Source organism: Gorilla gorilla, chromosome 3, assembly GCF_029281585.2.
Source record: "Gorilla gorilla gorilla isolate KB3781 chromosome 3, NHGRI_mGorGor1-v2.1_pri, whole genome shotgun sequence".
NCBI classification, from domain to species: Eukaryota; Metazoa; Chordata; class Mammalia; order Primates; family Hominidae; genus Gorilla; species Gorilla gorilla.
In genome coordinates this window covers 114,744,093-115,032,450 of record NC_073227.2, presented here as the reverse complement: position 1 = coordinate 115,032,450, position 288,358 = coordinate 114,744,093, and the positions used below count along the sequence as shown (strand labels likewise).

The window sequence follows — 288,358 nt, the reverse complement described above, 5'->3', positions numbered from 1 at the left end:
AGTGAAAAGTAATTTCTAAACTATTAGGCACAGTATAATTTTTTTCTTCTTTTCTTTTTTAAATTTATTAATACATAGTAAACGTACATGTTTTGGTGAACACGTGACAATCTACTACATTCATAAAATTTGTAAAGATCAAATCAGCTTAATTGGGATATCCGTCACCTTAAATGCTTGCCTTTATACTAAAAATTATTCCCTTCCAGTTATTCTGAAATATACAATAGATTATTGTAATCTATCATCGCCTTACTGATCTATCAAACACTAGTTATTACTTCTTCTATCAAACTATATATTTACACCCATTAATCAACCTCTCTTCATCTCTCCCACCCCTCTGTGCTTCCCAGCCTCTGGTAACCACCAATCTACTCTATCTTCATGAGATCCACTTTTTAAGCTCCCACATATGAGTGAGAATATGCAGTATTTGTCTTTCTGAGCTTGGCTTATTTCACTAAAATAATGACTTCTAGTTCCATCTGTGTTGCCGCAAATGACAGGATCTTATTCTTTTTCATGGGTGAAAAATATTCCATTGTGTATACATACCACCTTTTCTTTATCCATTCATCCATTGATGGATACTTAGGTTGCTTCCAAATCTTGGCTATATGAATAGTGCTGCAATAAACATGGGAGTGCAGATATCTCTTCGATATATTGATTTCCTTTTTTTAAATTTCTTTTTTGGATATATACCCAGTAGTGGACTTACCAAATCATATGGTAGTTCCATATGGTAGTTCCATTTTTAGTTTTTTGGGGAGTCTCCATACAGTTTTCCATAGTGGCTGCGCTAATTTACATTCCTGCCAACGGTGTGCAAGGCTTGCCCTTTCTCCACATACTTGCCAGCATCTGTTATTCCCTGTCATTTTTTTTTTTTTTTTTTTTTTTAGGCAGAATCTCACTCTGTCGCCCAGGCTGGTGTGCAGTGGTGCGATCTCCACTCGCTGCAATCTCCGCCTCCCAGGTCCGAGAAATTCTCCTGCCTCAGCCTCCCAAGTAGTTGGGATACAGGTATGCGCCACCATGCCTGGCCAATTTTTGTATTTTTAGTAAAGACGGGGTTTCGCCACAATGGCCAGGCTGGTCTTGAACCCCTAACCTCAGGTGATCTGCCTGCCTTGGCCTCCCAAAGTGCTAGGATACAGGCATGAGCCACTGTGGTGCCCAGCTCCCTCTCCTTTTCATAAAAGCCATTTTAACTGGGGTGAGATGATATCTCATGGTGGTTTTTCATATATCTCTTAGTCATTTGTATGTCTTCTTTTGATAAATATCTATTCAGATCTTTTGCCCAGTTTTACATCATTTATTTGGAATTTTTTGCTATTGAGTTGTTTAAGCTCCTTAAATATTCTGGTTATTAATCCCTTGTCATAGGTTTGTCTCTTCACTTTGTTGATTGTTTCTTTCACTGTGCAGAAGCTTTTTGGCTTGATATGATCTCATTTGTCCATTATTGCTTTGGTTTCCAATGCTTTTGAGGTCTTACACAAAAAATCTTTGCCCAGACCAACGTCCTGGAGTGTTTTCCCAATGTTTTCTTCTAGTAGTTTCACAGTTTCAGGTCTTAGATTAAATCTTTGATTCATTTGGTTCATTTTTATTTGATTTTTGTATATGATGGGAGATAGGGGTCTAGTTTCATTCTTCCGCATATGGATATCCAGTTTTCCCAGCAGCATTTATTGAAGAGAATGTTTTTTTCCCATTCTTTGTTCCTGACACCTTTATTGAAAATGAGCTGGCTCTAAATATCTGGATTCATATCTGGATTCTCTATTCTGTTCCACTGGTCTAGGTGTTTGTTTTTATGCCAGTACCATGCTAATTTGATTACTACAGCTTTGTAGTATATTTTAAAGTCAGGTAATATGATGCCTCCAGTTTTGTTCTTTTTTCCCAAGATTGCTTTGATTATTAGGGGTCCTTTGTGGTTCCACATAGATTTTAGGATTTTTTTTTCTATTTCTGTGAAGAATGTCATTGGTAATTCAGAAGGGATTTCATTGAATCTATAAATTGCTTTGTGTAGAATTGTCCTTTTAACAATATTAACTCGGCTGGGCATGGTGGCTTATGCTTGTAATCCTAGCACTTTGGGAGGTTGAGGCAGGCAGGAGGTAAGGAGTTCGAGACCAGCCTGGCCAACATGGTGAAACCCTGTCTCTACTAAAAATATAAAAATTACCCAGGCATGATGGTGGGTGCCTTTAATCCCAGCTACTTGGGGGGCTGAGGCAGAAGAATTGCTTGAACCTAGGAGGCAGAGGTTGCAGTGAGCTGAGACCTCGCCATTGCACTCCAGCTTGGGTAACAAGAGTGAAACTCTGTCTCAAGGAAAAAAAATATATATATATTAACTCTTCCAATCTGTGAGCATGAACTATCTTTTCATCATTTTGTGTGTCCTCTTCAATTTCTTTAATCAGTGTTTTATAGTTTTCCTTGTATAGATCTTTCACTTGTTTGCTATTGGCATATATAAATGCTACCAATTTTCATACGTTGATTTTGTATCTTGCAACTTTACTGAATTTGTTTATCAGTTCTTACAGTTTTTTGGTGGGGATTTTAGGTGTTCCTCAGTATATCAGGTCATCTGTGAACAAGGCTAATTTGACTTCTTTCTTTCCAGTTTGGATGTCCTCTATTTCTTTCTCTTGTCTGACTGCTCTAGCCAGGACTTATAGTAGTACTATGTCAAATAACAGTAGTGAAAGTGGGTATCCTTGTCTTGTTTCAGCTCATAGAGGAAAGGCTTTTGATTTTTCCCCATTCGGTAGGATGTTAGCTAAGGCACAATATAACTCTATTATGTAAAAAAATTTCTAAAATCTATGTGTCTATGAAAGACTAGAGGAGTCTAAAATAAAATGTTAGCAGCAATTTTCTATGGGTAACATAGAGTTAAACTTTTTTATTTTCCCCTGCTGGTTTGTATTTTCCAACTTTTCTACAATGAGTATGTATTACCTTTGTCAAGATAATAAGAATTTTGTCAAGATTAAAAGATACTGCGACAGAGAGGCAAGATAAATAGAACAGTAGAAGGTCAATGGTCCTGATGTTTGAGTTCCTTCTACGGTATTCCTAGAAGTGAACTTGCCCTTTATGTTTCACCACTCAGTGAGCTGGAAACTTGTTGTTCCCCAAAATGACCCATTTTATCTTTAAGCAGCTTTTACTGAGAGAAAGTTATTCTTTTTTTTTTTTTTAGATGGAGTCTCACTCTGTCACCCAGGCTGGAGTGCAGTGGTGCAGTTCGGCTCACTGCAACCTTTGCCACCTGGGTTCAAGCGATTCTCCTGCCTCAGCCTCCCAAGTAGCTGGGATTACAGGTGCCTGCCACCACGCCCTGTTAATTTTTTGTATTTTTAGTGGAGATGGGGTTTCGCAGTGTTGGCCAGGCTGGTCTGGAACTCCTGACCTCAGGTGATCTGCCCGCCTTGGCCTCCCAAAATGCTGGGATTACAGGCGTGAGCCACCATGCCCAGCCGAAAGTTATTGTTTATGTGAGCTAAAATTATTCTTTCTATCAAAGTTTCTGAGAAGGAACATACTCTCAAGTGTGAAATAATCTCTGAAGAATTAAAGGAAATTTTCATTTATCTTATTCTGTATATAAAACTTTTATCAGTAAAGCACCAGATCTTATTAACTTTTGATGGCTTGATATTATCAACAAATTCAGAGTTCACTGACAAATAAAAACCGTCAATTCTTTTTTTCCTGATTTTGACACAAATACTACACCAATGTCCACTTAATAAAAATAATTAACATTTATGCAGTAATAAAAAATTTGGACATAAGTCAAGGATTTTATTTTACTCATTTAAAGTGATTTAATATTCAGTAAGATGGCTCCTGGGAATCTATTTTTAACATTCTTTTCAGATAATTCTGGACCTCAAATTGCACTTCGAAAAACTCTGTTTTAAAGATTTTGCAAAAGTTACACACCCTCAGAAAAACACATGCACAAAGTTTGCACACAATTTTAAGAGTTTTATAAACCTTCTCAAACCCATCATTTGTCCATATTCCAACAATTGTGGAGCAAGTCTTACATTCAGTATCTTTCTTCAGTAAACAGCGATTGGGGCATATACTATATACCAGAGAAGGTTAAGACTTCATAAACTCTCCAAAGTCATGGGTCTACTTGAGAGCTTCTGTGTTTTGGCATAATTTATCTCTTGACTACATAAATCCCTCTATTCACCCCAACTTATTCCAAGTTATGGCATACATAAGAAATGACCATTGTTGTAGGGCTAAGTAGAAAAGTCCAAAAGCAGGGCATTCCAGCTTTCCAGCCTCAGTCCAGCCGCTGGGAGGGATCAGTATGACTGCCCATGTGTAACCCATATGCAGTATACTTGTAGGGCCCACCATTTAGGGATTGTTGGCATGGGTGAGATATTTTGAAATGTAAAGCCAAAAATATATTTTGAAAGATATATTAACTTATGCAATGATAAAAGGTGATGTCTAGGTAACTACATAAATTGGTTCTTTTTAGGATGCACAATCCATGAAATAATAGCATGAGCTCTCAAATGATACTTAGAGGGTGTCAGTATTCCAACAACTGTGGAGCAAGTCTTAGATTCAATATCTTTATTCCGTAAACAGCAATTGGGGCATATACTATAAACCAGAGAAGATTAAGGCTTAATAAACTCCAAAGTCGTGGATTTCTTCACTTTTACATTTGGCAGAGTTTTTGTGAGAAGAGGACAAAATGAAAAAGGAGAATAATGGGCATGTTTACATGATTTGGGGAGTTCGAAGTAGAAAGTTTAGACCAACAGATATTACCTCTGAATAACCTCATTGTGCCATTCAGTCAGGCTGCATATATATATCATAGACTCAAGAATATTAGGAAACATTAAGCTAAAGAATAAAACCAGAGACTTCTGGCTTAAGGAGATAGATTGAAAAGAATTTTCTGCTGCTTAATACTTAACAAAGATAACTGCATTAAAAATAAAAAGATTATCTGACATTCACTAAGTGCTTACTATATGCCAGGGATGGTTCTAAAAGCTTTATCTGCATTAAGTGCTTTGATCTTAACAGCAACGCTTTGAGGAAGGCACTTAACAGACTGGAAAACTAACATAGAAGCTAAATAGCTTCACGCCCAGTCTCATTGAGCAAGGAGCGAGACTTGAAGCCAGCAAGTGTGGCTCTAGAGTTTATGCCTTTATCTATTCTACTACAGCTGCCTATCATAGGTTTTTTTAAAAATGTAAAAACCGGCCGGGTGCGGTGGCTCACTCCTGTAACCCTAGCACTTTGGGAGGCTGAGGCGGGTGGATCACAAGGTCAGGAGATCGAGACTATCCTGGCTAACACAGTGAAACTCCATCTCTACTAAAAATACAAAAAATTAGCTGGGCATGATGGCAGGCACCTATAGTCCCAGCTACTCAGGAGGCTGAGGCAGGAGAATGGCGTGAACCCAGGAGGCGGAGCTTGCAGTGAGCCGAGATTGCGCCACTGCACTCCTGCCTGGGCGACAGTGTGAGACTCTTGTCTCAAAAAATAAAATAAAATAAAAAATGTAAAAACCAGCCAGGCATGGTGGATCACGCCTGTAATCCTAGCACTTTGGGAGGCTGAGGAGGGCAGATCACTTGAATCAGGAGTTTGATACCAGTCTGGCCAACATGGTGAAACCCTGTCTCTACTAAAAATACAAAAATTAGTCGGGCATGGGGGCAAACGCCTGTAATCCCAGCTACTCAGGAGGCTGAGGCAGGAGAATTGCTTGAACCCGGGAGGTGGAGGTTGTGGTGAGCCAAGGTTGTGCCACTGCACTCCAGCCTGGGCAACAGAGCCGGACTCCAGCTCAAAAAAAAAGAATAGTAAAAACCAACAAGAAGAAAAATTCATCAAGCCACCAAATAAAGAAAGAGGCATAATGTATTGCAATAAAGAAGCAGCTGATTCTGGAATGAAGTGACGCTAAAGGACATAGCTTGGCTCCGAATCCAGCCCTCAGCTTTCCAGAAACCATGTTGGTAAGTTCACAAAAATCTGAGAATTCCCACAAAAACTTCCAAATATGGAGGAAAGGAAACTGAGTTGGTTTTATTACCCTATTCCTCTTCTGACTGAGGAACAGTGGCAAGGACTAAAGGGGAGAAATGGGTGAGACAGAAAACAATCCAAAGCCCAAGAACACTCACTCCCCATTGTGAATGGTATTGAGCCCTAATTAGTTGGAGTGAACTCTTGTACAGGATATGTAACAAAATCTCAGGAAAAAAGTGCAGGACCCCAGGTCATCTAACACAGCCTGCACACTCCTCCCATTCCCCACCATTTCCTTAAGGTACAGATAAAAAGAGTAAGAACATATAGAATCTCAAGCAGTCGGTGGGAAGCAAAAGAAAAAAAAAAAAAAGAAAATCCAGAAAAAAATAAAATTCAAAACACAGGAGATTCCTTTTGCATTGTTCATCTTAATGAGAACACTGAAACTAAAAAAAGATCTTAATGATGTGATTATACAACCAAGTCGGATGAAAGAAATATGGTGGTTAAAGTGAAACAAAGTTAATAGATAGGGAAAACAAATGAAGTCAGCACCAAAATAAGGATAATTGAGGTCTCTGAAGCAAAGACCCCACAAAACGAACAGAAGATATATTCAAATATAGTATATTACAAGAAAATGTCTCTAAAATAAAGGAAAAATCTATAATTGCAGGATACAGGCTATTCTTCAGTAAAATTTAAAATGGAAATCTTAAGTTTAACACTCATCCTAGTAGTAACTGAACTGCAGGTTACAGACATACATACACACACACACACACACGCACGCACACACACACATGCACACGTATATATATTCTACTCAGAAAGAAAAATCAGTTTAGACTTTTAATCTAATTTACAGCAAAGTTCAGTGCTAGTAGTCAATGAAGCAACATTTACCAGGCTCTGAGGAAAAGCATGACCCATAATTATTATAGTCAGGAAAGATATTCAAATATGAATGCAACAGGTAGAATTCTCAAAGATAAAGAAAGTACTTAGAAATACAGCCCCCTGGGACCTTCTGAAAAAAACATTACTTAAATCTAGCCTTTAAGAGTTGAAGCAAAATACAAAATTCTCTATAGAGAATATATATATCAGAATATAGAATATAAACATACTCAGAATATGTAAAATATATATTATATATACATTCTACTTGGAGAGAAAAATCAGTCTAGACTCTTAATCTAATTTACAGCAAAGTTCAATGCTAGTAGTCAATGGAGCAACATTTACGAGGCTCTGAGAAAGACCATGACCCATAATTATTATAACCAGGCAAAATATTCAAATATGAATGTGACAGCTAGAATTCTCAAAGATAAAGTTACTTAAGAACACAGTCGGCTGGGTGTGGTGGCTCATGCCTGTAATCCCAGCACTTTCAGAGGCCAAAGTGGGCAGATCACAAGGTCAAGAGATCAAGACCATCCTGGCCAACATGGTGAAACCCCATCTCTACTAAAAATACAAAAATTAGCTGGGTGTGGTGGCGTGCACCTGTAGTCCCAGCTACTTGGGAGGCTGAGGCAGGAGAATTGCTTGAACCCAGGAGGTGGAGGTTGCAGTGAGCCAAGGTCCCGCCACTGTACTCCAGCCTGGCAACAGAGCGAGACTCCATCTCAAGAAAAAAAAAAAGAAAAAAGAATACAGCCCTCTGGGCCCTTCTGAAAAAAACATTACTTAAATCTAGCCTTTAAGAGTTGAAGCAAAATACAGAATAGAGAAATAGGGAGCTGTGATAAAAGCTGATGGTGGCACTAAGTAAATTTAAACACAGAAATTAGTAAGAATGGGAATGTGTCCTATAGAAGAGAATGTTAACTTTATAAACCTGGGCATTAAAAAAAGCAATAAGTAAATAAATTCAAGACATGAACTGGGGGAAAAGAGGCATTGTGAGGGTGTTCATGTCCCATCTTTTGTAACAAAGGGTCAATTTTTACTTCATTTTGTTTTTTAGAAACAGGGTCTCGTTCTCTCTCCAAAGCTAGAGTATAATGCCCCAATCATAGCTCACTGTAGCCTCAAACTCCTGGGCTCAAGCAATCCACCCACCTCAGCCTTCTACGTAGCTGGAACTACAGGTATGCACCACCACACCCAGCTAATTATTAAATATTTTTTTAGAGATAAGGTCTTGCTATGTTGCTGAGGTGTAGTCTCGAACTCCTGGCCTCAAACTCCTGGCCTCAAGTGGTCCTCCCACCTCACCCCCCAAAGTGCTGGATTACGGGTATGAGCCACTGTGCCCAATCAATTCTTACTGCTTTTAAGAGGAATGTTTTTTAAAAAATAAAACTCATGGCAATGCTGATTTTAAAAAGTTGTTTTAAAATTATTTTTTAGCCTTTTGTATGTCTCCTGAGGCATATGTATAAACCGTAAATGTGTGTGTGTGTGTGTGTGTGTGTGTGTAACAATTTGTTGTCTTCCATTTCAGCTTTTCTTTCTTGTCAGCATTCAAGTTAAATTTAGTGCTTTTATATTAGAAGTAGCATCTAGTGTATGATTCCAGTTTAATGCTAAAAGTTTTACGTATCTAGTTATCTCTGCCTACTTGCATAGAAAAATAATTTAACTGATATTCACCTGATTGTTGATGTTATTTCTAGTTCTGGGATTTCGGTTTTTTCTTTCATGTTTCTCTTTTTCTGTATTAGTTCTTTATAATCAATATGTATCATTTTTAAAAACAAAAGAGTAAGTTGAAGGAAGGAAAATAGGAAGGAAGGAAATATGTTAAGTTCTGGTTGCTAGAAATGTGAAACATTATATTCTTTGTATACTATTGTCTGTCTTAAATTTCCAATAAATAAAACATTTTTAAAAGGGTAATAGAACTGTAAATAGAACTAATGTTCTCTCACACACAAAATCAGAGGATTATGTATAAAAAGTACTTGGCTGGAATTAACTGATTATATTTTAAGATGTCAGGAATTGAAGGCCTTCTAATTCAGCCTCTGTGTTCTATGTCTTGTACATTGTTACTAAGCACTCCCACATGGTTGTCTGCTTTTCCTTCTACCTCCCATCTCTCCATGGCTGCCACAAAAACCTCTAGAAAGTACTGAAATTTGACCCTAGAGAATTCTTCCCTTCAAGGACACCCAGAATGAAACAAGTCAATACAATTCTGAATTCTCTTGTGGTTTTCTCTGCGTTAGTAGGCCAATGAAAACTAGCAAAAATACGTTTAATCTGTTATATCAGAAACTAACACATAGGCCGGCGTGGTGGCTCACGTTTGTAATCCCAGCACTTTGGAAGGCAGAGGGGGGCGGATCACTTGAGGTCAAATTCGAGACCAGCCTGGCCAACATGGTGAAACCCCATCTCTACTAAAAATACAAAAACTAAGCCGGGCAAGGTGGCGGGCGCCTATAATTCTAGCTACTCGGAGCTGAGGCAGGAGAATCGCTTGAACCCAGGAGGCAGAGGTTGCAGTTAGCTGAGATCACACCACTGTGCTCCAGCCTGGCGATAGAGTGGATAACAACAACAACTAACACATAAATAAACCAACCAATCAACCAACCAAACAAAAAAAGAACAGAAGTCTTAGTATTTCTCTTCCTCAGACTGCCTTGGGTTGAAAGTCACAGGTGGTATGGAGAAGACAGATTTTTCTCCTCCATTCTTTCCTTAAGATTTGTAAGAAGCACCTCACTGCCCCTTCATGTAAGTTGCTGCCATCAAAACGATTATTTTTTATTTTTATTTTTTTGGGGGGACGGAGTTTCGTTCTTGTTGCCCAGGCTGGAGCACAATGGCATGATCTCAGCTTACTGCAAACTCTGCCTCCCAGGTTCAAGTGATTCCCCTGCCTCAGCCTCCTGAGTAGCTGGGATTACAGGCATGCGCCACCACACTTGGCTAATTTTGTATTTTTAATAGAGACGGGATTTCACCATGTTGGTCAGGCTGGTCTCAAACTCCTGACCTTAGGTGACCTGCCCACCTCAGCCTCCCAAGTGCTGGGATTACAGGCGTGAGCCACCGCACCCGGCCAGAACGATTATTTTTATACCTTTTGGAAAACTCTTTAAAAAAACCTTTAGCAGGCAGAAGCAATTATTGTGGAGCTAATGGTTAAATCTGTATGTAGAGTGTCACAGAGTCAGGATATAAATTGAATGAAATGCTTATGGCATCCTAACATTTATTTCTTTTTGAACATTCATCATCATGTCCTCCTGTTTTTCTGTTTTTGTTTTTTTTTGTTTGTTGGTTGGTTGGTTTTGAGACAGGATCTTGCTCTGTGGCCCAGACTAGAGTGCAGTGGTGTGATCTCAGCTCAACCTCCCAGGCTCATGCCATCTTCCCATCTCAGCCTCCTGAGTAGCTGGGACTACAGGCGTCTACCACCATGCCCAACTAGTTTTTATATTTTTTGTAGAGAGACAAGGTCTCATTGTATTGCCCAGTCTGGTCTCAAACTCTTGGCCTCAAGTGATCCTCTCATCTTGGCCTCCCAAAGTGCTGGGATTATAGGTGTGAGCCACTGTGCCTGGCCTTAACTTGTTTTCTTAAAACTGTTGGCAATAAATTCATACTTCCATTTGGTTGTAAAGATAAAAAATTTTTTTCAGGTAAAAGTACTTTTGCTTACCAAAAATTAATAATCTGATGGTATGCTATTCTCTGATATTAAATATTTGACAATTATAGCTGCACAACTGGCACTATTGTGATCAGAGAAGTGAAATTTGGACACAATACTCAATTTTATTTCCTACTCAGTATATTTGCCCTCTTCATATAACCATCCACATTATCTGTTTAGTAGAAGTTAGTTCACTACCAAAGAATAGAAATAGTCATCCTAAATACATGAACACAGACTAAATCATATTTCAAAGATTCTTGTCCTGAGAATCAACAGAGCCCCTCTGCAGAATGAACCTCAGGTTAAATGAGAGTGAAGTGTGCTAGTTACTGCCTTTGCTCACTTAGGAGTGGAAACAATGAGAAGTAAGTATCATTCTTCCATTCATTCATTCAACAAATATATATTGAGCACTAGTCAGCCTCTGGGCTTTTTCTCTTCTCTTTTTCTAACAATGGCACCTATATTTTTCTTTGGAGAATAATCCCCTCCCCTTTCCCACTCACAGTCTACTTGGCTCCACTGGGGCGAATTTCCTTTCCTGGCGCATGACCCAGAATTGGTCCATTAGTGGTTTTTTTTTTTTAAATCCTTTTGGCCATAATTATTGGTTCAAGGATGGCACATACCCAAAAACAGACCTATGGGACTCAATTCTGGACTTTTACTGGAAATATTAAGAAAGAGAAGCTTTTTTCCATTGGATTGGCTAAGTTGAAAAACTGAATCCTGGGCCACCAGCAGCCATTTTTCTACCTCAGTTTCATTTGGTTGGCAACTCAGATCCCTTAAGCTTGTAAAGTTAGGCCCTTCTTCCAGCCCTAAGGGACCATAATTGGTCTTTCAGGTAGTGGTTGTCAACCTTGGCTGCACGTTAGAATCACCTGGGAAACACACAAACAAACAAATCTGATGCCCAAGTCACACCTCAGAGCAATTTCACTCAGAATCTCTGGAAATAAGTCTCAGGCCTCGGTACTTTCTAAGGCTCCCAAGGTGAGTTCCGTGTGCAGCGAAGTTTGAGACACACTGGGATAGGCATAGGACAAAGTTTTAGCTAACATGTATGGACCCAATTCTAGCCAAAAGGATGTTAGAGATAGCCAATTTCTTCTGGAAAATATTCTTCCCAGGTGAAAAGACTGAGCCCATGAGGCATCCTTTCTCTACCATCCTTTCTTCCTGCTTTGAGCCAGTTTAATGAAGAACAGTGGCAGCTGAATTGTTACCATGAGATTGCAAACAAGCCTTAGGGACATAAGAGATGGTAGAATAGATAGGGAGAAAGAACCAGGGTCCTTGGGAATATTGCTGTTTTTTTCATAAAACATGGGACTGCCTACTTTCACTATTCTTATTGTGTGACATAATCAGATGTCTTACTGCTTAATACACAGTTAGTTGGGTACTTCATTACTTTCTGTTGAAAATATTCTTAACAAATAACTAACTGATAACTTACTTAAGAAATAGGTTTTTGGCCAGGAACACCTGTAATCCCAGCACTTTGGGAGGCCAAGGTGGGTGGATCACTTGAGGCCAGGAGTTCGAGACCAGCCTGGCCAACATGCCAAAACCCCATCTCTACTAAAAATACACACACACATACACACACACACACACACACACTAGCTGGGCATGGTGGTGCACACCTGTAATCCCAGCTACTTGGGAGGCTGAGGCACAAGAATTGCTTGAACCTGGGAGGCAGAGGTTGCAGTAAGCCGAGATCAGGCCAAAGTGAGACTCTGTCTCAAAAAACAAACAACAAACAAAACAGAAAAGAAATTGGTTTTCTATGTGAAATACTATGCAGCTATAAAAAAGAACAATATCATGTCCTTTATGGCAATGGATAGAGCTAGAGGCCATTATCCTAACCAAACTAACACAGGAACAGAAAACCAAATACTGCATGTTCTCACTTGTAAGTGGAAGCTAAACAACAAGAACACATGGATACTAGGAGGGGAACAACAGACACAGGGGCCTACTTGAGGGTGGAGGGTGGAAGGAGGGAGAAGATCAGAAGAACTACGTACTGGGTATTAAACTTATTACCTGGGAGCTAAATAATGTGTACACAGAGAGTGTGGAATAATAGCCACTGGAGACTTGGAAGGGCAGGGGGTTGGCAGGGAGTAAGGGATGAGAAATTACTTCACAGGCATAATGTATACTATTCAGGTGATAGTTAAACTAAAAGCCAAGCTTTCACCACTATGCATGTAACAAACATGACATTTTATCCATGTAACAAAATGACACTGTGCTCCCTAAATCTATAAATAAATGGTTTTCTGCTCCCTGCAGGCATTTTTAAGCTTATCTTTTCTTTCTTTAAATATAATTTGCTTTACACATGTATATTTATACTTCTATTTACATTAAAATAGTGTCTATATCAACATTTGAAATATAGACAGGTCTGGTTTTGTTGCCTATTGTTTCTGCTGGCTTTTGCTCATGGGAACTTATTTCCTTGTGTACTTGATTATCATTGTCTGCCTTTTCCTTTGAAAAATTCTATGTGGAAAATATTTGAGGCCTGAGATGTAAGTGGGTTTCTCCAGAGGGGATTTGTGTTTACTTCTGCCATGTTATACAGGGCAGTCTTAGAATATTTTAGGTTAAATTCAAGACTTGAATTTGTGGGGGGACCTCCCAAAAGATGTGAATTTTGCCTATAAGATCTCTTTCAGGACAGGCTGGAGGGTACAATTTCTGAGGGATAGCTTTTTTATTTCTTTTCCCCATACCCTGCTTTGTCCAATGCAAGATAACTTTCCTTTCAATTCTTGAAATCTCTTGAGGTTGGAGGAGTGGAAGGAGCAGAAAGGTTTATTATCAGTTCACTCTTACAGGTTTACACATGTGGTGGAAACTTTGAGGTCCCAAAATATATTAGGAATTTACTTGTTAGACTGCCCAGTGTTATGATAGATGGGCTCTGTTTCCTGTCCTTCACACTCCTCCAGACCTTGATACATTAAGCTAGTTTCAGCATCACAGCTTTGTTTCCTTTCTGGTTATTCCCTTTACATGCATTTTGGCTTATTTCCTTACCATATTTTCAGCATTTTGATGCTTAATCATGCACATGCACACACACACACACACACACACACACACACACACACACACACACACACGGCATTTGCAGTCATTTTCAGTAAGTTAGTATAAATATCTTGATAGCCACATTTCAAATATGGGGCTCATAGAGGCTACCATCTTACAAAAATATTTGTTGAATCCCTTCTCGCTTTCTATTCCTATGGATCCTGCCCTAATTGAAGTCACTGCTTCCTACCTGAATTGTTGAAATCGTCTTTTAAACAGTTTTTCTTCATTTCCAATCATTCCCCATTAATTTCTTTTTCTACCCTGCTGACAAATACTTTGTAAAACGCTTACCTATCATGTGATTTCATTACTTAAAAATAACAATATAGGCTCCCTGTTGCCTAATAGAGGCCGCACTCTAGTCTTTTCCCAACATAACTTGACTCATGTTCAACCACTTTCTTCTCCACACACTAAAGTATGATACTGATGCCTACCACCATACACTTTTGTACTTCCATACCTTTGTTCAAATGAACACTCTTTCTGGGCATGTACTATTCTCTGCATGCCAAATTTCTTCCTTCTTTGTGGACCAGGTCTACTGTCTTCTCTGAGACCAGCCCTTATTCACCCAGGGAGAACTAACACTTTCTTCTACTATTCTACAATATCACATATGAATAGTTTATTTGCATGGTCATCTGTCAAAACGAAATGTGAGTCTCAATGAATTCAGGAAACAGGTTTTATTTAGTTTTAAAATTTTTAGCCGTAAGCATGGTGCCTGCTACAGTGCTTAATAAATAAGGGAATAAAGACAGTTGACTTTATAAAATCTAGTGTGCAGTTTTTTGTTTTAAATTCTCCACTATGGCATAGTCGTAGCATTTCAGAGTTAAAAGACATTTTAGAAGTCATTAGTACAATGGCTTTTATGAGTGTAAAAAATTAAGGCTCAAAATAGTTAAGTGTAAAAGTTGAAATCCACGAAAACTCAATGGATGTTTGTTTGGAAAATGAATACTATTTATTATTCACTGTTTACTGAACACCAGCCATTGCTAAGTATGTTACATATTTGTTTTATTTCATTTTCCCCGTGATCCTATAAATTAAGGATATTTTCTTCATTGTATGCAGCATTTTATCAGTCATACCAACTATGTGATCTGAAATAATGCCACAGGTTCAAGTTATTGGACCTTTTCATGGCCCCTGGCACCTTCTCCTTCAGCCAGTTCCTGGCTGCCATGTAGAGGAAAAGGTTTTATTGCCTCCTTAACACCTTCTGGTTACTCTAGGCTTTTAATTTTTCTCCCCCAGGGCTGTTCCTGACTTAGAGGTTAGAGCTTGAGCCTCTGTGCACTTTCTGCTTTTATCAAAATGCTGGCAAATCATTTTGTAAAGCTGTCCCCACGCTTAAGGAGAGCTGCTTCTACAAAGCAAACAATTCCTGTGTTTGGAACTCTGGTTTCTTAAAGGGATCACATCCCTTTTATGTCTATTTTACACATATCTCCTCTCACATCATGTCAACCAGCTCTGAACGATTAACTGATTTAAACAAGCATCATCTGATTCCATGAAGAATCCTTCAGTCGTAACAGTTTTTTGTCATAACAGTTTTCTAATTGTGTGGCTTATATCACATTATACCAAGTTAACCTAGCTATATAAATATTTGAATTGTCACAAAATAATTTTCTAATTTTCTTAGCTTCAATAAGGCATTTTTTCTTTTTTTTTGAGATGGAGTCTCGCTGTTGCCCAGGCTGGAGTGCAATGGCGCGATCTCGGCTCACTGCAACCTCTGCCTCCCGGGTTCAAACGATTCTCCTGCCTCAGCCTCCCAAGTAGCTGGGACTACAGGTGCGTGCCACCACGCCCAGCTAATTTTTGTATTTTTAGGCAGATGGGGTTTCACCATGTTGGCCAGTGTGGTCTCGATCTCCCGACCTTCTGATCCGCCCACCTCGGCCTCCCAAAGTGCTGGGATTACAGGCGTGAGCCACTGTGCCTGGCCCAATAAGGCTTTTTAACGGAATTTGATAAGGCTGAAGTAGTTGGAGGCATTCAGTATTAGTAAATTAGACATTAGTTGGGAGCAATTAGCTATAGAAAGCCTTAGTAATTCAACCTAAATATCAATAACCACAAATTTGTTATTTTTAGTAAAAATATTGTTTTGCTTAACATAGGTATTGTCATCACTACCCTGCTCAAGTATTGATTAAGAAATCATGGAATTCTTTTTTTTTTTTTTTTTTTTTTTTGGCGACAAGCTCTCACTCTGTGGCCCAGGCTGGAGTGTGGTGGCATGATCACAGCTTACGGCAGACTCAACCTCCCCAGGCTCAGGTGATCCTCCCGCCTCAGCCTCCTGAGTATCTGGGACTACAGGCACATGCCACCAAGCCTGGCTAATTCCCTTCCCCTCCCTTTCCGTCTCTTCCCCTTCCCATCCCCTCCCCTTCTCTCCCTTTACCTTTTTCCTTTTTTTTTTTTTTTTTTGAGACAGGGTTTCACTATGTTGGCCAGGCTGGTCTCAAACTCCCAAGCTCAAGGGATTCTCCCACCCTGGCCTCCCAAAGTGTTGGGATCACAGGTGTGAGCACACCCAGCCAAGAAATCATAGAATTCTTTTTTTTTTTTTTTTTTTGAGATGGAGTCTCACTCTGTTGCCCAGGCTGGAGTGCAGTGGCACAATCTCGGCTCACTGCAACCTCCACCTCCCAAGTTCAAGTGATTCTCCTTCCTCAGCCTCCCGAGTAGCTGGGATTACAAGTGCCTGCCACTACGCCCAGCTAATTGTTGTATTTTTAGTAGAGATGGGGTTTCACTGTGCTAGCCAGGCTGGTCTTGAACTCCTGGCCTCAGGTGATCTGCTCACTTTGGCCTCCCAAAGTGCTGGGATTATAGGCATGAACCATCATGCCAAGCCCGTAGAATTCTTAAAAAATGGAAAAAGAATGAGAAAAATAGAAAATTACCATTAGGTAAACGTTGTAAGGCAAGAGCCATTGGTGTATGTCAAGATTAGTGAGCAAAAGCACAATGAGAGACAGCATATTCGTATTGTTGGAATGTGTCTCCTCACCAAATAATTATTTTTTTTTTTCTGTAGAGACCTGGTCTTGCTACATCACCTAGGCTGGTCTCCTACTCCTCAGCTCAAAAGATCCACAGGCCTCAGCCTCCAGAGTAGCTGGGACTACAGACGCACACCACCAGGCCCGGCTTCACTAGATAATTTTTAATAACAGAGGGGAAAATAGTAGCTTCACAGTGAAGAAGCCTGGCAGACATCACATTAACCAAATGAGCAAAGTTACCATCCCTAGTTAGAAAACCTATTGATGTTACATAAACTCTGATGTGCTGTACCCCCCTTCTGTGTTGTATTTTTTTCTAAAAATGCATAACTTCAATTTAATCCTAGAAAACTTCAGATGAATCCAAATTGCCGGACTTTTTACAAAAGAACTGACCAGTACTCTTCAAAGTGTCAAGGTCCTGAACAACAAAGGACTGAGGAACCTACTGGAGGAGATTAAGGAATCCTGGATTAAAGTCTGGATGAGAACAACACATTAGCGAGAAAAGCAGCAAACTTGAATGAAGCCTGCCATTTAATAGTATTGTATCCATGTCAATTTCCTGGTTTCTATCATTGGACTATGGTCATAGAAGTTGTTAACATTAGGGGAGGCAGAGTGAGGGATATACGGGAACTCTCCTTTTTGTGTAATTTTTCTGTAAAGTCTAAATTATTTCAAAATAAAAGTTTAAAAGAAGTCATGGAATTCCAAAAATAAAATCTCTGGGCTGTTTCTCCTCTTCAATTTACTCCAATCAGGAGGAAATAACAGACTGAGCTGAGTCAGTGTCTTGCGCTCGTATTACCTGTCTGTACAAGGTGAATAGAGAAAAATGGTTCCTGTGCTAGGAGTTTACAATATGCCTGGTGTCCCCACTTCATCACTTGTAAATTCCCACCTTTTCAGCCCCTCTGTGTTGTTTACTTCTTTCACCTGGCATAGCCATTCAGAGTTTGTTTCTATCTTTCATAGCCAACAACCTGCACATAGACTGACAGAGCTAGCCATCTTTTAATTTCCTCTTATTTTTATTTTATTTTGATCTTATCTCTCATATCTGTATTCTTGAGTAATACCTTTCTTGTGTTCATGATATCTCTAAGTCTCCTTCACACTTCTAATCATAACCAATTGTATCAGCTGGCAGCTCACAGAGCCAATTAAAATACTTACCTTCACATCTTGATTTCCGCTTTTAAAAGTACATTTGTTTGGGAGCCTGAGGCAGGAGGATTGCTTCAGCCTGGGAGGTCGAGGCTGCAGGGAGCACTACGATTGTCAACTGCATTCCAGCCTGAGTGACAGAGCAAGACATTGTCTTAAAAAAAAAAAGGACATTTGTACACATTGCTTTATTTGACTCTGTGAAGTAGGTGGCTCTGTTGCCATTGATCCTATATTCAGAAAAGGAAATTGAGTCGCCGAGATAACTGACTCCTCAAAGGAGAAAAACAAGATTGGGAGCCCCTCCAGCTGTGAGACCCAGAAGGCTCCAGTAGCACCGGAAAGCAGTTCCACAGGGTCCTGGCATCAGAAAAGGGCACTGCCCCCAGTGTGATGGCAGACGTGGGGAGCAGCCCTGTGTAGCAGCCAGTGAGATTTCCCTCCCACAGTTCCCAAAGGCCCTGTCGTACCCTCAGGCAGCTGAGTCCAGGGAGACTCAGCACAAAAAGCCGCAGAGACCTGGGCCCTTCATTTTCTTTCCTTATGAAAAATTGCCGCTTTGGAGCCCTCTCCATAGTTTCTCTGTTCCAAAGAGAAAACTCTCACAACTGTCATCGTTCCTATTTTTCAAAATGTAAAAATAAAGGAAAAACGTTTTGTTATTCCAGTGCATTTGCTCTCAAAATATACAGTGATTAGACTGAGCTATGTCATTTGGCAGTGAATGTTGGACCACCCTTTGGTTTTGTCTGTTCCATTCTTGAAGTCCATGGGAATTCTTGGTGCTCAGTTTTCTGTTTTCACAGCTTTGCCCCAGCACCTGTTCCAAAAGCAATTGAAAGGGCTTGACTGGATCCTGATTCTTAATTTTCAGCTCACAAGCAAGAATGTTTAGGATTTAAGGTATAATACTATATTTTACAATGTCAGAACTAAAGCTTTTATGTGAAATTATACCATAAAACACTTTTCACGATTTAGTGAAAATAGTATCTTTAAAAGGGATTTTGTCCTTTCTGCAAGAAGACAAACAGAAGCATATATGATAACCATGTAGGGAGGGAAAAATACATGTTTGTATGAGATTTTATTATTTTGACTTGTTCAGGAGATCGTAAATTTTTCTCTTAAGGAATCAGATAAAGAGTAAATGCCTTATAAATGTTTCATCAAACGATGAAAAAATAAATTAAGGAATAATGACTTCAGTATTGTCAGATGTTTGCCCACCTACGTGAATCAAAAATCTTTTCAGTATTACCATGGTACATGAATTATTCATTAAGGCATCAAGAATAAAAATTTTAAATTAAGTACTAATTAATTCAGTATATACATAAAATAGGGTCCGAAACTGTTACCTGATCATTGGTCAAGTTCTTCCAAAGTGGATTTGTACAAAGTGGTCATGGAAAAGCAAGCCTTTTATAAGATTTTAGCTAATTTAGAGGCCAGCAGGGGGGAAAAAAAAGAAAATAATTTTGGGGAGTGATTTCTGGTGGCTTTTTTGTTATGAAAAGAAGACGCCAAGCCTAAATAACTATAAACAGATTTTATAAACTCAAATCTTTCATTTAAAATTCATTCAAAAAAGCAAAGCCATAATTTTAAGTGGCGCTGACTTAGTGAGACATGGGACATTGTTAGGGACTCCCTTCCTGGGTAGGGAGGGGCTAGGGCAGGGATGGGCTGTTTCTAGGTCAAGGGCAAGGTGATGGGGAAGGCTGGCTGACAGCAACGTTAGGCCAAGGCTTGGGCCCCTGGAACATCACCAAAACAAGGAAGAGAGCAAGACCAGGCCTGAAATTTCAGTGTGAAGGGGCAGGCATCAAAAACTTACAAGTTTTGCTAAGAAATTGAAAACAGGAGAGAAGAATAAAGAGGTTTCCAGGCAACAGCTGAATAGGATGGAGGGAGCTGTTGCAAGAGACAGAGCAGCCCCAGGGCCACAGGCTGGGAATAGCTGTGGGTGCATGGGTCCCTGGAGGGTGGAGGGTGGAGCTAGGTCATCAAAGGGGAAGAGCTTGGAGACATGAGTGGTCACAACTAGACTTCAGAGACTGTGCACAAAAGATAAAGTAGTTCTTCACACTCAGTTCATCTGTAACACAGAGGAATGTCATTCTGTCTCTTGACAATGGGTTTTGAATTATGCATGAAATGGCTTGTCTAAAATCAACTGTAGATGCACAATCAGGTCCTTTCAGAGGATTTCCCAAAGGACATAAGAAGAAATGTAATAAACTTTCTCATTTATAGAATTTAAGAAGAAAATAAAAATATTTACATTTGTTCACTTTGTACAAAGTCTAAATAACAGATTAATAGTTCCCTGACAGTATTATCATTCAGGATTATTCTCGTTTAACGTATGGACTTTTGAAAACTGCATCTTTAAAATTTACTTTTACTAAACTGTTAATACACATATCTATAGAGATGGCAGTGGTCTGCATACTGATCATTTTTATAACTCTACTTGCAAAAGTTGTCTATAAGTTGCTTCCTCAACTTATAATTTCTGTATTTGTAAATTAAATAGCAATGAGAGCAAAATAGCCATTTCAAACCGTTGAAAAATATCTCTCCAGTCTCTCATAAAGATTGACTTGCGGGCTGGGTGTGGTGGCTCACGCCTATAATCCCAGCACTTTGGGAGGCCAAGGCAGGTGGATCACCTGAGGTCAAGAGTTTGAGACCAGCCTGATCAACACGGTGATAAACTGTCTCTACTAAAAATACAAAATTAGCCAGATGTAGTGGTGCATGCCTGTAATCCCAGCTACTTGGGAGGCTAAGGCAGGAGAATCACTTGAACCCGGGAGGCAGAGGTTGCAGTGAGCCGAGATTACACCATTGCATTCCAGCCTGGGCAACAAGAGCAAGGCTACAACTCAAGAAAAAAAAAAAATTGACTTGCTTCATCAAATGAATAGTACTGTCCTAGAACTGTGGAGCAACTTAATAAAAATAATATATTCCACTATTTTTCAGAGGACCTGTTTTGATTTTCACATTGTAAAATTTTGTTTAAACATAGAATGCTAGCCTTAAAAAATTTGGAAACCTCTGACCTAGTCTAAACTGAGGCCCAAGATCACAGAGCATCTAAATGGCAGTGTTATGACTGGAATCTAAATTTCCTGACTTCCACCCCAGTGCTATTTTCATCAGAACATAGGCAAGTAAAACAAAGTTGATCAAACTGATGTTGAACCTTAAAAAATTGTAATAAAATGTACTTCCAGATTTTGCCAGTATATTTACGATAAATAACAATTAAAATAAAAATAATCTACAAGATCTCCAATCTTATTTGTTTTCTAAAGAAAAAGTTTTCAATCTGTAATACTGATCCAAAGATAAACTTTATGTATCAAGGCCATGTGATACTATTATATTCATATTTTACTCCCTGGACATAAGAGTATAATAGAAGTATATACTACAACCATGGAGGAGGAATTGTGCCAATGTCATAAAATTCAATCCCACAAGTTTTCAATTTTATACCAAAAACATAAAAAAAAGAAGAGATTAAGAAATTATGCAGAAAACCTATTAAATGTTTAAGAGACAATAAAACTGCCACCAACCCATTAAATATTCTCTTGTAAGCAAAAGATCAAGAGCCAATAGTACCAAAGTTCCCAAAATAAAAAAAAAAAAAAGAGCGAGAGGGAGATAAAATTCTAAAGGGCGAAATCACTGAAAAGTTATAAAAATGGCTTAGTCATGGATGGGAGAATAAATGTATTTAATAGTCTAAACATTATACATACATCCACTATTGTGCATCATAAGCACGATAATTATCACAAGAAGATGAAAGCTGAGGATAGGATGTTTTAATTCAGGATTAAATTAAGAACTTGGACCATTTTCAAATTCCTTAACAGAGACCTAAGAATATGCAGGCCTGAGAACTGATGAACAGTTTATTTAAACAAAGTTGGAAAGAGGACACATATTGTGTTCTTCATGAGGTACATATCTACTGTAGTTTCTTGAAGAAGGACTACAGTTTGGAAAAGAAAATGAAATCATTTTCAAATGCAACATGTTGTATAGAATATAAATATGCTTTGTGAATCAGGAAAGAATATTGATTTATGTGACACATTCTTGCAATATTAAATACAGCATCATCATTTTGTTCAAATATTTGCTGACAATATGAAAGATTTCTAAACAGTATTTGTGAATTGTTTCAGCAGACTTGTTGAATTTTAAAGGGAACTCAGTTAAAGAGGTCTTTATTGTTAGGATAGATGCAGAATCTTGGTTTCTTAACAGGTGTTCTCAGAAGGGCACATGGTATGTAGACATTTAGTCAGGTTCTATCATCAGAAGAGGGAGGTCCTACTTTGGTTAAGCTCTTTTTATCCAGCCAAGTTAAGATACCTCTGGACTCAGACTGTCTGGTTTTGAATCCTGAGCTCACCATATGCTGGTCATGTGATAATATTCTTCTTGAAAAATTATTTTGTAGTTGTAGTTGGGAAATATGATACAAGCATATTCATTGCTATTGTCTACTATTTTTGTAACTGCTTCCAAACAAAATTTGCAATGTATTTAAATAGCAGAGAAGAATAAAAAGCACTTCAACATCTATATAGCTCTAGCAATATGGCTGATGCCTCTTCCTTTAAGAGTTTTATATCCGTAAATGTTTGCCTTAATGGCTTTGCTGGGTGAAAGGAACAGAAATCAGGGACCTGGGTCCATACTGTGTGAGGAATCACATAGGAAATTCTCCCCACAATAAGCTGAGGTGCCAAAGGGCTACACCTTCAGGATAAAGTTGAACTGTAAGTAAACCAGCCCTTGCCTAAATTTGTAGTCCAACTTTACATCACCTGGATTTCCCAGTAAAGTTAAGGTGGCTCTATATGGGCAGTATCCCCAAGCTTGTCTTACTGTTACACGTTAAGGCAAAAAAGCATTATAGAAAGTAAAGACAGTAATTTAATAATAAAAAATATTTAATTCATCAGACTCTATAACACTTTATTTTATAAATAACACTTTATATTTGTATGTGTCTAATAACATAGCCTCAAATGGCATAAAGCAAAAGGACAGAATGAAAAGGAGAAATAAAGTCCAACAGAGTTTTATGAGAAATTTGATAGAACAAAATGGGCAAAAAAGACAGTAAGCTTAAAAGAGATTTATACAATCCAATTAACAAACTTGACCTTAATGGACATATACAAAACTGTAAGAAGAAAACAATCACAGAATATATAAATATATATAGATATATGAATACATGGCATATTTACAAATGTTAAGCATAATTGGCCATAAAGCAAGTCTTATTTCAATGAATTGAAATCATATAGTATGGGTTCTCAAATCATAATCTCTAGCAATTAAGCTAGATATAGATAACAAAAAGATAACTAGATTCTACATGTTTCAAAATTTAGAAATTTACTTCTAAATTATTTAAGGGTCAGAGAAAAAATCAAATTAGAAAGTATTTTGAATGGAATAATTATTAAGACACTAACTTTCAAAATTTGTGGATATGGATATGATAAAGAAATACAGGGACTCAAATACACATATTAGAAAAAATAAGAGGTAAAAAACTAATTAGATAAATAAGCACCTCAAGAAGTTAGAAAAAGCATAAAATAAATCTTTAGAAAGACACAGAAAAGAAAATTAAAATAGCAGAAAGCAGTGAAATGGAAACAAGTATACAATACAGAGATTCAACAAAGCCAAAAGCTGATTCTTTTTAAAAAGTAATAATATTGATAGACTTTTGGTGAGATTTTAATCAACAAAAGAGAGTGGCCAGCTGCAGTGGCCCGCGCCTGTAATCCCAGCACTTTGGGAGGCTGAGATGGGCAGATCAATTGAGGTCAGTAGTTTGAGACCAGCCTGGCCAACATGGTGAAACGCCATCTGTACTAAAAATACAGAAATTAGCCGAGTGTGGTGGTGAGCACCTGTAATCCCAGCTACTCAGGAGGCTGAGGCAGGAGAATCGCTTGAACCCGGGAGGCAGAGGTTGCAGTGAGCCTAGATTGCACAACTGCACTTCAGCCTGGGCAATAGAGTGAGGATCCATTTCAGAAAAAAAAAAAAAACAAAAAACAGAGAAGATATAACTTACAGACTATCAACAACAATAAAAGGAATATTACCACATATGCTGCAAAAATGAAAAAAAAAGATAATATAAACAATTTTATGCCAATAATTTAAAAATATACATGAAATGAATACAATTATGGAAAAATATAACCTATCAAAATTTACTCAAGAAGAAATAAATTATCTGAAACATCCTGAACTGCTAAGTTGAATTGTTAAAAATTATATTTTAAAAAAAGAACACATAAATAAAACCTCTAGGTCCAGATGGCTTTACCGGAAACATCTACCAAACATTTAGTAAAGATATCATATTGTCTTACACAAACTATTTCAAGTACAGAAAAAGAAGAAATAACTTGGCCAGGTACAGTGCTCACACCTGTAATCCCAGCACTTTGGGAGGCCAAGGTGGGCAGAACACCTGAGGTCAGGAGTTTTGAGACCTGCCTGGCCAACAGGGTGAAACCCCATCTCCACTAAAAAAATTAAAAAATTAGCCGGGCGTAATGGTGGATGCCTGTAATCCCAGCTACTCAGGAGGCTGAGGCACGAGAATCCCTTTAAACCCGGGAGGCAGAGGTTGCAGTGAGCTGAGATCTCGCCAGTACACTCCAGCCTGGGCAACAAGAGTGAAACTTCGTCTCAAAAAAAAAAAAAAAAAAAAGGAGAACAACCCAAGTTATTTGATAATAATTTTTAATCAACAACAAACAGAAAGAGTATTTATTTATTTATTTACTTACTTACTTACTTATTTTTAGAGACAGGGTCTCACTCTGTCTCTCATGCTGGAGTGCAGTGGTGTGATCATAGCTCACTGCAGCCTCGAACTCCTGGGCACGAGTCATCCTCCCACCTCGGCCTCCTGGATGGCTGGGACTACAGGCACATGCCATCGAACCCAGAATTTTTTTTTTTTTTTTTTGTAGAAATCGGGTCTTGCTATATTACCCATATTGATCTCAAACTTCTGGCCTCAAGCAATCTTTCTGCCTTGGCATCCAACAGTGCTAGGATTATAGGTATGAGCCACTGTGCCCAGCCTTGTCATTTTAAGACATTATATAAAATAGTTATAAAAGGTTGGGCACAGTGGCTCATGCCTGTACTCCCAGCACTTTGGGAGGCTGAGACAGGCAGATCACTTGAGGTCAGGAGTTCGAGACCAGCCTGGCCAACATGGTCAAACCCCATCTCTACTAAACATACAAAAAATTGGCCAGGTGTGGTAGCCTATAACCCCAGCTACTCGGGAGGCTTAGGCAGGGGAATCGCTTGAACCCAGGAGGCGGAGGTTGTGGTGAGTTGAGATCATGCCACTGCACTCCAGCCTGGGCGACAGAGTGAGACTCTGTCTCAAAAAAAAAAAAAAAGTTATAAAAAATAAGCCCTAGGAATAAACATAAAAAGAGTTACATAGGGATTTTACATAGAACTCTATAAGACTTTATTGAAATACTTTCAAAGGGATCTAAGTAAATGAAGAGGTATACTATGTTCACAGATTGGGTTGTATTTACTTGGGTATTGGCCAAACACAGTAAGCATGGGAAAGTGAGTGGTGAGAAATACATTGCAGTGTAAGTGGTTGGCCTTCATGTTCCATTCCTAGACCCAACAAGGGCAGGAGAGGAGCTTAATCTTTGGAGCTCAAGCAGAATGCCTTACCAGTGGCCCCGGGTCTCTTTTTGGGACTGAAAACTGGGATTCTTGACAGCCTCCTCTACCCTTAAGGAATGTATATCTGGGAGCTAGTGCAGGAGAAGGGGATGTATAGAAGACAATGGCTACCAGGAACACATATAGTACAGTGAGGTTTCTTGCTAATAGCAGAGAATACCAACTGTTCTGGAGTCAAGTGCTGGTTGGCTGTCCCCGAAACACGCCAAATCTTATGCTTTTTAATGCTGCTAAATAGGTTTAGTCCTGTCCCTTTGTGAAGGGTAAAAGTCATCTTACATTATAAGTAGTAATTAAAATATGCTTATTAATGTTCTCAGAATTATGCTTTTCACACTTTAAGCTTCAAAAACTTGACATAGGTCAGGCGCAGTGGCTCATGCCTGTAATCCCAGCACTTTGGGAGGCTGAGGCGGGCAGATCACGAGGTCAAGAGATCGAGACCATCCTGGCTAACACGGTGAAACCCCGTCTCTACTAAAAATACAAAAAATTAGCCGGGCGTGGTGGCATGCGTCTGCAGTCCCAGCTACTTGGGAGGCTGAGGCAGGAGAATCACTTGAACCCGGGAGGCAGAGGTTGCAGTGAGCTGAGATCGTGCCACTGCACTCCAGCCTGGGCGACAGAGCAAGACTCCATCTCAAAAACAAACAAACAAACAAAAAACTTGACATAATTTTAAAAGAAGTAATCACCTTTTCCTGATACAGTTTTCCTGTGGGTGTTAGGGTTCTTCAGAAAAATAGAACCAAGAGCATATATTAGAGACAGAGAGAGAGATTTGTTTTAATTAATTGGCTCACCTGATTGTGGGCGCCAGCAAGTCTGAAACCTGCAGGGCAGACCTGACAGGAATTGGGGTTACAGTCTTGAGTCCAAAGGAGGACTAGAGACAGAATTCCTTTCTCTTCAGGGGACTTCAGTCTTTTCTCCTAAGGCCGTCAAGTGATTGGTAAGGTCCATCCACATTATGGAGATGATTTACTCAAAGTCTAATGATTTAAATATTAATCACATCTCAAAAATAAACTTTAAGGCAATATCTAGACTGGTGTTTGCACAAATAACTGGGTATCACAGCCTAGCCAAACTGACATATACAATTATGTATCACAGTAAGTGAGCATTTTTATTCACCTCTGAGTTTGGGGACCATTAGAGCCTATTGGAGCCTTCATCCAGCAGTTTTGCCTACAACAGATGATAACCTGTCATCCTAGAATACTACTGCCCCTTCTTCTATTGGAGCTGATTCATTTCTCTTACAGTGGAGGTGTCTTACCTTAAAAAAATATATATGATAGCCCAGGCGTGGTGGCTCACGCCTGTAATCCCTGCACTTTGGGAGGCCGAGGCAGGTGGATCACTTGAGGTCAGGAGTTCGAGACAAACCTAGCCAAGATGGTGAAACTCTGTCTCTACTAAAAATACAAAAATTAGCCAGGCATGGTGGTGCGCACCTGTAATCCCAGCTACTTGGGAGACTGAGGCAGGATAATCACTTGAACCCGGGAGGTGGAGGTTGCAGTGAGCCAGAATCGCACCATTGCACTCCTGACTGGGTGACAAGAGTGAAACTCTGTCTCAAAAAAAAAAAAAAAAAAAATTATTTTACCGTGAGAGATGGAGATAGGAGACCAAGGAGTTTCTCAAAGTACATGGTCTATGATCATCTACCCTTATAAGGAGGGGAAGTAAAAGACCTACTGCCTGGATCTTGGTACAGCACAGAGATAATGTTACCCCAGGGTCCTTGCTCCCAGAGCTCCCAAGATGGCGGTGGGCTTCTTCCAAGATGGCGGCAAGACTTTTATTCTCTGACCTGGGGTTTTTGGCCTCACAGATTCCAAGGAAGGGAATCTTGGGCCATGCGGTGAGTGTTATAGCTCTATTAGAAGCTGTGACACAGAAGAGAACCGTGGAACCCAGTGACTAGTGTTCAGCTCGATTAGGACGAACCCGGGCACTTAGCCCTGCAGGAACAATGGCAAGCCTTTAGCCCGATTGGAGCAGGAATGGGTGCCTCGCTGGATCAGGAGCACAGTGGACACCCTGCCGGATCCAGAGGGTGGGAATTCAGCGGCGGTCTGCTACGGCGGCAAACAGCAGTGGTGGACGGTGAGCGAAAGCTCAGCTCCAGCCATAACAAACACAGATCAGAAGAGAGTGCAGTTGCAAGATTTAACAGAGTGAAAACACAGCTCCCATACAAAGGGAGGGGACCCAAAGCAGGTAGCCGTTGCTGGCTGGAATGCCTGGGTTTATATCCTGATCATTGTCCTCCCCGTGTGCTCTCAGGTGATAGATGATTGACTATTTCTTTACCTCCCGTTTTTGCCTAATTAGCATTTAAGTGAGCTCTCTTTACTACCTGATTGGTCGGGTATGGGCTAAGTTGCAAGCCGGTGTTTAACGGTGGATGCGGTCACCTTCCCAGCTAGGCTTAGGGATTCTTAGTTGGCCTAGGAAATCCAGCTAGTCCTGTCTCTCAATAACACTTTGTATACATCAGTAAATTGTGTATTTCTGTGCAAAATAAATCAGTTGAGCTAATAATAATTAAGAACTTGCTTCTGAGTAGGTCATAGGCAGAAATAAGGCAATGAAGAGAAAGACCCACTTCTGAACTGCTTTAGTGAATGGAGATGGACCTGCAGGGAACAGGAACCATATTGATGAAGAAATTCTTGGTGGATTTGTAGAAGCAATAGCTGAGGACTGAGCTGTCCCCCTCATTTATTTAGATTGTCATTAATTCCTTATTTGAACCTATGGTTTTCTCCTTGAAACCAATCACCATAGCTGGGGGACTCAGTATAAAGAATGGAAGATGCAGAGGTGATAACCAACAGAGTTAACAACTGGTGCTGCCTCATGGACACCAGCTGATCAGAATGGATGCTGATGATAGCTCAAGATCAAGGATCCAGAATACCTTTGCTGTGCCAACCCTTAGCCTTCAAGTTGTTGGACAGTGCAGGGCTGGAGGAAGGGTCACGGCTTCTGGGTAGCAGAAGGCACTGGCTTGTGGGGGTAGGCCTCAGGGCAGTGACTATTTTCCAATCAGTATAAACCAATGTTAATATTATAATTTAGCAACAAGCACAACCACACGGGGTCTGTTGGCTGAACTTTGGTCCATTGGAGAACACCTGGAGGATGGAAGGTACATGGCACTTTCTTCATTCTTCTTTATCTACAGAACCTCTCAAAAGGGGCTTTTTCCTTTTGTAAACACCTGGTGTTAAGAGAGCTGATCTGACTGCCCACCTAGAGAAGTCAGGGAGGACTCAGATAAACCATTATTCAGGCAATCGAAAATCTGCATAGAACTTTTGACTCCCTCCAAACTTAACTGCTTATAGCCTGTTGTTGCTTGGAAGCTTTACTGATGACATAAATAGTCAATCAATACAATTTTGTATGTCATTTGTGTTAAATACTGTATTCTTACAGAAAAGAAAGTACTAAGAAAATATCATAAGGAAGAAAAAATACATTTACACTACTGTACTGCATAGACAGTGTAAATTTGTGGCATTTGTTTACAAGATGAATCATCTGTCTGAAATGGCAGGCACAGCGGCAAACCTTAATCTATGTTACAAATCAGGCAATCTGACCTTTCCTCTTAATGTCACGACTCATCCTTGCTTCCTGGGAGCACTTGCAGCATCACTAGTGGCACTTTTTATGGGTCCCATGGTGTTACTCAAGGTTTGGGATTTGTACTCAACACGATGAAAAAGACTGGAGGACCATAAAAGATTGCTTTGCACTGTGATACACGATTTACTGAAGAGACACACTGCTTACTTGGATATGGTTAGCTCACATGGCATTTTAAGCAATACTTGCAACACTTGAGTTCACCACAATAGCAATAGGAGATGGCTATGAAATTACTCCAGTAAAAAATAGCATTATTTAGCTGTTGCTCTTAGCTTCATCACTTAAAGATGTCACAAAGAAGAGCAATGGTAGTTTTTATATTTCCTGGACCAAAAATCTTTTTAAAAAAATGAACCTTACTAGATGTTTAATTGCAAGCAAATTAAATAGTTTCTGTGTTTTGGCTTTCTTATCTGTCAATGAGTATCACTGTATATACACAGTGAATTTTCGCAGTTACTTTAATACTGCATCTTTATATTTGTTTACATTTCTCTGGACTGTGAATGGTGCCATGCATGGTCTGTAGGTGTCTGTGTACATAAGTATCAACACATTTTAACTTTTTATAATAGAACTGTGTATATTTTTAGTAGTAAATGATAAAATACATATATTTTATGCATTCATGGCATACTTTTTTCTCAATTTTTTTATATTTCTAGGCTACATGGTTCATATGCAAGTTTTTTTCAAATTGTTCAAGTCTCCAAAAATTTTTAAATGTATTTATTGAAAATACCTGCATATAAGTGAACCAGCACAGTTCAGACCCGTGCAGTTCAAGGGCCAAGTGTCACCTGAAATATGGATTATTTGCAAGAGTTCAACTTTTACAAACTTTGTTTTACTTTATATATTTTTTAAACTCAGAAATGTTTCAGTGTGTCTTAGGGCCCCTCAGCAGTTATTCAAAGAAAATAAACTGAGCAAACAGATGCATTTTGGAAGGTAATAGGTTAGTGCCAAAGTAATAGCGGGTTTTGCCATTAAAAAATAGCATTATTTAGCTGTTGCTCTTACCTTCATAACTTAAAGACATCACAAAGAAGAGCAATGATAGTTTTTATATTTCCTAGACCAAAAATCCTTTTAAAAAAATGAACCTTACTAAATGTTTAATTGCAAGCAAATTACATAGTTTCTGTGTCTCAGCTTTCTCATCTGTAAAGTGGGGATGTTAAAAATAGTTCCTATCTCATAGGTTTGTAAGAAGTAAAAGGGAGACAGTATACAAAGTGCTTAGCACAATGCTAAGCACATAGAAACTGATTTAAAAACAGCTGTTACAATTATTAATGATAAAACTGTGGGTTTCAGAGCCTTGAATCAGTTTTGTTCAATAGTGTGCCCAGAAATCAATTGGAAGAAAAGGATGAGGAAGCCCCACGTCAATGGAAACAATTTGAGCCCATGTGGATAAAACAAGGAGGAAGTTGCAGTAATTGTGAAAGTTAAATCATGATTTTTCTGTGTAGTAAATTTGAATTAAATCTCAGTGTTATAAAATGCTTCTTACAATCACAATTCAAAAATATTTGTGTTTCATGTGCAATAGAACATATCAACAAAAACAAAGTGGAGTTTAATATTGACTTAATTCACATATAATAAATCACTTTATAGATAACTGTAGCATCTTTATAGATAAAGAAGCATAATGTTCTTTAAAAATGTTTGGCCCATGGCCAAGTGCAGTCACTCAATCACAGCCGTAATCACAAACAACACTGTGGGAGGCCAAGGCGGGAGGATCACTTGAACTCAGGAGTTTGAGGCTGCAGTGAGCTATGCTCAGGCCACTGTAGTCAAGCCTAACAGAATGAGACCCTGTCTCTAAAATATATATATTTGGCCCCTAAACTTATATTTTTGTAACATCTGCACATTTCTATTATGTACCTATTATGTACAACATGTTTTCTTTCCAATTGATTTGTTGTTTGTTGATTTATGGTTCGCAAATATCTTCTCCCAGACTGTGCCTCATCCTTTCATTTTTTTAATTTTTTTCTGAGACAGAGTTTCACTCTTGTTGCCCAGGCTGGAGTGCAGTGGCGCTGTCTTGGCTAACTGCAACCTCCGCCTCCCAGGTTCAAGCTATTCTCCTGCCTTAGCCCCCTGAGTAGTGGGATTACAGGCATGCGCCACCACACCCGCTAATTTTTGTATTTTTTAGTAGAGATGGGGTTTCACTATGTTGGCCAGGCTGGTCTCCAACTCTTGACCTCAGATGATCCGCCTGCCTTGGCCTCCCAAAGTGCTGAAATTACAGGCGTGAGCCACTGTGCTCCACCCCTTTCACTTTTTAAAAATGATCTTTGACGAAACTAGGTTTTACATCTTAATGAGGAAATATTTATCAATACCTTCCTTTATGTACGTGCTTGCGTGTATGTTTGTGTGTATATTTTTAAACTCTTATGCTACCTTAAAGAAATAAAAAAAATTGCTATATTTTATTCTAGCATTTTTGAAGGCTTCCTTTTCACCTTTACAACCTTATACACTTGAAATAAATTATTGTTTGTGATGTACAAACAAGTCCAATTCCCCCCCCATATGGGCAACCAATCATAGCAGCACCATTTATTGAAAAGATGACTTTCTTCAGCTCATCTGCAAAGCCACCTCTGTGATAGACCAAGTTTTCATGTGTTCAGGGTTTTGACTCTGGACCTCCTAGTTGTTTCTTTTGATTTATATGTCTATCCCTGTGTCAAAACTACTTCAAACTGGCCAGGCGTGGTGGCTCATGCCTGTAATCCTAGCACTTTGGGAGGCCAAGACAGGTGGATTGCTTGAGGCCAGAAGTTCAAGACCAGCCTGGCCAACATGGTGAAACCCCATCTCTACTAAAAATACAAAAAACAAACAAACAAACATACAAAAAAACACAGCCGGATAGCCGGATGTGGTGGTACTTGCCTATAATCCCAGCTACGTGGGAGGCTGAGGCAGGAGAATTGCTTGAACCTGGGAGGCAGAGGCTGCACTGAGCTGAGATAGTGCCACTGCACTCCAGACTGGGTGACAGAGTAAGACTCTGTCTTAAAAAACAAAAAACTACTCCATTTCTGTTTTAAGGCAAATAGTTATATAAAAGGTTTACTGCGAGGAAACTTAAATCACTTAAAATATTTTAGGATATTAATAACAACTTATTTTTTAAGAAGTCTAACTCATATAGCAACTCAGGAACTATCTATTCTGCAAAAGCATAAAACTACATTTACCGTATGGTCATTGGGGTTAATGTTTGCTTCGCCTGAACGAAAACGATCATTTAACAATATCTGTTGAGTTCAATATTTACAAGTGCAGTGACTGAATGATCAGCAATCATTGGATGTAGAATTTCTGGCATATTTGTTAAATACCAACTTTATTATTTAATAATTGTACTTTAGATTATTAACTCTTAAGATTAAAGTGTGTAAGTTAAGAATTGCCCTTGTCCAAAGCTCAGAGCTTCTAGGAATGGCCTCAATAAAGATAGTATTCCTTTTGTCCTGGAAATTCACTTTTGCTCTGGGCTTTAAGGAATTCTTTGTATATTCTTGAATGTGTATATTGTATGTATGTGAGCATATGTGTAAACGTGTGCTGAAAGGGTGGAGAAAAGGGAACAATTGCATTTATCATTCTCAAGTTGTTTTCCTGTTCAACTTTTTCAAAATTTGCCCATAGATCAAAGTGTTTGTGTTGAAACCAGGGTCAGTAGTCAGCAGAGAACAGGGCTCTTGCTGCAGCAGGTGGATCAGCTCCCTGATAAGGAGGAGAGAGGAAATGAAGGCATAGAACAGAACCTGCCTTAGGGCAAGTTCAGGCTGCAGTTAAGGATCTTCTTAAAATGTTTATGGCAAATTGGCATCTTGTTTTTAATTTTAGGAAATTGATTGCACAAAAGTCAACTGGGAAGGAAGAAGCAGGAAATTAACCTTACTCTATGAAAATGTAGCTTTAGTGAGTGTGGGGTGTGCATGGTCCAATTTCCAATGCTAGTCCTAAACAAGTCATGGTGATTTCATGGTAAGAGTCTAGAAGTTTATGCCAAGGTTCAAGAGAGAAAGGAAAGTTGATTCCAATAAAGACCACAAGCACGAGCACCCAAGACTGATGGGATCCTTGAACCCATTGATACTGGAACAATGTACTCTCAAAATATTTCTGAGAGCATACTCAGCCCCTAAATTAAATAAAGTTCTTGTTGGAATTAAAAGCAGTTTTTGAAATTTCATATTGCTCTCAGTGACAATTTCAGAACTTACTTTTATTGAGTATTCTGTAACTTCCTACAAAAACTATAAAATTTCAAGTTAATAACAAAAAACCAGCCCAGGCAACAGAGCAAGACCCCAACTCTACAAAAATTAACTGTTAGCTGGGCGTAGTAGAGCATGCTTTTAGTCCCAGTTAATCTGGAGGCTGAGGCAGGAGGCTGCTTTAGCTTAGGATTTCAAGGCTGCAGTGAGCTATGATCATGCCACTCGGCACTCCAACCTGGGCAACAGAGAGATCTTGTCTTTTTTTTTTTTTTTTCAGCGTGAGTAGCAGCAAGGTTTATTGTGAAGAGCGAAAGAAGAACAAAGCTTCCACAGCATGGAAGGGGACCTGAGCGGGTTGCCCAAGACCTTGTCTTAAAAAAAAAAAAAAAAACTTTAAGAAAATGATGTACCAATGCAAACTTCTGAAAATCTCCCCCAACTCAAAGAGAATCATTCATTATTATGGCTGCCTGCTCAAGAAAAAGTAATTAACAATGATAATAGCTAACATTTAAAACTGTTTTACTAGGTACAGGTAGTGATATGTACTGTTGTCTATAAATTTCAATACCCCATGAGGTAAGGCAATATTTTTTTCTGTTTGACAGTTAAGAAAACTGAGGCTTAAATGAACTGACGATCTAAGTTTTCCTTAAGTTGCATTGCTAGTAAGCAGTGAGGACGAAACTGGAAGTAGGTCTGATTTGACCCCAAAGCCCACACAATTTTTTTCTTAAACAAATTGGTATAATCATCATATAGTAGCTGTGGTAGGCACACACCTTTTTCTAACTCCAGTGCCCAGTAGGGAATAGTTTTTGTTTGGTACAAGGACCAGATAAAGGATAGCCAAGCCCTGCCAGATTGAGACCCTGGGCCAGGTACCAACCTCTCACTAAACCTCAGTTTCCTCACCAGTCTTTACATCCCATAAGGCTTTTCCAAAGCTGACATTAGATGGCCCACGTAAGACATCGCATAGAAAGGGCTCAAAACTGGTGGCAATTCTAAGCGTTTAAAACATTCAGGACGCCACACCACCATTTTGTCTTTAAAAGAAAAAAAAAAGCCTTAGGAACTGTGCCCGTACCTAAAAGCCTTGTAGGAGACGCCGGAAGTTTTAGAGATGCCTTTTTACTTGCCTGTTCTGCTTGCATTTCTTAAGTCTTTCTGTTCTTACTGTGCCTTTGTGCATTATGCCCTTCTAAGGCCCACTTGTAAAACTGCAGGATGCTGATTTCCTTACACATAGTATAATTCTCACAATGGATATTTAAAATTTATGGCCAAATCTCCCACATGAAGGTGGTCTGGCAGCCATAATTTTTTCCTTCTGAACATAAATGACTATTAACTTGTTGGCGTTTTGCAGACAGGTTTTGATGAACTACGATATTTTGCTTAAAATCATTCCAAGAATAATGTCAGACTTCATAACTGCCTTACCCATGACCACCAGCAAGCAAAAATCACCTCCACTGCACAGCTTATGTTAAAACGAACTACAACCAGAGACAGAACTGGGAAGACAAGAACACAGGGCAGACAGCTCCTTTCCTGCAAAGACTTGGGAATATACTCAGAAGTGGCACAGAGATTAGACTAATATCTATACGTTGATTTCTGCAAGTATAGAAATATGCTGTGAGAATAGATTTTGTAGGCTGTTTCGGATTTGAAAAAACTCGGCAGATGGTTTGACATGAAAACAAAGCAATAATCAAAATTCACTCACAGTGGCAATAGAAATATTTCAGTTAGTAGTGGGGGTGCTGTTTAGAACAAATGTTTCCCAAATGCCAGACAATGTTAAAATGTTCATTCATTCAGGGCAAGGTCAAACAAATTTGCAACATTCCTACATGGAAAAGCAAATGTATGTATGTATGTCAGGGTTACATTACCAACAATCCTTATTCAGGAAAAGTTGCCAGTTATTCTGAGAGCGTGCCCTTTCAACTGCTTTGATGTTAAAGTGTTCTTTATGTAATTAATACTTTCCACAGTAGATAATTGTCAATCTGTGGAAAGTTTTAAAATTGTCAACCTCTGAATTTGTTTTTTTTGGAAATGTTAATGCTACATGAAATCAAAAAGCCTCAAAACCAAAAATTGACTGCATTTTCTATTTTCCAGGCCACTGGTTTCTCTCATATCAATCATCCCAACAAAGAACAGGGTGGGAAATCAGGCGGGGTGGGTGGCAGCAAGACCTGACACTTGTTCTCAGGCACAATCTCAGTGCAAACACACAGGTTTGCATAGAGAGCTGCAGTCCCCCACACAGAAACCCACTGAGAAGGAGTTTACAATTATTTTCTGTTCAAGAAACATAAAGAAAAAAAATAGAGAGAAAAGGGAAGAATGAAAAATGAAGTTCAGGCCGGGCGTGGTGGCTCACGCCTGTAATCCTAGCACTTTGGTAGGCCAAGGCGGGCGGATCACGGGGTCAGGAGATGGAGACCATTCTGGCCAACATGGTGAAACCCCGTCTCTGCTAAAAATATAAAAATTAGCCGGGCATGGTGGTGCACGCCTGTAGTTCCAGCTACTCAGGAGGCTGAGGGGGGAGAATCACGGGAGGCAGAGGTTGCTGGGAGCTGAGATCGTGCCACTGCGCTCCAGCCTGGGCGATGGAGTGAAACTTCATCACAAAAAAAAAAAGAAAAGAAAATTGATGTTCATTATGCAATGCATAGTTCCATTAGGACCTTTATTCAAAATCTTTTTGATACTTTGCATTATTTTATACCATCACTAATGAATGAACTTTCTAACACATACAATAGCTCTCAGGCCATGCTACCTTGGGTAAAAATGCTTTTCCTAGATAGGCCTTTCTGTCCTCAACTATAAAACAAGGGTTGGACTCAGTTGCTAAAGTATCACCCAACACTATCATGGCACACTCATTGACTTCTTTAGCTACCAAATAATACTTTGTGCCTCAGAATGCTTGTTAAGTGGGAAGATTTGGATGGAAGTTAGTGAATATTAAGGATTACTAGCAATTGCATAAAGTGCTATATGCACCACATTTAAGATCTATTTTCATGTATCATATTGTCCTTTTTCTTGCTTCTTGAAACTCTTCTTTCATCATGTTACTTTCCAACTGAAAGCCCTGTGTAGCTTTTCATTATTAAACGAAATAATGAGGCCTCTCACTCAAGTGCCAGGCTTTGCAGGTTAATAAAAATTAGTGAAGCAAGCTGGGCACACTGGCTCACACCTGTAATCCCAGCACTCTGGGAGGCTGGGACTGGCGGATCACCTGAGTTCAGGAGTTCGAGATAGCCTGGCCAACATGGTGAAATCCCGTCTCTACTAAAAATACAAAATAAATAAATAAATAAATAAATAAATTAGCTGGGTGCGGTGGTGTGTACCTGTAATCCTAGCTACTTGAAAGGCTGAGGTAGGAGAATCGCTGGAACCCTAGAGGCAGAGGTTGCAGTGAGCCGAGATGACGCCACTGCACTCTAGCCTGAGTGACAGAGTGAGACTCTGTCTCAAAAAAAAAAAATATTAGTGAAGAGCTTCTAGGTACACAGAGGCAAATGAGCCTGTTCCTGCCCATGAAAAGGGACTGTGGGGCTGGGCATGGTGGCTCATGCCTGTAATCCCAGCACTTTGGGAGGCTGAGGTGGGTGGATCACCTGAGGTCAGGAGTTCGAGACCAGCCTGACCAACATGGTGAAACCCCATCTCTACTAAAAATACAAAAATGAGCCGGGCGTGGTGGCAGATGCCTGTAATCCCAGCTACTAGGGAGGCTGAGGCAGGAGAATTGCTTGAACCTGGGAGGCGGAGGTGGCAGTGAGCCGAGATCCTGCCATTGTACTCCAGCCTGGGCAACAAGAGCGAAACTCCATCTCAAAAAAACAAAAGAAAAAAGAAAATGGACTGTGGCCACTCAACTCCAGCCTCGGGGGGCCAAACCTTAAAGGATGCCAAAAGTTGCCAAATCTCTCTATTCCTTGAAACAAGATAGATATCTGATCCTTTGGGTATATTATCTTCAGAATTTTAATATCAAACATAATTTAACAATTATGTTTAAAATGTCCTAAATCTAAACTTGTAATATAAAGATCACAAGTGACAGGTGGACTTGTTTAGTTGCTTGGTTGCTGGTTTAGAATTTCTGAGATAAAGGATTAATGTTCTGAGAACCAAGACTCTTTCTCATAGCCCTGAGTTATCCTTGGGCCTCCAATACACACCTTTTCTTTTCATTTTGTTCTTAGAATCAGCAACTGAGTCCAACACTCCCAATATACAGATGAGGGCACAGAACATAGTTTTTTTTTTTTTTTTCAATTCAGTGGGTACATGTGCAGGTTTTTTCCATGAGTATATTGTGTGATGCTGAGGTTTGGGCTCCTAATGATCCTGTCACCCAAGTCCTACTGAATGTAGTACCTGATAGGTAGTTTTTCAGCCATTGTCCCTCCCTGTCTCTCCCATTTTGGAGTTTCCAGTGTTTATTGTTCCCATCTTTGTGTCTGCGTGTACCTATGTTTAGCTCCCACTTATTATTTATTTATTTATTTATTTATTTTTTGAGACAGAGTCTCGCTCTGTCACCCAGGCTGGAGTGCAGTGGCGCGGCTTGGCTCACTGCAACCTCCACATCCTGGGGTCAGGTGATTCTCCTGCCTCAGCCTCCTGAGTAGCTGGGATTACAGGCATGCGCCACCACACCCAGCTAATTTTTTTTGTATTTTTAGTACAGATGGGGTTTCACTATGTTGGCCAGGCTGGTCTCAAACTCCTCACCTCAAGTGATCCACCTGCTTCTGGCTCCCAAAGTGCTAGGATTACAGGTGTGAGCCACCGTGCCCGGCTTTAGCTCCCACTTATAAGTGAGAACAAAAAACAAAGGCTTTGAAAACAGACAGATCTTGATACAAATTCCACATTTGCCATTTGCTACCTGGTGAAATACACTTGACTATTTTGAACCTGTCTCCCTAGCTTTAAAATAAAGTCCAGGGCTGGGTGCAGTGGTTCATGACTGTAATCCCAGCACTTTGAGAGGCCAAGTCAGGGGGACTGCTTGAGCCCAGGAGTTCAAGACCAGCCTGGGCAATACAGGGAGACTCTGTCTCTACAAAAAATTAAAAATTAGCTGTGTGTGGTGGCCTGGGAGGCTGAGGTGGGAGGATCACTTGAACCTGGGCAGTCAAGGTTGCGGTGAGCCATGGTCGTACCACTGCACTAACTCTGGGTGACAGAACAAGATCCTGTCTTTAAATAAATAAAGTTCAGAATTCCTAAGCACTAGGTTGTGAATTGGTTTCTCCCTCTTTTCCCCTCCTCTTGCCAGGCTGGAAGTGCCTTTGGATACATACATCTTTAGTCTTCCACCTGCACTGTTCTTTGCCTGTCACTTACCTTGTTTCCACGCAAACTTCAAGGCCTGACTTATATCCCAGTCCCATATGTGGCCCTTTTAGACCAGCTCAGTCTGAAGCAACTTCTCCACCTTATCCTCTCAGAAGCATTTGTTTTGCCATCACCCAAAGTCTTTCTGTCTTTCCTTTGTCTCATTCGGGATTACAGGAATACACTGAAAATGATCAACTCCCATTGTCGAATTCTAACCTGAGTTAGGAAGAGTGAAGTGACTTGAAAAGAAAACACTCTTAGATATTGTCTAAGTTCCAAATTTTGATGAGTCTTAAACACCATCCCATATATAAAATCATATAACCCTCCACAGTGATACAATACTTCCGCATAGGATAATTCAGCGACTTGGAAAAGGTTATCTTTCAGATGGTTTCTTTTTCAGTGCCAACAAAGACCAATTTCAGGCATCTTTTCTATCCTGCTAGCTAAACAACAACAAAAATAGTATCAATAATAATAATAACTAGCATGTACTATCGCGGCTGCTTCCTCTTGGACCCCAATTTGTGGCCTCAGTTCGAAGCTGCTAAAAGATCCTGCACGAATTTTGCTCTGGGCTATGTTCAGACTTGATGGTGAAATGCTTTGGAAACACTAAGGTACACAGAAGCCTCAGGAGTGTTTTTCGTCAAAGCCTTGCTTTAGTGATAAACCCTGCTCTCAAAGGAGATAAGTAATGCCCTCCTGCGGCAATCCATTTCAATATCTGTCCACCAGAGGTTTCTCTGCAGATTTATTTGCACTAAGTTCCCATGATGTCACATAGAGGTGGTGATCTGGAAACAGAATTAGAGAAAAGTGTTTGGGGGAATTATTCTGATAAATGATTGGTCCAGGAGGATGGTGAAGGGAGAACACAATCCTAATGGGCCTTTCTTACTTGGGATAAATGATCGACTGCCAACTGTCCATAATCTTTCAAAGCTCATAAAATCTAGCTGTACAAATTGCCAAGTGCACATGATGTACCTAGAGTCCAAAAGGAACAAATACTGTCCTACACATAAAGCATCCTTATGTGTGCTTAGAGGGAACTGTCTGTAAAGCTTTGAGAATTTTGTTATGTGGCCAGAAAGTCACTGGAAGAACAAAGCGAACGTTGTCTGGCTGGACAACAACTCAAGACAAGCACTGGGCGGGATGGAGGAGGGAAGCCAAGGAGACCCCCTCATCAAAGGAGTCCAGCAAAGCCCGAAGGGCAACACACACCCTCAGTTTCTTTTCTCCATTTCCATCAAGCCCAGCACACCAAGGCAGTCCCATAGTCTCCACACTCTCAACATGAACGCATTCATGATGTTTTGAGGACTCTCTTTTGCCTTTAAACTGCTCCTGAGAGTTACTTTTTCTGGACAAAAATGTGTGGGGTGAGGATTACAATGATTTCTCAAAAGCTCTGCAGATTTCTAGAATGGGTGAGAATCACTTTAAGACAATCAACTGAACAAATAGACAAAGTATAAGAGTTTTCTATTTTTAACTTCAACTCAAGTTCCACAACAGCCCTTTTGGGAGCATCGTGTGGGAAAATGCAGAGGTGATTCCCTTCATCTGAGGACACAGGTCCAATTTCCTGTGCTCTTTGGCAGCGTGTTTGCCATCTGGTTCTTTCACCTATTTCCATGATCATCTCAACCCTTAAGAATTATTCTCTGCTGGGTGGGGCACGGTGGCTCACGCCTGTAATCCCAGCACTTTGGAAGGCCCAGGCAGGTGGATCACGAGGTCAGAAGTTCGAGACCAGCCTGGCCAATATGGTGAAACCCTGTCTCTACTAAAAATACAAAAATTAGCCAGGTGTGGTGGTGCACACCTGTAGTCCCAGCTACTCGGGAGGCTGAGGCAGGAGAATGGTGTGAACCCAGGAGGCGGAGCTTGCAGTTAGCCAAGATTGCACTACAGCACTCCAGCCTGGGCCACAGAGCAAGACTCCATCTCAAAAAAAAAAAAAAAAAAAAAAAAAAAAAAAAATATATATATATATATATATATATATATATTCTCTGCAAAGCCCCTTTCCAGTGCCTAAGAGCAGACTTAAGCAAGGGTGTGTCAAAGGCTCATCTTGTTGTGCTGCTAACCCTGTGAAAATGAACTCCCTTTGGGCACAGAAACAACAAAACACAAGAAAAGGAAAATTGAAGACTACTAAATTTTGTATTACGGAAATTATAGGGAGTCCAGACTTGTGAAATTTCATCAAGATGAGAACTACATAATTTTTCTTACAAGCCAAAAATAGAGTGTTCAGGAAGCCCTGCCCTGTGAGCAAGTCACAGTAAAAGTCAAAGGTGGTTAGTAATGTTACAGACACTTGGACCTTCATTCATTCAGACATTGGAATGTGGTCCACTAGTCACCAAAGACCTGCCTCAAAAGTGGAGAGAGAGAGAGACAGACAGAGAATTAATAACATGCACCAACCTAAAAACCTTGTTAAACTATTTATCATTAGAGTGAAGTGAAAGCCATTAAAATGGTCTACCAAGCCCTGTCTGGCCTCCCCAAGCCCCTCTCCTCCCCAACCTCCTTGCTCTCTTGCTTCTTCCAGCCACCCTGGCTCTTTGCTGTTCTTTGAACATGCCAAGCTTTCTCCTTTGCCTGGAACAACCTTCTCCCAAATATCCACATGGGTCCCTCCCTCACTTCCTTTGGTTTACCCATTCCTATAGTCTGTCCCTCACCCTTCTTCATCATGCTCCATTTACCATCTGATATTCTGTATATTCAGTTGCTAGTTGGTTTATTCTAGTTCATTTATGCTGTTCCAATTAAAATGGCCTGTGCTTTTGCACTTGCTGGTTAGACCTTATATTGATACAGGAATGTATATGCATTTGCTACATCTCTAATATGTTACATGGAATTAGAAGTAATGTAATTTTGCTGTTTTTTAGGCGACCTCTTGGTCCTTAAACTTGCTTCTGAGTCCTCTGAGATGGAAGAAACTAAAAAAATAAGACTAAATATCATTGTAGCAGAATGTCTCTCTCCTGACTGGAATGTCAGCTTTAAGAAGGTAGAGACTTGTGCTTTGTTTATTGCTAGATCCCAGTGACAAATATGGTGCATGGTAAAGTCTAGTTGCTCCACATATCTTTGTTCAATAAATGAATGCATGAAAGGGTGAAAGAGGCACCAACATATGTGGTTCATATTCTTTCAACTCCCTTGCAGAAACTTGTTCTGGGATGACAGTATTCTGCTCTTAGAAAGTGTTGATTAAAAAAACATGACTTTATGTAAATGCTGGTCTTCCCTACCCATTCAGAGTTTGAAAACATGGGCCGTTTTGTTGCCCAATGTCTCTCACAGAAGGATCAACACAATAAATTCCTTCAAGAATCCAGGGCTTGGCGATTTCTCCAGAGTAACACTTATTTGCATCTTTTGAAACTGACTGTGCAGACCACATAACACTCTTCTCTTAGCTTAGCTGCCAGGAAAATAATTTAATACCACTGTTGCTACTAAGTCATGGAAAGTGTGTGTGTGTGTGTGTGTGTGTGTGTGTGTGTGCATGAGCCTGCACAGGATGCTGCTCTAATTAAAATGACCTGTGCTTTTGCACTTGCTGGTTAGACTTTATATTGATACAGGAATGTATATGCATTTGTTACCTCTCTAAGATGTTATACAGAATTAGAAGTAATGTCATTTTGCTGTTTCCTAGGAGACTTCTTGGTCTTTGAAATTGCTTCTGAGTCCCCTGAGATGGAAGAAACTAAAAAATAAGATCAAATATCATTGTACTAGAATAAACCTAAAGGAGAGCCATCTGCTAGACCATGGGCAGATGAGAGAGAGAGAGAAAGAGAGAGAGGGAGAAATGAGGAATTAAAAGAGAAGGACCAGTACTGATGGAAGTAGGGGAAGATTGCATGCTATGGCCTCAAAACTAACCCAACGGTATCCTGGAATATCCATTACTCAGTGGAGTACAGCATTCACGTTGGCCTCTGTCCAAGCAGGTTTAGTGGGAAAAGTATTAACACCTGCAAGGTGGTCCCACAGAAAGGTCCCTGAGGACAGAGGTTCCAGTATAGCTGGGGAAGGCAGGAGGAATAGGCTGATCCCAATACCACAGAGCCTGCTGCTAAGTGACAAGGCACTATATCATATAACAAACTGCAGCTTTAGAATGGGAGATGCTGGAGGAATGATTGAAACCCATGCATCCCACAGATGGACATGGAATGAGTGAGCAGGGCTGCCCTTGGAGAACATAATCTACATACCAGAACAGGCACGGGTTTGTTTAGGTATAAGCCATGGCAACAAATTTTAGCTTTGCAGCTCTCAGAACAGCTGTACAGCAGGGCCCTTGGGCAAGGCCAGCAATGGCGTTCCTGGACTCCCTACTCTGAGTTCTGTTGTATTATATCTTCAAACAGCACCTAAGTGTTAAACCTTCAGTTCATTTGCACAGCACAGCTAAGAAAACAAAGCAACTCCCAGACCTCCCCATGTGGCTGCAAGACAACCTTTCCACTTACCTCCTCTCCCAGAGTGAAGCAGTTTTCAATAGTTTGAAAAGAAAAAAAAAATCTGCCTATTAGTTTTAAGGGGGAAAGCACTGAAGAAATGGATTATGATTTAAAACAAAAACAAAACTATTATTTAGGAGAAGCCAAAGTCACTGTGGGGAGTTTGATTGGATGTGCATCAAACAGCACAGACCCTCAATCCCCCACAGCTGGTTTAATGTGCGATTAGAAGAAATGTAGGAAGCTTCCAGCTAAGTCAGTTACAAATCTTGTTTCTGAGAACTTGAGGAATCCAGAGGCCTTTTGGTGGTTTTGCAAGTTAGAGGTATCTTCTGCTAAAAAATTAAGAAATTAAAGTGCCCGATGCTTACTTCCTGCTTGTTTCGTATATTGAGTTCTCAAGGTGTTTTTAAAAGAGTCACTTTTGCCTTTTTAGTAATAGCCATTCTGTGCTTTAAAAAAAAAATGTGTTCACATGGACATAGAGAGTAGAATGTTAGGTAATGGAGACTTGGAAGGGTGAAGGGCTAAGGGTGAGAGCCGGGAAGATGATGATGTGGAATTGTTTAAAGAGGCAATGTTAATCAGTTGATACATACCCTAAAAGTCCTAACTTGACCACTATGCATGTAACAAAATTGCACACGGACCCCATAAATTTGTACAAATAAAAAGGAGGCCAGGTGAGATGGCTCACACCTATAATCTTAGCACTTTGGGAGGCTGAGGCAGGTAGATCACTTGAGGTCAGGAGTTCGAGACCAGCCTGGCCAACATGGTGAAACCCTGTCTGTACTAACAATACAAAAAAAAAATAGCTGGGTGTGGTGGTGTGTGCCTGTAACCCCAGCTACCCAGGAAGCTGAGGCAGGAGAATCGCTTGAACCCGGGAGGTGGAGGTGCAGTGAGCCGAAATTACGCCACTGCTGTCTGGCCTGGGCAACACAGCGAGACTCTGTCTCAAAAAAAAAAAAAAAAAAAGAAAAAAAAAAGAAAAAAACCCCTAAAATTAAAAGGAAACTAATTTAAAAAACAAAAGAGTTATGAAACAACTGTAGAAGACCTACCAATCTAGTCAATTTTTATAGAGAAGAAAGCTCTGTTCAAACCCGGTCAAGTGACTTTTGCAGTATCAGAAAAATATTAAGTGACCAGCTGGCCAAAGACACAAATCCATTGCCTCTGGCTCAGTGCATGCTCCTCTGTAACTCACTCCTGCCACACTTCCATGAGGTTTATTGTTAAATATTAGAGAAATGAGCATTCCTAATCTGGAATGATGAAAAAAAATCTACCATTAAGATTAAACTGAATTCCAAATTCCCTTGCAGGGCTTACATCCATTGCTCGCATTTAGTGTTCTGGCTCCGCCAACAGCCCATGCAGGATCTGTTGTACCAGTTTTACTTTTCACTAGTGTCATAGAAATTCTAAAAGAAAAAAAAAATGATGAAAAAGCCTTGCAAAGTTCTCAGAGCAGATCATACTTTTCTATGTATCTAAAATCGAAGCATGATTCCCTGATTTTAGACTCCAGAGGAGGAGAGAAAACATTGGGCTTTACCTTCAGGCTCACAAGGTTCCTCAGCATTCTGTTTTGTGACATCTAAGCCAGACTCTCAAGTGTGGTCTGTGGACCAGAAGCACCAGCATCATCTGGGAGCTTGCCGGAAATGCACACGTATTGGCCCCCCTCCACTCCAGCTGAATCAGAATATCTGGAGGTGGGCCCCAGGTGAGTCATTGAACACAATCCCCAGGTCCTTTGTTCGCATACTGAGGTGAGAAGTGTTGGTCTAAATCTAGAACAGGTGCTTCCCAAAGAGTGAGCCCAGACCAGCAGGATCAGCTTCACCTGGGAACTCGTTGGAGATGCAGAGTTTCATCCTGCTCCAGACCTTCTAAATCAGAAACTCTGGGGGTTGGCCCAGCAGTCCAATTTTAAGAAGCCCCCCCAGAAGATTCTGATGTAAACCAAAGTTTGAGAACCACTGGTCTAAAATGTGAAGAGAGGCACAGCTCAGGACATTCACCCTAAACAAACAGAAGGGATAAACCAGTGTTTCCCAAATTGCATTATGTAGAATAGGTGTTCTTTAAGTAAAGTGTGCATGGTCAAATATATTTTCGAAATATGTAGCTAAAACTGTGCAAGACTACTCAGCTTAAAGATGTATTACGAATCTCTGAGATAAGACAGTTGATGGTAATTCCCAATTTATTTGGGATCACTTAAGATTTAAGCAATAGCAATGCATTCATGTATTTCCTAATATGTCTGATTTTCTGAACAAAAGATTAAAAATTTGAATTTGTTTTTTGAGTAATACCTCATCTGTATTCTAGGAAAAAGGGCTGAATATGTTGTCTGAAGCTCTGGTAGTTTCACACACACTATCTCATTTGTGTCACTATGGTTCTTCAAGACTGAGAATTATCCTCTAAGATGATGAGGGGACACACTAATGAAGAAATGCAGGTTCAACCAAGTTATGTAGTTTTTCCAAGGCCAGAAGATTCCTAAGTGAGGGAATATTGGTTAGAGTTGATCAACTGGACAATTGCCCAGGGTGCCAGTCCATGAGAAGCTCTAAGACATTGCTGGAAACATTACAAGATGGAAATGACAGGGTGGTTCTTGGTGAGAGAACTTTGTGGGGCTGGATGTGCTATTCTGATAAGCAGCTTAGAGTCAGGGATTGAGACTCCTAAGAGAGATTGTGGAGCAACACCAGGTAATTCCTGGCCAAGGGCCACTTTCCTGAGTGTCAGGGGAAAGTGTGGGGCAGAACTAGGTGATCAGAGTACTTAACAGGCTGATCTTTGTTCCCAGTTATTCTCTATTTCCTCCCTCCTCACGACAAAGTGCTCGGTCTTCCCTCTACATAAATGTGGAATAATAATTTAACAAAGCAACATAATTGACTTGAAAGGGATCCAAATTATTAGCCAGTCTGTGGCACTCCTACATATAAATTCAACCTGAGTATCATCAAGATTCATGCTCAGGTGGGTTTTTAAATGCCAGTACCTGTGTTAAGCATACAGGTGTTAAGCATAAAAGGAAAAGATAAACAAGATCTTTTCCTTTTAAGAATTTGACTGTTATATTTACATATAATTGCTATATTCAATTACCACTGGTTAATGCTTCTACTTTAATAGCAGTTTAAGTTGGTTTTGAGATAAACTGTAATCCTTGAACATATTCCATTGGCTACCCATCATATTGGTGTGAGAATGAAATTTATTGGTAGGAGAGTGAACTTTATTACAATCCTTTCAGGAGAGATTCTTTAGTGATTTTTTTTTTTTTTAAATTTTGGGTAACTAAATATTTTCAGGACCCTTTGTTACAACTTAGAACTCAGGCAAGCATTCCAACAAAGTCCTAGATCTTAAATGAGAGTAAAGTCAACTCACACAGGTTTCTGAAATATAATAAATGTAACAGAAATCTAAAACACTATTTCATCAATGTTATTTTAGTTTGAACCAGTTTAAGAGCCTAAACACTTAAGATTTAAGTCACAGCAGTCCATTCACATATTTCCTAATATGTCTCCTTTTCTGAACAAAGGATTAACAACTTGAATGTAAGAAGCAGGTGTGAGTACTCTCAATAGGTCAAATCCTTAACACCACCCAGACAAGTCTACAATTTCTGGGCACAGTACATGGCATGCATGAATTTTGTTTCAATGTTTTCCATAGCTATAGCTTAGAAAGTCACATAGCCGTATCCTACCCAGACTTCCATTCCTAGTGGCAGAAGTATTTGCTGATGATTAAAAGGTCATGCAAAACAGATGTGAGGGCAGCTGGATTTTCCAGCTATGCTTCAGTGGACTTAGCAGTGGTGCCTGTCATTACCAAATAGTAGAGAGATTTTATTTCAATTGAATAAAACCAAGAATCTTATGCAACCTTGTCAATATAATTGGGCATATATGCAGTTTCTCTCCCCTCTCATGGAGGTCTCATCTTTTCCATCCTTCATTTTTCAGACTCACAGTCTGGAACTAAATCCATCAAACAGGAAAGGTAACAATTAACTGGGTGTCAACCATTCTGACCTGTTTTTCCAGCATCTTATAAATAGGTATTATTGACCTTGCTGTGTGAAAGTAATTTTAATTGGATTTCCTACAGTCTTCTAATTTGTTTGATACCACATTTGGCATTATCCACACTTCAAATCAACTTTCTCTCCTTATTTCTGTGGTTGTTTTATATCCACAGTGTATAGACTGTGAAATGTAGTGAAAACACAAAGAACAGCAAATGGTGCATTGCAGAGAGGACTATCAATTCACAAATACCCTTGAAGAACAGATGGTCCAATTGCAAACCTCACAGATATTGACATCTGTGTAGCAGGCAACTGCACAAGTCATACAGAGACAGTCTTTAAGTTTTACATACTGTAGCAAAACTAAATACTTTTTAACAATATCCTTTACCAACTTAATATATGGGAATTGTCCCTTATTAATAAGAAGGACCTTAAGGGAATGTGGATAAAGTAATAAATTTCCTCCCTGGGCTATTAGAAAGTCTAAGTCTCAGATTTGCTTTAATAACTGTTTTTAGAGACTCATTTTGCTGAGTTTCCATTTTCTCATCTGTAAAATGTAGATTTAGAAATACTTGACTCTCAGAGTTTCTCCAATTTAGAACTTTACAGTATACTAGTGTACCAAGTAATATAGCACACAAATTACAAAGACAATACAACAAATGTAAGCTGTTATTATAGATCTGCTGGGCTTGAGCCCTTCATGGTTTAGTTTATTGTGAAGGGGGAACTTGTTAATCTCCCTGCTTTCTATTGCTAAATATGAAAATCATTCATTTTTTTTTCTCTATGACAAGGACTGGAGTTTATACAGAAAAGCTTCTATAAACTGAAATCCCAGTTAACTAACATACGCCTTCAATTAAGAATGTTTTACTCATTTTAACTGTAGGAAAAGCATTACAGTAAAAGAAAATGAACTAAAAAAGAAAAAAAAAACCTTCAGTTATATCTTATATACATCCAACTAAATCTCTTAAATATTCAGGACTAGTTATACTGAATATTTAGACCTTGAAAAACACAATCAATGCAACGTTGTTTACTTTGCACATTGAAAGCATATTAATGAGAGGATTTTTGACAAGAAAGGACAAAGTTAGAAGAATTTCTTGTTTGACTTTATAATTCACCAAGTATATGCAGTGACATTCTGGATAATGGAAGCTTCAGTATAGTTGAGAATCTAGTTTCTATTTTGCATTCAAGAGTGCCAATTATCAATTTACTGACTTGCACATCCAAATTGCACCATTTACTCTTCAGTACCAGCTTTGTGATATTAATCATTTCTACTTTACAGTGATCATGATGCTTTGTCCCAAGGGAGCAGAAGGACTATTCCAGAAGGGGCCTCTCTTCCTGGGATCTAGGTGTTGCATTTGTTTTTTTCTGTGTGGTCCATCAGAGCGCATGTGTGTGGAGACAACTGGTGGAGTTCTGCCCCAGCTGTGCTTCCAGAGTGCACAGACCCTCAGGAACTTCACATCCCGGGCTGGGGCCTTCACATCACCTTAGGAACTTCACATCACCTTGCTTCATGACATGGGTACTGTGTATTCCAGGCCTGTGCCCACAGCGGCACCCAACTCTTTTTGTGCACTCACCCATCAATCTTGTCTGCATTCCAGAGAATTGTTGCCTTGTCCGCGGAAGCTCAACAACACAGAGAACTATTATTTAGTGGGCTGAAACCGCTTTCTCCAAAAAGGTCCTATGCCCAGCCATGAGGAGGGCATCTCCTTCTAAGCTTGTCTTCTTTGGGTCCTCTCTCAGCCCCAGGCTGTCCTTTAGAGGTCACTTCATATTTTTAGTTACTCTCCTATCACAGCTTAATAATTCCTTATACTAGACTCTAAGTTATTTTGTGATTTCTGTCCTCCTGATTGCATCCAGATTGATCTACCAGGAGTAACCACTTTTCCCCCTCAGCTGTAATTTATATTCTCGATTATAATCTACGTTGATACAGTCAAAGGTCATCCAGAACTTCCCAGATACAGGCACAAACAAACTATAAGAGATTCAGATCAATTTATCTTTTCTAGGGGCAGGAGAATTAAAAGCATTTATAATGGTATTAGAAAAATCACTAAGCAGTAGCATAATAATTTAGCAAAGCAGAATGAATGGTAAGTTCCAGTTAATTAAGCTGGAATTAATTTAACTTATATTTCAAAGTTCATACTTGAAAAGCTCCACGGATTCCTCTGCTCTCCGTTTCATTCAATTAAGGAGGCTAAAATTGTCAGGATTCTCAAGGAAACAGGGATAGAGAAAGCTTCCGGGGTTAGATGACATCAATATAGGTTAAGTAAGCAGTTTTATTATGCCAAAACTAATATTGCTATGATGTAACTGGAGTTCTATTTACTTTCTCATTTACCAAGGGAACAAACGGGCATATTAGTAATAAACTAGGGTAGAAAATTCAAGACACACCTGAAGGTATTATAGTCTACTAAAATACTTTAAAACAAAGAAACAATGGTATTTTTAAGTTAGAATAGCACCAGTTGTGTGTGCTTTACAAACAAAAGAAACAAAGAAAAAAGAGGAAAAAGGAAAAAACATAATTATATTTGAACTAGAGAGCAAACATGACAGTTCAGAATATGAAGATGAAAAATAATTTGGAACCCAATTAGAAAACTTCAGACAGAAAGAGCAGAAACTTTGTCCTTTGAAACACAGATGCATAAGAGACCGTGTCAATCAACTCAAGGACCTGGCATAGAAGTCATTTTCCTTGGGAACTATATTTACCATATTTGAGAAATTGAAAAATTATACTCCCTGAGAATTCTAAATTGCTTTATTTATCTCCCCGAGGTCAGACAAGTGGTTTTCGGACATGGAAATATCCCATTCTACACTAAACAACAGCTCCAAGCTTTATTGTGTGTTATTACATGCAGTCACAGACAGGACAAAATAAAACACTTGCCTTCTTGGCAAACTTCTATTTAAAAGGGCTCCCCTAGTGCTCTGCCTTCAGCGCAAATCACAAAATGCATCTCACTTTTCCCCAACCCCATGTTCAAGGTATGAAGGCTACACCTTTCTTATTAATCATTGATGCAATCTTGCCACCTATCCAGACAGATTCTAAATCACAGAATCAAAAGTTCTGTAATATAATACTATAGACAAATGGTATACAGTGCTGTAAATTCTCCTCAGAAAATGAATAGTTTGGCAAATCAGGCACTTCCCGCATTAAAAATAATATGCATATCTCCATAGTACGATAAATACACAGGCAACATTTGGGCTCGGTACTTACTGAGTTAAATCCTCTCATTCATACGTACAACACAAAACCATATCAGTCTGAGATTTCTGTTAGGTAGCCATGTGTCCTAGCACCTTTCCTCTGTTAAATTTTAAATACTGCAAAAGAACCATTTTCCCTGGGAGGCTCCCACACTTGGGATGAAACTTTCTCTGCGGAATTTTGGCACCCTATTAATTAGTGGTTATGAGTGGGAGCTGCTCTCTCTCAGCAACTCCTATTCTGCCATCAGTCAAGTGTGATTCTGCAATAAATTTCCACGAAGCAAACTATTTCTGGTAATTCTCCCTAATTAACACCAGGCCTGCTAATAATACATCAGTACCTATGTGTTTCTGATATAACCAAGATCTTGTCTGAGCATACCCAAAAAGGGAAACCGCCAACCCAAATTAAGCTTTTGCTGGCAAAAGGATTTTATATGTAGTTCTGTAAGAAAACCTTTGATAATCTTATATTGGGGACATTTCGACTAGAAAACACTGAACGACAGGGGCCTTGCTCTGGTTTGAGCACTGAATGGGGATTTATTGTGAACACACGGTTGAGACTTAAGCCTATAAATCTTGTACTGGATTACTGTTTCTTAACGAAGGAATGACAGATCTCTTATTTTGTCGGTGCATTTTAATGTGCAATGACGTGATTGATAGAAACCAAACAGCAGCTATTAAAATGTCAGATGCAGACTTGATGCCCTTAAAAGTTTGGCTTCTGGAGTTTAATATACTGTGAGCAAATAGACTTGAATTTCTCTTTTATTCCCAACATACAGCGTGCAACAGAAACATTTGTCTTAACTTTATACAGTTGGAAAAATATCTTAAACTAATAAACAAATGAGGCAGAGGTGAGCCTACCTAGTTGTGGAATAGTCAGTTAATGAGATTGAGATGAGTTAAGCATCCCAATATCTAATGCAAAATGTGGAAATATGGATGATGATTTATGTTCTTTGATTATGTTCTAATATAATGTTTGATATGACAGGTTGTTCCAATAAATCATTTCAGCAATAAATATTTTCAAAAGACAATAGACCTTATTTATCTATTAATTCAGAAACATTGGGTACATTCTACATGCACGGCATAAGAACAGAGAGAAATACAATAAATGTGACAGTATTTTCAAATATTTTGTTTCTGAGATATTTTGATAAGCAAATATCATACTAGAAGGGTTCTTCTGAGAATTATTACATCCTATCCTAACCTGTGAATATGGAACTTGATTATTTTCCCATGATGACTTGATGGAAACCACTCGCCAACCAACAACAACAACAAAAAGGAGAGCTCATTTACAACAATGCAGTCATTTATTTATTGAGTATGTGCACATTATGGTATTATTACTATACTGATTATATTTATCATGTGACTTCTAATTAGAAAATGTATCCAAAAGCAAAACAGCAGATATACAAAATTAAAGAGACAGAAAATAGAGATTAACAGATAAGGCAAATTATACATTGAGAATCCAAATCCAATACCTTTAAACATTTGGGAAATGAGGGGGACAAATGGAAGCCAGATCAAATTTGTGTAAAACTATTCAGTATGTTTCCCTTGCTTCATGTATGAGAAGGCTCTCCCTTCAATGGGGATGACAAACTCCAAATGCCACACAAATGTTAACAGAATACTAGATTCACACTGGAACGGGGGTAAAGAAGAAATTATTTTCTATAAAAGGGCTCCTAATGTAGTACTGCTTGAAAATGGTACATTTTTGTTGTAGATTATCTTAAACATAATGCTACACTAATATTTTGAAGATTTGAGCTGTTATTTCCATTTGTTTTTACACTGTGACTAAATGATTAGGTTTTAGTTTTAGACTCTAAATGGAACCTGAATTAATAGGAAATAAACACGGTACTATAGTTGTTCTATGGTGCCCCTATGGGTGATGGGTTCCAAGAACCCCCTAGGATACTAAAGTCCGTGATGTTCAAGTCTCTTATAGAAAATGGTGTAGTATTTGCATATAACCTATGCACATCCTACCATACACTTTAAATCATCTCTAGATTACCTATAATAGCTAATACAATGTAAATGCTTTGTAAATAGTTGTTATACTATATTGTTTAATGACAAAAAAAAGTTTGTACATGTTCAGCAAAGGCGCAACCATCCATTTTTTTCCCCAAATATTTTTGACCCACAGTGGGCTGAATCACAGATGCGAAGCCTATGGACATGGAGGGCCAACTGGAGAAGCATAAGCAGGGGATACTTTTTAGGTTGCTACTTCAGCAGGCAACATTCAGACCATGGAAGTCTAGAGAAAGATTATAAATCTGAACTTACCGCTAAAAATTTTAAAATGGGAAATAAATCCAAGGAGTTTTTAGTCATGCATTATGATTTTAATCTATGTTATGCCAAGTACAGCATTCCAAAATATACATCTAGAGACTAAAAGTAAATGCTCTATAGTGAAGAAGTAATAATTAAAAAATGCTACTAATATAGAAAATTTATAACCAGAAAAATAAATATTCAGGGAGCTCACCAGAAGAATAAAGTGCTCTGCCAGTTATTAAAGGATTACTGCTGGTGAATTAAATATGGCATTCCCCAAGGGAAATAGAGAGATTCTTCTGGATTATGTTCAATATTTATTTCACAGGATTAACTGTTTTAGGAACAGATATAAAGCTTCGCCACGGAAGAGATGGACAAAGCACAAAGACAACACAATACCTTAGGAAGCAACACTACCCTTTCAGGCATAAAATTTGGAGAAATGCAACATTATGCTTCATGAATAATATGTAGAAAGAAGGTCTGATGAAAATGACATCCTTAATGTAAGATAACTTTATAAGAAATCTGGGTCAAATAAAATTCTTCGAAGAAAACATCCAAATGTCATTGACTTATCAAATACTATCTTGGCATATAACCTATGAAGGCAAAACTAAACAAACAAACAAAAAGCTCACACCAAACAAAACCATCAACTTATTTTGTATTCTATAACGTAAAAGACTGTAAAGATGTGACCGTGTACATTATATGACAATGCACATTAGCCAGCAAGTCTTTTATAGGTGGTTTCAGCAGCAACGATAAATAATGCAGAATTCAGCTCCAGCACTTTATTTCAAAAGAAATTTCCTGCCTCCCTCCAAGATGCAGGGTGAGGAGGTAGCTTGGGGTTGCTACTGGAGAAGTATTCAGTTTGCTACTTTGTGTCACCCCTTGCCATTCTTTTATCCCCAGTTAATTATTATCTGCATATAATATAAATCTGCTAGACCATAAATTAACAGCTTTCAGGACAGATGCCTTGAAAGTTCTTAGGGAGGTTAAACAAATATTGTAGCCTAAAACCTCCTCTATAACAAACATGCACACAATGGAAGTGATGTCGTAAGTGAGTGATGGGGCAGGAAGGACCTAGGGCTCTGTCTCGACTATAAAATCACCTTGCCCCAAACAAATTTAAATTATAACTTAGGAGGTTCATGGACTTTCATCCATTCTGGAAACAAAGAGAAAAACCAAATCAAATACCAGAATCTGTTTTCTCACTGGGCAAATAGCAACAGGATCCACAGTTTTACCACAATTGTTTCCCTGTCTCCATGTGGTATCTACATAATTCTTTTCCCAAAGGAGGAAATCAAATAACAGGCCAATCTGAGTAATTAAACTCCCCTCCCAACACTACCCAACCTCTGTGAATAAAAGCTTTCCAAACTTTGTGATCACATTTGAAATTGGTTCACTTATTATTGTGAGAAAACCACAAAAAGTCTCAATTTCATCACATCCTCAAGCCAATCTTTTAATTTTTAAATGCAGAAGAAGAAACAAAACGAAACAAAAAGATTATTCTGCAAAGAGACCTCTCAACTCTTCATCAGCCAGTGGCATAACTGAGAAACTGATTTAACTAATTTATTATTTGAGAAAAGGGGATTGAAAAAAATTGGGGGGTATAATCTTCTGATTCACAATTCCCAGCCACATTCTTTTCTATTTATTCTCTCTCTCTTTTTTTTTTTTGTTTTTTAAGAGACGGAGTCTCGCTCTGTCACCAGGCTGGAGTGCAGTGGTGCGATCTCAGCTCACTGCAACTTCCGTCTCCTGGGTTCAAGCAATTTTCCTGCCTCAGCCTCCCAAGTACATGGGACTACAGGCACGCCCCACCATGCCCAGCTCATTTTTGTATTTTTAGTAGAGACGGGGTTTCACCATGTTGGCCAGGATGATCTTGATCTCTTGACCTCATGATCCGCCCGTCTTGGCCTCCCAAAGTGCTGGGATCACAGGCGTGAGCCACCACACCCGGCCCTCTATTTATTCTCTTTAAAGAGAGAGAAAACTATGAAAGGCCAAAATTATTTAATTAAATCTTTACCTTAGCACAAGGGAAAAAATGGAATTTGCCTAATATAGGTGATGAAGCATACACAATGAATAGAAACAATCACATTTTAGTAAAAGGCAAAAATTTGAGACTTATAAGCTATATGGTAGCTTATTTTTGGGTGGGGAAGAAAAGAGAAAAGAATATAACATCTCTTACTGGCATGACACATTTTGATAAAAAATCTTATTGTCCTTTCCTACTAGAATGATCCACTGTAAGGCAAAAATAATATACAAGCATTTTTTTTTTTTTGGAGACGGAGTCTCACTCTGTCACCCAGGCTGGAGTGCAGTGGTACGATCTCGGCTCACTGCAACCTCTCCCTCCCGGGTTCAAGTGATTCTCGTGCCTCAGCCTCCTGAGTAGCTGGGATTACAGGCGCGTGCCACTGTGTCCGGCTAATTTTTGTATTTTTAGTAGAGATGGGGTTTCACCATGTTGGCCAGGCTGATCTCAAACTCCTGACCTCAGGTGGTCCACCCACCTTGGCCTCCCAAAGTGCTGGGATTATAGGCGTGAGCCACCGCGCTCAGCCTACAAGCAATTTTTTAAAAACTGACACCTATTACTGATAAAATTCTCTGTTTAAAATCCTATTTACTATTTTAAAGATAAGTATTAGTTTTTTTAAATACAATAATTCTGTTATTGATAAAATTTAAGGCATTTTCATTGCCTTTTGCAGATTTACTCATAACTACCTAACAAGGAAAGAAGGTATAATTATTTCAGATTGGATTATTTATTCTAAAATTAAATTCTTCACTAATTTATTCTAAGATGAATTTAATAGTCCATCAGGAAATTGGTTTTTATAAAGCTTATTTTATGGGCATAAAATACAGGAAAAAGTAATAATAAATGCCAAACCGTCTCTTTATGAAGCCAAATATTTCCTCAGACTTGGTTTTTAAAGCTGGAATTTATTCCTTCAGGGCCACTATTATTTTTCAAAACTCTATGTAAATATTGAATCTAAAAATTAATTAGTAATTTTAATTTTCCTTTTTCTCTTCAAATTCCTTCTCTTCTCCTGAACTGTTGACTTTCAAAAATTCACAGAATGAGCATGTTTCTTACACAGGGGCTTGTCCTTCTTGGAGAAAAAGGTCTGACCTTCCAAACTTTCACAACACACCTGAAAAACAAGCAGTATTTAAGAGATATTATTTAAGAGGATACTAAGAGGATTTTACCCAGTATGCTGGAGAAGGAGAGAGTGATTTTTTCCCCCAATGGATAATATGACAAAACACTTTAGTTGGTTAAGTTAGACTCCCTAATATTTGACGATTACTATAACATTAGATATAATCTTTCAAAAGCAATGAAAAATTGCTGTTTCCTAGAATGTATTCTAATTTATAGAAAGCACTGATCATCACTTTTCTTTATCCAGAGGGAAGACTTATCCCTAACTTGAAAATCAATATAGAAAGAGGGCTCGTTAAATATTTTATCTCCCCAAATTATAAACAACATCCTAATTTTGCTTTGTGTTGTAGAGACTCATTTGCTTTACCAAACCTTCCCAAGCCCAACATTAGCTTGCCGCCAGTTACACAGGCACAGAATACTTGAGACCCTTTTTTTTTAAGGGCTGCCTTGTGTTCAAGCTGAGACCTCTTTTGTTTGTTTCTTATAACCAGGTCAATATCTGGCTGCTGAGGATTATACAGTCAGTCCACTATCTACATTTACAGCTCCTTGTTCTTCCTATTGCCTTTGTTAATTAGAATGAACAGCTTTATTAGAAAAGAAAAGGCAAATCTGCTAAAAGTTCTGCTTTTTATAGACTTTATGAAGTCTAAGAGATGGATGAGGTAAACAAGAAAAAGTTCAATGGTAATGTTTGGGGAAATCATTAAACATCGATTAATATTACTTTTGCCCCCTTTGTACAATGAGTATTGAAAACTGTAGATATGTTAAATCTAATTTTAAAAAGTCAAACACCTGAACAGAGCACGTTTACTGGATATTTACTTCCTACATTTAAAAACTATTTATTTTAATATTTGAATCCATCCTAATCATTAAACATAAAACCAAAAATATTAAAATATCAAATGAATAGGCAAATACTTTATCACGTTTATTGGACCATAGTCTCAAAAAGAAAAGAATATCCAGGGGCTATTGCTAAGAAAAGAAATGACTCAACATATAGTTTATTCCCAGTGTTAATCCAATAGCCGATTTTTATAATTATTTATTTGTATTTTAAGAAGTACCTAACATTTCCAAAAACTACAACAAACACTCCAGTAACAGAGGTTTTTTTTTTTAAGTAAAGGAATCTTACTGTTTTAAGAAATACATAGCTTCTCCTTATAGACAAAAATATATTAAAATTGTATTTTCTCTAAGGACTAAGGATCTCACTGTGTGCCAAATAATTTCAAAAATGCCAAAAAATTTAATAAACAACTTTCGAAATTTACAAAAAATTAAAAGTAATTTTTCCTTAGGTTTGAAGGACTGAAAGACCCAGAAGCTGATATTTCCATTAAATACTAAAGCTAGAATTGGCCATACTATACCCCTTTAATTAGGAAATAAGACTCTACTTACTGAGCATACAAAGCAAGTGTCATGCCAGGTGTAGCCCAGAGCTTCCAGGAACATGTCACCAGCTTCTATGGGAAATTCACATCCATGGCATATAGTACCAAAGAGGGCATAATAATCTGTATTAAGGGAGGGCAGAGAGACATAATTTAAACATGATGAAGTTTTAGAATGATCGTTCCTAGAAGGCAGCAACAAAATCAGGATTAGATGAGATGCTGAAGACAAAGATATTAGGAATTTGAAAAATTTCAGGAGATGGCATAACATTTGGCTTGAGAGAGATGTTTAGCATGTTTCAGGATTCCCTTGGTATAAATATTATTTATACAACCTAACATTCTTGATTATAATTTTCCATGTAATACTTCTCACTTCTCACCAACTACTTAATTGCCTAAATACATATAAAGAACTGTTCTGGCCGGGCGCGGTTGCTCATGCCTGTAATCCCAGCACTTTGGGAGGCTGAGGTAGGCAGATCACGAGATCAAGAGATTGAGACCATCCTGGCCAACATGGTGAAACCCCGTCTCTACTAAAAATACAAAAATTAGCTGGGCGTGGTGGCGCATGCCTGTAGTCCCAGCTACTCGGGAGGCTGAGGCACGAGAATTGCTTGAGCCCGGGAGGTGGAGGTTTCAGTGAGCTGAGATCACGCCACTGCACTCCAGCCTAGTGACAAGAGTGAGACTGTCTCAAAGAAAAAAAAAAAAAGAACTGTTCTGTGACCAGTTATCAGTAGACATGACTGTTCTGAAGAAATACAAAGGACTTCTAATAACTAGCAACAATAAGACTAATGAACAGAGATCAAAAACAAAATCTGATATTGGCAAATTTCATAGCGTATCTGACTTGGTCAAGGAAGAAAAAAGAAACACTACAGGAAACTTACATGAATAAGTGCTATGACTGAGTTTCTAGCTACACTGTATCACAACAATATTAGCCACAATTTATTTTGCTATATTTTCCTTTCATATTTTATGACTTCATGTTGCAAACCCTTAGCCAGAAAAGACCATTTACTTGACATAGAGTACAGTTATAAGAATACTAACAGGATTTCCTTCTGACAAAAGCAGTTTTGAGATGTTTCTCTATTACTAAATTAGAATTTTCTTTTTTTTTTTCTTTCATTAGAGAGACAGGGTCTTGCTCTGTCACCCAGGCTTGAGTGTAGTGGTGTGATCATAGTTCCCTGCAGCCTCCACCTCCTTGGCTCAAGCCATCCTCCTGCCTCTGTCTCCTGAGTAGCTGAGACTACATGTACAAGCCACCATGTCCAGCTAATTAAAAAAAAATTTTTTTTGTAGAGACAGGGTCTTGGTAGGCTGCCCATGCTGGTTTTGAACTCATGGCCTCAAGTGATTGCCTCACCTCCCAAAGAGCTGGGATTAAAGGCATTGAGTCACTGTGCCTGGCCCTAATTTTCTTTTCTTTTTTGTCTTTTTGAGACAGAGTCTCGCTCTCTCGTCCAGGCTGGAATGTAGTGGCGCGATCTCGGCTCACTGGAACCTCCACCTCTCGGGTTCAAGTGATTGTCCTGCCTCAGTCTCCCGAGCAGTTGGGACTACAGGCGCCCACCACCACAACCTGGCTATTTTTTTTTTTTTTTTGTATTTTTAGTAGAGACAGGGTTTCCCCATCTTGCCCAGGCTGGTTGACCTAATTTTCTTTTATGCAGCTCCTCTCACTACTGTGTTGACTCATGGTTCACCCTTTGGCCTTTGACATTGTCAATCCAATCTCAGCTGGAGAGGAAGGCAGGCTATAATTTGCAACTCGATTAACCTTACTTGGCAATTGTCAATCTTTAGTATTCCTTAGCACCATTTGCTCAGCATAGATTCATGCAGTCTACTGTGTGCCAGGCATTGTTCAAGGCACTGCAGGGGTACAGTGGTGAAGAAGACAGTTGAGGTTGCTTTCCTCATGGGGCTCATATTCTCATTGGAAAGAGGATGTCATGATTTATTGAATTTAAAAAATAAATGATAATAAATAAATTTCAGATTATGATAAGTACCATGAAGGAAAGAAAATAGTAATTTAATACAAAATAATTGGGGGGGGGCACTACACTATTAAGGAAAATTAGAAAAGGCCTCTCTGAAGAGGTAATAGTTGCAATGAAACGTGAATAAAGAGCAATTGCCGCAGAAAAACTGACAAAGAACATTCAAGTTAGAAGAAACAGTAAGCACAAAAGCCCCAAAGAAGGAAGGATCTCAGCATGTTCAGAAAAACGCCAAAGGGCTGCGTATGGGTAGAATCTGGTGGCAGAAGGTAAGGTGAGAGGAGATAAGGATGGCAAAACAGGCCCTCAAAAGTGTAATTTGGCCGGGCACGTTGGCTCACACCTGTAATCCCAGCACTTTGGGAGGCCGAGGCAGGTGGATCACTTGAGGTCAGGAGTTCTACACTACCCTGGCCAACATGGCGAAACCCCGTCTCTACTAAAAATACAAAAATACTAGCCGGGAGTGGTGGCAGGTGCCTGTAATCCCAGCCACTTGAGAGGTGAGGCAGAAGAATCGCCTGAACCCGGGAGGTGGAGGTTGCGGTGAGCCGAGATCAGGCCACTGCACCGCAGCCTGGGTGACAGAGTGAGACTCCATCTCAAAAAAAAAAAAAAAAAAAGTGTAATTTTTTTCTAGTGGAACCCACTAAAGGGTTTAAGCTTGATCTAATTCACATTTCAAAAACTATTACTGGTCAGGCGTGGTGGCTCACGCTTGTAATCCCAGCACTTTGGGAGGCCGAGGTGGACGGATCACAAGGTCAGGAGATGGAGACCATCCTGGCTAACATGGTGAAACCCCGTCTCTACTAAAAATACAAAAAAATTAGCCAGGCGTAGTGGCGGGTGCCTGTAGTCCCAGCTACTCAGGAGGCTGAGGCAGGAGAATGGCGTGAACCCGGGAGGCAGAGCTTGCAGTGAGCCAAGAGTGCGCCACTGCACTCCAGCCTGGGTGACAGAGCAAGATTCCGTCTAAACTATATATATATATATATATATATATATATATATATATATATATATATATATACACACACACACACACACACACACACACACACACACACACACACACACACACACATATACTACAGCTGCTCTATGCCTGCTGTTTGGAGGTTGGAAGGAAGGGGAGGGGCTATACCATTTAGGTGCCAATTACAATGTCCAGAAAAAGGGTGAAAGCAAGTTAGCTTCAGTGACTTTAGCTTTAGTTAGCTTTAGTGGAGATGGAGAGAAATAAATGAATATGATATACATTGGAGGTAGAGCTGCCAGGATTTCCTATTTAGATTGGATAAGGAAAGAACAAGGGAAAAAGCAGAATCCAACATGGCCTGCAGGTTTTTGTATAGTGGACGGTGGGGTTATTTATTGAGATAGAGGAAACTGGGTTAAGAAATGGTTTGGAGGTTAAAAGAAGAAAAAGAACAAAAACAGACCAAGTTGATTACATGTGACATTTAAATAAATATTCAATAATGTTTTTCCTTTCCTATAAGTAATTATTTGGTATTTAAAATATGACTTCAAATACATTAAATATAGGTATTAAGGCTAGACTGTTTTATGTGTTTTGGCTAGATATGGGCTACCTGCCAGTTAGTCAAAATGTCTTCCAAAGCTGCTAAAACAAACAAATCAAACTAAAAACCAAACAAACAAACAAAAAAAACCCAGCCCTTTCTTCAGAAAAATTAAGTGGAATTACAAAATATGAAGTATTCTGGTTGAATCGAGGAAGGCAGCTTGTGGCCAACCTGTCCCAAAACAGCCCATGGGGTACTTCACTGGAATTTCTGGGGTTCCTGGGAGACAGTCTGGAATATATCCAGGTTGGTTTAAACTAAGGAGCTGAAAGGAAGATGAAAATAAGAGAATACTGAGTGGGCAAAGAAGGGCTGAATGATGATGATACAGCTTCAACTTAGAAGCTGACTGCTCCTTTAACTCCATTATTTTGGAATACCTCCTTCTATCAGCATAGAGCTTTGAATTTCAAGGTAGAATAACAATAAAACTCAGTAATTAGAATGCACTGGTAGTGAATAGAGGCACGATAAAGGAAAAATGTTTTGTATTTTGAAACATGTATATGTGGTAGTAATATCTAAGTAAGGACAATATTAATAAATAAATGTTATAAAAGTTCACTTACAGACTCTGGGAAGGAAAAGGAAACGTTCTGAGTTTGTGTGATAAGACAAATGCAGTAGATAGGTCCTTTTAGTCTAGTTTATTAAAAATCATTTTACCAAGGGAACAATCCAAGTCAGGATTACCTTCTCATTCAGTAAAAGTAACAAACGATCTCAAGTTTATTTTCAAGGCAGTCGCCTTAAAGGGCAAATCAATATCATATTCTAAAGTGGAACATTTCTGATGTTTACAAAATTCACTACTGGACTACAAGAAGTGGACTTAAGGTACATGATTTAGTAGAATTTATATCCACAAATCATTGGGAATTCAAGCAAAATATTTTTCCTACTAAGTAATGCTTACATTCTCAATTCTAATAATAAAGTTGGGAATATCTGTTTTGACAAAGTCACATTAAAAAGTCTATATAGGGCCAGGCGCAGTGGCTCATGCCTGTAATCCCGGCACTTTGGGAGGTGGATCACCTGACGTCGGGAGTTCAAGACCAGCCGGGCCAACACGATGAAACCCTGTCTCTACTAAAAATACAAAATGAGCCAGGCATGGTGGCACATGCCTGTATTCCCAGCTATTCGGGAGGCTGAGGCAGGAGAATCGCTTGAACCTGGGAGGCAGAGGCTGCAGTGAGCCGACATTGATTGGGCCATTGCACTCCAGTCTGGGCAACAAGGATGAGACTCCGTCTCAAAAAAAAAAAAAAATCTAAATAGTTTTTTCTATATGCTTAGAGCAGCATTAAATGCTTCCAAAACAATTAAGAAAATAACTTTGCCTAATATTTTCTTGAGCTTTATAGTAATATAAGAGTTAATGTTTTACCTTTATTCAAAATTCAAGAAACAAATGGCTCCCTGATCTTACCAGTCTCACAGTAGGGTTCACCATCCTCCAAGTGAAAAACATCGTTCCGAATGGGCTTTCCACAGGCTACACACACAAAACAGGAAACATGCCAAGTTTGTTTCAACGCATTGATGACTTCCTGTTACAGAAAGGTAATTGGATGTAAAAAAAGATGACAATAAATACATAAATGTTTATTCTAATATCTGTACCAGTAAATCCCTGTAGAGCTAATCCAAAGTAGGCACACATACTTCATTTTTGTCTTGAGCTTTCCCTCAAAGTAACAAGAGATACTTAAGAACAGACTCACAAATCATCTAAACAGATGCATGTTTAGACATGTGTTCTTTACAAATGCCAATCAATAAACTTAAAGAATGATCACTATGTTATTTATACATTATATGTACAGTGAATAAAGTAAGCATTTCATAAATGCTTGCTACAAAACTTTCTGCTTCTTCTCAAAGGGTGTCAGGAAACATTAACTTACAAAGGTTTTATGGTATTATCTGCAAAAGTTCTGGGGGAAGGAGTAAGCATTTAAAAATGACAACAAACCTATACTTTGGTGCATTTTAGAAGCAATAATATAATATATATAATTTAATAATAAAACATAATGGGGCCGGGCGCAGTGGCTCACACCTGTAATCCCAGCACTTTGGGAGGCTGAGGCGGGCGGATCACGAGTTCAGGAGATCGAGACCATCCTGGCTAACACGGTGAAACCCCGTCTCTACTGAAAATACAAAAAATCAGCTGGGCGTGGTGGTGGGTGCCTGTAGTCCCAGCTACTTGGGAGGCTGAGGCAGGAGAATGGCATAAACTGGTGAGGTGGAACTTGCAGTGAGCCAATATCGCGCCACTGCACTCCAGCCTGGGTGACACAGCAAGACTCCGTCTCAAAAAAATAAATAAATAAATAAAAATAATAAAATATACATAATTATATATAGTTGTATATATTACATGTATATAATGTATATAATGTAATAAAATATAATAAAAATATAATGTAATCCAATCAGTTTAACACGTGTTTAGGCTTTTGGAAATCAGCTAAGACGGCACTAAGCACAGACTCAAATGAATGTCTAAAATTTGGACCATATTCTAGTCAGCAATGGCCCAATGGTTAAACATACCGAGTTATAAAGATTTGGGCCAGATATTAATTAGTAAAAGAGGTTTTGGGTGTTGGTTTTACATGAAATCATTTCTTTGGATTGAGAGAAAGATGGAGCCATTAAAATAATTTTTGATGAGTAGTGAATACTCTTTCTATAATATTTATCACAAAAAATAATATACATAAAGCATGATTACAATTTTGTAAACACATTACTTATAAAGAGCAAACTGGAAAAAAACACATCATAAGATTAACGGTAATTATCTGTGATTGGTAAATATTTAGGTCATTTAAATTTATTCTTTAAAGTTTTTTGTGTTTTCTAATTGTGCTTGAGTGAACTATTTTCTTTTATCAAAAATATCAAAATAAAATGAAATAATATAGACTTATTAGCCATAGAAATTGTCATAGTTCACTACTGAAGGACAATGGGAAGAAACAGACATTTAGATTCAAAAAATTCACCATGAACATTTGTAGAAGATGTACATTGAATCAAAAACTATCTCCCAAGGCTTCCAGAATATTCTTCCCTTTCCATCCTTGAGAGAAATCTTTAACAGGTAATCAAATAACTAAAACACAATCTAGACAAGCTATTGAAGTTCTGGCCCATCTCCAAGGCAATGAGTATGAGATTTCCATTTCCCAGAACTTTATTTGGGTCTAAGACTCTAACTTCACTTTGTTTTATCATTCTAGCATTTATAGAATACCTTGATACACTAAAGCAGTATTAATGAATATTCTATTAATTATTTGTTATCATTTGGGAAGGTACAGTCTGAACCATTCCACTTCTTTGTTCCCAACATATTACACAAATTAATAATCTAGAAATATTTCAGGTGGCATATATATAATTTTAAGTGTCTTCAACATTTCAGACATATTTAAGGATATCCTAAGAGATATCTTAAGACTACTCAATAATTCACACTACCTATTCTCTCAATTAACAATAATTAGAGTTTCATTATCATATTTTCACATTGAGAGTATATTAGAGTTCAGCAGGGCCATGTCCAATTTTTGTGTGAAGCCAGGTACTCTGGCTTCTTCTGAAATCAGATTCCAGCTCCTAGTCACCCATAAAGTATGCCTGACCCTTACTTTATCATTGGAAACTAGGTATTCCATAGCAAGAAATTCATGTATTCATTATTTATTATGTACTGTATCTGATTCCTAAATTACTCCTTTTTTTGCAAAAAAAGGAAAAAGAATTATTTTTCCATCACATGTGCACTCTCATAAAACTGAGGTTATATTTTTAAACACTGTATGTATTCAAGAAAAATATATCATTTATAAACCTCATGTTTTATATATTTCATGAAATCAGTGTCCTGTGCTTGAACTCTGACAAGTAGGGAAATACTACTCTTATAAAAGCTACGGAATTTAATTTAAAACAGTGAAGGTGTCAGTTCTAAGAACTCAGATGTGTGTGGTCCTATGCGACCTCTTCATTCCTGAGCAAACAGGCTCCTGTTGAGGAAGCACACCCACAGTAAATTATTTTTTCCCTACAGTGGCTAGACTTTCACCAGACAAGCCAGCACTCAGTGAGACAAAACCAAAGACAACCTAACCCCATGAGTCCGATATATTTCCACAGAGGTCTATTTAGTTTTGCTTTACAATAATAAATAGTGACGAAAGCAGAGAGCGCATAAAGCAAGAAGAAAATAAAAAGTTAAAGTGATAGAAGACTTTCATATCAAAAAATTATTCTACTTTAAAACTCATTGAGAATAAAAACGTTTCCAATACTTACTCCAAGGATCTTCCTTTGGCATCGACCACATTCAGGGGCAAAGAATTTCTCATAGCACAGCTCACAATACAGGGCTCCTTTCTCCTCTACAAATCCAATGTAGGCCATTGTATTTTTGCAGTGAGCGCAGTTGAATTCTTCTGGGTGCCAAGATTTCCCCAGTGCCACTAAGAATGGTCCTCTGACAGAAGAAAAAGAGGCCAACTAAGTTTCAGAATAAAAGTTTCTAGAGTTAGCCTGGATATGGACCTCTTTTATGCAATGTCCAACCAATTAAATACTTGCTCAATTTTCCTTCTTAAGGACTGAACTCATGGGTATTGGGTGTTGTAAATTCACAGAGGGACTCTGCATTGATGTGAAAAGAAAACGGGAGAGGTGCACTTAAGGGATTCCTTCAAGAAAGGGCACTCCCCACCCCTTTTTCTGCCTAAGGGAATTTGGTGATGTTTTATTGAGCTGAAATGAGGCAATCTGTCTGCATCATGGGTAGGATTGAGAATGAGGATGTTAACTGTGACTGTGACAGAACATGAGGCAATCAGAAAAAAATATGTGGTTTAGGGAGAGATGAGACTTTAACATTTCTATAAAAAAAACAAACAAAAACTTCAATTTGCTAAGTCATAGTGCTAAAAATAGTAATAATTATTACCTGAGACAATTTCTCTTCCCCACAATTTTTCTTCCCCACACATTCTTTCATGTATTTATTTCTCAACTTTACTAAACACATCAAGTCCTCACCCTCCAAAATGACTACAGGAACTGTAAACTAGGTATTATCAATTGTCTGAAACTACTCGGAAAGGTTTCATTTCACTCAAATATGACTGATTTATTTCAAAAATTTAATTTTATTGTGGTAAGAACCCTTAAAATGAGATCCACTCTCTTAACAGATTTTTAAGAGTACAATGTAGTATTGTTAATTATGGGCACAATGTTGTACAGCAGATCTCTAGAACTTATTCATTTTGTATAACTGAAATTTTATACCCACTGTGCACCAACTTCCCTCTTCCCCCTCCCCAACATGACCGATTTTTAACACACATTTGTATCAAGGTAACAAATGTTTGTAAAGAGATTTTTTTTCCCCATTAAATACTTTATGGTCATGAACTGATAAGATGGGCTTGGTTTGCTTGGCAGGAATCCATTATGAAGCCTTATCTAGTCATGAAGCCTGCAGAGACTAACCATTCTAGCCTCTGCAACATACTTTTCAGTAGCTATATCACACTAATTTATATTCATAGAGCAGCTTTACCTCCAAGGCACTTTTACACTTATCTAATTTGTCCATGCAACATTCCTGTGAGACAGACCAGGACAGTTATTATGAATTCAGTTTAACAGATGGAGAAGCCAAGGTACAGAATGTTCAAAAGATATGACAAATATCATAAAATCACTGACCCAGCCAAGGCCAGAAGCTGAATTTCCTGATTTCTAGTATGCCGCTTTAGTCAACTGATATTCTGCCTTTGACCTCATTAACATCACTTATCATCCCTAAGCGACCACATGGTAATTGTTGGTAAGCATCAGACACCAGACTTCCAGGCAGATTATTAACAGGAGAAGTCATAGCAATGAGTATCACAAAGTCACAGCATTTTAAAAATTCTGACAATAACATAAACCTTGCTATTCAATAACTATCTCCCACTGTAAATTCTTTGTCACCTTATTGATGTTTACTCAGAATCAGCACCTAATTCTGCAAGAGTCACAAAAGGAGAAAGGCTCTTGATGAGCAATTAAAAATTTTTACGTGGGGTGTAAGAGGGTATTTTCTAGCCCTACTTTTTGTTAACTTGTTTCTTATTAATAACATGATGCCATTTTGTATAAGCTAGTACATATCATTCTCTTAAGTTTGAGATAGGCAGTTTATTATTATTATTTTTAAAACTTTAGGGTACCACAATTTTGTTATGACTAATAAGGAATGCCTTTGTTTACTAATTCCTGCCAGAAAAGAAGGGCTACAGATCACCTATTCTGTAATCGAATATATTACTTTTGGTAAGTGGTCCATCATTTTTAACTGACTTATAAAATAACAATCCTATTCAACGAGTTCCTTCATCTAATTTTCTCAGTGTATGATTGGCAAGTAGTTTATCAGCAAAGATAAACCAGGAATCACACTGCTCAAAGCCAGACAAAGTTTGATGAGTGCCCTGTGTTTTTCTGCCAGGCGGGCAACTGGTTATACACGCATGAAAAATCTTCCAGGCTCAATTTACTGTGACCATAACACAGAGCATGGTAGAGCTTTGGGGTTTCATGCTACTCTCTGGCTGCACATTAAAACAGATTCAAAGCCATTTACTAGAGTGAGTTTTTTACTAGGGCACATCTTTAGCTCATCCATAAGGCTGGAGGACTCTTGAGGCTAGTATTCTTATTTGGCTTCTCAGTTTTCAAAGAAGTCAATCCAACTTCAAACTGCATTCTTTTAAAGCATAAGTGTTGGTATGTACCTGGAACAAAATGAAAAGCTCTGCTCCTGGAACATGTCTATCAATGCTATCAAATATTTGACAAAGTTCATCTGAGAAGAAAAAAAGACATTTAAGAATAACTGACCAAGAAAAATACATTCCATTTGCCAGATTTTCTAAAATATGTATTGAGTTCAAGTCAGATCATCAGAAAACTGGGTTCTGTGAATCACAGCATATTGGGACTGCTGCACCCCACAGGATTATTCCTTTTATGAACGGTGCTTGTTGTGATACATGAACCTGTACTGGTAGTTGCTACAGGACACAGCTCTATGAAATTCACCCTTGCTCTTCCTGCAAGTTGTTGCTGGAGTGTTTTTAGATCTCATCCAGCGTCACTTTCACATGGTCTCATTCAGAAAAATTCCTCCCTGATTTCTGCAGCAAGAACTATTATGCTTTTCCTCAGCAATAGTCTTATTTTTATCTTATTGTAAATTGCAAAACTACCTTTCATTTTTGGTAGACTACTAGAAGGCCTAAAGCCAGATTTACAGTCTAACCAGAGGCAAGTGGGCAGGTCATTATTTTAGTATCGTCCAGTCTCGACGTTAGCTTCATTTTTAACGAGCCTATCCATGAATTTCATTCTTTTTCCCCTTTTGTAATTTATAAGATTATCTTATATTTCACATACCTGTAAAAGTCTTTTTACAAACTTGCTGGAATATAGTTCACTATAAATACATAAATTAAAACTACAGTCCATTAAAAGGATGACTTTAAAATATTTCATTAGTTCCTTTCAAATAGCAAAAGGAATTTTAGACAGTAAAGAAATTCCCACTGCACCTTTAAAAAACAAGCTGAAAATGACCCTTGCTCCTGTCAGATCTCCTTTCTTAAACAAGCATGCTCAGGGCAACTACTAGCCTAACTTGATACTTCTTGGCTGTCCTGAATGAGCATTTTTCTCCATCAATGCCCTTGAAATTATGCACAGATTAAACAATAAAATTAATCTTTCACATATAGCAAAGTGTTTTCTCCTCTGTGTCAGCAAAGACTAATTTAACAAATTCATTAACACAGGATTAACACTAAAGAAGTTCTTCTTGTTCCAGGTAGGATTGGGTTTCCATTTGTGAACAGGAATGACAGGCCTAGATAACTGCAGAGTGGAACTAAGTATTCAGCTATCTCTTGTAGTATTCGATGTCCTGTGAGCCCTTACTAAGTACATGTTGACTGACAAATGGAGGGAGAGGAGGGATTTAAAGCATTTGGGTGGCTGTGAGAGAAGACCTACGGCATGGAACTTTTCACCCTGTTTATCTTCTGTGAGACCTATCCAAAAAGTGTGGGCATGTGGGGGGAAGAAAGGAAAGGTAGGGAAGGATGCCAAGGAAGAGTTCAGAGAAAAAGGAAAGCTTACAAATAGAAAGGTGAAAGGAACTCAGATTTCAACAGGCACAACCTAACTGGGATTTAGCCTCAAAATCCGATGCTTATTTTTTGCTTCTCTTTGTTATTTAATTCTCACAATAATCCCAGTGATAGAAATTAACTTTTTCATATACGTGTAGATGAAGAAAACGTCAGAGAAATCAGCCAACTTTCCTAAGATCATATGGATGACGAACTAACTGTAAAACTGGAATTTTTCAAAGCCCAACCACAACAGATTTTATTCGACTGAAAATTACTGTATCAATAGAAGTCAAAAACAAGTTTCCCAAAGCTATAAAAAAACTGACGTGCTCAAGAATAAAAACAGAATCTGATATTCTACTTAGTTAAATATACTAATACAAATGTACAAACCACTTTTATGTTTTTGTATTTGCCAACATTTAGGAAGGGCCTGGCGTGAGCAAAGGGCAAAAGAACAACACAGCCACAGGAATAGAGTGAAATAGGAACAAGATAATCGGGAGAAACTGCACATAAATACATTCACAAACGATTACACACAAAGACACAAGCAGGAAGAGAGTAAAAGAGAAACACACAGTGACTATCGTCTTAGAATACTCAAAACTGCAGACATTAACAATCCTTCCTAAAATTTGGAAACACTGTATTTGTCACTCTTAATTCTTCATTTCCAGTGGATTATACGCAAACTTTCCAATTTGGAACATTAAAAAGTAATTCTTTCGCTGAATGTCAACTTTAACTTTCAGTCCTTTAACATACTACATTTAAAGGGTTGTGAGGCCACCTATAGTTTTATATCTGAAAGGCATAAATGACTTGCTTCTCCAAAATAAATGCACAGGTAAAATGAGTTTAAACATAATAGTAAATAAAGAGAACAAGTTCTAAAGAAGGTAACCTTAATTGACAATTTTTTAAAAGTCTACTGGAGACAACTACAGTCCATTCTTTTTGAGATTATTATAAAATCTGCAAAGCAGGATAAATGTAATTCAATAATAAGACAAGTGAGATATAATTTCAATTTGGCAACACTAATATACATTCTACAAATATTTAAAAGTTCATCTATCAATTGAACAATAATTTACTAAATGCAATATGTGCTAGGCACTGTTCTAGAAACAGGAAATCTGGCAGGGAACAAAGCCAAAAAAAGCCCTGATTGCATGGAACTTATATGCTAACATAGGGCAGGGAGATGACAGTAAGATAAATAAAATATATGGCATGTTAGATATTAAAGGCTGACAAGAAAAATTAAGCAGGGAGGGCAGAGAGGAAGATGGTATAGGTAGGAAGTAGGGATGAAACGGGAGAATTTAAATAGATGACCAGCAACACTCTGATATTTGAGTAAAGACCCTCTCCATGAGTGTGGGTAGAACCTGTGACCATGACAGGCTATCACTCCTGTGATTAGATAACTGTAAATAGCAAAAAGGATTGTGCAGATACAATTACATCCCCTAGGCCAGGCATGGTGGCTCACGCCTGTAATCCCAGCACTTTGGGAGGCCGAGACGGGTGGATCACTTGAGGCCAGGAGTTCGAGACCAGCCTGGCCAGCATGATAAAACCTCGTCTTTACTAAAAATACAAAAATTAGCTGGGCATGGTGGCACGTGCCCGTGGTCTTAGCTATTCGGGAGGCTGAGGCAGGGGAATCGCTTGAACCCAGGAGGTGGAGGTTGCAGTGAACCAAGATTGCGCCACTGCACTCCAGCGTCGGTGACAGAGTGAGACTCTGTCTCAAAAAAAATCAAAACCAAAATAAAAAAAACCAATTACATCCCCTAATCAGTGGATACTGAGTTAATCAAAAGACAGATCATCCTGGATGGGCCTGACCTAATCAGGTAAACCCTTAAAAGAAGTTAAAAAGCAACAGGAGAGGCTCTACTGCTGGCCCTGAGGAAGAAAGCAATCATGTTGTGAACTGTCTAAGGTGGGGACGGCCCATAAGGACGTCAGTCCCAGAGCTGAAAGGAACTGAATTTGTCCAACAACCTGAGTGAGCTTGGAAGAAGATCTGGATCTCTACATGATAACCTCAGCTCAGCTGACACCATGATTTCAGCCTGTTGAGATTCTGAGCAGGGTACTCAGCTAACCCATAGACTCATGACACAGAAACTGTGGGACACTGGCCGGGTGCGGTAGCTCACGCCTATAATCCCAGCATTTTGGGAGGCCGAGACGGGCGGATCACTTGAGGCCAGGAGTTCGAGGCCAGACTGTCTCTACTAAAAATACAAAAATTAGCTGGGCGTGTTGGTGCAGGCCTGTGGCCTCAGCTATTCAGGAGGCCAAGGCAGGAGAATCCCTTGAACCTGGGAGGTGGAGGCTGCAGTGAGCTGAGATCCTGCCACTGCATTCCAGCCTGGGCAACAGAGTGAGACTCAGTCTCAAAACAAAAAACAAAAACCTGTGAGACACCTTAGTGTCATTTTTAGTAATTTGAGTCTTCTTTTTTTTTTTCTTGGTAGTTTAGCCAATGTTTGTCAATTTTGTTGATCTTTCCAAGGAACCAACTTGTGGTTTCATTGATTTTTTTTTAAATTCTCGATTTCATTCATTTCTGCTGTAATCTTTGTTCTTGCCTTCCTTCTAAGTTTTGGACTTAGTTTGATCTTTTTCTAGAGTCTTAAGGTAGAAGGCAATGTTACTGATTTGAGATGATTCTTCCTTCTGAATGCAGACATTTGCCAGCTATCAATTTCCATCTAAGCACTGCTTTAGCTGCATTCAATAAGTTTTAGTATATTACATTTTCATTTTCATTCAGCTCAAAGTATTTTCTAGTTTCCCTTGTGATTTCTTTTCTGACCCATTGGTTGTTTAAGGAGTGTGTTTTTTAATTTCTACATATTTGTGAATTTCCCAAATTTTCTTCTGTTATTGATTTCTAATTTCATTCCATTCTGGTCAGAGAGCATACTTTGTATGATCTCGGTCCTTTTAAATTTATTGAAACTCATTTTATGACTTAACATATGGTCTATCCTGGAGAATGTTCCACATACACTTCAGAAGAATATATATTCTGCTGGATTCTGCGTTGCTGAGTGGAATGTTCTATAGATATCTGGTGAAGTATACTTGGTATTTAGTGTTGTTCAAGTTTTCTAGTTCTTTTTGCTATTCTGACCAGTAATCAATTATATCTATTAATTAATATGGAGTGTTGAAGTTTCCAATTATTATTGAATTGTATATATTACTCCCTTCCATTCTGACAGTTTTTATTTCACTTATTTTGATGCTCTGTTAGGTAAATATGTGTTTATAACTCACATCTTCTTAATGGATTGAACTTTTTATCATTATAAAATGTACTACTCTGTCTCTAGTAATTTTTTTTGTCTTAACATCGATTTTATCTGATATTAGTACAGTTATTCTAACTCTCTTTTGGTTACTATTTGCATAATATATTTTTTTCTATACTTTTACTTGTAACATATTTGTATCTTTTATTTTAAACTGTGTCTCTTGTAGACAACTTATAGTTAGATCATAATTTTATCTACCCTTCCACTCTCTCTTTTAGCTGGAGTGTGTGATATATTTATGTTTAATGTAACCTACTGATAAAGTAGGATTTATTAGTGGCATTTTGCTATCTATTTTCTCTATGTTGTATGTCTTTTTTGTTCCCTTTCCTACATAAAAAAGTGAAAGAGGAATCAAAGTCATCAGCTAATAGTGAGGATGGGAAAGGAGATTTTAGAAGTTTGAGGAGAAAGAAGATGTGAAATGGGTTTTTTGGGGAAAGTGGGAAAGTAAACATATTAGAGAAACATAGCAGTCTTTCATTACTATTAAGAATATACCCAGGGAAAAGAAGGAACATACCTGAGATTAGTAGTGATGAATTTAAAAGGAGACTGGTTAGTGTGATTGTGGGATTCCTTCCAGTCACACCCATCATTCGGGTGTGAGCACGGGGTAGACTAGAAATATATACCATGGTGCCAGTATGGTAACTTGCATAGAAGTTTTCAATGGACATTTGTTGTACAAAATATTCATTTGATTATGAATAGACTTCTGAACCTTATTGCTTTCCATTCTTTTCAAATAAAATAAATTGGTTTATTAAAGTTGGATAATCCTTACCTCTCCTTTTTGCACTGATGTAATCCTAGATGTATCTCTATTCGACTTACCATATTAATTTGGTTGTTGATTTGCTTGTCTGTATTTTTTATTAGACTATAAACTGAATTAGTTTGCCAGGACTGCCTTAGCAAAGTACCACAGACTGGGTGGCTTCAACAACAAGAATTTATTTTCTCACAGTTCTGGAAGCTAAAGTTCAAGACCAAGATGTCAAGAGGGCTTCTCCCCTTAGTGTATAGATGGCCATCTTCTCCATGTGTCCTCACATGGTCTTCCCTCAATATGTGTCAGTGTCTCAATTTCCTCTTATAATGACACCAGTTAAATTTAATTAAGGCCCACCCTACTGACCTCATTTTACCTCTTTAAAGACCAAATGCCCTCTTCAAATATAGTCCCATTCTGAGGTACTGGAATTTGGGATTTCAGCAAATGAATTTTGGGAAGACACAATTCGGTTCACAACAGTAACCTTCTTAAGAAAAAAGAGCATGTCTTTGATTTCTGTGCCAGTGATATCTAAGGACAGCGGCACACAGAATACTCAACGAATGTTGCTTATACTCCTGCATTAGATGAGAAACTAGAAAAGTGAGCCCCAAGTCACCTACATGAGTTTAAGAATACATATATGCTGTACAAAATAATTTTAGAGGGGAGATGAGAATATTTAACTGTTCAACTTGTTTATTAACTTCTTTCTCATTCAAACACTATGAATAAAAGTACACTGCCATAGTCTTCAGTTATGGCAGGTTTACTGAGGGTGTTTTTCTGATGTAATACAGTAATAGATATCATTGTGTGTATATTCATTCATCACAAACACACAAACACACACACTCCTGTGCAATAAATTAGAAAGACTGAAGTCGGAGAGAGAAGAAAATAAACATCACATCCAATCTATTATCTGGACATTATAACTCTTAATTTTGGCGTATAGTTCTCTTTTGGTCTTTTTCCTAAAGCACACTGGCTATATGTATTGCTTACTATTATATTCCTAAAAACAGTGGGATAAAACAGTGCCTGGTTCATTATAGGACCCTCAATAAATATTTAATGAATGAATGAATGTATTTCAGAATCAAACAGATGGGTTCCAGCCCTGGCTCTACTATCTAACCACCTTTGTGACTTTGGGCAGATTAATCTAAGCCTCTGTATTTCCATCTGTAAAACAGGTGTAAGAATATATCTACTAACAGGAAAAGAAGTCAGTATATGGAAAAGATACTTGCACATGCATGTTTATAGCAGCACAATTCACAACTGCAAAAATATGGAACTAGCCCAAATGCCCATCAATCAATGGATAAAGAAACTGTGGTATATATACACAATGGAATACTACTCAGCCATAGAAAGAATAAATTAATGGCATTCACAGCAACCTGGATGGAACTAGAAACTACTATTATTCTAAGTGAAGTAACTCAGGAATGGAAAACCAAACATCATATGTTCTCACTCATAAGTAGGAGCTAAGCTATGAGGATGCAAAGGCATAAAAATGACACAATGGACTTTCAGGACTCAAGGGGAAAGGATGGGAAGTGGGTGAGGGATAAAAGACTACAAATTAGGTTCAGAGTATACTGCTCTGGTGATGGGTGCACCAAAATCTCACAAATCAACTCTAAAGAACTTACTCATGTAAGCAAATACTACCTGTTCCCCAAAAACCTATGAAAATAAAAAATTTTAAAAAAAGAATAATATCAATTCTCTGGAGTTATTTTGGGAATCCAGTAGAATACTACTAATAAAGTTCTTGGCACGGGCTGGGTGTGGTGGCTTATGCCTGTAATCCCAGCATTTTGGGAGGCCGAGGCAGGTGGATCATGAGGTCAGTAGATCAAGACCATCCTGGTTAACATGGTGAAACCCCATCTGTACTAAAAATACAAAAAATTAGCTGGGCGTGGTGGCAGGCGCCTGTAGTCCTGGCTACTTGGGAGGCTGAGGCAGGAGAATCGCTTGAACCTGGGAAGTGGAGGTTGCAGTGAGCCGAGGTTGCAGTGAGCCGAGATTGCGCCACTGCACTCCAGCCTGGGCAACAGAGGGAGATTCCATCTCAAAAAAAAAAAAAGTTATTGGCATGATACCAATCACGTTCAATATCACATTCAATATATAGTAGCTATTTTTATTGTTATCAGGCTTAAATATATATCTTGGTGTATAGTTTCTTTACATAAAATTGGAATCATACTTTTGAGTTCCTTATTTCATTTTTGCCATATTCATATGATACTATAAACATCTTCCTATGTAGTGGTAGTTAAAAGCATGAATAAAAATTAAAGTTAGACAAATCTGGACTCAAATGCAGGTTCCATTATACATATGCAACTTCAAACAAATACATAACTTCTCTATGCCTCAATTTTCTCAGCCTTGAAGTGGAATAATCATAGCAACTGTCTCACAGGGTTGTTATGAAAATTCAGGCAAAATTCTTGGTGTAATATTTGGAATATGCTAAAAACACATTTAACATTAACTATTATCTGAAAATTACATTATATAGATGCTGCACATTTATGTTCTTTCTAATCTTTCACAACAGTAAATAGTGAAATCTTGGTCTCTGTCTTGTTTATGAGTTTTGGTCAATGTCTTTAGTTGTTTCCTTAAATACAAGGGCTAATACATTTCCAGGAGGCCTTTTATTTTCAAGTAAAATCTGAATTAGTGGGGATGACAAATAAAACCTATAAATAAAGGGGTGCTCAGAGACTGAAATAAATGGTAAAACAGGCAACAAATTCTGCATGTTTTTCCTTGGTAAACTGAGATGGTGCTCCTTATGAGACAGGTTTGAAAATCACTGAGCAAAAAACAAATCAATAACATTAAAATTTTTTCTCTCACTGGAACAAACAATGGATTGGCTATATATAGTTTTTCTGGTGCTGTACTGTAGGCAAAGGCAAAACAATAGTAATGTGGCTATTTAAGCATTCCATATTTAAGAAGAAATTCAAGCACTATAAGCCCCTTATTTCTTTCACAAAGATGTCAAGCTAAACATAAATAGTTCCGTTAACTCCATGTAATACAAATGGTCAATAGATTTTAATGCCACTAGATGTAACACTTAAGAAATAAACTAGAATGTTCAAAACCCCATTCTACCAAGGAAACTGAAACATGATTTTGGCTACAACTGCCTGATTTTCTATGATTCTCTATTATCCTAGCACTCCAACAATTAATCTATTCATAGGTATGAGTCAAATAAACGGTGCTTCTAACATAATTTGACTGAAAATGTCCCATAGCAAACTTAATCAAAGCTTCAACAGAAGTTCCTAAAATGTAACTTCCTATTCATTTGTAGCTAGTCAAAGTAATGTCTCCATAATACAATTTAGGCAAAACATCCATAAACTTTTCACAATTCAAATAAACCAAAAAATTTTTAAACTTTAGATCCAAATAAGATTATGGAATTTTAAACTGAATGTGCTCTATAAAGAGATAACCAGTTCAGTTCTAACATTCAGATTCCTGAGGTTTTCTGAAACAATCAACTCTGCTGAAAAAAAATAAATAAATAAAATAAAATAAAACATAAAATGTGCTTTAGTTTGCCTTTACATAAAAAATGGTTTTTGGCAAATTTGAAATATTGAAAAGTAAATATAAAACAAAACAATATAAATTGGTACAAACAATATAAATTATATGATAGAAAACTCACAATATAAATTATAAATTTAAACTTCTCCAAGCTTGCTAGGGTATAATAGTCTGCATTGAAGGTATCAAGCCTGAAAGAAACTACAGCTCGTTTTTAAAACAGGTGTCCAAGAGAATGTCACTTGATCTAAAGCCTTCTTGCTTTGGTAAGTAATAGTGACACTGAGGCCAAGAACTAGAATTATGCTTTGACTAGGCCTCTGAACTGACCACAATCGATTCAAGCTGCTTAAGCATTTGAGCACCAGGCAAATGTGCTATGTTAATTACTGTTACATGATCTTGACATGAACTAATCCCCATTCCTATTAACTTCCTTAGTAAATGAAGCTTTAATGCTTAACTGAAAACAAGTACTGGATAATCCAGAACAATATAAAATTTAACAGATGAGGGAGCAATAAGTGATGGCTACTCATGTTAGCATAATACATATTTATTTTACACGGCAGGATGACTGTGCATTAAAATTGCATACTGGCCTGGCATTAAATTTAAAACCAAGGCAGGTAGGGGTGGTGAAATGTAATTTCTACTTTGATCTTCACATTTTCTCCATATTAAGTAAGTTTTTTAGAAGTGCCGGAAGTGGTGATTACAGGATATCATGGAATTTGATAACTACACAACATGAATCAGCAACTGATGTGGTATGACATTTTGTTAACTCACCCAGTAATTACTTGCTTACAATAGCATACAAATAACAGCAGTGACTCCTGTCTCCACAAAGGTGTTTTTATCCAGAATATAGTATCCCTAAGCATCAGTCTAGGCAACCAAAGTACTGTAACTTACAGAAGCAATGTTACAAGTCAGAGTTTGTTTCTATTTTATCGATATTAAACCAAAAATATAACAGCTAAATGCAGGTAGTACTAAAACATTGCTTTCTTTATTAGGATAAAGCAGCAACATACCAGATCTTACATTAGTTTAAATATTTCTATAAGACAGAGACCCCATACTAGCACTTTCAGGAAAATGACTAACCAAATTGACATTATGGCCTAAATGATGAATGGGTCTAGAGTCATGCATGATCTATGCAGTTAAACATTTACTGAATGCCTTCTGTGTGTTGAATACTGCTCTAGACTCTGGAAACCTTTACTGATTTTCCCTTTCTCCCCATAACCACTATTACTACTACCACTGCTGCTGGCTAATTCTTACTAAGCAGGTGCTCACTCTAAAAAATACAATTTAAAGGAAAAATAGCAGCTTACAAAATACTGTATTAGGATTCCATTTTTGTAAAATAATATCTGTCCTTATGTGTGAATGTTTTAAAAGTCTGAAAGAAAACAGATAATAGAGGTTACCTTGGGAGGTGGGATTATGTGTGAACTTTGTTTTTTGTTTTCTGTGTTTCTATGTTTTTTAAACATCACAATGAACATTGACTACCTTTAAAACAAACAAAGAAAAAAACTATTCAATTTTGAATGGCATACTGTGTGCTATGTTCTTGACACATATATTATTCAATTAATAGTAGGCTAAAGAGAGGGGTGTTTATATTTGACTCTAAATGAAGTATTGAGGTTTCCTGGCTCCATGTTAAATATTACCTAGAAACATTATGCTATAATTATGTAATAGAAGAGATGAAAATGCAATTAAGTTTTAACCTTATTCAACTTTAGAGAAGCCACTGTTTCAATTACTTCAAAGTAGGATAAATTTAAAAAGAGAGCTTGAGAAGTCACTTCAAAGAACCATTTGTTATTGCCAACAAGGCAACTCACGAAGTGCAACAAGGTCCTTTGGGTGGGATGCCTGCAATCAGCACTGGTGCCTACACCACCTAACATTCTAAAAGCCCCTTATTCAGAAATACTCAGAGATTCAATAAGCTGCAGTACAGTGCATTCTTAAGATCTCTGAGATTTTTTCTTCTTGTAATTTAAGAGACAATAAAATAGATTGGGATAAAACGTATTTTAAAGAAGCAGGTCATTACGTAATCTAACATTCAAAACATTTATGAATAGGTCTGAAGGTACCTTTCAGTGCTTGTGTACTCAAAAATCCAATCATCTTTTTCTCTAAGGCTCAAAGTTCTTTAATGTCACTAGTTATTTTTCATCTAAATGAATGTCCTCACTTCTATAATTTGTAGAATAATGAAATTAGGATAAATGACTTTCAGGGTCCCTTTGAGTCTTAAAATTTTATTATTCTCTGAAAGGCCACATTAATCACTTTTTCCTTAGTTCTAATAGGAATTGATAACTGATAACCAACGCAATTAGTACTTTTATTTTCACAGACCTCCGTATTACCTTTCATTAAAATAGATTCTCATAGACAGATATTCGTATTTACTCAATAATTAGTACTCTATAGGATTATGGCAAGAATATTTTCACTAATTGCATTACACATACTTCCAAATGCAAAAAAAAAAAAAAAAACCAACATTGATATTAAGTACTTTCAAGAAAATTTCAAAAAACAACCAACCTGATGACCTGGTTACAATGGGCGCACATCGGAGTTCGTTTCCCTGCTGGAATGTGCTCAGCTCTTTGCACTAAAGTGTCCTGGTCACTTGGCTGGGTTTGTCCCAAAGCTGAGTTGGCTGGTGCCACTGATCCTGAGTAAGTAGCGCTGTTTGAGATTCTTCCAGTGGAAGGTACTAGGAGTTAAAACAGAAGAATCAGAATGAGAATAAGCCACATATAAACTTTTCCTAACAATCAAATAATAAAAATTATTATTTTAACAGTAATCTATTCACTTGTTGTTCACTCACTCACACTTACAGTGAGGTTATGAATCAAACACTAGGCTGTGACTATGTAGGTAAATGGGAAAGAAAACCAAAGATTCCAACAAAGTAAAAGAATTACGACAGACGTATGCATAGAATTTTTTTTTTTTTTTTTTTTGAGACAAGAGTTTCGCTCTTGTTGCCCAGGCTGGAGTGCAATGGCATGATCTCGGCTCACTGCATCCTCCGCCTCCTGGGTTTAAGCGATTCTCGTGCCTCGACCTCCCAAGTAGCTGGGATTACAGGCATGCACCACCATGCCTGGCTAATTTTGTATTTTTAGTAGAGACGGGGTTTCTCCATGTTGGTCACGCTGGTCTTGAACTCCTGACCTCAGGTGATACACACCTCTGCTTCTAAGAGGAGACATGGTTAAGGTAAATATTGAAGGTGAGTTATTTCTAATTATCTAGACATCTCTGCTAACCATTAATTAGATTTAATTCCAAATATAGTCATAGATGTATTAAAAATCCCAATGTATTGAAGATAACAAAACCAAAAATTAACTCACTATATTCTCTCTGTTCCTGGATTCTCTAAGGAAACTGTGCAATCAGTCACCCAGGAATAGAAGGCAGCTACATAAGAAGCATCCTTGGTCCTTCCTCCCTCTCATTTATAGTAATAGGTCCTGCTGGTTTGATGGTTCACATTGTTCTTGACTTTGCCTCCTCTTCCCCATTCCTATAATACTGTCTTAATTTAGATCCTCAACGTCACCAACCTCGACCAGCTACCAAAAATGTCCTTACATTCATCCTCTCAACAGCCACCTAAGACTGAAATCTGACCCAATAGCATTTAAGGATGTCCCTATTTGACCCCTGAATGTAGTCCCTGCTTCCACGTGCTGCATACAAATCCTCCCAGTGGTCTCTGCTTGCCCCACAACCTCATCTTACACTGCTCTTTGCCTTTCACTTTATGCTCCAAGAACACTAAACTGCCTCACTTTTTCTTGTGAATGGGTCTATGTATGCTCAGGCTGTTTTCACCATCGGTAATGCCATTTTCTACCCTTCTTCCTATTTACCTAGTAACCACTACTTTATTGTTTAAGTCTCAGCCCAGAAGTCAACTACTCCGAAAACTCTCCCTGAATTACATTTCTCCCCAACCCTCTCCATATAATCTGGATTAAATGTTTCTCTTCTGTGTTCTCATAATTTTCTGTTAATGTATTACTGTTTCTGCTACATATTTCTGTGCCTTTCCTTCCCTTAACTAGATAGTATACTCCCTGAGGGCAGAAATTATGTCTTATTCAGCACCCTAGCAACTTAACAGTGTCTGGAGAGAATAAATGAATGAATAAATAAACTGGAATCAATACAAAAGTGAATGAATGAGAAAACAGTGAGGATTGAAACCAACAGATGGCCTGCTCCTTAGCCACAGGCAATTAAAATCTAATGGAAGAGAAAAGGTGCACGTGAAAATAGTCCAAAAGGAACAACTTTTAAGAAAAGTATACAAATAATACAAATTAACAGAGTGTATACAGATAAATGTATTTACATAAATATACATATATATGTAAAAACACATTGACAGTATATTAAAGTGTAGTTGGAATTGGGAAAGATTAATTAGGATAATTGATATGATAATTCTCCCTCACTAGAATAAAGCCTGTTTGCAATAATGTGCAATTACAGATCCAGAAACCCAGCATTTATAGACACTTCACACATCTTCTACAGTGCACTGCCTGGCACTCGATCTGTGAAACGCCACTTTCAGGCCAGGGAGCTCTACTATTGCCCATGTTTCAAGTGAGTCAACTGGACTAGGAACATGTTTCCATTCTCTTAGACCCACACTTTTCTCTTATAGAAATGGGAAAGAAAAGTGCTGTAATATTCACTTGGTACACTACTTTCTTGTTACCTAATTTGCTCACACAGCCCAACTCTTACCTCTGTGCATCTTTAATTTCTTTATCCAGGCCTGATTTCTTCTGGAGCACCAAATATGTTTTCTCAAGGACATTTTCAACTCTAACACCTGTTATTATCTTTAAATTCAAGAAATGTAAAATGTATTTCTTCTTCTCGCACATATTACCAGCTCTTGCCAAGAACGCCTAGATGCTTGAATTCTCCCACTCACGCAGGCACAGAACTCGGCCTCCTGTGTCCCCAAGGGTTAGTCCCCAGACCCTAACAACTGTTTCATAGAAAATGTTTCTTTCTCAGGTCTGTCCTTCCGTTCTGATCCAAACCCACCCTCTATCTTTTGAATTCTGGTCTTGAATTCCTCAAATCTGGACTATTGCAAGTCTCCTAACCACTCTCTGCTGCCAGTCTCCCTTTCTACCTATTCTGCTAGATTATTTTTCCAAAAACACTACTCTGATCATATGTTCCTGCTTCTAAAATAAAGCCTCTGTAACTCATTACAAACTATATGTAGTCCTGAAAGTCAAGTCCCTCAATGAGCCCACTCCAATCTTCTGTAAAACCTTATCCTTTCTGTTTCCCCACATATCACTGCCATCATCTTCAGACTAAATTAGAGTTACTTAATACTCAACTTGTGCAATTATTTAATACTATTTGAAAGCACCATTCCTTTTTTTTTTTTTTTTGAGACAGAGTCTCGCCCTGTTGCCCAGGCTGGAGTGCAACGGCGCGATCTCTGCTCACTGCAACCTCCGCCTCCAGGGTTCAAATGATTCTCCTGCCTCAGCCTCCCAAGTAGTTGGGATTACAGGTGGCTGCTATCACGCTGGGCTAATTTTTGTATTTTTAGTAGAGATGAGGTTTCACCATGTTGGCCAGGCTGGTCTCGAACTCCTGACTTTGTGATCTGTCTGCCGCAGCCTCCCAAAGTGCTGGGACCACAGGCATCAGCCACCATGCCTGATCTTGAAGGCACTATTCTTAAATCCTTACAACAGCCCTGTGATTTTGGTATTAGTACCACTTTTTTAATTTATGAGGAATCTGAGGCAAAGAGAGGTTTAAAAATCTGCCCAAAGTCACATAGCAAGTAAAAGTCTTGAACTTGAGCTGTCTGGCTCGAGTCTGCTCTTAAACTATGCTATAGTTTATTCACTATCCCTTGAACATGCCACACCAGACACTGCCTCTGTGACCCTCAGCCAAGGAAATGTCCCTTTTCCTACTGCTACTCATAGTTTTCCCATTCTGTAAAGCCCATAGAAGTTTCATTTTCTTCTCCCAAGTCTTCTCTGACCACCCCAGCTAGAAGTAACACTCCTCACCTGTATAATTTATTAGCTATTTATCAATATCCTGTCAATATCTTTTCCTCCCTAAGTTAATTATTAATTATTTAAAAATGAGTGGCCGGGCGCGGTGGCTCATGTCTGTAATCCCAGCACTTTGGGAGGCCGAGGCGGGCGGATCATGAGATCAGGAGATCGAGACCATCCTGGCTAACACGGTGAAACCCCGTCTCTACTAAAAATACAAAAAAAATTAGCTGGGCGTGGTGGGCCTGTAGTCCCAGCTACTTGGGAGGCTGAGGCAGGAGAATGGTGTGAAGCCGAGAGGCGGAGCTTGCAGTGAGCCGAGATTGCACCACTGCACTCCAGCCTGGGCAACAGAGCAAGACTCCATCTCAAAAAAAAAAAAAAAAGAGTACAAACTCTATATACTTCTTTCTATCCACAGCCAAAAAATTACCTTACAAATAAATGATGAAAAAATATTATTTAATCAGTTAAACGAAAAAAGGAGGATTCCCAATTTTTTTTTTTTTTTGCCTTTTTAAAGAAGACTATAGAGATAGATACTTTAAAAATGTGGACTAGGTTCAGGATTTCAAATAATGGGAAAGTAACCAATTGGAAAATCTGAAAATCAGACCTCAAAGAAAGCCAAACCCTTTCATCTACCATATGCCTTTATTTTATCACATTATCTATGCATAAGCTCTAAAGTACTGAGTCACTGAGATACTTTTAGCAATAAAAGAGTGTGGTAATTCTCCATCAGTCATCGTAAAATGGGACATAATCCATCTGGCCCATGCCTCAAGGAGAAGGTATACAGGGAACTAACTTATTTAGCATGAGAAGCCATTCTTAAACATGAAACATGTGACTGTATCTGAAACACACATAAAAAGGCTCTAAGTTCTACCGCTATTCCTTTCTTGGGAAGAAAAGCCTTGCTTTCCGTTACTGCCTCATTTTAACCACTTTGGATATGAAATAAATTCTCACACCTCCATTTGTTGCTGTGTTGCTAGCACATTGGCCCGCACACAAAGCTACACAAGCTCTATTAATTACCAAGTCCTGAACATTTCCACGGCACAGCTATTTCCCGTATGAATAAAGTGATGTTTCATTTCTTCAGACTGAATTTCTCACCGCTCTAGCACAGGAATGGGCAACCTTTGAGCAGTCAAGTGCTAGCCTCCTAGTCTCTGCTCACTTGGCTTACGGGGAAGAGGGACGTGTAACAGGGTGAGGTCTTGGGACAGGGGAAGCACCATAAATGAGCCCTGCTTCCATTATAATTTTGTGGAGAACTACACTACCATACAAAGAAAACCAGTCTTCCATAGGTAGCACATTGACCTCTAAAATGCTCCAAATGCATTGAACCCTTTGCAAAAACCATTTACTTCTATGTAGAAAGAAAAAATACACCTCTTTAGAGATAGCTTAAGGATGACAATCTACTTGTCATCACAGTTTTTTTTTTCTTTTAAGTTCTAATGATAACATTAAACAGGAGCGTTGAATCAGCCCCATTTCACAATCTAGGAATGTAAGTCACAAAAAGTGTGACTTTTTCGAACTGAATAATGAGCAAGTCAGGAAACTGTCACAATGAGAACATCAGGAGGAAATTGGTTCTTGACTCAAGATTTCCTTTTTAACCTTAAGCTTGAGCAACTTTCATTAAATATTGGCTTCTTTTACGGCTAATCTCTACTCCCTGGGAGCTTGTTTGAAAATTACTTTTTTTTTCTTTTGTACCAAATACATTTCACCACCAGAAAACTAGAAATTCAAATCCATTAGCTTCTCTCCAAACCAATAGTGTTGGTGAGAATCTCTTTTGTTAACTTTAAAATTGCTATTTATGAGTCTTCTAAAGGTTCAGAATAACATTCATATTTAATCTTTTCTTTGGATTTTCAACACTGATAGTCAAACCTAAGATTACAATAATTACCATTAAATAAGTAAACATAAATTTACTGGAAAACCTAGCAACATACCAGAAAACTTTCTCAGCATACAATGTATAAATTTGTTAAGTTAGTCCAGTAAGATATACCTAATCCACAATATACAGAGTTGCTAGAGTTTCCAGTAAGAAAATATTAATTAAAATCAATCAAGTTCCTGGAAGTACGTGTGAATTTTTTGAAAACAGATGTTTTCTCACTGGATTAAGAATAAAGTGGGGGTTATTTGATATTTTTGGTCTCTGTTCCTGTTCATAATAGCTGTTAATTCTAAACCAACACACTTAAAAGACAGTAGTGAGGATTATAATGCAGAGATTAAACACCTGGCCAGACTGTACTTGAATAGGCATGAAGTTAATCAGTTGATTCTTTGGTTCAAATAAAATTTCAACTACAAATAAAATATTTTTACTACCGACATTCACTATGCGAAAAAAATACTACATCCTGTCAAACTTTACTTGGAAACGTAACATAAGTCAGCTGGGAATGGGGGATGATATCCCAAAGAACAAACTTAAACAATAACAGATGTTGCTAGTGTCTTCTAAGGCAGCTTACTCTTATTAGAAGTAGTGCTTCTGTATTGCTAAACATAATCAGTAGGAGAGCAAGTTTGGTGTTGGAAGATGAACTGTTCATGGTGATACAAAAAACACATCACATAATGATGTCTCATCACCTCCATAGTACATCTTGGTTCAAGCCACCATCTTCATCTCTTGGTTGGATTAGAGCAGTGACTGCCTATAGATCTCCTTGCTTCTACTCTTGCCACCAACAAAAAAGTCAGTAAAAATGAAGTCAGTATATAATTGGAGGGTTTTGAACAGATACTCTTCTGCTCAAAACCCTCCAATAGCGACCGTTTAACTCAGCACTAAAACCAAAGGTCTTAGAGCATCTGACCCCTGCTATCTCTCTGACCTGATCTCCTGCCACTCTACCCCTTGCCCATTATATCCCAGACATGCTGGCCCCCTGATTATTCCTCTGTACTGGCCAGCGTGCTTCTGATTCAGGCCCTTTGTACTTTCTGTTCCCTCTGCCTGGAAATCTTTTCTCCAGTTGTTCACACGGCTTGCTCCCTCACTTCCTTCTGGTCTCTGCTCAAAGGCTGTATTATCAATGTAGCTTTCCTGGACCATCCTATACAAAACAGCACCCCATTCCCCACAAAGCAGCAGTTCCTATATTCCTCAGCAGTTTCTTTTTATCTACAGCACTCATGTTATATTCTTTTTATTGTTTATTATCTGTCTTCTCCTACCTTGAGGTCAGGGTCACCATCTATTTTGTACATTGCTCTATCCCTAGCACCCGGCAGTCCCTGGCATATTGCTCAGTAAGTCTTTATTCAGAGAAAAAAACGACTCCTGCACCAGAATTATTGTCTTTCTACTAAAGGGAACCAGACGTCTTACAGAAATCGCTGATTCTAGGATTGGGGCAAAAAATGAGTAAGAAGAGTTTGGAATGTCTTGTCAAATTAGAAAGCAAGGAAAATGTTAAAGACTCCTGGAGTTGCATCAAAATAACTTGAAGAAGTAGATGGGACAGTTTCAGCATTTAGAAAAATAAAAATAATAACTACAATGGATTGAAATACTTCAAATGTATCTAAGTCTATGAGTTTACAATGATTCTAGAATTTAAAACAATATCCACGTTGCTTAGGTATAGAAGATGCTAAGGAACCAATTCATTATTTGAAAAACTAGTACAACTTAATAAATGGAAAAATCAAGCTTTGTTAATCATTGCTTCATAATTGATCATGTTTCATTAATATTCCACTCCTCCCTCCCCGGCCATCTCTGAACTATTTTGAAACAAATTCAAGATACGCTATTTAATCTATATTGTAATATAATCTCTAAAAGAGTACTCTTTTTAAAAACATAATCAGAATGCCATTATCACACTTAAAAATATTCCTTAATATCATGAAATACCCAATTTTCAATTTTTTTCTGATTATCTAATCACTAGTTTTCTATTGCCACTGTAACAAATTACTAATAACTTACTGGCTTAAAAACAACACAAGTTTATTACCTAAACCTAACAGTTAACCTACACAGATATTACTGGGTCAAAATCAAGGTGTTGGTAGGGCTGTTTTTCTTTCTGAAGACTCTAGGGAAACTGAGGCTGCCCAGTTCTCTGGTTCAAAGCCCCTTCCACCTCTTCAAAGCCAGCAAGTATGGGTTGAATTATTTTCACATAGTATCACTCTGATCCTCTCTTCCGCCTCCCTGCTCTTCCACTTTTGAAGACCCTTGAGATTACATTGGGTCAAACCAGGATAATCTCCCCATTTTTAAGGTCAATTGACAAGCAATCTTAACTCCAATCTGCAAACTTAATTCCTTTTTGCCATATAACATAACATAGTCACACGTTCTGTGTTCATGGACATCTGTAGAGGGGCATTATTTTGCCTACCACACATCTCCCAACACAGTAATTTTTTCCTTTGTTTCTAATTTAATTTTTTTGTTTTTAGAGACAAAGTCTCTACTCTGTTGCCCAGGCTGGAGTGCAGATACATATATTTGAACATTTTTCTATAGTAAAAAGTTTTGAAGAGTGAATAACTGAATTGTTTCATCTTTACAACAACATTTCAAGGTACTGTCAACTATTTAACAGATCAAGAATATAAACTTCTGAAAGGATAAGTAACTTGCCCCAAAACATGTAGAATCACGAAATGAGGCAAATGCTTTTTGAACAACTACTATGTACCAAACAATGCACTGGCTCTACCAATATGGACAAGATAAACATGATTTCTGCCCTTACTGAGTTTAAAGAAGGTTGTAAGCCAGTAAACAGTCAACTATATTATAGTGGGTAACTGCCAAAAAGGTGGAAAAACGCTGAGTTTCACTCACAAGTTTATGCTAAGAGCCTGTAATGCGGCAGGCGCTACGCTATGCATGTGTTCACAGTGGAGGACAGCACATGTATGTTAAAGTTGGAGGCGCCTGTACAGATCATTTATTGAATATAAAAACTCAGGAGAAGTATCTAAGCTAGAAGAATTGATTCAAGAGTCACCAACATATTGACGACATTTGAGTCTGTGAGAGTGAATGAGACTGTTTCAGGGAAAGTACAGCACGAAAACAGAAGAGCTCCTTAGGCGGAAAGCAAATAACACAAATACCTTAGGGACTGACAGAGAGGCAGGAGAAAAACCAGAAGAGTATGTCATGGAAGCCAGTGGAGGGGAGCAGAGAATCCGGGATCCAAAACCATGTCTATTTCACTCCAAAAACTATGTCCTTATGCATTAATTCATCAATAATTATTATGTACCTACTGTGTGCTGAGTTCTCTGCCAGTTAATGTCTTGATCCATTAAAATATGAAGTCAGAGCTCCTTAAATGTGATCTAAACCTGCTAGTACTCACTTCTGGACCAGTTTGGAAGAGGGGATAGTGATAGTTGAGGTGATTTATTTCTGCTATTTTAATTTCCTTACTGAGCCTGCTAGGATAAATGTAGGAAAAATGTATGAAGGCGTTATTATTTTATTTTCCTTGAAGTCTCTTAACAGCTTAGATTATCACTTTTAAGCCCTTCATGTATTCTGTAAAATATGAGTTTCTTAGAGAAATACTACTTATTTCCATAAACCTGACTGCCCAAAGTTTTTAGCCATTATAATTAATGGCTGCAAGGTTCCTGAAATAAAACTTCAGGATAAAAGGCTGTATTCTTCACAATTTGAGAAACATTTAGGAGAATTTACATAAATTGCTTTAGAAGAGAAATGTGGCCAGGTGTGGTGGCTCAAATCTGCAATCCCTACACTTTGGGAAACTGAGGTAGGAGGCTCACTCGAGGCTAGAAGTTTGAGACCAGCCTGGGCAACACAGTGAGACCCCCATCTCTACAAAAAAAAAAAAAAAAAAAAAAGTTTGGCATGGTGGCATGCACCTATAGCTACTCAGGGGTGTGAGGCAGGAGGATAACTTGAGTCCAGGAGCTCAAGGTTGCAGTGGGCTGTGATCACATCACTGCACCTCAGCCTGGGCAACAGAATGAGGAACATAATTATAGATCTAATACTTTTGCTAAGGACAAACAGTCTTAAAGTACTAAATCTATTTTATTGTACAAACTTCATATTGGTGTGAATACTTCAACTACTACATTTGGATTAAGCTAAAGCAGCAAAGAAAGTTATGGGGACAAATCTAGGAATAACTATAAAATACATTTTGATTCCTTATTTTAAAATTCCTATAATACTTCATTCTCATTAAGTCAGAAGAAAGGCTGATATTGAAAATATCAATGGATACTAGGCTGGGCGCAGTAGCTCACGCCTATTATCCCAGCACTTTGGTAGGCTGAGATGGGTGGATCACTTGAGGTCAGGAGTTTGAGACCAGCCTGGACAACATGGCAAAACTCTGTCTCCATGAAAAAATACAAAAATTAGCCGGGCATGGTGGTGCGTGCCTGTAATCCTAGCTACTGGAAGGCCGAGGCAGGAGAATCGCTTGAACCCAGGAGGCAGAGGTTGCAGCGAGCCCAGATCATGCCACTGGACTCCAGCCTGGGTGACAGAGTGAGATTCTGTCTTAAAAAAAAAAAAAAAAAAAATATATATATATATATATATATATATATATATATCAATGGATACAAATACTCCCCCTGACAAAAGACAAACGTTGACAGCCCCAACAAGGCAGAGGTCATAAGTGAGATTTTACGGTGTGAAAAACAACTGGCTCAACTGCAAGAGGTGTTCTTGTTAAAAACACTGAAGCTAATGTTGTGCTTGTATAAATAACTGGGATACATCAAAGTGGCACTCTCGGGGAGATAAAGTATTGTAATTCAACATCTCAGGAAATATGTTCTCAATGGCATGGTAGCAATTTTACACATACTAAATTGGGTAGCAGTCATGGCAACATGCTTGCATACTATTGTGTGCAGCAAGTGCTTTCTTCTCTGCCCCTTCGCCAGCCATCTCAAACAGATGGTGGCCAAGAGAAGCAAAGAATATGTGCATTTTGTCTGTCAAGCTCCTTATGCTGAAAGCCTAAACAATAGTCTACTCTTCATAATCCAGGCATGAAATCATATCCAACAGAAATGGAGAAAGTTAAGCCAAGATCTGGGATCAGAGGAAAGTACATTCTGGAGACAATTGTGCAATTTTTAAAAAATGAAATCAGTGATTAAAAGCAAATTGGACAGATTAAACTATTACCATTTCTCTAAGCAGTGGAGAATGCTGGTATGTTCGCTATAAAGCACTGGAACAGGTGCACCCAAGGCTAAGTATCAAATATTTCCACATCTTCAGGAGGCTAGCTTCTTCCATTAGCAACCAGCCTTTCAACTTTAAGAACCCAGATTAAACTGGATCTACAATATCTTAATTAAAGTGAGTGTGGGGACTTGGATTATGTTCAGTTCCCTTTTTAATTTCTTATATCACACATAACCAAAATTCAGTACACATCGACTTGCCTTTTTCTCCTAGCTGATCTTATATAGAAAACTTCCATTTGGTCAGAGATACAAGTAAAAGCAACCCAGTATGTACCCTGAAGATAAAGATATGAGATCTTAACATATCTGGTTCTACCAGCATTCAATTAAGTCAACAAATTATTTATCACAGTATACACAGAATTTTCTTTCTTTCTTTCTTTCTTTTTTTTGAAACTGAGTCTCGCACAGTGCAGTGGCGCGATCTCAGCTCACTGCGACCTCTGCCTCCCAGGTTCAAGCAATCCTCCTGCCTCAGCCTCCCGGGTAGCTGGGACTACAGGCACACGCCACCACACCCAGCTTATTTTTGTATTTTTAATAGAGATCGGGTTTCACCATGTTAGCCAGGATGGTCTCAATCTCCTAACCTAATGATCCGCCAGCCTTGGCCTCCCAAAGTGCTGGGACTACAGGCATGGACCACTGTGCCTGGCCCAGAATCTTCTTAATCATCTTAATATCACTGTTCCATTTTCTACTTAGAGTGGGAAGACAAGTCTATGCTTTTATTGTAGGAGGCCAATGTGCTTCATTTTCTTAAAAAAAGGGAAAAAAAAGGAAAAGAAATAAAAAAGAATAAAATTAAAATATTAAAAAAACAAAACAAAACTGAGACATAATGCATGACCTCAGGAATACTAAAGAGGATCAATGGTAAACTCATACAGACTTCGTAAGCTTAGAATATATTTAAAATATTAAATTTGTACAATTTTGCTCATATTTGGATGAGAAAACCATAAGGACATACATTAAAATCATTTTATACTCATATTATGTCTAGAGTTCTGACATGTCTTACTTCCAAAGTCACACGAAAGCTACATGGGTTTGGCTTTTACCATTTTCCCACCAATTTTCAACTATTTATACAAATATGAGGGCAGCCTAATTTCAGAAATGAAGGAGAAAGGTACCTACAGTTTAAGTTGACCATATAAACAGAGTTCTAATCATGTAGGGAAAAAAAATGAAGCAGGAAAAAAAAAAAGAGATATTTTAAGATTTCTCAATGTCAATATCTACAACGTCTCTAATGATGAATACAAGTTATTGTAAAATTTAAAAATTGGGATACTCCTTAAATTTCTATTACTACCACTAATTCTCTAAGATATCTCTCAATTAAAGTCATTAGCTCTCCAAAATAAATGATAGTTTATCATTTTTCAAAGTTGTGTTTGAATTTAGCATCTTTTAAAAGCAGAGATGGTAGGTCAGCTATTTTATGGTGGAAGAAGCAGCACATCTAGCATAAAAACTAAATTTCAAGATACACAGGCTCCTAGTTCTGGGCTTTCTAGCTGTGATGTTAGAAATGTCATCATTCTGGGTCTTAAGTTACCTCATCTGTAAAACAGCAATAATAACTACCTCAAAGGGTGAGAGGATTCAATGAAGTAGTAAAAGTGTTTACTTATACTTCCTTGAATCTGTAAGAAATGCTTCATACGTGTCAATTATTATTACACTCTGACATAAGATCTTACATAGTTAAAACATAAAACATCCACTCATTCAACAACTACTTAGTACATACAACGTTTTAGATGTAAGAATTCTTCTGGTGTGGAAGATACATTTAAGGATAAGATATCTGCCCAGAAAGAGTTTATCTTCTTAAAGGCACTACAGACAAGCAAATAGGCAATCACAGTATCTCAGGACTAGTGCTACCAAGGGTGCTGATGGCTGTCAATAAAGTCTGCAACTACCATGCAGAATTATCAAGCACTGTTATTCTTATTCATGCGTTTGAAAACCAGTGTTAACAAAACTTTTTCTGTAAAGAGCCAGAGAATAAATATTTTAGGCTTTGTGGGCCTTACAGACTGTTGCAACTATTCAACTCTGCCATTGTGGCATGAAATCAGCCATAAACAATATGTAAACAACCGTACCGTAGCTGTTTTCCAACAAAACTTCATTCACAAAAATCAGTGGTGGGCCAGATGTGACCAAGGAACACCATTTGCCAAACTTTGGTTTAAACTATATGCATCAATTAATAGAACAATTCTTTAGGAAAAGCATATATGAACAAATGTAGATGTCTGCCTTATAAAAGGTTTAATGTTTTCATCTCAGAAAGAGAAGAAAATGGGGAGAAAGAATAGCTTTCACAGATGAAGCCTTGCATCAGCACTGGAAAGCTTCCAACACGCAAATAAATTTCAATGAAGGAACAATTAGAAGAAAAAGAAAACAGGCAATTAATGGTTGTTACTTTAATTTTTTCCTGAGAATCAGAAACAAAAATCTACTTGTTATGTAAGGAGATGGGCATATTTACATGTTTCACACCCCAGTTTTGACAATGGACAGCTCCAGTCAGGGCTTTACGGCAAGAGGGCTGTTTAGTTTAATGATGTCAAAATGCAGGGGAGCAGATGGCAATAAAACATTATTAGAAGAGATGAAATACACGCAACTGGTAGCAGTTTACTTATTCATATAAAAATTTTAAAATGGAACCAATAAATCTATCCATCTTAGCTAGGCAAATTTAGTTATCTCGATTTATTACTGTAGTGCAAAGCCTACAATGAAATTTGGGATGGTTGTAGAAACAGTAATTTCCTTTCTCACCCCTATCTCCCTTAGACTTCAAATAAAAGATAGAATTTATATCCACTTATAACTGAGATGCACATCATTCAGTCTTTGATCTAATCAAATCTCACAAATATATTTGAGTCTTTCTCACAAAAAAAAAAACAAAACATCGAAACAACATATCAGATCTCTCCAAAGCTCAGTCTACAATGAAGTAAACAAGCTTTTCTTTATTGCTAAATGTAGCACACACCAGAAGCAGGGTATGATTAAAAAAAAAGAAAAACACATTAACTAGAATCTTAGCCAAATGATCTAAATTTCAAAAACGGAGTTTAGATGCAAAGAAAATGTTACTTGAAACAGATCTTAGCAGTTGCCAGTCACTTGAAGCTCCCTATTATCCAAGGCAAGAATCCTTTCTATCCCATCCCTAACAGATACAGTCCTCCTTAAATACATTCACTGATACTGTCTTTTGACTCAGGAAAATACAGTATTCAGAGTCAAAACAGCTGGGTTCAACTCACTACAGAACTCTAAACAATTCTTTTGACTTTTCTCAGACACTGCTACCTCATTAAATAATGCCTATTTAAATTTTAAATTTTAATGACATTACCTTATTGTGCATTCTTATAAAAATATCTGTTACAACTGAAAGTATTACAAAAAACAATGATTACTACTAATCAATGATAGTCATCATTCTCCTGTTAAATGTTAAATGTTTGTTCCTTTTAGGCCACCCATTGTATTCATGAGTTCCCAATCCTCAAATAGGGATGGTGAAAACTCCTCAGATGGGGTACAACAGAAGCAAAAATTAACTATTCATTTTGAAAAGCAAGTTTGTGTTTTTTCCCGTTTCGTTTGATCAAAAGAAATTTATACTGTCCCCAAAAGACCTTCAAATGGTCACAACTTTTATATGTATAGCTTACTTGTATCATGCTTCTTCAAAACACGAAACAACTTATATTCTAAAAAAGAATCATAAACTTTTGTTTTTACATTCTTGTCAATTAAGAGCCTTTGTCTTTACTACATATCCAAACTGTCTCACAGAGAAAAGCAAATCACTAAGATAAAGCTTATATACATATCACCTAATTCACGTAAAGGGAATGGTGCCTTAACAAGAGCATAGAGAAATTGTTATCTGTTCAATACGGACTATCAGAGGTTAAGAATGTCTAATATTGGCCGGGCGCAGTGGCTCACGTCTGTAATCCCAGCACTTTGGGAGGCCGAGGCGGGCAGATCACAAGGTCAGGAGATCGAGACCATCCTGGCTAACACGGTGAAACCCCGTCTCTACTAAAAATACAAAAACATTAGCCGGGCATGGGGGCGGGCGCCTGTAGTCCCAGCTACTTGGGGGGCTGAGGCAGGAGAATGGCGTGAACCTGGGAGGCGGAGCTTGCAGTGAGCCTAGATAGCGCCACTGCACTCCAGCCTGGGCAACACAGAGAGACTCTGTCTCAAAAAAAAAAAAAAAGTCTAATATTAAATGATAAAATACTACTGCCTTGAGTATATCGCCATAATATCATATCAACTAATATCAATATATGTTTTTATTTTCCTCAGTAGAATGCCTGCCTCCATGGACACGTTTAATAATATCCACTAATTTCTTGTCAACACCAGGGATATGAGAGTAAACAGGGCTCAACTGGGAGTTGTGTGTACACACAATTAAAGAAAGTATGAAGGTAGCATTCTAATATGCTATAAACTGAATACAATCCTCCACTGGTGTTTTAACAGAAGATACATAGGTACTCTATAGGGAGTCAAGTTCCCAGGGAGGACAATGGTTAAAACCAGCAGCCCAGTTAGGTTAAAGTGTAAATACCTTGCAGTCACCCTGCCCAGGGAATTCTCTCCAAAACACTGCCACTGCCCAGGGCAATATTCATCATCTATCTCCAGATTGGATTACCTGAATAACTTCTTAAATGGTCTCCAGGTCTCCAATCTTAATCTCTACAATGAAGTCATGATGATCTTTTAAACACATTAATGCTATAATAATCTTTTAATAATGCAAGTCTGATTTTGCCACTTCCGGCTTATAAATCTTTTAATAGCTTCCTTTCAGCATCAAGTCCACACTCTTACATTCAAAACCCCCATTAATGCAGCCAACTTTCTCTCTGGGCCACTAGACAGTCTTAAACATACTGAACTACTTGCCTTTCCTACCCGAAGCCAAATTCTCTCAGTTTTTGCATATGTTGCTCCCTCTCCAAATCGGCCTCTTCCTAAAAATGTTCAAGGGTCGTTGACTACATGCTATTTTGTTTTAGGCACAAACATTAAAATATTGTTCCTGCATAAAATAGGACTTCACTATAAACAAATACATATTTTACCTCAAGATTGTATCCTCGGAACTTTAAGTCTTTTTCTTCCCTTTCCACTGATCCACACCTCCATGCCTCTGAACTGGGACTCATAGTTTGATTTGACTCTTCTTTGCACCTTTTTGATGATTTCTATATTATATACTGGTGTTTTGCATCCGAGCTAATTTGTCCACAATGACAAAATGGGCGATCCCACATTCCTAATATTTCCTCTGCATTCCACTGCTTGGTTCCTTATATGCAGTAAACTATCACATTTTTTTTAGATGGGGGTCTAGCTCTGTCACCCAGGTTGGAGTGCAGTGGCACAATCCTGGCTCACTGCAACCTCCGCCTCCCAGGCTCAAGAGATCTTCCCATCTCAGCCTCCCGAGCAGCTGGGACCATAGGCGTGCACCACCATGCCCAGCCAACTTCTTTTTTTTTAAATTTGTGGAGATGGGGGTCCCGCTATGTTGCCCAGGCTGGTCTCAAACTCCTGACCTCCAGCAATCCTCCTGCCTTAACTCCCACACTACTGGGATTACAGGTGTGAGCCACAGTGCCTAGCCCTCATACTTTTGAGAAAAAAAAAAAAATCCTATCATAGGGCTTTACAACTGTTATTATTTTTTAATTTCCAAAAATAAATAATGTATTACTAGTTATAGTACTGCTCATGTTCACGATCTTAATTCTGAAGAGAGTTAAATGCTTCAAGGAGAGTGGAGCTCCCTTCTCCTTAGCAACATGCTTATTTTCTAATAGCAGCCTTTGGCAGACAGTGCTCCCACCTTTTCAATGACTGTTGTGGGAATTTCAAGTTTGGCAGGAGGACAGAACAATATCCTGGCAGATGAATTCTGCATCCTTCAGATCGTATGATGTCCTAAATAAGACAACTGACTTCTCTACCCACTCACTTTCTCGGGGACATTTACTGAGGGCCTATAAACTGTGCCAGGCATTGTTTAGATGCTGTAAAACAGAGATCAGTATGACTTGGTCCCTGTCCTCAAATGAATCTAAAAACAGTCGTAAAAGACACCTATGTAAACAATTAAAATGAACAGGATGAATGCTATAACAAAGACATTATTGAAATTTTGTAGGAGTATTGAAAAAGAACAGGTAACAAGAGGGCTCAAGAAAGCTTCACAAAGGGGGAACAGCTGGTCTTAAAAGGTAAAGAGAAGTTTGTCAGGAGTAGAAGGGATGGAAAGGCATTTCAAATAAAAGGAGCAGCTTGTACAAAGCAGAAAAGTGCGTGCCAAGGAATGATATGAACTCATGAACTTCAGTGTGAGTGGACTATAGGGAACAGTGTTATAAAATGAAGCTGGAGAAGAAGGTTGGCCTGAGATTGCAAGGGGACCAAAAGTTCTGTTAAGAGGCTAAGCATTTTGACCATGGGCAGCAGACAGCCCCAAACATTTTCAAGCAGGGACATCACATGAGAACCAGTTTTTGGACGGTAACAATGTAAGTTATTAATGCCATCAAGAAAAGGAATAAAGGCATAGAAAGTTAACCTCTGAGTATCCTCTAAGTATCTGCAGCCTAGTTATATCATTTGATTTCACAAGAATGCTATAGGAGAAGCTTTTAAGGTCTTTAATAGTTAAAGAAATGGAGGCCGTGCGTGGTGGCTTATGCCTGTAACCCCAGCACTTTGGGAGGCCGGGGTGGGTGGGTCACGAGGTCAGGAGATTGAGACCATCCCAGCCAACATGGTGAAACCCCGCCTCTACTAAAAATACAAAAATTAGCTGGGTGTGGTGGCAGGCACCTGTAGTCCCAGCTACTCAGGAGGCTGAGGCAGGAAAATCACTTGAACCTGGGAGGTGGAGGTTGCAGTGAGCCGAGATTGTGCCACTGTACTCCAGCCTGGGCGACAGAGTGAGGGAGGAAGAGAAGGAAGGAGGGAAAGGTGAGAAAGAGGGAGGGAGAGAGGGAGGGAGGGAGGGAGGGAGAGAGAGAGGGAGGGAGGGAGGGAGGGAGGGAGAGAGGGAAAAGGCTCACAAAAATGCTAACCTTCTGAAATTCATACCTGCAAAGGGCAGGCATTTCTATTTCGGGGGGCCACCACCAGTCAGAAAACTGGCTCAATGAACAATGGGTCCAGATCTATCAAAGCATTGCTTATATTCTAATGAATTATTCATTCTCATTTTGTATATGATTAAACTAAAATTAGAAAACTGATGTGTTCCAACACAGAAAGGCTCTTCATGACTTTATGACTGAATTTGTGAAAAATATTTCATTACATTTGTAAGATAGTAATATTTTATACATACATTTGTATCTAATGAACTAAATTTACCTAAGCTGCTATCCATAATTTAAACAGGAACGCATAAACACATGATGAATCTGCTATCACCTTCTAAATCAAAAGACTTTTTCATTTGCATCAGGAAGCTTTTGAAACTATTTATCTAAGACTAAGAGTACATTCTGAGATGATTTTGTTGTTGTTATTGTCTTTAAACTATGGTATACCATTGTGTAGGGCAGAAGAATTTGAGTGGCTGGGAATTTTGTTTTTATTTTTAAATTTTCCAAAATAGTACAAAATAAGTTAACTTTGCCACAACGTAATAACTGAATAAATGCCTGTTTATAGCACCTGGAGCAAGATAAATAAGAACTCAGTAAATATTTTCAAAATTGAGCTAAGAATTATGATGTAATTCAACTGTGACTTCACAACAGGAAAACATACTTTCTTTTTATAATTTTGCTTTATAATGTTATATAATGTATAATGTTTTATATTGTAGTTTTGCTCATATAAAATTCATTTATATTTTCTAGAAAAAGCATAATGTTTTAAACACTAACCATGTGACTCATTATTATAGTTGCTAATATTGGCCTACTTTGATTATTCTCACAAATTTCATTAGACTTGGAGAAAGCACTCCATCGCCCTCTTGTGGTAATTTTGCTGTACTATATTCGCCAAGAGTTCAAAAAAATGAACTTTTTCTTTCCACTTAAAAGGCAGAGCAGTACTTTAACCATAAACTTCTGAACTTCCAAAGGCCGTATATAAACTTTCTGTCCTCCACTGTCCATATACTTTGTGCCTTCTCTTCAGTTTCTACCTCAGAAATTTAGTCTGTTCGTTGCTTTTTACAAAACATTCTCCTGTTAGCTTCCAATTACCATACCAATAGCATTTTTCTGAAAATTACTTTCTGTATTCAAATGCACAAAATAATTACAGAAAATCTTCATCATCATACATAGGCTTTAAATAAATAGAAATAACTCAAAAATGTATGGGGCTGAGCTTAGCATTTTTTCCCCAAAAGAATAGATCATGCTAAGTCAGTTAATAGTCCAGAAATTTCAGAGACTAATAATATTAGACTACATGTTTTAAGTTTTTTGAAGTAATGAAAGTCTTTCCTCTAAAATAGTCTAACTCATATGCCATGGCCTGTCCTCTTTCCAACACAATAGAAATACTTCTAGCTTTTTTTTTTTTTTTTGTGACAGAGTCTCACTCTGCCACCCAGGCTGGAGTGCAGTGGCACCATCTTGGCTCACTGCAACCTTCGCCTCCTGAGTTCAAGCGATTCTCCTGCCTCAGCCTCCTGAGTAGCTAGAACTATAGGTGCCCACCACCACACCTGGCTAACTTTTCTTTTATTTTTAGTAGAGACGGGGTTTTACCCATCAGGTGATCTTGATCTCCAGGATGGTCTCGATCTCCCGACCTCGTGATCCACCCGCCTCAGCCTCCCAAAGTGCTGGGATTATAGGCGTGAGTCACTGTGCCCAGCCACTTCTAGCTTCTTAGCAAAATTAGTAACATGTTAACACATGCCACTATAAAATAGACTGTATAAATAATGTTTTCTAAAAATAATTTATAAATAAAGGAATTTATTTAGTATCTAATATATTTAAACACTGTGAAAAATACAAAAACAAAGATGGATTCCTAATTAAATTAACTAAAAAATTCACTCTTACAAATCTCAAAAATATTCTTAAAAGAATAATGAGTGATCATTTTTTTTTTGGAGACAAGGTATCTCACTCCTGTTGCCCAGGCTGGAGTGTAGTGGTGCAATCACGGCTCACTGTAGCCTCAACTTCCTGAGCTCAGATGATGCTCCCACCTCAGCCTCCCAAGTATCTGGGACTAGAGGCGCATGTGCCACCATGTCCGGCTAATATTTTATATTTTTAGTAGAGATGGGGTTTTGCCATGCTGCCCAGGCTGATCTCAAACTCCTGGGCTCAAGTGATCCTCAGGAGCCACTGCACTCAGCTATGATCAATTCTTAAAGCTATCACATTGTGAAAAGTGGCCCCTTGGGTACTCAATCAGCATTCATCTCAAAACTGATGATGAAGAACGACTAGAAATTAGAGGGCTAGGTGAAGAAGTACATTCTGTACAGAGTGGTAAGAACTTTCAAAAGCATGGTAATATGCCATGTCTTAGAAACTGAAGATGGTTTAGTGCAACCAAGCACAGATTATAAATTGGGTGAAGCAGGAGATGAGGCTGAGAAGTTAGTAGGGGCCAAAGTATAAAAGGTCCTAAATGATTTGTTAAGGAAGGGTGGGATAGTCAAGCATCCACAGCAGAGGAGTAAAGCAGCAAATCAGAGTTTGAGAAAGATCACTTGCTGCTGGCCAAGCATGAGAGCTCACACCTGTAATCCCAATGCTTTGGGAAGACAAGGTGGGAGGATCGCTTAAGCTCAGGAGTTCGAGGGCAGCCTGGGCAATATAGTGATATTCCATCTCTACTGGAAAAATAATAATAATAATAATTCCCAGCTACTAGGGAAGTTGAAGTGGCATGATCACTTGAGCCTTGGAGGTTGAGGCTACAGTGAGCTATGATTGTGCTACTGCACTTCAGCCTGGGAGACTGGGCAACAGAGTGAGATCCTGTCTCTCTTTTTTTTTTGAGATGGAGTCTCGCTCTGTCGCCCAGGCTGGAGTGCAGTGGCACGATCTTGGCTCACTGCAAGCTCCACTTCCCGGGTTCATGCCATTCTCCTGCCTCAGTCTCCCAAGTAGCTGGGACTACAGGTGCCCGCCACCATGCCCGGCTAATTTTTTGTGTTTTTAGTAGAGACAGGGTTTCACTGTGTTACCCCAGGATGGTCTAGATCTCCTGACCTCGTGATCCGCCAGCCTCGGCCTCCCAAAGTGCTGGGATTACAGGCGTGAGCCACCGCGGAAAAAAAAAAAAAAAAGAAAAAAGAAAGATCACTTGCTGTAGTATGGAGGTATGGGGGACAGACTGAAGGAGGGGAAAGGAGACAGGGAAATTAGAAGTCATTTGTAATGAAGAGGTCATGAATCAAAGCAATGGCTCTGATGACACAGAGAAAAAATTTGAGAAATAATAAAAAGTAAAACCATTAGATGTTAGTTACTGTGAGAATGTGGGTCGTGGGGTCTGAAAGTCTACATTCTAGCTTTGGTGACTGAGTGGACAGAGATAGGAAATGGTTATTTTCAGACATACTGGATTTGAGGTGCCACCAGGAGACGGCAAATAGATCACTTAGTTGGAGAGAAAGATCTGTAAATTATCGATAACTACGTAATGAAAGTAACCTGGATGAGAGATCACTCAGGGAGAGCATAAAGAGTGAGAAGAGATGAAGGCTGAGTCTGAGATTAGCAACATTTAAGTACAGTCCCATTTTCCTGTTAAAAGGGGTACTTTTTTTTACATAATCATAAACTTTGTTCATGTTGGGAGAAATAGGAAATGATTTAGTCTTTCTTCATTTTGCAGATCAGAAAACTGAGGGTGTCAAAGAGGTTATGTGACTTTATTTAAAGCTGTTAATCTGTAGAAGTCAATGAGAACTCAGGTTTCCAAACTGAGGCCAGGCAGTTCCATCCTGCTGCTCAAATGCTCTTTCCAGTACTGTGTCCTTCTTCCCCTATGCTACATAAACTGTAAGAACAAGAATTGGAAGATGCTTTCTTCAGTAATTGTTTGATGGCAATAAATGTTTCTGTGGTTGTTATTTGTACATATCATCAAAACTAAAATGTTATATTTCCAAGGATAACCTTCCAACAATATAGTTGTTATTAAATAAGACCCAAATTTACAATTTAACACATGCTTCCTATTCTGGGAAACAAGGAAATGCCCAATCCTACAATTATGAATAGCAAATGCGACTGTATCAAATACACACAAAGAATGTTTATGAGATGTCTCAGAGAGAAAAATAGCTATAGTTAATCCTGATAGTCCTTTCTAAATCTTAGGTTATTGAGAATGGGTTTTACCAGTGAATTCTACCATATATCCCAGAACACATTTTCATAATGAAACTCATTACGAAAAGCAAGACGCAAGAGATTTCTCTGGGCTACCTCCTTGGTTTGGCCGTTGCCAGCTTGGTGACTTGATGACGCCAGTGGATCCTACAGGCTTGAAGGCAGCTGCAGTTGTGAGGCTGGTCACCCCTGGTCTGCCGGAGGCTGGGCTGTCCAGGCTCTCGGGCATGCTCCGTGTGGAAGCTACCGAGGAAGCCAACTGCGGAGAAGGCTCCTGAGAGTTACTGTAAAGGAAATAAAGAAACATCTTTGGTGAAGTGGTAGCAACGTAACTCAGCAATAATCCTTTCTTTTCAAAATCCATTAATCAATCAAAATCCATTGATTAATCAATTCTTTAGAAAAGAAAATCTTTGAAGTCATGACTGAGGGATTGCCTCTCTTTAAAACAGAAAAAAAGAAAAAGGAGTCAGATTGCATTTGTTTCATACTTTGAAAATTCTTTCTAAAAGGTCTACCATGAGAAATTAGGCTACTAAAAATTTACACAGTTAATCATTTTAAATGATAAAAGTTTCCCTGACACCTCAGCCCTTACCAGTTACTCTTTCTCTTCTTCTACTTTTTTTTTTTTTTTTTTTTTTGTAGACACAGGGGTCTCACTATGCTCCTCAGGCTGGTCTTGAACTCCTGGCCTCAAGCAATCGTCCCACTTCAGTTTCCGAAAGCACTGGGATTACAGGTGTGAGCCATCATTCCCAGCCCAGTTACTCCTTCTACTCACATACTCACTCATTCATAAATATTTAAGCACCTACTATATGCCAAACGTTGGTTGTGCTATGCACTGGCCACAAAACAATAAACAAGAAACAACCCTTGCCTAACAGAACACCCAGTGTTATGCATTCATTATAAAGGGAAAAAAGAGACAAGACTGCCATTATCTTCTCTCAACCAGAGTTACCTGTTTAAACAGCAGGTCTTATCTACGCTAGTTCCAGTTTGGTTTTGAAGATCATATGGCCTTTATTACCAAGTAATTTGTGATTTATAATTACATATAACATCATTTCCAAAAAAAAATAATAATTCTAGGTAGCCCAAATTATAAAATATATGCTTTGGTATGATATAATACTATAGCAGTGGTTATTTCTTTCAAGTAAAGTATAACAATTCTTAAAAGTAATACTTTCAGGCTGGGTGCAGTGGCACATGCCTGTAATCCCAGCACTTTGGGAGGCCAAGGCTGGCAGATCACCTGAGGTCAGGAGTTCGAGACTCATTTCCTCCAGACTTGGTCCCATGCACCTTTTTCCTTTGCTAATCTTGCTCTGTATTCTTTTGCTATAATAAATCTTAGTCATGAGTGCAACTATATACTAATCCTGTAAGTCCTTCTATCGAAACAATAAACCTAGGAGTGGTCTTGGAGCATCTCTGACACTAAACAGTTTTGAAAATCCATAAGAATGGTTTTCTTGAAATATTGCTCCCTATTCTTGTTCTCTCAAATGCAAGTGTCATAGAGCCATCAGCTTTCATTATTTTTGATCAGTTTAACTTAAAAAACTAAAACCTGCTTGATGATAAAACACGCTATACAATAAAAAACTTTAAGCACTTTAATAATCTTTATCATAAATAAAAAGTCAAAGACTGCCTCCCTCATGGGAATATTGAACACAATTATCAGTAAAGGCAACACAACAAAAAGCATTAATGGAATCAGGGTTTGAAATTACAGTATAGTGGTTATGAGCATCTTTTAAAAGCACTGTGGTGGACAAATTATTTTACATCTCTAAGCCTCAGTTACCTGTACTTTAAGTGTACCGAGTAACATTTTGCTCATAAGATTTCTATGAGGCTTAAATAAGATAATTATGTATAAAGTGCTTAGCATACTCTAAGGCACAGAATATAACCTTAACATATTAAAAGGATAATTACATAATTACCGTATTCAAATAATAAAAGTAAGCCTTACTTTCAACATTTTTACTCATTACAAATAAATGATTTTTGAAATACTTATATAGAGGTCATTTTCATTATGGGATTAAATTACTCTTGCGGATTTGATTTTTAAAACTAATTAATAATGTATATAATCACGGTTCTAAGAAAAAAAATTATGACCAAGCAATGCTAGGAATTATAGATGAAACAAAAATATATAGTCTGGAAATAACAAAACCCAATCCGTCACCATTTAATGTGTAGTCATCTGAAAGAATCAAAATTTAATTCCAGGAGAGCTGCCAGACAAACTGACTTAAAAGAGAGGAATTCGGTGTCAAGCTTAATACAGTTTGGGTGAAGGAACTGGTAATAGTAGCCCAGGTTATGAAAAAACCTAGAGAAGCATGACAACCATCCTCAAATGTCTGACATGCAGATTCACTCTATGTGACTACATTGTTTGCCTAATTTCAAGGAGTGAAATCTACAGTGAGATGGATTTGCTTCAATAAAAGGTGATTCCTAATATAAAAAAATCCTCCAAAGGAAAAAAATCTGTTCCTAACGAGGCTTTCTGTGACAGCCCTGTCACCAGAAGCCACTTAAGCAGAGGATGGAATGCTGCACAACGAATTTAGCCATTTAGCCTGTGGAAGGCTCAGTTATGTTTCAGCATGACATACAAAGCCTTCTAAGATAAAGCTACAATCTACCAGTCTAATCTTATCTCCTATCGCTATGCTATACAAACTATATTCTGGCCACCCCTACTGTCGTCCACAATTCTACTTTTTTTTTTCCAGATTCTGTATACGAGGTACCTCTTCCTACTCTCTCTCTGCACCCATCCACATCTTATCCATAATTAATAATAATAGAAGTAAATATAATAACTCATCATGCACTGTGTTCAAATTAACATACATTATTTTGTTTAATTATTCAAGCCTCCAGCAGTAGAGACACTCTTTTTAATTCAGGACATTTGTTAACTGCATGGCATATAATTTTATGCTGATTTGTAATAGCTGTTTTAAAATTACTATTAATAGTCACTTCTTTATGCATCTTGTCTCCTCCACTTCATTATAAACTACCTGAGGTTGGGGACTTTACTGTGACTGTGGGTAAATTATTTAAACTTGGTAAATTTCCTCACCTGTAAAATGGTATAAAAATACTACCTTTATCCCAAGATTACTGTTAAGAATTAAATAAGATATGAGATAATACATGCGAATTACTTAGCACAGTGCCCAGCAGAGAGCATATGCTCAGGAAATAAAAAGGATTCTTACTTCTACATCCTGTAATATCTGGTCTGGTGATAATAAAATTAGCAATAAGTACATTTACTAAATAAGCATCCTTCATCTGCACTAAGAATTTTGCTTCTAAATGTACTGTAGATCACTTGGGTGCAGGGTATTGACCCCAGACAAAATCTTGCTTCCTCGGTTCAGTTTTAAAAACACACAATACTTCTTAAAGTTCCCACAGAATAAGTATCATATAAGCTAAAGAAATTTCAATTTTTGATTGTACCTTTTCTACACAGGTTTGTATACATTCTCTCTCAGAGGCCTAAGATGTTTAAATCTTAAACAAGCTACAAAGGGCTTGGAGTAGACTATAAAGAATTCATAGAAATCTAAGTTATTACCAAGGCAGTTTTTCCATTTATGCTTAAATCCAGAATTGATCTGAAGTTCAATTTTCTCTGAGGATAAAATTTAATTGAACCATTTAATGTTGTAATGGAAGAATATTAGGGTTTATCTAGACAATCATATATCTGAATATATGATGCCCAATCCTCTAAAAATCTAACATTTTTTCCCTAATTTTAACTATTAGCTACTATTTAAAGAGAACACATAAACATCTGGTATTGGCTGGGCACAGTAGTTCATGCCTGTAATCCCAGCACTTTAGGAGACCAAGGCAGAAGGACTGCTTGAGCCCAGGAGTTCAAGACCAGCCTGGGCAACACGGCAAGACCTTGTCTCTGTAAAAAAAACAAACATTGTACTAAAGATGAAAGGATTGGCTGGGCGCGGTGGCTCATGCCTGTAATCCCAGCACTTTTGGAGGCCGAGGCAGGCAGATCACGAGGTCAAGAGATGGAGACCATCCTGGACAATATGGTGAAACCCCGTCTCTACTAAAAATACAAAAATTAGCTGGGTGTGGTGGTGCATGCCTGAAGTCCCAGCTACTCGGGAGGCTGAGGCAGGAGAATCACTTGAACCCGTGAGGCGGAGGTTGCAGTGAACTGAGATCGCACCACTGCACTCCAGCCTGGCGAAAGAGCAAGACTCCGCCTCAAAAAAAAAAAAAAAAAAAGGATTAAAAGTCACTGGCCATATTATTTTATATGTAGGAATAAAATATTATCATTAATCACTAGCAAGAAACTTCTAATGATTAATGTATTAATATAGTATAGCATTGTTACTTAAATTAGATTGCTGTTTTATTTCTGAACTAATGATTCAAATATATTTTTTTCTAAATTTAAATTATTTAAGGTGTAACTAAATCCTAAATAAAATTTAAATGTTTTCTAAATAATTCTAATGAGGAAATTGGTGTAAATCCATAAATACCCTTGGCTGATACCGCAGATACTGATATTAAAATATGGTTATTTTCACTAATCTACCAAATAAACTGGGACTGAAATGAAATAATAGATTGATATGACTTCTATCTTAAGAATACCAAGGTTTTTGTTTCATTTTTTCAAAAAACTGAAAATAGAGACAAGTACACTAATAGAGCAAAAGTTTATTTTCAAGATGGAGCTAATGAGGAAAAACGAAAAGGAAGAAAGTTAACCTCAGTGTCAGCAACCTGATTTATCTTGAGTTTACATTCCTTTCCCACATTTGTTTAACTGTTACAACAAATAAAGCTCAGATACAGATTAAGAATACTTGGGAATTTTAAGTCCATTTTCAAAGGAAAAACTCTGCTTGAAGAATACTTTTCAGAGTAACTTATTCTAATTACATGTTTAAATTTTTTAAAAGACAACTGTACATCACACGTTTAATTATCAATGTTTAAGTTAAACAGTTTTTGGCTAAAGTCTTATCAAAAAATGGTATACTAATATACAGATTCTGAAATGGCAGGAAAGGAATATTTCTGGAAAGGCCTGAGTTACGAGCAATTGTTTATTTTATAGAATTCCTCTGTCAGAACGCCTTTAAAAGACCTGGACATGTAGAGAGGGTAATGAGTGTCTTTCCTTCCAGAATTCCATATTTAGAAGAAAATTTTTAATATTTTCCTAAGCAAAATTCTTTAACTTAGAGTTTGTAAACCAAAATTTAAAGTATAATATACTAATATATATTATAATGGAAATATATTTTAATGGAAAAATATATTTTAATGGAAAAAAATAAAAACTATTATACTATATTTATACTTTTAAAGATTACTACCACACAAAAGTAAAAATCAAGATAAAATGTCTCTGACACATTTTATGATTACTGTCATACAAGATAAAATGTATCTGGTCTTTTAGGTACTCCTCTCGCTAAGTTAGCAAGGGTCTCCTCAGGAAATCCCAGAATGCCAACTAGATTATCTTTTTAGAAACCATTTCCCTCTCTCAATATCAAACTATATTTTGTCTGTGTCCTATTGTTAATAAGAAGCAATGGTGATGACTACTAATACTCGCTCTAGAGGTGGGGCCATAGATAGCACAGTCAGTCCATAAATGCTTGCACACTTTTGCATGTATATGCACGCAGGCACTTTTCTGGAGAGAGGATCTATAGCTCTTACCAGGTCCTAAAAGTGTGGTCTAAGTGTACTCAAGTACTCAAAGTGTACTCTAAGCATGGTCAGTAACCTGCCTCTGTACACTCTCAGCCCTGACAATGAAAGACTTCTGCTCAATGAACACTCACAATATTCTAATATAATTTCAGGTATTGTCTTCTCTTAGAGAAAAATGTACTATGATCTTTCTCCCTTGTTTAAACACCTCCCTTAAAAGTTACCCAGAATAATAGGTATATATATATATATATTTTGTTTGTTTGTTTTTGTTTTTGTTTTTTGAGACAGAGTCTTGCCCTGTCGCCCAGGCTGGAGTGCAATGGCGCGATTTCGGCTCACTGCAACTTCTGCCTCCTGGGTTCAAGTGATTCTCCTGCCTCAGCCTCCTGAGTAGCTGGGATTACAGGCACCCACCGCCACACCCGGCTAATTTTTTGTATCTTTAGTAGAGATGGGGTTTCACCATGTTGGCTAGGCTGGTCTTGAACTCCGGACCTCGTGATCCACCAGCCTCAGCCTCCCAAAATGCTGGGATTACAGGTGTGAGCCACTGCACCTGGCCCAGGTAAATATATTGAAAAATCTCTATAACAATGGTTAGAATACAAACATCTAATCAATAGACAGCCTAGTTATATCAGGTTTTCACTAAGTATGTTGTACACTTTGCCACTGATTTTACATTCTGTCAAAAATCATTGTATACAGTTATTTCATTGAGATTATATCTTTAGTAAACACTTGTGATATTTTTATTTTTATATTATGCCTAAAAATTTCTGGCTTAATCCTTAAGCTTAGGAGAAAAATCTATTTTGGTGTTTAGCTTTCCCAAATACAGTGAAAATTAAGTTGCTTTTCCAAGCAAAACCTTCATATTTAAGAACTATAATATGTAGCCAATCAAGATTGATCATTATCATTTTTCGTTTTTCCAAAAGCTATGTCTTACCAAACATTTGAGGATTCTAATATAGCTATATCCATGCAATAAAAGACAGAAATTCTACTGCAATTTAAATACTTGCACAATTACGCAGAATTGCACACCAAACATCAAGTATGCTAAGGAAAGATGTCACAAAAGGTTAAAAGGTGAGTTAATAATCATAGGACATACTGTGGTTGTGCATTAGCATGCCACTGACATTACAGTACATTCAAAATTGGGCGCAAATCCCTAGAACTCTAGCATGTTCTCACCTGGCCTGTTAATACAGTGGTGAAGTGTTAGAGAAAGCAGTATGCTTAACAGCAAACCACCACGTGCCATATCTGCTCCCACAGTACCTTGTTTTCTTAACATGGATAGAGCCAGTTGATTTCCTTGAGGACTGCAGATAGGAAAAAGCTAAAGGCTTGGAGACAGGGCTGATGCAAAGTGCATCCAGGAGTGAGTGATATCTTTCAGGAGTGTAGAGCCTGGTAAGCATTTAGAAAGAGTTTTAAGTCAAAAATCACACTACCAATAGCAGACAGTAGTTCTTAAGGTCTGTGATTTGAAACATTTCCTTTACGAGAGAGAGGGTGGGGAGAGAGAGGAAGAAGGAGGGGAAGCACAAAGCAGCAAAGGAGGATGAAAGAAGATAAAAAGAAGCACCAAGAGTTTATTCTATCGCTTTACTCATTAATATAACATTGATTAGATTTTCACCAAAATGGTCAAAGCCATCATTTAGAAAGCATTTGAAGCTCTAAAGACTATAGAAATTATCTAAAACCCCCAAACCACGAAAACAAAACCAATTTATTCTTTTTGGGGAAGGACACAATTTTATGTTTTTAGGGGAGAGTAGTCTTCAGATCACCCTTTAAAGGTCGTGGGAGAAGATAAAATCAATAGAAACTTAAAATATTCATTAATACTTTATTGTTTCAAATATAAAACCGGAAAAACGTAAAAACCCAAGGGACAATAAGCACACAACATGTAATAATTCACGCAACTGAGAAATACCATACATAAATGGCAGCAGTGGAGAGATTAAAAGGTGGTTTTTAAGAAAAAACCAGTAACAAATACTGTGAGATTTATCCACAACCTAGATAAAATATGCACTACACAATTAAGAGCTCGCGATAGAGCTATGATTGCTTCAAAGGGGCATGTTTTCTTTGAGGTGACTTGTAAGACAGTGAAGAGTGCTGAGATCACATCAGACAGACGCTGTACGTGTAGTTCTACCTGGTTTTTGTAGCAATAACAGCAGACACAGTAGCAGCTGCGCTGCTCAGAACTGCAGCACTATATCTAGCAGGAGAAGAGAAGGTAGAAAAGTTTCGAAAACCTTCGAAAGAATCTTCCACATTTCCTGTGGAGCTGCTTAAACTGACAGGTAGGGAAAGAAAAACAGGAGAGGAACAAAAAGGAAAGTGAGAAAGGGTAGCATAATAAATACAAGAGAGCAACCATTCCATATTAATATCTAAGCATTATAAAAGTGTAAAGTGTAAGAAGTGTAATAGGAGTTCAGGCCATTTAGTTTGTGCTCCTACAGTTTCTCTCAGAAGCTAAAAGCTGATGTATAATCCTCCATAAAGCTGATTTTGACATACGAATACTCTTGAAGGTATTTAAATTCACTGACTGTATTCCTATTTAAAATTACCTCGTATCACACATTTGAAGACTGACTTGCCAACAACTTAGTAGAAAATAAATCTAAACATGAAGTCTGAATTTCTATAAGCATAGAAAGAAGAAAAATTGTTTTTTCCCAAAAAGCCTCTATACAATGAGCTTTACCTTAGAGACGATATATACTGACAGCGTGACATTTTAATACGACTTATGTTTTCAAGAGAAGCAGGTACAACGAACTGCTTATTGAGAAGCAGCAATATATATTAACATGAAAAGAGATAATTGTTTAAAATATTGAGAGTAAAGCTATTTAAGGAGGGAAAGTACCTTTGCAAAAATAAACTGATGTTACAGTGAATATGATCAAAACATCACCTTTTCTGCTGAGTTCCATATTTCTATTTTCAGTTAGTTCTGTAAGCATTTTTAAATGCAGGTATAGCATTTTATCTTCAGAACTAATAAGTATTTATTACTTAAAATAATAATTTTCCCTTGGCCTTTTAGAAAAGATCAAATGCCTGGACAGGAATGAACATTCTATAATTATGACTGTAGTGATTTTCAAATTGGTTATTAAGTAAAATAAAAAGAGTGTATAAATGCACAGTGTGAAACCTGTAGTCTCTCTTCTTCATCTATGGGTGCAACTTATCAATGAGCATCATCACTACAGTATGACCACTTCTTTCAATGGCCACCTCCAACACAAAGTAATTACGTGGCAAACTCGACCTCTGGTTAATGTGAGCTTAGATGTCTGAAACTGTGAGGGTTGACATAAGTCTCTTTTTCCTGTCAGAAGAATTTGATAAGTCATTCTTCCAAGTTCCATAGGCTATAACTTTACAAAAACGATTAGAAAAAAAATTAAGGAAATAGTTGCAAGCTATGTTTTCAAAATGATAGAGAATTAAGTAATTTTTCTTTTGGTCAACTATCTAAGTCTATCCATTAAATTAAACTGTATGGCTAAGTTTTAACAACTGTTAATGAATGGTTAGAAAAGAAAATGTCAGGGTCTGGAAAGAGAAAAGAAAGATGTTATCAATGGCAGAGCAGGGTAGGTAACATGAATGTCAAAGGGAAGAATAAAGTTATCATGTGATTCCGCTTCTGAGTTTCTGCATTACTCTGCATCTCTGAGACAATGGTTACTATTTGGAGACATAATGGTGAATAATAAGAACTAGAAACTTAGTATATTGAAAAATCACTTAAAAGTAAATCAGCTAATTTATTCTTCTCCAGGAAGAAAAGGAAACGGTAATGAATTTCTTTCATCATATTGCATCACAAATAATAGAAAAGGATTTAGTATTAGCAGAATCTAGTTATATCTCATAAGCAGTTACTTATCTGAGTATCTTTAGAAAATGTCTGGGCACCTGGTAACATATTGTGTATGACCTTTACCTGTCTTTGAGGCAAATGCTCTAATTCAGAAAAGGAGACTTATGACAAAGCCAGCAAGTTAACTTTCCAAATCACAAAGTGAATAAATGAAAGAGATTTCTTGATTCTATATTAGAAGTTATAAACTAAACAAAAATAAAAATATAAAAGCAGTGAGAAGCGCTGTTTTGAGGCTGAGTGCCAAGCTTTCTTGTCTATATATTAATGATGTCCGTTCTGTAATCAACAATCATTTTTTCTTTTTCAAACAGTTTAGTGTATTTAAATTCACTACCAGCTTTGAAATTTAGAAACACCAAGAAGGAAGAGTCTACCTAGAATAAGTAGTTGCTACTTTAGAAAGTGTGGCCACTTGGCTACCAATAGTTAACACCTGAGGAGTTGCAGGTGGGTGAGGTCCACTCTTAGGTAGGTCTTCCAGAGCACTGTCAAACCTAAGTTTTCAGAAGTAAAATATATAAGGCAAAGGAAATATTAATGAAAAGTACAAAAGACATTTATCATCTATACCATCTTTTAAATGTCTATTAGTTCAATTTTGGGAACACTATTGGTTTTCTTTTACTTCACATCTACAAATGGTTAAAACAAAAACCAACACTTCTGCCACCACAAAATATGGGCTGTTTTCCCCCAAAATTCTTTAATATGGCTACTTCTATGTAATAAAATATTATGCTTACAGGGGAAAAGGAGGTGGAAATTCCCATTCACTGACTACGTGTTTTGAATGCTTTAAAAAAACTTAGGCTCCAAGAAGTTAATTAAGTTGCCCAATACCATACATCTAGTAAGGGTCAGGTGAAATTTGGACCAGGTCTGTCTGTATTATTTCCACTATATAATGTTTTCCAGAACATTGTGAGACAGCTACCTAAAAGTGTCCTATAAGAAAGCAACCAAAAGTTTCACATCAGAATGTTCCGTCTGTAGATCTGAAATTATATGGATGTTGTGTATCTTGATGTAAACAAACTATTTTATCTGCTCATACAACAGATGGTGGCATGCAATCGTAGGGCTTTGCTTTGAGTATTCTTTACTTTAATTTTCTGATATCTGTACTATTTTTTATATAGAATGCCAGAAGTAAATTCTAGAAGAACTATTGCCAGGTAAAGAAAAAATGAAGAACTCAATGTTAAGTTCAAAAAAAAGAAAGCACCAAGTATAAAACTTTGCGAAGAAAAATAAAACAGAAAAAATACAAAATTAGCCATTAAAAAAGAAAAAGTCTGTGGATAAAAAAATAGAATGGTCAGTCATGTTACACTGATTTTCAAATGGATTAAAAAATAGAAAAGGAGAGGTTATATTCCTGTTTTTTATTTCACATTAGTCATACCTTTACCACAGTGTTGAAAAAACGTAGACAGTTGAAGAAAAATGTCATGATAGAACTAAAACATTATTTAAGAGGTAGAGCAGAAAGGTTAAGAGACTAAGAAATATAAAAACCATAACATGGGCCAGCAAACCACGGCATGCTGGCCAAATTCAGGCCCTGCCTGTCTTTGTATGGCCTAAGAATAGTTTTCATATTTTTAAATGGTTAATGGTTAAGAAAATCGAAATAATAATACGATGACACACAAAAATTATATAAAATTCAAATTTCAGCATCCATAAATAAGGTTTTATTGGAACGTTATTGGAACATAGCCAGGTTCATTCTTCATATGTCTATGGCTACTTTCATATGATATGAGAACTGACTAATTGTGACAGACCATATGGCCTGAAAAATCTAGCACATTTCCTATCTGGACCTTTACAGAAAAAAATTTGCTGACCCCTGTCCTAGAAAATAACTTCTCTACACAGCTACCAGAGTGAACTCTGAAAAATACAAATGTGATCATGTCTGTTGCTTAGACCTTCTAGCCCTGCTCTAAGTGATCTTGGGCTACCTGTTCTTCAGCATTATATCACGAAGCTTGTCCACTGTCTTTGGCTTGCTCTAGTCCACCGGGCCTTCCAACTCTTTTTGAAATAGGCCCTGCTTCTATCCCCCTCCTGGCCTCTGCACAGTCTCCTACTCCTCACTGTCCTCAGCCCTCACTCTACCACACCCTCACTGGGATAACTCCAAGGCATCCTTCTGGCCTCAGTTTAAATGTCACCTCCTCCCAGAAGCCTCCCTGATTCCCCAAGCCACCTTAGCTGCCCCTGTCATGTGCTGTCATAGCAGTCTGTACTTTTTACTCATATAATTTGTTATTATTATTATACAATTTGTGTCGTTATTTGTTTAAATCCAGACAGTCTCGGCAGACTAGAAGCTCCCTGATACCAATAGTTACTGATATACATGAAGTGTAACAAAGTGCTTACCATAAAGTTAACAAATATTTGTGAAATAAAAGCTTGAAATTTATTTTTTCCAAATAACGAATTCACAATATTTGTAAATTGAAAAGTATTTGTACCTTCTAGAGACTGTGTCACAATTCTGACTAAACAGATTTTTGCCTAAGTGGACACATGATAACTTGAAAGAAATGAATAGTGCTCCCAAAATATCTTTAAATAAATATCTTTTTTAATATTAAAAATTTACAAATATTTCAGGAAAAAAGAAAATATGGTTATAAATTATTATCAATATCTACATATTACCACAGGACAGATTAAAAAAAAAAAAAGAAAAGGGAGTGAGTTGGAGAAGCTGAGTCTTCCAACATCTCCAAGAAATATGCTGATTGGAAAAAAGCTGAGTGCCATTTGAGAATAAATTTGAGAATAAATTTCATATAAATCATGAAATACCTTTGAAGATGATCTCCAAGTCATCTTCCAAGCAAACGCACTTGGGAAGTTTCCCATGTGTTACACATATCGATTATCTCTTCATTGCTTAGCCAAACTCTAAAAACCTGACTTAAGACAAAATCTTAAACTACCTCATTTACTATGGAACAAACATCAGTATCTGTTCTCATTCTGACATTCCCCAGTGTTTACCCCTTTTAGGTTGGAAGAAGCTCTGATTAATAGCATATCTGCAGCAGCCAAATTTTCCACCTTGTCTTGCTTAAATGAGTTTTCATTTCTCACCAGAGAAGGGTATGAAGACTTCCTCTTTCCCAGATAAAGTCTTTCCCTTTTGGCTTGCTTTTCTCAGGATACATGAACAAAGAGCTATTCATGCATTGTGTCTATTTCTGCACCATCTCTGCACTTGTTCATTACGGACCCTTGTGAACAATCTGTCCAGCAAATCAGGTGTGAGTTGTCCATCTACTAATTTACCATCCTTACCATCCTGTAGGACCAGTAAGAAGAATTCTTTTTCTATCCCCTAGTCCGGACAACTGCCCAAGAGCAACATTCTTATGCTGTGTACTCCACCTCCTCCCTTAATCTCAGTGGCCTCGATTAATCCATCTCTCCTTCTCTACTGGATGCTTTGAGTCCTCTTTTAAAATGCTGTAGTTTCTCTTAAAAACAACAGACTATCTTTACTTTCTATTTTCCTGTTCCACTTACCAGCCAGACTCTGAAATAACATTATACTCACTTGACTGTCAGTCTTCAGCCATCTCAACTAGACCCCAACCCCCAACACTCTATGAAACTGCATCTTGCTAAGGTCACTGATGACCTTCTTGTGGCTAAATTCAATGGACAATTTGCATTCCTCATTTTAAAAACTGTGGTAAAAAATACATAACATGAAACTTACTATCTTAACGACTTTCAAGTACACAGTCAGTAGTGTGAAGTACGTTCACATTATTGTGGAAGAGATCTCCAGAAGTTTTTCATCTTGCATATTCGAAACTCTATACCCATTGAACAACTACCCCTTCCCCCTCCCCCTAGCCTGTGGTAACCAGCACCATTCTACTGTTTCTATGAAGATGACTACTTTAATTTATTTTTGGAGACAGAGCCTCACTCTGTCACCCAGGCTGGAGTACAGTGGCACAATCCCAGCTCACTGCAACCTCCACCTCCCTGGTTCAAATGATTCTCCTGCCTCAGCCTCCCGAATAGCTGGGACTACAGGTATGCGCCACCACACCTGGCTAATTTTTGTGTTTTTAGTAGAGACGGGGTTTCTCCATGTTGGTCAGGCTGGTCTCGAACTCCCGACCTCCAGTGATCCGCCTGCCTTGGCCTCCCAAAGTGCTGGGATTACAGGCGTGAGCCACCATGCCCGGCCCGAAGATGACTACATTAGATACCTCCTAAGCCTGACCCGAAGATGACTATATTGGATACCTCCTATCAGTGGAATCATACAATATTTGTCTTTTTGTGCACATTCCTCATTTTACTTAGTGTCTGGCTCAATTGACTACTGCTTCTCTTTTCCTGTCATCCGTGCTTCAACCCTATTTACCTGCCTGTTTTCAGTAGTATTTCACTGGCTATTCTGTTTCCTGAGAGTTCTCTGTCCTAGGCTTTATTTCTCTGTACTCTGCTATCATTAGTACAGTGACATTACTCTGTCCTGTAGCTTTAACACCACCTAATGTCCAGATTTATATCTAGCCCAGCTGTCTCCTATGAGCAGTAGCCCATATTTTGAATTGCCCTTTAGTTATTAATACCTCTAATATCTCTCTGTCTCAAATCATCTTTCACCATGTCCAAATGACTCTACTTCCAAATTTATATTTTTAATCCATCAGTGGTGTGATGGGTCCCCTACCAGGTTACTTAAGGGTGTTATATTCAATGCTTGAAACTTGAGGGCCAGGCAGTTAGCTAAGGCCATGGTGCCTAGCTGAGAAGCAGGGGTCCCTGAGAACGCAAACATCCTGAGGCATGGCTGGGAATATACCAAGGAAAAAAGTCCCATCACACTCATACATGCGCGTGTGCGCACACACATACACGGCAAAAAGCCAGAAAATTAGCTTAAAAGCAGCCTAGAGATGGGAGGCGGTGTGGATCTCTTGGAGCCATACTGCTGCTGTCCAGCAGTGCCCTGTATGTATGTCCTAATAAACTCATCTACTCATCAAGCTGGACTTGTCCAAGTCATTCTCTTGGCAACGTCCCAGTTTTCCCAGTTTGCGGAGGGTTGGGGGGGGGGGGGGGCATTACAGTCCCAAGTTTTTCTCATCACACCATCCATCTACCCCATTTCTCTGCTACCACCCTCTCTCATCCAGACTATGATAAGCACTAACTTATACTAGTGATTTAAGAACTGTCTAACTGCTCTCTTGCTTCTCTCTTGCCAAATCCTGCCCCTTCTAGCCCCTGTGTTTTCTGGCATGGTTTAGTATAGCCCATGTGCCTTAAGAAAAAACAACAAAACACATTTTATCAAATCATTCTTTTGATTAAAACCTTGCAACAAATTCCTACTGCAGTTAAGATAATACCCAAAGTGCTTAACATGCTCTACAAAATCCCCAAATGACCTGTTATGATCAACCTCTCAATTATCTTTCCACACCAATTTTCCCGTTATTCACTGAACTCCAGTCACATTAGACTACCTGTACAATGTCTTGAACAAACTAAGTTCTTCCAGGATTCAGGCTCTTGGTCATTAATGATAATATTATTACTTTTACTTTACTTTTTAACTTACACGTAAATCATTTGTTAATAATAAAAGCAAATACTTTTTCATCGCTTAATATGTATCATCATATTTAATCCTTCCAATAATCTTTCAACCCTGGTACTAAAATTATCCTTGGTAATTTACTAAAGTTAGTACTTTGGTATATGGTGGAGCTACTGTACTGGCACCCATGGTTAGAATAACTTCAGTGGAATGAGGAGAACAAAAACCAGGCTGCACGGGCCTGGTGTGGTGGCTCACACCTGTAATCCCAGCACTTTGGGAGGCCAAGGCGGGTGGATCACCTGAGGTCAGGAGTTCAAGACCAGCCTGGCCAACATGGCAAAACTCCGTCTCTACTAAAAAAAATATAAAAATTAGCTGGGTGGGTGGTGGGTGCCTGTAATCCCAGCTACTCAGGAGGCTGAGGCAGGAGAATCACTTGAACCTGGGAGGCGGAGGTTGCAGTGAGCCAAGATCCTGCCATTGCATTCCAGCCTGGATGAGACAGCGAAACTCCGTCTCAAAAAGAAACCAGGCTGCAGGATGGTAAAGTTCTCTATCAGTAATAAAATTTCAAAATGTTAATTTGGGTCATCCAGATTTTGATGGAATTATATGCAAACTATGTAAGAAGAAATCTGTCACAAATGTGAACCTTAAAAAAATCTTAAAAATAATGCAAACATTTTCTTTTACAGCATAAAAATAGGATCTTCAATTAAAATTTTAAATGCTTCCTATTTCTGAATATAAATACGATAAAATGATCAAATAGAGTGACTTATTACATACCCACACGACGAGTTTTCAATAAGAGGAAAAATTCACAAACCTTGAAATATACGTTTTATTAAAAGGTAAAGGAGGAAAATGACAATAAATTGTCCTTGGTATTCTACTTCCACAAAGCAAACTTTTATGTAATAATATTGCTAAGCAGAAACTAGAATATATCAGGGTCATAGCTAGATTCTGCCCTTTTGGGGTTCACTGGCATAGCAAAGCTATTTATTTTAGCCAAGGAAACTGCTAGGCATGTGAAAAAAATAAGTATTTTCTGCTGGCTTCCTGACAATAAATACGTTGAGTTTGCTCATTTGTAACTATGATCTCCCTTCTGGAAAACTAAATCAACTAACCCTCAGGTGGGAATTTCTGGTACTCTCAATCATGAGCTATCCATTTATTAATTGATTTTCAATAGTCTTTGTTTCTGTAGCAGCCTGAAAATGTTACTTGAGCCTGCTAATTCTACATTTATTACATAGATGGCATCTTGAGAATTTAAAAATAAGCAAGTAGAGTTATCCTTGCTTTGCACATGGCAGACAAGGAGGACTGGATCTTAGAGGCTAAAAGGTTATGAAATAAATTATCAAACATGAAAATACTACCCAAAATGAGGTTGATTTTTTGTAAGAACAAAGAAGGACTAACTCAAAGAAATCATTTTTCTAGGAGCTTCCCACTTACTTAAGCAAGGAAAAGATAGGCAAACAAAAAGGGATATTGCTGAAGGAATTGGAACTTATTATTTGTTGTTATACAGTGAACGTTTGTGTCCCCCCAGACCCAAATCATATGTCAAAATCCTAACGCCCTATGTGATAGTATTAGGAGGTGAGGCCTCTGGAAGATGATTAGGTCACACAGGCAGAAAGCGCTCATGAATGGGGTCCCTTATAAGAGACACCTCAGAGAGCTCCCTCTCTCCTACCATATGAGGATACAGTGAGAAGGCATCATCTATGAACTAGGAAGCAGTCCCTCACCAGACACTGAGTGTACAGGTACCTCGATCTTGACTTCCCAGCCTCCAGAACTATGAGAAATAACTGTTTGTTGTTTAAGCCACCCAGTCCATGATATTTTTGTTCTAGCAGCTTGATCTAACTAAGACATTTGTATTAGGGAAAGAATTTCCTCTTTGATGACATTTTCCATTTTCTCACATCTTTCAAACTATGGCTTTATAACTCTTACACATTTCTCTGCTGTTGCCACTCCATAATGGATTTTATTATTATTAAGTGTTCAATACTTAATATTTTGTAAATTCTTTAGTTATCTAGAGTATTCTTTGATCTCTATATAGAAAATGTTCTATAGGGTCTAAAGCCAGGTAAAGAATGAGCATTTTTTATCTATACAAAATGCAAATATAATATGAAGATTTTAAGGTATAATGACAACTTAAAAGTCACTTGGAGCAATCCCCTGATAAAAGCATGACTCCCTCAGTAACTGCAGGGCACTTACCACTAACCTTAGGCCCTCTCACTTTTCATCATCAGCTTCTTCACTGGATCATTCTGATCCATGACTTCAGAGATTTATACTAGTTAGAAATAGCTTCTTATATGCGACAAAAATCTGCCATTTTGTAGTTTTAACATAATCCTAATATTAGAAAAAGAATTTATAAACAATAAAGGTATTTTTCAGATTCGGGATAAAGAGGAGAAAGGCATGTATTATTTAATAAATAGTGTTGAGTCAAGTTACCTGTTTGAAAATATGAAAGAATACGTCTGAATGTGTCCCACTGAACAGCCACCCACAGTGAATCCTTAAAGAGGCCACGTCTTAAGAAAGCCAGCACAGTACCTCATGCTCCAGTGAGAGTGTCCTGTTGGCATTACAGAACAATAGCCAAGTGGCTACACACTCACTAGCCAAATATTCTGGATCATATGTCCCAAACGCACCCATTCAATCACTCATTGCATTCACTCATTCATTCAATAACAAAAAACAATTACTTGAATTCCCACTTTGTGTCAAGCACCTTCACACATCCTATTGTCTACTTTAATTTCCTGCCCTCATGAAGCTTACATTCTAGTATCCATTTTCCTGTAATGGACTCTGAGGATTAATCACATCATGCTTCCCACTTACCCTTGTTTACCTGCCACAACCAGAAGTTCAAATCCCTTGGGTCATCCAGCATCTTCTGGACTCTTATTTCTTCACTGCCTTGTGCATCTCCTAATCTAATCACTTCACCATCTATCACAGCCCTCACAAACCCATTACTGTTTTACTATATCTTCTTTACAGTCTCTTCAAACAGATGTTGCTTTTTCTTTCATATGCCTTATTCTTATAAACCTGGAGATGGAGCAAGTGTCCTCCTCATTACTGTTTTAACTATCAGTCATCTTTGATCCTCCAAAATCCCAAGTCCTTGGAGGCTCACTATACCATTCACTATATGGCCTTCCCACTGTTTGTCTCTACCTCACCCACTGTTTGTTTTAGCTCCTGACTGCCTTCCTCTTTACCCCATTCCAACAATCTCTCATGATTATTTCTATAATCATGCACAATCACTGAATAAATAATCTTACTATTGAATTCTTTGATTTCTTCACTTTAATGATACATTCCCCTAAGGGTAAGCCTTACACCTACAATATATCAGCATGCACTCCAAAATTCATAACCTTTCATTTTTCATCAACAAGTACAACATGTCTGAAATCTAAATTTTAAGGACCCTTTTTTTTCCTCACTCAGTCTGCTATCTCTCGATTCTATTAGCTTTTTTTACTGTACCAAATTAACTCTGACCAGTCTCATTAGCTCTTATCAACTGAACTAATTCCTTACAAATTCACTGACTTACCAATTTTCCACTCTCCATTACCCTCCACCTCAGTATTTCTATACACCTATCAGCTCTTTCTCTAAAATACAAACCTATCCAATGCTCTCCATCTCCACGGCCACTACATTGCTTACCTGAACTACGGGGATACTCTTAACAGTCTCCTGCTCCCATTATTTCTCCCTTACAATTAATTTTCCATAGTATTCAGGGTGATCTGTTAAAAATATACATCAGATGTTACTCCTATGACTACAGTCCTATATTGGGCCTCTCATTTAATTAGAAAAATAATCTGAACTCCTTAACACAACCTACAAGGCAGTCAATAATCTGGCCCCTGACTACTTCACGTAATCTCTTATCATTCTCTCTCTTATTTACTATGCCCCACTCATAATGGCTCTTTTTCAGTTCCCTAAACACACCATCTGATTCCTGTCTCAGGGACTCTGCATTTGCTGTTCCTTCTGCCTGGAGAGGACATCTCCACATCCTCATGACTGACTCTTTCAGGGCACTCACATTTCAGCTCAAATTGTTTTCTTTTTCTCTAACTAGAGTCTAATGACCTTACTCTTCCCCTCCCCTCATTATATTCATGTTGTACTATACTACTTTATAGAATATATCATAACCTAAAACTGTATTTTTCCTTATTTTCCTTTTTTATTGCATGTCTGCTCTACTAGACTAAGTTCATAATAGCATCTTCATTTTCCTAGAAACCAGCACAAATAAGTGCCTCATAAACATTTGTTGGATGTATTTATTAGATATAATATATGCTAAACACGAGCAGGGGCCACTGCTAATAAGTGAGGCCTGAGACTAAAGGAGAATGTTTAGAGGAAAAGACCCACTTGGATTTAGGTCAAAGAACCAGCCCAGATTATCATCTAATATCAACTACTCATATAACTGCTTCTCACCCAAAGACAGCTTAATTGTCTCAGTGAGTCTTCAGTTGATTTTCTTGGGATTATCTATGTAATTGTCAGAGATTAATGTCAAGGACTAGCATAATATGCCACCAGGTGGGATTTACTAGTGCAGAACAGTACTGCTTATCATTTTAGGAGCCATACTACATGACTAACTCTTACTGGGTTTATTTTCTTTTAAAATTCCCACTTCTCCTTTAATATTTAGGTTTGCCAACCTTATTGGTTATTGAACATGTATGCTATATCTCCCTGCTTCATGGTACTCACAAATATAGGCAGCAAGTTGTGGATCTCCTCATCCAAGTCACTAATTAATCCTTTAAACAATATTCTTTGGTCAAACTACTTCAACCTTTTATGCATTTAAAAACATACTTATCAACCTCATTTCATTATTAAATTCAAAGGAATTTTAAGGGTCTTTCTTTGATCAATTGTTAAAATTAACATCTCCCCCAATCTATCCAAAATGTGTTAAGTTGGATGTGATGTGTTTCTTGAGAACTTATTCTGGGTCTTGGCAATTCTGCCCTCCTCTTCTCAGTGCTCACTAGCCATGCTTTTCAGAATGCCTACTTGACTTTTTTCCAGATGATCTCAAGTTCAAATTAGTTTATGGTTAGAAGTTAACTTTTTTTTCCTTTTTTGAAAATCAGTACTATATTTTCCTTTTACCACTCTTCTATTTTCTTTCCCATCCAGGATTTGAAACAAATGCAGATAGTACTCAGTGAATCTCATCTGTAAGTCCTCTACATACCCTGAGCGGTAAGTCATTAAGAAAAAGAGTCTAGTGAGAACCATTTAGAATCACTTTCTGTATGGGGGGCTTCAAATCCCTCCAGGATATAAATAAACCTCTGGGTTTTGGTTATTTTTATTTGCTGTCTTTCAACACAGAGCATTTATTAGTTTCACCATCACCCTTGACGACATCACTTCTGTTTTTTACTTATCCCTTGAATAGATGTTATCTGATTGTTTTACCTTTCATATATAAAGGATTTTTGGTTTTACTGTTGGTGGGTGTACTTTTTGTAAACATACCTGTGATGCTGCTCCAACATCCCTGCTAAGAGCTTTGCTGATTTTAACAAGTATGTGATTCCACTGCTGTAAGCCAAGGGTAAACTTGATTCCACCAAATTTGCTTAAGTGTTACTTCTCTGTATTAAAGCTTCAAGTTCACTCACTGTCTAACCAATGATACACAGCTACCTGAAGACATTAAAATCTTTCAGAAATTTAGTCTCAATTTTTTTCTTCTTATAAATTACTAGCGTATCAGGATAAAGAATAAAGTGTGTGAAGAGGCAAAATAAGTGTGTACCACTAACTTGAAAATTCCGCAACAGGTGTCACCTTAGTTTTAACACATTCTTCTGTTCAAAGATATAAATTCAGAATCTTTGGGAGTAGTTAATTAGGTGCATCTGTGAGATGAACACCTATTACAGAGTTGGACACAGGAGTAGCATTCAAACGATACCCTTTAATAGATACAAAAATAGAAAAACACAAAAGAGAATACATGGACACATGAGACTAATTTTTAGATAAAAGCAATTTGTAGATAGTTCTTTAATTTGACTAAAAGGAAAGTGAAGATGTCTAAATATCCATACCTGTCATATGCTTTATACTATATAATATAATATATTGGTCCAATTTTCTTTTATAAAATCATATCATTCTAATAAACAAACCTTCACATAATATAAAAGTAGGAAAACTTGGACTTCTGAAACCTGCAATGTGTCTGAAATACATAAACTAGAATAGCAGCAAAAGATAGAAATTAAGCCTTCCATGATTTTGAAGTCTGCCTATCATCAATGCTCTTAATTAACTTTTGAAGTTGTGATTTCTTCTGAAGAAAAAAAAAAAACTAAAGTGCAGGAGTCTTCTTCAATACTGAGTTTTAGTAAACATAAGTTTCTTTAATTATCTGGTTTAATTCAATAAAATAATTTTATTGTGTAATTTACTTCTCTAAAGGTGAAATGGAAAACAACTTATCCAAACAGCATTATAAGAGAAGGACTACCGGTCTGACAAAATTCTGCCTCTAAGGAACGTGGTGAATATTCTGGGATTATGAAAGCCAACTTGGCATATTACGAACACTGACTTTTATAAATAACAGATCTTTATAAGTGCTAATAGTACACGTTTAATTTGGTAAACAACAACAACAACAGGCATTTCCAGCATTAAGCAGAATTAAACAATTTGGATGTGAAAATACATAGGAACTATGTTTCTTGGCTCAATAATTTTTAAGTACTAGTCTCACAAGGAACTGAAGTGTAGTAATTACTTATGTTCAATAGATGGCGACCTTTACATTGTAGTCAGCAAAACAGTATTTGCATAAAACAGTACACTCAACCAGCAGAAAATCAAAGATCAATTACAAATATTCCATATTTTGCAAGAGACAAAAATTACTTGATCATATACACCATTTTTTGACAGGTGGTTTTTTTACAGGTTGGCAAACATATTTTGTGGGAATGTATCTTGCTGTTCTATTTTTTGGGGCAAGTCCAATTGCTAATTCTTATCTCATGAAAATATGTGCAAATATCAGGCTAGGGAATAATTCCTGCTTTCTTTGCATAGCTTATTAAGAATAGCAGCTTTAGGTAATATACTCAACTAACGTGTCTTACTTAATAAGGATATGTCACAAGACACCAGTATGTTTGTGAAACACAGCAATAATGAAGACATGGGATGGGTCAGCAAACTATTTCTTCATTAATCTATTTTGTGTGGGTCAATGAATATCAACAAAGTTTTAAAAAAAACTTACAAAACAGTATGTTCAGAAATATGTAATTTATGCTTCCTAAATTTTCAATGAATGTACAAAGGTAATAGGTTTCTCCTTAAGAAGTAACATTAACTCTATTCTTCCAGTGCTAAAATTCCATTCTGATGGCCTGCAGCCAGAAATCATGTGGACATTATTTGGTGCTAGAAGATAGCCTATAAGAAGACGGTTTCCCGGCTCAACATAACTGTTTTAGTTTGTGTATTGTAACTGGTAACCTGAGTTTGAATTGTTTTTCTACTAAAGGGAGAAGCAGTCACTCCTCTCCTAATGAGCATTTTAATTCTTTGACAATTGGGAAGCCATATCATACCTTATAATTCTTAACCATTGATATGGTTTGGCTCTGTGTCCCCACCCAAACCACATGTCAAATTGTAATCCCCACGTGTTGAGGGAGGGACCTGGCAGGAGGTAACTGGATCATTGGGGTGGTTTTCCCATGCTGTTCTTGTGACAGTGAGATTGTTCTCATGAGATCTGGTTGTTTAAAAGTGTGTGGCACCTCCCCCTTCTCTCTCTCTCCTGCTCCACCATTGTGAAGATGTACCAGCTTCCCCTTCACCTTCCACCATGATTGTAAGTTTCCTGAGGACTCCCACCCATGATTCCTGTTAAGCCTGTGGAACTATGAGTCAATCAAACCGCTTCCTCATAAATTACTGTCTCAGGTAGTTCTTTTTAGCAGTATGAGAACAGACTAATACAACCATAATAAATATGTGAAAAATCAGAACCCATCATTCTTTAAGCAAGGGAGATAAAGAAAAGACTGATAAAAATGTTTTGATCATTATTTTAGATATCCTTTTGCTAAACTAAAATACCACTTTATACTTATATATAGCATTAAAAATTTGAAACTACAAAGATTGATATTATTATAATATAGTAGAAAATTGAGAACATGGTGAGATCAAGAAAAACATTTTTTAACTTAAATATAATTTGACAATATGATTTTTCGGCATAAATGTGTGTGTGTGTGTGCATGTATAACATAATTATCTCTAAATAAAATTTTCTATGGTCTCCCACAATTCTCTATTCTGGTAGGCCATATATTATTAATAACTTTCTATTATTAATAGTTACTGATAAGATGGCTGTTGCCTCTTTTAAATCAATGTTGTAGATTAGATTCTTATATTTAAACATTTCCTTATTAATGATAAAATTTTCTCTATTAGTATTTCTGTTCAGAGCACTAACTAAGCATCTCATATACCTATTTCTAAAATTGTTATTCTCTCCTCATGGGAATCACCATGCTCTTCATGTTGAAACACACCAAAAACACAAAGGAAGACATTAAAAAACAAATGTTCATTTAATGAAAAAAAGTCTTTCACTAATTAACAAACAGAAAATATCAAGAAAAAAGTGTCAACTTTTGGCAATTAGATTACTCCAACAAAGTACAATTCCCCTTTCAAGTGACTTAGGTATGGTTTCACTTTACTTTCAATATAGGTATTAATGTTTTGATAGTTTAATGTCTTGATATTTATATCGAACTTATATTCCATTAGAGATAGTGTGTGCCACGCTGTAAACAACTTCCCTAAAATTAGAGAATTGGAAAAATATGCAATTATATATAATTAGTAACTTTTAGTACCAAACATGGTGGGGCATACTAAAATTCTCACATTCAAAGAACTTTTACTGTAGTTGAGAAAAGAGAATATGGAAACAGATACCTGTCATCCAAAGGTAAAAAGGAAGCACCAAAAGAGAGGTGACAACAATGCTTCCAATTGGGTCCAAGTCAATGATTCTACTTAAGAATAACTTTTTCTTAAATGACAATCTGTCAAAATGAGGATTAGTATACAAAGACAGTTAGTGAATGTTATGGACCGAACTGTATCCCTCCATTATTCATATGTTGAAGCCCTAACCCCCAATGTGACTATTTGGAGATAGGTCCTTTAAAGAGGCAATTAAGGTTAAATGAAGTCATAAGGGTGGGACCCTGACCCAATAGAACTGATGTCCTCATGAGAAGAAGAGACCCCAGAGCTTTCATGAGAAGAACAGACCCCAGAGCTTTCACTCTTTCTCTGTGCCCCCACAGAGAAAAAGCCACGTGAGGAGACACAGTGAGACAGTGGCCATATACAACCGTGAGGAAAGGCCTCAACAGACACCAACTCTGCTGGCACCTTGACCTAGAACTTACAGTCTCCAGAACTATGAGATAATAAGTTTCTACTGTCCCACCTAACCAGTCTGTGTATCTTGTGGCAGCCTAAACTGACTGACAACAGTATATTTCTAACTGAAGAAACAGTTCACCAGAGATGAATTTTATAATCTTAACAACCACCTTCAAGATTAGTCATTTCATTGAATTGCTAGGCCTTTACTTACACAGCTACAGTTGCATCCAGGAAGAAATACGATGACTACTAGAATGCCTTTTCCTTCCAATTTATACTATTACACTAAGACTTTTGTTTTTAAAGAGCTCAAACTTCGGTAGGAAACTTAAGACATGTAGACCAATATCCATAAGACAAACTAGAAAAGCAAGTGTCAAATGAGAGGTAAAAATTGTGTAGCATGTAAGTTCAGAGGTGACAAAATTATTCCTACTGTGGGGTGGGGCAGTGGAGAGGGCGCTCTGTAGGTGAGAATGTATGATTGTGGGAAGGAATAAGAAAATCTAGGCCAGACGCAATGGCTCACACCGACGATTCTAGGACTTCGGGAGGCTGAGGCAGGCAGATTGCCAAGAGTTCGAGACCAGCCTGGGCAACATGGCAAAATCCTGCCTTTACAAAAAATTAGCCAGGTGTGGTGGTGTGTGCCTGTAGTTCCAGCTACTTGGGAGGCTGAGGTGGGAGGATCACTTGAGCCTGGGAGGTCGAGGTGCAGTGAGCCATGATGGCGCCACTGCACTCTAGCCTGGGTGACAAAGCGAGACTCTGTCTCAAAAAACAAAACAAAACAAAACAAAACTTGGAAAAGGGAATATTTACACTCAATGCAGTCATTCTCAGTAGCACACAATTGGCATATTGGGCTGGATGATTCTTCAGTCTGTGGGATTCTTCAGTGCATTACAAGATATTTAGCATCCTCCTTCCTTTTAATGTCTGTACAGTAGCCTACACATTTCCAAAGGCTACTCAGCAACAGAATCTCCCCAGGAGAGAACTAGAAGTAAACTTTTAAGGATGTGAAGAAAACAGATGTGTTCTAACCAAATTTATTAAGTGAAATTAAATGGCTAATACTTAAGATTCCAAATGCTATATATGGAAGACCATAACATATAAAATCATAATATTTTAAGTACTGCTTTCCTGTTTTAAGCGTTTATTACATTTACTCAGTAAATCCTAATTTCCCATTTTGAAGCTTCTCATTTCATTGCTTCATTCACATATCTCTGATTATATTTGATTTCTAAATACATTTGCTTGCTCATTACTCTTAGGCTGCCTGTGATGAAGTCAACAAATAAACATCCTTAATTTAAGGCAAAAAAATAAAGTAAATGCATGTTCCTTTTGACTTCTACATGACTTTCAGTCCTCCCTTAACTGATCTTTTACTTTGAAGACTTCTAAATGCTGTGTTTGTGATCTGGGTTGAAGATCTAAGGAGAAAAGATGAGAAGTGACCAAGGCAAAGAAAGTGATGAGAAGATGAATAAAAGAGAATCTGTGCAACTGAGGTCTAAACTGGGGTCTACAAAAATATGATTCTTTTGCAGATCAGGTTCTCCAGAAAGCAGAGCTTAGCGCTTAGCATGCAGGATGCTTATTAAGAAATGTCTCTAGGGTCAACAACCGTGAAGGGGAAAGGACAGAAAAGCAAGCAGGAGTGGGTAGGAGAGGTGGAGTTGCAAACAAAACTTAGGACAGCCTCAGCTGACACCACAGCAGCTCAGGAGCTAGAATGGTCCCTCCAAGTTGGTCTTAATTGGGATGAAATAACCAGGTTTTTTACTTCCCTCTCTTCCCACTTATCAATTAGTTCACTGCATGTGGGCAGCACCACCAAGCCTAGGGTCTTGAAGAGGGACTGTCTGCAGCTGAGGTGATTTGTGAAGGGGCTGGCACGTGAAGGCTGTCTGCCTACGACACTCCCATCAGCAGAGGTATCAAGTCCTCCACTGAAGTGGTATCTGAGTGGGCAGCACAGTGTCCACCACAGATTCCAACTCCATATTTTAAAGAAGTGGAAACTTGGGGACACAAAGTAATCAGTGAGTTACAAATCTCAGTCTAAACCCCAGAATTTATCACTTGCTGCTTCTTACTACTTCTAACCAAGAAAAAAATGCTATGATCCCTATTTTGGAAAGAATGTGCAAGGAAATTATTTACTTGGTTTAAGGAATTTTCTGGAATGGGATAAACAAAAGCAAAGTGTCCAGACAATTCTAGCTAAGATTTTACAGAGAAGACTAAATCCTCAAATTCATCACTATTGTGAAGAGCATCATATGTCAAATGTAATACACCAAAGTGTTTTCGTATTTTCTGTATGGCTTTATGTATGCTCTGCAGGATATTCTGTTTGTGTTCCCTACATTCATGTTACCAACATATATTTATGCCTCTCTTTTCTAGGTCTTCATTGGGTCTCAACAGGAAAAATATTAAATTGTTAATAATCAGGGCTGGTACCAACTAGATGAGCACACTGCAATTAGCAGCCTGACTAACCTCCCTGCTTCTTCATTTTCTAATTTTATTTGCAAGCAGTTAGATATGATATAGTAATTTCCCATTTAAAATGCTATGGATAGGAATGGGAATATAAGTGTTTTGTCTATGTACAGGAGTTCTGTTTTTCTAGCACACTTCCCTGCCTAGCCTGGACTCCAGCCACACTGACCTTTCTGTTCTGTATTCTTGCCATGCTCCTTTCCACACTTGTCTCCCCACCCTCAAGTCATCACACGGCTGACTCCTTTTCCACTCCCAGCTGCTGGCATTAAGGTCGTCTCCTCAGAGATCCACATAATCTAAAGTAATCCTTCCCTGACTAAGCCAAACTTATTTTATATTAACTTATTATCTTGGTAACACAATTACCTCAGATCATCTTGCTTATACATTTATCTGTTATTCATTACTGTATCCCTAGTACATTGATTAGTGCCTAGCATTTACATATACAGCAATTATGCATTTGAAAGAATGAATGTTGGCAATGAGTAAATATTTACAATTTATATGATTTTAAATACACATCAGAAACACAATAATTACAAAATTACATATCTGGAGGGAAAATCCATTCTATATTTTTGAATAATTTTGAAAAAAAGAAGGAACTGCTACTCTGTGTCCTAATACCACAATTTGTATTAAATAAACTCTAAGATGTCTATCTATCTGAGCCTTCCTAAAGGGCACAATGATGCACGAAAGAATGCTTTTGTTTTCCACAAATACTGTAATTTTTGAGGTAACAAAAATACATTGGACCATGTGTGAGACAGTCGTCTGAATAAAACACTGTAAGAAAAAAATGTTGAGGCCAGGCATGGTGGCTCACATCTGTAATCCCAGCACTTTGGGAGGCCGAGGCACAGGCGGATAACTTGAGGTCAGGAGTTCGAGACCAGCCTGGCCAACATGGTGAAACCCTGTCTCTACTTAAAAAACTATGAAAATTAGCTGGGCATGGTGGTGCACACCTGTAATCCCAGCTACTCAGGAGGCTGAGGCAGGAGAATCACTCAAACCTGGGAGGTGGAGGTTGCAGTAAGCCAATACCGCACCATCGCACTCCAGCCTGGGTGACAGAGCACAACTCTGTCTCAAATTTAAAAAAAGGAAAGAAAGAAAGAAAGAAAAGGAAAGAAAAGAAAAGAAAAGAAAGAAAGAAAGAAAGAGAAAGAGAGAAAGAAAGGTTGAAAACATTCTTAAGAGCAACTTCCCAATTTCACTTTAAAAACAAGCCTATAATGAAGAAAGTCTGTATAAGAGACAAACAAAAACAAGTCATAAATTAGGTCACTAGATTTACAATAATATTTTTGCAAGAAGCTTTTATAATTTTTGGCTAGCATTTAAGCTAGGAATATAAAATGTCCCAGGAGATTCACTGAACTCAGGAATTCATCTTCTGACAGGGTCAAATGGAATGTCCTTTATGATCCTGGCTGAATATTTATCCTCACACTCAAGTATGGATCATTCCATTTATCTAAGTCTATGCTTTTAATGAAACACTAAATACTTCATTTTTAATTAAGCAAGGTAATAAATTTTTATTTTAACTACATCTGTTTTAAGTTGTAACTCTATACATGTTCTCTTGTCTGTATTAGGGAAAATTTTTCCCATTTACCTAAAATTCTTTTGAGTCTTCTTTCTGTCCACTCTGTAGTTATTCTAGAAATTGGATTCTTGGTGGAAAATACCATGTTTACTCTACCACACCATTTATTTTTATGAGGCTTTAATTCCATCGTCTCTCAGACATCATCTTTTAGGATCCTGGAAGAATTACTGGGTATAGGAAAGCCTGGTCTAAGAAAGTAGATTTTCTTACAGAGGCCAGAGACACAGTTATAACTGGGATTGATGTCAGCATCATAAAAACACAAGCAGGCAGGACCTCTGTCTTAGTATCTGAAGAACTGATATGACAAAAGAAAGATGTCTTATATATCATGAGGTATACTAGAAATGAGCATAGATAAATCCTAGAATTATTTTTAAAATGCATTTGGCAGGCCAAATTTTATCAATCACTATCTAAAATTAATGTTAGTTTCTCCAAATTATCAAGCAGTTGTACTAGACTATAATGTCACTAATGTGAAAGAATATCTGGAAAAATAAAAATAGACCCTTGAATGCAGGCAAGGTCCTTCAGCGGTAATTTCACACAAATAATAATTCTATGTTGCACAATAGTCAACTGATTTTATGTTACTCACATAGGATACTACATATTGTAATAATTCAGGGGGAAAATCAAACATGATCCTTTACCATGTCTTATTTATTTATTTATTTATTTATTTATTTATTTATTTAGAGATGGAGTTTCGCTCTTGTTGCCCAGGCTGGAATGCAATGGTGCAATCTCGGCTCACCGCAACCTTCGCCTCCCGGGTTCAAGCGATTCTCCTGCCTCAGCCTCCCGAGTACCTGGGATTACAGGCATGCGCCACCATGCCCGGCTAATTTTGTATGTTTAGTAGAGATGGGGTTTCTCCATGTTGGTTAGTCTGGTCTTGAACTCCCAACCTCAGGTAATCTGCCCGCCTCGGCCTCCCAAAATGCTGGGATTACAGGCGTGAGCCACCGCACCTGGCCTGCCGTGTTTTATACCCATATTTTAGTAACCTCACAAAGTTAAAAATGATTTCCAAATGAAATGTCAGAGAATTGTTTATTTTACCCAGTTATACTGTAACAAGTCCTGGATGGCACTGTGTCTAGCCTCAAGGAAACAGAACAAGTACAAAGCTAAGTTAAAGGCAACTTTATTACAATACTTTTCCAAACTTCAAAATGCATTTATTACTAAATTTAGCTCTAATATATAATACACTATATTACAAGGCAGAAAGCATTTCTGGTCATATATTTAGCTTCCATGTATTGCCCAAAACACAGCTTCCTAGGAATAGCAGCAGTGCACAGTAGTTTACGTCACTAAGTAAAATATTTCTCTGATGTCTCATAATCATTCATATTGTAATTTATTTTATGTTCTTCTGATTAAAAAAAGCAAAGCTATCTTTTCCATATCTTATTAGTTAATACCTAGAAATTGTCTATATTCTAAAAATAACCACTAGAGATATTTCCTTTGATAGGAAATAGGATTTGCAAATCCAACCAAACCAAAGAATACTGTATTTCTCCATTGCAAATAGGGGTAAAATTCTCTTCTTTCCTTTTTCAGGAGCCAAATCTGGACCTCCTCCTCTTCATAGAGCCATCCTGAATAGTACCTACTTTAAAAGATACCTAAATCTACAATGCACGCACTCTTCTTTAAAAAGTCTTTGTTTATTCTTGCCTCCTTACATTTACTTATTTAGAATAATTTACAATCAACTTTGAATGTAACATAATAATGAACTTAAAAAGTAATCTTGGGTAATGTTAATAATATAAAGAAAGTATTTTCCAAATTAGACAAGGACATTATTTGCTCATTATCCTCTGCTTCAACCAACCAACTAACCAAATTCAACTTATGAAAATAATTCGTTTTCCAAGATTACTACCCTAATCACAACAAAAACAGATACAAATCCACAAATAGATCTAGTCCCTTAATTTTCTATTTTTTTTTTTTTGGTTTTACATTTGTGAGCTACCAACTAGCACAAAACATGTTCATCTTCCTTTTCTCACAACAATAGGAAATTGTTAGAAAAGTATAGAAAAAGTTCTATTTTTTCATAAGGCAAATTTAATACAGATTTTGCTATGAAGTTGAAAAAAAAAAAAGTAAATGAAAAGGTATGTGCTGGCTGCTTGGGGGGCAAGGCTCATAAATCACTGTACGTTAAGAGCACGTGCTGAAACTTCATGGTGCCAGTCACGTAATTTTGTGTATTTGGGACTAAAGACGTGAAGGGGTATCTTTTCCCTGTGGAAATACAAAAAAAAAAAAAAAAAAAGAGTGATAGAAGAGTCATAAGAAATAGAAGAAAAAAGGTTCTAGACTAATTCCATCATGCAGAAAACATGCCTTATAAAAGCTTAATTTCACATAGCTGTTTTATTAAGTGGCAAAAATTTTAAGGGTAGAGCATTTTTAGAAATATAGCAATTAATCCACAGATCCCTCTTGGAAACATACATTTTTATGTTCAAAATAAAGTGACTGCAAGACAACACACGAGCTCATTCACAGACATATGTATTGTTAGCAAAGCACCCCGAAATACACCCTTCTGCCCACTTCTTATTTCAATACTAGGGAAAACAAGCCTTAAAATCCAGACAATATCTACTACTTTTAAAATCTGCAAGTTGTACATTTAGGTCACACAAAAGGCACCAAAGTTAAATGCTTAGCTTCTAGCTGCAAAGACGAAATGCCATACCATTACACTTGACAATTTGAAAAACTAAATTGAGACCATTCGTGAAAGGAAAACATTCAATTGTCAAAAAGATAGAGAACTTACTTTGCCTTCTTTGTATTATCGGCTTCAGATTCTTTCACTGAAATATAATAAGCAATATCCAATATTAGTTTGTTTTGTTTAACTTCAAAATCACTTAAGCAATTACCTGCACCAATCAATATCAAATGTTCAACTTCCATGGAGCCACTAAAACGAATTCCATAGTAGCCTGTTATTGGCTATAAACTATAGTTAGTACAACTACTATTACGTCTATACTTTCAATGTTACTCTCCTGGGCTGGTGTTTTTTTTATTTATTTATTTATTTATTTATTTATTTATTTATTTATTTATTTATTTTTGAGACAGAGCCCCTCCATCACCCAGGCTGGAGTACGGTGGCGTGATCTCAGCTCACTGCAATCTCTGCCTCCCTGGTTCAAATGATTCTCCTGCCTCAGGCCCCCAAGTAGCTGGGATTACAGGTGGCTTCCACGATGCCCAGATAATTTTTGTATTTTTAGTAAAGGCAGGGTTTCACCATGTTGGCTAGTCTGGTCTCGAACTCATGACCTCATGATCTGCCTGCCTCGGCCTCCCAAAGCGCTGGGATTACAGGCATGAGCCACTGAGCCCGGCCTGGGGTCTTATTTATATTACCCATGTTATGCACAGCATAATTTAAAAGCAAACTGTCTCGGGGTTGTTTTCTGACAACTACCAATCAGTCTCAATGCCACTCTCTGGGGCAAAAAAACATTCATCCATTAGGATACCTAGAAGTTCACTTACAATGTTCAGTCCCAGTGATCTGGGCAAGGATTCGGAAAGAGCGAGACTGAGTTGTTCCAGTCCTTGGACGCCAGTCTTCAGTATCCTCAATCAGTCTCTTCTTGCTGGCATCACTGTGAGTGGGTACATGATAAAACTCTGTATAGCGCTCCACAATGTGTTTTCTTGGTGGGCTAGGGTTAAGGAGAAAAAAAAAATTAAAAATTGTAAAGTTATATTAAAAGGATAAAATATCTTCTACTAAATTATTTATAATTTATATGATTAATCTTCAATATTCCTTTTACATAAACAGTTTGCTTTGCAAGTATATTCGGTCTCAAGTTTTTAAAAGATCTATCTAAAATAGGCAGGGCACGGTGGCTCACGCCTGTAATCCCAGCACTTTGGGAGGCTGAGGTGGGCGGATCATGAGGTCAGGAGATTGAGACCATCCTGGCTAACACAGTGAAACTCCGTCTCTGCTAAAAATACAAAAAATTAGCTGGGCGTGGTGGCACGTGCCTGTAGTCCCAGCTACTGGGGAGGCTGACGCAGGAGAATCGCTTGAACCTGGGATGTGGAGGTTGCAGTGAGCCAAGATCGCACCACTGCACTCCAGCCTGGGCAACAGAGCGAGACTCTGTTTCACAAAAAAAAAAACAAAAAAATCTTTTAAATTATAAGTAAAAAACTGCACTTATAATGTTAATATAAAATAATGCTATTAGAATGTATTCAACAGAAAGATTACCGTTTAGGTGGGATTTTCCTTTTAATTGACAGAGGAAGGCAGCAGAAGAAAGATTTCCAACATGAAGAAAAAGGAAAGGAAAATGATAAGAAAAAAAGAAAACAACTAGAAAATGAAAGTCCATAGTAGTCAAAATCAAACTTCTTGAAATTATTTGTATGTTCACTGTATGCCATACGAAACACAGATGCGGACAATATTCACAACGGCCATTAATATCAATATGCTGCTAGAATGTATTGGCTTTCACGAAATTAAATGATCAAATCTTCACTAGGCCCAGGAACCAAGTATGGTTTAGTAGAGGCTAAACTAGCAATTCCGAATACAATTTTGAAAAGGGTCCGAACTATTATTTCTACAGTTTTCTCATTCATATGTACAGGTATTCCTTCTCCTAAAGAAAGCTGTGTGTGGGATCAGCATAGTGAAGAAGAGGTATGGCATTATTAGCAACTACTGAAATATATATTAACAGATCAGAATTTAAAGCTTGGCTCTAAGACTCTTTAGAAAGTCAGTCTCTTGAATATCACATACAAGGTAGTGTTGTTCTAAGGATGTGTAAACTACAGAGTTCAAGAACTTTGAGTTTGCTAAGAACATTCATTTTTATTTCAAAAGGGCATAAATACAAAGGAATTTGCAATGTATATTTTAATACTATGATATATTGAGCATCATGAATAGTCTCCACTTCTCCCCCCTCAAAACAGGGCAAATGCAAATTTTTGGAGGCTATGAGTTTAATTTCAAAAGAGAAAAAGGAACATGAATCTGGACTAGCAGACTACTGGCACAAGATACGAGTACAGAAAGTGTTATAAATGTGGTCAGATGTGAGTGGCAACACCTGCCAGGTTCAACTCACTGTGAGAAAATCATAGTGCTATCCGCAGGCCACACGACTGTCATCATTTTAATAGTTACATAACCAAAACTGTCTCAGCACACTGGAAAAGCTTTTCCCCAGTGAAGAACAGGATAGAATTACAGTTAGTAACACTGGCTTTAAAATCAGACTCAGTGTGTGCTTTATGCAAGTCATTTCTCTAAGCTCAATTTCCTCATCTGAGAAATAAGACTTGCATCTTAAAGGGTTATTTAAGAACAAATAAGATAGATAATGTATGTAAAGTGCTTTCTGCAGTACATAACATGAGGTAATGATCATCATAATGTATTCTTTTATGATTACTAGAAAATCAACTGTAATACATGTTCTACGACTATGAATAATCTGCATAGACAAAATAACAAATCAGTAACATTTATGCAAAAAATCATAAAAAATACTATAACTTATGGTAATATGGTAATATCATGATTCCACAAGTAAAACGTCTAAAAGACCTTCCACTAATATTGAACAAAACCTAGTTCTTTTAAAAATGAACAAAATGTTTTAAAATTAAGAAATAAGCATACATTTCTTCATAAACACACTGCCTTTGGCAGCCATAAAACAGACAACTCTTTATCTTATACAAGTCCTTGAAAAATTTTATATTGAGCTACTAAACTTATTATAGTTTTAAATTTCTCTACAAGTATTGAGTGTAGTTTGCTCTTAAATGATGCCAATTTCAAGTGTAAGACTATTTTATCCTCTATAAAAGGTTTGGTGCCTAAAAACAAAACAATGGTGTCAAGCTAAGATATCACGAATAATAGAATGACACTACCTAAGTAGTATTTTTAGTTATGACACACTTGTAAAAAGTACACTACCCCTTAGATTCTTTGTGTTGTTTACCACACCTTAAGGTCCTATGTCAAATGATATAGAGTTTCTAAACATTTAGTGCTTTCTGGTTCTGAAACTCCAGAGTGATGACCATGATGAAAGAAAAGAAAAATTTCAATAATTTTATTTTAAAAAATGCATTTGGGATATAATGTAAACTTTACTCTCAGGAGCAAGTAATTTATTTCAAAATACAGACATTAAAATAATAATAATAATAAGCTAAAGGAAAGCCCAAACTACAGTTCTAACTCTGGTATACACTGTCCATAATACTCATCTATATCTCAATGAAGGTTAACTTACTAAGTTTTTCATTACAGAAGTGTGGGTGTCCTAAACATACCTCTGATGCATACAAAATTCTCTAGCATAAAAAAAAAAATGCTTCTTATGCTCCTTAACATTTTTGAAAATTCTTATAATGAGAAAATCCTAACAAAATTTGCTGGTAGTATTAAATTGAAAGCAAGAAGGAAAGTTACAGAGACAATTACAAAGTGAATCATTGGTTAAATACTTACACAGTGCCAGGGTTACTGAGGGAAGAATAACACACACAAAAAAAGATGTGATAGAGTAGAGAAGACATTGATGTTCCCCGGAAGATGAACAACAGACAAAGAGGGGAGAAAAGAAGAAAAAGAAAAGAAAATGAAATAAAATTCAAAACAATGATTTTCAGTGAAGATGTTACACAAACATCATGCTTCAAAATAATTATGTAAACACAGACAAAAAAAATGAACAAATGTTAGTAAAAATTCTACTACACTGTTATAATCAAGACAACAGTTTTGTTCCCCCATCCCACAAAACACTGAAAACTATTTTATGTATTAATGCTAATTCAAGTATCAAGTGACTGAAAGATCCACTATTTTTTAAAAGGACAAGGTTTCATAAAAATCATTTAAACATGAATCCAAATTCTTATTATGTTCTTAACAAAGGACAGAAAGCAATCAGATGTAAAATGTAGAAATAGATCATTTTAGAATCACTTAAAATCAGAAGAGAATAAGAGAAAAATCTTTCAGTCTCACATAACAGAAGTATATATTAATAGCAAGTACAATTTCTCACATGAATTATCCTGAATCATATGTTATAAAAGAATAATATGCCATTTGAAATTTTTCTTGTTTCTTAGTAGCGACTATGATGAAAAATGTAGGAAGCACAGTGGATCATAAATAATGAGCTATCACTCAATTTTCTTACTCTCTCCTGTCCCTCATTAATACCACCCTCATTCACAAGCAAGTTCCAGTAACTTCAGAAGTGATTTGTGGGAATTCCATAGCTCTGTATTATCAGTGACATAATTATTGCCCAGAAGGCGTGTCTGATAAGACATGGTAAAGGAACTAAGTTAGTGACACCTGAAGTGGAAGAACCTCAAAACATAATTCATTCACATAGCCTATTAAGTGCAGAATCATTAACAACACATTCATATTACAGTAGGGATAGAAAAGACTAAAGTATAAACTGTATAGTTTGCCAAAGAACACACTGTAGCATTATTCAGTTCTGCAATGATGTTTAGTCAGAGTAAGTAACAATTCATTATAAACATAGTAAGAAAAACTGCCTACCAGTTTTAACGCTAAACTGGTCAGTGTTGCTATATTTCCACATGTCAAAATCAGTTTCATAAACTCAGAGGGTTGAGTTACACTGAGTGAGGGTGAGATGCAGGATTAAGTTGATCTCAATAGTTTGCTTGTATTTACTCTTCTGTAGCCACAATGCACAGCATTCTCTCCTCTGCCTTGTTATTTTAAGTAGCAGGGAAATAGTTTTGCAAAATAACCTCATCCTGAACAGAGTTGCGTTTTAGATGTATATTTAAACATTTTAAAGTTTAGGAAAAATGTTTTATATTAATATGAAGTTAAATGGGGGCAAATGTTCAATGGTGTGGTGGAGCGGCAGCAAGCGGAGGGTTGACTGATTTCAACCTAAAGGTAACAATTTGAGTATGTCAAATAAATATTTTTACATATTTTAGAAAATGTGCCCAAATGGAATAGTCCATCATACACAGCAGTGGTAAATGTGCTAACATGATAGCCAGGTGATCTGGTTTCTCATACTGGCTGTGCTGCCCACTTTCCCCCATGCCCTGGGCAAACTGCAATCTACAGAAGCCTCATTTTCCTCAACAGTGAAATCAATGACAATTTCTCTGTCTTTCAGACTTCCTCTAAGGGTTTATGTTTAGCATATTTGAAGGCACTTTGAAAACTACACAAATACAGGTTTATTGTTGGAATAGATTCCCCAACCGCTCAAAATAAAAAAGGGAATATCTAACCTAATTGTAATATATGCACATCAATTGATTCACATAGCTTCAATTCAATTTCTATAATCATTAAGAATAAATATTAATTCAAAGCCATAGAAATAAGCCCAAGTCACAAGCAGATGATATAGGGAAAGGCACATCAAAATTTGGCTTCAAAAGACCTAGGCTCAAATCTTAGCTCTATTAATTATAAGATGTGTGACTTGAGAAAGGTATGTAATCTCTTGGCATGAGAGTTTAAAGACTCAAATCACATAATGCATTTAGAAACACCTAGAACAATGCATAGTAATACCTAACAGATTAATGAATCTTAATCTTGAATTAAAAAAAAATTCTATCTAACCTAAATGTTTATTTTTCCAAACGCCATTCTCCCCCTTTACAAGTCTAACATTTTTACACTGGAATCTAGTAACTAGCCTAAGTCTCCGTCCAGAAAAATTTAACTTTAAATGGACAAAACATAAAACAGGGTTTGGGGATGTTTACACTGGTATGCAACATTCCTATATATAAAAAACATAAAACTGTTCAATTAGGGAGACCACAACTACATTGGAATGAAGTTGCTCTGATAATTCAGTAGTTAATTCTCTTGGATGTGTCCCAAGATAGATACTTCGAATTTCCAATACTACTTTATGGTGTGATGCTAAAAAAACTTTTAGTACACGTTCAGAATAACCATAAGTTAATTAATAAAATTATTTTAAGTTCTTATCTAATGTGATTTTTGCCTGTTTTTAAAGCTAGTAATCATGAGCCAGTGTAGTGTCAATACCAATGGAACACAAAAGTGAGGTTTGAAAGTTATACCACAGTGATTCCCAACATCTACACCAATGGTGACATTTAATCAGTTGCTATTTATCTCTCTTAACGAATTTCAAAGATGTGTGGACTTTCTATTATCCACTGACACACAACTGTACATATAGAGGTCTGAACCTGCCAGCAACATTGAATTAAAACTCTAGAAAAATCATAAAGGTTCTTAAGAGACTTTACCATCAGCTTTTGACACTGATTTGGACATCAACTCAGTTTTACATGTTATTCACTAGTGGTATAAATGTTTATGCTTTCTCTTCTATCTTTGTGTTCTACCAGTCTTGACTGATATAAATTACTTTTTCCCAAGCACTGCTTCTTTTAAACCAATACATAGTAAAACCCACATACATTTTATGACTTATGTTAAACACTACTATTTATTACTATAAAGCAATTCACCACAACATAGCAATGCAAACCAAGCTTACTGAAAATACTAAATGTGGTTATTCTAAATTACAGCTCTTTTGCAAAATTTAACTTAATTTTGCAAAAATCAGGCATTCATGCTGTTTACTCATATATAAATCACCATATTTCCTCTCCAGTAATGTGGATACTAACTTTGTCACTTGTGTTTTCTGCAAAGAGAAAAGTATTTTAAAATATTACTACCACATCATTTTTTTTTAATCTTCCAAGGCCAGGTTCTTCAAAATATCACACAGGAGCTGTTAGAAGAAATTTCAGTCCAACAAAATTAAAATTATTATAAGATACTAAACGACTTACCTCTTGAAAGCAGTGGCACATTATAATGCAAGGATATATGGAAAGGGAAAAGGTAAATCACTTAAACTACTTGATGCAAAACAGCAATCCTTCCAGTTTGAAATATAAAGTCCCATTTGGCTCTTAGTAGAGTAAGGAGAGTAGTAAAGAAAACAGCCAGCTATGACCAATAATTTGTACATACAGAAGAAAGATTTAAATTTTCTTAACATGCCTTAATCCTTACTCATAAGAAGGAACAGGAATGCTTACATACTATTAATTTAAGATATTCTAAAAATATCGACGTTATGTACAGATTTCATGCTATTAGGATGAACAGCTAATTATTTCTTAGTAATGATGCTTCATTAATAAGCATCTGTTTATGTCTGTTTATCAATGCTATATAAATTTGTGTGGAATAGCTATCAAACTAGCTTAAAAACTAAAAACTAATAGTCCTCCTGGTGCTTTGAGGAAAAAGACAACCTAAGCATTTAACTTTACATCCTTCTGAACTCTTAAATTTTTGGTCATTGGTATGTATTATTTTTTAAATTAAAAAATAACTAATATAAATATAAGGTAACAACTCTCAACTTTAAAAGAGTTTTGTTGTAGGTATTTTGCAACATTATAAAAATCTGGGAAATATAATAGTAACAAGTTTGACACTGAATCCAGAAAAAGTTTGACAACTTATGCAAAAAATGCATCCATTAATAGCACAAAACACCTACTCTTCAAAATGACACATCACTGACTAGTAAAGTGTGTAATTTATTTTTATTTCTCAATCTAAATATTGTGAACGAAAGGGCGCTACCAATGTGTCTCAGAGTTTCAGACAACACACCTTATTTTCAGAGTAATCAAGTTTTTATTGTCCTAATATCTAGACACTTGAAATCAAGCTATTTTTAAATACACCCAGTTTGCAAATGCAAAGCAGTAACTTGCCTGAAAATGATGCAAAATATGTAGTAATCTCTTTTCTCCTGAATTTTGCACAGTGCTGGACAGCAGGCATGTGCTTAATAAACACTGCCAATTGATTAAGAAGCCATCATAAAGGCTCTATAATACTGCCTAGTTTCAGTTTAAAAATAATAAGCTTTAAATCATTTCAAGTTTTATCACCAAAGCTGTGCTTATAAAACACAAAACTTAAGCTTGGTATTTTCAGATGTTTTAAATGCAGTACTTTTCCATAACCTGTTTGCTTTTACCTCTACAACTTTCTATTAAGAAGAGTTTTTTATGAGATTTCAAGAAGCACTAGTAGAAAAGATTTTAGTTAAGACACTTCCTTCAATGGATGTTTTTCTACTGAACTTGGAATTTAATAAACATAGTAAACTTCTGTTTTAGTCTTCTGTGTGGCTTGCATTTGACAGACAGCATCTTTCTTTGCAGGATATCTACTCTGATTACTCGAAAATCTATTGTCTTAAAATAAACATACTAAAAAAAAAAAAAAAAAAAAAAAAAGATTACGACCAAACACTCCTGAACACTCCATACTGTTTCTCTTCCTCACATGAAAGAAAAAATAACATTCTTTTTTGAAGGATACTAGTTTTCCTCAATATATATATTTATATCAGAACTTTAGAAAGCCACCCACAACCTCAAGACCGTATGTACAGCCCAGGAGCTGTTCTTCTAGAGCTCCTGCTCTCCCTCTCTCAGCAGCAGCCTGGAGTTTTGCCACCTTCTCTTTCAAAGCCCCAAAGTTGCCATGGCAGCAGTGCTACAGAAAGCACAGCCTCTTCATTACAGGAATTAACATTCAGAAGGGATTATCTCAGAGAATGGACCTAGCCACACAAGTATTTTAATTATATTTTCCTGGGAACTGGCATTGGTAGAAACCATCAGGCCTGTAGACTATTTCCCTTTGTCTTCCTTTTAAGGTACATTTTTGTCACAATAAATCTGATCAAAATGATTTTACATAAATGACTGCCTTAAAGTATCATCCTGAATTCCAAAAGCAATAAAATGACCATCATTATTCTCTCTCTTTTCTTTAGTTTTTTCTTTGCAAGTAGGATTACATTATAGAAAAGAATTATTTTTAAAAAAGATACTGTACATAACCTCTCACGGCCAACTTAAATCCTTGCTCCTCAACATAAATTTCTGACTATCTGATAACATTATATTTGAACTGAAAGTGTTAAAAAAAAAAAAAAATAATTGAAGGTTGCTGAAAAACAGATGTGTGATCTTATAACTATGTGTAGTTCAAATAAGTTAATAACTTCAACCAATTTTTTTAATAAAAAGATACCCCCAAAAGGGAAAAACGATAAGAAACAGATTTTCAAAGTGTTCTGCTAACATTGTATGTTTAGTGTCCAATGGCTTAAATTTACTCATTTCAGAAAACGTTTACAATGAAAGTATTTTATAATTTGCTTCTAATGCTTTCTAAGCATGCCTTGTTGTTTCATTACTGTCTGCTTTTAAAGAATAAATTCTGACTTAAACTTATCTGAAAACAATGTTGTTAGCTCTCTGCTCTAAGCTAATGCTTCACATATAGACATGAGTCAAAAGTGGACTGGTTTTCCTAAGATTACCTCCTAGAAAAATAACCCCTTACAAATTCATGATTTCCCCTCTCCTTACGATGAGCTGTGTAAGGTGACAGCAACTGTAACCACTGTTTGAACTTTTGGTGGCCTATTTAAAAGAATGAAAAAATTGAGGGAGAAAGATTCAAGATTTGCCTTGCATTACAAGTGCCAGCTGCTCAATGCTGTGTCGGGACTTACAAAAAATGAGTTACAGAGATGTTACATGGTTCAGAACATGTCAAAATGCACAAGTAGCTTTTGAATAAGTGATAATTGCTCTGCAGAAAGTACCCTATGTATATAAAGGCCATATGTTAATGAGGCAAATAATACTTCATCTCCCTTCCTTCAAAGAAAGTTGGTTTTGGGGGAGAGGAATGTAGAGTATTTCCTGGAAATTACCTGAAAGAAGAGTTTTAGTAAGAGCAGAAAGCACCCTTAGCCACCTACCCATTTTGCTGTTTACTGTCACCCTGGGATCCTCTTCTCTGTCCCTCTGCTAGCTCCTGAGAAGTCTCGGAACACACGCTGGTGACTGTGGGCTGCCGTGGGACATTAACTGCAGTTTTACCAGCGCTCAGTGCAGATGGAGACTGGTCAGCACTAAGATTGGCATTAGCATGCAGTCCAGATGCAGCGAACAGGGGAGGAGTGACGGCAGCCACGGGTGAAGGGGAAGCATGTGATGAGGTGGTCGCATGGGCTGGGGTGAAGGCAGACGATGGTGATGGGATGGATGTGACTTTTGGTGAAGACACAGAACCAAAAGGCCGTGGTGCCTTATTGTAGGCCATGTTGTTTGTGGAAGTGACTTTGGACACAGCAGGAGATGTAATGGGCACAGGTTTAACTACTTCTTTAGGTTCTCCCTATGTAAAACAAAAATAAACATACACAAAACCACACCAAACACATGCAAAATATATTTCACCGAAAAGAACACAGAGCTGATTTTTTAAAAGACAAACACAATCAGGTTAGCAGCTCAAACATCATGTTTCCAGATAAAAACAATGGGCTGATAAAGCATAACATGCATGCTAACTAGTCCCAACATGCATAACACAGATGCACACATTAGGTATAATTTTTAAAAATAAAAATGAAAGTAGTTTCAAAATATTTCGGAAATACAGCAGGAAAACTATCAGAAAGCCTAAAGCCCCTCATCAGTGTCAACCTAGGCATATTCCAAAGGAAAAATGTTTAAATACCCTACAATAAACAAAACATTGCTAACTGAGGTGTTTTTTATGTTAAAATATCCAAAGCCCATCTTTCCATCTTTCAAAGCCCATAGTCCCATTTTTCAAACATGTTTCATTTCTCTCCAGAGTGGAATCATTTGTTTCACGCAGAAGGAGCAGCACATTTCTAACTCTTTAAGTTTAAAAAAACAAAAAACACAGGGAATAAGATAATTTTCACCTAACTCAGGAATGTGCAAACTCTAATTAATCTTAAAGAATTTGAAAAAAAAAAAAAACTTTAAAAAGCAAGCAAATAAAACAAAATCCTTTCTTTCCTGTAATCCACCTCCATTTCTCTCTCTGAATGTTTTAAGATATGATTCAGAGATAGAATAAAATTCTTTTCCTTTTCCAAAATAAATATTTAATAGTTACATGAAGAAAAAAAAATCTTCAATATTTCCCCATCGTCAGCAGCCAAAGAAAAAACAACTAGTAAGAAAGGTCAATTCCTCCTAAAATTACCAGAATTTTTATTTGCCAATCCTTATTCCAAAGCATATTTAAAGTTAAACAAAATCAGACTAAGCTTCTACAACATTCAAGAATAAATCCCAGGAGGGGGGATAGCTCAGAGGTAGAGCATTAGACTTCAGATCAAGAATAAATCCCTATTCCACCCTACCATATCAAAAGAAAAAATCAAATTTTTGAAAAATCATACAATGGTGGTTCTACTGTTTAATTTTAAGAAAAAAGGTAATCTCAATTCACCTGTTTTTTTTTTTTTTTTTTTTTTTTTTTGAGACAGGAGTCTTGCTCTGTCACCGAGGCTGGAGTGCAGTGGTGTGATCTCAGCTCACTGTAACCTCCATTTCCCGGGTTCAAGTGATTCTCCCACCTCAGCCTCCTGGCTAGCTGGGACTACAGATGCGTGACACCATGCCCAGCTAATTTTTGTATTTTCAATAGAGATGAAGTATCACCATGTTGGCCAGGCTGGTCTCGAACTTCTGACCTCAGGTGATCCGCCTGCCTCGGCCTCCCAAAAAGATGGGATTACAGGCGTGAGCCACCGCGTGCAGCCTCAATTCATCTTATAGGAAGAAGAAAACTAATTGAGAAAAATAAGTAGCTTAGTGCCCACACGAATCAATACAGGTTGAGTATCCCTTATTTAGACAGCTTGGGACCAGAAGCATTCAGATTTCAGATATTCTCAGATTTTTGAATCTTTGTAGAATGCAGGAGCATCCCTAATCCAAGAATCCAAAATCTGAAATGCTGCAATGGTCATGTGAGCATGTCAGTGTTCAGAAAGTTTGGGATTTTGGAGCATTTTGGATTTTCTAATTAGGGATGCTCAATCTGTATAATAAGTAGTTCAATAAATAGGCACAGATAAAATTAGGGAGAAAGCCCCCAAAAGCATAAAACAGATATATATGAATAATGGTTTGAAATTATTTTGAAGACATATATGCAAGAAGAGGGATACTTGCCAATAACCTAAGAATACTCTGAAATGTAATTAAGCACTTATTAATAAAATGTTATTAAAGACTTATTGTGATATTAATTTTCAGTAACCACTTATTTATTCTCTTTAGAAAATATAAGGATTTGGATAAAGATAGGCACATCAAAAGTGAATAGAAATGTAAGAAATCTGACATAAGTTATTATAACATATGGCTTTGGAAATAATGTTTTATAACATGTATAATTACAAATGGTATGTGCTGATCTCCATTTCCCTACTCATCTCCGAAGAAAAAGAACTACAAGGAAAATTGTACTGAGACTATAAATTAAATGAATGTCAGTATGGTCTGAGACAGAAATGGGAATTACAGTAGCTCAGCAAGGACAATCAAATGATACTCTGGGTGCTAGCTTAAAAACACACCTTTTGAACAGGAACCGGCTCAGGCTTGGGTGTAGCAGATGCTCTGAGGAAAAAAAGAAAGAAAAAGAAAAAAAAAATGAATTTGTATAAACTTGCAGACTTCTTAATGGAATTTTTACTATTATAAGCCTTAATATACTGAATCACTGGAATTTATCGTTTCATAATTCATAGTTTTTACTATTCACAATCTTCTAATTCATTCATGTAAGTCAAATGCTGCAAGATTCAACATTTTACACACTAGTTATTCAATAGCAGTCTCCGGTTCTCTACAAATTCAACTGAGGAATGACAAACATCAATCCTGTTTGTGAGTGCACCCATGTTTAATCGTTAAGGATACCCCCCACCTAAAAGGGTAAAGTATAATAAACATGATCTTCTGATCTTTGAGTGGCTCCTCAACCATCTAATCTGACTCCTATCTCCAACAGTATCTGTCTTTTCTCCTAACATCCCTGAACAACATCCACACGATATTGGGTCTCTGTGAAGATGCTGAATACATTCTAGTTGAATTGGGTCAATGAATGAATATTTATTCTGTATTCCTATTCTCAAGTGTCTATGCAAGTTAATACATTTAATTTGCTAAAAGTAAACTGTAGGTCCTTCTACTAGACTATAATTTCAGAGAAGGCAATGACCATGCCCCATCTGTGTCTGTATCAGCACAGTGTCTGGAATGTAACAGGTCATCAGTAATAAGTGTGGAAAAGAGAGAGTGAAGAAAAAGACAAAAATCCATGTATATAACTTGACTATTTCCAAATTCAAATTAATTTTTATTTTAAATATATGCTTTTTGTACTGTGTTATTATTGTGCCTTTGGTTAGCATGGGCTCAACAGTAACAATAATTGGTTTGGAACAATTATCTCATATAATCTTAACCATACCCAAGTAAAACCTATGGTTATCCTAATTTTTCAGAGAAGAAACTTCAAAAGAAGTGTAGGTAAATTGCTTAAGATGGAGCTGAGGCCCACCACTGTTAAATATAACAATATACTGTTTGTATTCATGGACAGGAACTAAATGACTGGGAAAGCCTCTAATGTTTTAAAGCCTATTTACTTAGTGTTAAGGTATAGGTTATGTTTAATATGCCAGTAGCAATATGATTCCACTCATATCACACTAGCTGGAGGATAACACACCAAGCACAGAATTCAAGAAATGTAAGCATAGCAGGTAAATACTAAGTGATGATCATTTTAAGCTATAAACCATGAGCTTGTTTTACTTTAAAGACAACAGATCACAAACAGAAGACACTAGCACAGGATATTCGGTCTCTATGAGTATAATCTAATAATGAACTCTGATCAACATTTTTAGCAGCAACTGAATTTTCCAAAAACAGTTAATTTGGTTAGCTATGGCAAGCACTGAGAATTGGCTAACCTAATGAGAGGTAGCAATGGATGTTAATATTCAGTTACTGCAATACAGATTACACTCTGTGCAGTTGCACAACCTTCTATGTGTACTATTTAATAGACAACTTCTCTTTTAGCTTGTAGGGTTATTATAATGAGCAAAGGAAACAAGTTCAAGTAAAGAACAGTGAATTCCAGTGAATAAGGAAACCTATTTCTCAAAATTAGAATTGTTGTAATTGTCTTCCTTTTCTTTCGACAAATATTGAGCATCTTTTACTTTAACAATGTCATAGATCACATAAAAACAATAATTTTTAAAGGATGTTTAAAAAATTGAGGTATAATTATGAAAAAAATTCTTCCTACATTTTCTCTTCAAATCCTGGCAAATATACAATGGGATAACAGATCCCCTTTGAACTACAGTGATCATCACAAGTCACTTTTGTGTAGTGTGAGTTTCAAACCAGCAGAGAGAGACCTTGGCAACGGCTCTGTGCTATGGGCTCAACAATTTTCTTATTGTTCACCCTCCTTGGTGTGAAGCCACTGTTCAGGAGTAAGTCACGACGGTGATATACCAGTGCCTCAGCCCAGTAGTATCCTCAGTTCATGAAATTCAAAGAACAAAGCCATCAATGTGGCTAGAACAATCTATTCGAAGTTGATTGACTTTTGTAAAAGTAGTATCCAAAATAAAAATCCCTGATGCATTATAACCAGTTTCAGAACCTCTACCTGAACAGTTGAAAGGAGTTTTAAGTGATAACTGACTATATTAAAAACTAAAATTGTGATGTACCGGTTAGAATAATGTATAGGAAAAATTATGCCACAAATAAACAGCAGTCTTATCAAGAATTAGATGCCAATGAATCAAGCTAAACTGCATCTTTTGAATACCCAATGCAGTGTTATACTTAAGGTATATTTTTAACTAATTAATGTAGTTTCCTAAAACTGCTTTATAAAATAACATGTTTTTTAGTTAATAAGGTTCCGAATGTTCGCATTAGTGTTTAAGAATGAGGAACTAGACAATAGAACTAGAATGATAAAGATTATGCACATTACTCATTATGTCTTGGGTGACTCCCTCAAGCATCTAATATACTTAACTCGTAAACAATTATACAGAAAAAAAGGAGGGTGTTTGCCTCATCTTCTATGAGATGAGCTCTTGTCTAAGTTTCCCACAGCATGGCCATCTTTGGATCCACTGACCTTGGGACCCATAAACACTAGGGTACATCATTAATCACATTAATTGCAAAGTTGTCAATCTGTAATAACAAAGCAACTCTAGAAGGAAAAAAGTGAGCACTCAAGAGTGCAGAAGGATGTCTTTCTAAACAGTTTCCTCACACTTTATTGCATATTCAGCTAGTCTACTGTCCCAAATACTCAAACCTTAAGCATTTAAATCACTATGGCAATGTATTAGGTTTTTCTAAATGGTTTGAGATTATGTAAAGATTCTATTTCCTATAAACAAAAGTACAAAATAGTTATATATCAGCATATTATAACAGTTTGTGGCTTATAAAAGACTGTACTCTTCACATACACATGCACTCACTCACACACTCACTCCTTTTCTCCCTCTTTGCATCTTCTCTATCTTACTATAGGAACTAATACGTACATCTTTTTTTCCTACAGAGAGAAAGAAATAACCCAAAGTTGGTCAGGCTTTTTGAAGAGTCAAAGAAAGAAGGAAAAAAGACAAAAGCAGCAGAATTGCTTTAGCCCATGTGAGTACCAGTGGCCCTCTGTGCCTGTGCTTGATTTTAAATTTGAGTGTGGCTCTGATATATATCCAGAACAGGCAGTTACCATTTGATAATTATAATACTTCTCTAAGCATATCTAATTATAATATATCTAATTATAATACTTCTTTAAGAATTATAATTATAATAATTCTGTAAGTAGGGTGAGTGCTTTTGTTGCAATAATCCTTTTCAGGTGGCCATGAAGGTTTATTAGGGTTTGAGAAGAAATTTTCATCAACCAGATAAAAGTCAAGCCAGAGAACCAATGGATGGAAGAAAGGAAGAAAATAAGAGGGTATTAGGGCAGAGTGTGAGTGATATCACCCCAATTTGTTATTTTAAAGTTCAAATGATTAATACTTAAATACCTGAAAATCACTAAGAAAGAAAGCATTTTGTCAAGTAGCAAGCAATTCAAGCAAATTTAAATTTAAGTAGCATAAGTGGAAACAAAGACTAACAGTTACCTTAAATTTATTCTATGTGCCAGGCACTCAGCCGCATATCCATATAACTATATTTTTCACTTATAATAATCTCATGATTTAGGTGTCATTCTCTCATTTTACAGATGAGAAACTCAAATGCAAAGGGGTAAAATTGGACAGGCACGCTGGCTTGTGCCTGTAATCAATCCAGCACTTTGGGAGGCTGAGGTGGGTGGATCACCTGAGGTCAGGAGTTTGAGACCAGCCTGGCCAACATGGTGAAACCCCATCTCTACTAAACATACAAAAATTAGCTGGACGTGGTAGCATGTGCCTGTAGTCTCAGCTACTTAGGAGGCTGAGGCAGGAGAACTGCTTGAACCTGGGAGGCAGAGGTTGCAGTGAGCCGAGATTGTGCCACTGCACTCCAGCAAGACTCTGTCTAAACAAACAAACAAACAAACAAACGAACGAACAAACAAACAAACGAAGGGGTAAAATGACTTTATCAAGTCATTCATCCAGTTTGGAGTGGGAGACTAGTTATCATCCCAAATGTTCTCCAAAGACCTTGCTCTTCAGCACAAATTGTTTGAATTTCTAAAATCAGTGTCAACCCAAGCAAAATGGCTTTCCAGTATCACCCTCTCTTCTAACTCCTCACCGTGGAGGGGGCCATTTTGTGGGAAGGGCACTTATTCCATATGGGTACAGGTCATCTCTAAAGGTAACCACAATCCAAAATTATATAGAATTGTGTCATGGAAGAATACGAATCAACAAAGATATCATTTCACTCAATGTGCCAAAAAAAAGAAGTCCAAAACAAAAATTACTGTGGGCACACCCCAAATTGACTTCATCATCTGGTGATATTCCATGTAAATTCATTTGGTCAAAGCCTCAATCTTCTAAAGTATTCCAACAAAGATACAACACTTAACTTGTTATCTCCTTAGGTACATTTATTTTAAAATATTAGTATATGACATATTTTTAAGAATAAGTGTTTTATATATCCTGTAATTTATTTGCATACATCTTTCTTAAAACTGTTTTCAAATTATGTGCAAAATTTCACAATATTCTATTTGATTTCAGAGGGAGAAAACTTATTGCTGTAATTCTACATTTATTTCCATAGTAACAGTTTTATGAGGGAAAAAAAATTATTTGCCCATTGTGCCTCATGTCCACACTCAAAAATAACTTCAGAATCTTTTAAAGAAAAAAAACCCATTTTTCTAAATAGTATTTATAAAATTTTTATATCAGAAAGAATGAAGAGATTACATAATTTTAGATGTATTCAAGAATAAAAGAAATTTCAAATTTAAGAGTAATTCATTATTACTATGGAAAAAATTTCATTACAGTGAAAATACCATTTCAATAAAGGGTTTCTATAAACAATCTATTCTATATGTCCCACTGTTGAGAAATGGCAAATTTTATTATACAGGGCCAGACAGTAAATATTTTAGTCTTTGTGTGTCAAATGATCTCAACTATTCAGCTCTGTCACTGTAGAAAGACACAGACAAAACCTAAATAAGTGACCATGGTTGTGTTCCAACAAAACTTTAGTAAAACCAAGCGGTGGGCAGGACTTGGCCTGTAAGCCATCATTTGACAGCCTCTAGTTTAGATCATGTTAAGGTTTTTATTATACCAAACGTTCTAGTAAGTAATTCTACATGACCATGCCTCTTTTGGTCTCTAAACCTCGTAATCATTCTGCACAATGCAAAGCCCTAATTATAATATGTTCAGATACTGATATAAGAAATGAAAGTGAAACGTATTATTCCTTCTGTGGTTGCAGGACACTACCTTTAAATTCTTCTTATCTCCTCTACCCAAAACTTTTACACTGTTTACAACTGTTTAGGTGATCCATCTGAACTTCCATACCACCCATTCAAATGAAATTCATACCACACAGCACTGATACTGAAGTTTGGTGAAGGGTCAGATTTAATATTATTGGACTAGAATAACATTTTAAGCACTACTTGTAACTCTGCTAGTCAGCACTTCAGTGCATTTGCTAATAAATGATAAAGAGTGCTAAAAACCTCTTTCATCCCTGCTTCTACATACTATAAATGGAGCTACTAGTAATTATTTTTTTAAAAAATCCTAAAAGAACAAGTGAAAAGGATGCACCCTGCATTTTTATGCAAGGGAAGAGACTGACAAGTATAATTCCCTTCTTTCCCATTATTTTCTACCAAAACTCTATATTTTTTAACAGTCATGAACTATACTATCTTTAGGAATGAAAAAAAAATCAATCTGTACTAGAATTGCATTCTCTGAAAACTTACTAAGGTCCAGTGGTAAGTAATTACTTCTACTTGATAGATTTTCTCTTCCAACTTCAATCAGGTAGATAAAAAATATATTTTTATCAACATAGTACTTCATTACTAATATAAAAGTAATAAAACTTGCAAAGCAAATAATCTGCCTGTGAAAAATTAAGAGTCTACATTTTATTGGCTCTTTTGTGACACTACTAAAATGCCCTTAAAACAAATATAGTTGGGAGGCCAAGGCGGGCGGATCACGAGGTCAGGAGATTGAGATCATCCTGGCTAACACGGTGAAACCCCGTCTCTACTAAAAATACAAACAAATTAGCCGGGTGTGGTGGCGGGCACCTGTAGTCCCAGCTACTCGGGAGGCTGAGGCAGGAGAATGGCGTGAACCGGGAGGCAGAGCTTGCAGTGAGCCGAGGTTGTGCCACTGCACTCCAGCCTGGGCGACAGAGCGAGACTCCGTCTCATAAAACAAACAAAGAAACAAACAAAAACCACCAAATATAGTTAAGATTCATATTAAGAGAATAAGCATCAATAACAGAACCATATTCAAAATTCTTTTTCACAGGCTTTAAACAATGTATATAAAATTAACTGCTTCAGGAAAACTTTGATAAAGGTCAGATGCTGAATGAGGGTCATATACAGGATAATAGTAGTATAAGCAAGCACAATTCATAATCTGAAGTTTGACTATTTATTTTTTTCTTCCTTTCAAGAAAAGCTTAGAGCCCTAAAGAGACAGAGTTCCCGCCTTTCATATTCAGGCCTTCTCTTACGAAGCTCTTTGTTGATACAGGAATTCTTTGAGGAATAGGACAAATAGCTGAATAAAGGTTGCATTAGGCAACATATAGTTTCTTTGTTGACATGAGGGTCATAATACCTCCCTTGCAGAACTGTTTTGAGGATGCAATGAGGTAATGTATGTAACATATCTGGTGGAGTGCTTGACACAGAGTAAGCAGTGATAGAAGGCACCTTCCCCGTAAGCAGATGACCTAAACTCTGGAGTTCTGGAAATTATTCTATTTCTGATTATATACTATTAGAATCAAATTACTAACAGGATCAATTTCAAGGAAAACAGTAACAACAAAAAAACCTAGAGATAAGCAAGAAAATATCACTTAATGAGTACCTACCAAATGCCAATAATTTCACTTGACCCATCATATAAATTATCTCATTTATTCTTCCTGACAAAGTAATATGTTCTCATTTTAAATATAGGAAACAGAAGCCCAAATAGGCTAATTTGACCAAAACTTAAATTTGAAAGTGGCAGAAGCCGGATTAGAACCCAAGTGGTCCAGAAGCCATATTATGCAGCCCTAACATTCTACCTGCTGGCTGCCTTCTGGAATAACATCAAAGAGAAAGTTATAAAATAACTTTGGTAAAGAATTTCAGAGTAATGGCTCCAAACAATGAATAACTACTTTCTATTAACAAACAGCTATTCATTTTCAATGACATGTTTATAGAATGCCATTTTTGGTTTAATTCAAGTAAACACAGAAGTTACTCATTGTATACAATATATACATATATGTCTATGTGTATTCAATATATACAGATACAAAATATATCTGCCTATCTATAGAGTGAACACTTTACAGACTGTACAATATGCACATAAATAAGAGATTAAGTTCTTCACAAAATTCCCAGTGAAAGCTCAGTAAGTAGATGCAAAAACAAAGAACAGGTTTCAGTCCATTGTTCTTTACTTTTCCAGAAAAGAGGAGTATTTTTTCCCTATACTAACAAGAAATCTCTAATAATTTCATTTTTCAGCAGGATGGGGTTGAAGGTTCCTTAGTGAATACCTTCTCTGATGCTAAATTGGGTGTTCTATTTAAAATAGTAACCAGCTTCTGACATTAGTAGTCATGCAGATCCCAAGATACCACATCACATAATCTTCTCGTGGGTCTTGAGAAAATGAAGGAAGTGGCATCATGGTCCCCATTACAACTGTCGATGGTGACATGCTACCAATAACAGAATGAATTAGATTTCAGGACTGATGTGTGCCCCATGATACAGGGGGCTGCATACTGAGCATGCAAGATTGACAGAAATAACTACGATGGTTCCTTCTAATTTTGTTTTGACTACACATTCATATAACTTCATATATACCTAATCACTGAATAATACATTTTTTATCGTGTTCAGCTCTTTTTGAATCAGCCTGTATTTTTATAAACATACAAACAAACACCCTTATGTTATAGTCAAAATCTAGCTCCTGTCAACCTGTTAATCCTGTAAGGATTAATATGGCCTTCTACATTACCAGAAATTATTTAACCAATCAACTTATCATTCCCAACTGGTAATTATTTTACCCAGCATCACTTCAAGTTCAAGGGCAACACTCATGCTGTGTCTTTTCCTTAAAACAATTTATTTCATTAATTTATTAATTAGTTCCACAAATATTTATTAAACCCATGATACAGAAGGCTCTGTTGTAGGAGGTGGGGCAATGGTAATGAATAAAACAGACGGGCTGGGCGTGGTGGCTCATGCCTGTAATCCCAGCACTTTGGGAGGCCGAGGCGGGCGGATCACGATGTCAGGAGATCAAGACCATCCTGGCTAACACGGTGAAACCCCGTCTCTACTAAAAATACAAAAAAATTAGCTGGGCGTGGTGGCACTCACCTGTAGTCCTAGCTACCTGGGAGGCTGAGGCAGGAGAATCGCTTGAACCCAGGAGGCGGAGGATGCAGTGAGCCGAGATGGCCCTACTGCACTCCAGCCTGGGCAACAAAGCAAGACTCTGTCTAAAAAAAAAAAAAAAAAAAAAAAAGAAAGATAAAATTCCTCCTTTGAAGGTGCTTACATCCATTTGAGAGAGGCAGACTAACAAGCAAAATATTTCACATGGTAGTAAGTGCCATGGAGCATAAGCAAGACACAGGAAAGGACACACTATTTTATACAAAAGGGTCAGAGAAGGCCTCTCTAATGAGGTGACCTCTGGACAGAAACCTGAAGTACGGAATTCCTGGCAGTCCAAATAGCAAGTGCAAAGTCCTGAGGCAGGAATGTACCAGTGGGGCTAGAAAGGTTCCAGGAAAAGCTGGGGAAAGCAGTGAGAGATAAAGCTGCAGAGATGGCTGGGGGCAGAACACATAAAGTACATGAACCCATTACAAGGAATTGGTCTTTTATTCTGAGTGAGATAGAAAAGTATTTCAAGGCCGGGCACGATGGCTCATGCTTGTAATCCCAGCACTTTGGGAGGCCAAGGGGGGTGGATCACAAGCTCAGGAGATCTAGACCATCCTGGCCAACATGGTGAAACCCTGTCTCTATTAAAAATACAAAAATTAGCCAGGTGTGGTGGCGCATGCCTGTAGTCCCAGCTACCCAGGAGGCTGAGGCAGGAGAATCGCTTGAACCTGGGAGGTGGAGGCTGTAGTAAGCCGAGACTGCACCTCTGCATTTCAGCCTGGGAGACAGAGTAAGACTCTGTCTCAAAACAGAAAAAAAAAAAAAAGAAAGAAAGAAAGAAAAAAAAAGAAAAACTGCTAAATGCAGTACTTCATTTTGGAAGAAGATTAAATCCAAATCTCAGTGTTAAGCAATAAATGATCTGTACAAGCCTACTTACTAAAAGAAAGGAAGAGAGAAGGAATAAAAACTGCCCCAAATCTTAAATATATTGTGATGAACAAAACACAAATAGAAAACAACAAAATATCTAATTTGTCTTCCATCTTTTCAAAGTATGAGACATGCTATTTGAGGTTCACCTTTATATGCACCCTGTCCTATGCTAATACCAGAGGCACATCTCTTTTTCTATTCCTGTCCAGGCTAAACACGTTAAATTGCAAACCTTTTTTGTAAAGTGAGTATTTTAAAGTATTTCAATAAAATTTAAGGGGATAAGTATTCCAGCATTCAACACAGCCTTATTAGGAAAAAAAAGTCAGTCTGCTATCTTCTGTGTAGAACACATGAAATGAAGATTCTTCACAATCTCAGCTTAGCTTTTTCCAGTTACATAACACTTAAAAAATAACTTTGGGTGAGTTTAGATATTTTTAAAAATCTGGAGTTATTCATAAGAATCAAGGAATTTAAAAATTAGTGACCAAATGTGGCTACTTTAGCCATACATAGGCCAAGTCTATCCTTGTTTAATAACTTCGAGATGAGCCTTTAATTTCACATTCATTAATAAGTACAATCTTGTCCAACATCCTTATCACCAAATCTCATATTATTAAATTAAGTCAAGGCATTCAAAGTGATAATAATATCTACATCTAAAAATAGGAACTTAAAAGCCAGCTAAATTTTCAAATATTTATTTTTACAACTTCTTATATTATTTGTGATTTATCTCACTCACATTTATACTATCACAGAACTGAAACTCATTCAACTGTTTATTAATAATCTTTATTTTTGTTTATAGAAAACTGAATTTTGCTTATAATAGAAGACTTGTTTATATTACTGATTGATAATTTAATGGATTTTGTTGAAAATTTAAGCAAATTAGAATCCCAAAGCTTTTCACTATTAAAGTATTAGTATCTTTTTTTCTAACAAGGGAACCATAGAAAACATAAATTATATTCTTCTTCTTCTGATACCTTTTCTATGTTACAGTTTAAAAACCTGAAACCACAGCCAATTAGCAACACATTATGTCTAATTCACCAAAAGGTAAGCTTCTTAAATTCCCAAGAGAATTAATGCACCCTCTCTCCACCACTCTTTGAATCTAATAGATTAAGAAATGACCTAAAATGCTGCTAAACATATACAAGTCACAACGTATGTTACTCACATCATGGAATCTCAACACCCAAACTGGACTATACTTGTTCAATGGGACAAATCCACTAAACAAAAACCTTGAGAACTGTGGCAATGTGAAATTGCTACAAAAGTTCCTAAATGCTTATTCTCAATTTCAGTGCTTATCTCCCTGCAGACCAGGAACAAACAGTTTAGACTGGTACCAGTCCAGGACCCACAGATTAAATAGCACTGACCTGGAAAACTGTTTTCACACTTTTATCACAGTGGGTATCAGAAATACATTTTGTATCATTATCTACCTAATACAAGTATGAAGCAATAACATACATATTTTCCTGTGGAACCCATTAAAATATACTATTTTTATTTGCAAAACAAAACAAACTAGCTGGGGGGAAAGGATGCTGGTCTTGACCCAAAAAAACTGAATATATAAGCCTCAGTTTGATAAACACCAACCTTGACTCAAAGGTGGAGATCTCAGAAAGGTCTGGAGGCCTGATAGGCCACATAATAAACAAGATGACTGGCTAATAGGGGTCACAAACAAATGTCCACTGAATTGCAGTGAAAAAGCCCACTCATAAAATACTATTAAACTATTTTAACTTTTAAAAAATTCTGCACGCAATGATATCCTCAAAGACATAAAATAAGCAGATCTACCAACAACACAACAATTAACGCAGAGCTCTGGCTAGTACACGTCTGCAAAGCTCATTGCCACCAAATTTGCTTCTGACATAATCAAAATTACTAAGAAGAACAGAAATGCTGACCATGGATTATGCTGACCATGGATTACTATATGTGTTGTTCCAACAATAACATCCTGTAGCAAGTGCTTATAAAACTGAACTAGACAAGAGAGATTTCCCCTCTTTGGTGATGACTAAAAATGTGAAGAAGCCAGACACTGATGCCTATCTCTTAAGATAAATAATCTGAAAAGTATTAGATTCCTTGGTGGGAGAAAAACATATCCTCTAATCTGAGTCTTCCTTACTTTGGCTCCAAGGATCCCCTAAAAGACTGCCAGAGAATGAGAATAGGAGATTCCTGTCATATTAATTTCCTCTTTTATTAGAGTCACAGAAAGATCTGAGACCTTGCAAAGGATAACAACCAGTGCATAGAAAAAAACACATGTTCCATGCTGTGATCTTTAAAAAACTACGATAAACGAAAAAGCACGCATATAACTCTAGCATCGAAGTTACTGACTCCTCTCAAGATAATGATCCGTTTCTCCCAGAACTATTTTGTAACTCTTTTGGCTGCTTTTCTAAAATGTTCTTGCTGAATACCAATGGTGAGTTTTTAATTCAAAAAACTTTCCCTTAATTAGCATTGTCTAACTGGAATAAGCTGTATCACTGTATCAGGGATTCTTGAGGAAGGGAAGGATCAATTGGCCCATAAGATCTCTTCAAGCTCAAGGGAACTTGAATAATACCACTACCACACAGCCTGTATCAGGCAGTGTTCTTCCTCATTCCGAAAATCTGTCTATATTAGCTAATTATTTTATTTTTCTCAGGAGTATACTATTTGTAACGAGGTGGAAGGAACTCAGAACAGACTGCCAAATAAACCCGACACTAATACTGACTTCAAAGACAAGCAAATCATAGGTATATTTTTTAAAAATCATCTAAGTTGGCTGGGCGCGGTGGCTCAAGCCTGTAATCCCAGCACTTTGGGAGGCCGAGGCGGGCGGATCATGAGGTCAGGAGATCAAGACCATCCTGGCTAACACGATGTAAACCCTGTCTCTACTAAAAATACAGAAAATTAGCTGGGCGTGGTGGCGGGCGCCTGTAGTCCCAACTACTCAGGAGGCTGAGGCAGGAGAATGGCGTGAACCCGGGAGGTGGAGCATGCAGTAAGCCAAGATTGCGCCACCGCACCCAGCCTGGGCAACAGCAAGACTTCGTCTCAAAACAAAACAAAACAAACATCTAAGTCTTAGCCTGGTTAATTTGATAAGTATAACACAGCCTCAAAAATGTCCAGTATTCCAGAGCTAAAAGCAGACTGCCCAGATTCTAACCCTAGCACCTCCATTTACTAGTTGTTCAACCTGGGACAAGTTACTTAACCTCTCAGTTTCCTTGCCTGTAAGATGGGAACAGTAATAACAAGGTATTTATAAGGTAATAACAATAAGGTACTTAGGACACTAAACCTAATATTGTTTTGTGAAAGCTACCTCACCAGACTTATTCCAGAAAATGTCAGTTATTGGCTGCCATGATAATGGGAGAGTATGCGAATAATGAGAAATGAAATAATTCAGGTCCAAATTATCCATAATATATAAAATCACCGCTAAGTTCCTAGAGTGAAACTAAAGTCCACCTGTCTTCTAAACAGTCTTCTCAACTAGCAACAATCCAGGGCTTGGTGGCAGCTACATTAGTTTCTGTAAAGTTCAATCAAAGAGAAAGCAGTTATATGTTCAATCACCAAGGTGAACTCAATGACTCCTTTTCTGAATTCCCCCCAGGCCCTTCACTGAATCCTAGGTACAAGGACAACAACTAGGCTCACCATGACCTAGAATTACATGCATTTGTCCCCAAAGGCAATGTTTAGGGGACAGTGTGGACCTTGGATGCTTCTGAACCACCACAATGATTGGCAATGGAGTCCACATAGATAAGAAACAGTCACGGGCTGGCCAGAGAAGAAGCTTTGCTCCTAATCCCCACAAAGAAATCCAACATATTAAAATTTTCTCTACAAGTGCTTCCAACTATTAAGTTCTATGAATAAAAACAGTTAAGATGACACAAATAGCCAAAGCCAAAAACATGTATATTACTGTGTATCCAACGTGTTTCTTCCTTTTTCATTTGCATCAATGGTTATAACCCAAAGGCCCAGTCATAATGGCAATAAAATACAATAATTGCAGAACAGAGTAGCAGCTGCATTCATGGACCACACCCAAGGCTGTGGGTGAGCTGCATACCACAATTAATGTTGAGATCCATATTTGAGGAAAATTGAACTTGCATTATAATCTTTGTTCCAGTTTCGACATGCACAACATCTAAGAGTTTGGCTTTCAACCATGGCCTTGTTTTCAGCCGTCTGTCACATAAAATTTCAATTTAGCATCTTACTGATCTTCTGTTTTCTAGGGAAACCTACCCCAAAGCAAACACTGGCATATGCTGATGCTTTAGTGTTCCAGCGAAAACAAGATGTAACATGATTCACTGCTCTTCTTGTTGAATCTCTGCCTTATGTGAGTTCTAAAGAGATCAGCAGTTAAATGTGCTAGAATATTGATGAGTATGGCTAGAAGAAGACAGAGCTATAGAAGAAATGTTTGACAATAGAGCAGCCTTGTAAAAATAGCACTAGATAGAAGGTCTGGTTCATATAATTACAACTTTCCATCTCAGAGCCACCAAAAACATCTGTTATAACCTAGATACTTGCTGTAGCCTATGTTCAATAAAATTGGATACTAAGAAACTAGTTTCTGAAATTTGACAAAATTCTCAGAAAATGCTTGAGAAATCAAAGAATCATAATAATATCTTTTTTATTTTTTCAGGTTTCATGATAGAAAACAGTAAGTTGGTCGATGTGAAACTAATCACAATTTCTTACTAGGCTAATCAAAATCCTTATCCTATATTTTCCTTAGTTTACCAAAAATAATGAGCATAAAAACCTACTCAACTTAAATTTATGATTGCTATAACTGAAATGCTTTAGACAAAAAAAAATTATCATAACTACTTTTAGAGGTAACCCAACACATGGTTTTATTAAAAACATTTAAGATCAACATCTACTTACATAACTTAGTTATGATTAAATTTTTTACTAACCCCCCTCCCTGCAACACACACACAAAAGAGATCATGACAGTTCATTTTACAGAAAAATGGAATACGGAACTGATTTATTATTTCAGCTAGAATAAAAAATAAAGCAACAAGAAAAACCAGAAAGCCCACATTTTTATCCCCCAACAATGTTAGCATTATAATCCTTAGTCATACTTGAATATAATTCAAGGTTCAGTATATAAAACAAATAAAAGCAAAGCTTCTTTGGTTAAAGTACAAGTATAGGCAGAAAACTCAGAATGTACTCTACTGGGCTGCTGTAACACCACCTTAGGATACCTCAAGACAGACTTTAATATAGTTGAACACTCATATGTAGACAGGAAAACGGAAATTCAGCAAGAATAGGTTGACTACTATTTTATTGCCCATTCTACCACAATTAAATGCTAGCCTTTTTTATCTATGCCTTGGTCTGCTCATTTGAGAGATGGCTATAATAATTTCCACTTCACCGTTACAGAGACAGCACAATATCAAGAAAATAAAGAATAGCATGAATTTTACTTAGAGCCAAGCAAGACTTAGGTCTCAATACCATCTTAACAACAATAAACTTGCCCAAGTTGATGCAAGGCTGGTTCAACATACGCAAATCAATAAACGTAATCCAGCATATAAACAGAACCAAAGACAAAAACCACGTGATTATCTCAATAGATGCAGAAAAGGCTTTTGACAAAATTCAACAGCCCTTGATGCTAAAAACTCTCAATAAATTAGGCATTGATGGGACGTATCTCAAAATAATAAGAGCTACTTATGACAAACCCACAGCCAATATCATACTGAATGGGCAAAAACTGGAAGCATTCCCTTTGAAAACTGGCACAAGACAGGGATGCCCTCTCTCACCACTCCTATTCAACATAGTGTTGGAAGTTCTGGCCAGGGCAATCAGGCAGGAGAAACAAATAAAGGGTATTCAATTAGGAAAAGAGGAAGTCAAATTGTCCCTGTTTGCAGATGACATGATTGCATATCTAGAAAACTCCATCGTCTCAGCCCAAAATCTCCTTAAGCTGATAAGCAACTTCAGCAAAGTCTCAGGATACAAAATCAATGTACAAAAACCACAAGCATTCTTATACACCAATAACAGACAAACAGAGAGCCAAATTATGAGTGAACTCCCATTCACAATTGCTTCAAAGAGAATAAAATACCTAGGAATCCAACTTACAAGGAATGTGAAGGATCTCTTCAAGCAGAACTACAAACCACTGCTCAATGAAATAAAAGAGGACACAAACAAATGGAAGAACATTCCATGCTCATGGATAGGAAGAATCAATATCGTGAAAATGGCCATACTGCCCAAGGTAATTTATAGAGTCAATGCCATCCCCATCCAACTACCACTGACTTTCTTCACAGAATTGGAAAAAACTACTTTAAAGTTCATATGGAGCCAAAAAACAGCCCACATTGCCAAGTCAATCCTAAGCAAAAAGAACAAAGCTGGAGGCATCACACTACCCGACTTCAAACTATACTACAAGGCTATAGTAACCAAAACAGCATGGTACTGGTACCAAAACAGAGATATAGACCAATGGAACAGAACAGAGCCCTCAGAAATAATACCACACATCTACAACCATCTGATCTTTGACAAACCTGACAAAAACAAGAAATGGGGAAAGGATTCCCTATTTAATAAATGGTGCTGGGAAAACTGGCTAGCCATATGGAAAAAGCTGAAACTGGATCCCTTCCTTACACCTTATACGAAAATTAATTCAAGATGGATTAAAGACTTAAATGTTAGACCTACAACCATAAAAACCCTAGAAGAAACCCTAGGCAATACCATTCAGGACATAGGCATGGGCAAGGACTTCATGACTAAAACACCAAAAGCAATGGCAACAAAAGCCAAAATTGACAAATGGGATCTAATTAAACTAAAGAGCTTCTGCACAACAGAAGAAACTACCATCAGAGTGAACAGGCAACCTACAGAATGGGAGAAAATTTTTGCAATCTGCTCATCTGACAAAGGGCTAATATCCAGAATCTACAAAGAACTCAAACAAATTTACAAGAAAAAAACAAACAACCCCATCGAAAAGTGGGTGAAGGATATGAACAGACACGTTCCAAAATAAGACATTTATGCAGCCAACAGACACATGAAAAAATGCTCATCATCACTGGCCATCAGAGAAATGTAAATCAAAACCACAATGAGACATCATCTCACACCAATTAGAATGGTGATCATTAAAAAGTCAGAAAACAACAGGTGCTGGAGAGGATGGGGAGAAACAGGAACACTTTTACACTGTTGGTGGGACTGTAAATTAGTTCAACTATTGTGGAAGACAGTGTGGCGATTCCTCAAGGATCTAGAACTAAAAATACCATTTGACCCAGCCATCCCATTACTGGGTATATAACCAAAGGATTATAAATCATGCTGCTATAAAGATACATGCACACCTATGTTTATTGCGGCACTATTCACAATAGCAAAGACTTGGAACCAACCCAAATGTCCATCAATGATAGGCTAGATTAAGAAAATGTGGCACATATACACCATGGAATACTATGCAGTCATAAAAAAGGATGAGCTCATGTCCTTTGTAGGGACATTGATGAAGCTGGAAACCATCATTCTCAGCAAACTATCGCAAGGACAAAAAACCAAACACTGCATGTTCTCACTCTTCTCACTCATAGGTGGGAACTGAACCATGAGAACACATGGACACAGGAAGGGGAACATCACACACCGGGGCCTGTTGTGGGGTGGGGAGAGGCGGGAGGGATAGCATTAGGAGATATACCTAATGTAAATGACGAGTTAATGGGTGCAGCACACCAACATGGCATATGTATACATATGTAACAAACCTGAATGTTGTGCACATGTACCTTAGAACTTAAAGTATAATAAAAATATATATATAAATAAAAATAAAAATAAATAAATAAACTTGCCCAAGTTAATTAACTTCTCTAAATTAGTTTCCTCATCTATAAAGAGGTTAATACCACCTACCTCACAGGGTTATTCCCAAGATTAAATGAAGAAATCTATGAAAATTATCTTACCCTATACCTATACCTTATAGTTAGTAAAATAACACAGAATTGGCACACGATATCCATATATTTACCATATGAATCTTTTCAATGTTACAATCATTATATGGTACTTTCATGGGGAAATTCATTATTGACAATTTATCTCACTATTCTGGCACTTCAGTAGTGGCTGAAATAAAAGATTTAAATGAAAAAGGTTATAAACTAAAGTTAAAAGCACAAGGATTCTTCACACTAATACTCAGTTCTACTAGATGGCAAATCTATAATGAAATAACATTTGACAAATTTACATACATTGCAGAATAAGTTTTTCTCCATGTATATACAGATGCTCCTAGACTAATGATGGGGTTATGTCCCAGTAAACCCATATTCAATTGGAAATATCATAAGTAAAAAATGCATTTAGGCCGGTGCAGTGGCTCATGCCTGTAATCCCAGCACTTTGGGAAGCCAAAGCAGGCGGATCACCTGAGGTCAGGAGTTCAAGACTCCTGGCCAACATGGCGAAACCCCATCTCTACTAAAAATATAAAAATTAGCCAGGCATAGTGGCGCGTGCCTGTAATCCCAGCTACTCAAGAGGCTGAGGCGGGAGAATCACTTGAACCCGGGAGGCGGAGGTTGCAGTGAGCGGAGATCACCACCACTGCACTCCAGCTGGGGCAACAGAGTGAGACTCCATCTCAAAAAAAGGAAAAGTGCATTTAACACACCTAACTTAACAAACATCAAAGCTTAGCTTAGCCTACCTGAAATGTGCTCACATTAGCCTAGAGTTGGGCAAAATCATCTAACAAAAAGCCTATTTTATAAAAAAGTATTGAATATCTCATGTTATTTATTGAATACTGTACTGAAAGTGAAAAACAGAATGGTATCACATCATTGTAAAGTCAAAAATTCATAAGTCAACCTTTGTAAATTGAGGACCATTCGGTATACACAGATACAGATATATAGATATAGAATGTATCTGTACACACACATTGCATATACCAAAGGTATTTTGTTATATACTATGACAGCAAACTTTAAAAACAATTGATAAAACCTCTTCACAAATTTGATAATGCTACTCATTCCTTAAAACTGTTCATGCTCTTATATCATATGCATTTGTCAAAATTATAATTACGTGATTGTATACTGAATAGCTCTTTTATTAGCTAGTGTGGCAGTTGCATGGCAGCAGGTACCATTTCTCTCTTGTTCACACCTATCTTCCTGAAGTATGTTTTGAAAGAATGTATAATCTGTGTCTTTATATATATGTATGAACGTATGTACGTACGAATGTATATACATATATAAATGAGTACATATGAAGAGAAAAACGACTAGATGGATATCTATCAAAATATGCTTGTTTTCTCTAAAGGGCAGATGAGTTTCTTTTTTTCTGTATCTTCCAAATGTTTTTCAATATATGTGTAACTGTTTCACAAACAGAAAATAGCTATTAAATATTTTCTTAAAGATAAATGTTATTAAAAGCTAACAGACAATAAGGAAAACAACAGCATTAGCTTGAAAAGCTACTTAAACTCAAATGATTTCATTGTCTCTGGATGGAAGATGGCCTCAAAAGGGATTACTGCATGTACTCAGGAAAAGGACAATGCAAAGAAAACCAATTTAATAGTTTTAAATAATAAAATGATTAAAATTATATGAAGACAACAAAAGATTATAAAGTCCAACAACAAAAGACAGGATGAATAGCTCGTTCTTGGCAAAGACTTTTATGATATAGTCATTTTTCAAAGACAAATTATCTGTGAAGATAACACTGGAACAGTGTAAATAAATATACTGACAATGTGAAAGAAGAGATTTTTTAAAAATGTATTTTCAGAAAATATTTTCACATTTCCCACAAGCTTACCGAATTTATTCATCCTCCAATGACATGGCCATATAATACTCTCTGTGGAAAGCTGAATTTCTTGATACAGAATTTCTTGGTAAGAAATGGATTTCAAACATGCAGGTGGTAAACATAACACATGGAGAGCTCTGTAATCTGGCAAGGAGGGATGAGCTGCAGGATCATTCACACGACACACTAAGGTAATCCAAACAGTGAGTGGGGCAGTGGTTCACACACTTCTTTAGGGCCCACAATAACCACAAGTGCTCTTTATGGACCCTGTGGATTCTCTATTGAATTCTGATACACTGGATTCTCCCATAATTTGGCTCAGCACTGAATATTTACATTGCCATAAGAATGAAAAAGTTGAATACGGATTTTTAAAATTTATTGTTAAATAATGATGATACCAAGAAGATGGCAAGAGAAGTACTATCACAAAAGGAAGTCAGACGCTAATAACTAAAACCGATCATTTGGCTGGGTGCGGTGGCTCATGCCTGTAATCCCAGCACTTTGGGAGACCAAAGCAGGCAGATCACTTGAGGTCAGGAGTTCGAGACCAGCCTGACCAGGATGGCTAAACCCTGTCTCTATTAAAAATGCAAAAATCAGCCGGGCATTGTGGCATACACCTGTAATCCCAGCTACTCAGGAGGCTGTGGCAGGAGAATTGCTTGAATCTGGGAGGCGGAGATCTTACCACTGCACTCCAGCCTGGGCATCAGAGTGAGACCCCATCTCAAAATAATAATAATAATAATAAAACTGATAATTTAAAAGTTAGCAGATGGTTAGTATTTAGAAACATAAAGGTAAATACTAGGAGAAGTCATTGGTTGCCTCTGCTAAAAGAGACCAGGTAAGGGGAGGGGCAAAAAAAGAAACGACTGGGGTTTTTCTTGTATTAGTTGACACTATACTTCTAGCTATTCTTCTCCTGCTTCAGATGCACTAATCAACCTAGACTACCAAAGTCACCTTATCTTGCCCTGCCCCTTCTAGAGTTTCTGACCATGTCATAGATGTGCCTGATGTTACCATTTTTTTTCTGCTACCACCATATAAAATTAGATCACTCTTTTTTAATCAATTTCTACTACTACTATTTTATGAAGCAAAATCTAAGGGGAAAAGATCTTTTCCTTCTCTATGATTCTACTTATATTTTTTTCTTATGAAAAATGTCATATTCGGGCTTTATATTTATATATTAGTATACATAATTTTACCGAGAGTAGACTTTGCTATAAAGAGATTTTTATATTTATCTGCACTCAATTGGTCAATGAATTCTCTATTGGGATCATATGCGTAATCAGAAATTAATTTTAATGCAGCCTCTTTGGGGCTTTTAAATATAAAGACAATATTTATAGAGTTGGAATTTAATCTATTTCTTTTTTATTTTAAAAAGACTCTAAATCTCACATATAATCCCTTTCATAATGCAAGCTTTGAAAACAGCTTTTAAGCAATACTTTCATTTTTCCCTTACTTTTTCCAACCACAAGAATGTTGCCCACATTTCTTTAAACAAATCTCTCAGCCACTCAACTTGACAACTTGTAGATATTTTTAAATTATACTAGAGTATATATTACATTGTCAAAAAACAGTTGTCACTAAATGGAATAAAAGACTTAGAAAGGAGATTAAACTTCTCAAGATTCTGAAAATAGTTAACTGTGATGATACATAAAAAATAGCCATCAAAGTCTTTGTTTTACAACTGCAGTAATAAAAACTTCTATATATATCCACAGCTCATCCTAGCTACAAAGTCACACTCTTGGCCATTAGGTAGCTATTGAGATTAGTGATTAAGTAAGCTTCCAAATCATTAGGCACAGTCCAAAATCTTACCTTAGTTTAAGTAAACTTTACTACGTAATATCTTTGCCTAATAATCAGTTCCTCATATACAGGAAAAAAGTCAATCAGTCCTTCTGTAGAGAATGAATAATGTATTTCCTAAAGCCAAAAAAAAGACATTCTTCCACTTCTCCATATCATCTTGGAGAACAATTTACGCTCAACTACACAGGAAAACTATTCTTTCTGAGATGACCTCAGCTGTGACCACTTTTTTCCTTTATGGGTCATATACCAGACACAGTAGCTGGTTAGGTAATCATTATTTTGCCTCAATTTAATTTCTCATGTGTATGCATATTTTAGCACTGCCTGTGTGTCAAGACTTTTTCATGTATTGAAAGAAATACTACTTAGCTGAATAAAAAGTGACTCCTTCTTCCAAAGATCTTAACGTTTATTTGGGGAGATGAAATGAATAAGCAATACAGGGCTGCGGTTAAAAATATGGGCTACGAAGTGAAAAAAACTTGACTCTAGAATTAAAAATCTTTGACGATGAAACCCAGTAATCTGCTTCATGCGTTTTAAACTCAATAAAGTTACAGGGTCTTGATTTGGGAGAATCCAAGGGATACCCTTCATTTACTGCAAACTTGTAAATTTATTAAGGTCCAGCTTTAGCACAAGTAATTTATGGGGCTCTTTGCAAACAGAGTAGATCTAGTAGTTTCAGACTACTAATTTTTCTAACCTTAGCCTTTGGCAGCACTATTGGCATTAAACAGGTATACAATAAGCTAAATTTGTTAAATAATGTTAATAAATAATATCGCTTCACAGAAAATAACTGTGGATTTAACTGAGTTAGAACCAGACTAGCTATAAAACCCTGAGAAGAACCAGACTAGCTATAAAACCCTGAGATAGAAATGATCTTTTCTAGCAGAGGCATTACAATGATAATAGTTTCATGTCACCAGTTACACATCAGCTTTATACTGTGATACATAATTGGGTATCCTTTCATCTTGTTCTTCAAAATTTTCTAAACTTTTCTTGGGCCTTTGCCTTTCCTTTTGAATTTTAAATTGGTATATTAAGTTCAAGCTTTTATTCTTTTTGCTTAGCATTTTTCCTATTCTCTTACTTCTTTCTGTATCTATTTAATTTTATTGCCATACAGACCTCAATCCCAGTTTAGGTGAGTATATTTCAAAGAAAAGTCACATACTATTTTCATGACCTTCTTTCTAGTAATGCTTTACAAGAAGATGCCAAAATTCTATGATCAGTAATTTTCAATATGAAAAATAAAACCATCATTAATTGCAGACATCAGAACTATTCCCTTTTGCTCCTCAAGTATGGATAATTACAGTTGACCACCACAGAATTCCAAAATTGGAGTTTTAGAATTCCAAACTTTTAGAGTTCCAAAATGAGATATTTATGGACTTGCAAGTCATCAAAGCTTAAGTCAATCTGTGGTGTGTCTAATGGGTACTTTGAAGTGTATCAACTAAGCTAAAATGCTACTAGAGATAATACACCAAAGTTATTCTGAGAAGTAATGATAAGCTCTAGCCAAAGCCACACTGTTTGCTTGCATCTTTCAGTGTGTGACAACAGATAGAGCTTAAAATAATTTTACAAGGACAATGGCATTTGCTAAATGCTTGCTACCAAGTCTTTGAAATTTCTCATTTTCTGTTATTCACTTACTCTTTACACATTGGGAAGTAATTGAAAGATTTCTACTAAATAGATAATACATAAATCTTTCAGAAATGTCCTAACTTTGAATCTAAAAAGTGAGAATAAAATATATTTTATATAGAAAAATAATCCATATGCAATCATAGCTTAAGAGAAGAATATTAAGACAAGGGAGATGTCTTGAAGCAAACCTTATAAAGTGAGCAAACAACAAAAATGTATTCAGATGACAAATCTACTGAATCATTATATAACTATATATTATTACATTACTATATAATTTCCATATATTTAATATATGTGTTTATGTGTATACTGGATACTATACCACTGACTTATGTAAGGAACTATATAAAATGAAGCTTTCTATTCTGTAAATCATTATACAAATATGAGGTACTGGTATCATCATTTTATTGAAGATTTTATACAGAACATAAGCATTTTTTTTTCTTGAGACGGAGTCTTGTTCTGTCACCCAGGCTGGAGTGCAGTGGCGCGATCTCAGCTCACTGCAACCTCCGCCTCCTGGGTTCAAGCGATTCTCCTGCCTCAGCCTCCTGAGTAGCTGGGTAACTCCCGAGTAACTGCTACTGGTAATAAGCCAGTAGAGCCAGGAAGACAAAGGGAAATTATGTTAATTGAGCACAGAATACTTTATCCAAATTGCCCTCTAACATGTGTGTACAGTATCTACAAATGTACACAGATACTATGCATACTGTTTTACACCTTGCTTTTTTAACTCAACTTTTTAAACTTCAGCTTATTTTTATTTGCTCAAAAACTGTTCATAATAATACATATTGTTCCATTATACAGACAGACGAAGATATACTGACTCCATTTCCTGCTGATGAACATTTAGCTTGCTCTTAATGCTTTAATAATTTACCTCAAATATACTTCATTTTACACATTTGTGAGTATATCTATGGGATAAATTTATAGAAATGGAATTGATAGGTCAGATGGTATAACCATTCCCTTTAGAAGGGAACAACCCTACAGACGTCCTGTCTATCGAAGGCCTTTTCTAGGAATACATACAAATAGGCAATCTACAGGAGAATGAGAATGCATACATCAAGACAGAGAAAAAGGGGTACAGAGGTTATTTAGCAACTAACCCTGTACTCCATATAGAACCTCCTCACATATTAAGAATATGACACTTGCAGGCATTATGTCACCCCAGAATGCTGGCACACAAATGAAGGTCAATTAACTCTGCATATAGTGTCCTTAACTTTAGGACCAAGAGCAAATACACATAAAACTGATGTTTTCTACAAACAAGTATTGGAAACCGAGGAAACAGGAAACAGAGTAACCAATTAAAGCAAAACATGAATTAACAACCTCGTGTAGATCCTGAGTACCTTATAAGGCTTTTTTTTTTTTTTCTTTTAACTTAGCACCTTAGATGGCTTTTTCAACTCAAGAAATATTGCCAAGGCAATGGAAAGCACAGGGTTAGGCAAAACACTTGTGAGTCAGGTATTTATTTATACATATAAGGAAGAAATTGAGACAGAAGAGGAAGAGCATGGCCAGCCACGGGACATCAAATCACCACTGGCAAGGTAACTACATAGCAAAAGTGGTGAGCTGAGAAAGACCAATTTATCTGTGAACTATACTAAGCTTAGAGGGAAGTGGGTGTGCCCTAAAGAAGATTAGATGAATTCCTAACATGTTTTTAAAGTAGAATAATGTGAGTCACTCAGAGGGAGTAAACAGGCACTTTATATCTGATGTCTTTTGGTTCACCCCTTTATTTCCTCTCTTATCTTCCCTTAGAAAAATGTCATGAAAACAATCCAATTCCTTATCTCTTTCTAAATTGAAAATTGGATGTATATGAACTTTCTATGGAATCTACTAAAACATCGGCAATATCTCTCCAATTTCCTGTTGTAGACCTCTAAGAGGGTGAAGCAAAATGAAAGTATTTCATCTAATTCCTATCTTCCTGCTAGTAAATAAATTTATGTTCAAAGTATTTTTTCCTTCTAGTCTTAAAGACTTCTTTGTAAAAATGTCAGGACAAATGGATTTCAAAAGTAAAGGCTTAGAGTTTGGAATGAATGTTGGATGGCAATCCATTTGAGTGGTAGGTATGGGCTCTTCTGAATTAAGTAGCCTGGGTTCAAATCCTGAATCAGTTATTGATGAGTAACCTTGTGTAAGTTACTCAAACTTCCATTTCTTTATTAAGAAAACAAAAGTGCTCGAGCACACACAAAAAAGTGTGAAAGAACAGAGTACAGTTGGCATCAAGAAAATCAGGGTAAAATTAAAAGTGTCATAAAAGCACCCTCAATGACTAGATGTTAAGACATATCAACTACGATAATGGTGAGAGACTTGATGATAGATAAGGATGGGAACAGGCCTTTTTTTTGGTAAAAAGTAAACAACCAAAAGATTACTTAATAGGACTGTACTTACCAGGAGTGAGAAGAGATGGCAAACACTGACATTTTCTCAACAGTAGTCCTGAATGACTCTGGTATAGAAAATGTCCACAATGTAGGAGTGCAGTCACCTGCATAAAGTACTAGGAAACTACAAGACCAACCAACCAACATGAGAAGAAGTCTAGAAAGGAGTCTGAATATAATTCTGGCAAACAGGTGGTAATAAAATGCATCAGTCAGATCTCCTATCTCACATAATCTACATTGTTACAGTCAGTTCAGTATACATAATTCACCCTTTCAGAAGACAAGATGTGTTAGACAGAATAATGGCTTCCCAAAGATGTCCCTGTCCTAATCCCCAGAACCTATGAATATGTTACATTAACACGCAGAAGGGAATTTAGGGTACCAGATGGAATTAAGGCTGCTAATTAGATGATCTTAAAATAGGAAGATTATCCTAGATTATCCAGTGGGCCTACTGTAATCACAAGGGCCCTCAAATGTGGAAGAGGGAGAAAGAAAAGTCACTGTTAGGATGATGTGATGTGAGACAGAACCCTTAGTCACTGTTGCCTTTGAAGACAAAAACAATGCAAGTCAAGGAATGCAGGTAGTCTCCAGAAACTGGAAATCGCAAGAGAAATGATTCTCCCCAAGAATCTTCAGAAAGGAAGGTCGACCCCTTAATTTTAGCCTAGTGAAGCCCATTTCAGACCTGTAACCTCCAAAACTGTAAAATAATAAATTTGGGGGGTTGGGGGTGCAGTTTGGCCACTAAGTTGGTAATTTGTTACAGCAGCAATAGGAAACTAATACACAGGTAAATAATTTTTGGAAAACTTTTATGAAAATGTTACAGTAAGCATTTTTTTAAATTGAGGTATTTGATGTCAATTTACCTAGCAAATTCAGTTATTCAGAATTAACCATGTTCTGGGGTTTCTGGGATAACTGAAGTTTTACCACTAACTTTAGATATATATTTTTTTTTCCTTAAGCCCTAAGATCATTAACAGTTAAGTGTAAAACCTAGATGTTACAATGTTAATTAATATAACCACAAAATAATTCACATGCAATTTCAAATACCTTAAATCCCTTGAATATTCAGGTTGAAAAAGGTGGGGGGGGCCTAATGTCAGAAAGAGTGCTAGGGCTGAACATATTAAGTAAAAATTTTAAGTAATATATATAACACTAACGTTAAAAAATTTAATATCCCTGGTGTTTTTGCACCACTTACCGTAGATTTAGCTTTATATTTTAAAAAATACTTCAAGCTATAGAAGAGGTATTGTGAAAATCAAGAACTCCTATGAATAAAAATATCTTCTATTGATGATAGCAAATTTAATTTGTATTTAATATTAGATAGATAATTAAGCCACATTAAAATATTTCCCTAAAGAGTATTAGGAAAAAGAATCTGTTTGGAACTTCTTGAAAATAATAAATTCCAAAGATTTCCTAATAGCTTTTGTTTGATAACAATTTAAGAAGTGAATGTGAAGAGGAGAAAAAAACTACTTAATATGCTTCTCTAGATAAGTTTACCTTCTTTTTTATACTGTTACTTCCAATGCAAAACTATTCCACTTGGAAGAGAAGTGAGGTTGAGCGTATATAGATGTGTGGGGCCGGGTGGGGTGAGGTAGGCGGTAAGGTTTAAATGGGATATAGTAAGGAACAAAGCATTTTCTACTCCAGGAGAAATTAATAACCAGGGACAGTACTGACAATGCAATATCATTTGGGTCAGAATATTTTAAAAATCCATCATAACGTTCAGTTCTACGAGGATATCCTCTTCCCAAAGCAAGCATCATAAATGGTCAAAACAAATTTTATATCCATCATTTGTATAATATGCACAAAAGTGGAAAACAAATATTTATAAATACTACTGAACTGAGTTACAACCTCACAGCTTTTTGCATTATATAATCAATAGCTCCACTTAAGACAAATAGAATAGACAATAGTCTAAGAGTTGTTATAAACTGTCATGAAATAAGACATATTTCAAAAAACACTTTTATAAAAATATACTTTTGAAGGCTGCTCAGTTGTCAATGATTTAACAGGACAAGAAAAAACAATATTGGGAAAAAATATCAGGCCATAAGAAATTAGATGAAAAATACATCTGACTACCATGACCTTAACAAATAGGCTTACACAAGTGTGAAATGCACACAAGAATAAGAGAACAACTAGACTAGGGCAGTTTGTTTTATTCAGCACCCAGCCATCTCAACAATCATCTACTAAAAAGTGACTATAAAAATGAAAGATGATCGTGCTTCCTGTCTAGGAAATATTATTCAAAATTGGAACACAGTGCTCTTAAGAAGAAACAGTGACCTCCAACCTTAAGAATATCTTCTTAGGAAGGGGCTATCAGCCACAAAATGCCAAAAGTACAATAATCTGATGTTGTGATCTGAGCAACATTCTTTCTCATAATTTTTCCATTTTTGGTATGTGTGTCAGGCACTGAGTAAGAGAAATGATCCTTTTTTCCCCCGGAAAAACATACACAAACAATGAAACCACTGTGTGTTGAGAGAGATACCACAAATAGGCAAAGCAAATATTATTTGGGCTTCTAAAAAGATATTATGTGAGTACATGGTTAACAAAAGATGCTGACATATTAGAGTTGTAAAAATTTAAAGGAGCAAGCGCCATCATTTGTGATGTAAAAAATGGTTTCAAGAGTTTTATTGCTACATTAGAGTTATAAATAAGCCTGAAGAAAATCACAGACATTCGAACTATATTTTTAAAAATATTTAGATGCTTAATTTAGGCAAACTATCAAATTGAGGCTTAACTTTTTAAAGTAAACTAACTACAAAATAGGAATTCCTAACTTATGAGTAAATAAACCTATAGCGTTGAAGTAACTTCCTCATAGCCAGTAAGTGATGAAGTCAGGTTTGAACTCTGATATTTCTGACTGGTCTCATTAACCAGAAAAACAAGCCTATGCTGTTGCCAAAGTAGTCTTTTCTTCTGCTGGATTTAACCATGGCAAGGTATTGCTAATCTTCGCATCAAGAGATTCATCAATAAATCTCATGCACATACTTCCCAAAACAGAGGTTACCTAAGCAGTAGCAAAAACTGACCAGATATTAGCCGGGCATGGTGGTACATGCCTGTAATTCCAGCTACTCGGGAGGCTGAGGCATGAGAATCACTTGAGCCTGAGAGGCGGAGGTTGTAGTGAGCTGAGATTATGCCACTGCACTCCAGCCTGGGCAGCAGAATGAGTGAATTCATCCTTAATTAAATAAAGGACTAGATTTCATACAGAGAATGCCTCAAAACAGACCCTCTACAAATCAGAATAAATTAGCATGCCAACACAGTGTGGTGGTGGAGATGCGCAGCTCCTAGTCATAATGCCTGGCCAGTGCCAGCTTCACTGCTTACTCAATGTATCCCTACAAAATTGGGAAAATAAGAATATGTACCACTCTTGAGCCACTTGCTTGAGCCCACTCCCACACTGTGGAGTGTATTTTTGCTTCAATAAATCTATGCTTTTGTCTTCAAAACACAACAAAAAAGAATATGTACCTATATGGGTGGAATGGTGGCCCCCCAAAGAGATGTGTCCATATCCCAATACCCAGACCATATGAATGTAACCTATTTGGGAAAAGGGTCTTTGCAGATGTAATTAAGTTTAAAATCTTGAGATGGGATCATCCTAGATTATACTCAGGTAGACCCTAAATCCAATGACGAATGTCCTTATAAGAAACAAAAGAGGAGAGGACACAGACGGACTAAGAGGAAGAGACAAGCTGACCAAGGAGGCAGAGACTGGAGTGGTGCAACTGCAAGGAATGCCAAAATGATCACAAGTGTTGGTGAGGATGTGAGGAAAAGGAAACCCTTAGTGTACTGCTAGTGGGAATGTAAACTAGTACTACCATTATGGAAAACTGTGGAGGTTCCTTAAAAAATTAGAAATAGAACTACCATATGATCCGACAATCCCACTCTTGGGTATATATCCAAAGGAAATGAAGTCAGCATACTGAAGAGATACCTGTATTCCCATAATATGGAATCAACCTAAGTGTCCATCAATAAATGTAAGGATAAAGAAAACACACACACACACACACACACACACACACACACACACACACACACACACACACACACACACACAGTGGAATACTATTCAGCCTTAAAAATGAGGAAATCCTGTCATTTGTGAAAACATGTATGAACCTGGAGGACATTATGTTAAGTGAAATAAGCCACACACAGACAAATACCGCATGATCTCCTATGTGGAATCTAACAAAGTTGAACTTATAGAGGCACAGAATAGAATGGTGGTCACTGATGGGGGTGGGCTGGGGAGATGTTGGTCAAAGGATATGAAATTTCAGTTAGGTAGGAGGAATAAGTTCAGAAGACATTGTAAAAGATGGTGATCATACTTAACAACAATGTAGTATATTCTTGAAAATTGCTGAGAGAATAGATATTAAGTGCTCACACCCCAAAAAACTGGTAAGTGTGGGATAATACATATGTTAATTAGCTAGATTTTGCCATCCCATAGTGTATACATATTTCAAAACATTATGTTGTACATGATAAACATATACAACTTTTATTTATAAATTTAAAAAATTAGAAATAATTAAAAAAAAAAACCTGACAACAGTCACCTGAAGATGGAGGAAGCAAAGAAGGATTCTCCTAGAGGGAATGTGATCCTGCCAGCACCTTGATTTGGGACTTGCCTCCAGAACTGGGAGAGAATAAATTTCCGTTGTTTTAAATCCTCTAGTTTGTGGTAATTTATACAGTAGTCACAGGAAACCAGTATCGTACCCAAAAAGAGTTTTAAAAGGATCTGATAAAATAGTGTAGTATGCAAAGCACCTTTATCCGAGTAATGACTACTAATTAATGAAAATATATGAGGGGCTGACCAGTCTGTCCACTTTTGCATTTTCCCAGGGTGGTAAACATCACATATGTCTTTCCTCCTTGTGAAATGAATTACAAAAATGTATTTAGTGCCCCAGTAAGTATATTTTTTAAATTAGTAATTATAACCATTAAACTTTGTTTTTAGGAAACAATTTTGTTTTAATAATTTTTCTCATTTATTTTGCTAATTTAGCTAAAGCTAAATTTACCAGGAACCATGGAAAAGTAGCATTCGCTCCTATTAAATAGATGAAATAACAGGAATTAGAGATTACTGGAAGTAGCTGAAATTATAAAAATAGGGTGGATCATTTAATAAAGAAAAAAGATTCATTTTCCAACACGTGAAATATTGCTTGTGTAGGACAGTATACACTATTGAAGCACAACAATTTCTTCTTCTAACCCAAAGAGACACTTTAGCCACTCGAGCAGTCCATGAAATCTACTGATTAGGAAGAGATCCAAACCTCCTCTTACCTAGAAGGTAAGATGTATCACTGAAACCTCCTTCTCTGCAGGGTTATGGCCTACCAAAAACTAGCAGGCAAATGAGAAAAAAATGTACCCCTTAATAAACATAATAAATGTAATCTCCCTTTAAGGCCCAATATACAGACTTCCATCTTGTGTTGGAGAGCAAAGAGAGGCCACTTACTTACTTACTTACTTTATTTATTCATTTATTTATTTATTTGACAGTTTCACTCTATCCCCCAGGCTGGAGTGCAATGGCATGATCTCGGCTCACTGCAACCTCTGCCTCCCAGGTTCAAGTGATTCTCATGCCTCAGCCTCCCAAGTAGCTGGGATTACAGATGTGTGCCACTACACCTGGCTAATTTTTGTATTTTTAGTAGAGACGGAGTTTCACCATGTTGGCCAAGCTGGTCTCAAACTCCTGACCTCAGGTGATCTGCCCACCTCAGCCTTCCAAAGTGCTGGGATTACACGCATGAGCCACCATGCCCAGCCGGGCCTCTTACTTTAAATTCCCATCTCCCTGACTCCATTCACTTTTTCAAAACAGTAGATAAAAGACACAAAGAAACAGAAAGCCGGAGAGAATAGCAGGCTCTGGCCAGGGCACCTGCCACACCTGAGGACAGAAGGTGAAGTGAAACTTGGAGACCATGATTCTGTTAAAGCACAGTTTATTCCATCCATCAGTAAATGTGACCTAATGTAGATCAAATGAAGACCAATCAGTCAAGAGACTCCCAGGGGAGGCGCTGGATGACAGAAGCTGTGTCCTCTATCAGCCCCCTCCAGCTGGGCAGAGAAGATGTATATGGAAGTTCTGTTCTCACAATGGGCAGAAGCAGTAGAAAGGAGAATGAATTACCTCACTTCTCAACTGGTAATGGACAAAACAAGGGGCTGGGTATATAATTTAAAATTTAAACATGGGGATGTTAAGTTATGGCTCCCTGCAGAGGGCTATGGCATGTGGGGCTGCCCCACAAAACTGTCCTTGCCAATCTGTGGCTAGGACTTTAGTGTAATTTTATTTAGCATCACAAACTTATGCTTATCAGCTTCGTTTATTTCTATACTTTGGTTTCCTAATTCTTGATAGAAGCACTTTTAGAAAATTTTCATCCGTTCGGTGCAATACTCAGTTTAAAACATATTTTAGCACCCATCAAGTGGTAAGTTTGCAGAAAATGCCAGGGCATACTACTGAAAGCCAAAGAGGAATGGCCTTTGGCCTTAGGGAACTTTCAGTCCAGTGGCAGGTGTGAATGAGGTTTTACACGGACGACATTTTTTTTTTCCTAAGGCCAAGACATTGGAAAATTGGGAAGTGGTGTATGTTAGGAGATACTAAGTATCCTACATCCCTAAAGAGAGAAAGTGTAATGGCATAAGAGGTTCCAGCTCTGACCTTCTTAGAGAAACCAGGAAGCTGGGGATCTCACCAGCCCACATGAATTTGCCTCAAACAGTTTTAGACATACAAAGGAAGATGAAGTATACACGCAGATGGCACATGGTTCTCCCAGAAGTTTGTATCGTTCTGATGACCTCTCTCATACTGACTTCTGTTACAGGTTTTGACTTAGCTGTCATACTACAGCAAACACTCCTGAAAGGCGAGTACTCTGTATCTTTTTCTTTTTGTAACTGCACAACAATTAATGCAGACTCATACCAACCAAAAGCTGACAAATAAGTTTTAAATGAATGAGTATATTTGTGTTGCTAATGGGAGGCAAGAAAAGGGAAATACTAAACAAAAGGAGCAGAACAGAGTTTTAAATAGAAGGTAAGCAATGGAAAAGAGACAATAACAATAAGACATGGATCAGCACAGCTGCTCAAAAGAAAGTCACTCAACCAGTTTTAGGACTTTCAACACTCATCACTGGAACTCTCATTCCTCCACCCCAATTCTCTCCTAGCGCCCAGGCCTTCATTAGTTCCCACCTACACTTGTGAAACAGTCTCCTCTAACTGGTCTCTTTCTTCTCTCCCTACACATATTACACAGCCAGAATACCTGTGTTTTTCATCCTGGCTGTGTGACGTTAGACAAATTATTTAGGCACTGCTCCTCTACTTCCTCATCTTTATTAAAAGAATAATAGACTGGGTGCGGTGGCTCACTCCTGTAATCCAAGCACTTCTGGAGGCCGAGGCGGGCGGATCACAAAGTCAGGAGATCGAGACCATCCTGGCTAACACAGTGAAACCACATCTCTACTAAAAATTCAAAAAAATTAGCCGGGCATGGTGGCAGACTACTCAGGAGGCTGAGACAGGAGAATGGCGTGTGAACCCGGGAGGCAGAGCTTGCAATGAGCCGAGATTGCGCCACTGCACTCCAGCCCGGGTGACAGAGCGAGACTCCATCTCAAAAAAGGCATCTCTATGCCTCACAGAGTTCTTGAAAGGATTAAGTGAGTTATATGTAAAGCATTTAAAAGAATGTCTGACACACATTACCTGCTCTGTAAGTATTAGTATTATTAGTAGTATTATATATTTTATTATTGCCTTATAAAAAACTCTTCCACAGTTTCCCATTAACTTAGAAATGAAATTCAAAATTTTACTCATGGCAGCCAAGACATTTTATAATCTGAACCCTCCCAACCCTCTAACCATCTCCCAACTCTTCCTGTCCCCTCAAAAAATCTGTATTTTTGCCCCACTGAACTACTGACAAGTTCTCAGAACTGAGTGCATCTTTGCTTAAGCTGTGCTCTCTGCCTAGAATGGCCTCTTTCCTCCTACTATCAACCACCTAGCAAATTCTATATTTAAGTTTTAATTCATGCAATATCTCCTGGAACATGTTGACTCCTCTACACTCCTTTCTCTCTGTTCCGGTTGCTACTTGTACATACCTACATTCTGAGAATCGTCCACCTGTATTATAAATATTGTCACTTTATATGTCTGTTTCTTTCCATTAAGAGCTTCTTGAACTGAGAGATGCATTTCTTTTATCTACCTATTCCCTAATCCTACCGTAGACCTGGCATACCACTGTAGTTAAATAAATGCCTACAGAAGAGAGGAAGAAAAGAAATGAGGAAAAGACGGTGTTTTTTTTCCTTCATATATCATGGCCTCTGTGGCCCCAATCCTCTTCTGCATTCTTCCATTTCCCATATAAGTCCTCTTTAGCCGACAAGTTCAGCCTAAAGCACATGTAACAGTTTTTCTACACTGCAAATGAATTCAGGGTATGAATTACATATTATAAATAGACACATATATATTATACATAGACACATATAAGTACTCTTGGGGAACTCTGTTCATCTTGTTACTTATTCACATATTACTAAGGTTTGTACAATCCTTTCAAGCTTCTTTTCCTAATCTATGTTTGATCCCAACCTCCAGTCCAGCTCATCTCATCTGATTCCTGGGAAAACTGAGTACTTGTACTAACTTATTACTTGCCCTGTCTTTTAATCATGGAATCCCTCTAAACTAGGATCTCTCTTCTTGAAGATCCCAGCAAACTTTATCACTGTCCTTAGTTTTAAAAATTCTTCCTTTTCATAATCTCAAACTTCCAGTGACTAAACAATGCTACTCTGCTCTCTCCTACCATCATCATTCATCCCAGTCTGTCATTACATCAACACTTTTCCAATTTCTGTAATTCAGTTACATAAGGTTTATTCAAGCTCCACATATGTACAGTTGAGAGAGGATATTTTGGCACCCTAGAATCAAGTGGAGGGATTTTGAGGCTCTAAAGAAAGAAAGAAATTCAGGAAAATAAACATCTTAAAGAAAGTATAAGAAAAGGTTACAGAAAATGGAAAACATGCTGGTTTCTTTAATAGTTATGGTATTTGCTATAAACCAATTTACCACTAAATCCAGAATTTCCCAGTCTCAGCATAAGATACTGACTGATGAGATATCTAAAAGAACATTGTAATTAGTCCACAAAATAGATGGAGAAAGCAGCAGAGCAAGGTCAACAGGGTGGAAAGGTTAAGACCACAGGTTAATACCAATCTGTTCTTCCTTCCCTCCTCCACCACACAACTCCAATTCCTGTGTCACTACTGTGACAGAGTTGTCACAGAGCTGTCACAGTAGGCAATCTTTTACACAAATCAAAATGAAAGTTTGAATCATAAATAAAGATAAAGGGCTCTGCTGGTTAATAGCTGGAGTTGCTTCAAACTCTAAAATGCTATGAATTTATGAAGTCTGTTCTCAATACTCAAACTTAACCATGCATTTTAATTCAACTAAAAAACTGTTTCACAGATGAAGATCATATTAAAGCTACTTTAATTAGTATTCAGAGAATGCACACACTGGAGCTGCTAAGGAAATGAATGAGGTAATACTGATACTGGAATATTTTGTAAGCTACTAATAAAGCAAACATTTTCAAAGAATTTTAAAATATGTGATCCCTGTTAATACTCTTAACAGGGTTGACTCCTTGCTAGAAGTTTCCATGGCATTTGAAATGACTGGAATATCAAACAAATGTCTTCATAACTGCCCCTTTCTCTGTCTCCTATGAAATAAATTTAATGGCGAAAATTCTTACTGTGTTGTATTTGGAAAAGCAAAACAACTTTTAGAGAAGAAGTATTTATAATTACTGAGCAATAAAAATACTTTAAAATTCCTGTACTTAAAAAGATGTGTGCAGACAAATCATTACATTAAGAGAGAAATCTGAGATTGAACTCTGGCTTATTTACTTACAAGTTGTGTGACTCTGAAGTACTTACTTAACTCTCTGTAAAGTAGGATGATAATATCTGCCATAATAAGTTGCTATTAAGATTACACGACTAATGAACATAAAGTTCCTACCTCAGTAACTTCTTAGAGGTAACAATTTAAAGTGTTTAAGTTCCTTTTTCTTTAATATGCTTTACTTACTAAATTCCTACTATGCACTAAAAAACAAGCTGCTTCCCTAACAACTTGAACACTTTTTCTCTCATATCTCAGAAGAAATACTATTATCTAAAGTTCTTGGAATCAAGAATATTGTTATAATTTATTTATTTAAATCCTCTTCAAATGTAAAATTTTTCTTTCAAAACATAAAAATACTTTTCTGTTTTAAGAATAATTTGTGTACCAGAAATTCTCAGGATAAGAAAACATTCTGGACTAATAAATAACCTATTATTTCAAAGCCTAATTCCAGTAAAACAAAAGAACCTGGAAAGTCCCTCACATTCATTGTAACAGGAAAAAGTGCTATAAACTTCAGCCAGAACAGCCAAGATAAAGGCAGACTTGACTGTAAGAGAGGTATTTGAATGCAGGATTATTCCCTGTGAATTTTACTGTGATGTGGAAATGAACCCTTACTGTATTACCCAAGAAATTAAAAGTTCATAAACAAAAAAAAAAAAGAATGAAAGACCATTTTTCATCCACATTTCAATTTCAGAGAAAGAGTATTAACAGGGATCACGGCAGGTAAAAAGAAGTTATTAGGTAGGACTAGTAATATTTGAAAACCTATTTTAAAGCTGACTTACAATGAAAATGCAGGCTTTAAAATACATTAAACAAAAGAATTTGACAGTGTAAATACTCTGCCGTGTTTTGCATGGCCAATCACTCCCATGTACTTTTCAACTCACATAAAGCCTAAGCTATTTCAGTCTTTGAGACTATAATAGCAACAACAGCCACTGGAAAACAGTTGGGAATGACTTGAATTTCAATCCTTTCAAAAATTCCTTGAGCTATGGACAAAAATGTTTATCTGGAACTCTAAGGAGACTGCTGCCATTAACTAAAGGACAATGACCAGCTTGTCACTATTTACCTCACTAATAACTTGTAAATGATTTCTAAATTTATCAGGCAACAGTAGCAAAAATTGCCATATTTATAAAAGTGGCATACTCTACAACTCAAAGCAATAAATATATATTTGGTATCTTCTATGACTACATCTAAGCCATGGTGGTAGGCACTGGAGTAGGTAATGAATAAATACATATTGTTTCTGCTTTTGAAGGGTTGGGTATGACTCTGTAACCACTTAATTTGTGAGCATGCCACATTTTATTCAGCTACTCCTTTTCATCCAGGAAATATTGAGTACTTCTCATTTTAAAACTGAAATTAAGCTATTTTTATTTTTAAAATGACAATAAAGGTGAAGTTAACTTGGTGGAATCCAATGTCATAGAATCAGGCTCCTTTTAATCTGCTAATACACAGATGTGGCCAGGAGAATCTTCTCATGTTACTCCTTCAGCTGTCTTCCAGCCTGGGATTTTCTATCTCTGCTACACTCCTCACCCTCATGCTGTCTCTCCTCAGTCTCTCCCTCCCTGCGAGTATCTCTGCTTCCCTGTCTCTACCTCCAGATGGCTTAAAATATTTTTGGTCTGTGCGTCCCAACTCATATAAAGCTATACCTGAGGCAGCTGGAGGTAACTAGCACACAGTTTTAAGTTTTTACCAGTGATCCATGAATGAAGTCTGCATAAATCTTCAATATATTTGGATTTTTAAATAAATGTAGATTATTGCATATCAAAGTAGAAAATCTACATCTTCATTTAAAACTGCAATACAATATTTATAAAATCTCCAGCTACTAAAAATACAATTACTATCTTAATGTGGTGGGGGAAGGGTTGTCCATAAAACACTTGACATTAAAAAAAAAAAAAAAAAAAAAAAAAGAGGACCTTATGTAAGGTTAGAAGCCAGTGCCCAGCACTGTGAGCTCCACAGCAGGTATGAGAACTTCCTTTCTATCCCCAGCGATCCACACAGCAAGTGTTTAATTAGTATATGCTGAAACAAGAATCTTAAACATTTTCGTTCAAGATATAAGCATAATGACTAGGACCTGGGTCTCTCTCCACCACCATGCTGTGATGCCATACTAATTTCCTCTACTCTATTCCTAGTCTGTTTTGAGACATCTATACAAAGGCTAATGAACAGGTGGCTACAGGTGAAAGTGGGAGGTTCAGGCAAGGAAGGCGTCTTTTTGATCTGGATAATGGGGTGAATGGTGGGGCCTTTCACCAAGTGCAGCAGCAGGAGACACAAATTTGTGAGACAAGGCATAGAGCTTAGTTTTGCCCACATTGAACTTGCAGAATCTGTAATACATCTTAGTGAGAAACAGGTTCAGTAACATGACAGGAGCAAAGCCAGACTTCAGTGAGCAGAAGAGCAAGAGGAAGGTGAAAGGGGCAGAACACTGAGCCTGGGCCTAAGCAGGCTAAAATCCTGAGATACTTCTGACTCTTCCCTCATTCTACATCTATCCAGAACACGACTGTGGCTTACAGAAGCACTGCTCAGTTCTCACTTCTCTAATTTCTCCTGCTTTCTATTTCAAGCCGTCACTAAGCCAGGTTACTGCAATACTTGCCTGACTAGTCTCCCTGCCTCTGGTCTCTCTCCACCTCTTTCCAAGCAGTCTTACAAAATATGGTCCTGAAAATGTCACTTTTCTGATAAAGCTTTCAATAATACTTCAGTGTCTAAGACCCTGCAAGGCTTAGTATTCTGACTTCACTTTTCTTTCATTCTTATCTCTATTTCCAGTTGGTCAACATTTGCTTGGGGATTTGTCATCTCCATACTACTTCAAGAGGATATTCCTCCATCTGAATATGAAACAGAGAGAGGGAAGTCAGGGAAGTCAAGTAGTCTTGACTACCCGACTACCTACCTGACTTCCCTCTCTGTTTCTCCCTCTTTCCCTCAGTCACACCCATTTTGTTGCCAAGAAACAAAACAAATATGATATTCTTGAAGTACTTTACAATGGATTCCATACTAATACTTATCAACTGAGGAGGGAAATAGGAAGAAAGGAGAGAAAACTTATCCTTATTATGTCCTAGGCTCTTTACATATGCTATTTCATTTAACCTCATTCTTCAAAGCCTAGCCCAGGTTTCTGCATCTCCGCAAAGGCTTTCCATTAGAATGGGATCTTTAACTCTCCTTTGAACCCCTGTAGCATATTCTATCTCTTCCAATCTCAATAAAGAGATTATAAATTCTTTAAGGGCAAAGATTATAAATCTCTTTATGTCCACCTCTTATGGCTGCTAGTCATAATGTAAATCTGAAGGAAAAGTCCAAATTTTTAAATTTAATGAACATTATGAAATTTTAAACCTCAGTAATAAATGGTAGTGCTGAGGGAGGGTTTTAAAAGAAAATTTATTCTAAAAGTATCAGAAAAACATGTTCCAAAAGTTAGTAATTTTACTTGATTTTAATATGTTACTCAGAAAATTACTTTAAAGGGAATATACATGAATATAAAATGAGAGAAAAAACTCACACTTTTGTTTGTCTTTCTGACTTAACCCACAGTAAAGAAGAACTACATTTGCATCGTTCCTCTAAGATGAACACGAGGAGTTAGCAGAATAAACAAGACTAGGTGTGTACAGGTTTCTCTTTGCTGCCACTATCTTTCCTGCCAGATGGGCCATAAATTATTGGTTTAGACAATAATTTTGAACCAAAGCAGTAATTAGCTGGCAGTAAACATGTTTGCATCCACTATACTCTTCGAAAAAGCTTTAATTACATCTACATGATCCAAAATCACTCATTTGACTAAGCAATCCTCTCTTCTAAATCTTGCATCATTATCTTTTTGACTTTGTCAGGTAATGACCTACTGACTTCCCTCTCTCAGTTTCTCCCTCTTTCCCTCAGCCACACCCATTTTTGTTGCCAAGAAACAAAACAAATATGGTCCTCTAGAAGTACTTTACAATGGATACCGTACTAATACTCACTTATTAACTGAAGAGAGAAATAGGAAGAGAGAAAACTCATCTTTATTATGTCCTAGGTTCTTTACAAAGGCTATTTCATTCAACCTGTGTAAAAGCCCTAGAAGGCAGGTACAAGTGGTTAACTGAAACTCAGTTACATAACCTGCCTAAGGTCACATAGCCAGGAAATGGTGAGACCAGGATTTGGATCAAGTTTGCCTAATTTCAAAGCCAATGCTGGTGCCATTCACCTTCTTTACATCTCTATTTCATGGACCTTAAAAATTCTACATATTAAAATTTCATTTTGCAAAGACTATTTTAGGTGTGATCCAAAAAAATTTTTAAAGATTTAAAACTAAACAGATCTTTAAACATATTATTCCTGGGATTGTTTTCCCAAAGGAGTATAGATTGAAGTAAGTTTTCCTTCAGAGAAATAAATAAGACTTTCATATGTTAAAAAAAAAAACTTTCAAGATGTAAAGTCAAAGTGAAGAATTTCACAATACAAAATACACCCTAACCAACCCATATTTATCAGATCTGTTTATTGTCAAACTGCCACAGACTATTCAGAATTAAATTGAGCCTTCAAGTCCATTTCCAACAATCTTTAAGGCCTACTGAATTGAAGAAAAAGAGATATATAAGATAAATACTTATTTTCTATGTCTGCTGATTGATTTGTTGATTTACAATTATGGTCTCTTCCAGTGCGTGTGATGTTGACGAAACAGTCCCTAAAACATATTTTCTTTTTTTGAGACGGAGTCTCACTCTGTCGCCCAGGCTGGAGTGCAGTGGTGCGATCTCAGCTCACTGCAACCTCTGCCTCCCGGGCTCAAGTAATTCTCCTGCCTCACCCTCCCCAATAGCTGGAATACAGACGCGTACCACCGCACCCTACTAAATATTTTTCTGTATTTTTAGTAGAGACGGGGTTTCACCATGTTGGTCAGGCTGGTCTTGAACTCCTGACCTCAAATGATCTGCCCACCACGGCCTCCCAAAGTTCTGGAATTACAGGCATGAGCCACAGTGCCTGGCCCCTAAAACTGTTGGAGGCCAAAAGAGTGAGGGTTGTGATCAACTCAGTATACCACTGGAGGCTATATGAGTAAGCAGCAAACTGTCATAAATGCAGAATGTTGGCAAACTGACAAACTGCGTCTGCCACCCAGAAGGATTGCTGAGGGCAGTCACGACCCAGGCGCAAGTGTTTCTTATGATTAGGCATAACTGAAGCCTGTTAGTAACAATATGAACCTGTGATGGATTAAGCAGCTGACTAATTGTTACCTCCTCCTCCCTGCCCTTGTTACCCAATAAATACCAAGGGCTGTAGAAGCTTAGGCGGCTGCCTTTGCTCACCAGAAGCAGGGAGCCCTTTTCTCCTTCTCTCTTCTTCCCCATGCTAGCCTTTCCTTTAAAATAGTTACTTTTGTCTAAAGTTTTCATTTCTACGTTCGTCCGTCCCTTCATTCAGTCTCATAATGATGGTCTAAAGGAGTAACAGTAGTAACTGTTGGAATGATGGCTCAAGTAGTAACAGTAGTAACTGCTGTAATGATGATCTCAAGTAGTAGTTATGGCAGTCAGCCATATAAAACATATTTTTTTAAAAATTCCTGAATTTTTAGTTACTCACAGAATGCATACATAGAAGCATAGGAATGAACTAGCAAATATAGTCAATAGGGTTATAAATTTGGAAGAGAAAAATAAAAGATGACTTTCTGGCTTAGGACGGGAAACCATACACACAAGTCAGTATCCAAACGAATGTTTCTATCTAGTGGCCCATTAACCTATAAGCTTTTTCCCCCCTTTTCCTTTCACTCTAACATATAGGGTCTTTTTAAAGCACACAGAAAATAATTTAGGTATAATTTTTATTACAGAATACTGACAGGGGAGAGTAAAAAATGAAAAGTACTTTTTAGCAGAGATGCAGTTGCTTATAAGTAGAGGAAGAGTGACCCCTATTATGCATCTATCCCATCTTATCAAATATATACTAGGAGACTAGTCATTAAGTCCTTTGCCACAGCAAAGAAAGTAAGGAGGGCATAAGCTATGAACTGATCTGAGTTTGTTAGGCAAATCACACAAACTCTCTAGCCAGGCTTGTCCAACCCATGGCCCACAGGCTGCATGTGGCCCAGGATGGCTTTGAATGCAGCCCAACACAAATTTGTAAACTTTCTTAAAACATTATGAGTTTTTTTTTGTGATTACTTTAAGCTCATCAGCTATCGCTAGTATTAGCATATTGTATGTGTGGCCCAAAACCACTCCTCTTCCAATGTGGCCCAAGGAATCCAAAAGATTGGATACCTCTAAGGCATTATATATTCACCTGAAATAGGCTAACTTCTTCCTCAATGGATTGATATAAGAATTTAATGATATATGTAAGAAAAAAAAAATTCACAAAGCATGTCAATACATGTTTTTCCTCTTTCCCATTCCTAAGCAGCATTTCTAATTTTAATGATGGATGGGGGACATAATCAATCAGACTTAGTCCTTCTGAAAAACTGTCATCCTCCAACCTAAGAATTAAAAACAAATAAGCAAAGAAGAAGTACTAAAAGCTAAACTGAAGAATAAACACTAGAAAAGTACGTGAAATACCAAAGAAGAAAAAAAAAAGTAACTTCAAATGGGATGATGTGAAACTCCAATTATTAAAAGAAAAAAAATCTAACTAAATATCTTTTAATTCACATGAACTGAAATGTCCCAGATAGAGAACTGAAAACTTCGATTGAAAAAAGTACTTTCTAAACTCCTGCCTCTATTCTATTGGTGAAAGAAACAGCAGAGTTGAACCCATAAAGCTAACAGTAATGGGATATTAAACAACCCATTAAAATGAGACAAAAGATGGCTAATAGCTTCAGTCTGGTACAACAGCTACTTCTTCTTTTCTCTTATAATCCAATGTACCTATTAAATTACTCCGATATGTCATTCATTAGCAGCAGTATTTGGACCTCTGGCAATCTTTTTGTTGTTTGAAGGATGAAGAAGAAGGGGAAGGCAGAAAGAGTAGTACATCAATATTTTTCAAAACTCAATTCTTCTAGGTCTTTCACTTCCAATCATAACAAGTTATACAGTAAATGAAGTTTGAAGAACAAGAAACAAAAATTTTAAAAAACCACAGACATGCCACTACTAGTAATATAAAAACAAGGAAGAGTAGAAAAACTATATATATATATATATATATATACATACATATTCTGTGATTCCAAGAGGATTAATTTAACAACATAAAATAAGAATAAAAATATATAGTACTGTATTTTCTGATGAATAAATGATGCTTGCATACCCATCTGACCTACCTTTCACCTTAAAGTGAGCAGAACAGTACAAGTCACTTTGTTAACCTGGCACAGTTTAAGATAACTCCAATGAAGAAAGTCCAATTTCCTGATTCTCTCAGCCAAAATAAGCAAACTTAAGTTGGTTTGATCTAATAGCAAGCTCTAGGGAACTTATCCATTTACAGTTGAAAAACCAGAACAAGAACCACTATTTTTATTACAAAAAGGGAATTTAGAAATCACCCATGACCTCATTTTATAGTCAAGAAAATTAAGGCCCAGTAGTTTAGCCACTAGCCCTAAATCATACAATAAGCATGTAACAAGTTTATCTATGTCCTACTATGTAGCTAACTACTGAAATAAATGGAACAGTTAAAAACCTTTTTCATAGAAACCAGTTCTAATACAATTAATAGTTTAATTAGACATCGAAGCTTTTGAAAGTAATTTTCTTCTTGTATCAACTGAAATAATGTAATTTTTAAAAATGATCCACTTTGATTTGGATCAAAATCATAGGCAAACACATTTGACATTTAAAAATAAGCACTGTTATTTGCCTGACTTCCCCAAGAGTAAAAATAATTTTAAATAGAATTTTTTATAGTTCAGTTGCAGTACTCCTAGAATTAGTTTCACGGCCAGGAAAAAAATATGTTTTTTCCAATTTTTTCAACGATAAAAGACAAATCAAAATAAAACCATTCACACTTTTATGTTCATTAGAAATGCAGAGTATACTGAGTCAAGTCTTATTTTTTAGGATATCATAGAAAGAAAATGTGTTTGCTTTATTATATGCCCCCAAATTAAAGTAGACATAAATAACAGCTACAAAACCACCCGACTCAAGCAAGTATCTTTATCTTACTTTTTCTTATCTAAATCCTATTTTAAGATATTGAGGTTGGGCCTAAAAATGAAACCAAATTTTGAATATACACGTATATTTTCTTAAAAATTAGTGGATATGGCCGGGCGCGGTGGCTCACGCCTGTAATCCCAGCACTTTGGGAGGCCGAGGCGGGCGGATCACGAGGTCAGGAGATCGAGACCATCCTGGCTAACACAGTGAAACCCCGTCTCTACTAAAAAATACACAAAATTAGCCGGGCGTGGTGGCGGGCGCCTGTAGTCCCAGCTGCGCGGGAGGCTGAGGCAGGAGAATGGCGTGAACCCGGGAGGTGGAGCTTGCAGTGAGCCGAGATCGCGCCACTGCACTCCAGCCTGGGCGACAGAGCGAGACTCCGTCTCAAAAAAAAAAAAAAAAAAAAAAATTAGTGGATATATAAGAATAATATTCAATGCAAAAAAATTAACAAAACAAAATTACTGGTAATTTTCTTTTCAAAAACAAAAACTGGGTTTTGTTCTCTCCCTGGGAATTCTTAGGTGGAGGAGAGCAGAATTTGGGCAGCAGTGGTCCTCATCCAGTGTTTCTACAGTGCTAGCAGGAAAAGGCAGTGCCACCACTATTGAGTTGGGGGAGACCTGGCCTGCTCCTTCCTTTGGCCTTCCTTTCCGTGACTGTAAGTTATTTCTCTCCAAAACCCTGCTCTAGATCCCTGGCCAACCAGCTATAACTTTCCAGAGCTTTCTCACAATGTTTTCATAGGCCCTGGAAAACTTAAACTTGATTGCAAACAAGGCAATGACCCACAAGGCCCTACAAGTTCTCGCCACTTCTACTCCCTTCCTGCTACCTCTCTGACCTTACTTCTAACCAGTCTGCCTTCACTCACTCTGTTTGGCTATACCAGCCTCCCTGACAGAGGGCCACCACACTGGCTCTTCGCTCTGCTTTGGATACTCATGCAATTCCCTGGGAAACTGCAGTTTAAAATAGGGTGGTAAGGAAAGCCACAGTGAGAAGGTTATTGGATATCTGGGCATGAGTACCCCAAGTGAGAAGGTGCTCCCTCACATGCTTTATTTTTCCCTATAATATTCTGTGTAATATATCCACACGAGATATATTACATATTCTGCTTACTTGTTTATTATCTGTCTCAGTCCTCTAAAATGTCAGTACTATGAAAGCAGAGATTTTTGTTTGGTTTGTTCACTGCTATGTCCCCAAAATCTATAACAGTGCCCGGCACATAGTAAGAGTTCAGAAAATATTAGTGAAATAGATAAATGATTCCTACTTTGGGAAATAATACTGGTGCCTATCAAAAACAGACTACTATACAAGATGCTATCAAATACAAATAGAGTAAAAAAAAACATGGTTTTTGCTCTTAAAGAGTCTTCTTGGAGAACCACGACTAATATACACGGAATAATTAGTAAATAACATAGGCAGTGCTAGGTATGACTATTAGCTAATTAGGTTTATTTGTATAAGATTCGTGGAATTGCCCTTGTTATTCCTGATTATACCTAGTGTATAATTAGACGCTGAACTGAATGGCATAAACTATTTCATACAAGTTCAGAAGGGGAAAAAGGAGTGAGGTGCGATAGTAGGAACAGACTGTGGGCAGGAGACACTCAATTTGGGTTTAGTGGATGTGAAGGCATGCACTGGCAGTGAACAGGTGGTGGGCATTTCAGATGAAATGAATTTCATGAGAGGACATAAAGGCAAGAGAAGGATGGTGAGAAACCTATCCTAAATGGAAGAAAGGGCATTCAGTGATGAGTGGTGGTGATCTGGAGAGGACAATGTGAGGAGGACTCGATTACAAAGAACACGACCTTCTGAGCAGAGGGATTAGTCTGGATAGAATCCCACAGCACGTGCTGTTGTCTGTGCCCAGCTTAGATCTCCTGGAACCCTTCTAATGGTTTGGTACACCAATTCCCCAGGTGTTTCTTCCATTGCTTCTAATGGTTCACACCAGTAACTTTCTTTGGAAGCAATATAAGCTACCTCCTAGCCCTCTTCTCTGTTTACTCACACAACATACTTCCAGGGCAGCTGACAGCTAATAACTAACAAATACAAGGAAGGGAGTACAAAAGCCCAGTTTCATTGCCTCAAGGCAAGACAGACTCACTCTGCAGTGCAATTTTGTTCCCAAGTTTCCTGCTGGATCAAGCGAAGCTGGTCCCCTGAAATCACACCTTTGCTCATCTCAGTTTCTTCTGCTTCCCAACCCTGTTTCACTCACTCCTTTCCTTAAAGGAATCCCTTACTGTACCACTTGCACAAGAATCCCCATCTCAGACTCTGCTCTAGGAAACTGGACTAAGACAAGTCTGTAAATGATAGTAGTATATATTCATGCAGAAAACTTCAAGTTTATGAAGGGAAGAGTTCACTGAAAAAGTACTCTTGTAGGTAACTTAGTTTGGAAGAATTCAGAGTAATCTGGTTGGTGAGAAGTGGAATGAAGAACTGACCAGAGGACAATTAAGAATGCTGTTCAGGGCCAGGCGTGGTGGCTCATGCCTGTAATACCAGCACTTTGGGAGGACAAGGCGGGCAGATCACGGGGTCAAGAGATCAAGACCATCCTGGCCAACATGGTGAAACCCTGTCTCTACTAAAAATACAAAAATTAGCTGGGCGTGGTGATGCGTGCCTTTAGTCTCAGCTACTTGGGAGGCTGAGGCAGGAGAATTGCTTGAACCTGGGAGGTGGAGGGTGCAGTGAGCTGAGATTGTGCCATTGCACTTCAGCCCGGGTGACAGTATGAGACTCTGTCTCAAAAAAAAAAAAAAAAAAAAGAATGCTGTTCAGGCCGGGCGCAATGGCTCATGCCTGTAATTCCAGCACTTTGGGAGGCCGAGGCAGGTGGATCACTTGAGGTCAGGAGCTCGAGACCAGCCTGGACAACATGACGAAACTCCATCTCTACTGAAAATACAAAAAAATCAGCCAGGAATGGTGACATGCGCCTGTAATCCCAGCAACTCGGGAGGCTGAGGTAGGGGAATCCCTTGAACCTGGGAGGTGGAGGTTGCAGTGAGCTGAGATGGTGCCACTGCACTCCAGCCTGGGCGACAGAGCGAGATTCAGTCTCAAAAAAAAAAAAAAGAAAGAAATGCTGTTCAAACTTGGAAAACATACTTACTTTGATATAAGAGAGAAAACTTAAGGAAAGAATGGTCCTGGTATAGAAAAGAATCAAAGATAACTCTTCAAAGTTGTATTTTTTTCCTTAAAAGGCAAAAGTATTTCTTCAGTAGCACTGTCAATGTTATACTACGAATTTTGTTAACCACACACTCTATCAAAACAGGCTGACATTACCTAACACAAGAACTGTTCAAAAACTTGAAGAGAACGCCAATGAATAACAATGGGACTCTAAAATACTCCCCAATAGTTTGGGTCCTTGAATGTCTATTATTTAGAAATATGAAGATATGATTAAGTAGTATACTCAAATGTTTATAACAAGTCAATTTTGTAAGTTGGTTTGTCAGATTCTGTATTTAAGCAGCCTTAAATAATCTTTATTAGAATCAGTAGCAGATTACATAAATTGGAAAGGCATCCAAACAGCGCAACATCTGGTTTTTATCTATTCTTATGGGGCTCAGAAGTGTTTTCAATAGAAAATAAGATTCTGGTTCCTGGGTCATAAAATAAGCAGCACAATGTGAAAACAAGCAGGCTGGTATGAAAGAAATTGTACGCAACCCATGAAAGAGCTCATACCCTTAAATAAACTTTCAGTTTTAGAATGTGTAAAACAGCCTGTCATCATCTCTATTTGTTTTGCTTTCTTGATATCTCAAACAAGTTAAGCTTCTTGACCTCTTGATTTCCCTTCAAAATTCATACTTGGTAAATTAAAAATGACTTTACTTTCATTTGATTAGTAACAACTTTCATGTTACATGTCTCAATATAGAGAACAGAAGAATACTAATGAAACAAATTTTTTTATAACCAATTACTTTTCTTATTGACTACTTTCCTACGCATTAAAATGTATAGCTAATAGCCTATCAAAATTTAAAATACATATAAACATTGATTCAGCAGTCCCACTGAAAAGAATTTCTCTAAGTTTTTTAAAAAGACCCTAAAGAGGAAACTGCTTAGAAAGTCATAATACCTCAAAATAGATCTGTATGTCTAAGTCAAAGTTTGCAAAAACAATTTCCTATTCAGTTTTAATACCAAATTGATACTCAGGTAAATATAATTTATCCTATAGAAATCCTTTCACTAGCAATCACCTAGGACAGCAGTAGCAAAAAGCAGAGAAGCACTGCCTAAGTGTTTTTCACAAAACACGACTCCTAGGAGAGGCTCCAACAAAAAGGTTCCATAGCCAAATATGTTGGGAAGGTACCAGGTTTTATTTCCCTCTTTTTTTTTTTAATATTTTTTTGGGGGGTGGGGCGACAGAGTGTCGCTCCGTTGCCCAGGCTGGAGTGCAGTGGCACGATCTTGGCTCACTGCAACCTCCGCCTCTAGAGTTCAAGTGATTCTCCTGCCTCAGCCCCCAAGTAGCTAGGATTACAGGCATGCACCACCACACCCATCTAATTTTTGTATTTATAGTAGAGACTGGGTTTCACCATGTTGGCCAGGCTGGTCTCAAACTTCTGACCTCAGGTGATCCACCCACCTCAGCCTCCCAAAGTACTGGGATTACAGGCGTGAGCCACAGCGCCCAGCCTATTTCCCTCTTAAAGATTCATAATATGCATGATAATTTATGGAAGACTAAGATAATTATATGCAATATAATTACGGAAGAGATTGGGGAGGGAGAAAAAGTGGTGTTTTCCAAATTTGATAGAATTCAGAACACTTTTTGTAATCATCAAAAACAAGATTTGCTTAAAATCTCCATAACTACCTCGTATATGATCAAGCTACCTTCATTATAAAGCTGAAGGTTCACAGCTACCCTTCCATCACTCTGCATTCCCTCTTTCTCCTCCCTTGCCTTCAGCCCAGGATACTACAGTGATCAAACTTTGTAAGTCATACTAACCACAGAGAACTTCAACAAATATTAACTCCTGGTCTTTCCTTCCAGAAATTCGGATTCAGTACAGACATCAGTGTTTTTAACAAGCACTCCAGATGATTTTGGTGCAGGTTTCAAATGATGGGATGCTCAAAATACCTGATATATTATAAACAATGTGATGATTAATTATTTTATAATTTGAGGCCAGAGTGACTTTAGAAAGCAATAAGTTCAAAAAGTCCAGCCTTCAAATGACTCTATTAAAAATTTTCTACTCAGAAAAAAAAAAAGAGAAAAGGACAAACTAATGAAAGCCAAATCATATCCTAAAAGAATACCCTTTAATATACTGCTCAGAATTTTACCTAACAGAAAGAATTCTTAGCCTGCACTCCATTGAGAAATTTCAAGAATTCCTGAATTCTCTGAAGCTCTGTATACACAATTTTTTTTTTTTTTTTTTTTTTTGAGACAGGGTCTCATTCTGTCACCCAGACTGGAGTGCGGTGGCATGATCAGAGCTTAATGCAACCTCGACCTCCTGGGCTCAAGCAATCCTCCTGCCTCAGCCTCCTGGATAGCTGGGACTACAGGCACACGCCACCACGCCTGGCTAATTTTTTTATGTTTTGTAGAGACGAGGACTCATTATATTGGCCAGGCTGGTCTCAAACTCCTTAGCTCAACCAATCCTCCCGCCTTGGCCTTCCAAAGTGCTGGGATTACAGGCCCACACAATTTTTATTAGTATGGGAATACATGCCTTTTGATGGGGAAATAACTCATAGCTTTCAGCAATTCTCTTGCTGCTTAATTATCCAATTTAAGAGCCATTATATTTTTTATTTACCTGAAATGATGGTAGCAGAAACTGAGTCTTAGTTAACACCGTGAGTCAGACACACAAAAACACATTCCTCAATGTTGTTTTCTCTTTCAGGGACAAACAAAAAGCAACTTACCTTTGCAGAGTCATATTCAAAGAGCCTGTACAACCCTTAATCTTATTCTGGGCTTCAAGATGAGTCATTCCTTGTGCATTTATTCCATCAATGCTGAGAACCACATCGCCTATTCTTACATTTGCCTGGGCTGCCTTGCCGCCATCTTTTAGCTGTAATAAATATATTTCATTAGGAGTGTCACTCTTTGAAAAAGAATAATAAATGCTGATAAAAATTATACTTTTGCTTATACCAAAAGTATATTAATATACTATTGAAGTAACATAAAACTGTCTTGTTTAACATGTACAGAATTTTAGCATGTAAAGATAAAATTCAAATGATTCAAATGTTTATTTTCTTAAATTCTTATTTGCTCTATAAAAAAAACAAACTGAATTTTCTGAGAAAGATTCCCTGATCATTTCTCCATTTCTTTATTGTGCAACAGTAGTTGTGTGATTTTTATGAATCAGGACGAGAAGCAGCCAAGGAAACTTCACATTTTAGCAGAATAAAAAGAATGCAATCTGAATGGGGTTTTTATACTCTTTTAGAAATAATTTTTTAAAACTCTTTTAACAGCTGTATTTTTGTTTGAGCACAAAGAGGAACAGAGAGGGAAGATCTGCTAAACAATCCTTCCTGTTGAGTCCAGTTCATATCCAGGGTTTGGGGATTGAATTCTTTCAGATTCCAAGCCCAGATATCTTTTATACTGGGTGTGCTTCCTGCTCTAGGCATTTGCAGAAGGGAAACTCTTTGTATCTGAGACAACCCAACTTTTTTGTGTACGTCACAGTCCTTAATCCTTAGTCTTTCTTCCCCTGCTCAATAAAATCTTCTATGTGTTTACATTATTTAGTCTGATCTCCTTCAAATTTCGTGTGTATATATTTCATTGCCCCAAAAGAAGCAGATATATTATGCTAAGTGACAGTGAACTTTTCATAGATACCTAGAAATATGAAACAAGTACAAATTAAAGAAACCATTCAAATTCATATGACAGCTCAGCATTCAGTAAGTATAAGTAGATCACACTGAATACTGAGTTGCTGGAAGATGGGAGAGACTAGGCCCGAAAAAGCAAGTAAATAACCAGTATTTCTCTAGTACTTGAAACTAAAATCTTATACAGAGTTTCTGTTTGTGATGATGAAAAAGTTCTAGAACTAGGTAAGTCAGAAGGTCGCACAACACCGTGACTATATTCAGTGAATGCAACTGAATTATACATTTTAAAATGATAAACTACTTTGGGAGGCTGAGACAGGCAGATCACTTGAGGTGAGAAGTTTGAGACCAGCCTGGCCAACATGGTGAAACCCCATCTCTACCAAAAATACAAAAATCAGCCGGGCGTGGTGGTGCATGCCTGTAATCCCAGCTACTCGGGAGGCTGAGACAGGAGAATTGCTTGAACCTGGGAGGCAGAGGTTGCAGTGGGCTGAGATCATGCAACTGCACTCCAGCTTGGGCAACAGAGCAAGACTCCATCCCCTCAAAAAATAAAAAATAAAATGATAAACATGGTTAACTTTTATGTTATGTTTATTTTATCACAGTTTAAAAAAAAACCTAATGATTTTAGAAAACATTTAAAGAAAACAGTTCTGAAAGCGAGTGAGCTATACACCACTTTCTCTGGGACTTCGGGAAGGTCATTCCACTTATGCTATCAGGTTATCATGATTACACATAGATAATATAGTTGAATAAATGTTAGCTATTACTGTATTATTATTCCCTTGACCTCAGATTACTGATCTGAGAAATGCAGGGCCTGCACTAGACGATCTCAGAGGCCTTCTAAGGTCCCTGCCAGTTTTAAAAGTTTATCTGTGAACTGCTACCTATACAAAGTTACAGGTTTAATCCTAAAATAAAAGTCAAATCTGGAAGACTTCTGTGAGACAAAGAGACATCTATTCCCTACTAAAATCAGCAAATGAAATAAAATTTGACATCTTTGTAATGAGAGAAAGTAAACATAAGACATCCTAGATTTTATTTTAGCAAAGAAGGGCAGGCATTAAACAAAAAATTAACTAGAAATAGAATGCAGTTAAATTACCTCACCATCCTCACATAAAGTAGTCTGAAAACAGAAACACTGAAATCTATGGGCATTTGTTCTAAGTGTTCCCAACAGAAGCAACTTAAATACTCCTAGTTCAGTAGTAATATAAAGGTAATGAACATCGTAGAAAGAAAATAATGGAATCAAAGACAATGTCATAACCAGATAACTTTTCTTATTCTGCTCCCTTTACATACTAGATTTCTTGAGAGTCTAACATCTCAAGACGTTCAAAATCAATTTCTTAGAATTACCTTTCTTTCTAGGACTGCGTTTATTCTGTCACCCTTATTTTCAGATCATGGAGCACAGGAATCCTATAGCCACATGGATTCTGCCTCTTCCTTAAGTACCACATCTAGGAAAATTACTAAATGTAACAATGTAAATGTGATCTGTCCATCCTTCCATTCCTCTCCTATGACAGTCCAAGTCTTGATCATCTTTCACATTGCTCTTGCCTATAGCCTACTTGCCTTCCACTAGAGTTTTCTACAGACCTTTCCTACCTTCACATTCTCCATATTTGTCTCCTTTTCTTCCATCTTAACATTCCCGAATGGTGGCCCCATTACCTCTCGCACTGGAAAGTTCTAATCATATCAACTCCCTATTTATAAAATGAGAGTAGAAAAATTGCAAATGTCTTCTGCTTCCTACAACGTAGAGAAAATACAAGCCATCTATAATTTGTCACCAATCTGTTTCCAGCTTCAAAACAAGCTCCATAAGGTCAGGGATCATGTTTTATAATTTGCTCTTCTCCGAGAGCCTTGAATATTGTAGGTTTTCTAAAACTTTCACAACTTCCCTTGGCAACTTTGTATAACAAGTATTAGGAAGAACTTAACTGTACTGAATCTTAATTCTTTCTCAATCAATTAGCACAAATGGAAACAAATGCCCATCAACATCTGAACAATCTTTCATATATTTAAAATGCCATACAAACTCCTTTTTGTTTACAGTTTTTCAGCCTGGTAATATGAATCATCTTGAGTTTTCCACACTGATGTCTTTTTGGAATCTCTAACCATTTTCATTATTCTCTACCCAGGCTTCCTACTCATAAGATGTAAACTTAAGGGCATGATCAGCTTGAACTAATGCTATACATAGTGGGAAATGCCCAATACACAGAAAAACAAATTTAGGACTTGTAAAAAGGAGCACTTAACTAAATACTCCTATGAGCTTCATTTATCTCCAGAACCACTTCCTCAATCTGTTCACTCATTAGAAAGATAAATGTTACTTTTCTCTTAATTGGGTAGGATGTAGCATTATGAATCTAAGCAGCCAAGGAAAGACTACAAAGTCATTCATCATTTGCATAGCTCTTTTTTTGATTTGTTTGTTTCACTGTTTTTCAAGTCTGAATAGCTTGCATTTGTTTAAAGCAGTAGTTTACTTTCTGTCATCAGTATATCTTGTACACGGCAGCCATAAGTGTGTATGTATTTCATAAAAGCACAGTGTGGGAAGGAAGCAGTTGTGGGAGGCTCCTGGGTCGAGCTCAGTATAAATCAAACTAATCACAAGCAAATGCTTCCTTTTTGATCTTTAAATGCATTTTTCAGTACTGCTATCCAATTTTCCACAGACTTTAATTGTAGCTGAGTGCTTCTTCAAAAACATTACTTTGTGGTCTCACTTCAGTTGCAAGCACACATGGCTGTACATGTTGGAACTGCCTCTGAGTTCAGGTCTGTTCACTGATGCTGAAATGAAGGAAAACCAGAAAACTGTATGCTCCTGAAGAGAGTGTTATCTTTACCAAGCCTCCCCATTAACTTCAGTACGAAAGGATCTAATATCACTTATCTGTACTTAGATTAAAACTCATCCCTAGGAACAGCTGCATTTTAACCCTTTTATCTGTAATCATGGATGACAAGAAGTCTTCTCTTGAAAAGGAAGTCCAGTCTTCAGCAAGCAGATAGGAAAGACTGTGGGAATTTGGGAGAGAATGTAAAAGAAAATGGAATCAGAGCCTTGAGCTTGCCCATCTTACTTTACTAGGAAAGACCCAAAGGTAAATTTTTTTTCAGTCATTTTAGGAAGGTAGCTCCTCTCATATAGTGTTTTACTGTCCTAAGAAAGAAACAACCCAGAAAAAGTAATTAGTACTATAATCTACCAAGCATGAACAGTAAATCGGGGACTTTGGAGGATGCTTCATCATTCCTCTGTTTTGTAAGGTAGTTGTCTGTTTTACACATGGGAAAACAGAGCTTCAACGTGATTAAATAACTTGTCTATGTCCATACAACAATAAGACTACAATACTGAGCACAGGCTTTGAAGTCAGGCAAATATGAGTTTATATTCATGTTCTGCCATTTGCTAGTTGTGTGACCTGAATTTACTTGACCTCTCTAAGTCCCAGCTTCCACTCTTTGAAAATGAGGACTATAATTCCACCTGCCTCACAGAGCTGCTGGGCAGGTTAAATAAAACACCAGGACAGCACATACCACAAAATGCACCGGAAATGCTCAATATTACTGTTTATTCTTACACAACGTCACAAATTCACATAGGCAGGGAGCCTACTTCAAGGTCATACAGGGCAGAGAAGACAGCGTTTCAAACTGACCGGTCAGACCTCCTTCTGGCTTTTCACTTCCTTCCTTAAACTTCCTTCTGCTTCTCTAAGCCTAACTTTCCCCTCACTCAGCAACAGAGATGAATATGCCACACATTCAGAACATAATTCACTGCATCCTCCTTCCCTGCTTACTACTATCCAATTATGAGTTTCCCAAAATCGATTCCTAAAGAATGGTGGCCTCTTGTCACTTCTCAGGACAGTTAGGTGTTGCCACTGTACCAAAAGGCCAAAGGATAAGAAGCAATAAATCGATGTTGGTGAAGAAGTCTTGAGCTGGAGGCCAGAGAAGGACAGGAAAAAAAGAAAAAAGAGAACAGGGAAACAAAGAAGAGTACTGGTATAGAAGGTAGAGGAGGGAACCAAGACCATGAGGAACCAAAGACGTCCCCGGTGTTGGAAAGTGAGATCCAGGCTTTATCTCTAGGTGTGATATACATCGAAGTACATATGCACAAAATAATATTTAAACAGAACAGAACATCAAAATAATGATTAATTATAGAAAAGAGAAGATTCTATGTTTTGATTTGCATTTAAAATAATATACATGAATATAATTAGTAACTATAATTTCGAGTAAATTTTCTCACAGTAATACTTGCGTGCCTTTAAACATGTCATTAATTTATTGTTCTCAAATAAAATTTATAACTAAAATTACCCAAAATGCTTAGCCTCCACATACAATGTTCCAGCATTTGTTCCTAATCATTTTAACAATAAGAGAAAAAGTAGTACTGTGTCTTTATAAAATTACACTGAAAATATAATATTAATATCTCAAGACAGCAGAACATTTAGACAAGGAACTCAAATGTGCACTAAATGGAAAACTTATCCACAAACAAGTATGGTATTTAGGATTTATAAGGAGTTGGATATACCTGCTACACTAACCCTTCCCCTTAGCTATTACCTCTTGAGAGCACTTCTGTCACAAACAAACCAATAGAGCTTTCATTTTTAAAAATTATAACCCATTATGGCAGATATCATTTTAAATAAGTCTAACCATCTAAGATTTCTCTTTAATATGATCATTCAATATAGCTCCTACATGCCCTAAGCTTTTCCATAAAAAGGCATGATGTTTAATCGCAACAGTGACTCCAATGTCTTAGAATTGTCTATATATGAAATTTATCCTTCTAAATTGCAGGAAATACTCAAAATGTACACAAAAACCTCTATTTGCTTTTCCTTGGAAATAAGCCAGCAGTTTCCAAACTAAGAAAATAGGCATCAGCAATAGAAATGATTTATAATATAGACAGGTAACACCATTTTAATAGTCAGATGTTTACTAAATAGAACAATTTATGCTGATTCAAAAGAAATTTACTTTGGTGATTATCCTATAATGTACTACAGGCAACAAGTAGGAGACGTGTACCTATATAAAGAGCCACTACCAAAGGGCAAGTTTCAATCTTCTGCATATTTTCAACAAATATGGAATGCTTGGAAACACATGACCCTAACACCATGGGTATGGCAGGAATGCCATCAGACATAGTAAATGTAAAAAAGGAACATATAAACATGAGAGCTACAGAAAGAAACACTAACAGAAATTTCCCATGTCCAAAAACCCTGGGAACCAAACCATGGGAAAATGGAAGCTGTTGTTTTTCTAACAGTGCTGTTACCAAAATTTGAAGAATTATGCTAATAAAATTATATCAGTCTGACAAACAAGACTTTCTTGAGGCAGAAAAAGCACTGAGAAAGTGTTATTTTTCTTAAAATCTAATTAATGATCAATCTTGAATTTTGTTTTAAAATATATTTTCCAGTACCTGCTGTCAAATAAAAAATTTGAATCTGGACATATAAGACTATGGTTGACAGTTTCTAGTTATCTCTCTCCCACATATTTCCCAGGATACCATAAACGTGACTATGTGACTTTTTGCGTCACCACCCCCTTGCAAAACACCTACATAAGAATGTGTGAGCATTACACCTATGACAGAGAACTTTCACAGAACTTGCTTTCCTGCCAACAATAGGTACTACTCAACCCACTCAACAACACAAATAAATAAAATCCCGGTGAAGTTTTTACGAGCAACTGAGGGACTAGTAAAGTGAGCAGAAGTAAAGAAAATGTGTGATGTGATGTCCCCCCACCCCATATATGCATTAAAGCTTTTTTCAAATCCTAATTGGTTTATTATCATCCTAGTGCTTATTAATCTACCTTATAATATCACACTTCAGCATTTAACATTGTTCTGTCCTGCACTACCTGTTGTTATATAATGTTGGCACTTTGACCAGTCTACAAATGCTATTCAACTACATTTAAAATGTCAATCTCTGGTTTACGTGTCTAATGTGAACACCCCTCTTAAAATCTAAGGCTGGGGTGGACACAGTGGTTCATGCCTGTAATACTAGCACTTTGGGAGACTGAGGTGGGAGGATCGCTTGAGCCCAGGAGTTTGAGACCAGCCTGGGCAGCACAGTGAGACCCTATCTCTACAAAAAATTAAAAAATTTAGATGGGCATGGTGTGTGCCATCTGGGACCTGTGATCCCAGCTACTCAGGAGGCTGAGGCAGGAGGATGACCTGAGCCCAGGAGATCGAGGCTGCAGTGAGCCATGATTGCACTACCACACTCCAGCCTGGGTAACAAGTGAGACCTCATACCAATTAAAAAAGAGAGAGAGAGACAGACTGCTTTGGATTTATTACCTTTTTCTGTGAAATAAAATGATAAGGCTTTTTGTAGGTTAGAATGGTAGGGAAATAAAACAAGCAATCACCGATGTCCCTCTGTGAGCAAATGTAATCCTGACTCATATGAGCAGTACTTACTTTAACAGTGGGCCTTATTTTGGTTATGCCAATTTTACTCAAAAGTTAGAGAATACACCTTATATGGTAGCAATGAGGAGAATACCTCAAAGTACGTGCCATCCTCCCTTATAAAAGCAAACAGAAGAGGGCAATTATGTCTCTTTTCCTTATGTAGCCATGGAACTATCTAGTTCAAACACAGGGCTTTTGCTGATACGGCACGGTCTGTTCTAGTAGTCTAAGTTTATTTCCTATGATGAGCCCTTATTTAGTAAAACAGCATCTTACCCTACTCTACCAAAGGCCTAATAAATAGAAACATGTCTTCATCAACTGTGATTTACTATTGAGATGCCTCAGTAACACTTCTGACTTATAGCTAATCTACATATGTCTAAATCCAAAGTGTTAATGTGTGAATATCCTACTAGAAATGTGAAAGTATGATAGTCTGTAAAAAGAACACATCCACAAACATCTGAAAATCAAACAAATTTGTTAATTACAGAGAAATCAGTGTTTCTATATAGTCTACTCTGGAACAGTGAGAGAAATGATAGGAAATGTCACAAATAATTATAAAGACTAAAAGCAAATTAGTCAAATCTAGCATACCTGGGAACGGATTAACAATGATAATCATACATTTCAACCCTCCCTCAATGATGAGACAAATCTTCTGAAATTGTATGCAAATTCTGTGCAAGCATGCATGTATTTTCCATTGAGTGGGACCACGACTTTTCACAAATCCTCAAAGGCGTCTATAACCAAAAAAATTATAGGAACTTATGATTTAATGAAATGTGAGAACAGAGTTTCTCTAAGTGTGGTTGGTAACCACCAGGCCAGCATACTTCTACGATAGGAGGAAAAATCACAGGCCTTTCAAAACCCACAAGCTAAAGATATTTCAAAACAAAAAGCTCAAGAAAATTTAAGAACTTTTAAAACAGAATGCTTATTCCAAATAGTGCAAAATCATGATTTCACATGCTAAGGTAAGTATAGCTTATAAAAACAGGGATTCGCTTTTTAAAAACCTTAATAATCTTCAAAATGTTAATCATTAACATTTAATAAGGCCCTATTCCCATAAGGCGTTACCTTCAATTTTAAGAAAAGATATTAAAGAAGAGGCAAGGCTCTTTCTCTCATCTACTGTTTTATACTATTCCACTTTTCACATGTGTACCCAACTCTCCATAATACAATGCTCCTCAAACTAACTGTATCTTATATTTCTATTTAGGTCTATTGTACACAGACGTAAACACAAAACACAATAAACATCTGATGAACTGCCACATTGCAAATCAAAGGTATTTAGTCAACACGCTACTATTTAGTCTTTTAAGTTACTTCCTAATTTTTTTGTTGTTATACACAAAGTGATGAATAATATTATACTTCTATTTTGGCATATGTATCTTTTCTTTAGAAATTCTTTCTTAAAAGGTACGCACATTTAAAAATAAAATCAGAAATTAAAAAGGAGACTAAATTACTACTGCAGAAATCCAAAGGATCATTAGTGGCTACTATGAGCAACTGTATGCCAATAAATTGGAAAATCTAAAAGAAGGGACAAATTCCTAGACACATATAACTTACTAAGACTGAACCAGGAAGAAATCCAAAACCTGAACAGACCAATAGTAAGTAATGAGACCAAAGCTGTAACAGAAAGTCTCCCAGTAAAGAAAAGCCTTGGACCCAATGGCTTCATTGCTGAAGTCTACCAAACATCTGAAGAACTAATACAATCCTACTTAAACTGTTCTGAAAAGTAAAAAAGAAGGGAATATTTTCAAATTCATTATATGAGGCCAGTATTACCCTGATTCCAAAACCAGACAAAGACACATCAGAAAAAGAAAACTGCAGGCCAATATCTCTAATGAACATTGATGCAAAAATCCTCCAGAAAATACTGCAAACCGAGGCCAGGCACAGTGGCTCACGCCTGTAATCCCAGCACTTTGGGAGGCCGAGGTGGGCAGATCACAAGGTCAGGAGATTGAGACCATCCTGGCTAACACGGTGAAACCCCGCCTCTACTAAAAATACAAAAAATTAGCTGGGCGTGATGGTGGGCACCTGTAGTCCCAGCTATTTGGGAGGCTGAGGCAGGAGAATGGCGTGAACCCAGGAGGCAGAGCTTGCAGTGAGCCCAGACTGCGCCACTGCACTCCAGCCTTGGCGACCAAGTGAGACTCCGTCTCAAAAAAAAAAAAAAGAAAATACTAGCAAACCGAATTCAACAATACATTAGAAAGATCATTCATCATGACCAAGTGGGATTTATCCCTGGGATGCAAGGATGGTTAAACAAATGTAAATTAATCAGTGTGATACATCATATCAACAAGATGAAGGACAAAAACCATACGATCATTTCAATTGATGCTGAAAAGGCATTTGATAAAATCAACATCCCTACATGATATAAACCCTCAAAAAACTGGGAATAGAGGAACATACCACAACATAATAAAAGCCATATATGACAGACCCACAGCTAGTATCATACTGAATGGGGAAAAACTGAAAACCTTTCCTCTAAAATCTGCAACATGACAAGAATGGCCATTTTCATCACTCTTACTCAACACAGTACTGGAAGTCCTAGCTAGAACAATCAAACAAACAAACAAAAAAGATACAACGTTCCAAACTGGAGTGGAAGAAGTCAAATTATCCTTATTTGCAGATGATATGATCTTATATTTGGAAAAACCTGAAGAATACACACACGCACACAAACCATTTAGAACTAATAAACAAATTCAGTAAAGTTGCAGGATACAAAGTCAACACACAAAAATCAGTAGCATTTCTATATGCCAAAAAATGAACAATTCAAAAAAGTAATCCCATTTACAACAGCCACAAATTAAATTAAGTACCTCAGAATTAACTTATCCAAAGAAGATCTCTACAATGAAAACTATAAAATGCTGATGAAAGAAATGGAAGAGGACAGGAACAAATGGAAAGATATTCCATGTTCATGGATTGAAAGAATCAATATTGTTAAAATGTCCATACAGCCCAAAGCAATCTATAAATTCAATGGAATCTCTATCAAAATACCAATGACATTCTTCACAGAAACAGAAAAAGCAATCCTAAAATTTACATGGAAACACAGAAGACCCAGAATAGCCAAAGCTATCTTTAGCACAAAGAACAAAACTGGAGGAATCACATTACCTTATTTCAAATTACACTACAGGGTTATATTAACCAAAACAGCATGGTACTGATAAAAACAGAAATATAAACCAATGAACAGAATAGAGAATCCGGAAACAAATCCACATACCTGCAAGAAACTCATTTTCAACAGAAGTGCCAAGACCATACACTGGGAAAAAGACAGTCTCTTTAACAAATGGTGCTGGGAAAACTGAACATCCATATGCAGAAGAATGAAATTAGACGTCTATCTCTCATCATATACAAAAATCAAACCAAAATGGATTAAAGACTTAACTCAAACACCTCAAACTATGAAACTATTACAAGAAAACACTGGAGAAACTCTCCAGGACATTGGTCTGGGCAAAAATTTCTTCGGCAATACCCTACTAGCATAGGCATCCAAAGCAAAAAAATGGACAAATGGGACACATCAACTTTAAAAGCTTCTACACAACAAAGAAAACCATCAACAAAGAGACAAAACACAGAATAGGAGAAAAAAATTGCAAACTACCCATCTGACAAACAACTCTATGAAAAAAAAAATCTAATAATCCAATAAAAAAATTGGCAAAAGATTTGAATAGACATTTCTCAAAAGACGTACAAATGGCAAGCAGGCATATGAAAAGGTGCTCAACACTGATCATCAGAGAAATGCAAATCAAAACTATGAGATATCATCTCATCCCAATTAAGATTGCTTTCTTCCAAAATACAGGCAATAACAAATGCTAGCAAGGATTTGGAGAAAAGGGAACCCTTGTACACTGTTGGTGGGAACGTAAATTAGTACAACACTATGGAGAACAGTTTGAAGGCTCCTCAACATTAAAAATACAGCTACTGGCCAGGCACAGTGGCTCATGCCTGTAATCCCAGAACTTTGGGAGGCTGAGGCGGGCGGATCATGAGGTCAGGAGATTGAGACCATCCGGGCCAACATGGTGAAACCCCGTCTCTACTAAAATTACAAAAATTAGCCGGGTGTGGTGGGGCATGCCAGTAGTCCCAGCTACTCAGGAGGCTGAGGCAGGAGAATCGCTTGAACCTGGGAGGTGGACGTTGCAGCGAGCCGAGATCGCACCACTGCACTCCAGCCTAGGTGACACAACAAGACTCCAACTAAAAAAAAAAAAAAAAATAGAGCCACTGTATGATCCAGCAATCCCACTGCTGGGTATATACTCAAAAGAAAGGAAGTCAGTATATTGAAGAGATATCTACACTTTCATGTATGTTGCAGCAGTGTTCACAACAGCCAAGATTTGGAGGCAACCTAAGTGTCCATCAACAGATGAATGGACAAAGAAAATGTGATACATATACACACTGGAGTACTATTCAGCCATAAAAAGGAATGAGATCCTGTCATTTGCAACCACATGAATGGAAGTGGAGATCATTATGTTAAGTATAAAAAGCCAGGCACAGAAAGATAAGCATATTTTCACTCATCTGTGGGACCAAAAAAGCCAAAATAATTGAATTCATTGACAGAGAGAGTAGGATGGTTACCAGAGGCTGGGAAATGTAGTGGAGGGGTGTGTGTGTGTGCGCGTTGGGGGGGATGTCTGATGAGTAAAAAATATTTAAAAGGAATGTATGAGACTTACTACTTGATAGTACAACAGGGTGACTATAGTCAATAATAACTTAATTGTACATTTTAAAATAAGAGTGTTATTGGATTGTTTGTAACACAAAGGATAAATGCTTCAGGGGATGGAGACCCGATTCTCCACGATGTGATTATTATGCATTGCATGCCTGTACGAAAACATCTCAGGTACCCGATAAATACATACATCTACCATGTACCCACAAAAATTAAAAATTAAAAAAAAATAATAAAAAGGTATGCACACTAACATTTCTGTTCTATGATACTAGGTTGCTAGCCAGAATATTTGTGGCATTTATAATTCCACAAACTATGTATGAAAGTGCCTGACAGCCCATGCCCTTGCAACCCTTAGTAGTATAAATGAAACCTGAGGACAATTCTAGCACTATTACCACTAACAAATGTTGTGACTTTGGGCAAGCCAATTATATCTCTGGCCTCATTCCGCTTAGCTGTACAAGATGGTTAGATCAAATGTTTCTAGGGTTCTTTTCAATTCTAAGAGGTGATAAATATTTACATAGACGTTACAATTTTTCATTAGTCTAAACAGTTATTAACACTAATACTCATTTTTCATGTGGGCAACAAATTTGTATTCTTCTCCAGTTGCTACATACATATTATTTTTATTTCCTTATTTTATTTTATTTTATTTGTACTACCATGCCCAGTTAATTTTTGTATTTTTTTAGTAGAGATGGGGTTTCACCATGTTGGCCAGGCTGGTCTCGAATTCCTGACCTCAAGTGATCCGCCTGCCTCAGTCTCCCAAAGTGCTAGGATTACAGGTTTGAGCCACTGTGGCCAGCCTATTTCCCTATTTTAAAATATTAAAATAACTGAGAGAATTCTTGAGATTAGCATTAAGTGGTTAAAATCAACTCTGGGTCTAAGATGAAAAAGACAAGATCATTGCAAAACTGATTAAAACAGCAACAAAATTAGGACTATCAGATGAACAATAATCAAAGTTAAACATACAGAAGTAAAACTGAAAATTACTAAAAGGTCTGCATTTTGGTATAATAATCTAATACACAGCAAGAGGAAAAAGGGGCATGGTAAATTGTTTCAAGCAGACATCACTAAGAATGCAGATTGGGGAACCATTCCAAACACATGAAGACAGACAAAAAAAATCTAGGATGTCATCAAAGAATTTATTTGGAAAAAAACATGGTGTGCAAATATTTACACAGATCTTCCAAATAATTTCCTCTTGTCTTATCCAGCAAACATGCGTATTTCTCAAAAACCTAAAACCACATCACCAATAGAAACCCAAAAACTGGAGTGGAAAACTCCAGAGAAAACTAGGAGTGGGAATAATCTACCTTTTCTACTTTTTCAGACCTTAAATTGTTGTTTCTTTAGAAAGAATTCATCTAAAGAACAAGAATCTTCTTTCCACTGGTAACAGTTGAGCCCCCTGACATTTAATACTGAACTATGCATTTATTCATTTACTATACATTTACTGAGTGATTACATAAGTGCCAGATGCTGATGACTGTAAGAATGAACTATTAAACTAGTGGGGTGTGATGGTTGATACTGCGTGGCAACTTGATTGGATTGAAGGATACAAAGTATTGATCCTGGGTGTGTCTGTGAGGGTGTTGACAAAGGAGATTAACATTTGAGTCAGTGGGCTGGGAAAGGCAGACCCAGCCTTAATCTAGGTGGGCACCATCTAATCAGCCGCCAACATGGCTAGAATATAAAGCAGACAGAAAAATGTGAAAAGAAAGACTGGCCTAGCCTCCCAGCCTACATCTTTCTCCCGTGCTGCATTCTTCTTGCCCTCAAACATCGGACTCCAAGTTCTTCAGTCTGGGGACTCAGAGTGGCTCTCCTTGCTCCTCAGCTTGCAGACAGCCTATTGTGGGACCTTGTGATCACGTGAGTTAATACTTAATAAACTCACCTTTACATATATATTCCATTAGTTCTGTCCCTCTAGAGAACCCTAATACATGGAGAAATAAAATATTCATTCATTCTATCATTCAACAAATACTTGCTAAGTATCTACTAAGTGCTAGGCTGTTGTAGGCATGGCATCATATGGCAATGAACAAAATGAGGTCCTTGCATTCATGCAACTTAAATTCAGTAGGGGGAAAGAGAAAATCAACAAATAAACATAAATATGTAATAAAATATCTGGAAGTAAAAGATGTACTACAAAAGAAAAATAGAGCAGAGAAAGGGTACTGAAAATGCCAAGAAATGCTATTTTAAGTTTGGGTAGTCAGGGAAGACTTCTGGCGGGGGTGACATTTGAACAGAGACCAGAGACCAAAACAAAGTAAAGGAGAGAGCAAGCAGATATCCAGAGACAAGGCATTCCAGGCAGAGGGACAAGCAAAGAGAAAAGATAATCTGGGCCATTATGATATAATGATGAAATGTATACAAGCTATCAATAACACAAAGACTGGAACAACTAATACACTTTGGAGGCATGAAGACAGTTTCTCAAGAGATGATGACAACTGCTTTGAGTAATAAAACATGGTTTGGAATTTGCAGAAACAAAAAAGGAAAGAAGTATGTACTGTAAGCAAAAACAAAAAACATGTGAAAGACACGATGATATGAAAACACTACCATTTCCAGGGAATGGCAGGCAATTAAAGGTGTCTACAGCATAGGGAGAAAGTAACAAGAAAACTGAGAGTCAAGGATAGCAAGGCTGCCAAAAGTCATATTAGGTTGGTGCAAAAGTAATCACAGTTTTTGCCATTGAAAGTAATGATAAAGAGCACAGTATAGGACGATAAATAACTTCTGAACAATCTAAGTTTACAGTCTGCTTCCATATCAACTAGTGTGATTTTATTCTTTATAACAGATTGTATATATTATGTGCTATTACTCCTGGATGCCAGATTGTTTCCAAGAAATCCATGCTTGCCAACTCCTGGTTCCTCCTATCAGTGCATTTTCTACTAAGTATGTTCTCCTATCCCTTAGAGAAGATGAGGAAGTCTTCAGCCCATTCCAGCCCCAGGACGTATGGCAACAGACTCCTTTATACAGCTGTAGCCTTTCAAAACCAAGGCCCATCAACACTTGACCTAAGGAGCCAAGTTTCTGACCTCCAAGGGAGCCTTTTCCTTCCAGCTCTTTGTTTAGGTTAGAACTTCCACCAATACCGCTTATAAGTTTCCTGTACCTTTTTTCACAATCCTAAGTTTATTTATTTATTTTTTGCCCAATAAGCCAGCCTACACAGTTGGCTTTTATCAAGACAGCACCAAATGTTAGTAGATCACTTCTAGCTCTCTGGTCTCTCGTCACAAAGCATTGATTTAACTCTAGCTGTTTTACTTCCCCTACAGAAATCAAATGCACAATCACAAACAGCAGCTAGAAATGGAAAGGAAATGTTCTTATGTCAGTGCCTCTTTTTTTCTTTTTCTTTTTTAAAACTAAGAGTAAAATAAACTGAAGCAACACTGAAGATTCTTGTTCTACTGCAGTGGTGGACCATGTGTTCCTGTGCTCTGGGAAATGCTGAGATTGGCAGAGGGCAGGGTGCTGACAGCAGTTAGGGAAAATCTATTAAGCAATGTCACTGTTCCCACTTGAGCAAAGTCCATACCAAGGAGGGAGTGAAGGAGCAGAGAAGCAAGATTTTGGTTTGCCTGGCAGAGTATTTCTCCAGCACACTGTCTGCTGATTCATCCTCTCCCACTCATTACGTTAGTGCTTTGATGAATCAAATCACCTCTGCCCTTCAAAGTAACAGCCCAGAAGCACTCAAATATAAGGATAAGGCTAAAGCCATTTCTGTTAGAGAGAACAAGAATTCACTACCAGAAGTTGCAGGTAAATCTAGAATCCATTTAGGGCTTTCCTTGTGTACACCAAAAATTATCAGTACTACCAACTGTTGATAATTATTGAACGCTGAGACCAATATTTTACTGTAATCTTAAAAGTCAGAGTTAGATTAGTTTGCCATGAGGTTCCATTCTTTCAGCAAATGGTTAATGAGTGCCTTATATATATGAGCACATAACCTGTTTGATCTCACAGGTTCACAGCTGGAGAGCAATTTGCCTCAAGGTGAATCATAACTTGAGTCTCACCCATACCCGATTTAGATATTTAAACGAGACTCTGCACTTCAGATTTTCAAGTTGATGCTGGAACAAGTTAAGACTTTTGGGGCTACCAAGATGAAATGAATGTATTTTGCATGTGAGAAGGACATGAATTTTGGGAGACCAGGGTGTATTAGTCAGGGTTCTCCAGAGGGACAGAACCAACAGGAGATATATATATATCCCATATATATATATGGGAATTTATTGGGGAGAATTGGCTCACATGATCACAAGATGAAGTCCCACGATAGGCCATCTGCAAGCTGGGGAAGAAAGAAGCCAGTAGTGGCTCAGTCGGAGTTCAAAAGCCTCAAAAGCAGAGACGCCTACAGTACAGCCTTCAGCCTGTGGCCAAAAGCCCAAGAGCCCCAGCAAACCACTGGTGTTAATTCCAAGAGTCCAAAGGCCGAAGAACCTGAAGTCTGAGGTCCAAAGGCAGGAGGAACAGAAGGAAGCATCCAGCGTGGGAGAAAGATGAAAGCCAGAAGCCTCAGCAAGACAGATAATCCCATCTTCTTCTGCCTGCTTTGTTCTAGCGGTGCTGGCAGCCGACTGGATGGTGCCCACCTACACTGAGGGTGGGTCTTCCTCTTCCAAGTCCACTGACTCAAATGTCAGTCTCCTCTGGCAACACCCTCACAAACATATGCAGAAACAATGCTTTACCTGCTATCTAAGCATCCTTCAATCCAACCAAGTTGACACCTAATATTAACCATCACACAGGGACAGAATGCTATGTTCTGAATGTTTATTCCCTCCAAAATTCATATATTCAAACTTAATCTCAAATTCAGTATTTAGATGTGGGACCTTTAGGAGGTGATCAGGTCATGAGGAGGTGATGAGGTCATGAATTTTATTCATCTCCATGAATAAAATTAGTAATATTTATAAAAGAGGCCTGAGGAAGCTTGTTAGCCTCTTTGCCCTTCCTCCATGTGAGGCACAGCTATCAGGTACCATCCTGAAGCAAAGTGAGCCTTCATGAGACACTGAATCTGCTGGCAACTTGATCTCAGAGTTCCCAGTCTCCAGAACTGTGAGCCATAAAATAATGTCGTTTATAAATTACCCAGTCTAAGGTATTTTGTCAATCATTTAGCTGAGACATCAAGAACATTACGTGCAATTCAGTATCAGAGAAACAATCACCATCAGAACACAGAAAGATCCATAAATTATATCATACTAGGAATTACTTGAAATATGATGGCATTGAAAAGACTGAATTACTGTGTTTTACAAAGCAGTACTTCCCACACTTGGCTGATCAAAATCTGTGATACTATGAAATACATATTTGGTCCACTTTCCTAGCTTACAGCTCCTAAAATCCTTGAAATCCCTTAATGATAAAAGTGTCTTTTGTATGCTAATGAGATGATAGTGGCTGGGGGCCCCAGGTAGCTTCAGGATGGAGGCTGGTCACCAGAAAGACCAAGGCATGATAAGTTTGGGACTTTCAGCCCCACCTCCAACCTCTGGGAAGGGAAGGGGGCTGAAGTTTGAGTTGATCACCAATGGCCAATGACGTAAGCAATCATAACTACATAATGAAGCCTCCTTAAAAACCCACAAGGACTAGATTCAGAGATCTTTTGGACAGCTGAACACCTGGAGGCACCTGGAGGGTGGCTCCCAGAAAGGGCATAGAAGCGCTGTTCCCCTTTTCATATGCCCTGCCCTGTGCATCTCTCCCATCTGGCTGTTCGTCTGTACTGTTTTGTAATATCCTTTATAATAAATGGGTAAATGTAAGTAAAGTGTTCCCCTGAGTTTTGTGAGCATCTCTAGAAAATTAATTGAACCCAAGGAAGGAGTCATGGGACCCACCAATTTATAGCCAGTTGATCAGAAATATAGGTGACTTCCAGCCATGCGTGGTGGCTCATGCCTGTAATCCCAGCACTTTGGGAGGCTGAGGTGGGCAGATCACTTGAGGCTGGAAGTTCGAGATCAGCCTGGCCAATATGACAAAACCCTATCTCTACTAAAAATTCAAAAATTAGCTGGGCATCATGGTGGCGCACAACTGTAATCCCAGCTACTCGGGTAGTTGAGGCACAAGAATCGCTTGAACCCAGGAGGTGGGGGTTGCAGTGAGCTGAGATCACGCCACTGCACTCCAGCCTGGGTGATGGAGCAAGGCTGTTTCCAAAAAAAAAAAAAGTGACTTAAGACTGGCATCTGAAATGTGGAGCAGTCTTGTAGGACTGAACCCTCAATCTGTAAGATCCAAGGCTATCTCCAGGTAGGTAGTGTCAGAATTGAATTGCAGTACACCCGGCTGGTGTCCACTGGAGAAATGACTGGTTGGTGTATGGGGAAATATCCCCACATGTCTATTGTCAGAAGTGTTGTGCTGAATGGTGTGAAAATAGGAAAAACACTTTGGTTTTATCCCCACCACCCCACTGCCCATCCTTTAAAATCTCTCAGGGCACTGTTATAAAATTCAGACTATGCAAACTCATTACAAGAATCTTGGTTTAGAAAGTCTCAGTGAGGACCCAGGAATCTAATAATCCTCTAGGTAAGAACAGTGGTTATGAGTGCAAGTTCCAGAAAGAAAGATTTCAATACTCAGCACAGTTCAGAGTTTGGAAACATTCAGAACATTCCAAAAATAAAAACAGTCTTCAATGCAAAGTAATGAGATTCCTGGGTATGTCTAAACACAAGGCAGACAACCACAAGCCCTGAGTACTGAACAGAAGACATGAATCTGAAAATGAGAAACAGATTATGTATTTAACAAGTTACTGGTGCATAAATGACCAGACACAAGAGCACCATTACACAATTTCAATTACATATGGTAGTCTTTCTCCATGAAAATAGCGTAACGGGCCAGTCACGGCGGCTCACACCTGTAATCCCAGCACTTTGGGAGGCCAAGACGGGCAGATCACGAGGTCACGAGACGGAGACCATCCTGGCCAACATGGCGAAACCCTATCTCTACTAAAAATACAAAAATTAGCCAGGCGTGGTGGCGCACACCTGTAATCCCAGCTACTCTGGAGGCTGAGGCAGGAGAATTGCTTGAACCCGGGAGCGGAGGTTGCAATGAGCCGAGATAGTGCCACCGCACTCCAGCCTGGTGACAGAGTGACACTATGTCTCAAAAAAAAAAAAAAAAGAAAGTCGCACAACCATGAAGTTCTGATTCTTATTACACATCATAGTGATTTCAATCAGATCACAAACTTTTTTTTGCTTTTTTGTAGAAAATGCTATAAAATGAAATGTGAGCTTCAATCTAGTTAATAGGAACCTGGATTTATATTACTAAAATGAATAATAAACTTAATTTCAAAAGAAAATACTAAAATACCTTTCTATTAGACTGTGATAACACTAGTAAATGATTGAAACAAGGGAGTAGGAGGTCTCCTAGCCAAACAGAATTCTGATTATCCAGGGTATTGTATTATTTCTAAACAGGATATTTAAATTGTCCCATAAAGATGTAATAGTAATGACTCCAAATGGGAATAAAAAGATGTGATAGCTAAACATGGTCAATTTCCCTATCATTCTGCATATAATAAATGTAAGCTCACGTTAAGTAACTTGCTGTTAGCCAAAATCACAACCTGCTATTTATGAGCTAACAGAAACAAGCAGAACACAGTGAGAATATAAAAGGGGTAGAACTCTGAGTGGTCAACAGTTAGATGTTCAAATGAACTTTCTTGCTTGTTTGATGGAGAAAAAAGTCTGAGGTATCAACGTTGGAAAATAAATCAGATGTTTGGGTTTTTTAAAATAGGACAATCATCAGAAACTAAATGGTTTGACTGGCAATGAAAGAAATCCTTCTGGTGGCCAAGTGACAGGCACATCGGAGGAGAAACTTGGCAGTTCTCTAAAATAAATTCACACATGAACTGGACAATATTACTGCTCTTCTTGTCCCAATGTGAAGCTCTACTATCAAAACCATCTTCCTACTACACGATGAGAGGCTATTCTAAAACAGTATTATTTAGGAAAAGTCAGTGAAAAATACCCAAGTTATTCAAAAATTCTACTGGCTAAAGACAGATTAAGAAATCCTCTTGCAGTAATAATTTCAATACTGAATTAATATTCAGTATCCAAAAAGTTATTTCAAATCGGAGTACACCAGTCACTGAATTATCGTCCTTAGTTTGCTCAGCAGTTTAAGCAGTTTAGGTGGTGAGGGAGACGGGGAAGTGCTTGCCACCCTAATAATTTACCTTTCTATGCCTCTGTTTTGTGACTATCAGTTACAGGGGGACATGGGAAATAATTTAAGTAATACCCAACATATCCTATATCTCTAAACTTGAAAACAGAAAGACAATCATTATCAAAAATGTCTGTCTACTAATTAAAACCAACATTTTCAAAATAACAAACTAGAAAGGAAAAAACCTTACCAAAGCTCGCCCTGCAAAATATATGGCTAGTACCTACAGCAGTGGCAACAATCACAAAGATATCTATTTCAATATGCTACCTGGATAGTTAGATGTTTTACATGTATTAACTTTTTTTTTTCTTTTAATGAGGTGGAGTCTCACTCCATTGTCCAGGATGAAGTGCAGTGGCATGATCTTGACTCACTGCAAACTCTGCCTCCTGGGTTCAAGCAATTCTCCTGCCTCAGCCTCCCGAGTAGCTGGGATTACAGGTGCATACCACCCCGCCCGGCTAATTTTTGTATTTTTAGTAGAGATGGGGTTTCACCATGCTGGTCAGGCTGGTCTAGCACTCCTGACCTCAAAAGATCCACCCACCTCGGCTTCCCAAAGTGCTGGGATTACAGGTGTGAGCCACTGCGCCCAGCCTTAACTTATTTAATCTCATAAAAATCCTATGGAGTAGATACTTTTATCCTCAATTTGTAACTGAGAAAACAAGATGGAAAGAACTTAAGTTGCTAGTCTAAGGTCACAGAGCTAAAGATCACAGGGCTGGGGCTGGAACCCAGGCAGTGTGACTCCAAAGCCCATCTCATGACCACCATATGGGCTGCCACTTACCCTACACATCATTGCCATCCTCCCTCCTGAGATAACACATTTGACACATTACACATTTGATTCTTTAACAGTTGAATCCCTCAATCCCACTATCTGTTCTTCCTACTTAAATATAGTAGGCTGGATAAGTCAGGAGTTTTCTCTCTCTTAAAGCCTAACTCTAGATGGCTGCCCTGATTAACTCTCGGTAAGTCTCTTCTAGCTTCCAGGAGAAACACAGCTATTTCCAAACATCACACAAGCTTCAAAACAAATTTCCTCAGTCACAAATTCTAACCACCTAGACCAAAAAGGAAGAGAGAAAAGGAAGCAGAAGAAGAGTAGGAATAAGGGAAAAGGGGAGAGAAATGAAGAAAAAGAAGGAAACGAAGAGAGAAAAGTAGCAGAAAAGGCAGAGCCCCCAAAGTCCCCTTTCTTCATTCTATAAATCTCTGCAGTTCTCCTACTGAACCTTACTCCATAACCCCATTAGTAGGCTCATCCAGAGAGGAAAGAAGTCAGCCTTCTGAGTTTTTCTCCTGTCCCTGATGGGTATCACTATTTCTTCCCAATATTTTTATTTTGGTGGGAAGATCTTCCTTGGTATGCCCTTGATGAATGATGATGGAAGTCTACCTCTGAGAAGAGGGAGGTTGGTTGAGTGAGGGAGGAATAAGAAGAGCTCAAATATGATTGAAAAATGAAATAATATAGAGCACAGCTTCCCAAACTGTGAAGATTGTCAGTCTTTTAAAGTCTCCAATCTGTTTCAGGCTAATACTTTAGTAAAATACAACAAAAACCAAGTTATCAGAAAAATGAACTCTAAAAAACTATAAAATACAGGTCCCAAATTCTTATTATTAGATTCAACAGACATAAAATTACTGTCAAATTGCTATAAAAATTTCTAAATTCTTACTCTCAATTTCTGAACTTATGTTGTCATAAACTGACAAATCCACAGGCAGCACTTTGATTAGCACTACACTGGAACAGCAAAGACCATTTTTTATGCCCTCAATGCCATAAAATTAGGCAGGGTACAGTAGCTCACGCCTGTGATACCAGCACTTTGGGGGACCCAAGTGGATAGACTTTTTGAGCTCAGGAGTTTGAGCCCAGCCTGGGCAACATGGCAAAACCCCATCTCTACAAAAAATAAAATAATATTAAAAAAATTAGCCAGGCATAGTGGCACACACCTGTAGTCTCGGCTACTCAGGAGGCTGAGGTGGGAGGATCACTTGAGCCTGGGAGGTTGAGGCTGCAGTGAGGTGTGTTCCTGCCACTGTACTCCAGCCTGGGCAAGACCTTGTCTGAGAAAAAAAAAAAAAAAAGGCCAGGTATAGTGGCTCACACCTGTAACTCCAGCACTTTGGGAGGCCAAGGTGGGTGGATCACTTGAGCCCAGGATTTGGAGACCAGCCTGGCCAACATGGCGAAACCCTGTCTCTACAAAAAATACAAAATTAACTGAGCATGGTGACACATGCCTGTAGTCTCAGTACTGGGAAACTTGAGATAGGAGGACCATTTGAGTCTGGGAGGTGGAGGGTGCAGTGAGCCAAGATCACGTCACTGCACTCCAGCTTGGGAGACAGCCAGATTCTGTCTAAAAATAAATAAATAAATAAATAAATAAAATCCATAAACTTTGAAAGAAATAAATTTAGAAAAATATTCTTCCTAGGAATATTACCAGGAAGGAGCAGACATAATTATCAGCAACTTTTTAAAAAGTCTTCTTTATACTTTGTATTTTAAAAATTAGAAGTAAATAAAAGAACTAAAAAATACTATTTTAGTTGCTATCACTTCTTTTATGGAAAATAAAGACCGGAATTCCCAAAACACCTTTTCTGCCCCTTTTCATGCTTTCTTTGTTCTTCTTCCCCTCTCTAGTCTGCCACCAATTCCCCAGTGAAAAAATGAAAAATGTCTGTATAACTTACATAAAACTTTCCTGAGGCCAAATATTGTGAATATCAATCCTCTAGTTTAAGACTTGGTAAAATGTTAACTGTTATATGAATATCCCTTTGGCTGAAAATTAATGAAGGAATTCACAAATATTAATAAAGTTCACAGCTTTTCAAAAATTCTTACAAGGTTTCAGATGCTCTGAAAGGGGTTGCTTTTGCTAACAGGTGCAGAAACTTAATCAGAAAAAATTATACTTTGAGTTATCAAAGTACAGAGAGTCACCACTGTCAAAGTGATACCACTTCTAGATTCTCTACTATGTACAAGGTTTTTACATTAAAAGCATCTGTCTAATGAAAGGAAATACATACAGTTCTTAAAATATATGAAAAGTATGGTCATGCTGGGTATCCTCAGGGGATTGGTTCCAAGACCCCCTGCAGATACAAAATTCTACAGGTGCTCACGTCCCTTAATCAGCAGTCCGAACCTTTTTGACACCAGGGACTGGTTTCATGGAAGACAATTTTTCCACAGGTGGGTCGGGGGGAGGGGAGGATGGGTTACAGTTTCAGGATGAAACTGTTCTACCTCAGATCATCAGGCATTAGATTCTCATAACGAGCCTGCAACCCAGATCCCTTGCACGTGCAGTTCACAATAGGGTTCGTGCTCCTCTGAGAATCTAATGCCACTGCTGGTCTGAGAATCTAATGCCACTGCTGGTCTGACAGGAGGCGGAGCTCAGGTGGTAATGCTCACTCACCTGCCGCTCACCTCCTGCTGTGCAGCCTGGTTCCTAACAGGCCATGGATCTGTACCCATCCATAACCCGGGGACTGGGGACTAGTGCCTTATATAAAATGGCATAGTATTTGTATATAACCTACACGCATCTGCCTATATACTTTAAATCATCTCTGGATTACTTGTCATACTTAACACAATGTAAATGCTATGTAAACTGTTGTTATACAGTATTAGGTTTTTTTCTTTGTATTTTTTATTGTTACATTGTTTTTCTTCCGAACATTTTCAATCCACAGATGCAGAACCTGCAAATATAGAAGACTAATATAATATATAGTTTTCACCTACGTGTTTGTTGTAGCTTTTGTTAGAACCTTATGAATATATGACTTATTCAATAAATAAATAAATGAAAGTTTCCATTTATTTCCAAGAAAGGGGTGAAAAAATACAGATAATTACTTTTTTCCTCCATTTTATATTTTTTCTCTCTTGTAATTAAATAAAGACCTGTGGTTATTGTAACAGTAAAATATAATATGCATGTCTCTTAATTATAAGAAAGACTTTATTTTTCGGAGAAGGCTTCGCTTTTTCCAGAAATATCTATTAACATAAATTATATTTTGGTGACCATTTGGTCTAACCAATCTTATCTCAAATTATTTTGAAAGTGTTCAAGTTCTCATTCATATGGTCTACTAAAGTAGACCACAATACCCAACCCTAAATATTTCCATAAAATAATTTGTGATTCACATTTTTACCATTAACAGCTACATTTTTACCGTTAACAGCTTTTATACCTATTGTTTGAGCAATCTGCTAAATGAGAATAAAATATCAGTTATAATTATGAAGTCACATAATAAAGTAAAACAGCCTTTATAAAAAAATTTAATTGCCTTGTGAAAGGTCACACATGAAGGATTAAAGAACCTACTTTTCCAAAACACAAATGTAAGAGAAGGAGAAAAACCCTCAAAACTTTACTTATGATTCAGAGGTCTTCCCTCCCACATCAGTTTCCCCTCCTCATCTTACAGTGGATGCACACATGCATTCATTCATTCTGTACACATCCATTAAGCATCAAAGAGGCAATGGGAAATGGCAATACAGCAGTGAACAACAACAACGAAAATGCAAGTGTTGCCTTGTGAAGTTAGTATAGAAAGTAATTAAATAATTAGTAAAATTTCAGTATTTAAATACAATTCTCATAAATGTGCTACTTCTTTAATGCAAGGTATTTTGAGAAGTGACATGCATGTCTCAACTAGTCTAGGAGTCAACCAGGTTAGTTCCTCAGAAAGTCCAAGTGTTAGCTAGGCAGAAAGAATTTCAAAAAGAAGACCCATATGTGTGAAAGTCGTGAACTGTGAATATGTCATTATGATAGCAAAAGTTTTTTAAATGAAATATGAAAACACAAAAGCATCTCTATTAAATAAATTTATTTTTCATTTTCAGCCATGGGTGAAAGACTTCTGCAATTACTCCTGGGGAAGTGATTTTAAATTTAGCCACTGAATTTAAATGAGGAATAAGTGTTACAGTAGTGTCCCTCAGCAAGTACAATACAAATGAGCCTGCTTCTTAAAGCACAAATACTTGGTTTCTCAATGCTGAGCCCTGATCCGAAAGCCCAGGTCAATCCTCATGTGGATTACTGGCTGAATATCTAGGTTTAGCTAAGCAGTGAGAAAATAACTCTTTTGGTTCTTCAGAAAGGATTTTCCAACAACAACTGTAACAGTTTTTCCTCTCAGGACACAGAACAAGTTAAAACTTCCCTTACAAACAGGTATCCTGAGTTCCTTCTCTCAGCATCCAAAGCCTTCTCAACAGCTACATGCTGTCCAGCACGTAGCTACCCATTCAATCTTGTAGTTTTAAAGAGACAAATGTTGGTAGCTCACAGTGGCCCAAAATCTCCTAAGATTTGAACTACAGGATGGCCCATTAGATATACATTCTAATGGGCAATATATCGTTCACACACAGTTAACACAAAACATTTCAGTTTTTTAAATGAAGCTGTTTCATTCTGTCTACATAATCTTTTTGATGACATGCACTGAAGACAAACCAAACTACAAACAGGCTTTAAGATAGAATAGTTCAAGTAGATGTTTTTTCCCTTTATCTCTCCAATAGCAATGTCAAGGTAGCCTCAAAAAGATATCTTAAAAGATGAGCATAATCAATTTATTTTTCCAAAATGAATTTTGTATTATAAAATCAATAATCATATCATGTTTTATATAGTTCAGTGAGTGTAAGTCCTTCCTCTACTTTTTACTTCTATTAGGATACTTATATTAGGTGTCTGAATTATTATTTTCACCTCTTTAAATAAAAAGTAGTCATTACTATTAGGATGAAAAATCAATTAATTATCTTCTCAACTTTAAAATACTAAGCAGAAAGATTTTACTGATCACAAGTATATTACTGTTAAGACACGCCCTCATAATGCTGAGCAACATCATTAGGGATACAAAAGCCATCAAGGAAAAGTGCTAATTCAATCCATTTACAATGCCTTCTTTTGAGATAGATAATACACAGGACAAAGAATCACACGTAAAGCAGCCTTCAAAAAATGAAAACTGCACCCAAGTATAGTCTTAAGCAATTCTTAGATCACAATTCACCCATTTGGTGTAAGCTTAAAAGTGTCAAACTTGCTTGGCATAAACCTTCTAAAATCAGGAAGTCTCAAATTTTAACGCCTTTTTATGTACTACCATCAATAAAAATTTACAGGGCAACTACACTATAATGAAAAACATAATTTTAGATAAATCCAATATTTCTAGAACTACTTCAATGTACAGGCTGTTATCTACTTATGCTCTCATTTTTAGGATTAAGTCAAATGGAACCTAAAATTAGCAGTGAATTGTCAGTTCATTAGGTCAAATGTGCATCTGGGCTGGGCGAGGTGGCTCACACCTGTAATCCCAACACTTTGGAAGGCCAAGGCCAGCAGACTGGAACGCAAGCCCAGGAGTTCTAGGCCAGCCTGGGAAACATGGTAAAACCCTGTCTCTACAAAAAATATAAAAATTAGCCAGGCATGGTAGTGCATACCTGTTGTCCCAGCTACTTGGGAGGTGGAGGTGGGAGGACTGCTTGAGCCCAGGAGGCAGAGGCTGCAGTGAACAGAGATTGTACCACTGCACCCTAGCCTGGGCAACAGACTGAGACTCTGTCTCTTAATTAATAAATAAACAAATAAATAAATAAAGTGTGCATCTGGCAAACTGTTCACCCAGATATTTCCTGGGCATTAGTCTGTTGGCGAAAGCAGCCCCCAAATGATTCAACCTAATGCATTAGTGATATTCAAGTTATAAGAGGAATAAAGCAATCCCCAGATTTCACTTGGAAAAAAACTTGTACTGATCATCATTAAAATGACCTCTAATATATTTATCAATTTAATAAGACTTCCAGAAGAATTCTAAAATTATTTTTTTACCTACAAAATAAGTAATACATTCATTTCTACTTAACAGTCAAATGACTCAAATTTTAAAAAATTTCCTAGGCAATTGGTTATATGTAAATCATCTGTTTTTGCTACTTGATGAACAAATCTGTAAGCCTAGGGTAGATGGACAAATAACTACAATGCCAAACCATGTTTTTTTTTTTTTTTTGCAAGAAATGTCACATATTCTTTAATGAAGCTGACTGTGAAGTCCCCATTCCTCTGAATTGAGGGAAATTCAATTTTAGCCATTGTTAGAGTTTTCTCTCCTCTCTTCCCTCTCCCCAGGACATACAAAAATCCTTAAGTTCCTCTGCATAGCAGGCTATTCAGGAAGACCCCTCTGGCAACTGGTCCATGGTCATCTTTCAAACTGACTGTCATCTTTCAAGCTCACACAGCTCCATGAAAATTGAAAACTCTCTGCAACTACATCATATGTGTGAGTTCAGGAACTTCTGCACCTGCAAGCCTTGCTTCTGGTGTGTACCCCCCTGGAAAGCATGAGCCATTCCTCACTGGGGGCCTCCTCCCTCCCTGGAATGGTTTAAGGGAGTGGGGCTCTGTCCTTAGTAATATCCATCATGATCTTCTTACCATTCCAGTTACAGCTCAGAAGTCACTTCTGCAGGGAGGCCTTCCCTGACCACAGAGTATACCATGCATGTTCCTAGCATATGCATCTTTATCTTCAAAGCGGCCAAATCTTTTTTTTTTTAAACTAAGCTCCATTTTAATTTTGTCATTCTACCTAACAGGAGATGTTGTTAAGGTCAATTTATGATAGACAGTTACTGCAACTTAAGAAGTCTTAAGAAAAATTTAGAAGTAAAGTTTAACAGGATACTTTACAATTTTAAACAGTAAAATACCATGCTTATACAGTTGTGTCATTAGATAGTATAAAACTCGGAAACAAATAATTTTAATATGTGTGTTTTTGTCATGTATGTTCACAAACACAAGTAGAACCTTTAGTATAATCCTAGTAGGAGTATGATCACAATTAATAAACTTTTAAAGTTGAACACAGTATTACTATGAAAGATATACTGTAGAATATAATACTGACGGGAAACCTGATTTGGTCCAAGCATAAAGTTAGTGTTAAGGAGAACCACTATTATATGTCAGAAACAGTCGTCAGTTCTAGAATTCAGTGACGAATATATAAAACATGGTCGGGCTGGGCATGGTGGCTCACGCCTGTAATCCTAACATTTTTCGGAGGCCAAGGTGGGTGGATTGCTCAGGAGTTCAAGACCAGCCTGGGCAACAAAGTGAAACCCCATCTGTACTAAAATACAAAAAAATTATCTGGGCGTGGTGACGTGCACCTGTAATCCCAGCTACTCGGGAGGCTGAGGCAGGAGAATCGCTTGAACCAGGGAAGCAGAGGCTGCAGTGAGCCGAGATTGAACCATTGCACTCCAGCCTGGGTGACAGGGCAAGACTCTGTCACAAAAAACAACGATAGCAAAAAAATGTGGTCAGGCACGGTGGCTCACATCTGTAATCCCAGCACTTTGGGAGGCCAAAGCAGGTGGATCACTTGAGGTCAGGAGTTTGAGACCAGCCTAGCCAACATGGTAAAACCCTGTCTCCATTAAAAATACAAAAATTAGACGGGCATGGTGGCAGGAGCCAGTAATCACAGCTACTCAGGAGGCTGAGGCAGGAGAATCGCTTGAACTCAGAAGGCAGGGGTTGCAGTGAGCCGAGATCACACCATTGCACTCCAGCATGGGCAACCAGAGTGAAATTCCGTCTCAAAAAAAAAAAAAAAAAAAAAAGAAAAAATTAGTGAATGCTCAGGATAAACTTGTATTTAGGTGTTGAAACTGAGAAAGATTTCATTAAGAAGGGCCATATTGATTGAAGCCTTAAAAAATATACAGAAATTTCAAGGTATACGTGCAGAAGAGCATGAAGAAATGCAGCTATAAAAGTCTTGGCTGGGCACAGCACCTCAAGCCCATGATCCCAACACTTTGGGAGGCTGAAATGGGAGGACTGCTTGAGGCCGGGAGTTGGAGACCAGCCTGGGTAACAGAGCAAGACCCCATCTCCACAAAAAAATAACAAAAACAAAAATTCACCATGCATGGTGGTGCATGCCGATAGTCCCTACTACTCGGGAGGCTGAAGTGGGAGGATCACTTGAACCCAGCAAGTAGAGGCTACAGTGAGCTACAATTACACCACTGCACTCCAGCCTGGGTGACACAGTGAGATCCTGTCTGGAGAAAAACAAAAAAGGCTTAGCAATACAGGAGGAACATGTATTAGAGGCAGAGAAAAATTATACCAACCTGCAAGATATGAAAGTAGTCTGGAGTCAAGTACGTAGTCAAAATCTAATGTATACAGTGAGAAGGCAGATTACAATAGTCTATGAAAAATGTACACTTCTAAACATTTTTCTGACTCTTAAATGCTCCCACTGTTGGAGTATAATCTTTCTTGAGGGCATTTTAGCAATAATTATCAAAAAATATAAAAATACATAAACTTTTGGCCCCAATAATTATACCTCTTGGTTTACCCTAAGGAAATTAACAAATACGACTGCAGAATATTTAAAGCAGCAGCTTTTATAATACTAAATTATCATCTTTATGGTATAGAGTTTTAAAAATTATCATACATTCAAGAAATTATTATTCAGTGATTAAAAGGGTCATTGAGACTAACCTGGGCAATATGATGAAACTCCGTCACTACCAAAAAATTTTTAAAAAATTTATCCAAGCATGGTGGCACAAACCTGTAGTCCCAGCTACTCGGCAGGCTGAGGTGGCAGGATCACGTAAGCCCAGAGACAGAGGTTGCAGTGAGCTGAGATCTCGCCACTGTACTCTAGCCTGGGTGACAGAGTGAGACTCTGCCTCAAAAAAAAAATCCATCAAGAAAATGAAAAGATAATCCACAGAATGAAACAAAATCATGTACATGAAAAGGGACTTGTATCTAGGATATAGTTTTAAAAAACTTACTACTCTATAATAAAAAAATCATAATTTTTAGATAGGCAAAAGATCCGAATAGCAATTTCTCCAAACAAGATATACAAATGTCCAATAAGCACATAAAAAGATGCTCAATATCATTAGCTATCAGGAAAATGCAAATAAAAGCACAATGATACCACTTCATGCTCACCAAGATGACTTCAGACAGTAACAAGTGTTGCCATGTTATATGGAGAAAGTGCAGCCCTCATACACTGCTGGTGGGAAGTTAAAATGGTGCACTCAGTTTGGAAAATAGTCTCATAGTTCCTCAAATAGTTAAACATAGAATTACCATATGACCCAATAATTCCTCTCCTAGGTCTATACCTAACAGCAATAAAAATATCTGTCCACACAAAAATTTGTGCACAAATGTTCATAGCACCAGGATTCACAATAGCAAAAAAGTGGAAACTACCTAAATGACCACCAACTGATGAATGAATAAACATATGATAACACAATGGAATATTATTCTGCAATAAAAAGGAGTAAGAAACCGGTATTATGCTGTAATAAAGATGACCACAAAAACATTATGGTAAGTGAAAAAAGCCAGACATAAAAGGACACATATGATTCCATTTATATGAAATACCCAGAATAGGTAAATCCGTAAAGACAGAAAACAGACTGATGGCTGCCAGAAGAAATGGGGAGTAAATGCTCAATGGGTACCAAGTTTCCTCTTGGAGTAATGAAAATGTTTTGTAATTAGATAGAGGTGGTAGCACAATACTGAAAATACCAAAATGCCACCGAATTATACACATTAAAATGGTTAATTTCATGTTATGTAAACTTCACCTAAATTTTAAAAACTACCACAGTGCATGCACACTGCATGTGGAAGATCCTAATAAATTCATTTCAATCAAAAAGAGAGAAAACAGGATGGGGAGAGAAAAAAAAGAGAGGAAGTATAATTCAACACAAACTCAGTTAATTCCAACACATTCTCTTACAATAAAAATGTGGAGTACCTTTCAAGCTAGCAAACACATTGAAGATCCTGCTTCATAAATTTAAATTGGTCGTCTCTCTTATCCATTAACTCATGGGAAATGGGAAAAGAAAAACAATTGTTAAAGCTGAAAAAAGTGTATCAGCATTGACTGATATACAAATTACTTTTAAAGGAGGACATTGAGGGGAGGGAATAGGGAGTTATTGGTCAAAAGATACAAAGTTTCAGACAGACAGGAGAAATAAGTTTTGAGACCTATAGCACAGCAGGATGACTACAGTCAATAATAATGTATATTTGAAAAAACTAGGAGAATAAACTTCAAATGTTTCACCACAAAAAAAAGATAAGTAATTGAGGTAGAGGGATATGCATTAGATTGCATTAATCATTCCACATTGTTTACATATATCAAAACATCACATTGTACTCCATAAGTATAGAATTAAGATATGTCAATTAAAATATTATTTAAAAATAAAGGGAGAATATTTTAAAGTAGGCTAAAGATTTCTATCATATTATAAAAATGATATTCCTTCCTTTATCCGATTCTGGCACAAGAAACCCCTAACTTCCATGAGTCAGAGGTGATAAAATGCACATTCACCTTACCAATGCTGTAAAAAAAAATCAACACAGCTGATGCTTCTCAGTTGTAAAGGCTGTGAAACTTACTTTTCATTGAAAATCTCGAAAGGCATGAAAGAATAGCAGCACAATATGAAAGTGATGAATTCATCAAGTTAACAAGGCCCTAAAAGATACATTCCAAAGAGATTATTCAATATTCGATTTGTTCTCAGTCCAAAAAGGAAAGGAAACTGTCCCAGGATTTAAATAGAACTGGAAATAGTAAACGGTTCTATAATATGATAATGTTAACTCTAAAATATTAGATAAGGATAATCAATGTCAGAGTTAAAAATCTCTGGAAAGAAATGATTTAATCAAACACCTGAATACCTCAAAAGCTTAGAAGAAGGTTAAGTTTCTTCTCTAAAGTACAAATGCTAGGTGCCAGTTAAATCAATCCCCTTAGCAGTCGGAATCAGCATTTGGCTTTGCTCTGAATAAGGTGATGATCATCAGTTTTCCCACAATGAAACAGTGACTGTATCTCTCAATTAATATATCAAAGATTTCTGTTAGTAAACACAAACAAGGTCCACACTAGCATATGAAAATTCCCAGTGGGAATAGATATGTTGCTTTATGATAGAGGTAGGGTATAATGAGTTTTTTGACAAATAAAGTTGTATAAGAAACAATGGTATACAGTCATTTTATATTATAGTACAAAATTCACATTCACATAACAGTATAAAAATAACTAGTCATGGAACCGAAAAGTATATTAAGAAAGCACTCCTATGCTCTTCTGGGTAAACCCAAATTAATTTATTGAATTACTTAACATTGCAATTTATAAAAATTGTCATTTAAAAGTATTATTTAACTTCTTGAATCATCACTTCTTGAATAATCTCTCAATTCACATTTGGATTATGTGATTAGCAGATGAGCCACAACAATTTTTGTTTAATCCTAAATTGGCTTCTGCTATCATTTAACATTTACACAATTATCAGAAATGCTGACTCATTTTAATATCAGCCTACATAAAACAGGATAATAAATAAGAAACTAAAGAAAAGTTTTAAAATGAGAATACATGAAATATCCAAAATCAATTAATTTGACCATCAAGTCCTTCGAGTCACCAAACCAATTCTTCTTCCACTGTTATATGGAAGGATATAATCAGTAATTTTCAGTAATATTAATAAATAATACATAGTGTATGGAATATAATTCTAGTTATTTTACTTATAAGTCTTTAATAAGCTTATTTTATTTTAATTTTGAGAAGAACTGAATAGAAAGCACATTTGCAGCAGATATCAAGGGTTAAAATATTTATAATGCAATCTAAAATCATTAGATATTATTTTATATAGAAACAAGTATACAGAAAACATTCATAGTTTATAATATTTTAGTCATTGTTGACAAAAATGTTTGTTATTTTGAAATTGTTTATTAATTTTAACTAAAATTTGCATACAAATTATTATACTCAATAAGATTATACCACAGTTCATATTTGATTTTTTATTCATAGCCACATAAAAATATATATTAGGCAAAAAAAACCCCACAAAAACATTCATTTAAAAATTTCTGGATATAAAAAATAATTACAATATCAGTAGAAATTCTGATGCATAAATATGTTACATCAATATGATAAATGTCTATACGTACTGACCTGGACACATACCCATGATATATATTAAAGAAAAAAAAGAAAGCTGCAGAACAACATGTATTTGTGGGGGAAGTTGGAGCATATTAGAGCAACCAAATGAAGACAAAAGTGCTGGAAAGATTACATATGGGAAGCAGGAAGGCTGGAAGAGGCTGAGGAAATTTTATTTTATTTTATTTTTTAAATTTTGTAGAGATGGGGTCTTCCCTATGTTGCCCAGGCTGGTCTTGAACTCCTGGGCTCAAGCAATTCTCCCACTTTGGCCTTCCAAAGTGCTGGGATTATAGGTGTGAGCCACTGTGCCAGGCCTTGTATTTTTGTATATTCCTATACTGTTTTAATATTGTATAAATATCATTAAACCTTAAGTTTTAGATAAATATTTTTATATTTATATATATGTCATAAAAGAGATGTTACCAGATACTACTCAATATTCTGAATAGTCTGCACCTAATTAGTAAGGATCATATTATGACAAAACCACAAAGCAACAAATGTTAACTGCCTGACAGTCAAACTCTAAAATGACTTCATCATTTATATACTACTCAGTATTCAAATACAAGTGTCTATCCAAAGTATGTATAATATACATGTATATGCATTCCAAAGAACTGCATGTTGTGTAACCTAAGATAATTCATCAAACATTCCCACACCCTATAAAGTTCCAGAACCAGCGACAAAGTATTCCAGACTGACATAGATAGGCCTGGTTCACAGCTGCTAACACAGCTACTTGTCTCAATTAGCCATTCTATTCCTCCATGATTAAAAAGAGACAATATACTATTAAAGACGGCCCATATACTACCCAAGAATGAAGGAGTGCCAAATCTTCTAGGGCTACTTATAGTTCATCAAAAGAAGAAAACACACCTTTATGACCATTCCAAAAGGAGCATCTTCTGGAATGCCTAACTGTTAATGGGTGGTGTACAAAGTAATTCTTCCTGCAAAATTACTTTCCATACAAGGAGATGAGCTGTACTCCCAGCTGACTTCACTTCCATAGTACTGCTACCTCACCTTACTCAGGGAGAAATAATTGCCTGTAAGGCAGATCCTTTATGACATTTGCTTTAGTAAAGATTGAAGCACTTTATGATGACTAAAACAGTCCAATAAACAAAGAGGGTGGAGAGGGAGAATGTAAAACACATGCTCAACCAGGAACCCTCAAAAACATCTTCAGGCTAAACTGCAACTGGCATTGCTGAAGATCTGACTCGAAAAGTAGAAACACTTTAAAATGTGTAAGTGTTCTATTTTAAATAGGTACAGAATCAGGTTAATATAAATATGTGTTTTCTTATGTATTTTACTTAGAAGTGAAATTTTTGTAACAAAAATAACAAAAGATGTTTGTTCCGTGGCTACTTATGGTATGCATTTAAACACAAAGGTATGGTTTAGAAGTGACACTCATTGTTTTTAATCTATGCAAAGTAGAAGCAAGTTATTTTAACAATATCATGGTTTACTTTAAAAAATTATTTTTCCATTTATAAAGAGCTTTAGGAAAGTGTGACTAAAAAGTTAACACCTATGAAAGGAGAAAAAAAAATTTTCCCAATAAAATGGAAGTAATAAAAATTGCTAGGAAACTTGAAAATGAATTTTTTAAGTCATATAAGCACCATTAAAGGAACAGCAGCTCTTTGGCTATTCATTAAAAAACAGATCATTTCAATTCAAGAATATTAACTAATCCAAGAAAAGTACTTTCCACTAACATTAAACACTCATGTAAAATCAATCTAAATGTTGATTTCACATGCAGAACCACCATTCAGCAAGCTGGACTGCATCAGTGTCAACAACAAATGCCTGTAGTGAAAGATGCATTCACCAAAAGGAATGGGTTAATTCAGCACCATAATATTAACACAAACACACAACTGAAAGAACTTGTGTGGGAAGGTGGGGGAATCTAGGAAGGCTCAAAAACAGTATTTCTCAAGCATTTGTGTCCTTAAATCACGAGTACTGCTTCTTAAGACCCACTCCCTAGTCCTAATATGCTAATTAGGTAAATCTTGAATAAGGCACAAGAATCTGTGTTTTTACTAACATATGCAGGTAACTCCAATACAGGTAAACCAAGCAACACTGTTCGAGAGACTCCTATACACCCTTTCAAGTTTCTTAAGAAACACAAATGGCCTATCCACAAGCACACAAATTCCTACTCTCACCACCACCGTAGGAATGATTCTCTGCTACACAAAGTCAAGAGCAATTCCTGAACACTTGTAACATGTCACCGGTAAGCACCATGAAGTCTCCATTCCTAATGAATATTTTACAGGGAGTACAGGCAGGCTAACACTGTCAAGGAGAAACACAGCCAAGGAGAAACACAGCGACTTTTCGGATGTATATAATATGCCATTTGTCTCAATGCCTTTCACCTCTTAAGGAATGGCCAGGCTGCAAGAGGTGTGAAAGCTGCTAACTATACACAGAAACCTAATTGTAAATTTAAGAACATATCTGGATGCAAGGTTTTCTTCAACTTACTGCTCAGGAGGACAGAGGTCTCGAATCATTTGATTCTTGATGATATCTTACACTCAAATTACATTGAAATTATGCTTTTTTCTCATAACTTCTTTATTCCAGCTGGTCAAGTTCTTCACTGGTCAAGTCTACTGACAAAATCTATATAGGGTGCAGAGGGGCAGCACTGATACCTTTTAATAACAAGGTTGTGATATGAGATAATGTAACAAAATATTTTTAGGCAGCAAAATTAGGGTTACATTCAGCTGCCCATAGCAAAAAACCCAAAAAAGAATAGTTGTTATTTTCTTCAAGTTAAGAGAAGTATAAATAAAAGAAACCAGCCCAGGGCATCTCCCCAATGACATCATTGTCACAGACTCCCTTCTATTCAGCCACCCACGTACATAGATTTTATCTACCTTTTATTTTAATTTTTTAAGAGAGAGGGTCTTACTCTGTTGCCCAGGCTGGAGTGCAGTGGCATGATTATAGCTCACTGCAGCCTTGAACTCCTGGGCTCAAGTGATCCTCCTGCCTCAGCCTCACAAGTAGCTGGAACTACAGGCATAAGTCACCACACCTGGCTAATTTTTAAAATTTTTTGTAGAGATAGGGTCTTGCTCTGTTGACCAGGCTGGTCTCAAATTCCTGGCCCCAAGCAACTCTCCTGAACTGGCCTCCCAAAGTGCTGGGATTGCAGGCGTGAGCCATCGCACCTGGCCTCATCAGTTTTTTTATTTTCACATATGGTAGCAAGAAATTCCAAGCATCATGTTCACTTCCCAGAAAAGAAGAAGGAAATCAAAAGGGAATGGAAGAACACTTGACTCAGGGAAATAGAAATATTCCTTAGTAAATACCACTTAGACCGCACTGCAAGGAGTCTACAAAGGCAAATCTCCTAGGCTGGCACACTGCCACCCTCAAAAAAGTACAGTACTTCTAGTAAGAAAAAAGGGGATGAAAAGTATCTGATAGGCAAATTGCAGTGTTTGTCACACAAAACTTTCTTATGAGAAAAGCTATTTCAGCATTTTGGTCTACAGAGCTCACTTACAGTCTAATACTTCAATGTATCCTACTCACAAAAGATCTTTCTCTTATCTCCTGAAGCTTAACCCTATAAATAAGAGAATGTTTATGTAGAGGCTACATATAAAACCTTGCCTAACTTACCAAAAGCTAAAGGATTTTTAATAGTATCCTTTATTATTTGGTTATATCTCCAAATAACAACAACAACAACAAAAAAGTGTACACTATTTTGAGGAAAGAAATGCTAATACTAAGTTAGATGTTCACAGACGATAAGCTACAGGTCTGTACTGAGTGGTTGGAACATAAGAATTTTAACTAATATCCTGGTGGCAGAACTTAGATGTATAGGATTCATCTAAGGAATCTCAAAGAAATGCACTGAGTCCCCAGTTCAGCCTTCCTGATCGTGAGGGGGGCCTTTGAGACCTCCTCTTCATCCTGAGTCCCAATTCGTAATTGACTGACCTTTCACCACACTGATGTCACATGATTTCATGTTTTTTAAAAGGTAAAAGAGCCATCAGAGATAATATTTCTTTTTCTTTTCTTTTTTTTTTTTTTTTTGAGACGGAGTCTCACTCTGTCACCTAGGCTGGAGTGCAGTGGCGCAATATTGGCTCGCTGCAACTTCTGCCTTCCAGGTTCAAGCGATTCTTCTGCCTCAGCCTCCTGAGTAGCTGGGATTACAGGCACATGCCACCACGCCCGGCTAGTGGTTTTTTGGGGGTTTTTTTTGTATTTTTGGTAGAGACAGGGTTTCACCATATTGGCCAAGCTGGTCTTGAACTCCTGACCTTGTGATCCGCCTGCCTCGGCCTCCCAAATGCTGGCATTACAGGCTCAAGCCACCGCACCCAGCCAATAATATTTCTTATGGATAAGGTTTATGAACTAAACAGAACTCCATGCGGTTCACTCACTTCACATAATTTCTTAACTACATACATATTACATTGGCCATGCAGTGTGTGAAATACTTTCATTTATAGACTACTTAATCATATTGCTTGATGACATAGCTGTAGCACAATAATAACATGTAATCAAAGGGAGACATACTGTAGTCAGAATCCTACGGTGCTAACATGAGTGAATGGTGAAAGTGTAAGAGAAATGAACTTGGAAACTAGAAGGGATTGGTGAACAGGACAGAAGAATTTGGCAAGAGCCAAACAGACAAAAGTAGAGATCTGTACTTTCTTCTGTTCTTATACAGATTATTGCCATTAGTGTCTATCAAGTAACAGATATCCATTACGCATGTATTTGACTTGTGACTCTGTTCTCAAGACATTAGTTTCTCTTTCCCCCTTCTCCTCCTTTCCTTCCCAACACCTCTCCTCTTAATACCAGAAACACACGTGATGGAGGAAAGTCCCTTCATACCCACCTACACTCTCTTTTATGTAGTCATGTGACTAGTCACATGAGGTTTCAATAAAGCTACCCATGACAACTTATTGTCCAATTACTCCAACATAGACGCTCCCCATGTCAAGATAAATATTAGGAATATGGTCTTGTTCTGTATATGATATCAAACAATTGTAACTACTCTCCTCAAAACTCCCATGGTACTCTATTATTCTCTATGAAAGCATTTCTATAACAGAAGCCTAGTGATCTGAAATAAATTATCCAAGCTTATATAGCTAAGGTAGTAAATAACACTAGGTCCAGAATATCCGACTTCAAACCCAGTGTCCTTTTAGTACAGTATAAGACAAACCCCTACATGGTTCTTAATATCTCCTCTGACTGGCTGTGTACCTATGGACAAACTACATGATTTCTCTGGGCTTCCCTCAGTCTCCTAGTTTGTAAAACGAGAATGATAATTCCTTGCAGAGTGACATGAGATACAAATAAGAATGCATGTAAAAGAGTTTTCTTAAGTTATTTTCAGTATATTTATTCTGACATATAAACAAAGATAATCCATATGTTACATAGTTATATATAGTGATCCACGCAAAGTAAATTAATAATTCTATTTGCCTCCAAAGTTCGTATTTTCAAATTATTTAATTTAATGCCTTCCTCACAAATTTTTAAAACTTCTTAGAAATTCACTTTCTTCTTAATTTTATCATCTTCAAATTTAACTTTCCCTAAAAAAGAAAGAAAAATGTTTCCAGCTATTACTTAATTCCATTTATCAACAAAAAACTGATTATTTCAATGGGAATCCAGAAGCCAGGTCCTGTTTTTATTTGTTCCCCTGCAAAATTATATGTCACATGTAATGGAATTTGAACCTGAAAGATAAAAATGCTGAGCTGGCTGAACCATGATCTCAGATTGGTAACACACTTCACTAACAGGGTGCTAGTAAAACCATACTTTGCACAGAATGTACCTTGTTTCTGGAGACATGCAGGAAACCTATCTAAGGTTTCAAGTGTCTCTCTTGGGGTAACTGATTGAATTTCAACACGAGAGGTAAGTGGAAAGAGGAGACATTAATATTAAATCAGTGTATCCTAATATGTGGTCAGGATTATTTTAGATGGTACATGAATGAAGAATTGTACTAAGATAAATATAACAAAGACATCCAATCCATGATTCCATAAATGTGAAGATTAGAATGATAATCAAGTATGAATTTTAACTTTAAAAGCAGGGTAATAATCATGAAAGTAGTAAGCAAATGACATATCTGGGATATGGAAATAATCACGAACGGAATAAACAAATGACAAATCTGTAAAACACGATGTTGAACCATCTCTATTTTTCCATATTAAAATTATCCCTCAGAAAATTATTTTATCTAATTCAAATGACCAAGTTTCTTTAACATAAAACTGCAAGAAATAAAGTACTACGGAAGAGAAATTTATAGATTAAAATGGATTTAAGAAATTTACAAACCATCCAAAAGTATGGACCTTATTGGGGTCCTGATCAAACAAACTTTTAAAAATAATTATAAACATACACATGTATATACTTAAGAATGACAATCAGGGAAATGAGAACACTGAGTATCTTATGTTGGAAAGTAAAACTGGCCATGTACTTTTGAACCTCAGTGATGGGTACATTGGGTTTATTATATTATTTATATAATGCTGAAAATTTCCACATTAAAAATTTTAAGTTTGTTTTAGTATGTTTTTAATTAACACTAATTATACCAAAATTTAAAATTATGATCAGAAGGGAATTAAAAACAAATCTCTTATTTTGAAACTAATTTTGAGGGGCTACTTTTTCTGATAAACAAGCCATTTTTAAACACATCCTCTCTCCTCACTCACCCTCCCACACAACTCAACTTCTTAAAAGGGCTAAGTTAACCATTCTGTCATAATAATATACGCTTTAGAAGCAAATAAAAGTGATTTCCTCTCTAATTTAGATACTTTCAGAGTTCCAACATCCTCAACACAAGTCAATAAATTCACCAAGGAATAAAAAAGAGTTAATAATTTTTAATCTTAACATTTTGGTGTTCATTTCCCTGTCTAGTACATTTTTTTCTTTCTTTATTTTATTTTAGTGATAGGGTCTTGGTCTGTCACCCAGGCTCGAGTGCAGTGGCACGATCATGGCTCAGGGCAGCCTTGACCCCCTGGGCTCAAGCGATCCTCCCGCCTCAGCCTCCTGAGTAGCTGGGACTATAGGCGCACACTACCATGCTCAGCAAATTTTTTAATTTTTTGTAGAAGCAGGGTCTCACTATGTTGCTCAGGCTGGTCTCAAACTCAAGTAACCCTCCTGCCTCGGCCTTCTAAAGTGCAAGGAATTACAGGAATGAGCCACTATGCCCAGCCCATCTACTAAATTTAGACAATGATCCATACCACAATTACCAGGTTAATATAATTACAGTAACTAATTTTAAAAGGCAAAGTCCAAAACTCATTATTAGACATTCATTACTCAACAGTCATTTCATTCTCCCAAAACTAAAGTAAATAAAAAAGCGAAAATGATGACAGCTCTTTGCAGACTTGCACATAAAAAGCAAATAACAGAGATGCACGAACCAATATTGAACTCGGAGATATTTATTAGTTAATCTCAAAAGGTCTTAAACTTAACCAAAATTGGGCTGGGTGCAGTGGCTCACACCTGTAATCCCAGCACTTTGGGCGCTGAGGCAGAAGGATCACTTGAGCCCCAGAAGTTCAAGGCCACAGTGAGCTATAATTGCACCACTGCACTCCAGCCTGGGTGACAGAACAAGACCTTGTCTCTTTAAAAAAAATAAATAAACAACCCAAATCACAACATGACATGCTAGACTCTGTAATTTAAAAAAAAAAAAAAAGAGGTAAGATATCTGTGAAGTGGCTACTTCACAGATGATTAAAAATAGAAGTACCCTATTAAGGAAGTAGAAAATATAACACTTTAAATAAAATTTAGAATATTACTATAAATTGGTACCAAATTTAAAGAAATCCAGCACAGACAAGGCATTACGGAGAAAAGACCAAGATTTCTCAAAGCATAAGTAAGCTTTAAAAACTGGAATAATGGGCCACGGTGGCTCACACCTGTAATACAAGCACTTTCAGAGGCCAAGGTGGGCGGATAACAAGGTCAGGAGATCAAGACCATCCTGGCTAACACGGTGAAACCCCATCTCTACTAAAAATACAAAAAAATTAGCCAGGTGTGGTGGCGGGCGCCTGTAGACCCAGCTACTCGGGAGGCTGAGGCAGAAGAATGGTGTCAACCCAGGAGGCGGAGCTTGAAGTGAGCGGAGATCGCGCCACTGCACTCCAGCCTGGGTGACAGAGTGAGACTCCGTCTCACAAAAAAAAAAAAAATGAAATAAAATAAAACAAAACAACAACTGGAATAATGGCTGGCAGCGGTGGCTCATGCCTATAATCCCAGCACTTTCGGAGGCGAGGCAGGCAGATCACGAGGTCAGGAGATCGAGATCAGCCTGGCCAACACGGTGAAACCCCATCTCTACTAAAAATACAAAAATTAGCTGGGCATGGTGGCACATGCCTGTAATCCCAGCTACTTGGGAGGCTGAGGCATCGCTTGAACCAGGGAGGCAGGGGTTGCAGTGAGCTGAGATCGCACCACTGCACTCCAGCCTAGTGACAGAGCAAGACTCTGTCTCAAAATAAAAAAAAAGGAATAAGCTGTCTTTATCAGCATCAAGATAATGCAGCAACCCCACACAAAAATTAATTCCAGATGAATTCCAGAGTTTAAAAATATTGAAAACTTAGAAAAAGCAAATGACAGGGTATTTATTAAATATTTCAATGGAAATGACTACCTAATCTTTTAAGATATTTAAAAATGTAAAGGAAAAGATTTGAACAAATGAAAATAAATTTTTGTATATCTAAAAATACATAAACAATAAAAATGCAGAGACCGGCAGAAATATGCACAGCAAATACTATATAATAACAGCTTAATATCATTTAATACCAAGGTTCATAAAAACCAAAACCACATACATTATAATTATTTCCTTCTTACACAAGGGATCTTGAGCCATGAGGGAAGAGGAGTGTTTAAAATATAAAAGCACTAATACGATCAGTTTTGGGGCTGGGGGATGTAAACCTTTTTTGTATTGTCTGTGCTGGCAGCTGTCTCCTCACTCATATCTTTTCCCTGCTTTTCTCTGCCCTCTCCGTATGACAGAGAACTACATTCCCCAGGCTCCCTTCCTCTCTCTGCTTTGTGGATAGGTCCCACCAATAAAAGGCAATGGCAGAGGTCTGAAGGGTAGAAGGAGGGTTGGAAAGCCTTGGTATTTCTCTCCCTTTCTGTATCTTCCCTAAGGTTTCACCTCTCGTCAATCAGCCCCTGGCTCTACAGTCCCAGCTCCAGACCCATGCCTTCTCTGCAGTTTTCACTCGTGCCAAACAGACCCACAGTTGGGCTCTGGGAACACCACTTCTTCCCATCATCTCTCTGGGTCCCTAAGGGTGGCAGTGATTACCTGCTGCTGCTCATCTCTAGATTGCCCCACCATATACCCATAGATCCTGTTTGATTGCTCTGCTCTACCAAAACCGATTTTACCAATGCCTTGTAATAAAATTTCCTGTTGAAAACATCTAGAATGTTTTTGTTTTCCTAACTGGACTCTGATTCATTTAATTCCCAAATCAAGACCTTAATGGTAAGTTTCAATAGAAGACACAGGTAACTCAAGTAAATGTTTACCATATCTTACTTTTTAGACAAAATTAAGAAAATTGAGATGTATAAATCACTCATGATCTAGAATTACTTAACACTAACCATCTTATGTATATTCTCTATGGTCCACATTTATCTAAAAAGTAATCATGGTAAGAGAAGTCATATTTAAAACATTTTTTCAAAGAATTGAATAAAAAAAGACAGCTGCTGATCTGGTGATCTTCTACTAAATGAGCTTTAGCTCTAGGCTCCTCTCAAATCCTTAACTTTTTCCTTCTCTCTCCTTTCCCTAGTGATATTTTCTCCAGGAGCAAAAATAATTGAAAGCTGGTGAAAGGCAGTGGAAAATGTTACACAGAACCTTGAAAATTAGACTTACATCAACTTTTGCCAGTATACTTCTGCCAAGATTAAAAAATCAGGATCAAAGCAAAGACAAACACCATAAAATGATGACAATATGGGTGAGAAGAGATAAATAAGCAGCATGTAAAAAAAAACACAAGATATGATAGAATATTTTACCTATGTCCATATTTCACGTATATCTTAAAATGGAATAATCTAAGAATGGTTTAGTTTCTCATCATGGTTTGCCTTAAAACAATCCAATATACAAAGATATCTGGCCAGGCGCAGTGGCTCATGCCTGTAATCTCAGCACTTTGGGAGGCCAAGACAGGTAGATTGCTGGAGCTCAGCAGTTTGAGACCAGCCTGGGCAACATGGCAAAATGCCATCTCTACAAAAAAAAAATAAAAATCAGCCGGGCATGGTGGCACGTGCCTGTAGTCCCAACTACTTGAGAGGCTGAAGTGGGAAGATTACTTGAGCCCTGGAAGGTCGAGGCTGCAGTGAGCCATGATTGTGCCACTGCACTCCAGCCTGGGCAAGAGTGAGACCCTGTCTCAAAAAAAAAAAAAAAAAGTCTCAAAGATCTCCTTATAAAAATTCCTAAAAGGGCCATTTTGTCTAACCAATAATAGGAAATAAATTGAGCAAGAAAAAAAAAAAGTACTGAAATAGTGGTTTTGGTGTGTTTTACAAAATGAAAAACAGGCAGGGCACAGTGGCTCATGCCTGCAATCCCAGCACTTTGGAAGGCCGAGGTGGGAGGATTGCTTGAGCCCAGGAGTTTGAGGCCAGCCTGGGCAACATGGTGAGAATCCTGTCTTTACCAAAAAAAAAAAAAAATTATCCAGCCCCGGTGGCACATGCCTGTGGTCCCAGCTACTCATAAGGCTGAGGCAGGAGGGTCATTTGAGCTCAGCAGGTTAAGGCTGCAATGAGCTGTGATAGCGCCACTGCACTCCAGCCTGTGTGACAGAGCAAGACCCTGTCTTAAAAAAAAAAAAAAAAAAAAAAAAAAAAACACCAAGCACACCTACCTTCTTTTGGATAGAACCCAAATTCATTTAAACCAAAAAAATAATTTTAATGAAAAACAGCACTGTCTTAAAAAATCACTGATTCTATATATTTCAGTAAGCGGCCTACCACTTCTGCTTAATAGCCTAATTCAAGCCTAACTGAACTATGACCTGTACATTTGTAATAGTAGTTTAAACCATTTTCTACTGGTCACAATAACTTCCTTTAACTTACGTGCCTAACTTGGTATCAAAAGTAAAATAAATAGACATAAAAATTAGCAGTCACAAAATCAAATATTTTAAATTATACTACAAAGGAATTGATGCCATAAGTAGAATATAGATTTCCTTGATTAATAACTTTACATTGACTTTTAAGGAGGTTCATGAAAGACCATACTAAAATAAAATTTTATAAATACAGTTGACTCTTGAACAACGCGGGGATTGGATGTGCCAACCCCCATCCCCCCATGCAGTTGAAAATTCATGTATAACTTTTGACTCCCTAAAAACTTAACCACTAATGGCCTACAGTTGACCAGAAGCCTTACTGGTAACATAAACAGTCAATTAACATGTATTTTGCATTATATATACATTAATACTATATTATTATTATTATTTTTGAGACGGAGTCTGGCTCTGTTGCCCAGGCTGGAGTGCAATAGCGTGATCTTGGCTCACTGCAACCTCCGCCTCCCGGGTTCAAGCAATTCTCCTGCCTCGGCTTCCTAAGTAGCTAGAATTACAGGTGCCAGCCACCATGCCCAGGTAATTTTTGTATTTTTAGTAGAGACGGGGTTTCACCATGTTGGTCAGGCTGGTCTCGAACTCCTGACCTCATGATCCACTCGCCTCGGCCTCCCAAAGTGCTGGGATTACAGGCGTGAGCCACTGTGCCCAGCTGACACTATATTCTTAAAGTAAGCTAAAGAAATCATTCCTTTTAAAAAAGCATAAGAGAAAAAATATTCACTATTCATTAAGTGGAACTGGATCATCAAAAAGGTCTTCATCCTTGTCATCTTTCTCCATGTGGAGTAGTCTGAGGAGGAGAAGAGGGATTGGTCTTACTGTCTCAGGGGTAGCAGAGGCAAAAGAGGTGGAGGAGATGGAAGGGGAGGCAGGACAGGCAAGCACAGTTGGTGTAACTTTTATTGTAAAAAATCATCATATAAATGGACCCATGCAGTTCAAACCCATGTGGTTCAGGAGTCAGCTGTATACATAAAACCATAAGCCAAAATTTATTAACTTTTTTGTTCCATTACATTTCTTCTATTACTGACCATTTTAAAAACTACTTTAAAATAAAAGCCACAGTCTTACTCTTTTCCTCCAAGTTTCAACGTTTAAAGAAAACCATGGAGAGAAGTCAAAAAGGCCAATTCCAAAAAAGGAAGTATCTCTCAGATAACACAGGTCACTTTCAATACTTTAAGAACATTTAAACACACAAATCAAGAAAATGATCTGTAAGGTTACAGAAGTGTATCCCCAAGCTGGACTGCATGCCAAAATTTACTAACTCATATTAACTTAAATTGTCCTTTTACTGCCTCTGGCTTGAAAACCTTTAAAACTATTTCCTAAATACCAGGATATAGCAGGGCTGGCTCTACCAAGAGCAGCTATTGTCAAAGGCCATCCAAGATACCCCAAAGGCAATATGGCCAGAAAAGAATGGATAACTGCCAATAGTAACTCCACCCAGATCTCTAAAACCAATACTTCCTTTCTACCACTCTTCCCTCACCCCATCTCCTTCCAACAGACACAAAACAATATCATGCACAAACTTTTGAAGACACAGAAGCTGGGAAGGGGCATGTGTTGATGCTTGAAGTAAACACTAAATCTCTATCTTAAAATATTAACAATCATAGAATCCATACTAACATTAAAAACAGTTTATATTTATAATTGCACAGTCTGCCAGATAATGTTCCAAGTGCTTCAAAAATAGGAACTCAATATTCACAGGAACTCTATAATACAGGCATACTGTTAATAACTATTTTACAAATAAGAAAACTGAGACCTTGAGTTTTATAACTTACTCTAGGTTACACAGCAAGAAAGTGTCCCTACTGCGATTTGAACCCACGATGGCTGGCTCCAGAGTTCAAACTCTCAAGAGTTAGGATATCCTGCCTTTGTATCCCTGTATTTGTTACATCTCCTCTAAACTATTATAAGCATGAAAAATTTAAGTATGAAACCAATACTGCAGAACAACAAACAACCAAAAAAGGGATGATAAAGGGGTTTCTATACTCATGATGGAGGAAGATCCAAGGTGTACTGTTACATAAAGAATGTCAGAAACATGTCTGTTTTCACAAATATTCACAAAAATGTCCACAGTAGTTTTTTCAGTAGCTGGATTTCAGGTTTGGCAGGGGGTTTTATTGTTTTGCTTTTAGCATTTTTGTTGTCATTGTTTCCTATGCAGTTTCATCTGGAATATATACATGTATAATTTTTATAATCAAAATGTAAATTTACATTTTCTTCCTCTAGTTATAAATTATTATTTATTAAAAAAAGACAGCGAGAGAAAAGGACTAACTCTTAATTAAAATATAACAATTCTTTAGGCTTTACTTTTAGGTGGCCAGAAAGGTTTGGGTTAACTAAAAACAAAGTCACATTCTTATCCACCCAAGATAAAATATTCATAATATGTAATTATGAATAATACACAATCGCAAATAATGTGTGGGCAGAATCAGGTTTCAGTGTTCAACAGTTAATACTAAATTATCAAGTGCATCCATACTTTATTCTCATGAGACATGTAGGCATGAATTATATTTACGACATATTTGTTTTTAGTTTAGAAACAATACAACTTCAAGAGTTACCTAATAGTTGAAATGACCTAACAGCAATATATACCAAATATTTACAGTGATTGTGTGTGTTTTAAGAGAAGGCATAACAAAACTGCCTTAGGGTTACTGAACTGGGAGGTGATTTGCCAATTCTGACAAACTTTACACTGTCTTGAAATATAGAGGCTATGTCCTGGTAAATCTGTTTAATTTAGTTAAAAAATCATATTACCATAATTAAAGAAATCCCCGAGGTAATTTGTAAAACTCCAGGTAAATATGATACTATTTTTTCTCCTATTTTTTAACCATCTTAACCATTTTTAAATGTATGCCATTTTAAAATGTGTAGTTAGTAATGTTAAGTATATTCATATTGTTGTGCAAAAGAACTTCAGAACTTTTCGTCTTGCAAAACTGAAACTATACTCATTAAACAACTCCCTGTGTCCACCTGCCCCTTAACCCTGGTAATCACATTCTACATTTTTCCTACTAGTTTTTATTTTTATTTTCATTTAAAGAAAGACTACAACTTTAAGTTGAAAAGAATTAACCCTAATGCAAATACTCATCATCATTTCTAGGGAAGGGCACACTGACCATGAAACTCAAGAGTCCATCGTTTATTTGCAAAAAATCTGAATTATCTAAAAACCAAATGTAAGACCTTAAAGAGCCTGCTAAATCAACTGCCAATTTTTTGTTGAAGAAAGTACTTCCTTAACAGAATTACTGAAAATTAAGTTTTAAAACTGTTACCAACTCTAGAGAGGCATATCATCTGCATGGCATTCAGAGCATTACCATTAAACTGAATTTAGAAAGTAGTTCTCCATTAGAATAAGTCCCTCCTTTATACAACAACCTCCTTTGAGGAGAAAATTTCTTGCATTTCTTGCCCCTCCTTTAGGTAAAAAAAAAAGGTGGGGGAGGGCAGAAGTTTCATTGACCCAAAGGGTAATAAAGTTGATTATAAAACTTTTCAATGGGATAACTTAGATAATTGTCTAACGATGATAAAACTTGTCTTAAAAGGAATCAAAGTTGATATGAAAAATAATTTGGAAAAACTGCCCCTTCCCAAGAAAATACTTAGCTATTATTACTGAAAATGTCAGCTGGCTTCAGTGGCTCATGCCTGTAATCCCAGCGCTTTGCTAGGCCAAGGCAGGAGAACAGCCTGAGTGCAACAGTTCAGTACCAGCCGGGTCAAAATGGCAAGACCCCACCTCTACAAAAAATTGCAAAAAATTAGCTGTGCATGGTGGCATGTGCCTGTAATCCCAGCCACCTGGGAGGCTGAGGTGGGAGAATCCCTTGAGTCCAAGAGATGGAGATTACAGTGAGCTGTGATCCTGACTGCCTTGGTGCCAGAGCAAGACCCTGTCTCTAAAATATACAAATAAGAAATAAAATTTTAATAAAAATAGTCTAATGACTACCACAGAAGCCAAGACAATTGGTCTGTGGCTACCACTTCACCAGATAAATTAGCTGTCTTCAAAAGGTGTAAATGGGCCAGGCATGGTGGCTCACACCTGTAATCACAGCACTTTGGGAAGCCAAGGTGGGCAGATCACCTGAGGTCAGCAGTTTCATACCAGCCTGGCCAACATGGTGAAACCCCGTCTCTACTAAAAATACAAAAATTAGTCAGGCGTGGTGGCGCATGCCTGTAATCCCAGCCGCTTGGGAGGCTGAGGCGGAAGAATCACTTGGACCCAGGAGGCGGAGGTAGCAGTGAGCCATGATCGCACCACTGCACTCCACCCTGGGCGACAGAGCAAGGATCTGTCTCAAACAAAAACAAAAACAACAATAAAAAAGAGGTAAATGAAATGTTTTAATGATCATCCATTGAATGACACCAAAGTTTCCCAAGAAAGCCTTCTGAAAGAAAAATTTAAAAAGCAATTTCAAATGTTATTTCACAAATCCGTAAATAGACTAAAACATTCTACATGCTAATATGCCTAGAATAATCTGCATGTTACTCTGGTGATTACCCAAAAGATACTAAAATTTCTCAGCCTCCATTTTCAAGCTGAAATCTTGGTGTAAAGACAAAAATAATTTTATTTCACCTTGATTTTTAAAGTGAGTATTATTGTTAGGATGATGACAATGAAAATAAATTAGTCACCACTCCATAAAAATTATCACTGAACTATGTATTTAATCTGACTCCACTTCTCATTCATAATCAGTTACTCTTCCTACATATCAAACAACAGTACCAAGAATGCAAATATCACCGACAACTTTTTAAAACTTCAAATACTATTAATAATTAACATCAGTCCTTAATAAAACAACATTGCAATCAGCAGACACTTCAAACTTGAGAGAAAATATTTACTGCTTACCAAAAACAAAGAAAACACCCACTATGTTGACAAGACCTTATTTTAATCCAAGGAAAAAGAGCTTCTGTCCCATCAACAAACCATAGCGCAGGATTTTAACACAACTAATTTTGAGAAGTAACTACCTTCAGCTCTCTAAAATCATCTGGGCCGGGTGCGGTGGCTCATGCCTGTAATCCCAGCACTGTGGGAGGCCGAGGCGGGTGGATCACGAGGTCAGGAGTTCAAGACCAGCCTGACCAACATGGTAAAACCCCGTCTCTACTAAAAATACAAAAGTTAGCCTGGCGTGGTGGCACAAACCTTTAATCCCAGCTACTTGGGAGGCTGAGGCAGAACTGCTTGAACCCGGGACGTGGAGGTTGCAGTGAGCCAAGATTGTGCCACTGTACTCCAGCCTGGGCAACAGAGTGAAACTCCGTCTCAAAAAAATAAAAATAAAAATAAAATCACCTCTTACTATTCTCCCTCTCATTCTGCCTACTCCAGCCATTGGAGCCTTGCTGTTCCTTGAACATGCCAAGCAAATGCTCACCTCAAGGTCTTTACCCTTTGCCCTGAATACTATTCCTGGACTTATCCAGATCTCTGCTCAAATGTCACCTTATCTGTGAGGTCTTATTTGCTCACCTTCTACAAATTATGTAAGCCCCATGCAACTGCCACTCTTTCCCTATACCTCTTTGTTTTGCTCCATACCATTTTATCACCATTTATTTTTGTTTACTGTCTCTTCTTCACCTCCCTAAAACATAGATTTGAGAGGGCACAGACTTTGTTTTATTCACTGCTGTATCTTTAGTTCCTAGGACAATGTCCTGCATATAATAAATGTTCGATAAATATTTGTGGAATGAGTAAATAAATCAATGGAATGAGCAATAATAATTTACATTTATATGACTGAAGTTCAGATTTGCTAAATTTTATAGTTTATTTCATAAAATTCACAGAGGTTGTAACCAGTGTGACAACATACAAATCTCCCAACTTTATCTATAAATGCCGCATTTGGGGAGGCACTCTTCCTAGTCTAGCTGGCCAACACCAGGGATGCAGGATGGCAAGATAAAGAGCATGGTGACCTCTACCCACAGGCAGCTGATATTGCAAAAACATCTAGAAAGCAATAGTACAAAAGGCAGGTACATTGCTTAGTTCATCTAGTCTACATTCATTCCACTTACATATTCTGTCTTGTGAATTCATCCTTCACTGCAGAAAACTATTCCCTAGAGCAACTGTCTATCACCAGCAATATTGTGTTTCATGCTACTTTAAAAGAATCTAAAACAAAACAAAACAGAACAAAACTACACTGAATGGCAATCACTGTGGAAAGAATGTCTAATTGGAGGTACTGGTGCCAACTCTCCCTTCAAATCTCTTGGAGAGTTTATGCCAGACCATGACAGATGGAAGAAGGAAATGGACCACTCATTCAACAAATATTTACTATGTACTGACTATAAAGAAGAGACCTCATAATTCAAACCTACAGGGTGTGTGTGTGTGTGTGTGTGCGCGCGCGCATGTGTGTGTATTAAAAAAATTGCTTCTAGAAAATCCTACATAAAAACCTTCAAAAAAGAAAAGCAGAATTGAATTTTGAAGATGATATTATCAAAGAAGTGAGGCATCTAGAAATATTATTTCAATAATAGTTTCAAAACTGTTTCAACTCCCTATTACTAGTAAATACTTATAAGGTCTTTATAAGTACAAATACTTATAAGGTCTTTGTAAGTACAAATACTTATAAGGTCTTTGTAAGTACAAATACTTATAAGGTCTTTGTAAGTACAAATACTTATAAGGTCTTTGTAAGTATAAATACTTATAAGATCTTTGTAAGTACAAATACTTATAAGGTAACTTACAATGTTATTAAGTAACCTTAACTGAATACTTACTGTGTACCAGGCACTTCTAAAAACCTTATGTGTTAATTTATTTAATTTTCTCAACAATCCTATGGTGCAAATATTTTTATCCTTATTTGACAGGTAAAGAACTTGGGGCACTGTTCAATAATTTGACCAGTGGTAAATTACAGCTGGTAAATTACAGAGCCATGATCCACACACAGGCATTCTGTTCCAGGGCTGGCACTTGTAATAACTACAATCAACAGCATGTAGAATATAGTTCACTAAAAATGTAATTCTAAAGTACTATGTTGGGAGAAAATATAAATCCTAAAAGACTGCTATGAAAAAAGCAAGAAAAATGCAGTACTAATATATTAGTTTTGATAATATGTTTACAGATATTTGACTATTCATCACTATATAATCATGGTTAACTGAAGTTTTTTTTTTTAAGGCTAGAAATTTACGTACTATTAGATTACTCTAAATCTAAGATAAAATCTTTTACGAAACTATCTCTCAAGTAGACTTTATGGTGTATTGTGTTATCATATTTAATATAACAGGTAATTTATAAGTTGGTTTTAAAGTAGTATTTTGCAACTATACCCCAAAACTCACAGAAAAACTTGCTACCCTGAATTTATAAAAAGCTGATCTTGAATATTGATATGGTTTGGCTGTGTTCCCACCCAAATCTCAAATTGTAGCTCCCATAATTCCCACATGTCATGGGAGGGACCTGGTGGGAGGTAACTGAATGATGGGGCGAGTCTTTGCCATGCTGCTCTCGTGATAGTGAAAAAGTCTCACGAAACCTGATGGGTTTATAAAGGGGAGTTCCCCTGCACATGATCTCTTCTCTTGACTGTCGCCATGTAAGATGTGACTTTGCTCCTCCTTCGCTTCCACCATGATTATGAGGCCTCCCCAGCCGTGTGGAACTGTGAGTCAATTAAAAAACCTCTTTCCTTTATAAATTATCCACTCTTGGATATGTTATTAGCAGTGTGAGAACAGACCAATACAAATATGAAGTATGAAGTTACATAATTTACTACTTCATAATGTAGCCATTATTATCTACTACTGAGGACCTAGAGCTATATGATACTGATGACATTTTTGTCAATTACAACGTTTAAGGCTGAAAATCTGAATTTACTGAAACTAGACATTAACTCTAATCAAGTGATCTCTCTGAAAGTTCAGAAATGAAAAACATATTAAAACTTATACACACCCTCCACTAGAAATAATAAAAGGGTCATAAAATGTAACTCTTGGCATTGGGTATATTAGCCAACCAATTGGCTAAAATATTCTTTTTAAAAATAGATATACTGTAAAAATTTTTTCATCTCAACAGATCTGACCTAGAATAAACATCCTAACACTCACTTTCTCTTTGAGGCAAATTCTAATAAATGTGTTACCAGCATAATTTGTAAACAACTCCTGAATGTGTATGCAACATTTCTTTATTAAAGTAGAAAAGGTCATAACATCACAAGGAAATGAAAACAGAAGCCATCTGGGAGACAAGCTACATCTAACAATAAAAATAACAAAATTTAGGCCAGGCACAGTGGCTCATACATGTAATCCCAGCACTTTGGGAGGCCGAGGCAGGCGGATCACGAGGTCAGGAGATCAAGACCATACTGGCTAACATGGTGAAAACCTGTCTCTACCAAAAATACAAAAAATTAGCCGAGCGTGGTGGCATGTGCCTGTACTCCCGGCTACTGGGGAGGCTTAGGCAGGACAATTACTTGAACCCGAGAGGCGGAGGTTGCAGTGAGCCGAGATCACGCCACTGCACTCCAGCCTGGGCGACAGAGTGAGACTCTGTTTCAAAAAAAAAAAAAAAAAATTAAAAGAATGCAAAATAGGAAAAATATAATCAGTGTGCAAATAATGAAAAAAAATCATCTATGTGTTAGAACTATAACTAAAAATTTTCAAGACAAACATATATTTAAATGAGTGTTTCACTTCCAAATAGTCACCTCAGAAGGCTATACAGTTATTCCTTTGCTCAAAAAAAATTTTAAATTCTTGCCCTGGAATTTCTATCAAAAGCAATTTATGAAACATACCAGCCTGGAGATATGGTAAGATCACCATAATAGTAACCCACTCTCTCTAGCTCAGCTCTAATCCAGAGGAATCAAAATCCATCTAAAATCTCCAGGAGTTGTCCTACCATGGCTTCCAATGTTATCCTCCTCATTACCAGGAACCTCTTTATCTCTCATCCTGGCACTGGACATACTCCCTATTCTCACTCCACTTTCCTCCTTGCTCACAGCATTCCTGCCACACTAGCCTCCTTTCTATTTCTTAAACACATTCAGCTCTTTCCTGTCTCAAGGCCCCTGCACTTGCTAATCTCTGTGCCTGCAATGTGTTTTCCCAGCTCTTCATGTGATTAGTTCTCATTCTTAGGTCAATGCTGCCTCCTCAGAGGGCCTGTATTGACTGCCCAATCTAAAATGAAACTCTTATCCCTAAACACTCATCCCTTTCCTCCAGTTACTCTCTGGCACATCACCTTATTAAATTACATTGCTTATGTTTTTTTTGTTTTTTGTGTGTGTGAGTTACCATTCCCCCTTACTAGACTATAAGGTACATAACTTTGTTTTATCACTGTATTTTCAGTGCATACAACAGTACAGAGCACATAGCTGGCACTCAATAAAGATACAGAATAAATGATTCTGTCTGCCACTACTACTTTTGTGTCTGCCCCATGGGTTCTATAAATCCTAGTCTAGAAGTTCCCTGCAACCCTGACATAGGCTATGTGATCAACGCTCATCTTTTCCTTTCCTAGATCTGATGATATTTATGTCCTCTCCTACGTCCAATCTCCTTCCTACATTTCATATCATGTGCCATGTGGACTTTGTCAGAAAATGGAAAAGCACACTCTATATCCAAGGCCCAGAACATGGTAAGAGATCAATAAATACGTGTTGACTAACACCTCTTCTTTATGGCTCTGACATGTGTCATTCAGAAAACCATACCAACAGGACATAACCTGCCATACTGAGAATTTACCCACAGCTCCTAAAAGAAAATAAGTAGTAACAATAAAATCGACAAGGACTAAGTTTGACTACACCTCAATTATGTTTTTCCTAAATTTATTCTCATGAGTCTTTGATTTCTCATCCAAACACACACCACACAGACATACGCACCTAAAAACAAAACAAACAAAAACATCTGCTTCTCTTAGGCTCTCCTAATCTCCATATTATGTCCAGACAAGCCTAAATATGCACATGGACAGAGCACAGACTAGGTTTAGTTTTCTTTCCTTTTTATGTCTTCTCTTAAACAGAAGACATAGAAATTGTAAAAATTTCAAGCAGTACAAAAGTGCACAGATGCCAGGCACCGTGGATCATTCCTGTAATCCCAGAGGATCACTTGAGCCCACGTGTTTGAGACCAGCCTGGGCAACAAAGCAAGAGCTCATCTCTACAAAAAATGTAAAACATTAGCTGGGCACAGTGGCGCACACCTGTAGTTCCAGCTACTTGGGAGGCTAAGGCAGGAGGATCGCTTGAGACCAGGAGTTCAAGGCTGCATGGAGCTCTGATTGCGCCACTGCACTCCGCCTGAGTGACAGAGCAAGACCCCATCACCAAAAAAAAAAGTGCATAGAGGGAAAAAAGTGAAAATTCCGTCAAGCCCATTGCTCAGAACAGCTTCTAAATCCCACCATCAAGTCATACAAAAATCAGTTTCCTTACTTCATAATTAAAACTTTCCATTGGTCTTAACATATCTGAGGTATTAGGTTCAGTTCTAGGAGTTGACTTAAAGAGACAATTAAAACCTAAACTACTTTTAAAGGTAAATGCTAAGGGATGTGTAGATAGGGAAGCTGTCATGAGAGAAACATTTGAAGAAATGGCTTCTTACAGAATATCCACAAGACTCAAAGGGAAATATAACTCATTCCCCTGTTTGAAAGGCTGTAATGTGCAAACATCCATGTTTGTTGTGCAGGGCACTAAAGAAAAGAAGTAGAACTGTTGGGTTGGAAAGACAAAAAACAAATCCTGGCTGACACATGGGAAGACCACCTTGGGAAGTAAGGGTCTATCACATAATGTAACCTCTAGGGTACTTCCTAGAAACTTAAATCCTGATTAGGATTGAAAACAAGGAAAACCAAAATGTTTCATTAAAATGTCTCATTAGGCCAGGCGCACAGTGGCTCATGTCTGTAATCCCAGCACTTTGGGAGGCTGAGGCGGGTGGATCACGAGGTCAGGAGTTCAAGACCAGCCTGGCCAAGATGATGAAACCCTGTCTCTACTAAAAATACAAAAATTAGCCAGGCATGGTGGTGGGTGCCTGTAATCCCAGCTACTCAGCAGGCTGAGGCACAGAATTGCTTGAACCCGGGAGGCGGAGGTTGCAGTGAGCTGAGATTATGCCACCACACTCCAGCCTGGGCAACAGAGTGAGACTCCGTCTCAAAAAAAAATAAAAAAAACTTTCCTCGGTTAATTCTATCAATCAGGTACATTAACAAATCTAGAAGAAACTTGATTGCAACAGCAACCCGGCTTCCCATTCGTTCTCTATTACCACTGTGATCATTAATCAATAGTTACTGAACATGTACTGGGAATTCTAAAGTAATCTTGAATAAATAAGACTCGGGGGTTTTCTTGAATGATAAGAGAGGCTCATGATCTAACAAAATACATGAACTATTAATTATACTTAAACTGTACTGCTGTGAAATCTAACATGGAGTCCAAATATTTGAATTGATCTCTCTGGCCATGGCCTTAAAAGACTGTAACTTGTTTGTTTTAACTTTAATGAAACCACTTTATCATGAGGTGTAAAACAAAAACCTAGTATAGCCAAGGATTTCTCTGTCTCTGGTAAATCTAATGTTCCGTATTAACTGTTAAAGCATTAAAATATTATAAATAGCATGCCAATTTCAAAGTCCTCCAAATCTTTCATTTGTCATAAAGGTGTTTACAGCATCATAAACGTAACTAATATCTGACATCATATATTATTAAAACTGCCATTTACTTCTATAAAAGACTTGACCTATGGTGACTGAACTCTGAAAAACCAGGAAGAGGCTGGCAGTTAGAGAAAAGCAGATCTGTCTCATTATTTAGTCAACTCCAGTTCAAATTCCAAGTAACTTACCCTTAACCTTTTTGCTGAAATGATCTAAGTAACAAAAGCTCTATAATAAAATTTTTTTGTTGTTTTTACAAAAGCAAAGCTACATATGGTTCCCAAACATAAGTATACAAAATGGAACCCAACTGGTGCAGGTGAAACATCTAGAAAGCATGTTAAAAATGTGGAATCTAATGAATCCCTAAATATCCTAAATTCAAAGTCTGTGTCAAAGTCCTTGGATCCACACTTTTAAAGTCTCATTGATGATTCTGACTACTAGTCAGTCTGAAAACCAGTTATATATTTTTTTGTTAATAATCTCAGTTACTCCCATACATACAAGTTTTTGATTCTCTAGGATCTATTCTCTGGTTAAGAAACACACAGACCTGGCCCAGTGGCTCAGGCCTATAATACCAACAGTTTGGGAGGCTGAGATGGGAGGATCACATGAGGTCAGGAGTTACAGATCTGCCTGGGAAACATAATGACACCCTGTTTCTACAGAAAATTAAAAAATTAGCCAGGCATGGTGGCATGCACCTGCAGTCCCAGCTACTTGGGAGGCTGAAGTAGAGGTAGGAGGATCACTTGAACCCAGAAGGTCAAGGATGTAGTGAGCTGTGATAGTGCCACTGCACTCCAGCCCATGCCACAGAGCAAGACCCTGTCTCAAAAACAAAGGGAAAAAAAAAAAGAAACAGACACACACACACACATACACACACACCCACACACACACACACACACACAAATCTGGCTATCTCTAGTGAAAGCTGTCATCTATTCCTCGGAAATAAGAGCATAATAGGTAAACACATTATTACTACTCAGTTTGGCTGGTTTCAAATCCTGAGCCTAACCAATTATTAGCTGTGTAACTTTGGGCATGTTACTTAACCTCTCTGCCCCTCAGTTTCTTCATCTCTAAATCAGAGATTTAAAATCATACTTCCTGGCCGGGCAAGGTGGCTCATGCCTGTAATCCCAGCACTCTGATAAGCTGAGGCGGAAGTCAGGAGTTTGAGACCAGTTTGGCCAACGTGGTGAAATCCCGTCTCTACTGAAAAAAAAAAAAAAAAAAAAATTAGCCAGGTGTGGTGGCACACACCTGTAGTCCCAGCTACTCAGGAAGCTGAGGCAGAAGAACCGCTTGAACCCAGGACGTGGAGGTTATAGTGAGCCAAGATCATGCCACTGAACTACAGCGTGGGTGACAGAGCGAGACTCCATCTCAAAAAAATAAAACTAAAATAAAATAAAATCACACTTCCGCATGGGGCTGTTATGAGAATTAAATAATCGAACATGTACAAAACATCTAGAACAGGACCCAAACAGTAACAAGGGATCAATAAACGTTAGCATATTTTCATTATTATTATTATTTAATACAGGAAAGAAAGGAGACCGAATTAAACTGGAATAGTCAAACATTTCAGAGAGCAAAGAATACATGAATGTTCCTTGAGGAAGAGATAGGGCTTTAGGGATGATAAGAATAAACAAAAGTAGTATGCAAAAAGAATAAAAAGACTAAGGACTTCAGGGTTCAAAATTGGCATTTTGGACTATAAACTCAAGTTATATTAAATGGGCCAATTTATAAGCAACTTGAAAACCAACCAGAGAAATTAAGTAATAATTCAAAAGATAATGGGAAGCTCATACAGTTCTTAAATAAGGCAGTAATATATTAAATATAAGTTTCTAAAATTATTGCCTAGTCAAGATGCCAGCCTGAGGATAAGGAACCAGCCTGAAGGAGGATAAGCCATTCATGAATTTTGGAAACACTTTTGTCTGCTAAAATAGCAAAGAATCACTCAGAGAACTGGACATCAAATAACCAGAATCTTCCAGAATAGACAGAGGTATATATAAACAAAACAGAAACGTCTACCCTAAAAAGATCAAAACAACCATTTGTAGGATATTTGCAAGCGAGTAGCATAAAGATACTTCAAAGGAATGACCAAAATCATGGAAATTACATGTGTAACACGATAGCTAGCTAGCTAGATATAATTTCTTTCTCCAGAACATTTCTAAGGGGTCCTAGTTAAGGCACAAAACATTTGTTTTCTAAAGGACATTTGTCCTCCGGTAACGTTTTCGCAGAAGAAAAATACTTTCAGAACAAACATACTTTCAGAACATAGTCTGCTCTGGCTAGTGTTATACAGCCTTACTAAATCTCTTAATTCTACCACTTCCAAAAGTTAATATCCCAGAAATCATTTGAAAAATACTGGGCTGTTAATTAGATCTCAATGGAACTGAATCACAACACTTAAATCCCTGATCCAATCAATGGTAAACAGCATTAAATTGTTAATGTCGTTACAATAACTACTTTCTCTTTTCTTCAATTAAAATTTAGCCAGGACAATTATCATGAACTACAGTGGCCATTGTTAAATCAATCTCTGGACCTTGGGGAAAAAAAAGGTTAACAATTCACAGAATCCAAATAACAAGTGTTGCAAATTCTTCTTTAATTCAAAACTCTTCTCATCATATTTAACATTTACAGCAACACACTAAAGAGAAACTCCTCCTTTCCTCATCTTTACTACAAAAAAATATAAACATCCCTGGCATCCTTACTCTTTTTGTTACTATAGTTACCAACACATACACTCTGCTGCTCACACTAGGCTAAAATGAGTAACTACCTTGTGCCACACATTAGTATACCTTCACGATGCCTGACTCACTATGCTACAGAACACTATAAACCTACCTGATTTCAGTTAACTTCCATTAGCTAATAAAGGTTGATAATAAAAACACACTGAGTCTCATAAGGGTGAAATTTGCCATTCCTCGGACCACAGTGAACACCTCATAATGGTCAGTCTCCTTGTCACATCATTTAAAAGGAGCTAAAGACTAGAATTCAAAACCACACATACAGTTGACCCTTGAACAACACAGGTTTGAACTGCACAGGTCTACTTACAGACAGATTTTTTTCAATAAAAGTTACACCAAGTGTGCCCAACTCTCCTGCTTTCTCCTGCTTCCCTTCCACCTCCACCTATCCTACCTCTGGCACACCCTGAGACAGCAAGACCAACCCTTCCTCTTCCTCCTCTTTCTCAGCCTACTCAAAGTGAAGATGACAAGAATGAAGTCCTTTACGATGACTCCCTTCCACTTAATGAACAGTAAATATATTTTCTCTTATGATTTTTAAATAATGTTTTCTCTAGCTTATTTTATTCTAAGAATACAGTATTTAATATTATAACATACAAAATATGCATTAATCAATTGTTTATATTATGGGTAAGGCTTCTGGTCAACAGTAGGCTATCAGTAGCTAAGTTTTGGGGGAGTCAAAAGTTACACATGGATTTTTGACTGCACAGGGGGTTGGTGCCCCTAAACCCTGTTTTGTTCAAGGGTCAATTGTATATCAGTCTACTGAGCAGATTCCAAAGTCAACAACTTTGAATCTATTAAATGTGATTTGCTTAATTTTCCAAAAAGTCTATGACGGGGCACTATGCCAAAAACACAAAATCTTTTGCCATGTAACTGGGAGTAACAGGTTAAGATAGAGAGGAAGTTAGTTTAGAAATGGGAAACAAATTATCATTTGTTTAGATATAATGTTTAGATAGAGATAATTACTAACAAAAGCTCTGGATGAAAGAATTCAGAAAATGGCATCTTTAAGAAATTAATGGTATCATTTAAAGAAGAGCAGCATGTTTTTATTTCCTAGATTATCTTGCAAAATGGAAAACAAACCACTTGAAAACACAGAAAATCCTTTGTAAAATACTTGTGACTGAGCCCTGTAAAAGAAGACAGGTGGAAACTGGCCCATCTGATTGGAGATGATCAAGGTCTGTTGAAACTCAGGCTAGCATAGGTATGGGGAAATAGGCATCCTCATATTGTGAGTAGGAGTGTCTCTATAAAGACGGCAATATCAGTCAAAATTACAAATGCATACACCCTCTGACTCATCAATTCCATTTCTAGGAATTTATGTGACAAATATACAAATATATACACATATATAGGCAAAACTTAAATTCAATGTCAGTAAAAGCAAAAAGACTGGAAAAAATCTAAATGTCTACACATATATATATACATATATGGGCAAAACTTGCACTGCAGCGTCAGTAAAAGCATAAGACTAGAAAAAATCTAATTGTCTATCAATAGGAACTGATTTAAAAAATTATGACAAATCCAAACACAGTGTAGTGGTAAAAAAGGAATGAAGAATAAAGATATATTTATTGATGTTGGGTTAAGTGAACAAAATGCCAAAAAAAATAAGCATTTCTATTAAGCATACTATTTGTGTTAAAAGGAGGGTGGGGAGGAGATATACCTATAGATTATCTCTGGAAGTATACTACTAACACAGGTGGCTTCCAGGAGGAGGAAATGAACAGCAGGGCACCAGGAGACATTTCCCCCTATACGCTCGTGTATCTTTTGAATTTTGAGCCATATGAATGTCTTACCTAAAGAAAATTAAGCTGGGTGCGGTGGCTCACGCCTGTAATCCCAGCACTTTGGGAGGCTGAGGTGGCTGGATCAAAGGTCAGGAGGAGTTCGAGACCAGCCTGGCCAACATGGTGAAACCCTGTCTCTAATAAAAATACAAAAAAATTAGCTGGGCATGGTGGCGAATGCTTGTAATCCCAGCTACTCAAGAGGCAGAGGCAGAGAACTGCTTGAACCCAGGAGGCGGAGGTTGCAGTGAGCCGAGATCGCGCCACTGCACTCCAGCCTGGGCGACACACTGCAGCCTTTTAAAAAGTCCTCTTTATTTTTTTCTCTCATCTAACTTTTTCTTTCTCATTCCCTCCTATTAACATTTCCAGTTCATTTTACTCTCCTCTATTTACACCTATTAGGGACATTTACTACAACTGCTTAGCCCAGTTGGGAGTCCAGTTACTAAATGCCAACAAGGTTGGTGAACTTTGTTCTAGTAATTGTCATAAAAAATGGGTGACAACATCAGCTATAAAAGAAATCTGGGTATTTACAGAAGGGTAGATAACTGTACTTAAACAACAGGAAACAAAAAAATAAGAAAGGTGAAGGAATAAGGGAATATTCATTCAATATTCTCTGCTTTGTCCATTCTTAGTTTATTACCTTTAAAAAAAAAACCTCTTAATAAAAACAAAGTACGCTAGAAAAGTGATTTTTCCCTCTCTGTTAATTAAGGAACCAAACCTGCCTTCTCAACAAGACTATATATTGGCCCAACACAGAGAATACCTAAAGAATCAGTAGACACCATGGTCACTGCTCTTTAGTTACTTAATGTTTTCTCTTTTCATTTCCATCAGGTCATTTATTTGCAAATAGATCCACATATTGTTATTTCACATGCTAATATCTAGTTTTGTCAAATTTTATGTCACGTACTCAATATTTTTTGCATCTCAGATACTGAAATAAAGGCCTAGAGTCTCATCTGCCAAAGCTGAAACATAATTCTCTCTCATAAGGTGCTAAATAACTCCTTTATTGTCTAAAGCAACGTTTGCTTCTAGAAATAACTAAATCATAACTGATTTGTCCTCAATACAGTTGTAACTGGGGGAAAAAGACATAACTGGTCCTGTGGTATATGGGAATCTGGGTAAGAACTATTGCTAACAGGATGTCATAGACAAAGACCACTGCTCAACTGTGTATTCACATGTAGTGTGACTAGCAACTATCATAAAGAAAAGCTCTTTGCCTCAGAAGTTCTAAAAAAAATTGAAAGCTCATAGGCTCCAAATTATTAATAATAATCAAATCTACCTGTATACTTTTTAATTTACAAAGCACTTCCCATACATCAAAGAAAATCAGAAGCTCAAATTAATGAACTGATTTTCCAGCTAAGATTTAAATCCAAGTCATTCCAATATACAGCTGTACATTATCTATTATCTATCTATTCTTAGTTTAAGTAGGTAGATATACCTAACTCACGAGTAGATGAATAGTTACATGAAAACGTTCTTTTCCAAGGTCTAAAGTGCTATTCTTACCTTTTTTTTTTGAGACAGGGTCTGGTTCTGTGGCACAGACTGGAGTACAGTGGCATGACTACAGCCCACTGTAACCTTGAACTCTTGGTATCAAGTGATCCTCCCACCTTGTCCTCCCAAAATGCTGAGATTACAGGAGTGAGCCACTATGCCCAGCCTGCTAGTCTTATTTTATCCAAACCTACAGCGGTTTCCTCCATCAGATACAAAAGTCCTGCCTACCAGTAACATTTCTCTGAATAACTTTTCAAAATGCCCAACGTTTACTAAAATCAAATAAGTGCCTTTTTTTCTAAAACTACTAATTTTCAATTAAAAAATATAAGATTTTCATTTTTTTACAAATCATAGAGCAGAAAAATTTATCCAGAATTACATTGAGATTCCTGACACTTGTGACCACAAAACATATAAAACTGCCACATGGCAAAAGACAGGTCTCTGAACTTCACACAAAAGGTAATTAATATTTTTAAAGCAGAGTGAACACACATGTGAAATATACATCATACAGTTATACAAACTAAATTAATTTTCTAACTTGGCATAATGACAGGGTAGCTTGGAGGGAATATAAAAGAAAATACTCAAGAGCTTAAAATTAACAATGGGCCCATTTATTCAAGGTAGGATGGCTCTCTCATTTCAGCTTGAGGACTGAAAGTCTTTCTGTCTTCCTGTAGGAGGGAAACTGCAGCTGGCAGGTCTGGAGAATCGCTCAACTACATTCACAGCTTTACTTGGAGTCAAGCAATGGCAAGAAAAGTCTTCATCTTCACTATGCACTGGACAACACGGAGAAATGCTGACTTCGAGGTGTTTAAATTTCATCCTTTGAGGATCAGTTCAATTAACTTCTCCTAAAGGAAACCAACCCCACAAACAAAAGATTTACACCCACTGAAACTGAGAAACATTTATCAGAATCTGTCATTTCATAGAATATTGACTTGTGACAGGTCTTACGACACTGTCTAGTTCTATAGCACTGTGCTTATTTCTTTTCCATCCAACCTTTGTACTCCCCACTTTCTATCTACTTCAGTGGCTTCTAGGAAGTATTACTATAACTACTGAATCAATGAATTCATAGCAAAGTGTTTCACAATTCTGTCCTTCTCTGTTCTGTGTTAGACTCCCAAACAGGGCTCCATAATCCAAGCAATGGTAAGTTTCTTCTGCTTTTCAAATCCAATTAGAATTTTGTCCAAGCTTATAACAATTTATCCTCCCCTAACTCTTGAGAATCAAAGTCATTGTTATTTAGATGTTAAAAAGTTTGACCTAATTCTTATCTCTTAAAGAAACATCTAAAACGTGTTTACAGAGAATTGGGAGATCATCTTCAGGTAATCCAAATATTGACAGTGAAGAAAAGAGCCCAAACATAATGAGAAAGTAACACACAGCAGAGTATTTCAACTTTAGGATATAACAACTTAAAAGATGTTACTCACAAATATATAATCTTTCTTATAATTCCATCATGAAGAGTATCAACTGGCCAAAATATAGCCTTGAATTATCCAACAAGTCTACTATTTCTTGTTATAAAATATACTGGCAAAAACCAACAAACCCACACTGCTACAATGAAACCCATCCTCACATTCCATGGCTTCAGGGCAATTCCATAAACACAGGGTCATAAAAAGACAGCCTGCAAACTTAACTTAGGTAGCTGGCACTCCATTTTAAGGATCGGAAACTAAATGACATGTGATCATCCAGCCACAGCAACCTGAGGATCTTTTTAAAAAGCTAGCAGGAACTGGCAATCTTATGTTAGAAATCCACCAACAAAACAGTATACAAAATTCATACAATACAGATGATGAAGAAATTTGAGTCCAATGTGAAAATGTTATAGCTTGTATGGTTTAGGATACAAGTTGTATTCAGCATATTCACATGCTGATACAACAAAATCTAAAGAAAATGGAATGTTCAAGTCCCTGCTAGTGGCTTATCTCAAAACACAATTCGATACACCAGAGCTCCAGTGTTATAAAGGAATGTAAATGACCCTTTGGAGTTCAACATAATAATACCTAATCAGAGGAAAAATTGCACGGTTTTGAACTCTAAAGATGCAGATTCCCAGCTAAGTACAAACTTCTGATTTTTTTTCCTTTCTTAATTTCAGTGGACAATAAGTTTAAAAAAACAAAACAAAACCGTAACTGCTATGTTCCCTACAACTATGGGGGTTAAATATTTAATGTTTCAAGTCTCTAAATAGTTTTCTTTTTAAAGTTTATAATATTATTATAAAAGATAATTGAAAGACTGCCAGACCTTGCTAAGAATTTCATATGCATTATTAAAGTAAGTGAATCATTAAATTACATGTTTTAAGCATGCTTTCAGGTTTTAATTGTTTCTTGATACTATTAATTAAAGAACCTGATGACCAGTAATATCCCAGTAATTTTACATAATTAAGGCAGAAAAAGTATAACCAAAGAACTAATTAAGATGAGAGTAAGTTAAAAATTCATAACATTAACAATCTTACCACAATATAAATTAGTTATTAAACGCAAACCTTTATTAGGCAATGTTACTAGGCGTATTTAAACCACACAAGGGGTTAAAAATAACTACAATGAAAGGCCAAGAGCCTAGCAGCCCAATTGAGCCAACATTCCCTTCTCTCCTCCCCCTCCCCTTCCAATCCTCTCCAGTCCAGAATGAATTGCATGCCCCACTGCACAAGGCCCAAAAAGGTCACAGTAGATGGCAGAGACTTTTGTAAGAGAACAGAAATAACTCAGCAGCTTTGTTACCATAGTCTCTTTTAATCAGTATGTTCAAAATCCTTTAATTAGCACTCTGTCTACACAAGGAAAGCATTTCTTCTGTGCCAGGGGAGGGCACATATGTATGTACACAGTGTTCTGTTGTATCAGCATCACAACATGGAGCTAGTACCTCAAACTGTCTGCCAGGAAACTGAAGCACATGAAACTTTTTTAAAGACACGGTACCACAAAATTCGCAAACATACTCTATTTGCATTTCTATTACCACACAACAAAGTGATAATTAAGTTTGGCTCATTTAGGTGTCAATTTGTTTCTGAACTTTTTTTCAGCAAAAAAGTAAGCATTTAAACTAATAACTTTCTTTAGATAATTAAAGTAGAATATTTAAAATATAAAATGCTAACAAAACGTAAAAATCAATAATACTCAAAGATTGCTCCTGTTCCCATAATAGATCATCAGTAGAAGAAATAAAATACCAACTCACTCAAACAGGAATAAATCACATGACACATTTTCACATGGATGCTTTACATTTAAAATTTCATCTAACCATGAAAGGTGTTAAAACTTGCAGGCTGGATTACATATATATACTTCCTTATAAAATCTAATTAACTGAAATCAAGGCAGAAATTGATGATAAATTAAAGATAACTTTAAAAAAATCCACAGCCAAGAAACAAAGGAAACTCCGTTAGTAAAATGGGATTTGCAGTATTTTAATAAGGATATTTAGGCGTTACAAACTTATTTTTAATCTTTCAAAATGAAGTTGGATACACATACAAGATGCAGAGTATGTGTGTGTATATATATTTATACATACAGATATATTATTAACCAAAATGACAATCTTCTAAATATCTGATTAAAGAAACAACTGACTAAATTTAAGGTAAAGTGAATTATTAAAGAGGCAGCACAGCATAACTGTTGGAAAGCCAGCTCTTCCATACAGTCATGTGAGCGCACAGCACAGTTATATACAATGGGAATAATATCACTATTTTGCATGTTGGTATGATAATTAAATGAGATGATGCATTCACAGCACTTGATAAATATCCAAGTTTGTTGGTAAGACTGGCACAAAAATAGTATTTTCATGCATTGCACAAAAGTGTAAATTGGCACAACCTTTCAAAATGACATAGATACATATATTCACATATATATGTATGTACTTATATTTGGTATTCACTGTACCACTGTAACAGTAATATGGAAATGCCACAAATACTCTTCAGTAGGGGATTGGTTAAATGTCACTTTCCCTATAAAATAAAATTATACAATTGTTTTAAAAAAACACACATACCTCCTTATATATTAATAGAGAATGATCTCAGGGTAAACTGTTGCAAAAAAAAGCAAAGTATAAAACAGTGTGGGCCAGGCACGGTGGCTCACGCCTGTAATCTTAGCACTTTGGGAGGCTGAGGTGGGCAGATCACCTGAGGTCGGGAGTTCAAGACCAGCCTGACCAACATAGGGAAACTTGGTCTCTACTAAAAATACAAAATTAGCCAGGCGTGGTGGCACATGCCTGTAATCCCAGCTACTCAGGAGGCTGAGGCAGGGGAATCGCTTGAACTCAGGAGATGGAGGTTGTAGTGAGCAGAGATTGCGCCACTGCACTCCAGCCTGGGCAACAAGAACAAAACTCCGTCTCAAAAAAAACAGTGTGTATAATATGCCACTATTTGAGTAAAAGAAGATGGAAATTCATATTTATTTGAATATGCAAAAACAAACCTTTTAGAAACTTATATAATTAATAGTAATAATTACCTACTGGTGATGAAAGTGAAACAGTACCTGACATATAGTCAAGTCTCAATAAATAGAAGCTGTAATTACTTCTCTCATCAGTGCTATCATCATCATCATGAAAACATATCCTTAAAATATATACACAGAATACATTCAAACTAAATCCATAATGAGGTAAAAAGCCAAATCTCAATTATTCATAGGCTATCTAGTTGGAGCTCCAAGCCCTTCATTTCCTCTTCAAGGGTAAGTAGCTTTTGGCCATCTTACTGTTGGCTATCACCTCCACCAGAAAGTGAGCTGAGGAAATAATTCCAAAACAATCATTTTATTCAATTTTGATCAACAGTTTTTAACAAACAGCTTTTGGAACTGAAAGAGATTATTAAAATCCCATAGCACAACCTTTGAAAATTATATATGAAAAAACGAAGATTCAGAGAATTCCCCAAATTAGGGACAGTTCAAAAATGTATAGTCTGTTCCTAGTTAAATGCTTTTTCCATTTTATTATTGATAACATGGGGGAAAACAGAAAAGAAGTTAAATTGAAGTCAGTTATCCTTGCTAAATCTACTCCCCTCATCCTTTATTATAGATAATCAAATTTGCCAAGATCAAATCCCAGGAGCAATGATAATAAGTAGAGTACAGGTCAACAGAGAATTAAACAACTCAGCCCGAGGACTAAGCACTGAACGAACATCTATAATAAAATTTGTAAAGTTTACTTACGCTAGAGATTGTCAGAGGCATGTTGAAATCCTTGCCGCCCTGCAGCCGGAAACCCCAAGGAGCTGGGCCAACCAGTGACACACTGTAGTTGCTCATGGTTCTAATGGCTCAAAGTCCAATGACAGAAAATGAAATATGCTGTGAAAGAAAATCAGATGATTAGCAAAAATGTTTACTTGAAACCCTAGAACATCAATTATGTTTAGTATTTTGTCTGAGGGGGGTGAGAGGATATAGAAGATAAGTCTTAATTAAGTTCTTCATTAATTTCAGTTTAAGAAAAGCAATCTGTGAGCTAATATAAATTTTCTACACTCATGGCAATTTCCATGGTCTAAAAATTCCATAGCAGAATACATTTCTAGACACTTAATCTGTTTCACAACTTGCTACAATCCAATTTTGTGGCTTCTTGCATGCAAAGTTTAACTCAAAGTACTTTACAATACTTCACTAATATAGCAAGATTTTATTTCAGGTTGAATTCAAAATGATTTTCTCCTTCCCTCCACTTCATGTATTCTTTTGTCTACAATTGACAAGAGTCTTTCAACTGCACTTACTTAAATTCTAAGTTACTCTAACATGTGAAAGAGACTGCAAATCAGTAGGCTCCCATTCATGCTTTCCAAATACTAAATTCTTTACAATGAGAAGCTGTTTTTCAATGCACAAAACTATTCTCTCCAATCATGAACTACAACTTGTATTTCCTCCTATGGGGACATGGTATTTTCCACACTTAAAGTGATATCTACTTTTCCTTCAGATAGTCAACGATAGGCAATACTCTAGTACAGTGATGTTAGTCACAACCTGCTTTTTGTTTTATACACACCTCACCAGGCAGAGAGTAAGCATTTGCCACTCAGTGAATAAGATTATGACTAAATACAGCAGAAGTGCTGGGTTAATGCATTCAAATGGAATTGGCAGTTTAGAAAAGAACCAGTGCTTCGGTGCTTTCTTTTGTCTGTTCTGCTGTGTGTGTGTGATGACTCTCCTAGTGGTACTTTCATATAATTTTTAAAAAGCAAAAAAAAAAAAAAAAAAAAAAAAACTTCCAGTTTCCTATTGGTTGTTATAATGGCAGGAGACAGAGGAATGAAGTTTTCTTTTGTTTTAATGGAATACTAAGAAACAATAATTCTCTCTCTTTAAAAAATATGAAAAACATAACAGATATGTAATTTTATATTAAAAACATACTTCCTTGGAAAATGTAAGCTATTCAACCAAATCACCACCTAATATTACCTGTCTTAAAATATGTTTTAACCCATTCAAAATTTCTAGCCCATCACCCCAAATTCATAGTTGCAGATATAGATATTTGAGCCATAGGTATATTTAAAGCAAACATTCCTTCTTCTCATAAAGGGAAAATGGGGCAAAACATTCAAATAAGCCTGGTTTTAAAAGAAAAATTATATCAGGGAAAATAAAAATTACAGAAAATTGTATCAGAAACCGAAACAGCTTTTCTACTGGCGTGGTAGTATACTGAACTACAAGGCAATAACACATTACTTCAGTATTGAAGTAATAGGCACAGAGCACTAAAAAAGATCCAAAGGCCAAGCCGGAAGTCAAACTGTATATATAGGTGAAAAACTACTAGTGGGAAGCTAATAACGAGCCACACAGCTTTCCCGCTATAAAAGGAGAAGATTTTCAGAAAACTAATAGAAGGACTGTCCTGATATTGACACAATACAAATCAGAATCGTGTAAAGCCAACTGATACTTCACAGGCAGCCTGCCCTCCTTTATTAATCTTTAACTCGTGTCTGGGGAAGAATATGAAAGTTAGGCTCAACTTCCTCTGGCCCCATTCTTCCCTACAAGAAAATGTATTTCATTTAGATTATCAACCCATGTACATGCAACTTCCCTTTACTTGGGGATTCCCTTCCTAACTTCTCTCATTTGTTATTAAAATTCCTAGCACTGGCAAGGTCACAACCACACTACAAAACCAGTGTCATTTCATTTCTAGTCACTGTCCGTTCATTTCTAGATGCTTCTTCTGCTAGCTTCATTTGGAATTCATCTGCCTTAAAACAGTCTCTGCCCCAAGCAATGGCAATATTTTTATTGGCCTTTCCAAGACTCCTCCATCTGGTTATTAGTGCCCAAGCCCTTCCTCAAATACCAAGCAGGCAGGAAATAGCAGCATACTCTTTCAAACACGTAGAAAAGGTTGGAATTTCTGTATAGTTATGGATTTTCTTTTAGGAAAAGTCTAAACAATGTCTTTGCTCTAGTACTAGGGAAAGAAGCTTGGTATTTCCCACACTTGTATCTCAGCTTCATTAGTGGGTGAGAGGGGAGAAAGGAGAACTCAAGATGAACTACACAGAGTGACAAAAAAAAGGCCTGAAATTAAAGAGAAATATCTTGAGATTCTCTTTCCCCGCAATGGAGAGAGAACGTAGGTAGAGCTGAAGAACTATAGCCACAGGCACAAGATGAAAGCAGCCGACAGGACAGTTCTCCAGGAGGGATTCACGCCTAGCCTTGTTTGCCAAATAAGGCTACCAAACGGGCCGTTTCCGTGGCAGGCGGGTTCAGACGTCCTCCCCGTCAGGAAGGCGGACTTGGGATAGGATCTGGCGATCACACCCTAAATCTGCCCTGCCCAGCGCCGCCACGAATTTTCTTTCCAAGCTCTGCCCTGTCCACACGCCCTTCCTTTTTCCACTTATTGTAAAACGCACCGAAGGCACAGTCTTACAAAAGCCCCAACAAGTACTCAAGTGTTAACAAATCTCGTGTTCATGACAAATGTGTTTCTTAAACGAGCTTTATTTCTGGACGCGCAGAAGTTTTCCCCAAACAGGTTACACAAAACTGTAAATATCTGGGGGAGAAATAAATGCTTCTCAGTAGCCTGGGAGCAAAGAAAAACTAACGCGCCTTTTCCTTTGAGTCCCGCTTCCTACCCTCCAAGAGACTGGCGCAGGACGGGGCACCCAGACACCACGGTGGTGCCCGGCGACGCCGGCAGCCGGGTGGGTGGGAGTTGCAGTGCCCGGGAACCCGTCCTCGCCGGCCCTCGCCACCTCCGGGCGCCCTCCCGCGTCCCCGCCTCCGCTACGCTGGTCCCGGTCGGCCCGGGCTGCGGGGACCCCAGGGCTCGCCCTCTGGCCTCACGCGGACTCCAGCGCTGCCCTTTTCCAGGCGCTCCTTTTCCCAAGCTGCTCTCCCACCTCCGCCGCTCCGCGCCCAGAAAGCACCTGAGGAGCCATCCCTGCCCGAGGAGCGCCCCCTCCTCGTCCCCAACCGGGCTTCCCTTCTCGCGTTCGGGGCACAGCGGCCGGTTCTTTCCCTTCTCCCACCGGAGATCCGAGAGGCGCATCGCCGGCCGGCCGCCACTCACCTCGGGTCCGGCGCGGCGCGGCGCTGCCTCCGCCTCAGACAAGGGCTGACAAGTGACTCGCGGTGCGGGCGCCGTCCCCACCGCCCGCGGGAACTTCCGCCTCCTGGCTCTCCCTCGCCCCACCCCCGGCCCAGGACACGCCCCTCCGCTCCCGGCCACGCCTCTGGGCCAGTCCCAGCCGCGCCGCGCCGCGCCGGGGCGGGGAAGGTGGTGGCGGCGGCGCCGGGTGATCGGGCTTGCTGGGGCTGGCTGAAGCAGCTGCGGAAAGACAACTGCGCTACCGAGTTTCGGTGGGAGTAGTCTTAGCGGATTTTGAGCGCTACCTGGCAAAGGTCTAACCCTCCGCGCGTCCGTTTTGTAGTGGGTGCATTTTTCTCTCCAGAAATTTAAATTGGCAAGCAGTCGCTCTGCCTAAAAATAGAAGGGTACTTTGGATAAATCTCTATCTATGCAAGTTCAGCGGTTACTGCCTGCGTTTTTTTTTTTTTGAAAGAGTTTTACATGCTCTGAAAAGTGCAGACCCAGAAGTTTACCTGTCAGGAAGGTGAAAACCGGTAACCTTAACAGATAGAAGTTAACCCTGTCCATCACACCAGAAGACAGTGATACATAAAAGCGGCCAAAAGTGATTCAACCACTTTATCTTCAGTTTATTTTTCTAAATCCAAATCAGTAGTCCACTTTCCAGCCTTCTATAGGGTTGCTTGATACGCCCGAGGAATTTATTCATAAGAAAACGTGAATAATGTTCAGTGAACATAGACTGTTACACTGTGAATTGGCTTATAAAACGTGAAAAGGACAATTCTTAACCAAGGAGCATATAAAGCAAGGATGAACTTCATGAGGTCCGTGAGCTCCCCGGCCCCCAGAAGTGCAAGCAAAATTCCAAAGGCGAAGATCCAAAGCTGCTCTTTCCCTAACGGTAGCCGCTGGCCACACGTGGCTATCGAACACTTGAAATGTGGCTACTGTAACTGAGACCATGAATTTTTTGTTTTACGTAATTTTAAATAATTTAACATTTAAAACGGAAGCAGGATAACATTTCTTTTTCTTTGAGACGGATTCTTGCTCTGTCTCCCAGGCTGGGGTCAGTGGTGCGATCTCGGCTCACTGCAACCTCCACCTCCCGGGTTCAAGCGATTCCCCTGCCTCAGCCTCCTGAGTAGCTGGGATTACAGGCGTGCGCCACCAAGCCCGGCTAATTTTTTGTATTTTTGGTAGAGATGGGGTTTCACCATGTTGGCCAGCCTGATCTCGAACTCCTGACCTCAGGTGACCAACCCGCCTCGGCCCCCCAAAGTGCTGGGATTACGGGCGTGAGCCACCGCGCCAGGTCGTTAACATTTCTTTTAAGCACTACATTTAAGGACTAAAGTTGAAAATATAATGCCCAAATTGAAATGCGTTGGAAGTGTAAAATGCACACTGGATTTCGACGACTTGGTATGAAAAAATAATGTAAAATGCCTCAATAATTTTTATATTGATTATATGCTGAAATCATCATATTTTATGTTTTGTTAAATGATATAGGATTATGGCCGGGCGCGACGGCTCACGCCTGTAGTCCCAGCACTTTGGGAGGCTGAAGCGGATGGCTCACCTGAGGTCAGTAGTTCAAGATCAGCCTGGCCAACATGGCGAAACCCCGTCTCTACTAAAAATACAAAAATTAGCCGGGTGTGGTGGCGCGTGCCTGTTATCCCAGCTACTTGGGAGGCTGAGGCAGGAGAATCACTTGAACCCGGGAGGTAGAGGTTGCAGTGAGCTGAGACCGTGACACTGCACTCCAGCGTGGGCGACAGAGCAAGACTCCGCACCAAAAAAAAAGAGTAATAATAATAATATTTGATTAAAATTAATTTCACTTTTTTAAAAAAATGTGTCCACTAGATAATTTAAAATTACTTATGTGAGCAGGGTGCAGTGGCTGCCACCTATAATCCTAGCACTTAGGAGGCTGAGGTGAGAGGATGGCTTGAGGGCAGGAGTTTGAGGTTACCCTAGGCAACATAGCAAGACCCATCTCTACAAAAATTCCAAAAAATTAGCTGGGCGTCATGTAGTGTGCCTGTAGTCCCAGGTCCCAGCTATTTGTATTGCTGAGCCCAGAAGTTCGAGGCTGCAGTGAACTATGATCTTGTCTTTGCACTCCAGCCTAGGTGACAAAGCAAGACCCTGTCTCTAAAAAAATAAATAAATAAAATTACATATGTGCTTCACATTATATTTTCATTGGACAGCACCAGTCCATAGCTTTCACCACATTTTTCAAAAGATGGCTTTGGGGGAAAGTGTTTCCTGGTGTGAAAGCTGGTTTAGAGAGTCTAATATATGTTATCACGTTTGACATCTCACCCAAAAATAAAAAAAAATAACAATAGCTACCATTAGCAAATACCTACCATGTGCTATGCAGTGTGGTAGTCCTTACAAGAACTTTATAAAATGAATGTCATCCTCATTTATAGATAATAAAATTTAGGTCGCAAGCAATTACAGCTTCTGCCAGTTCCACAGGGCCACGGCTCGAGTTAACCTCTAGGAGTCCCAACTCTGCCCCTTCTCATCTGTTTGCTGTTGATACAGTTAAACTGATCCTGGATCAACAAAGATTAATTTAAAGACATCAGCTGCAGATAGCCTATGGAGTTATCACTAGAGGATAAGCCTCTTGAGGTGATGAGGAAGAGTTGAGAATGGGCAGACTGTTGCTTACTTATGCAAATTCCACTTTACCCCTCAATTGCTAGCCTGTCTCTGAACCTCCTCCTCCTACTGCAGTTTAAATCCTGGGCTATAGAGTAAATTAACCAAATTAAGTTGTCTTGCATAGACTGATATTTATCCAAGTGTCCTACAAAGGACCTATTGCATCAAAATGACACGGACAGCTTGTTAAAATTGCATTTTCCTGGGTCCCCTCCGGACTCAGAATCCTCGTAGGTGAGCCCTTGGAATCTTTTTAACAAACACTCCCTCCCCACCTCCAGGTAATTATTAAACTGCAGTGCTTAAAAACTACTTCCCTAGAGACAGTGCTATGTCTCCAGTTTAATGTGCACTGTGCTCAGGTAAGAACCATGCATTCCAGATGGCAGCAACTTATCTGTTTCCTCATCTTAAAGGAAATGATAATTGTAAATAACCTTGTGAGATTATCATGAGGAATAGAGATAATATATATAAAACATTACACAGCATGCTTGGCACCAAGTAAGGATTAAATAAATGGTAGCCATATGAAAACTTTCCTAACCAATTGATTAGATTTATTTGTGTATCATAAAAAACAAGTAGAGAACTTTGACTTTCATTCTGCAAGTACTATGTTCTTAGTGCCCTATGTACATTATTCTACTTAATTCTTACAACCATATAAAGTAGATGTTTTTTCAGAGGAAGAAATAGAAACTTGGAGATTAAGACATTTAACCTAGGGCACACGCCCACAACTAATCAGTGATGGTAGTAGAGCAAAAGGTCTGATTCCAAAAACCATGTTACTTTCATCGCAACACACTGTCTCTTGGTAAATTCAGTAAGCCATCCAGACCAAAGACCTGAGGAAGATGGAATGCTTTCGAAACTAACACTGCTGAGGGCCATAGAGGTGTAAGCCATAGCAAATTATGGAAATAAAATAACTGCTGAGTAATTTGTATATGAGGGAAGATGAAACTCCTGAGCCATTTCAGGAGGGCATATGCCTTAACTTGTTTTATAATGAATTGCCACGGGGCCATTCTGACTCCCCCTGTCTGTTTCCCTCATCACTAACATTTATGAAATGGTTGGCCATGGTTTGAAGGACAGCCTGTGACTACAGACGATCAGAAGTTACTGGTCCATTGGGAAATCAAACCAATGTCCTTGGCCTCATTAACTCTACAGGGCTAAGTAATGAGGCACTGACCACAAAGGAATACCTATTAAAAGCTTCATTTTATCATAATCAGGGAAAGAAAAGCTGGGTTGGGGGGTGGGGGAGAAAGAGATCAAAAGATTAACTTACTTAGCAGGAAGAGTTTTTAAGAATAGTCCCTCTAAACACAGTATTTACCTAAGCTTATAAATGTTTTCTCTAACATTTTATTATCCAATCTATGACTCAGAACCTCTTGTAGCACTTCAAAAATAACAGAAACTTAATTACAACATGACATGGCTGTGACAAGTTTTTACAGTTGCACCCAATAAACTATAAAGTGCCAGTCTTTTAAAAGTTCCTATATTACTGAGTCAATTTATCTTTTCAGTCCTAATCCTGGAAGGTAAATAAACCACTCATGAGCATTTAAATTTTAAAATCTAGAATGGAAAAGAAGCATTAACTATTCTAATAACTAAAGAAACATTTGGTAATTTAGGGAGAAAAGATAGAAGGCACAGTGTCATTCTAAAGTTTACTGAAGAATCCTGGGAGAAGGGCAGAACTAAATCAGAAATGGAGAGAGTGGAAAGGAATAATGGATAAGAAAGACTGTAAGAGCAGATCCGTGAAGCCTAGGGTGACTGAGAAAATGTGTAATTGAGGAAGAAGGCAAAGTTTAAACTAGCCTCAGGGATTCAAGTCTCAGTTTGGTGGGTGGTATTCATAACTGATATTGATTGAATGGAGAGGAGCAAGGAACTATGCATTTTACTGGCAGTTTCTAGTAAGGAAAAAAAAGGCAATTGGTTGGTTAGTGAGGGGTAAAAATAAGAAGGATAGATAGGATGGACACTGAAAAAAGGTATCAGAGAGTCCCAAACTTGAGATTTCAGAAGTAGAGGAATATTCCTCATGATAGGATCAAGGTTCAGTCAGTCTGATTTTTTTACTCAGATAAAGTCAGTTCACTGAGGAGTCCGGTGAGTGGTTGAGAGGATAGAGAATATGTAGGAGCGATTTTGGAGATGAGATGGAAACTAACATGTGGGTCAATAATTGTAAAAATATGTTATATGAAGACATTACAGTAACTACTCCATTATATTCAGAAGGTACATTTCAAGACCCCTAGTAGATGCCTGAAACCAGAATAGTACCTAACCCTACATATACTATGCATGAATTTCTTTTTCTTTCACTATTTCATGGATAGAAGATTCATTCTTACCATAGATCTTAGTAACTTCAGCATACAATTTTTTTATTTCCTTATTAAGTCGAGAACTTTCACCTTTTCACTCAAAGGAAGTGATTTATGGTTTCTCTTTGGCATGTCCGAAATACCAGCATCACTACTTTTATGCTTTGGGGCCACTGTTAAGTAAAATAAGGATTACTTGAACATAAGCACTGCCATACAGGGACAGTAGAACTAATAACCAAGATGGCTGCTAAGTGACTAACAGGGTGGGTAGTATATGCAGCATGAATATGCTGGACAAAGGAATGATTCATGTCCTGGGTGGGATGGAGCAGGACGGTGTGAGATTTCATCACACTATGCAGAACAGCATGCATTTTAAAACATGAATTTTTCTAATGGAATTTTTCCATTGAATATTTTTGGACTGCAGTTGACTATGAGTAACTGAAACTGCAGAAAGTGAAAACATGGATAAGGGGGGACTACTATATTTTAAGAACATTAAAGTAGGAAATGGACCTGGAGCAGAATTTCCCAATTAGTTGATTGTGCCAAGAAATTAATCTTCTCAACCCGGGAGGTGGGGCAGACTGGAATTGGAAGCCTCATGCATTTCCCCAGTTTCCAAGTTTGTCTTGATGTGAAAAGAGTTGAGAAGCACTGTGTTAGGATGCCAAAAAGAGATAAATGAAAAGATCATTAGCTTTTCATTTATCTCATTAGCATTATGTACTCATCATAATGCCTTCCATGTTTCTACTAAGGAGTTAAGGAAAATGTGAAAAAAAAAAAAGGACACGGAGAATGCTCACTGTGATAATGCTCAGTTAGAAAGATCTTACTTATAAAAGGTAGTAGTAGAAGACACCCTGCCCATACCACTATACAGAGTCCTTTATTAAATTATTTTCAGTTAAACACATTTGAGTATACCATCGCTTTCCTCTCAAGACCCTGACTAACACATTATAGGTGACTCTTTTAATCATCAACACCTTTGCATAAATCACTAAAATGCTATGCACTCTTATTTAGTGTCTATCATGCACCAAAGATATAAGTGATGTCAAAAGCAAATTCATATGTTGGAAAAATATTGGAATTTTTGCTTTTTGGATTTTTTAAATTGCTGACTTTTTAAATTAGACACTTTATTTTTTAGAAGCATTTTCATTAAAGTGGTATGGTATAACCCACCATCATTTAAAATCTGGAAATAAATGTCTTCTTTTTTTTTTTGCATTATCAACTTTCTAACCAATAAAAGAGCTAGTACCAACTGTGAATATTCTGAATCACAGATTTTTTTTTTTGAGACGGAGTCTCACTCTGCCGCCAGACTGGAGTGCAGTGGGGCCATCTCGGCTCACTGCAACCTCCACCTCCCAGGTTCAAGCAATTCTCCTGCCTCAGCCTCCCAAGTAGCTGGGACTACAGACATGTGCCACCAAGCCCAGCTAATTTTTGTATTTTTAGTAGAGACAGGGTTTCACCATGTTGGCCAGGATGGTCTTGATCTCTTGACCTCGTGATATGCCTGCCTTGGCCTCCCAAAGTGCTGGGATTACAGGCGTGAGCCACTGTGCGCCTGGCCATTAATTGGCTTTTAAATCTCAGTTTGGTTTTTGGTCCCGAACTGCTGATCTAATCTTTGCTGATTCATTAGATAGTCTTTCTCATTTCTGGATTTAGAATTTCTGAAGCTTTTCCATGGATCTGTCTATCAATAGCAGGGCTTTGAGGACATAATTATTAAGAAGGCAAATGTACAAATGAGGTCTTAAAGTAAGTGGCATTTTGGATTAGAAAGATCCTTGGAGAAACCTAATCTTAACATGCTTTATTTACAGGAAAATCTCTCCACTCGAAAAATAGCACCTCTACTAAGTGTTTTTAAAATCCATTTATATACTCTGGGAAAGCAAGGAAACTAATATTCTGGTTAGAAGGTACCCACATTTATAGTCATAGTGGAATGCATTAAGCCATGTCATTCCTAGCCAAAATGTAAGGGATATAGTCCTAAGAGTGATGAATCAATGCATTAAAAATCTGATTAAAGCATAGAATTGTTTCTAAAATAAGAAGTACTATGAAAGAATGATTGTGGATCAATAACATATACTAAAACTAGACTATCCCACTGATAATATTTAATTTACACATCACAACAAATTCTGCCAGTCTGTGCAATATGCACATACCTATCAACATTTAATTTCATAAAATTAATTCTGGAAGTATTCTCAAAGCCACTTTCTCTCAGCTGTGAAAAGTTAACAGATGAAGAAAGTAAGCAAGACAGTTTTTTAAACTGTGGGATATGAAACTGGAATCTAAATATTTTCATGATCTGATTATTCCACATGACAAAATGTTTTCTAAACAATACTCTAGCCAAAGTTTGAGGCCTGCTTCTTCTCAAAATTTAAAGGTATGAACAAAATAACAGGAGTTTTGCTAGGTATGAATAACAAAATCTAACCATTTTCAGTTAAATATTATTTTACACATTAATGCTTACATTTTAAAATTCATGGAAAAAGTGCAACTATAAATGTTATCAATAGTTGCCCTCTAGGTGGTGAAACTTGCTGTCATTTTATTATACTTCTATTTGCTTTTTATACTTTCCAAATTTTCTATGAAAATATTTTACTTTTATAGTAAACTAAAAATTAGGAGTAGCAGTATTAGTACATATCAATACACATAATGTTGTTATATACACATACTTTGGTTATAAAAATTCATATACATATACAAATACCTGTGGAACAAATGGGAATTTTGAATTATAACAATTTCTTATTAAACATTTAATAAAAGCTAAATACTCTTCTGAATCCTTCGTATATATTGACTTATTTCATCCTCACAGCAGCCTAGATACTTACATTATAGTTTCTTCAGATAAGAAAATGAAGACACACGGTTAATGTAACTTGCCCACAGCTGTTCATCTAGCTAGTATAGGCAGATGCAGGTTTTAAAGCCAGACAATCTGCCTATATGAGTATGTACTTAACTAAAATACATGGCTGCTGTTACAGAGTATATTATGGAAGTCTGTATCTCTGGAATTCTCTTTTTTTGGGGGGGGGGGGGGGGGGACGGAGTCTTGCTCTGTCGCCAGGCTGGAGTGCAGTGGCGCGATCTCAGCTTGCTGCAACCTCCGTCTCCCGAGTTCAAGTGATTCTCTTGCCTCAGCCTCCCAAGTAGCGGATTCAGGATCTAATTCAGGATCATAAACTTTCTTGACTATTTTTATGTTTTGCGTAAGTGACACACAGCATTAGGTAAACTACAATAAGGTAAAATGATTAATTATAATAAAAGTCACTTCAGGATTGGGAGATAAATCCCTAAACCTCATTGTGAAAAATATTTACTCAAGTCGTTTAAGCTGAAACCCTTATTTCTTTTAAGATTTATAGCCTTTCCTACAGAAAGGGGGCTCTTGATAATAATAACTTATTTTTCAGTATGTGAAAAAGCAGAAAAATCAAATTTAAATCTTCACAGAATGTTTGGTTTTCTCTATGAATTTCTTCTAGGAAGGAAAATATGGGGACATATATATGGTTGTTCCATTAACATCAGTCAAACATCCAAATTAAATCTAAAAAATAAAATATTTACAAGTTTGGTCTAGGTAACAAACTATTAGACATTTTAATTATGTAATTTTATTTTATTTTAAAATTTAAACCGAGTACTTGATATAGACACACCTTAGTCAATCTTCATAGAGCAGTCTTAATCACTTATATTAAATGTTAAAAGACAATTTTGATAATTTTTTAAACAAACACCGTGAACACACCAGTTAAAGAAATACAAAAAGAGTACTGTGAAAAACATAGGCAAAATAAATACCACATTTTTCAAATTAACATCAATTGAAACATGTATTGGACCGATAAGTCTCTGGAAGAGATTTAATCTTCCAGAGGGGGGAAAAAACTAAAGACATTTCTAGTTTTCTTTATATTTATCTGGTCAGATTCCTTGACAAATTCTTGTTGTCTTGTTATATTTAATATAGTTTTATATTAATTTATAATTTATATTATTTAGTAAATTTGTTATTTAGAAACATATTATTAAATGTATATATATAGTGGCAATTAAATCAGTGTGTCATCATTTTAGAACTTAGACCCTGTAACACTAAAGTGTTTCTAGCCCAAAGATGGAAATATATATAAATTTTGGGGATATATATAAATACAAGGGGATCGAGACCTTGCATAAAAAAAAAAAATCCAGCTTCTGATTCTTTCATCAGTACAGCAGAAACACATTCCCCCTAGAAAAATAAAAATGCTACCTCTTTAAAAACACTTCAACATGATTAGCAAGGGCAAATGAGTAACAATCCCTCCTAGAAAAGAAATGAGTTGGTTCATTACAACTGGAGCCAAAGTATCAACTGTTATACCCAGATCCAAATATAGTGCCTTCTGGCACAGAAAGAACTCAGAGCCAGAGGCAGAACTGGTGGACACCTGATAGCATTGCCCAAGTAACTGGAGCTAAAGTTTTACTTGTTGTGGAGACAAATACACCGAAAATCCAGACAGAGAACAAATCACATTACCTCCATTTTAGAAAGTACTTTGAAGATGGATTTTAAATCTCCTGGTATGTCTTGTTGTTTGTTTTTTGTTTTGGTTTTACTTTTTAAATTTTCAAAAATACACAAAATAGAATACTATAATGAACACTCAAGAATAATATAATGAATAGCCTCAATAATTACCATCAATAATATAATTTACTTTTGGGTTTTTGTTATTGTTGTTTGGTTTTGTTTTTTTTGAGACAGGATCTTGCCCTGTCACCCAGGCTGGAGTGCAATGGTGCAATCATAACTCACTGCAGCCTCGATCTCCTGGGCTCAAGCGATCCTCCCACCTCAGACTCCCAAGTAGCTAGAATTGCAGGCATGGGACACCACACCCTGCTATTTTTGTTTTATTTATTTTTTGTTGTTGAGACAAGGTCTCACTATGTTGCCCAGGCTGGTCTCAGACTCCTGGCTTCAGGTGATAGTGCCGGGATTACTTTAATTTAAACTAAGGTTTTAAACATATTTTAAACAAACATAAGTATTACACATGTCAAGATTTCACAAACTATTTTTCAGGTTAAATGAAAGAATGTGAGTTTCAGTTCATCCATATTGCAGTTCAAAAGTTGGTAAAAAAAAAAAAATGTTTGGCAGGGTTTTTTTTTTTTTTTTTCCAAATGGAAACTCTTAGGGCAAGTAAATCTTGGTGAAGTTCCATCAGTTTAAAACTGAGTATGCTCAGAAATTAACTTTTATTAGTCCAACTACTAAATAGACAGACGTTCAGGGACTCATTCATGTTAAAAATCAAGCTTGCTAGAAGCTTGTAAAAAACCCAGAGGTGGCCAGGCGCAGTGGCTCATGCCTGTAATCCCAGCACTTTGGGAGGCCGAGGCAGGCGGATTACCTGAGGTCAGGAGTTTGAGACCAGCCTGGCCAACATATGAAACCCTGTCTCTACTAAAAATACAAAAATTACCCGGGCGTGGTGGCACACACCTGTAATCCCAGCTACTCGCGAGGCTGAGGCAGGAGAATTGCTTGAGCCGGGGAGGCAGAGGTTGCAGTAAGCCGAGATGGCACCACACTGCACTCCAGCCTGGCTGACAGAGCGAGATTCTGTCTCAAAACAAAACAAAACAAAACAAAACAAAACAAAACAAAACAAAAAAAAAAAGAAAAAGAAAGAAAAGAGAAGAAAAGAAAAGAAAAAAACCCAGAGGTTGAATTTGTTAATTTACACTAAAAGGTTACCTGTGAAGCAATCTGAACCTTCATATCATTTTACTTACAGGAGGGAAGTCTAATTGAAAAATAAAATTTAGGTCAGAAGTTTGCTTGGTGAGTATAGAATCAGAGTAAAAGGAGGTGCAAGAAGTTAAGGAGAAGCCTCATCCCATTGGATAACCAGATGGACTCTTCCCTTGTAGGGTGATGACTTCAGCAAGTGATTTAGGATGCCGCTAACACAGCTTCCACAGGCTGCAGTTGGAAAACACTAATAAGGGCTTAGTTTCAAACTCTTCCTTGTCGGAGTGCCTAATTTCTATTTCTTTCTATTAATAAAACACCTCATTATGAAGAGATACTATTTCTTTTCCTTTCTATTAATGAAACACCTCATTATGAAGAGATACTATTTCTTTTTCTTTTTCTTTTTTGAGACGGAGTCTTGCTCTGCCGCCCAGGCTGGAGTGCAGTGGCGTGATCTCGGCTCACTGCAAGCTCCGCCTCCTGGGTTCACGCCATTCTCCTGCCTCAGCCTCCCGAGTAGTTGGGGCTACAGGCGCCCGCCACCACGCCCGGCTAATTTTTTGTATTTTTAGTAGAGACGAGTTTTCACCGTGTTAGCCAGGATCGTCTCCATCTCCTGACTTCGTGATCTGCCCACCTCGGCCTCTCAAAGTGCTGGGATTACAGGCGTGAGCCACCGCGCCCGGCCAGAGATACCATTTCCAAGGTTGTAGATTACCTACATGAGTAGCATTTTAAATTAAGGTCGTCCCTCTTGAGGGGAACTCCCAGGCCCCTTGCTGAAGGTTAGGAAGCAACCAACTGAGCAACTATTGACTCCCCAGCGTGCTTTCTACCACACCTCAGGTCATTTAGATTTGAACACTGGCAAAACACAAATGCAGATTTTTCCTGTTTCTCCAGATTTCAGAGAAAAGACTACAGTTGTTTGATTGCTTTTTCTGAGATGGTTAAAGAAAGACTAGCCTGTAACCCAATTTCTAAGCGTTGGCTTCCCAAAGAATCAAAGTTCTTACTTAGATTTTCAGGTTGAACACTAGAAAAACACATTTTCATCTTTTTCCAGGCTTGTTGACTCTATTAATATTTGTTTCTCTCTAAGATTAATAAAACAGATTCTGTCTTTCCTTTGTGCATGTATATGCTATCAATTTATTATTATATATTAGCTTTTCTTTATCAAAGGGTTGAAAATTGAAACAAATTCAAGACTTCTTATAGTATTAAAATTTCTGTTTCATTAGATCTGTCTCATACTGTGAACAGGAATAAACGAGAAGCTTTCAACAGGCCTGGAGGTTTCATGACTTCCTTCATTTGTTCTAAGTGGTTTCCTTTCTAGCCCAACCCTCACCAATTCATAAGAATTTGACCTGATCAACCATCCTGTTCTGAAGGAGAAAAGATTTTTTTTTCCCATCAGTGGCTAAAATATGGCTGAAGCACCCGTAACAAAAAGCAAATTGTCAAGAAACAAGCATACAAATTTATTTAAGTTTTATGTGACTCAAGAGCCTTCAGAAATAAAGAACCAAAGAAAAAGGGAAATCAGTGTATTTTTTTTTGCTAAGTTTGATGAAAGAGTGGATAGTTGTAGAGAAGGATGACTGCACAAAAGGGGTATGATATAATGGTAATAAACTGGGGGAAACTTAGTTTGTTCAGATTCTTCTCTGTGTCCCTGTGTCTTCAGAGATAAGGACATTCTTCTAGGTTTAGGGAGGGCATCTCTCACAAAAGGGTCTTATAACCTGCTTCAGAGGAAGGTCAGATAATTCTTTTATGGCCTGCTTCATGGGAGAAGAGTGTGGAGAAAGACATCCTGCTTCTGCTGCTTTCTTAAATGCCAAGGTGCCATATACTGGGGTACTGTGTCTTGAACCCCATCACTCTCTACAGACACAAATTCTTAAAAATTAATTTTATCCAAAGGAATAATATTAGAGATCATTTTAATATACCCTTATTGATTGCCAACGCATTTTGATTCTCGCATTTGTAAAGAATAGCTTCCTCTTCTGCTTGTCTGTTCCAAGACAGTTGACTGGAAGACTATGTAGTGACAGACTCGCCGGGATGCAGAAGAAATTTTCTTGCTGTAGCATTTAGGTATTAGTAACATCTCTGAAATAATGACATTTGGTTATCTTATTTACAAAATATTATGTTGGAGATAAATAATCTCACCAAAAATAATCCACTTTTTAGCTTTGAAGTTAAAAAAATCCACGGGTTAGTTCCACAAACTCTAAGGCAATTGCTGTGGTTTCAATGTATACTCCAAAGTCTAAATATTGAAACAATGCCCAATGCAGCAGTGTTGAGAGGTGGAACTTAAGAGATGATTAAGTCATGAGGGCTCTTCTCTTATGAATGAATTAATGTCGTTATCAAGGGACCGGGTTCCTGATAAAAAGATGAGCATTATCCCCTTCCCTTCTCTTTCTCTCGTGAGCTCTCTTGCCCTTCTGCCTTCAGCCTGCAATGATGCAGCAAGAAGACTCTCACCAGATCTGGCCCCTCAGTCTTAGAGTTCTCAGCCTCCAGAACTGTGAACCAAATAAGTATCTGCTCAGTATAAATTACTCAGTCTTAGATATTGTTATTATATTTTATATAAAAAATTATATGTTAAAAGCAGCACAAAATAGACTCAGATAGCAATCTTTTATTTTTTTATTCTGATTTACCTGTCTGTTTGATTGATTGATTGATTGATTGATATAGGGTCTTGCTCTGTCACCCAGACTGGAGCACAGTGGTGATATCACAGCTACTGCAGCCCTAATCTCCTGGGCTCAAAGAGATCCTCCAATCTTAATATCCTTTCCCTAACCCCTCACTCTTCTGCCTAATAGCTGAGATTACAGGTATGGCCATCCTGTCCAGCTAATTTTTTTTCTTTTCTTTTTTTTTTTGGTAGATACTAGTTCTCTCTACCTTGTGCAAGCTGGTCTCAAACTCCTGGACTCCGGGACATCCTTCCAGTTCTTCCATCTTGGCCTCCCAAAGTGTTGAGATTACAGGTGTAAGCCACCCTGCTGGGCCTGTTTTCTTATCTACGTAATAACTATCATTATGGATTGACAAGTACTTCCTTCTTTTATAATTAATTTTTTATGTTTATTTTAACAGTTTTTGGGTTTAAAGGTGGTTTTGGTTATATGGATAAGTTCTTTTTTTTTTGAGATGGAGTCTCATTCTGCTGCCAAGGCTGGAGTGCAGCGGCACAATCTCGGCTCACGGCAACCTCAATCTCCTGGTTCAAGTGATTCTCCTACCTCCTGAGTAGCTGGGACTACAGGCATGTGCCATCATGCCCAGCTAATTTTTGGATTTTTAGTAGAGATAGGGGTCTCACCATGTTGGCCAGGCTGGTCTCAAACTCCTGACCTCAAATGATCTGCCCCCCTTGGCCTCCCAAAGTGCTGGGATTACAGGCGTGAGCCACTGTGCCCAGCCTGGTTACATGGATAAATTCTTTAGTGGTGATTTCTGAGATTTTGATGCACCCCTCACCCAAGCAGTGTACACTGTACTCAATAAGTAATTTTTTATTCCCTACCCGCCCATCTCTCCCCTCTCCCCGAGTCCCCAAGTCCATTATATCATTCTTATGCCTTTGGATCCCAATAGCTTAGCTTCCACTTATAAGTGAGAACGTACGATATTTGGTTTTCCATTCCTGAGTTACTTCACATAGAATAATGGCCTCCAGTTTTATCCATGTTGCTGCAAAAGAAATTATTTCATTCGTTTTTGTGGCTGAGTAGTATTCCATGGTGTGTGTGTGTATATATATATGTATATCACATTTTCTTTATCCACTTGTTGGTTGATGGGCACTTAGGTTGGTTCCATATCTTTGCAACTGTGAATTGTGCTGCTATAAACATGCATGTGCATGTATCTTTTTCATATAATAACTTCTTTCCTTTGGGTAGCTACTCAGTAGTGCAATTCCTGGATCAAATGGTAGATCTACTTTTAGTTCTTTAAGGAATCTCCATACCGTTTTTCATAGTCGTTGTGCCAGTTTACATTCTCATCAGCAATGTAAAAGTGTTCTCTTTTCACTACATCCATGCCGACATCTAGTGTTTTTTGACTTTTTAATTATGGCCATTCTTGCAGAAGTAAGGTGGTATCTCCTTGCAGTTTTAACTTGCATTTCCCTGATAATTAATGATGTTGAGCATTTTTAAATATGTTTGTTGGCTGTTTGTATATCTTCTTTTGAGAATTGTCTATTCATGTCCTTTGCCCATTTTTTGATGAGATTATTTGTTTTTTGCTTGATGATTTGTTTGAGTTCCCTGTAGATTCTGGGTATTAGTCCTTTGTTGGATGCGTAGGTTGCAAAGATTTTCTCACACTCTGTGGGTTCTCTGTTTACTCTGCTGATTATTTCTTTTGTTGTGCAGAAGCTTTTAAGTTTAATTAGGTCCCATTTATTTATTTATGTTTTTGTTGCCTTTGCTTTGGGGTCTTAGTCATGAATTCTTTGCCTAAGTCAATTGAAAAGTACTTTCTTTGTGGAGCCCACCTACAAAGTGATAATAAAATTATCTGACAATATCATAACATGATATATTTAGCTCAGAGTGGCCTACACATTGAAGATATGTGCAGTGCTTATCATTCTTTATACTTTTTCCATTGAAAAAGTTGTGAGTACAAACATCTGAGTGGTTAGCATATTACTTTCTAACAAATGAAAACCCTGCAAGTAGTTAACTGACGTGAGGAAGAAACTCTGGGTGTTATTTGTTGGTAAATTTGCTATTGCACTACGTTGTTATAACAACTGATTACAATTTTAAGGCTATTTTTAAGGCTTTTATTATGATACATCTTTGCTTTTGTTGTTTGTTCATTTTGGTTTTAATTTGTCCCATTATCATCAACAAAAGTTACTGATCTTTTCCTTTCTTTCCTTTCAATCTTAATGAGACTCCTGGTCCTTTTCCTGTCATAAAACCAGAAACAAAGAGCAAACAAATATTTAGGTGAAAGAATGAGGTATCAGGAACCGTCTGACCCCAATCCACACTATTGTCACCTAAGCTGTCAGTGCTCCTCTGCCTAGCTTCTGTAAGTCAGGCTGTTGAAAGGAATACCCTCTTTTACAAAACAGGAAACTGTAGTTTAAATGCCTTGCCTATGGTTTCCCACTGAACCAATAAGAGGCAGAAATAGAACCCAGACCTCCTGACATGTGATTCAATGCTCTTTCCACTTCACAATGATGCCTAAAAATATAAACAAATTTTTAAAACTCTCCAAAGAAAATAATACCTTATCCATTTCCATGTTGTAAGTTACATCATTGAAGCTGAAGTTTAGTAAGATTAATTTTTAAAATTTTTATATTGAATCTAACAACTCAGTAACTCCTATAATAGTTTCAATCTGTAAGAACCCTTAGAAATTTTTACAAATAATCCTTACCATTTTCAAAAAATAAAAATGTCTTCAGGAAAATGAGATCCTTTGTATGGTTTTATTTACACATTTTAATTACTTCACTGTATTCCATCAGTGCCACCCCTACAAATTTGTCTTGTTGATCTTAGATCTTAGTGTAAATGTCATTTCCCTGTGGCAGCCTTCTCTGATTTTTCAGAAAAACTTACTTCCACACACTGTATTTATATTTTTATAGCATCTGCACTTTTCCTTCACAGCCCTTGTTATGATAGTAAATACATGGTAATTTGAGTAATTATTGTTTAATGTCAGTTTACCTTCCAGATCATAAGCACTGTGAAGGCAGAATTTGTTTGTCTTGTTCACTAATATGTCCCCAGCATCAGGAAGTGATGGATACATAGTAGGTATTCATTAAATATTTATGTAATAAGCAAACATATGTGTTTCTCAGGGTAACTACATAAGCTTTCGCATAGCTGGTTTAAGAGAAATAATAAACAATAATGGTCCTCTTCATTGTATACCTACTCTGTTCAATATACTAGGCTAGGTGTTTTACATGTGTATTCTCACAATAAGCCTATGAAGTAGCTATAAATTTTATTCACACTTACAAATGAGAACACTGAAGTTTAGGAAGATTAGTTAATTTATCCAAGGTTACCTGACCAGTGGCTGGAGTTTGATTGCTATAGGAATTTAGGAAATTTTTTAAATGCAAGAAAAATATAGTTTTCTTTATTCAAAGAGTAATCTCTCCTTCTGTCTTTTCACACTGGAGAAAAGGTGGGAAAATGAAGCCACCACTTTACCTTATAATCATTCAGAGTCAAACTCTTTCATTTTGACTCCTCTGTTGCAGATTCCAACTGTAGCACTGTCTTAGTCAATTTTCCACTGCTGTAACAGAATACCTGAGACTGGGTCATTTAGAACAAACAGAATTGTATTTGGCTTATGGTTCTGGAGGCTGTGAAGTCCAAGAAGTGGGGCCACATCTGCTGAGGGCCTTCTGAGGGCCTTTGTGCTGCATCACCTCACAGTGGAAGGGCAAAGAGAGAGAGCAAGAGAGGGTCTAACTCACAGTTATAACAAATCTACTGTCTGGATAATGAACCCAGTCCCTTGATAATGACACTAATCATTCATGAGGGTAGAGCACTCATGCCCTAATCATTTCTTAAAGGTCCTGCCTTTCAACACTTTTGCATTGGGGATTAAATTTCCAAAATATGCTTTTTAGAGGAGCAGTCCCCAACCTTTTTGGCACCAGGGACCCGTTTCATGGAGATAATTTTTCCACAAACATCGAGGGTTGAGGCGGGGCAGTGGTGAGGAGGGTGTGGGGATGGGGTGGGGTGGGGCCGAGGAAGGGATGGTTTCCAGTGAAATTGTTCCACCTCAGATCATCAGGCATTAGATAGATTCTCATAAGGAGCATGCAACCTATAGCCTTTGCATGCTCAGTTCACAATAGGGATTGTGTTTCTGTGAGAATCTAATGTTGCTGCTGATCTGAAAGGAGGCGGAGCTCAGATGGTAATGCTCTCTGGCCTCCCCTTACCTCCTGCTCTGCGGCCTGGCTCCAACAGGTCTCTGATTGGTATCCGTCAACGGCTAGGGGGTTGGGCACCCCTGTTTTAGAGGACACATTCAAACCATAGCAAGCACTTTGGCTTTTATGTCTATGGGTTAAAGCCAAAGATTTCAAACCTCTCTTTCCCATTTTCATATATCATCTAACTAAGTATTTAAAATGGTGTCTATATTTCTATACATTCAAAGAGATAAATGATATTTTTGATGTTTACTTATCCTAAGAGTGCAAATAAAAATATGGAATGAAGTAATAAGAGGGGATATAGTGCAATTACATTTACTTACAAAAGGAGAGAAGTGATGTTTACCTTTGCCCATAGATCCTTAAATAAATGTTAAATAAATACAATCATGGATCAACAAAACAAAACTTTTCTTTTTCCTTCAGACAGATTACTTCTTTTTGGGGCCTGTCCAAGAATTACAAGTGGGACTCACTACTTAATCTCTCTAAACTGTGAAATCCCTTGACATAAGAAAAACAATAGAACCTTATTGAAAGAGAAGTAATGTGCTATATAGTGGAAAGCAGCTATTTATTTGGCCAAACTTGATGAATTTTTAGTATGGAATTATTTGTTCTTCAAAATAACATTGCCAAGAATCTTTTTATTCCACTACTCACTACTTTTCCCTATTTCCTTTGAAAGTTAAAAACAAGTTCTTAATGAAAGCTATAACAGATATGGGGCAAAAGAAACACCCAAGGGTAGAAACTTTTCTATCTGCTCTGGTTTTTTTAATTAATTAATTTATTTATTTATTTATTTTTGAGACAGGGTTTTGCTCTGTTGTCCAGGCTGGAGTGCAGTGGTGCAATCTTTGCTCACTGCAGCCTCCACCTCCTAGGCTCAAGCAATCCTCCCACCTCAACCTCCTGAGTAGCTGGGACTACAGGTGCATAGCACCACGTCGGGCTAATTTTTGTATTTTTAGTGGAGATGGGGTTTTACAATGTTGCCCAGGCTGGTCTTGAACTCCTGGGCTCAAGTGAGCTGCCCACCTCAGCCTCCCAAAGTGCCGGGATTACAGGTGTGAGCCACTGCACCTGGCTATGTTCTGTTTATTTCAAGGCACTTTCTAGCAACTATAAGACAATACGATACAGCACCCAAACTTGAATGCAAGCATCACTTCAGAAATAGGATTATATGGCATATAAAATGAAAGAGAATAGGATTTATAGAGTCCCTATTGTGTACCTAGCTCAGAGGGAAGCCCCTAGTTTTGTCACACAGTTTCAGCAAGCTCCCAGAACACTTTCTGGCTTAAGGAGTGGTCTGCATGGGCCACAACCAGGAGAAAGAAGGATTAAAGCAGACATCCAAGCTAATCTCACATCAAATGAGAGTACTGCATAAGTACATTAGAGCTTAGCTTTAATAAGTCCTATTCATTGCGTGAATTTTGACATGGATCAGTTGACAAGTCTCCAGATATAACAGGTATATGAATAAAATAGGCTGGGTTTTTTAAAATTAGGTTTTAAACCTGTTACGAATAATCTCCATAAATTCTCAACTGCGTCACCTTTGCTTCCTTCCAGTACCATTGTGATTGCCATTTTAGGCAGATTTCATTATGCTTTAAACTTAAGGCAAAAGTTTACAACTCAGCTTTGGTGTGTCCATTCTTGCTGTCCTAGCCCCTCA

General features: G+C 37.4%; 1 protein-coding gene and 1 long non-coding RNA gene across 17 annotated transcripts; one reads left to right on the top strand and one right to left on the bottom strand.

Moving 5' to 3' along the window:
* Positions 1-52,344: 52,344 nt before the first annotated feature.
* On the bottom strand, positions 52,345-268,899 carry PDLIM5 (PDZ and LIM domain 5). Of its 16 annotated transcripts, none has more exons than XM_055385648.2 (17): positions 268,761-268,899; positions 265,379-265,516; positions 196,869-197,020; positions 146,985-147,027; positions 144,336-144,754; positions 135,686-135,703; positions 134,953-135,125; positions 134,219-134,255; positions 112,468-112,587; positions 110,339-110,482; positions 109,444-109,575; positions 102,478-102,665; positions 80,166-80,340; positions 65,962-66,142; positions 63,059-63,179; positions 58,012-58,127; positions 52,345-56,575 (listed from the first exon to the last, which is right to left on the bottom strand). In XM_055385648.2, the coding sequence occupies exons 2-17, from the start codon at positions 265,472-265,474 to the stop codon at positions 56,486-56,488; spliced, it is 2,205 nt and encodes a 734-aa protein (XP_055241623.2). In that variant the 5' UTR covers positions 265,475-265,516; positions 268,761-268,899; the 3' UTR covers positions 52,345-56,485. The 16 variants fall into 16 exon arrangements, with proteins under 16 accessions (XP_055241623.2, XP_018880893.4, XP_055241624.2 ...); XM_019025348.4 differs by having other exon boundaries at positions 144,336-144,427; positions 268,761-268,881; XM_055385649.2 differs by lacking the exon at positions 268,761-268,899 and adding an exon at positions 265,942-266,018.
* On the top strand, positions 191,417-196,981 carry LOC134758344 (uncharacterized). Its single transcript, XR_010133430.1, has 2 exons — positions 191,417-191,547; positions 196,847-196,981. It is a non-coding gene; the product is annotated as an uncharacterized lncRNA (long non-coding RNA).
* Positions 268,900-288,358: the final 19,459 nt, after the last annotated feature.

Coding starts and splice junctions, on each gene's coding strand:
- PDLIM5 (XM_055385648.2), bottom strand. CDS start 265,474: ATGAGCAACTACAGTGTGTCACTGGTTGGCCCAGCTCCTTGGGGTTTC. Junction 134,256..134,952: donor GATCACTGGGACTGAACATT/GTAAGTGAACTT, acceptor ATTATATTTCAG/TGAAAGAATCTGAAGCCGAT. Junction 102,666..109,443: donor ATCCATGTTAAGAAAACAAG/GTACTGTGGGAG, acceptor TTTCCTTTACAG/TAACTCTCAGGAGCCTTCTC.